This window comes from Manis pentadactyla, chromosome 14 (genome assembly GCF_030020395.1).
Source record: "Manis pentadactyla isolate mManPen7 chromosome 14, mManPen7.hap1, whole genome shotgun sequence".
NCBI classification, from domain to species: Eukaryota; Metazoa; Chordata; class Mammalia; order Pholidota; family Manidae; genus Manis; species Manis pentadactyla.
Window position 1 is genome coordinate 75,484,972 of NC_080032.1, and position 268,521 is coordinate 75,753,492.

The window sequence follows — 268,521 nt, forward strand, 5'->3', positions numbered from 1 at the left end:
GAGGGTGGGAGTAATGCCTTGGAGACCAAAATCTCACTTGAGATTTCTTTGTGTCCTCTGCATCCCTAGCCTAGTATATGACTTACATTAAATTCATGAAAAGTGTCTATTACTTAAATAAGATGAATAAATAAACTGCAGATAAAGGATCTCCAAGCAAATGTAATAAAAGTAGTTACCACAAAGTAATAGTATAGAGAGAAGAATTTCTCCAGCTATCAAAATATTTAGCACCAAATATTTTGCTTGTGAACACAAGAGATTCTTTTATTTTCATCAATATTTAGAACATTATCTGATCTTCTGAGCATGTTAAATGTTGCTGACAAACTTAGAATTAATTGCGTTTTGTCAATGATGAATGTTATGACAATTATAAAAATAATTTTTAATCACTTTTTTAAAATCAAGATTGCCAAAAAAAATTCCTAAAATAATCTTATGAAAACATAATTAGTTAATTCTATCTCCTTTGCACACACGGTAAAGTTGGGTTCCAAATGACATAATTGGAAACAGACTAGCACCCATGCCTAAGCAATGTGTGTCCTAAGTTTATATGCTCACACAATTTTAGCAGGACGGGTCTCAGCGGACAAGAAGACTCTCACCAACATGGCTCCATAACTAGCCTCCCCTTCCCTCTGTTACCCATATGCAATCTTGTAAAAAGAGAGAAATTTAAGCTGACCTGATTTATATTTTTTAGCTCTTTTCATTTTAAACCTATTCATTTCCTATTGTAATTATTTGTAACTTTTTCTTGATTTTCTTAAGTCGAGCATGCATGGTATTCAGATCAGAAATTCAACAGATGACACACTTCTGAATTTACAATTGCATGGCCTTAAGAAAAATGTATCCAAAATAGAAAAGCTCTGTTAAAAGCCTCCAGTTTGTTTCTGTAGCACTGTATGCTGTTGATATGATTCACTCAATTACTAAACATCGGTTGACTACTAACTATATACAAGGCAGTGCCTATGATAATGCAAAAATTTGCATTCACATTGTATTTTCCTTAATTTGAGCTATGTCATATATTACAACTAACTGCAGATTTCTATTTTAAATTACTATTTATATAACTCTACATGTAACTGAAATATAAGCAATGAATTGAAAACAGAGGAAAATTGGTTAAAAATTAAATATGTACATATGTATGAGTATGTACACATAATTTTCTATAAAAAGATACAAATTGTCAGATAGGAAAAAAAAAGTTCCTGCTTTAAGCAAGTAGTGACTCAAACATTAAAGAAAAATTATCTATTCAGAGAGTACTGATGTGCTGTATAAAACACTAATGAGGGAGAAAATGATTCCCCTTCATTTGTTCATGTATTCCTTGGGCTTAGGGCATGAGATCTGATACAGTTTATCACCTATAGCTATACATATAACAGTGATTATAAGTTTGGTTTTTCCCCAGTTCATCAGCCCTAGTATTTGATTTTTGAAGTACGATATACTATTTTTATAAATATTAGTTTTTCTAGGAAGAATTTATATTCAAAAGAAGGCTCCATAGATCCCTTTCACAGTTAAATACAGTGCTGAGTCCTTTCTGTCCTTCAATATCTCACTCAATATAACTACAAATTTTAGAATTCTTTAAGCCAGGTGTGCAGTGCTATAGAAAGCAGCTATTTTCATACACTGCTATGCTTGGGCCCATGCCAACCTTTCCCTTTCTATTTGGGATAGTCTATAAAAAGCTAAAGAGAATGTTAAATCTAAGAAAGGTTAGAAACATGGCTCACTGGCAAGTTGCAATGATACAGACAGAAGCCAAGTATCAAATATGCAGTGCTTTGTAAAATGTAGGGCACTATGTAAATGTAAGTACTATTATTCATTCATGGAACTAACATGAATTGAATGCTAGGGGTTAAAGATAAATAAATAAAATGTTTTCATTTAGGGAGTTTAAGGAGAAGAAATAGATGCAGATTATAATAGCAATTCAGTAGAGAAGATATGGGAGTATGTTGGAAGGAGATGCTGGATTTGGCCCGAAGGAATCAGGGTAGGTTTCTTAGGAGAAGAAACTTATGAGCTAAGAATTTAAACATAAGGGTTTGTTAGGTAAATAGAGAAGAGGCCGTTCTAGGGAGAGAGAGTAACAGCTACAGATACTTGAAAGAGTCTGGCTTGTTCCGAGAACAGTACACTATTCCATACAGTTAACATGTGGGTGAACAGGGCTCAGATGGAAAAGGGTCTTGAATGCCAAGCTTTGGATTTTATCCTCTAAGTTTTTGAGCCATGAGAAGATTTTATGCAAGAAAGGAACATAATCAGATTTGCATTTTTAAAAAGATCATTCTGGTAGCAGTGATGAATGCTCGTACTAGCATATGGGAAATGAGGAAGAGAGATGACTTTGTGATATATTTAATGGACAATTAATATAATTTATTAACCAACTAGTTGTGGGAGGACAATTCCAAAGTTTCTGATGTGGTATTGGTATTCTGGTACTGTTCACTAAGAGGAGGATACACAGTTTGGTGCAAGTATTTGAAGGAAAAGTAACTTGTTTTGGAATGTCTGTAAGGAATATCGCAAAAGGAGCATGTCGAGAAGGAAATCTGATGTATGATCTGGAACTCAGAAGAGAGGTCCAGTCCAGAAATACAGATTTACAAATTACCATATTGCTAGTGGTTCTCAGATGTTGGTGTATAAGAATCACCAAAGGGCTTGTTAAATGCCAATTCCTTGGTCTAATCACCAGAGTGTTTTATTTCTAAGTGAATGGGTCTGGAGAGAGGTTCAGGAGTCAATATTTAAAGAAGTTTCCGCTAGGTCTGTGCTGCAGATGGTCTACAGCAAGGGCAGGAGGAGAGCTACAAGGAGGTGGTATCACGAAACCAGAAAGAGGAAAGTCTCAAGAGATAGAAGTGGTGACATGTGAACACAGCAGAGAGGTCAAGAAAGCTTGGAACTGAAAGCTCCCACTGGACTTGGCAGCCTACAGGGGGACAGTGGTGACACAGAAGAGCAGGTGCAGTGAAGTGGTGAGAGCAGACGCTGACTTGCAGCAGGTAGGACAGTGCCTGGAGGTAAGAAGAAGATATGATGAATGAACCTGGCCTGGGAAGGAAATACCTTGTGGATGGAATTTGAAATCTAATATCTGAAGGAGCTGGTTCAAGCCCTATGTCTGCTACTTAATGGCTATATTATGTATCTTCACTGACTTCTTTGTAATATGTTAATAATGTCTATGGTAGAGAGCCACTTGAACAAATTAACATGATATTGCATGTGAAAGAACTTTGTAATTTGCTCTTCCAAAACTTTCTTTTAACAAACGATCTGAGTGGCAGAAAATCCTACACAGCCTGTATAGCAGGCGTCTTCCTTCTGTCTGTCCATGGTGACAAAACATCCCACCTTCTGCTGTTGGAGTGCTCACCCCATAAAAGCAGAGGGCTTTAGAGGGAAAAAGAGTTATATGTAATGTCTTAAGTAGAATGATGCCCTTACTTTACAGACAAGGATCCAGAGGTCTGAGAGGGGAATGAAAATGAAAGGATTTGTTCAAAGTCATACATCTAATTAAGGGCAAAGTGCCAGGCACAAAATCCAGCCAGACTTTTGACTCACTCTGTCCAGCACCTTGTCTCTGCATTACCATACACTTCTTTTCTTAATTCTCCACCATTTGAATCTTGAGAAGTAGATGACTAGAGTTTTATTGATGAAGGTAAAGGAAGAGGTGTTTAATATGAACAAGTCCAGGGGTTCAGATGTAAGCGTCTCAAGGACATTTTTGAAGTATCTCCTTCCCTCTTATTATCCAAGCCTCCACGCAGACACCAATTTAGTCAAGAACCTCAGCTGCAGTAGAAGATCAGCCAGTAGCAGGGTAACTAGCGCCCCTACATAATCCTTTCAAAAATCCCTCTACATAATTGAAGAACCCTTCAAGCCATCAACATTAAAAGAATGTAATCTGAGATAGGCCTTGAGTGGTTCACGGGACACTCTTGGAAAACAACTTTTACAGAAGGTTTATTTCTATGACAAAAACAGAGATGCTACTTCCAAACTATATTTATATATTTACATATCCATCCCCCTTTCTAAGCTGCTCAAAGCAGGCTGAATCTTTCAATCCCTATGACCCAGCAGAATGGCTGGCATGTCATATGTAGTAGAGATCCTATATATAGTTGTTGAATGAATGAGTGAATAATAATTTTATTCATAATTCTCTTATCAGTTTATTTCTTAACAGAAAAAAATCCCTAATAAATTGACTTCCAATTATTTTTTTTTTCCCTGACTTAGACCCTCAATTACTATCCTTTCTGCCTAGATTTCCTCTAAGCTAATTGGATCCTTTGTCTTGCCCTTATAACTTTTCACGACATACAACACTCTGCAGTTGATTAGTTAAAGTTAAAGGAACTGTTTCCAATATTCTTTATTTTGTGAAGAATATTTTGTGAAAAGACAACATAATCAAAGTCACAAAGCTTTGTTGGTAATTTTAATAAACATTAATATGTTTATTAAGTAAGATTTATTTCTTGATAGTAAAAGGAATTTTTTTCTCTCTGGAGAACCTCTTTCTCCACTTTCTGGAACTCATGCTTTTTTCATTCCCTTTAAAAGGGGGAAAAATTGCTGTTTTCTAGATGTCACCTTGTTCTTTTTCCTTTCACATATTTTAAGAAACTTTGGTTTGACTTTTTCTTGTCACCATGTGTACTTTTCTGTTATGTTTGAACTGGGAACTCTTTAGGACAAAGATTCTCCTCTATTACAGGTAGAGTGATGTTTATTTTTAGTATTCCATACCTTTTAAAATAATTTTTATTTATTGAAGTATCACTGACTTACAATCTTATACTGGCTTCAATTATACAACACAGTGGTTCAACAGTTCTCCATATTATTAAATCCTCATCCCCACTAGGGCAGTTACTATCTGTCAACATAGGAAGATGTTACAGAATCATTGGATATATTCTCCAAGCTGCACTACCATCCTCATAACTAACTTACATTATGATTGAGTACTCTATACTTTTTAAATCTCTTCTTTTTTTCAGGGAAGCTGCAATAGTCATAGAATAATATTCTTCAAAAGGGTAGATCAAGATAAAAGAAATTGAATAGTCTTATAGGATGGAAATATGAAAAAAATGCAGTTAAAAAGCAGAGGTTAGATATGAGTTGAGGTCTGAGTCAGTTATTGAAGAGGTCTGGGGTGATAAAAAGAAGCTATGTTATGGGAAAATAAGTCTGTTGGGAGGTTGAGACATTGGGAAGAAAATGAACTTCAGTAAGTGGTTCAAGGTTGGGAAGGATTCAGTGATGGGACGGACATGATTTCTAGCCTCCTGCAGTGAAGGACACACAGATGCACACACACTGTAAGCAAAGCAGGCCAGGAAAAGGCAATATAGTGAAAGAGAAAGGACATTCTAGTAAAATTTAAGAAAAATACAATTTTATTCATGGAGGGTAAATGTTATCCAGAGTGCCTGACATGCTAATGAATGAAGCTGTCTTACTGGCTCCTAGAAGCCACAAGGGCTAGTATTCCCCAAATCAGAAGCATGCCTCGTTTTGTGCATATGTAGGTGCGTTTTTTATTTACTGCTTTACCTAAATTCATGGACATACTATAGCTTTGTACTTGACATTTTTTGGTTACCATTTATTTAAGCACTGTGAATGTGATTTCTTAAGATACACATTTTTATTAAGTGAATCTCTATCACTTTTTGAAATATGCCTAGCACTAATGAATCTTGGAAAATTAAAGATTCATATACCTAAAAGGAATTCCCATACAGCATATGGCCAGTGTGAAGACTTCCCAGTAATACAAAGAAAAAAGCCAAATACTATAGCTGGACTAACAGGTACTAGATCCCTAAAGTTATTATGATGTTAAAAAGATTCAGTTTAGGCTTTTTAATTTGTAATGATAGCACAACATAAAGTCAATAGCTCTCGAGTCTGTCTCTGTTCAATCCAGTGACCACTGGTGGTAATGTGGCATATTTCCTGCTAGTTATTCATTGATTAGAAAAAAAAGTCCTTTTTTTTTCCAGAGACTGGGCAGGAGATAAAACGTCAAGAAATAATAAGTAGTGAAACGAAAGAGGAGAATGCAAAGGAACCAAAAAGAAAAAACATTAAAGGGTGTTATTTTTTTTCCTGTGTATGCAGATGGACAGGAAAATTATAGCAGTGATTGCAGATTCCTTTTCACCAAAGACAGAGTGGCCTTGGGGAATAGAGTATGAGAGAAAATATCCAACGAAACTGCATTCTCATCCAGGCCCCACCTGGCTTGCAGGGTATACCTTTGGCCAAGGTCGTTTACCCTTTCTGTGCCTTAGTTTCTTTAAATGTTGAAAAAGATTATGGCCTCTTTGATAGTATTTCACAGTCACCTAAAACTGGTCAGGAAAGGTGCTACACGAATACCAAGTAGTACTATTATTATTGAACTGTGTATCCTGTTGGAGTGAGTCATCTGGCTGCAAAGATGCCTAAGCAATTCCAAGTGTGGCAGAGGACCAGAGACACTGAGAAGAGGCAAGTACTCCTAGGTGGTGTTAAGGGAGATCTCGGTTGCAGTGAAATCGGCCCCTCTCTAGTTCAAAGAACAAAAAGAGGGTGGGCGGCTGGGCAGAGGGAACAAGACAAATAAGCAGAGCAGTTTGATTATATAAAGCGACTTCTGAAATACTAAGGCCAATGCAGGCTTTGCCACTTATACTATGACCTTGGGTAGTTACTCTGCTCTTAAATTTCATTTCGCATCTGTAAAATGGGCATTATAACGATAGGGCTGTTTTGGGGATTTAAAACTGCCCTCCGTTGCCAGGCTCCGTAAAGTTAGCCATTATTGTAATTTAGGGAAGAGAGGGGAAATTAGAAATGTAGAAATCCAGAGTGGTAACAAGCGAATCTTCTGAAAGCAGTGTGAGAGAAAAAGTCAAGTTTCTATTGCACAAAACGTAATACGGGCTGAGGGGCCTAGGAGGAAGTGAACTTGTTTTCGTCGGGTCCGAGGCCACTTGTATTTCACGTGTCCACGGTGCGTAGTCAAACCTTTGATACCTGGCACACAAAACACTAACAGGAAAAGCCTTCCGTGTGCTCTAAAACAGCCTTCTATTTGAAAGCGGTATGCATTTTTGGAAAAATCTCTTGACTATCCAATAGCGCTTATGAAACAAAGCTCCGCGGCCGCGTTTCTGCCGTTCCGGAGAGCGATCCGGGGCGCGGGGATCACGCCCGCTGCGAATCGCGCCCCGCGCGGGGACGCCTACGGGCAAAGCCCTGGGGGCAGGAAGCCTTTTTTTTTTTTTTTTTTTTTTTTTAATCGATCCCGGGACCTCCGCTCGGGCGGCCGCGGGGCGTGCGGAGGGGCGGCCCGGGCCCGAACCAGCCCGGCTGCGGGGCGGGCGCCGCCCGAGGAGGCAGGGCGCGCGCGGGGGCGCGCCGGGCCGGGGAGGCGCGCTCCGGCCGCGCTCGCTCCGCGCTCCCCGCGCTGCCCGCGCTCGTGCGCTCGCCCGCTCCCTCCCCCTCGGCAGCCGCGGCGGCAGAGAAGGCGGCGGCGGCGGCGGCTGGGGAGCAGACATGGCGGCGGACCTGAACCTGGAGTGGATCTGCTCCCTGCCCCGGTCCTGGACTTACGGGATCACCAGGGGCGGCCGCGTCTTCTTCATCAAGTAAAGAGCCGGGGACGGCGCGGGGCCCGGGGATGCGGGGGGCTGCGGGACGGGGAGGGCGCCCGGACTGTGCGCGGCAGCCCCGGCCCCTCCCGCGCCCGCTCACGCGCCGCCTCTGCCCCTTCTCTCGCCCCTGCAGCGAGGAGGCGAAGAGCACCACCTGGCTGCACCCCGTCACCGGCGAGGCCGTGGTCACCGGGCACCGGCGGCAGAGCGCAGGTAACGCCGCGCGCGGCCGGGCCGAGCGGAGGGGGGCTCCGCCGGGCGCCCGCCTCCCGGGAACCTGCCCCGAGCCGCCGGCCCCGGGAGGCGGCGGGGGGGGTCGGAGGCCGGCGGCGGCCGCCGCAGGTAGAGGGGCGGCGGGGGCCCGGTCGCGGCAGTTGTCCCAAGTGTCCGGGCGCCTCTCGCCCCTTCGGCACCCCTTTCGTCACCCCTAGGAGACGGCGCCCTCTCGCCCATCCCAGCCCGGACACCCCCGGCGCCCCTCGGGGGGCCGCCTCCCTTCTGCCTGAAGCCAGGAATCCCGACTTTTTCCTCCCGCTGCCGCGCCTGAAGCCGCCCCCCCGCCCCCTACCGTGATTTCACCCCCTTTCAGCCCGCCTCCCCTCCCTGCAGCCCGGGACCCTGCCTCTCGCCCGCCGGTAACTTGGCCGCATCCCCCCTCCTCCCGGGAGAGCTGCCTCCCGTCGCGCCGCGTCCGCCTCCTCCTAGGTGGGACTTGTGGGTAGGTGACTGATGATGAGGAGGAGAGGAGTTTGGGGGCGCCGCGATCCTGGGTGCGGCAGAGAACGGCTCCGGGAACGCTCGGCGCTTCCCCTCCTGCCGCCCCAGCAGCGGCCGGAGCCGGAGGAGGCATTTGCAGCCGCCGTGGCCGGGCCCCCAGATTCAAAGTCCCCGGCGGCGGCTCCGCGGCTGCCCAGACCGCCGGGAGGCGGTGGGCGTGTCCGGGGGTGGGCATTCGTGCCCGGAGTGGAGAGGGCCGGCGGGGAAGCAGCTCTCCCTGGTGCCTCGGGTAGCGTGTTTGAGTGCTGAATCCGAGTTGGGCTGGAGAAGGGCGGACTGCAGCTTCAGTGCTGGTCTGGCTTTCTTTTGTCATTCTTTGTTTACATTCGGGAAACTTGTTTGTCTTTGAAATGTAACATGTGTTCTCATACTGGCCTGTGTCTATTTCTGGTAATTGGAAAGGCTTGAGAACAGTTTGTAGCGAAGGTGAGGCCGGCCTCAGCAGCCCTTTGAGCCGCCCTCTGGGTACTTTTCTCTCCAACTCTGAGATCCTGTGCGTCTCTTAAAGTTGCCATGATACTGAACCTGCCTGTCTGCCTTTTCTGCTAAATTCTGGAGTTCAGTGAAGTGACTAATACCTCCAGATTTGCAAAAAAGGTGGAGGAGGAAAGGGAAAGCATGGTGTAGCAAGAATGATGGGGTTACATTTTTTAAGGCATTTTGACTAATCCTCCGTCATGTGGATTTAGGTGCAGTCTGACTTGAATATACCTTTCAGTGTTTTGCCATACGTATTTCAACTTGCACGGCCTCTTTGCCTTACGGATAATAGCACGTTTATTTCACAAAAGACAACATGGTATTTAAATTTGTAGCCTGATCATCTTGTGGAATTATTTCATGCTTATTTTGGTTGTGTGTGATATGTATTTATACTTGTTTTGTACAGACGTCATTTGGGTTTTTTTTTATTTCAGAAAGGTATTGATTAATATGTAGCACATAAAGTTAACATCATTCATCTGAATTATTCCCAAGTTAATTACTTGAAACTCCGTGTCTCTTAAAAGGCTTCAGTAACACACATGTATAAGTATGTAATGACAGATTTCTTTTCCTCCAATTAAGTACTTAGGAAGTTCTTTCTCATCAGTGACACTTTGTAGGTGGAGGATGGTCTTAAATCGACACAATATGCAGGTGTTGCCTCTTCTGCACAGTTTTTGTTTGTTTTTTTGCCAAGGTAATTTTTTGTTAGTAGTTTTTTTTAGGATTAGAAGGCTTCCCTGTGCTGTTTTGGATGCCAGAGAGTAGTTCTCCAGACTCTGATCATTAAGGTGTATAATCATGTCCCATAATTACTAATACTGTTGGTACTTTTCTGGTGACTTTAAATTTTAATTGCTCTTTTCCCTAAGATGCTGTGAGTTTTGTTAACAGTCTGGCACTTTTTTGGCTAGAAATCTTAAGATTAGAAATAAGTTAGTTAGAAACCTGCTTAATAAATGAAAATAGGTGATCATGAAAATAATAGAATAATTAAAATGGATTGAACCTTATCTTGCTATCCCAGAAGTAATACTGATTGTGAAATACATGTTTTTTAGATTTGCCAACTGGCTGGGAAGAAGCATATACCTTTGAAGGTGCAAGATACTATATAAAGTGAGTTTTTTATAATTATTTTTCCTTGATAATTCAAATGTGGTGATTAATCTTTAGCTGAATCATATGTCTAGTTGTGATCATGATTTTTTTAAAGGTGTATCATATCACATATTGATTTTATCTTTTATATAGTGTTGGAATTTTGAGAGAAAAATGACACTTCGTTTTCTTGTTATTTGCCTGGACATTCATTGATTTAAAATTAGATCCTTTATGACCATAATTACATTTTTGGTGCTTTTGTATATATTTCTGGGTGACAAGAGCATTATAGTATTTTTTCTTCAGCATGCTGTCATCTTTTTTTTTTTAGTGAATTCTGTTTCTGTGTATTTTGACCTGTTAATAAGTAGTAAATGTGATGTAGTTAGGTTACAGTTTGATGAACAATGACAGAGCTCAAAGTAAAAACAAATACTGAATATTTCGCAAGCATCTGTTGAAACATTGTAATTTGCCTGTTTATTTAAATATATCTAGGTTTTAAAAATATATCTAAATGGTTTAGTTGATGTTTGTGTTTGGATAAAAGGCTTTCAGTAGAGCTTAAGAGAGGTGACCAGTCAGTCCTAACCTTTAAGCTGATTTTGTAGAATAGTGAATTAATTTCCATTCAGAGTTAACTTGTACTATGTGGAGACAAATACAATGCTTGAGGTCAGTAGTACGTTGGAAAAATTTTTATCCCCCAAGGGGAAATAAAGGTGGTTTTAGCTTTTAAATTTTAGAAACTGTTTACTTAAGAGCTTGTTTTTATTGTTTTAAAATTTTCTGTTTAATTTTAAGGAACTGAGGTTTGCAAAAGAATGCTTAAACACAAGAATTGGTGGAGATGTCAACAGTTTATTAATAATGGGGGATCCTAGAATGGCATCTTTACTTCATTAGGCCCAGTAAGGTGTTTCCCAAAGTGACGTTCTTAAGATCATGTCATATTTCCATTAAATTGTAATTATTTGTATAGCTGAAAAACATTTTAGAATGATACCTATTTAAAATGTTAAGTGATATTTATGCTTGGCTTTGAATGTAGAAATAGAGAAAGCAGAAATAAGATACAGGAATGAAGTAGTTTCATGATGTGGTCCTTCTCTGGATGTTTTTCAGTTACATCTTTTATTTGGAGGTTGTGCTATACATTGTTAGGTGACCTAAGAAATAGAGGGATGACTGAACTGCAGAGTCACAAAGTATCTTTCTAGTGGTTATTTTCATCCTGAATTAAGTAAGATTGTATTGCTATGAAAAGGGATGCTTCCTTTTTTGTACATAGAATTGATATTTCTTAAGAAAGACAGCTTTTTGGATGGAGTTCATTTATGTTTGCCCAATGTAATTTTAACTTCTGTACATTAAAGCTAGCTGATATTAAAAGAAAGGAGTAATACTACAATTCTTGATAATATTTTCATTTTTGTGAATGTGTACATTCTTAGATGAATGTTTATTTGACAGTACAAAATGTTATTCTGTGTGGGCTGAATATGTATGTTTTAATTTAGAATTAAGCTGTTAAACTGAGTTTTCTTTTGTTTTACTAGCCATTTTGATTAGCTTTTCTTCTATATTGACTTAAACCAAGTAGAATATTATTTCAGTGTCATACCTGAGTTTCTCAGGAAAATGAGAACAATATTAAGAAAGCTGTAATAATTTTACTTTAATTCTGAAGACATTTTTTAAACTAGTGAGTTTTAATCATGTGGTATTAATTAAGCCAATAATGATGGCCAAAAGAGCAATAATTTATATTACGAAAGTAATTCTAAAATTGAGCACGTTATAGAATGTATCACTCATTAAACTCCTTTGTCGTAAAGTAACCATTGACAAATATATGATTTGCTGGATGTTAGGTGCTACTGCTTTTCCTTTCTGATTTATATCAGAAGGCTGGTTTCTTTTAAGCTTAGTTACATCCCTGATGCAGTCTGTAATTTCCTAGAAATTTTTCCCTTGTATTGTTATAAGCAACTAAGGATGCTTTATCATTCTAATATGATAAGGGCACTGCTTTTATCTTAAACTTTATAATTTACAAACTGCTTTCACATATATTTTGTCTGAATCTCGTTTTAATAATGGATGTTGTCAGAATTACTTTTTTCCATGGTCACATAGTAAAACAACAGAAACATGCCTTTGGAACTTAGAGTTTACAAAGACAGCAAGATAAGAAGCCCAGGAACATGAACTATATTTAGCATGATCAGAGAAGAAACGATTGGAGTCTGAAGGGGAAAGTGATGGATGTTGGTGGATATATTGGTCATTGTTGATTCTTAGATGAAGAAAGGAGGTTATTGATCAGATTTTAAGAAAGAAGGTAATATAGTGAACAAGGTGGATTTTGTTCACATGGAAAGAGGGAAAAGAGAAAGGCCAGTAAAAGACATGTCAATCCTCTTGCTCATCCCAACCTTCATGTTCCTAGGAGGCTCCCTTAGCAAGAAGGGAAAAAAAAAACCTGTGTTGTCTCTATATATTTTTCTGTTTTTAAGTGAGGCGCATTTAACCCTCAAATTGTTTCTCTTTTGAACAGATGGTGGTGGTGGTTCCAAAGGGCAGATTGCCAAAAAGAATTTATCTGAGTAATATTTTGGTATTGATTGCATCTCTGTGGTGGTCAGGGGAAAAAAAGAGCATTGGAGTGGGGAAGGGTTGGAAGAGCTGGACTGTGGTCTTGACCTTGTTCAAGACTTTGGAGCTCAGTCTTCAAATCTTAAAATTAGGCTGGCTGGAAAAAGCAACTTCTAAATTATATCCCATTTTAAAATTTCTTTGAGTCTTACACTCTTCTGGGAATTTTAGAATATTGTACAAAGTAATGAGCACACACTGCCAGGAAGAGGTGATGTGAGACATACGGAAAGGTACTTAGCTTTCCTATCCTGCTTAACTATTTTAGCCCCTCTTATTCTTTGTATAACCACAGGTAAGTGTGAGGTATGCCAGAGTTGTGGGTGTTGCTTCCTTTCTGTTGCTGCATTTTGTGCTTTGTATACATGCTTTCCCTGAAGAGCTGCATGGAAACTTAGTTAATAGTGCTGCTAATGTCAGCAAAGGACAGAGTTGTGAGTTTTATAGATTTCAGTTGGATAATCAGTTTACACAAATTTTGAAATTAGTTCTTTAGTAATAGTGAGTCAAGTAACAATGTATAATATAGAGAATGCATTTTACTTTAAATCCATTTGGCCAAAAAAGTTAATATTTGGAAATTATTGTTTATTGTAAAGATAAATATTTAATTTAAATAATTAACATTTTAAATATGTAATTTTTTTTCTGGGAAAAGCATTTTTCTGTGTACTTAAGCTAGGCAACCTCTTAATTATTTTATTACATATGTCTGTTTAAGTACATATACACAAGAGTTTGAATTTGACCTTTGAGTTTCCATATTACCTTTTAATGCTTAATTCATGCTATTTATCTTTGAGAAGAATGCTGAGAATTATCAGTGATTTTTATAATTCATAAAGAATAGCTTTAAATATTCAAAAAAGAGCCCATAAAGTACAGAAGATTATCTTACATATCTGAGGGGTTGTAAAACCTTCTGCTTACTCCTTGAAACCATTGCTTAATGACTGTAATGACAGGTCATGGTAGCTTATAATGGATGTGTCATTGACTATTTTTTTGTGCTTCAAAGTTTTAAGATGGTCAACCTAAAAGTACCAGGTAAATCTTAAGATGGTGCTTTCCAAATAGCGAGAAACTTTGTTCTGATTATTTAAAAGTCATCGTCTTACGTGGCAGAATTGGAGATCAGAAAAGGTCTTTGCAAGGTAATAAAGTTGTATGTAAATTTTGTGAGGTTAAATTTTCATGTTGTTTTTTCCTTAAAATTTTAAGTTCTGAAAGTTGAAGTTTTTCTTAGTTATGCGGAGAGTAGTGTTTGATTTTTGACTAAAGAAGTTTCCTCTCAGTATCTGCTATAGCTGGATGGCATATATGCTTAGAACTTCATGCTAACCTGCAATGAGGGAAGGTCTGGTATGAAATAGTCCTTCAAGATTTGTTGAGGAAAAAGTCTGTTTCTTCATAGATTATCACAATTCTAACTATGACTAAAGATAGGAAAGAGCATAACTGCCTCAAGAATGTTAAAAATCATCATATATATTATATAGTGTATGTTTTATGTACTATTATAGTATACTACATATGTACTATATTATATTATGTACTATATTATATATAGTACATAGTATAGTGTATATATAGTATAGCATACTATATAGTATAGTACATAGTATAGTATATATAGTATAGCATACTATGTAGTATAATATGTAATATATAGCATGTATGTAATACATATATTACATACATGCTATATATTACTATGTATTTGATATTAAAAATGGTATATTAGCACTGTAATATTATGATTAGAAATAGTAATAGTAATATAATGTGCTTCAGAGCAATTTATGGACATTATATCTCTTCTACATTTATAACAGTTTTTGACTATGGTACATAATCCTTAACGTTTGTAAAGCAGTCTATGCTAATTCATTAAGTAAAATAAAACTATGAACTATGGTTTCAACCTTCAAAAAGTTTTTAATATAGAGAAAAACCTGCTCTGTATTAATAGAGGGAGATAATATTGGGAACGTGGACCTCTTTAGTGCTAGGCATTTCATCATAGCCTGAAATGAGTCTTCTCAGTAGCCTTTTATTATTATCTTTTTCATTTTTTTCCCCTCCCAGATGATGGAACTGAAGCTTCAAAGGGTTGAGAGGCTATTAGAGGTCATATAGCTTCACTGGGCTAAAACTCCTCTGTACCTAAAGCTCTACAGGGCAGTGTAAACAGGTCCTTTAATACGTGGCCCTCCACAAGTAGGTTGCTTGGGATCAGAAGTATCATCTTAGAGAAACAAGCATAACGTTTAGGTTACAAGTTCAACCTACCAACAAAAGCTTGTTTAACCCCCTAAAAAACTTCTGACTAGTATTAAGCTATTAACAGGGACTTGGAATTTGGCCATTCCTTTTCATCCACTCAGGGGTACCTAGTAAATGCCAGGCACTGTTCTAGGTGCTTGGGGATACAACAGAGAACCTGCCTTCCCAAAACCTGTAGTCTGGTAGGGGAAGCAAACATTTAATAATAGAACAAACATATAATTTAAAAATGGCAGCTTCATAAAGGAAAACTAGAGTGTTCTTGACAGATTAGGAAAGTTTATCATGAGTAACCATGTTTCAATGATAAAATACATTTAGAGTTGAAGGCTGGGATGCCAGGACTTCTAGCCATAGTGAAATATATGGATATATGGTGGAATCTCATTGTCTTCCTTTTTAGCCCAGGACCACTGCTCAGGAGTAGGACTGCTCAGTCTTCTGTAGTTCCTGTGATTCACTTAAAGTCTAGCCTTGGTACTGTGATCGGCTCAGGGAGGTGGTGGCCGTTGCAGCGGGAGCAGAGGCATATCTGTGATGTGACCTCACCCTTTGAAGGCTGTATTAAGACAAGATTTTGGAGGGATAACAGAGGCCCTGCAGAGTAAATTCTTTCCCCCATCACATTCTCTCCTTCTTAGTACGTAACAGGATTATGATTAAATATTTAAAATATTTAACTGTATAATTAATCATACTTCTTTTAAGCTGCCAGTGATTATCAGTTACCATTGATTTAATAATAGCTTTTCAGGGGTAAAAGTGAGAGACATATCCACAAATAAACCCCTTGATCCTTACTTCAGAACAATGTATTTAAAAAGTGCATGTTAGAAGCGACGTAAGTCTTGCTTAAGACCTGTTTGTCCACACTCCATGTGGCAGATGAGCTTATTGAAAAGCAGTTTCATAGCTTTTCTCATAGTAGTTCCTCAGTAAGTATTTGTTGATTGATTGAATTTTGATGGTGACATTCAACTTAATCCTGTGCTATTCAGAAACCTTGTAATTTGGCTCTTGTGTATTCTCTCCATGTGGCATTTGTTTATCCCAGTATGAATTAAGTTTGGTCTATGTGATTGTTCTGAGAGATAGATGGGATCTGCTCAGGATGTTTGTTGGGCCTGATTCATGACAAAACCAAGATGCAGGAACTTGTGAGGCCTTTTGGGAGACAGCCAGAACCCAGCACTTGACACGGACCGTGGCATAGCCATTTAGAAACACAGCCATTTCCCAGTTCAGGTCGCTGTGGTCTCTGGAGACAAGGGAAATACTGAAATCTCTACTGTCATGAATAATATGGGTCAAGTGAGTGTAACCCAAGTCTGACAGTGCTGAAATCAGCGGGCCCTCTAGAAACCTGAGAGAAACAGAAAGTAGTCCTCGTGAGGTACAGATGATAGAAGTTCCAGAGCCATTTGGGGAATTCCTTGGCCACTTGGGAGTAGTCTTTGAGCTACTTGGGAATTCATTATTCTCTAAAGTGGCCTGTAACTTCAGAAGCACACAACTCTTTGAAGGCAAAAACTGTGTCCTAATCATCTTTACCTTTCCAGCACCTGGCACATAACAGGAATTAGATGTTCGATTGTAAGAAAAGCGAGTCTTTACCCAAATCTGACCATCCCAGGGCATTTTTCTGCTTCTGATTTGTCATCTAGTTAAGATTCGTACTGTGGGATGCATCAGCGACCTGACGCCCTCTAGTAAAAGGGGAGGCAAACCTTTTTTCCATGGTACTTCCAGAAGTGACACAGATGCATTGACACAGATGCATTTTTCAAGGCTTTTTCTCATCCACATTTTTTTTTTTTACTTTAGAAAGCTTCTCTCCACTTAACTAGAAAAATGGTTGCTCTCAGCCCCAAATTGTACACTAGCTTTTCAACCCAAAAGGTAAGATTTCTTCTCTATTCTCAAATAAAGAAATCTTGGACAAGCACTTGGATCACTGGTCTACTAGTCTAAAGTCGTTTTCTGTCCTTGGCTACAGACAACATTATTATTGGCAAACCTTCTGGAAACCACATGGTTTAGAAAGACCCAGTTCACCATAGGAAGTCGGAGTGCTTTCAGAGAGGCCTGCTGCTCTTCCCTTGCAATATAGTGCAAAGTGCTGAAATGCCAGGAAGACTGTGAACCTGAGTATCCACAACTTCTAGAAGTGATAGCATTAATGATCTTTGAGGAAGACTTGTGCCTTAAATTGCAGGGGGAGTAGTTGAGATACACAGCTAATCATATACATTGTATGTGTATATACATATACAGATGGTTCAGGCTTGGTCCTAGGAAAATGAAGATGAAGTGAGGAAGATTGAATTCTGAGGAAGAAATAACAGAAACCGTACTGGACTGGCTGCCATACTGGATGAGAGAGAGAGAGGAAGCCAACTCTGATTTACTACAAGTGGCAGTAGATCAAAACCATACCCTCATTTTGTTGTGATAGACCAGGGATTCCCTCTGGTTCTTCTGAAATTACTGGCCACTTCAGAGAATAATTCCCAAATAGTGTCAGTGCGTGAGTAATGCTCCCAAAGCTTACTTGCTACAAACTCCTATAGGTGTTCTACATGGGTCTTTTTTTCCCCCATCCCTTCCAATTGACTTGGATTTTTCATACATACTATTTCTTTGGATTGTATGGTCTCAAAAAAAGGAGAAATTTGCCCCAGAGAGGAGAAATAGTTTTAGTCTTCATACTGAATTAATTCTAGCAGCTTTTGTTGAACTTGATTGAAGGTGCACATAATACCTATTTTACTAAACACTTATTATAAAGCTGTTCGATCTAAATGTAAAACTCAGTAAAATAGGGCAGTGTGGCAGAGTCTTGAAAGGAAATGAGGAACTCCTTGCCCAGTTACAGTACAAAGCAATGGTAGAAAGAGAGTACATGTTAAACTCAGCATTGTTTTTTTTCCTCTGTTGAGAACTCATCTGTTTTACTACATTTATTGGGAAAAATTTGTTCCAGGACACAGAATATAGAAGCATTCCAGTAATGGTGGCCCTTAAAAAAATATTAAAGAAATATCAGAGAATGATTCTAAGTCAACTAATAAGAGTCTGTTTAGTGTGTGTGCTTTTTTCCAATCTGTTTCATAATGTGGGTTTCTTTTCTGATTATACAAGTAATGCATAGAATATAGTCCTGATGTACAGAGAATTTCTACAAATGTTTCAGTATATATACACAATTGTATGCATATATATATTTTAAGATTTGGGTGTTATTGCTAATACTGTGTTGAATATTATTTTCACTATATTGTGTGTCCTCATGTTAGTATATATTTAATAGAAGAGTTTTCAATAACTACAATGTCTTACGAACATATATCAGTGTAATCATTCCTCTATGTTCAGGTGGCTGTGTTGTTCCCTACCATTCATTTGCTGTGAGAAAAATCCTTACATATATTCTTATATGTATGTCTGTTTCCTAGACTTGGAATTATTGGTAGAGGATATGAGCTTTTTAAAAGGCTCATTACTTAACATTTTGCCAAATTGCTCTCTAGGAGATTTATATCAATTTATGTTCTCTGCTGTAGGTATATGAGAGTGCGTGGAAGTGCCCCCATTTCTCCAAACCTGTAATAAATACTCTTGATTGGACAGGTGAAGTTTAAGGGAAGCTGATGGAAACTACACAAATTGGTTTTAGTGATTCAAATGATTCGAAACAGGGATTTATCTTTCAGTAATCTGTTGCTACATAACTAACTACCCCAAGAGTTAGTGGCTTGAAACAGCAACGATTTATAATTTCTTAGCTTTCTTTGGGTTGACTGGGCTCCACTAGGTCCTTCTGTTCTTTGTGGTCTAACAGAGGTCACCCATGCAGATACATTCAGCTGGAACTTGTCTGTGGCCCTCTCCTCATGGCTTCTCATCACTTAGTGGTTTGTCTCCAGTTTCTTTATAACATGGCAGCTGGCTTTGAAAGGGAACATCCCAAGGGGACAAGCCCCCAAGCGTGCAAGCACTTACTAAACCTCTGCTTGCATAGTGCTTGCTAATATCTTACTGGCCAAAGCAAGTCATATGATCAAGGCCAGACACAAACGGGGGAGAGGACTGCATAATACCAGGAGGTGTGGTTCATCGCAGACCATTCGTGTAAGGAACTATCAGAGATGGTAAATAAGTTTCAGTGAGCATTGCAACTCTAACTGATGAACAGCAGTAGTTTGGAGCACTGTATTCAGAAGAATTTATAGAGACTGGCTTCTGGATTAGTAGGAAAGCATATCATGATGAACTAGTGATGTTTACAAGGGTTTAGGTGTGGAGGTAGGTACTGGTTGTTTTTACCATCCTTTATTTAATATCTATGAATTTGTATCATAAAGCCACAAACCTGAAAAATAAAAGCAATTGATGAGCTTACATAGAAGCCCAGAAAATTTAAAAGCAACTTGAGTATTTGAGTAAATTGAATCTTAGGCTTTTGTTCACTCTGGTTTCACGTTGACAGTTAATGTAATTAGTAGTATAAGGTATCAATTATTGATAGGTATTGTAGCTATGTATAGTTGTGTGTATGTGTGTGTGAGATAGATAGATTTTTAAGTGTTTGAGTTGTCAAGTTGGCCTTTAAATTAACTCCTGTGATTTAAAAGGTAATTATCAGTGGCAGTATTGGTTAGGCACTGTTACCCTCTGCATAAGTGAGACTTACAGAAAAATGTTACTGTTCCTCCTGATACTGTAGTGTGGTCTCCTTTTATGCTTTTCCCTCTCACACAATACTCTATTCCCTTTCTTTGCATATACTATGTATCTTTTCTAAACAACAAAATGAGAATATCCTATGTGTACTTTTTTTATTTAATAAGTTAGTATTAGGTCTTCTCATTTAAATTATTAGATATGTAGTTTCTTCATTTTTTTCTCAATTTCTAAAAGTGTTACAGTGGACATACTTCTATATGAACTTTGTGGTGATGTGTAAATATTTTTACAAATATTTGTTAGATGTGGAGTTGCTGGGTTAGTCTGTATGTATATTTTAGCTTTTGATAAATATAGTAAAATCCTGCTAATAAACACCATAAATGGAGTCTAAAAATACTGAGATTGTTAAAATGCATAATTATGAGATTAATGAAAAACAATATTTTTCAGTAAGTCCATAGAGTCACAAAAAAATAGAAAAGTGATTAAAACTTTTGAATAACTGCTAAATGAATCAGAAAACCCCAAATGGTAACAGGGCCTTTACTTCCTGAATTCCTTTTGGAATTGGGATTTGGGCTAACCATTGGAGCCATTTAACTGCCCCATGCAGATTAATATATGATTTCACAATTTGTGATTTACAGTTAGTCCAACCTTCTTTCAAAAAATCCTTCTTAACCATTTTATTCACATAAAGCAGTTTATCATCCTGTATCCTTGTGTTTTAAATCTGTGTGAGATGAAGACTTAAAATGTTATTTCTGAACCACTATCCTTGTCTGCACTTGGTATTACCAGACTTTAGTTTTTGCCAACCTAATGGACAAAAATGATATCTTGTTTGAATTTGCACTTGCTGGTTTTGGCCATGCTTAGCATCTTTTCCTCTGTTATCAGTTTGAATCTCTTAGGCAGATCTTATATATTTTCCCTATTTTTCTGTTATTTTTCTTAATGATTTAAGTTCTATATTTGTATTTTTAATATCAGGGCCAGTTAGCTTACAGTAGACAGCTCTAAAATATTTTGGTTGTGAATCCTTATGGGTAAAAAGATTTTTAGTATGCAGCCTCCTTATGTGTATATTTATAAATTATGTTTATGTGTTGTTGTCAGTCTATGCCTTCCATACTAGTAAAGTTTAGTTTTTCTTATTTCATTGTGGTTTAAAAGTAAGTATAAACAGGGGTGCTAAATATTGTTTCCCATTACACAATGGCAAGTCTGGTGTGCATCCACCTAGGAAACCATGAGTTCAGAGCACAGTATGATTTAGTGCCTTTACAGGCCAGTTAGATTTGCCAAGAGGACCATGCTCTGTGTTCTCTGTCCACAGTGTGCATGTTTTTAAGCCTGATGGCATTCAGTACTCCAGTGAAATAGAAAGTAACTATGGATCAGACCTTGACCTTTACCTCTATTAACCATATCACTTTGAGAAAATTTCTGAATCCTGATATGTGTCATTTTTTTCACATGCATAAAATGGAGAGGATAACTCTTGTCTTGACTCTTTATGGTTTTATGATGATATGAGTTAATTTATGTAAACATATAAAACTGAAAACTAAAATATGGTATAGATATGAAACACATGGGTATTGGTTTTGCAAGTTTGTAACATTAGATATATAAGAACACAGTTCAGTGTTTACTCTGGGAATAAACTTAAGGTGTGTGGCTTACTAATAGTGTTTCAGAAATAACATTTTAAGTCTTCATCTCACACAGATTTTAAAACACTTTAAGGTAGAAACTATTGTGCAATAGTGTTTATTGTGATGGTATGCAGTATACATTTAATCATGTACATATTTGGTTTCTAAGTTGTTTTCTATTTAAGAACCCTCCATGATTTAGGAATTAGAAATCAGATTGTTTGTGAAACGCCTGGTGGCACTGAGGAAAACTTTCTTTAAAGAATAGAGTGCCTATTGTCCATGGCTGCAGATAAAAGGCAAGCAAAGCCTAGCTTGAATATATTCTCCAGCGTCATGAAGAATTCAAGGCATTGTAACATTAGGGAGTCTTAGATATAAGCAATTGGAAGTGAATTATAAGGATAGAATGCTAAAAGCAGAATATGATACAGTATACCCAGGAGTGACTATGAAAAGGCAATTTTGAATGTAGGTGCTGCTGTTTTTAAAATGCATTTTATAACTTTCTTGAAATGAATAAGTTTAACTGTAGAATATATTACTGTTATCTGTAAAAGGGGGTGGATCAGGGGAGGTGAAGTAAAACTGAACCCCTTATTATTAATAAAAAGGAATAAGAAAATTGGGACAGCAGCTGTGTAAATATATAGGTTTGAAATATTTAAAATGTATTAATACTCGGGGTCTGCAAAGATGTTGGAAAACAGGCTCTCTTGGGCCGCACTGCTGGGTGGCACAGGCCGAGCCCGTGACCGGTGGCTTGAGCAGGCCGGGACTGCAAGCTCTGGGAGGTGGGCTAAGTGAGGTCGCATTCTTTCTGAACGCAGTCTTCTCCTTCCTTCTCATTTGATTCTCACAGTGACCCACAGGGTAGAAAGCAGGACAGGCGTGGTGCTGTCACTAAACCTTCTTTGCCTCTGTTTCTACCCATAGAGGAATGGAAGCGGGAAGGGGAGAAGGTGGATGTACTTATATCTGCTTTCCAAACTTAGTTACCTAAACTCTTGGAGGACATAGAAGGCAGTGTGCAAAAAAGAAATAAAATCCTTTGTGAACTTGGAAAAACAGATGTTTCTCAGAAACAGTTCATACTGAGACAGTTCTGTATTTCAGAAAAGAATGATAAAATGACAAGGAAATCAATTATTTTTTTTTTCTTTTACAGAGGATTCCAGGTCTGTTTTGAACATTTACCCAATAATCCAGATTTTTACAATATCAGGTTACCCCCTGCCTGCTCCTGTTACTCCTATTTGAATGATTTTCGGTCCATTTGCAGAGCTGCAAAAGAAACTCTAAATCGAAAACAAGCATGTTAGTGGTCGAAGTAAAATCCTTTGATGGGGTTCTAAATCCTTTCTGTAGGTAACCGTCCCTGCCTCGCCTGCTTTTAAAGCCTCATTGCAGAAGACCCTAAAATTAAAATACTTAATTTTTGGCTTCCATTCCTCAAAAACATTAGTGGAGAAGTATAGTAGATTATCTGAGTTGAATAAGTATACTTAATTAATCTTACTGTTACCAGTTATTGCTGTGTAACAAACCATCCCAAAACTTAGTGCTTAAAACTATGACTTGTGTTATTGTACACACATCCCTGGGTTGGCTGGGCAATCTCTCTAGTTTCTGTTGGGTTTTCTCTTTTCTGAGCTTAGCTGTGGGTCAGTGTCTTACCTGAGGGTTTCAGCCCCAGGCAAGACCAAAAAACGACAATGGAACATTCTTGGAGTGAAAGGGTTTATACCCAACTCTATTCTCCCAGCACTAGCAGGTCAAGCGCTAAATCCTGTCCACCACCTCAGAGCAAGTCTGCAAACAGCAAGCCGGTCTCTGCCTCTGGGCCTCTCTGCCCCTGCAGCCACGTCGTTGCTGCCACCACCCCAGCCTCTGCTCTCCTGCAGCCGTGCAGCCCAGGGCACTGGGCAGAGCTCTTTATATAGAGTCAGTAATAATATATTGCCCACTTGTGTGCAGTGAGCAAGCCGACCAGGGTCAGGTGAGAAACCCCGCCACAGGAACTTTCATTTTCTCTGCAGTCAGGTAGTAGAGTTTGCTGTTCTTGGCTTGTCTAGGATGGCCTTATCTGGGATGGTAGGAATGACTGGGCTCTTGCACAAGATATCCCACCCTCCAGTAGGCTTGCCCAGGCCTGCTCTTGTGGTAAAGGCAGGTGTCCAAGCAGCTGAGCAGAAGCACCCCAGGTCTCTGTTGTCCTGGGCTCAGAATTGGGACGGGGAGTCACAAGTCAGATCAAATTCAAGGAGTGGAGAAACAGACTCCATCTTTTGAGGGAACAATTGGAAACTCATATTGCAAAGGTTGTGCATACAAGGAGGCTTGGAGAATTGGAACATTCTTGTAATCCATATAGCACACTTCACAAAAAACAAACTACTGAACCCAGCTGAAGTTTTTGGTTCCTCTATCTCAAACCCAAGATTATGCCTGATAAGGATCATACTGCTGAGCATATAATCCTCTGTGACATGTGTGGGATTGTCTTCTTTATTAGTTCCTAATTCCTGTAGAGTGGGGTTAGTTATTTTTCTTTTGATGATGTGTGTGCTTCGCTTGGTGGTCTCAGTGTGGCTCTGTCAGCTAAACGTTAAGGATGGGCTCTTGTGCTTCTGTCGTTGGAGGTGGAGAAGATACAGTAGGTTTTAGTGTGTCTCTGAGAAGGCTTTCATGTAAGTGATCTTCCTTGTCTTGCCTACACCCAAAACCCTTTGACCAGGCATTTGCTGTCATAGTACCATTTTTTTTTTATCTTCCTCATGGCTTTTAGCACTGTCTTACATTCTCATTCATTACTTTTTTGTTGTTTGTCTTCCCCACTGAGATGTAAGCTTCACAAGAGCAGGGACCTTCTCTGACCTGTTGTTGCTGAACTCTTTAAGAGCATAGAATAATGCCTTCATCATCTTAGGAGATGCTGGGTAAATATTTGTTAAATATTTTTAGAAAAAATTTTGTGACAAATCAATGATTTGTTAAAATACAGTGTGTTAAATGGTATGTCTGGTACATTGTAGACACTCATTAAATGTTCATGGAATCTTGAGGGAGGCTCATGGGCAGTGGGACCTCAGAAAAAATGAATAGTTGGAGCCACAAAGGGTTTTTCCAGGTGAATGAAATGGAAGGCAGATGAACAGGAGAGTTTGTAGGGTGTGATAAATGTGTTGAAATGTTAGACCATTGGACTTAAGGCTTGGAAGGAGGGAAGTGTAGCAAGAAGAAATCTGATGGATCAGAATAAAGATTCCCCCAAGACTGGAGCATCCACAGAGGGAGAGTAGTTAAATATGCATGCTGGAAGGTTGGGGGCTGTGTTGATGCAGTGTGATCACTGAAATGTGTGCCATGTTATGGGAACGAGGGTCCTGGGAGTCAGGGAACGGATGCATAAGGCAGTTGAAGTACCTGGAGGGTTAGGGAATAAAGAGCTTCTGTTTGACAGTGCTGTGGGACAGGGGAAGTCCTCAACGGCCAGGATATTGGAGTAGTGCTTTGAGAAGAGGGTGAGCATGCAAGAGAGTTGGCTGATTATGGAGCACCACATCCATAGGTGGTTTAGTTCACAAGATAGAAGTGGAGTGGGGCTCGGACAGGGACAGAGAGGACAGAGCCTTGTAGGCTAATGTAGGGTTAGGATGGACTGGGAAAGGGAATGGGGCTGGAATGACATTGGGCATTAAGAGGCTTGATGGATTTAGTTCCAGTAGAATCTTACAGAAGAGTGATTCTGGGCCTAACAGAGGCTGTGACCTGTTTGGCCAAGGGCACTGGTCAGCCCAGGAATTTCTCTGGGCTCTGCCTGTGTCAAGGGGGTTTAGGTAACATTGTAAGTTCTTAGGAGTTTACATATTAAGTACATACATACTCATTTAACAGCTTTGGTATTTCACTGTAGGTGTTTCAGAATATTTTAAGTATCTTTTTTTTAAATTAGAAATGACATTTTCCAAATGAAAACTATTTAAAAATGTGAAACATCAATGATATAGGTAAATACTAAAGAACAGTGATTTATTTTATGTAGTGCTATTAATCAACTACTAAATAAAGTCTAAAATCCAAGGATCAGGATTTTCAGGTCAATATTTTCTGTTTTTTACACTGGTATTAGTAAACATGGATGCTTTAAATGTAAATATTTAATCTTTTCTTTTTGTTGTTAGTGAACTTGAAAGTTCAAATTGTGTGGTGAACCGGGTCAAAATTTCATAATCTTGAAACCAGAGTTGCCTAATAGACAACGAAGTAGGAATGACAGTAGTGGAAGGAAGATTTTACAAATTTCCAGAAACACCTGGAAATGATTTTAGGAAAGGCATTTGACTACAAGCTCATAAGTTGGGACTCTGTAAAATGAATAATTAATAGAAATTATTTTCTTGCCTTTACCCCCTTGGTCAGACTTGTTCACTGAAAGGAACAAGGCAGGTTTAATAATCTCTATAATTTAAACCTCCTGCTTATGCAATACAAGTGAGTTTATTTAATGCAGTTAGCAGTAGTTTAAACTCTATAGGCCAAATAATACTTATTTTACTATTATATCTGATGCTAAGAATTTTTTTAACCTTTTTTGAATATGTGTTTTGTTTCCCTATGAAAAATTTAATACATTCCAAATGAATATAATATTTGTTAGACATATGGAAAGTAAGATGATTAACCACTGCACATGATGCTCAGCTTTAGCTATACAGCATGTTTCAGATCTTTGAAGCCCCTTCTTGCCCATCCCTGATCCTAAAATTCTATGCCCCCCCCCGCCAACAAAGGCAACCACCATCTTGAATTTTTTTGTTTATAACATTCTTGCTGTTTTTTTTAAGTTTCGCCACAGACATCTATGTCCATATACATGCATGGTTTAATTTCTCTTGCTGTTCTTTTTGACCTTACAGAAATGAAGTCACTCTATATGCAGTTTGCTTTTGTTAAATGTAAATTTTGGGGGGCAATTCATTCAAAATTGATGTGGTTTATTTTTATGACTGTGGTCTTAGTGCACATTTGTTTCCTATTTTATATTATGACTATTATGTGAACATTATTACATGTGTCTCTTCATGCACATTTGCAAGAGTTTTTCTAGACTATATAACTAGGAGTATAATTGAGGTTGTAAGATACATGCATTTCAACTTTACTGAATAAATTATTTTCTAAACTGGTTGTATTGTTGTACTCCCAGCAGCATATGAGTTGTGTTGCTTCCTATCTTCACCAGCACTTGATGTTGTCCAACCTTTTACACTTTTGCCAATCTGGTGATTGTCAAATGTTTTCTTATTGTGGCTTTTACTTTGGATTTCCCAGATGAATTAAATTAAGTGTCTTATATTAAGTCCATCTGTATTCATACTTCTTCTTCTATGAAGTGCCTGTTTTTATCTTCTGTCCACTTCCCTTCATGTCTTTTCTCTCATGAGTTTATTAATTATCAACAGTAATCTGTTGCAAATCTACCCTTCAAGTTTAGAGCTTGCCTTCACTTTGTTTAAGGGATCTTTTGGCTAATGCAGTTCTTAATTTTAATGTAATTTTCAGTCTTCTATAAGTTACGACATTTTTTTTTCTTTCCAGTCCTTTTACCTTTTCCATTCAAGCCTTTATTTTTTTATGTTGCTGGCTCGTACCTCCAGTGCAGTGATTAAATAGAAGCAGCTACAGCCCTGACTTAAAAAATAACTGCTTCTAATTTTTCCATTAATAATGATACTTAGTGAAGATTTTTGGGAGGCATCTTTTCCAGGTTAAGAAAATACTCTGCTATGGTAAGAATTTTTATGATTAAGAGTGAGTATTGAATTTTATTAAGTATTTTTTTCTGTATCCATTGAGCTGCTTTTTTTCTTTTAATTTGCTAATTCAAGGAATTACTGTGAATTTTGTTAATACACTTGTTAATGATAAACTAACCTTGCATTCTTGGGATAAAACTGACTTGGTCATGATGTATTTTATATTTTATACATTGCTGTTTTGGATTTGTTGATATTTTGTTTATGACTTTGACATTTATAATAAGTGGAATTAGTTATTCTCACCCCAGAAAATGAGTTGGGAGGTATTGCACTTTTTTGTGTTCTGGAAGAGTTTGCATGAGATTACAGTCAGTTGCTGAGAAAGGTATATTATAATTTTTGACTGGGTTCATACAGGCAAGGCTGAAGCATAGGGAGGAAAATGGAGTAAGTGGGTGAGAAACAGAAAGAGTCAGAAAAATAGGAAGAAATACTACTGGAGGTGCTGGTGCAATTTCTTCAGTTGCCTATCTTTAAACAGATTATTTAAAAGATGTACATACAAACTCTTAGTCCTTATCTGGAAGCTCATTGTTACATATTGGGAAGACCTCTCACAAGCTCTATATAAAGTGACTGAGGTGTGTTTTTACAATATCAACTGTTTTTACCTGTCAAGAAAGAAATCCAGACAATCCTCAACTTTGATCATGAGATTAAACAAAAGCTCTTCTATTAGATGCCTCTGACTAATGAACCCAACTCTTATCTAGTAAGAGAGCCTCTGCCAGCAATGAAAGAAAGCAAGATTGTTTCCTATTAAGTCCCTAAACCTTGATTTTTCTTCAGGTCCCATTTGTATATTGCTCTGTAAATCTTCATACATTCTAGAGCAGTTTGGGGACCTGTAGACTTTTTAATAAGCTTTGGACTCACCAGTCTCAGGACTTTAAATGTGACCTACTTAGAATCAGTTGAAATATGTTTTCTTTTGCAAAAGACAGTAGCAATTTAAAGGTGTGAATCATACATAGTCTTGGGCCTACAATATCATTGATGTTTATGTAAAACTTGTTACTGCACTGTACCCAAGATTGCAGAGGCTTTCACGTAGGCAATGAGATTCTATCAGAGATAGAATTACTTTTTCATTATCCTCATAATAAATCAAACACATGAGGAAGAATAGCAACAGTTTCTCACTTTTGTGGAAGTGAGCATGACAACACCTTACTGACCCAAATACACTAATACCTCCTGAAACAACTCACAGGGCTTTCTGAAAACAGTTCATCTCTGATTAAAGATCTAATTTATCTTCAGAGCCGTTCCTGGAAAGTGTACATTGAGTGAATCGTTCTTCTGTCTGTAATAGTTTAGTTTATATAGGCAGACCCAGATGTACAGAGAAGGTAGTTTTTATAATTACTACATGTTATATCTGCTTGTTTCTTGAGGAATTATTTGTATTAGAAAGTAGTTCCCATTTTGTAATCTTGCTTCTTAAGGTTTCTGTTATCGGTTGTTATCTTAAAGAGTTCCTATTGCAGGGGCCTCCCTTGGGGCATGTTCTTTAATTGGCAGGGGGCTCAGAAAGGTTAGATTAGGAGCATTTCCTTGCTTTGTGTTCTTTTCCTTTAGGTAATAGAACCAAGCCAGTCATTCCAACTTCTGTGAAACAGAAGAGGAAGTAATTAGAGATTTTTATAGAGCAGTGGAGAAAGTTGGCTTTTTACTTTAGAAAGTTGGCTGTATGTAATTTCTTGGGTAAAAATCTTGTATTATATAGTTGAAAATATGTATGACATTGGACATTTATGTTTCAGTTTTAGTAAGAAAGCGCACAAACTTTCAGTACTCTGTTTAGAGTAATTGTGTTTGGGATGCAAAGCAGTAAGGGCGCTGTTAGTCCTGTGTTGCGGTCCATTTATTCTACCTGTCATTTCCAATACTTCTTTCTTTTTATAGCTTTATTGAGATACAGTTCACATATACCAAGGCTTTTTTGTTAAAACAGAGCTTCCTGGCAGTAATTTTTTCATTATAGCTTTTTCATACATTGGTCTGATATGAACTCTGGGTAAGAGTTATGGCTTTGTTTCCCTTTTTCTATAGAGCATGAAAAAAGTTCATGCATTTATTCAAACATTTGAGCCTCTAATATATTTAAATGTCGACTCTTGGGAGTATAGTTGTGAACCAGATAGGCCTGGCTCTTACCCTTGTGTATGTTATAGTCCTAATACAAAGCCCCTTGCACTGAGTTTAAAATTATCTATCAAAAGTTTCAAAAATTCAAGTGAATTTATTTTTAATTGAATGGAAAAGACGAAATTAACTAAAAACTCTGTTACATAATCTGCTGGGCCCTGGGGTGCAAAAGATGAAATAGTGTGTAAATCAGTAATTCTCACAACTTCATAATTGATTTCGATAGTCATTATTTAGTATGTAAATGATATTTATCTGATACATACTACTTGCTAGGTACAGTGCTAGGTATAACCAATTATTTGCTTGCAGTGGGTTTTGGGGGATCTGGGCTTTTTTTCCTAAGGTTTTGAGAGAATAATTACTTGAATTAGAAACGAATTTCATTTTCACTTTTTAAGTTCTTGTCTACTTATTTTCTACTTGTCTACTTCATTTTAAGTTGCTGTCTACTTTTTATTTTAAGTTCTTGTCTGCTTGCTGTTTGTGGAACACTTAACATTTCAGACACTCTGCCCAGTGTTCTGTATGCATTGTCATTTACTGCAAACATCATATGGATCTTACACACTAAGTTGAGCACTTAGGTACCTGTCATTTTATAAGCATTTCATCCCCTTAAAAATGAGGAACCTAAACCTTAGAGAACTGGCAGAGCTGGGCTTTAGACTTGGGGTAGATTGGCAGTTGTGGGTCTGCACCTGACCCAAAAGATATTTATGGTAAAACTTCATCTGCAGTGTAATACATGATTAGATCGTTAAAAATTCACCAAATCAAAAAAGAGGCAATAGAAGATTTGAGTGATACCCACTTACGGAATTTACTTATCATTTTAAGTAACGAGTATCATATCTATTGTGACCAATTTATAAAAAAGCAACTTCCCCACATTTCAACTTATACGGTATTGCCATAAACCTAGGACCAAGTTTATAATGAAGTTTTAAAAATTAATTCCATACAATGAGGTTGAAAATTGGTGTGTTAAAACCAAGTGTCCTTGGTAAAGGTAGCCAGCTTATAATGAATAAATCAATAGCTTGAAGAATGCCTATTTTCAGTAAATATTTGAATGTCCTGTTCTTGATTTCTTATGGGTTCTAGCCTTCCACTAACTTTACAGTTCTCCATTTAAAAGATGAGAGCACTGTTGTCTAAGGAAGCTGTAGTAAAGACATTCATCTGCTATTCCATGACCTTCCCTCTATCTGAACTTATCCCTGTCTCTCTCATTCCTATGGCTATAGTAAAAATCTTGTATAGTTTTTGAAGAGTAGACAGCAGGGGCTATTTGCAGTTATGGTCCTGTGGCATAAACTGACCTCAGTCCATACCACCTCACTTTATTACTGACCTAATTACCTTACCGTAGCAAATTGGGTATGATTTTTAACTTACCCATCTTCTTACATTTGTATTTTAAGTTACTTGTAAATGATCAAGCATCTCTATTGTCATCTCTAATTTTAAGTAGCATTAAATTAGAATTAACTCTGCAATAATTCAACTCATTCAACTTACAATGTAGACTAGACAATAAATGACTAAATCTAACGTTCCGAGTATTTTCTAGTATGCCTTTAACATTTCACTGGGCACAAGTGGAAATTCTCAGCCTCTGACTGTCATAAAAAGGGTTTGTTACTGTTCAGTAATACAAATTAAAACACAGCTGGAAGTGAAGTAGTTCGCGGAGTCTCGCAGACATTAGCCTCCCTCTGTTTATTTCCTCCTATTTGTATTCCTAGAAACAAACAGCTGTGCACTCGATTTATTCTTTATTCCTTTACTTAAAATCTGAAACTCAAAAAAAGCAAACTGGGCATTTAGGCTATGAAAGATTGCCTTTGCTTTTTCAGTTGAAACAATGGTATAGCAATAATACTAAAATATTTTTTGAAATAGATTTACCCATAATTCCCCCATCACCTATTTTCATATAGTTGTAGCCATAAGGTACATACTCTTTAGCAGTCTGCTTTTTTCTCCAGATGGTTGCTATAACACTTCCTTACACATCTATAGAGTTGTCATAATTCTAACCTCTGCCTAGTGTTCCATTGTTAAACATTTCATGTAAAAGTACAGTTCACATACTTCCAGAATACCATTACTTTAACTAATGAATAACATCCATTTTAAACTTTGCTTTTGAAATGTCTTTTCTGTACATAGTACTGATTAAGCATTAGTATTCTGTGAAAGCCATTGATGCTGTGCAAAGTAGCATAAGTCAGAAGTTTCACTTCAAAGAAAGGTATGAGTAAATGAAAACTTTTAATTTGAGCAGTTGAAATTATTACCCAAAGTATTTGAATAATTTCTTAATCTCAAATCTAGTCAAGACTTTGGGGGGTGTCAGAGACCTTAAGTGAGTTCATGTTTTTGTGTTTATCCATGAGTGTTCATATATAGCAGTTTGTAACTGGCATTAGTAAGCTGTTTATTATAGCAACTTGATGTGGCTGCTTCAGATGACTGTCTATAAATTTACGGCAGGGCATAGTTGGCTTCTGTGATTTGTCTAGTGATAGGTCCCCATCTACCTCAGTTTAATTAACGTATTTAATTAACATGTATCTGTCATCCATGGACTTATTTTTACTCATTAACTGTATTTTTTTAGTATGTATTAAAAGAACAACTTTTTATAATGTGCCTTCTTAATTTATTTACTGCAAGACATAGAGAGAGAATCTAAGCATTCTTTTTTTTTTCAGATAGTCTTTGTTACTGTACAGTGATAATCACCTCTTCCTTGTTCCTACCATCATTTACCTTATGGTATGATTCAGTGGACTTAGATCATAAATTACTTCTTTCTTCTTAAACCAAAGAATTTTTAAGTTTGTTACATGGCAGTCAAATGGGGCAAAGCAATCTATATGTGAAGTAAAATTTTTTGTGAACATAAAAGAAATACATGCTTCTAATGGAAAATACAGAACCATACACACACAAAAAAAAACACCTATATTCTGCCACCCATCTCTACAAACTATTGACATACTATTTTTAGTTGCCTTCTTATACCTTTGTAGGCATAAGAAGATTGGGATCATAGTGTACACATTCATAACTTGATTCACATGTTTGAACATTTTCTGTTAAATATTTAGTCTTCTACATCTTTCTAGTAATTATTAGAAAATCAATACATGCCGATTGAGAATTCAGGCAGTGTAAAACGTTTTAAACTTAGTGTAAGAGGACTGAAAAAAGTCCTCATCTCTCCCCAGTGCTTTCATCTTCCTACTTATCCCATGCACTGGTAACAATTTCTGATTCTATAATGACTACACAGTATTGTATTTTATAAGTATATCATAATATATTCCATTAATTTTCTGTTTTCAATGGTTAGTTTTTCTAATCCTTTTGTTAAAACAGTTCTATGAAAAACATCCTTGAACATAAATTCCTTAAAGCATTTTCTTCGGGTAAGTTTACAGTTGTAGAATTGTTGGTTAACACGTATGAATTTTAAACTTTTGACATTTTTAGGATATTTTTAAATTAAACTTTAACTGGAGGGGGACACAAAAATTTGATAATCTTAATATAATATTGTCCTAAGAAATATATATATATATATATACATATATATATATATATATATTTTGCTACTTAAAAGTTTATGGCTAAATACTAAAATTAAATCAGTAATAATAGTAATAATAATAGCTCACATTTTTGAAAGAAAGTGAAGTTTGTTTTCATTTAAATCAAAGGATTTATTATAGGAACACAACTTTTATTGAGATTTCTGGCATTCATTTTTTTCTTAAATCTAAGCTTTTAGAAGTTAAAGTCCCTTCTTAACAGGGATATATTAATATTTTATATTAGAAATGTTCAAAACATTCCCTGAAATAAGAAAACTTAAGTATTTCTATAGAATTTTTTTCTTCCACTCTTCAAATTTACCCCATTTTTTTTTTAAACACAGTCATACCCCTCTCCCACTTAATTCTAATAGGCACCCAGGGTTGAGAACTACTATTTTAAATTCTCAGATTTAACAGATAGGATCTTGCTCAAAGTAAAAGTCAACGTTTTATAGATTTAAAGTGGGCCCTTGACTTTGTAAAGTGTTGCTTGCTTCTCTAGGATTAGCAGGTGTTGAGATACTGATGGGTTGAGAATATGCCATTAAACCATTTCTAGGAGCAGAAACTTTTTGGCATTGAAAGAAGAGGATTTACTATAGCACATGTGCTTTTGGAAATTAACCAAGAATGAGTATGTAGGTGCCAGCTTCAAATCGGAACTGAGAAGGTTCTTTCCCTCAGGGCAGAGGAAGGAAATATAATCTTGATTATTCAAACTAGACATCCCTTTTAAAAATAGAATAGATTTTTTTCTGGGGTCATAGAGTAGTCTTACTTTGGTTCCACAATGTGGGTTTGCACACACTCATTTAAGTAAATGGCCAAAAAAATATTAGTCACCTAATATAAATCAGGGATCTTTCAACTTCTGAGAAGCAATTATACTATGATGCAATCATTCTTGGGAAAACACAGGAGTTCACAATGAGGTTTATTGCCTTAGCAGTTGCATTGTATTTATGTCAAAATACAAATTTGTTTTAATATAAAATAGAATTATACATTTGTTTTAGTTTAATGTTTTTCTTACTACAGAACTTATGTAATTTGAAGGAGAGGGACAAGTTGCTATTACAACTTTCATTTATTCCCATTGGAAAGTTTTCAATATTAATTCCTTTATTCAGCAAATACTTACTGAGCTCCTACTATGTGACAGGCAAGCTCTGTATTTTTTTCTCCACCAGCATCTTGATAGGTGAATTTAAAATGATAGCCACTAATTTATTGCATTGTTCTTTCATAAGAAATGGGTTTCTGTTTATATTTTAACTCTTCTGTAAGAGTGTTACATGAAAGCTTTTGAGGAATATGCTTTCTGTTGAGGCGAATAGGCAAGGAAAATGGGTTATTTATGGGTAAAATCAATTTTTCTTGAACATGAAATTGCTGAACGTAATTCATCCCTTCAACTCATTTCCATGAAAACAATTTTTTTTTCTTGCAGTGTTTTAAAATTTAAAAGAACTGAGACTATAAGAAAGCCTCTCTCTGAGCTTTCTAGTCTGGCCATTCAATTTTAGGATATTAATATATTCTTCATCAGATTGCTTTGTGAATTGAGCTGAAGAAGGAAGCACTTAAAATTTTCACCTTGTGAGAATGTGTACCTTACAAAGACAGATAGAAATTCCTTTCCAAGTTTATTAGCAATGTAGTGATGAAATAATAGTTGAAATTGTATTTCCTATACTAAATTTAAGCTTGACTTAGACTATGTGTATCCTAATTTTTAAATAACTTAAAGTATGATCAACTAAAACTTCTGTAAAATATCAAAGCAATCCCTGTTTGTTTTTTAAAGATATTTACCATTGTCTTAATGTTTCCATCATTTCTTAAACTTTTACTTTTTAATTTTCTATTCCTTATTACTACATTTGTCATTTGGTGCTTTGGAAGATCATTTACAGAAGTAGTTCAGAGTCATGAGTCATGTACAGACTTTATATAAAGCATTTGTATAGAACTTGCAGCACATTTTCCCATAGGAACAGGATTGTGTGGGTAAATCTGCCCTTCAGCTAGCCAACTCTTGATATATAGTACTGATAGTACTGGAAAATCTAAATTCGTTTATCTGTAGTATTTTTTGCACAGATGCGCCCTTCTTTGTAATCCTATTAGGATGCCCATTAGCCTCCCTGCTTGCCTTGTGTGCAGTTGTGTTCCCGAGGTCTCCAACCCACTCCCCTCACCACACACACACCCCAACCCCCCACCCAGTCTCTTCCTGTCTTGGTTGTTTTCTCTTTTTTTTGGTAGGTCGTGTTCTGTTGATTGCATAAGCACACAGGTTGTGGGTGTTTGGGTATTTAAAAGCTGTAATTTGACTACTACAGAGTGGCACCCTGACTGCCATAGACAAATTATCACTCACTGGCATTAGGGTTACAGTGCAAAAAGCAATAAAGGACATTTCAGAGCTTAGAGAGGAAATAGATTTAGAGGCTGTTGGTATAACATTGTGCCCATATTCGAGGGGAGAGAAGAAAAGAGATGCAGAATTAGCCATAGGTTCTACTCTTCTTTCTCTGAATTTCTCACATTTGAAGCCAGGCCGGAAGAGGTAGGTGAGGAGGGCAGAGACCCAGGAAGGAGAGATGAGGAAATCTCTCAAAGTAGAACACCAAGAAGAAAATTCTGCAGCATCCTGTGTATCCTTTGAAGCACAAATTCTTAACCTTCTTAAATTTATGTTACATATACACATGCATTTGTGATTGCAGGGCAGGCCAGTTATACTGAAATAAAGGTACAACAATTAGAAAACAAATTTGTGATACAATAATGTCTGCTTCTTTACTAATATATTAAATAAAGTCCAGAAGTAAGTAATAACTATGATAATTTGAAGTGATGAGTCTAAATGATATTTCAGGGTATCTGCAATGACTATAATATGATAAAAAAAATACCTGAATTCTACTGGTAATAAAAACCGGAGATGTTGCTAATACACATTTGACTTGTCTGCATTTGTAGTTGAAGGAAATGCTAAATTTCAGTTAGATCAGTGAAGACAAAGGATAATTTCCTTCCTACCTAACATAAATGGATTTTATGAATTTTATCCCAGATCCCAATATTCCCCAGTTCCTTGAGGTATGACTTGTACATGGGGAATAAAAGGAAATTAGAGGCTATCTTCATTAAAAATTGTAGTACCTCCCCAATGAAGTAAATTATACCTGTTAAATTAGAATGCAGGGAAAGACTGTCATGTGTATTAAATTATCAAGGAATTTTTAGACTTCATCAGAAGCTGTTTTGCATATCAGTAAACATCTATTTAGTTGCCTGCTAAGCCAGACACTAATGTAGGTACTTTTGCATACTTACATGATTTTAGATATTTTCTCTTATTTATGGGTACCATTTAGCTTGTGCCTTTTTAGAAAGACTTGTGAAATGATTGCATATTAAAGCATAATGCAAATTAAGATACAAATAAAATCAGAAGTAAGTTAACTTTGTAAAGGGAGCCTATTTTCTATATAAGGATGGTAGTCTTTCAATGAACTTCAGCAACTTTACAGAAGAACCAAATAAACATTAATTGACAATAGGACAAGTCATTTAATCTCCGCACCTGTCAGTTTCTTTCTCATACACAAATAGATGACAGTTAACTCCTCTATCTTACCTCAAAGGGTTTTTATCAGGACTACTGAATGAGAAAATGAAAGTAAATACTTTTTAAACTGCAAAGCACCTTACAAATATAAGATGGTATCATTATTACTAGTGTTGGTGGTGGAAAATAACTCTTAAAATTCAAAGGGCGTGTGAGGTGTGGCCAACTCAACCAAAGCTAAGGAAGATTTTTAGAGCAGTTTGTCCAGCCTAGTCTGATCTCATATTATGCAGGAAGAGAACCCTAGTATTTACTACATGTGAGAAACAAAGGAGGGTCTTTTCATACATTTTTTTCCTGTAATACTCAGAATAATTTGGTCAAAGTACCTTTGTAAGCCCCTCCCCCATTAGGAAAAAACTTAGCCAGAAGTAGCTCCACCAACATCTTGACTGGTTACCAAGCACTAGCATTTGAACCCACGTGCATTTTATTTTTCTGCCATATTGTCTGAGGCAGAGATTGTGTGCCCCCAGATACTCCCTGCCATCCATTGCTGCTGAGTTTCAGTGTCTTCTGGAAAACTGTGGCTGACTTCTTTTCATGGTCTCTGGAGTTTTCTGGTGTGGGTCACCAACTCATCTGCTCTTTTCTGCTCTCTTGGGGAAAATAAAATAACTCTGCCACTTGGGGCCATTACAAATTTCCAATTTCCAAGTCTCACCTGGGTGCTCATAATACTCAGTGATCCTTTAACTGGTCCCTAATCACTGTAGAGGTTATCCAGCCAGCCCCTGACCTCTCTTCAGAGAGAAGTGAGGCTGCCTGATGAGAACTTCTGAGTTTTTTCCTCCACCGCCCAAACTGAGGTACAGTTTTGTCCCATCTTTCCTTCCATTCTCTGTTCTCAAGGAGTGATGATGATTCTTTTCTCCAAGAGAAGCTCTTCTTTATCCCACTTATCCCACCCACCCTCAAAGTCTCAGCATGTTGCTTAAATGATCATTCTTTTTACCTTCTGTTCCATTTCTTCAAGTTAAAAAAAATTCTCTCAAGCCTCCCTCTTTCTGAAGAGGAATCCCTTCACTTGTTCTCAATATTCTTCCCCATTTCTCTCCAGACTATTTTTCAGTAACCAGACTCACTGGTTTCTTTTCACTGTGGCTATTATGTTGTCCTTCTTCTTCAACACCATTTCTCACTCTTTAAAATTCCCTTATTTGCTTGGTTCGGCTCCATTCTCTTGGAATCTCTTTATGCTCCTGAGTACAGCTTCTTGATGTACTAAGGCTCATTGTCAGCCTTAAATACGGTCTCCTCTGTTGCTCATATTCTTTACTTGTCTTCTTGAAAGAGCTACTCTCCCTACAATAGGGGTTATCTTCTCTCACTGTGACATCCATAGCCATTGCTGATACTGCCTAAGTTTTATCTCCAGACATCTCCTCTCCCCAGTTTCAAACCAATTTTTCTGTTTCGATCTGTGAGTGTCACAGACACTAAATTAAGGTATTCCCAAGTAAACACACTCTCCTCTCATCGCCCTCCATTTTTCCTACTTCTCTCCTCAGAAATAATAACCAGCCTCCCTCCACACCTTCACACTCCCCCCAGGAAAAACCCTAAAACCAAAACCACCTTTTTCTGTTCTCCATGAAGACCTGGTCTTTGGGACACACTCACCCACTCAGTTCATGTAAAACACCTTAAAGTTTGCAGTTTGGGAGTTACTGAACATTCTTCTCGATGGGATCAAGATGATATTTGCACAGGTCGATAATTGCCAGTCTTCTAAGAAGTATCATATGAAGTTTGTTTTTCTTACTTCATCTTCTGCAAGTGGCTTTGTAAGGAGTATACACTCTATCACACTACTTAGGCCAAGCATAGATACATGAATCATTGTCCCTGGTCCCTGCCTGGTGCTCAGCAAACATTTGTTCTTTTAATTAGAAACATAGGATATAAGTACCTCACTTCTTTGTTATTTAACCTTAGTTTCTTTTCAACTCATAGAGTAAATCCTAGATCAAAAGAATCTTATTTCTGGATAGGAACCTTTTATGTTAGCATGTTAGACACCACTTTTATAGGTCTCAGGACAGTGTGTGGTTCATCCACATTCTTAATCAGTTTTAAATTGGCAGTGATGGAATCTTTGACAGTCAGAGATGAGGTCTGAAGTACAGAATATAGAAAAGGGTTCACACTAGAAACCTGCCCTACCTGTTAAGCCTGTGCTGTAACCAAGACTGGGCAGATTCTCTGTAGTATCCACTTTGAAGAACTTCCTACACTTAGTGGTTTGTAGTGTCTTTTATTCTCTAAAACTGCTGCATATTTCGGTCATACTGTTCAAATGCACAGACCACTTTAAAGGGTGTGGTTACATCAGAATTATACTACAAACTGTTTTAAAGACGGTTCACAAAAGGGAAAGTAATCAGTATTGTCCCAAGTGCCATTATTTAACTGTGGTTTCCGTTTGTAAAATGTTTAGAAGTGTGGAAGATTTAGTAACTTTTCACTTAAGTAGCAGAGATTTCTACTGAAGGCTAACTCAGGAGGCACTGTGATAGGCTTTAGAGAAAACAACATTGGGTACATGCATGTACTAGATGAGTTTACAGACCAGGAAATTGGATTTAACTAAGAAACTCTGCGTTTCATCCTGAATAAGTGGCTAACCAGGACAATCTAGTGTAAATCCAAGCATGGCTGCCCATTGTGCACTGAAATACCAGCGGTGGTCAGGCTCCCTGGATACCAGAGGCTTCTTGTCCTTTGTATTGCTCCTCCTACCTCTCTCTTACTTCCTTTAAAAGAACAGGATATTGGCAGTTGCATTTAATGATCCCATTAAAATTGTGTTCACATTTTATTTTCATGAATGGTGCATTTGAACATAAAGATATGATTCAGAAATTATGCACTTTAACCCCAACTTTCTGCTTGTTATCAACACCTGCTAAATTAATATTAGCCTGGGCAGAAGGACTCCTCTTACTCAGTTATTGAGAGGAGACCAGTGGTGGCGGGGGGGGGGGGGGGGGGGGGCGGCTTATCCTATCTTGCAAAACAGAGGCTTCTCCCATCATCTTCAAGCTAGGGTATAGCACTAGCTTTTTATGGGAAGAAGTGGGCCCAGGGGATTTTCAGGCATCTGGGAATTAGAAACTTTTTGTGCTTGGGTGCATATGTCTGCATCCCAAGTCTTAGCATCTCCTTCCAGAAAAAAAAAAAAAAGGAATTCCTTTCCATGCTTTTCAGAAATAATGTTTTGAAATTATGCTACCCAGCATTTGCTGCTTACCGTGGTGATGCTTTTTACAACAGTGATTTTTCAGTTGGTGAATTTGATTTTTGGAAGTAGTTGTGATACAGGAAACTACTGTATGTTTGCCAAATGCTCTGTAATGCCTGTTTACTCTTTAAAAATTGCCATTAAAAAATCTAGTTTTTATTAAGATAATCTAACTTTTTTCTGTCCACCAATGTTTAAGCGAAGTATTTGAAGACTACTTTACTCAGTAAATAACAAAACTGTTTTCGAAACAAGGTATTTGTGATTAAGAAGACAGACTTTGGAATGAGAAAGACCTGGATTTCAGTTCTAGCTTTAACCTTATTAACTGTGTCCTTGGGCAAGTCATTTATCCTCTCTGAGTCTCAGTTGCCTCATCCATAAAATGGGGATAATAACACCTAGAGTATGTGTAGTACAAAGTAAGTACTCAATAAATGATAGCCCTTTTTTTTGGCTGTTCCTTTACTTAAGTTGAGTCCAAGTAAAAGACGGACACTTTTAATACAATTTATTGTGAAGGAACCAGTAGTTAGGTCTCAAAATAAACTTCTAATGTGTTTTATGATATTCAGAAATCTCCTTAGCCTAATTAAATTAAATTAAAGGAAGCAAAGACTGTAAGTAGTATTTATTAACAGATAGTTATATAAAGGCCATACCATGTTTCCTTGTACTTTTATAAATATTAGTTCACTTAATTATTGTAAATATGAAGAAGATAGTGTTGTTTTTGACGTTTTGCAGAAGGAAACTGAGGCGAAAAGAGATCCATGGTGGCCCAAGTTCACCCAGGCGGGAAGTGCTAGAAGTTGGCTTCTGGCTCCACACCCCTTATTTTTAACGCTCCACCATGCAACCTCTCCTAATGTTCTTTTTTCTATAGATTGTGTGCAAGCTTTAAAAATATAGTAACAGTTCTTTTCTAATGCTAAAACAAACCAAAAAAAGTCCCCAGTTAGAATAAGGTTGAAGAAAGTGTGACCTAAATTTAGCACTTGACTTAATTTTCTCTAGCTTATTCCTCCGGATACTGACCTCATTGAAACATATTACAGTTACACAAACACATCATGGTGGTAAATGTCTTGTGACATATGTTTTATACCTAAATGGCAGAAGATCACAGTGTTTTCCTCATTACCTCTGCTGTCGCCTCTCTTCATTTGAGTGTCTGGCTGTCTTTTCCTGGGTAGGATCTTTTGTGTTTGTGCTCAGCTTTCACACGTTATTGATCATCGTCCCTAAGTGATCTGCCGCAGTGCAAATACTCTGCGGGCAAGTACTGCAACTCAGGAACTTGCCTCCTAAGGCCGTCAGGTGTCCGGAAGACCAGGTAGGTCATCGTTTCTCTAGCCTGTGCAGTTTACTAGTTACGTATCAAGTCTTCATGTTTGTAGCTATTATGTGTAATGACAAACTGAACTTCAAAAAAAACCCCTGTATAGTTCACCCTTTTTTTTCTTTAGAAAGTAGTAGTGACCGTGACAACAGAAATTTAGCTTTTCCCAGTAATGCGGACAGTTTGACCTTTGATTTGTCTCTCTTCATGACCCTTGTCTTTTAATGTGTGGTCCACCTTACACATTCTGTTTGAATCAAATTAATGTATTTATCAAATAAGCCATTAACTTTAAAATTTCTATGTTATCTTTCCACTACCACAGAAAAAAGTGAAAGAAGTTTTTAGCAGATATTCATCCTCACCTAGATAATACCTACTCTGTTCATTAACAAAGTGATATTATTCACCACCCAAGCCCCACCTTTCCCACCTCATCGCTTAACCCAATTGTTAGGTCTGTTTAGGATTGTTTCCCTTTTTGTAATCCACTCTTTGCATGTAGATCAGAGGTGAAAGCATTATTTAGGGTAACCTTGGAGCAGTAATCTGATCTCAGAATCTTCCGGGAACCTGGAGGGGCTAAAAAGAATCTCTTTCAAAAGAGGTGAATGGAATGCAGCTTACTGAATAAGATGGACAAAAGTGGCAGCAAATGAAGTCGCTTATACATGATTGAGGGGACTATGTTGGAAGAAGGCATGATTTCCTGTTGGCATCCCATCGTGTACGATCCTGAGGCCTCCCTTTTTTGCTGTGGAAACATGGCTGTGCGCAGAATTCATCTTGATGCTGAGGTAATGTTTTTTTGTAGGTCTTAGCTATGCTTACAGCTTTCAGGTTTTGAAATCTGTCTTTTCCCTATCGGTTTGACCTGTGTTACTTACTGTAAACCTTTTCCTTTAGTTTCTCCCATTCATTTTATTCACTCAGTCAACCAAAAGGTGTTTATTCAGTCTCTTCTTGGCCCCGGGTGGTGTGTCCTTCCCCAGAGTTACTGTGGGGAGCAAACTCAGACGTCCTCACAGAGTCTTCCTTTTAGTGGAGGAGGCAGTCATAAAACCAGTTGTCACACACATCATTGTAAAATGACAACTGTGATAAGCTTCGTGAAGGAGAGGCACAGTATCATTAAGACGTAGTCTTCAGGAGTTGACTGAATTGAGATCCACAGGATAAACGGGATTACCCAGGCAGAGAAGGGAAGCGGTCAGTCTAGGCACCGGTGAACAGATTGCTAAAAAGCCCTGTGGAGGGAGAGGAAGCATGGTGGTTTTGCACGGCTCAAGGAAGGCCTGTGTGTGTGGAGTGTGGAGACAGAGCAGTCCAGGACAAGCTGAGAGGTGAGAAGTAGGTATGTGGTCATACCACGCAGGCCCGCAGAGGCCGTGTTAAAAGATTTACATGTTTATCTACAGAGCAGAAGGGTGCCAAGATCACGTTACTGTTTGAAAAAAATCTCATCCTGTGAGAAGAGATTATAGAGTCCTGGATAGATGTAGGAGAATCAGGAGGCTCTTGCAAATGTCATTTTAATGACTTCAGATATAAAATGGTGCCCATAATTCATCTTGATGCTGAGATAATGTTTTTTGTAGGTCTTAGTTATGCTTACAGCTTTTAGGCCTTGAAATGTTCGGGTCTTTGTGTTTTGTATTTGGAATTTGCATGATGGGAGCTTGTGTTTCCATCGGCCTTGCAAAAGACCTGGAGTGTACTTGGAATTACGTGAAGGTGAAGGTTACCTGGGAAGGTGAAAGTCAGCTGTCTGGTCACTTGGTCTCAGAAGATCAACTGGCAAGTCTTAGAGAATAAGTTCAGGTGATTTGAGGTCCAAGTGCTAGCCTGCCTGCTGATGATTTCATTGGCTTCTTGGGGTTTTTTTTCTGTTGGATATGAGGCTGGGTGTTGGCAGAGGTGATAGCAGCAGCAGTGGGGGTGATGGTAGCGAATGCATGCGTATGTGTCCTGAGTACTCTGCATACACATGTACAGCCGTTCATTTCCCATACAGTCTCATTTATTTTCTCTACCTAGAGATGGGGATGCAGCAGAGAGATTTATGAAATGGCAGCACAGCAATTTACTTTCAGAATCCAAGCTCTTAACTATCCCTTTAAGCGGTGAAAGGTGGCAGGGTAGAGAGTTTAGAGCCCAGGACACACTGCACAATATGTGCGGCCCGAGCACTCAGAGACTGCAGAGCCCATGTGATGTTTCCAAGTGAATTATAGGCATCAGGAGGACACTTTTCTTTAAGTCACGGAAGGTCAGATTGCAAATACCTTACAACCAATCCACTTCACAGAGTGGCAACCCATGTTCTTTTAGTATTTTCTAGACATATATAAAATAACTAAAATTTAGTTATTTTATAGCATTGAGAACAAACATACAGTTTTGAAATGACATTATTCCATTGTAGAGGTGTACTGTAATTAACTACCTTTAATTTTATTTAAGTATTAATAATTTTATGTTGAGAAGAATTAAAAGTGCCCAGCAGTGAAAATAAAGAGTCAACAACCATCTGCAGCAATAGGGTTAACTATCATAAAGATAAATTTTGATGCATATCTTTCCAGACCTTTTAAAATACTTATATGCACATAGATTTCTTTAAAAGTCAAACTGCTGGTATTCTTCTGTGTCAGGGGAGGCCAGACTTCTCAATATAGGTCCAAAGTGTAATGGTGCAAACACAGAAGTTAATTTTTCTCTCCCACTACAGCCCAGGGTCAGATGTTCCAGTTAGGGATCAGGGTCCGTTTCCAGTCTTTCGGTACTTGTGGCGAGGGTTTTCTCTGTCATCTTCAGCATGTAACTCCACGGTTACACCTCTGCTCACATTCTGTTGCAGAGAACGTGATGACAGGTATATCAAACTGTGAGAGGTGTGGTGAGGGAGCATGGGGGTGGAAATGCAGACGACTTGTGTGCCCAGGAAGAACATGGTAGAAAGTTACTAGCCTTTGCTGTGCACATTTTTGCTGTTTTGTGATTTTTTCCTCCCCCATACTAGAACATTGTGCTTGTTTTTTCATGTCAGTGAATATAGATCTCATTCTGTTTTTTAATGGTGGTAGATTATTTCATTGAACAGATGGGATGAATTATAACTTCACATGCTCATGTTGGCGATTTTGTTTTTGTTTTTTTGCATTGTTAACATAATGCTAAAGTGTTTGTTCTTGATAAGAAAATTGTTTTTATATGGTAAATTATTAGAAGTAGATTTGGATGGGTCAAAAGGTAACTGCGTTTGTAATGTTTTTGATAACATTCCTATATTGTTCTACATATTAATTATCTTCAGTGCCCATTTTTATTCTGTAAGTCATTTTCTTAACTGATTTTAAATGTTTTTTCATTTGTATTTTATTGTCATTTATTGCCAGAGAAGTTTTTGTTTTGTTGTTAGTGAAATCTGTCAGTCTTCTCCTTTTTTGATTTCTAATTTTGGATATCCCCTTAGATTATAAAAATAGCTGTCTTTCCTTCTATATATTTATGTTTTTATTCTTCATAATTACATTTCTAGTCCATCTGGAAATGATTTTTCAATTAAAATCTAACCTGTTTTTTGCTGAATGTTTCATTACTTGTCCCAGTACCATTCCTTTTGTTTTTGTTTCTGTTTTTAATGTAGAATTGTATGAACATACATGAAACTATTAGGACATTTTTAAATACCCTTGTAAGTAGTGATTGGAATTGAGTGAGGTAGGAAGTATCAGTTCTCTGGACTGACTGAAGCAGAGAGCCGCATTGCCTCAAAGAAAGGCAGCCCTGCCAAGCGTTAAACACTGCATCATGGAGAAGGTGAAGTCCCTTTATTGATTCAGAGGGTGTGTGTGCTTTTAGATTTGGAAAATCCTCTCCATACTCCTAGCTGGTCCCCAGTTATAAGTTTGCCATCTTTACCGAAGGCTCTATTTGGCTGTTCTTTGCTGTCTTACAGAGTCAGGGGTGGGGTTGGGGGGTGACGAGCATATCTGCCAGGCTGAGTGCTGATTGAAGCTCAAATAGATTGTTTTTAGTGGAAACTGAGATCATGATAACCTTAGGTACTGTGTCTGAAATGAAGACTTTATATATCATTTTAATTTGTTTAACATGTGTGACTATTAATGTTACTATTAAAAATAACCAAAGTCCTTGACATTTTATTAGCATAATTTTTCCCTTGGTTTACATAACATGCTTTGTGCAAGTCTGTGTATGTGCCACAATTGTAAAGTCTCTGAAAGGGGAAACGTAGCTTGCTTGCTGGCTGTATTTGGCTTAATCAGCAGTCATGCTTAGGTTTTGTGAACAACAGAAAAAACGAAGCTGGGGTGCTGGACTGATACCTAGAAGGCCCGCTGGAACCACCTGTCTAGCCTCCCAGACTCACAGTTAGTATTTATTCTGCAAAAACAGAATCTGACTTCATCCAAAGAAACTGCTTGTTAAAATTGGTTATCGAAAGGATCCTTGGAGACTTGCCATCTGGAAAGAATTGCTGCACAGCTAAGCTTTGGGCAGGCAGGAATCCTGGGTCTTGGGCAGTGGGAGCTTCTGAAACTTCTCTGGAGTGGTTTCATTAAGGTGACAGAACTCTGACCACCTCCTCACTCAAATCTCCAATTCCCAGGAGAGAGAATCTGATTTACTTGACAGATGGGAGGATAGAGCCATATATAGTAGATCGAATCATATAAACTCATTGGTATTGGACTTTTGTATGTACAGAAAAAGTGGTTTCTCTTGCTTCAGCTTAACAGCACAGGCATGGCTTTCAGAGTGTCAGGAGAATGGGGAGGCAGTGAGCCTCCCCAGCCAACATCTACTGTATGCTTGTTTCTCTGATCTTCTCAACTCCACAGATCTTGGTTTCCTCATATTCATTTCTATTTTGCTGCAAACCCCTAGAGAAACTCCAGCCGTGAGTCAGCTTCCCTATGCAGGGAAGCGAAGTACTGCTGGGGGAAATGACACCACTCTTGTCGGGTCTCCCTGTCCTTGGATGGCTGGAGTTTTCCTAGTCGTCATCCTTCTGTAAGGCATCCCTGGTGGGATAGGTTCCTTCTGGTCACTGATAATTCTGTATTTCACTGCAGGGTGTGTTAGGGTTCTAGTTTTAAAGTGTAGGACTGTTAATTAGTGGAGAGACTGCTGCTTTATACTAGTTCATATTAGTTGAAAGCTTTCTGTTTGTTGTTTCAGGCCCCACCCAGGCCCTGAAGGAGTCCTGATTACTTTTGAACCATAGAGCTCAATCCATTAAAGCTTTGTGTTTTAATAGAGGCAACCTTCAATTTGGTTTTAGGGTATATAGGTTGTTTGAGATAAACCGAAGGAACCATCTCCTGATGGCCATTTTGCTTCATTTCTCTTGAAGTATTCTCCTTGGCTGACTTAATGGTTTTTGAGATTTACTTTTCATTGCAAATCATGTATTTGGATTCCATCAGTGGGAAAAAAAAATTCTGTTTTATGAGTAAAATAGACTATTTTAATACAAAATAAACTTCAGAATTCAAATAGCCAAAATGAGTTATACTTTATTTGTGCCACAGGTGGAACAAATCAATTGTGGCAAGTACATTTGTGGAAACCACGAGGCTCTGAACTGAAGGCAGTTTATTGCATGATTTACAAAGAAAAAGCTATCTAGCAGTTTCTTTTGGGTGGGAGAAATAAAAAGTTTGATTCCAACACCTTTGCCTTTGTTTGAATATTAAATTTACTTAGAATTCTGCATCTTCCCATGCATTTCCCCTCCCCAAAAACACATCTGCAGGTACACTCATATGCACATATTCTTATTTTCATAAAGCCTTAAACAACATCATCAATAAAAAAGAACTCTTCAAATGAGGGAAAGTGGATAATACCACATTTTGATATGTCTTGTAAGAATGTATTATATTCAGAAACACAGTTAGAAGGTAAATGAATGATGGTGAAATGAAGTCAGTATTCTTGAGGTAACTTGATGTAGAAAGATCTGGGCTTTGGAATCAGCCAGATTTTGTTTGGAATACAGACCAGATTCTAGCCATATAACCTCTTTGAGTCTGTTTCTTTTTTTGGAAACTGAGATTAAATTAGCAGCCATCATACAGGATTAAAGTGTATATTTTGAGTTCCTGGCACATAGTAAATAATGCAAATAACAGCATGCTATAGTTATTACTCTGGAGTAATTTATCAAAGATAAAACAAACAGGAGAGGGAGAAAGATGGCAGCATGAGAAGTGAGGCAGAAGCCTCCTTCCAAAATCACATAAAGCATGAAAATACAGAAAATACAACTAATCCTGAAAGAGTGACCTGAAGACTGTAGAACAGACTGCCTACATCTGGGGAAAAAGAGAAGACCTCACAGAAAAGGGTAAAGTAGCAAAGCTGCGATCCAGCAGGACCCAAGCCCTCCCCAAATCCCAGCCCACAGGTGGGTGGAAGAGAAATGGAAAAGGGTGGGAGTAGAAGCCCAGGATTGCTACACACCCAGTCTTGGAGATCTGCTTCAGGAGCACGAACCCACATTACATGGTGCTCTGGAGATTAGTGGGGTTGGAAAGCAAAGATGGGCAGGATACTGGGAAACTGAGATTCAAGTTGGTTGTGGAGAACAGGTACTCCTAACCAGCCCCCCTGGGCCAAAAGAAAGGTGGACACTTTGAAAGAATCCCTAACAGCAAGAAGGGCGCTAAGGGGCAAAGATTACACAGAGCTCACTGCTCAGGAGAAAGGGCAAGTGGAAAAAATCATTCTGGCATGTTCATCCCAGCAGGTTGGGAAGTCGCAGGAGGTTCAGATGCTCCATTGCCCTTGCTGACAACACAGCCCCAAGGTCCCCCACTTCTGTATGAAGCCTGCCACTTCTTCCTCCCAGCAGGCACCAGTCCCACACGCGCGCTGCCCCTGCCATTGCGCCAGGCCAGCCAGAGTGTGGCTGCAGCAGCTACAAGGGCATAGCATAGAGGCTCTTCCCTGTGCTCTTAGCCCAAGGACCTGGCAGTGGAGGCAGGCACTACAACTGGAAAGACAAGAAAGAACTCTTTTCTTCCCTGCAGGCACTGGTTCTGCTTGTCTGACCCCTGCCATTGCAACAGGTGCTCAGCAGCTCCAGAGAGTAGAGCTTCTAGGCACTACAGGGTGCCACCCACACAAAGTTACTATTCCATAGGAATCACTAAAAAAAAAAATGAAACAGTGAAAGAATTTTGTCCAAACAAAACTACAGGAAAAGACACCAGAAAGAGGTCTAAGTGAAACTGAAATTATCAGTCTTCTTGATAAAGGTTTCAGAGTAAAAATCTTTTAAAAAAATAAATACACTCACAGAATTACAGAAAAATATTCAAGATTTCAGGGAGGACTTCAAGAAAGAGAAAGAAACTTTGAAAAATATACAGTATCTGAAATGAAACATGCAATGGAGGGATTTAAAAAAAGATTAGATGAGGTAGAGGAGACAGTAAATGAAATAGAACTTAGAGAACAGGAAAATGAAGTGAAGGCACAGAGAGGAAAAAGGATCTCTAAGAATAAAAGAGGAATGAGAGCTGTGGGACCAAACCAAACAGAGCAATATTTACATTATAGGGATACCAGAAGATTGAGAGAGAGAGAAAAAGGGATAGAAAATCTATTTGAGGAAATAGTTGCTGAAAATGTCCCCAATCTGGGGAAGGAAATAGCCTCAGGTCATGGAAGTACAGAGATCCCCAAACATAAGGGACCGACCCTATGGAGACAACACCAAGACATGTAATAATTAAAATGGCAAAGATCAAGGACAAGGAGAAAGTACTGAAAACAGCCAGAGAGAGAAAAAAGATCACATACAAAGGAAAGCCCATCAGGCTACCAGCAGACTTCTCAGAGAAACCTTAAAAGCCAGAAGGGAGTGGTATGATAATCATTATTTAATGAAATGAAACAGAAGGGCCTCCAACCAAGAATACACTACCTGGCAAGATTATCATTTAAATTTGAAGGAGGAATTAAACAATTTCCAGGTAAGCAAAAGTTGAGGGAATTTACCACCCACAAACCATCTCTACAGTGTAATTTTAAAGGGACTGATATAGATGGAGGTGCCCCAAAAGCTTAATAGCTGTCATTGGATAAAATAAAACCACAATAAAGGAAGTCAACTAATTAATGACTAAGCAAATGCCAAATTAAAATAACTGCTCACAAAGTTAGTCATGGGATACAGAGTACAGAATATGACACCTAATGTATAAAGAGTGGAAAAGGAAGATGATGAAGGGGGAAAAAACCTTTAGATTGTGTTTGAAATAGTATAATAAGCTAATTAAGACAGACTGTTAGTAAGGGAGCTGCCCTTGAGCCACTGGTAACCACAAATCTAAAGCCTACAATAGCAATAAGTACATAACTGTTGATAATCACCAAAATGTAAATGGACTGAATGCACCAATCAAAAGACATAGAGTTACAAAATAGATTAAAAAAACAAGACCTGTCTATATGCTGCTTACAAAAAACTCACTTCAAAGCCAAAGACATACACAGACTAAAAGTGAAGGGATGGAAAAAGATATGTCATGCAAATAATAGGGAGAAAAAAGCAGGAGTAACAGTACTTAGACAAAATAGATTTCAGACAAAGAAAATAATGAGAGACAAAGAAGGACATTACATAATGATAAAGGGTCATTCCAACAAGAGGATATAACCGTTATAAGTATCTATGTACCCAATATAGGAGCACCTAAGGATATGAAACAAATACTAACAGAATTAAGGGGGGAAATAGAATGCGGTACATTCATTTTAGGAGACTTCAACACAACACTCACTCCAAAACATAGGTCAACCAGAGAGAAAATAAGTAAGGATACCGAGGCAATGAACAATACACTAGAAAAGATGGACATAACGGATGTCTACAAAACACTCCACCCAAAAGCAGCAGGATACACATTCTTCTCAAGTGTAAATGGAACATTTTCCAGAGTAGATCACATACTACACCACAAGAAGAGCCTCAGTAAATTCAGAAGGATTGAAATCATACCAACCACCTTCTCTGACCACAAAGATATGAAACTAGAAATAAATTGTGCAAAGAAAACAAAAAGGCCCACAAACAGATGGAGGCTTAACAACATGCTCCTAAATAATGAGTGGATCAATGACCAAATAAAAACAGATCAAGCAATATATGGAGACAAATGAAAGCAACTCAACACCCCAAAACCTGTGGGATGCAGTGAAGGCAGTTCCCAGAGGAAAGTAAATTGCAATACAGGCTTACCTCAAAAAGAAGAATCCCAAATGAACAGTCTAAACTCACAATTAATGAATCTAGAAAAAGAAGAACAAATAAGGGCCAAAATCAGAAGAAAGAATATAATAAAGATCAGAATAGAAATGAATAAAATTGAGAAGAATAAAACAATAAAATCAGTAAAACCAGAAGTTGATTCTTTGAGAAAATAAACCAAATAGATATACTCCTAGCCAGATATATCAAGAAAGAGAGAGTGTACATACATAAACAATCAGAAATGTGAAAGGAAAAGTCAGTACTGATACCATGGAAATACAAAGAATTATTACAGAATACAATGAAAAAATTTGTGTTAACAAATTGGATAGCCTAGAAAAATGGACAACATTCTAGAAAAATACAACCTTCCAAGATTGACCCAGGAAGATACAGAAAATCTGAATAGACCAATCACCAGCAATTAAATTAAGTTGGTAATCAAAAAAACTACTTAAGAACAAAACCCCTGGACCAAATGGCTTCAAGGTGGGATTTTATCAAACATTTAGAGAAAAAAGAATCCCCATCCTTCTTAAAGTTTTCCAAAAATTAAAAGAGGACTGAATATTTTTCTAAACCCATTCTGGGAGGCCAGCATCACTCTTAATACCAAAACCAGACAAAAACACCACAAAAAAAGAAAATTACAAACTAATATCCCTAATGAACATAGATGCAGATCTCCTCAACAAAATATTAGCAAACTCAATTTAAAAATACATCAAAAAGATCATCTATCATGACCAAGTGGAATTTATTCCAGGGATGCAAAGATAGTACACTATTCAAAATCAGTCAACATCATCCACCACATCGACAAAAAGAAGGACAAAAACCACATGATCATCTCCATAGATGCTGAAAAAGCATTTGACAAAATTCAACATCCATTCATGATAAAAACTCTCAACAAAATGGGTATTGACTGCAAGTACCTCAACATAATAAATGCCACACACGACAAACCCACAACCAACATCATACTTAACAGCAGAAAGCTGAAAGCTTTTCCTCTAAGATTGGGAAAAAGACTAGGATGCCCACTCTCGCCACTTTTATTCAGCATAGTACTAGAGGTCTTAGCCACAGCAGTCAGACAACACGAAGAAATAAAAGGCATCCAGTTTGGTAAGGAAGAAGTTAAACTGTCACTATTTGCAGGTGACATGATATTGTACATAAAAAACTTAAAGAATCCACCCATAAGCCATGAGAACTAATACTTGAATTTAGCAAAGTTGCACAGATACAAAATTAATACACAGAAATCTGTTGGATTCCAATATACTAATGATGAACTAGCAGAAAGAGAAAGCAGGAAAACAATTCCATTCTCAAATGCATCAAAGTGAATAAAATACCTAGGAATAAATCTAACCAAGGAGGTGAAAGACCTATACTTCTGAAAATTACAAGACACTCATGAGAGAAATTTAAAAAGACAACAATAAATGGAAATACATCCTGTACTTATGAATAGGAAGAATTAACATTGTCAAAATGGCCATCCTGCCTTAAGCAATCTACAGATTCAGTGCAGTCCCTATCAAAATACCAACAGCATTCTTCAGCAAACTAGAATAGTTCTAAAATTCATATGGAACCACAAAAGTCCCCGAATAGCCAAAGCAATCCTGAGAAGGAAGAATAAAGCTGGGGGGATTATGCTTCTTAACTTCAAGCCCAACTATAAAGCTACAGTACAGTAATCAAAGCTACAGTACAGTAATCAGTATAGTAATCAAAACAATTTGGTACTGGCACAAGAACAGACCCATAGATCAATGGAACAGAATAGAGAGCTCAGATAAAAACCCACACATATATGGCCCATTAATATACGATAAAGGAGCCGTGGATATACAATGGGGAAATGACAGCCTCTTCAACAACCGGTGTTAGCAAAACTGGACAGCTGTATATAAGAGAATGAAACTGGACTATTGTTTAACTCCATACGCCAAAGTAAAATGGATCAAAGATGTTAATGTAAGTCATGAAACCATGAAACTCAAAGAAGCAAACAAAGGTAAAAATCTCCTGAATAAACATGAGCAACTTATCCTTGAACACATCTTGGGCAAGGGAAACAAAGCAAAAATGAACAAATGTGACTACATGAAACTAAAAAGCTTCTGTACAGCATAGGACACCATCAACTGAACAAAAAGGCATCCTACAATTTGAGAGAATATATTCAAAATGACTTACCTGATAATGGGTTAACATCCAAAATATATACAGAACTCACATGCCTGAACCCCAAAAAAGCAACTAAAATGATTAAAAAATGGGCAGAGGATCTGAACAGACACTTCTCCAAAAAACTACAACTGGCCAACAGTCACATGAATAGATGCTCCACATCGTTAATCAGCAGGGAAATGCAAATTAAAATCACAATGAGATATCACCTCACACCAGTTAGGATGGCCAACATCCAAAAGACAAGGAACAACAAATGCTGGGGAGTATGCAGAGAAAGGGGAACTCTCCTACACTGTTGGTGGGAATGTAAATTAGTTCAACCTTTGTGGAAAGCAGTATAGAGGTTCCTTTAAAAACTAAAAATAGAAATACCATTTGACCCAGTAATTCCACTCCTAGGAATTTACCTGAAGAAAACAAGATCCCTTATTGAAAAAGGCATATGCACCCCTATGTTTATTGCAGCACTATTTACAATAGCCAAGATATGGTAGCAACCTAAGTGTCCATCAGTAGATGAATGGATAAAGAAGAGGTGGTACATATACACAATGAAATATTATTCAGCCATAAAAAGAAAACATCCTACAATTTGCAACAACAGTGATGGCTTTAGAGGGAGAGGGTATTAGGCTCAGTGAAATAAGCCAGACATAGAAAAATAAGTACCAAATGATTTCACTCATTTGTGGAGTCTAACAAAGCAAAACTGAAGGAACAAAAACAGCAGCAGAGTCAGCCTCCAAGAAGAGATTAGCGGTTACCAAAGGGAAGTGTTTGGGAGGGAGGGAGAAAGGGATTAAGGGGCACTATATTAGCACTCATAATATAGGTAGGTCACGTGCAAGGCAGTACAGCTCAGGGAAGACAAGTGATGACTCTATAGCATCTTACTATGCTGATAGACAATGACTGCAATGGCGGGAGGGTGAGGACTTGATAATAGGGGTGAATGCTGACACCACAATGTTGCTTATGTTAAACCTTCATAAGATTGGATATCAATGATACATTAATTTTAAAAAATAAAAGAAATTACTTGATTTCTTTTATTCTAATACAGTCCTAGAAAGCATGTGTATGTCCTCTTTCCCTTGTTTTTACCCTTAAAGAAAAATTGAGTTATCGATAATGGATTTAGTTCTGCTAATGTTTTACAGCCAATTTAAACCCAGGTAGTTAACTTGGACCAATTTTCAGTTTTATCTTCAAGTGAAGTTCTATTTAATGATCATCAAGCTCAAAAAAAGAAAAAAGGATATTTGTAAACTAAATCCATTACGGATGAATGAAGATAGTGTCACTTGCTAAATTGGTATCTGTAGGTACCACACTGAGGGGAATCCAAGTCCTCTCTCCCTGTCCGGCACTGGAAGGGCCTCCAGTGTCTTCTGGCCTTTATCCATCTAGGTTACGGTGATTTATGCTAAGTTGGCTGCCTGTGCCCACCAGTGGTACACTTGAGTTTCACATTGCCTTCTAAGATACTTTGATTGAAATACTCACCAGTGATTTAATACAGCTTTTCTAGGGAAAAAAACAAACGAGTCCATTTAATGCACACATTGGATCTAAGATGAGCCCAATTTCGTAAACATAATTCTGAAACAAAATGTATACATCCAGAAAATACATAATTTGAAGAACAAGGGTTTTGTGTGTGACCTTATTTGTTGATGTAATTAAGGTCTTCCCAAACCTTAACTTCTGTATCCTACAGAACTATCAGTGGTTCCCAGGAAAAGGCCTGGGTAAATAGTAAGAGTTGGAAGTATAGGAATGAGAGAGGTAAAAACTTAATTATGTGAGGGAGGCTTACAAAGTAGCAATTCAGTAGATTCTACTGACAGCATTTTAATCGTTCTCATTGGCTTTAGCTTAATGAAATTATTGATCATAAACGGTGAATAATCACACTCCTTAGTTCAGGTTTGTTCTTAACCTCTGAGGTGGAATATGGGAAGCTGGGTAGCCATCTGACCTTTTATAGGTGTTATGGCATATATTTATAGAGGTTAATTTTAAGCCTGACCTTAGATATTATATTAAATGAATAATTTAATGACTTTCTTTTGTGTTTTAAGTCTTGATTTTTCAGTTGTATGTGTTTACAGAGCCCTCCCCACCCCCATACAAACTGTAAAGGAAAAAAAAGGTGTCTGTGGCTATGATTACCTAAGGTTTTATTATTGGGCATTTAAGCTCATTTAATGTAGGTTAGTAACTTTCTACACAAAATATGGTTGAAATCTCCCTGTAATGAATTTGTAAGTAATTTATAATTATTCATTTTTGGAGTCTACATAATTTTTGAAACTTGGCTGTTTTTCCTTATACACTTCAGTTAAAAGGGAGCAGCCTGGCTGGCTGGGCAGGTAGTTGAACTATTTAGTAGGATAATTGTGATACAGCCTATACACTTTACAAAACCATGGTTGTAAAACCCTCATTTACAGTTACAGTCTGTTACTACCACTGACTTCTGATATCTTCTGGTGTTTGACTAATAAGACAATTTCAAGATGTTCACAAAATATTAAGTGAAAATTTTTCTGCATTTTGAGGTGTGAAATGGAAATAGTGGCTAGAATAGAGAGAAACCTCAAACAGCCTGGCTTGCCTTACAGGGGGGCATACTAGGGAAAAACAACTTTGCTTATTATAGCTTGAGGGTTATGAGGTCAACTTATGCCTGGAAAGACTGAGATTATTAAAGAAAAAATCAATTGAGGGAATAGGCATTTAAATTCTGTCACTAGACTTTGATAAAAGGTTTGGGAAACGGAAATCATCAGCTCCTTCATCTGCCTCTGGGAAGATTTAAGTGTTTCTTTTAATAAAGGATGAAAAGAACACTGTATTAACTATGAGTTCAACAACACCCTGTAAAAATAGCTGCTCGTAAGTACAGATTTGCTCTGCTTAAGAAACTTGATTAGATACTCTAAATTTGTGTGAATTAATTTATATGTTCATTTATATTTGTGTGTGTGTGTATATATATATATATAGCCAGAATCGTCTTTAAAAAGAACAAAATAGGCAGACTCATAACTACCTGATTTCAAGACTCACTCTAAGGCTTCAATAACCAGGACAATGTGACATCAGAGAAGAACAGACCAAAAAAAATAGTGTGGCAAAATAGAATCTAGAAATAGACCCATACAAAGTGACAGTTGTGTTAGTTTTTTTGACAAAGGTGCACAGGTATTGCAATGAAGAAAGGTTAGTTTTTTTAAGAAGTGGTGCTGGAACAGTAGGACATATATGTGCAAAAAGGAGAACTTCTCTATACATCATGTAAAAATCCAAATCGATCATAGACATAAATTGAAAACTTCTAGAAGAAAGCAGAGGAAATAATCTTTGTGACCTTGGATTAGGCAAAGATTTCTTGGCACCAAAAGCATAATCCACAAAAAGAAAAAAACGGTAAGTTGAACTTTTTCAAAGTTAAATTTTCTTGCTCTGTAAAAGACTATAAATGGAAAGAAAAGACAAGCAACTGACTGGGAGAGAGTGTTTGCAAATAATTATACCTGACAAATACATCGTGTGCAAATAACATAAAGAGCTCTTAAAACTCAACAGTAAGAAGGCAAACCACCCAGTGGGCAAAAGAATTGCAAGGTCATTTCACCGAGAAAGAAATACAAATTAGAAATATGCACATGTAAAGATGCTCACCATCAGTAGTCTTTTAGGGAAATGCAGATTAAAACCACAGTTAGGTACCACTGTATACCTGTTAGAATGACTCAAAACCAATCAGCGAGATAATTATTCCCTTTTATTAAGTGCTTTCCATGTGCCAGTGAGAGTTTTAGTACTTTACACATTTTAACTCATTTGACCTTTGTAACAAACCTGTGCGGTAGCACCATCACTATCTGTATTTTCACATAATGGATATGAGACATGGATAAACTGGTCACAGTCACAGAACTAGCAAATGGTCAAGCCAGGACAATATTACCACAGAAGTACACGAACACCATATCACTCGACCATATGTGGTGTTCTGGTGGCTTGTTAAGGTGGTTGTGATTGTTCCCTTTGTGCCAGGGGTATGTTTTACATATGGGCATGGGGGGAAAACATTTTTTTTTCAAGAAAATTGCCCCTGACTTCCCTTTCTTCCATACATATGCTCATACACATGAAATTCTGCCATGGGTTTGTGGAAAAATAATGCTTTAATTTCTTTTTGTTGGTAGTTTTCAACCTTTGCCCAACAGAGCAGTAAGGAGAGGGTCCTGAGAAAAAGACGTGCTCCCTTCTGGGAGCCAGGCGCGGCTGGGGGTGGGGATGCCAGATCTAGGTGGGACCGATGCTTCTTTCCCCAGAGCAATGAACGGCGCCTGTTTCCTCTTAGCAAGAAGACCTCAGAGACGCACAGGTCACCGTCCCACTAGGTCGCTATCCCACTAACTGCTTTGGCTCCCTGGAACAGAAGGTGGAGTTTGGAGAACAGCCTGGGAAATGGACTGAAGTGTCCTGTTTGACTTACAGTAATTAACCTTATCATTAAAGAAGCACCGTGTATTCTTACTTTTTAAAGCTTTGCATTTGGCCAGGTCGCATTGGGTTCCAGTTCATGACTGTAGTACTGGAAGGTCGGTATTTACCACCCTGTGTCCTCGGCCATCAAAAATCAAATAGTTAAGTTTCAAGTGTTGGAAATGTGAATTTTTCACCTTTCAGTTCTCATAAACTGAAGCTACTGTTGCTATAGCAATGGTTTTTCGCCTACATAAAATTTGTGTTGGAGACAATTTTTTTTTCCTAAACACAGTTTTTTTAAACTATAAAATGAATAAGCGTAGGCATCATGGCCTTGAAATGATTTTTCAAATAGGAGAAGGGTGATTTGTTTTCATTAATTTCATGAATGTAAACCTGAAAGCTTGATGATAGGTCTCAGTTGATTTCATGGGTGTGAGCATATATATTCAAATAAATGCCTGATTTGTAGATAATGTCTCATTTATTAAAACAAGAGTTGAAAAGTTAAAATAACATAAATGCCAGTAAGCAGCATGGTATTATTCCAGGAACAAGAAGCTTTTAATAGCAGTGGGCTCTTCAGTAAGTTTTCTTTTTATTCCTACCAAACTACTCATAACATGATTATCAGAAAATTCTGCCATGGGTTTATGGAAAAATAATGCTTTAATTTCTTTTTGTTGGTAGTTTTCAACCTTTGCCCAACAGAAAATTCTGTGGTAACTTACCACATTGAAGGTGGTAAGTTAATGGTTTGAATACATTCAGTATATGCGTATGTTTTCCCAAGTTCCTATATATTGAGGACTTAAAAAAAAATCAAACAGCTAAGAAACTAGGTATTACCATGTTGATTATCTTGTTATATTATGGTTTAGTTTTATTTTTTAGTATTTATTTTTTATTCTTTACTTCCTAATGATCAAGTTATTTCATTATGTCCTACTATAGGTGTTTCATGGTCCTAAGAAAAATACTGGAAGCAGTCTTAGGGACAATTCTACCCAACTTTTTCATTTAATCTGTTGAGGAGCTGATAGTTTGAGGCTAAGGTGACACCTATTGTTTTATTCAGCTTGTTGTGGCAGAGCTGAGACCAAAATTTGATGAACAGTTGCCTCTTGACCCCTCACCTTCATAATGCAGCCCTGATTAGCTCCTTCCATGCTCAAATGCCACTTGGCTATATTTCTATTGGTCTTTATAGTAGATTTATGCATGTAAAAACAAATCTCCCTGTGGTCATCTCTGTTGGACTTAGAGGCAAGTAAAAGAATTCTTAACAAGCAATTGAAATAACACAAAAACAGTGAAGCAAGGTTTTAGAATTACTTTTATAATGAGAGAAATTTTATCAAGTGACCTTGAATATGTAGCATTTTAAAATATTTGATTCCCAGTAAGAAAATAATGAGCCAAGCTAGTAGAAAATATGGATAGAAGATGGGAACAGTAAAAGTCAGCTCACGCTAATGAAAATACAAATAGCCACCTAAAAATTTTCTTAAAAGCCAGCTGGAGTGAGATATCTTACTCACTTATCAGATTGGCAAAGATTTAAGTGTGGTAATAAGTTCATATTAGTAAAGGCAGGAGGAAATAGTCAATCTACTGGTAGGACTGTAAACTGATGAAAATGTGAAATATAAAATGCTCATGCCCTTTGACCCATAAATTCTGTAACTGCAATTTTATCCTACAAATGTATTAATAGGAGTTTAAAATTTTATAGTTTATAATGTTATACAAGGAAGATTCTGGAAGTTTTGTTTTTATAAATACACAAAAGAGCAAAAACTGGTAATTGCTCAAGTATCTTTTAATAATCATACTTATTAATGATAATAATGATCATTCATAGTTATATAAATTACAGGACAATAGAAAATAATAGAATATATGTAGTATTAGATCTATATATGCCAAAGTCCAGGATTTATTGAAAGGAGAAAAGGCAAGTTCCAGAGCATTTTATAATAAAGATATTTATACTTAGGCTTTCCTACTAAAAAATTCTGGTAGAATACAAATGAAAACGTTAATGACTTCTGGGCTTTATTTGGTTTTGGTGAGGATTATCAAGGATGGAGCAGAGACTTCTTTTTCACTTTAAATCCTGTACTGTGTAAAAAAAAAAAATACAACATATATGTGTATGTTGTTTTTCTTTAAAAAAGTTGTCAGGTGTGTTCATGTTTAAAATTATTTTGGTTATTAGTAACTGAGGAAATCATCCCTTATTTTGAAATAATTTTGAAAAACTTACTGTTGATTTCCTCAAAACTTAATTTCTTTTTATTTATTTATTTATTTATTTATTTTTTTTATTGAAGGGTAGTTGACACACAGTATTACATTAGTTTCAGGTGTACAACACAGTGATTCAACATTTATATACGTGATAATTCTAGGTACCAGCTATCACCATACCAAGTTGTTACAATATTTTGACTATATTCCTTATGCTATACATTACATCCCGGTTACTTATTTATTTTACAATTGGAAGTGCGTGTGTGTATATATATATATATATATATATTTGTGTGTGTGTGTGTGTGTGTGTGTGTGTGTGTGAGGGCATCTCTCATATTTATTGATCAAATGGTTGTTGACAACAATAAAATTCTGTATAGGGGGGTCAATGCTCAATGCACAATCATTAATCCACCCCAAGCCTAATTTTCGTCAGTCTCCAATCTTTTGAAGCATAACGAACAAGTTCTTACATGGAGTACAAATTCTTACATAGTGAATAAAAACTTAATTTCTTTTAAAGAAAAAGCATATTTAGTCCCAAGAGTCAATTAAAGTAATTGAGATTCAGCCAATAAAGTTTAAAAATCAGTAAATTTCTACCCCACTCCGACCCTCACTCCAATCTTCATTCAGGAAGATCAGTAACTAAGAAAGACACTTATCCAAAGCCATACAAGTAATCATGTTCTTTGACTCAGTAATTCCATTTCTGGGTCTAGATGCACAGGAAATAAAAATAAGTCTTCATAATAGTAGAGGATGAATGTAATACAAATGCCTGGCAATTGACTGCTTTGGACTAAACCTTGGGATAATAAGACAGAATATCATGTGGCCTTTTTAGTGTCAAACACAAGTATGCCAAAGGTACTTGTGAAAAGATGCTGAAGGAATGTTAAGTAAACAATAATGGATACGAAATAGTGCCAGTGTCTATAATAATGCTTATGAGTATCAGTCCTGCATGGTAGAAACCAAGTTTCCTGTATTACCTCTAATCCTCACAAAAAACCTGATAAAGAATTTAACGCCTCTGTTTGACAGAAAGGAGACTGAGGGTGAGGGGAGTCAAACAGTCGTGCAGGTGAGCTCTGTTTTGAAATCCTGGTGTCAAAGCCTCAAGCTCCTCCTGCAGCCCTCCAGGAGGAGGTCTGCGTGCATCTCTTGGTCATGATGCTAAGAATTCATGGTGCTGACTTGAAAGCAAGCCGGGGGTGGGCCTGGAGCCTGCTGGGACTCCAGGAGGCCCGCGTGGTGGTTTCTCCCCAGACCTCATTTCCAAATTTATAGTTGAGAATAATCAGACCTGTGCTGTAACATTTATATACTTGCATGATTGTAATGTATAGATACATTCGTAATTCTGAGGATAATTGATGATGTTTTTTACACAAAAATTGTTGTTTGTCTTTCTGACGAAATATTTGCTGCCGTTGTTAATTGTGATTCAGTCAGCGCTGATGATCAGTTTCTGTGCCGACTAATTACACCCCTTGTGAGCTGACTCCGGAGGTGCAGGTCCTGGCTCTGAAAGTGAGCAGTGATTCATCTGTGATGGAGTCACCCTCATCCCGGCACTGCAGCGCACAGCCTCCACAGCTCCTGGGGCCGTGATCGGGTTCAGGAGGTTCAGAAGCTGAGCACCCCACCCCGCCCTACCCCCAGCCCTCGGGACCTGAACTACCCCACCCACCTCTAGCTGTTCCTGGAGCCTTGTAGGTGTGCAGCCTTATAACATCATTTCCTTTATTCTGTCTGTGACATGAAGAAAGTTGAGGAGACGCTGCTAGCCAACCACATACTTGTAAACGTGTACAGAAGTTGCTTTGAGTTTCACTTGGATGGTACATATCGTTCAGAATTCATTATTCCGCAGGAGAATGGAGCACAGATAGCTGAAAGTGGAACTGATCCCATCTGATCCGAAGCCACTAGTGTATCCAGGGATTATTGAACGTGGCCAGCATACTCACTCACTCACTTTATAGAAAAATAAGGAAATCAAGACAGGAGTTCGCACAATGTAGAACATGCAGTAGAATGCTTGAGCACATTTTCCAAGTAGGTAGTGAATTTTAGTCTTAATTTTCATGACTCAAGTTTCAGAATCCATGTGAGGAAATGACTTGCGATGATGTTGCACAAGGGTGGTGCGGAAACAGTGGCTTTTGGGGCTGGCTCAGCTTTGTTGGGTGGGAGAGTCGCAGGGTTTTGCTGATTGGTGTAGATCTCTCCAGGGTGGAAAGTGGGAGAACTCGGGCTTCCTCCGGTTTGCTGCACCATCCCGCACATCTGCCTCTCGGGGCATTAGCTTCTTCATCTCTACAGAGGAGGAAAGGGCTAACCTGTGGTCTTCACTGCTTTCTATAAAAAGCTCCACTCCCATTCCCCCAAGAAGTAGAGTTATTAATAATGGGTGGTGGTATACGTTAGTCTAGTTAGTTTAAATCTAGAAATCTATGCATATCTTACTTACCTTACTTGATTTATTCTACTTGGCAATAGAAACTAAATACTTGGGAGAAAGAAGAGATCTTCTCTTTGTGTTATTTTAATTGCAGACACACACTGCCTCCTTCAGAAGTTCTTAGGACTGTGCTTATGACTGTAATGATTACAATTTAAAGCAAGACATTTAATTCCTTGCCACTGGGAAATCAGCTTTTTGGGTACAATTTTTTTTAAATGTGAAATTGTTTTATATAACTTCTTGAGTGCTTTCCTTTTTTTTTTTTAATCCCATGCATTATTATGGAAAGCCTCTGCTTAACAGTATTAGTTATATTAAACAGAAGAAACAGTTATGATACACTGTCATCACAATTTTGTATATTTATGGATACTGCTAAAGACATGGAGGGGAACCTGAAAAACAGTTCGGTATTGTAAAAGAATGAAGAATTAGTTAAGTATAGATTTCTAGGAGATAGGTTTTTCCCTGGTATACGGGGGAAGGATGGGCTTTTGCAGTAGAAACAGGCAAGTTAATTTCAGGGTAGCTGAAATTCATCCCCTTATTTGCAACAGAGCAGTAGTATAGTTTTGGTGAAAGAGATACAGGGGAAAAAAGTAGAGTGAGCTAGAATGCAACTGATAAATCATATGAAAATATGGCATTTATTTAAGTCTTTCAGAGCCTCCCTCTGCCCCCATGTAGTTAATGTCACACTTAGTTTTATGCTTTGCATCAGAGTGCAGGATGCCAATGATGTTTTTAGAGCTTGGAAGTGCCAGGGGTACTAAGCACATCTCAGACTGTCAGCTTTGAGATTGATAATGTGCGTCTGCTCTTTGAGTCCAAAAGGACTTCACAGCTGAATGCAGACTTTAAATCACTGTTGCAATTTAAATTTTTGCTCTGAAATACTAGGTCATTTGACAGTAATCAAGGGCATTTTCCTTCTCAGGACTTTGTTGCAGGCCCAGCAGAAAGCTACACCATCAGCGCTCAAGGGGAGTCATTCTCATGGCTGAGGCATATGTACCTGGGACACTTCACACCCAAAAGTAATAAAAAAACACGGGGATTTGTTTTGTAGACTAATCCAGAAAGTGAGTTTTAAAATGGTGACAAGCAGATAGGGAAGAATTTGGCTAACAGTGAGGATTAAAGGTATTTAAAATATGTGTTGTGTTGTTACTTTTGATGTGCAAAAATTTTATACCTCAGAGTTTAATTTAGAAAATTATCAGTATAAGGACTGATGATTTGGGGGAAAAAATTTGACAGTGATTATTGCAATTATATTTTCTTAGACACATTACATGCAATACTACAGTGTCTTAAAATATGTTGTTTACATGAATTTTTTAGATTAAATGGTTAATTATAGATGCGGTGTACATATTTTTAATACATATCTACGTAGATCTTTAAATATGCTGTTTTCTTTTAGAGAAAGAAGGGCAAGACTTCTCGTGAGGGCTGTGCTTGTTATGCACTATGCAGCTCCTCAAAAAAACATCAGCAGTAGCATTCAAACTTGGTCTGTCTCTGGTGAGCCCAGGTCAGACCCCTGGGGATGTATTTTTAAAACCTCAAATTATAGTGAACAGCCAGGGTTTCTAGCCACTATTCTAAAGTTTCATATTTTTCACATGTAAGACAGATGGTTGAAGGAAATATTCTCATTATCTTGTAGTAATTTGTAAAAAAAAAATCTATTTCACTTCTTTTTATATTCTGAGAAATATCAGATTAAAAAGAACACCTCTCTCTCTAATGAAGTTTCACTATTTACTTGAGTTGACCTGAAATAAACAAAATAGAAGGTGGTAGAACATTTGATAGCCACAGACCAAGATTGGCATGAGCAAGACTTGAAGTAGGCTTAGATTATCAAACAGATTTAGCACTAAGCTAAGGTTCTGGAAGCATATGAATAGAGGAAGTAAAACAATAGTACTGTGTTATCTTTTAAAGGTACTTGAAGTCTCTTATTGAATGCATCACAGTAATTGTATAGTATTGAAGTACAGTTGACCCTTGAACAACATGAGGATTAGGGGTGACAACCCCCCACACAGTCCAAAATTCCTACATAACTTTAGACTCCCAAAAAATTTGGCTAATAGCTTACTATTGACTGGAAGCCTTAACCATAACATAACAAATTGTGGATCAACACATATTTTATATGTTGTATGTATTATATACTATTCCTTACACAAGAGTAAAATAGAGAAAATAAAATGTTTTTTAAATTGTTGCAAGTCTCAGAAAAATTTTCTAATATATGTACTGAAAATATGTGTGAGTGTAAGTGGACCTATGCAATTCAAACCCATGTTGTTCAAGGGTCAACTGAAAGGGTCCCATGTTTCAGGGATAGACTGAAAGCTTAAGGTACACTCAGTGTAGCAAAGATGGTACCCAAAAGCATTAAATGTGACTATACTGATGATTATTTTGATACTTTAAAAAACCTTCTGCAGAAAAGATTAGTGCATTAAGATAATTAAGAAATTATAATATGAAGAAATGTCTCTGAAAATCTGAGAGAAGTATAATGGCATTAGTCATTTATAAATTCATCATAATTATAAGCAAGGATAAATTTGGGTGTTTCTATATTTCATCATCAGTGGTTGAGGAAGGGATGGTAAACAAAAAGATGCTGATTGTTACTTGATAATGAGTCAGATTTCGTCCATTAACTTAATCAAAAATAAAACTCAGTGTGTTCAGGACTAGGAGAATTCCAGGGTGATTATTACATTGTCTTTACTCTCAAGAAACCGATAGTCGTATGTAAGACATATACCAGTTACCACAATAACGGCAACGGCATGTCGACCTTTCTCATTGATGCAGTAACAGGGAAAGGGGTTTGCTGGGGAAGCCGGTGGAGAAGTAGTGACTCTTCTCCAGAGCTTGTCCTCACAGTAGGCAGTCAGTTGTTAGACTGGGTGGACATAGTGAATCTGCAATTATGTAACGAAAATATGTTAAGAGTCTGATCTGGGAGTCAGGGGATCTGTTAGGAGGGAAAAGGGGAAGGATGGTGAGAGGAGGCACTGATTCACAGTGGTCTTCGTGTTGTACCAGGGATCAGGAGTTGGGATCCATCTGGTGGAAAGAGGCATAGCTTTGCACTGTGGAATGGGTCACAAGACCCAGCCCTCTCGGAGAACGGGAAGTAGTGATGGATCTATCTAGACCTTACCAAGACATGGCATTCATGTACCAGTCAAGAGGACTGAGGCTTAAGGAGGAAGCCGGGTCTTAAGGGAATCTGCAGTGGAAACCAAGCATCTGTGGACCAGCTACCCAATGGGCTGCCTTTAGGATAAGGAAACTGAGACCAAAGAAGTGAAATAATTACCCTAGATGACAAAACTCGGAAATACTGGAGCTAGAATTTGAACCCAGGATGTCTACCCTAAGAGATGACAATGGTTTATCACCTTGTTTAGCTTTACTGGGTCTTCGGTACCTGAAGCCACGTGGAGCTGGGCAAGACAGGGCTTGATGAGTGAGTAGCGTATTCAGAATTCTATAGGGCTTTGTGTCTGGTGTTTTTCACTAGATGCACATTCTAGGTGAACATCATGGCACAATGAAGGATGGTGTATAAGTGAGGCAGTAGCACAATATGGGCCTGAAGGCTACATCTGAAAGGGTCTTGTAGTTGTGTGAAGCAATGGTGGAAGATGGAAAAGATAAGATGGGTTTCTTTTGAGTTCTCTAAAGGTTTCCTAAATTCAGATTCATAAAGGAACCTAAGTTTTACTTGATAATATACTTGAGAGCTATTGAAAGCTTTAAGCAGGATATTAATTATGTGATGGAAGTGATGGTGTTACATGTAGCGGGTAGATAGCCAGACTTGGGGAGTTGGGGGAAGGCTGGGTACTTTGGCTGGTGTTTACATTCAGTTAGATACTGGTTTATATTCTAAACATTCCCTGTAAACTTTTTTCCCAGGATGTAGGGAGTGAGGGATAGAAAACAGACCTGCCAAAATTTGCTGGTTCCAGTGTGAAGTTACCCTGACGTCACCTTAGAACACATTGTACGCTCATTAGCATACTAAAAATCACACCCACTGGGGCCACAGTTCCAAGGCAGAACCTAAGGACAGAAAGAGGACATCACCCTATATCCCAAAATCCCCTCCCTATTCTGAGAAGACACACCTATCCCTATGAATATTCCACCCCCTGCTTATTAAACTCCAGCTGTAAGACCACCCAAACCGATCCCCACCAGGCTGCTCACACCCCTGGAGCCTGTCGCCCTCCCTCCTTGAGTGTGTACTTTGTTTAATTAAATTACTCTTTGCTTGGACCTGCTCGACCTGCTCATGAATTCTTTCTCCGTCAGACTCAAGAATGCCCTGGGGTTGAGTTCCCACCTAGGACGCAGGGAAATCTCCCCAGACTGCCTACAACAATAGTAGGAAGTGAGTTCAGATAATATTTTTATCCAAGGGATTTGTTCTACTTCAGCATGGCCACAGTGGGTGTGAAAAGTAGAAAATAGAAATAATATAAAATGATTCAAAGGTTGAATGACCAAGGAGAGAGACAAGGTAGATAGTTTCACACAGCAGTAACTGGGAGGAAAATCTCATTGGGAATGAGGGGTGGAAACACCTTCAGCTCTAGAAGGCATCATGTTTTCAGATTGAGGGCAATGACCTAGGAGGTGGGCATCCTCCTTGCCTGATGCTGATACCAGGTAGACAAGTCCAAGCCTGAAGTTATCCAGCTGTGTGACCTCAGACCAGTTAATGTGATCCTTCTTTTATTTAAGACTCAGCTTCCTTCTGCCAAAGTAGGAGAAATAATAGTACCCACAGCACTAGTAGGAGGAGTAACTGAGTTTAGAAGGGTATTAGTTTTCCGTTGGTAATGTAAAAATTACCAGAAACTATGTGGCTTATAACAACACAGATTTATTACCTTTTGTAGGTCAGGTGTCCAACCCAGGCATCACTGGGCTAAAGTCAGGGTGTTCTCAGGGCTGTGTTCCTTTCCACGGGCTCTAGGGTAAAACCCATTTCCTTGCCTTTTCCAGCTTCAAGAAGCTACTCACGCTCCTAGCTTCGTGTTCCCCCTTCTCCATCTTCAAAGCAGGCACCCATCATCCCTTCCTCCACAGTCACACTTCCTGTGACTCTTCTGCCTCCCACCCACCTCTGCTTCGAAGGGCCCTTGTGATGATGCTGGGTCAGCCCGCTCGTCCAGAACAACCTCTCTGTCATCTCATCTCATCTCTCCATTTTAACCACATCTGCAAAGTCCCTTTTGCCCTGCAAACTATTACGATAACAATCAGAGGTTCCGGGCGTGGTGCGTGGACTTCCTGGAAGGGGAGGGTTCTGCCGGCCTCCGGCAGTGCCGCAGTCTGGCAAATAGCTGACGTTTGGGTGATTTCTAATTGTATTATTGTCAGTAACATTACTGGTAATGACAGGATTATTCATCCGTAGCATTTCAGTTGTAACATTAGTGTCACTGTGCTACTGAAAATTGTATTTCCATTCAGGGCTCTCAAGGGCTTCTTTGGCAGAGATGTCAATCTGAAAATATAAATAATTTACCAACATTTAACTTTAAATGGCATATTAGTTTTTAGAACTGTGCAAGAAGAAAAATTACAAACTCCTTAAGTTTTATAAAGGCAATTTTTCCAGATGATAGCATATGACAGCCTTAAATCTGTCTTGACATTAGAATATAAAGTTACTTAAGCCATTTATAATTAATGATTTACAAATAAGAGGACTGGTAACAATTTATGTTCTTTGTACTTTATTTCTAACATATGTCGTTGGGGAGAGACTATGTATTACATGACTTGCTTTATATTTTATGGTTTAAATAGTCTTTTTAACAGCAAATAGTTAAATTTGTAAAAGGCAGCAAAAAATGTATACCGTTGGATTGCTACTTATTTTTTTAAAACCTTCAGATTTATTTGTATACCAATTAAAGCCCCGAAAACTACACTTGAGCAGGAGTTAATATGTGCACCTAGAATGTTAAGTTTTTTTGTTTGGCCAGATGAGGGCACTTTTTCTTTACATTTCTGGATTTTGAGCTGTGAAACAGATTTGTTTTTCCCCATCCAAGCTGTTACTTACTTTCTGTTATTATTGCCAGTGAGAAAAATAGTTTTGACATTTTTAATGTTTTGATCATGTTGTATTCTTAAAGGTTGATCTTTCCCCACAAGGAAAAGCTTCCATTTTTTGCAAGGATTTTATATATTCAGACTAAAATGAATGGCAAATTTCTGTAGAGCAAGGTAGTTTTAAGAAAATAGATGTATATGTGATTTGTAATTTTGCTTATACTTAATAACAGCAGTTGAAATTTGCTTTTTACCTAATTTGAGTACTCTCATTTTGTCCATAGCAAGATGAGGTGGTATTGACAAGACTCTGCTCCTCACCAAATTTGTAATGCCTGCTTTGCATTAAGTCATCTTCACTTTGCATCCCTATCAAAATCATTCAGAATTATGAGAGAAAATAAAAGACCAGAAATATTTTGTCTTCGAACAAACAGAAAAACCAAAAATAAATAAATAAATACAAGGACTATAATCTGATACTTTTGAGTAAAATACCAGAATTAAGGCATGTTTAACTTTTCTATTTGTAGTGATGGCTGTCAAGGGCTAGGGTGAGCAGGATAAGATTTCCAAGGTTATGTGCAACGGTATAATACAGACTGCAGCTACATGGTGGTGTAAATAACCTAATTAGGAGATCAGACACCTCTGAGGTTTATTTCAAGCCCCACATAACAAAGCTCTTGTCCTTTCACTGTAAATAAACAACACTCACAACTTTTTTTAAAGTTTCTGAACAGCAGTGAAACAGGACTGTTTCTTATATGAAAGCTTAAAAAAACATTAATGAAAATAACATCATCAAAATTTGACTGACTTGAAAGATTTAAAGGGGGGAGAATCATCAAAGAGCATGTTTGTTTAAAAATTGTACACAATCTTAGGAGTTGTGAGGAGTGAATTATTTTTTTTTAATATGTATAACAATAAAAATATATATATATGTATTATAAGATGAGTAGGAACGCTGCCATCCTGCGGGTAGGGTTCAAGCTGCCCTTGGCTGGCTGGAGGGCGTCCTCAGGAATGGCAGAGCGTGGCGGTTGCACCATCGCCGTGACCCTCCCGCGAGCGCCGGTGGGCTTCAGGGCTCCTCCTGCCCCTTCGCCTCCTCTTGCCAGCAACCTTGTGAGGCCAGTATTATTATTACTCCCATTGTAAAGATGAGGAAATTTAGGCTCTGAGACATTAACGAACTAGTTCATAGGAATTAGTAAATAACAAAATCTCAGACCAAAATTCAGGTCATAAGGATTAAACACACCTTAAAGTTAGGAGCTCCTCACCGAGAAGCAGGGGCTCTGGGTTCAAAGGATGCAGTTGTTCCCAGTCCTCTGGGTGTGTCTCAAAAGGCCATCTCTTGGCCTGTCGGGGGACAGCAGCTGGGATGCTTAACACTCACGGGGGGAGATGGGGGCCTCAGCAGCAGGCCGTCTCTTCTGGCACCTGGTGATGGACGGTTGTTAGTCCCTCCAAGAGAAAGAACAGTCCCCTGTTTAGTGTCTACCGTCCTTATTTTCTTAACCTGGGGGATTGCTAGGAAAAAGGAAAGAAAGTAGTACATTTTCACTTTAATTCTGCTCCCTGACTTTTATTTTATAAATTTTGGTAGCAGTCTTGCTGCCTAGACCTTGTCAGGACACGGTCTGTTTGAATAGTAAACCAAACAAATCTTTTTTTTTTTTTCCTTCCTGATAGTTCTTTTTAACAAATAGTAAATATTTTAAACCTGAAAGATGATAGATCTTTAATGAGAATCAAGTTTTTCTCTCTCTTTCGGGAGTGCTCTGCCTGCCAGCCACCCTGCTTGGCATATTGGATACAAATGTAAGGCACAGCTGTGCCCTTGGTATTGAGCTTCAAGTCTAGTGTAAGAACTCAGGAAGTAAACCAGTCGTTACCTGGAAATGAGTAAGTGCTGGGACCGTGGGCCGGGTGCAGGGAAGGCTTCAGAGAGACCTAATGTCTGAGCTGAGTCCTGAAAGCCCCAGTGATGAGATTATTTCTCAGGTAGATAACAGTGAGGGAGGATGGACTGGTTTTGTTAAAGAGAAGATGTTTCTTTTGAATATTTGGGGTGTGGCACATAGGCATTAAGGTGTATATTTGGTTTTTAGAAATGTGGCTATACAATTTTTTTAGAAGGATTTTTGACTGGAGATGAGTGCTTGAGAGTCATTTGAAAAGAAGTGACAGATAGAATAGTGATCAAATAAGACAGAAAAAGAGGAGTGGAAACTGGGGAATGGATGCCTGAGAAAGTCCAAGGTAGAACCTGACTAATTATTTCTGGAAGTCAAAGTTGGAAGATGGCAGTGGTTCAGGAGGAGAGATGGTAATACTGACTGTGGACGGGAAGGCAGTGCTCCAAAGATGAGGCCCAGGAAGGCCCTGGATTTGATTAGGATATCAGTTACTTAACTGCTAGCACTGTAGTGCAATGTGAGATTTAAGGTAACATTTTAGAAATGTACCTGTTCTTCTCTAAACCTTTTTTACAGTGGTTCTTAACTTTGGAAAGGGCATTTAGGGACCTCTTTGAAACTGTGGACATACACAGATGACACACATATATTTTGTTCCCTACCCATCCTCCTCCTCTCTTCTGAGAATCTAACCATATTTGCCTGGGAGAATAACTGCCTCCCCCCTCTCAGGCCTGGTCTTAGGGGTGAGTACTTGTCGCAGACCTGACCTCAGAGGTGTGCACACGGTGTAACTGGGCCAGTGAGACTTTATCCTGAGATTTTCTTTAAGCTCTTTAAGCTCAGGAGGAAGAGAATCTCTTTTGTTGGATTTGAAGCTGTAAAGCAACAAGTATTTGTGAAATAGAGGGAAAAGGGAGGCGGTGGGGGCAGGGAGGGAGGTTAAGGAGCTGGGACCAGCAGACAAACACACCTTCAACTGAGTCGGAGTCTCTGGATCTACCCTGGGCTTTTCAATGATTTGGGCCAATAAATGCCTTTTTTTTTTTTGCTTTAACTGTTCTGAATTGGACTTTTCTATCATTGGAGGCTGAAAGTCTTATTCCCCTAAAGAATTAATGTGTACTTAACATATTTTAATATTTTAACGTATTCAGAATGATTTGGGGATTTATCAGTAGAGACCCATAGAAGCAAATTAATGTCTTTGCTTTATTCTTTTCATTATTATCAACAAGTTTTGCCCCATAATAGGTCACCCAGTATTGTTAACATCAACTAATTAGTGGTGGCCCTTGGGACAATCTGATCTGTATTATAAACATAACATACAACAGCTTACTTACTGTAGTGTAGTTCAGGGGATGGGACATTCTTATTAATGCCTTTTGAATTAAGACAACCCATTTAGCTTTTTTTCAGCTTCTTTTAGCAAGGATAGCTAAAGTATTGGGATTCCATTTTATTTGTTGTTACCTGTCTCCATAGCTTCTAAATATTCTTGCCAACTATAAATCTTAGATCTCATTATCAGACCATAAACCATAAAAGCAACATAGATTTGCCAAAGGCCCCATAAAGTACCAATATGAAGATGTCCCTGACTCTATCTAGCTAAATGAGGTAAGTTGAAGAAAAAGAAAAATGGTTTTGCTATTTTTGTCATTACCAGTGAGCTTCTAATTCAGTAGAAAAATAATAGATATTTAAAACTATAATTCAATAGAAACTACTTGCTAGAAGGTAACATGAAAAATAATAGGGCAGTTGGAAAGTACTTGCTATGATAATAAGATTTCAGAGGGCATTGTGCGGTGACTGAACAGGTTTGAATTAGTGAGCTGGCCCCAGAGAAGGTGATTCTTTCTGGGGAGTCAGTGCACCTCCGGTGGATGTAGGTCCTTCCTACCAGCTACACAGTAGGTGTCTCTTGAGGTTACATAGAACAAGAATGGTGGATTATACTCACCTGTGGATAACTGAAAATGTGTCTGAATTTAATATACTGAATTTAGGGTTTTCTATAGAAACAAACATTTCATAAAAGAAGAATACCTATACCCACTAATTTCTCAGTATAGTTGGTAGAAGAAAAAGGAGTGGGCGGAAAATGTTCAGATTGAAATTGAGTCCCAGTCCACACTACTCCGTATGCTCTGGCCGTGTGTTCCTTGAAATTGTCCTGGTGTTCTCAGCCTCTGTGCCTTTTTGTTTTATTCCCTTTCTAAAATACCATTTATGAATTAGTATCAAACTGTGGAATTTTAGTATTGGTATAATACTGTATCTTATCTCACACTCCCCAAGAAGCTCTTTTTAGGCGTTGTCGTCAGACTTAATCACTTCCCATTTATTAACAAGGTACCCTTTCTTCCTCCCTTCCCTTCATTTGTGCATAATTTTGATTTTATTCCTCTACGTGATTTTAGGCATAATATTACTAGAAGGTCAAAGAAGAACAATGTGCCATTCCTGCCCTCTGGTGGTTAAAAGAAGCATTGCAAGCAAGTAATCATAAAGATGTGTGCCACATTAACCAGGCTTTGCATCCTGCCTTTTTTTTATTCTTACTGCATTTATTGGCTCACTTATTTATCCAGCATAGAATGAGCATCTGTTGTATGATGGTCTTCATCAGTACTCTAAAAGTGCCTTGTCTGGCACAGTAGCGTTCTGGCCGTCAAAAGTTAATAGTTTACCCGTGTGAGGTCTTATACAAATGGAATGGCAAATGCACGCCTTCATTAGGTCTAGATCTGACTTGCTGGCCTCCATATTTGGATTACAAAGTGTTTTTTTACCTGCATCTAACAATGTTTCTAGGCCTCCTGAGGTTCATATTGGTGGGACATGTAACAGATGACAAATGAGAAATTATTGTTTTAGTTCTCTCAGTGCCTAACCAATTATCTCAGGACTTAGCATCTGAAAATAAAAAACACTTAGTATCTCAGAGTTTCTTTGAGTCAGAAATTATAGAAGTGACTTAGCTGGGTGGTGCTGGCTCGGAATCTCTAAGGAGATTACAATCAAGATGCTGGCAGGCCAACGCCCAAAAAGAGCTTCTTGGGGAGTGTGAGTTAAGATACAAGTTAGATATGTTAACTTTTAAAAATAGTAACTGCAGTCATCTGAAGGCTTGAGTGGGGCTGGAGGATCTGCCTCCGGGTTGGTTCTGGTTGACAGGAGGCCACAGTTCTTCAGGTCATGGTATTTGCCTGCACCCAGAGTAAGGGATTCAAGAGAGAACAGAGGGAAGCCTCATTGTTTGCAGTGAACTAGCCCGAAAGTCTCTCTTTGTATGACTTACATGCTGGCTACCACATACTGTAACCCTTTGTTTGTAAGCATCTGTTGGTGAATTGGGGTCCATTGGAAGAAGGCACAAGTAAATTTCCCAATGGAAGTACTTTAGAGAAAAATAGGAGGTTAAAAAATTAGACCAGTTCATCTTTAATTTTCATTCTTCATTTTCCTGGATAATGTCTGTAAGTTCTCAGTGTTCCCAAGCTGACACTTTTAAATGGAGCACTTAAGGAAGGAGGAAAAGAATGGTAATAAAAATGAGTTTTACAAGAAGACCACATTTATGAAAGGGAGACTAGAACATTTCCGTTTTTTAAAAAGTGTGGTCTGTTCCAATTTATGTTTCTGTGCCACTCAGTGGTGAGAAATATTTCTGCAGAGACTGCAAAGTGATGGCTGACCAAGTTTCACAGAAACTACGGCTTGTTTTTCAAAGATTCTTTGTCAGATTACTTACCTGTTTTAATTTGAGCAGTGTGCACCATTTTTGGTCTACAGCCTGTCAGAGCACTGTTAGTCTCATCAAACTTATGATGGAAAATGGAAAAATATAGTAGATTGGGTGGTAAGGAGAGCGTGGCCACTTCATGTGTGCACAGGGTTTAAACATTGCTAGGTCATTAAGAACAGCGTGAGTAGAACTGAGAGTAAACTGTCTAGACCAGAATTTTACTTTAATATTAAAAATGTCAAGGCCTTGAAATAAAATTAGAAAGGAAAATTAATGTTGCCACTCCTCACTACTTTCCTCCTCTATTTTACATCCTATCTTAAAATAAGGCTGTTTTCATAAAAATGAGTTTTTGTCATAGATCTGTTGGCAAGTTTGGTATGTTAACTTTTAAAAATAGTAACTGATAATACTTGCAGCATTATGAATGTAGTAGAAAGAAAAATACATAAGGATACAAACAACTTAAAATATTAAAGTTAGATTGATCTGTTTTTCATAAAATGGTTTCGGTACCATTTTAGGAACAAATCATATTAGAAATGATGTTCCTGGCTCTGCAATTTTACTCCCATGGAGTAGTTGTAAAGCCTATAAGACTTGTTTATCTTTAAGGTCTTATTTTGCAGATTTGACATAAGAAATTAATATATTAATAAGTTGGTAATCCTCATAGGCAAAAGGATAGATTTATAACACATAACACACTGAGATTCCTTTAGAATGTATTTGTACTTTTTTGATGTATTCATTTTTTTGTCTTGTGATTGTTTATTTACAGTAGTGTTTAATTTGTGTTTAAAGGCATGATGTAATCTTAGTGTTGAGTGAGGTATATTTAAAAGAAAGTCCTTTCATTGACTTTCCATTTTACACCAGAGCTTCTGGTGTTTTCCGGGCTTACAGTGATGAACAGAACAGGCACTGTCGCTGAATTTTCATAACTGCCAGCAGAGAGGAGAGATGGACATAGGACTGATGACCACACAGGTAAACAGAGAAGCCTTTTAAAGTACTTCAGCTGAGACTAGACAGATGAGTTGTGGGGGTTAGTTCATCAGGGAAGAGCCTCCTGGGCGACAGAGAACCGCAGGGTGGGTCCCAGAGCCGCAGAGTCTCTGGAAGAGTGGGTGAGGTGGGGGCCACCCTGGGCTGCGGAGACGGCCGGGGGCCACCCTGCGGGGCCTTGTCACCCAGGTGACGTCTTGGCATTTTATTTCAGGTGCTGTGGGAAACTGTAGAAGGTTTTAAACAGGGGTGTGACATTTTGTATATTACTCTGACTGCTGGGTGGAAAATTAAATTTGCAAGACTTAGAATAGAAAAAGGAGGGTACTTAAGAAGCTGTTGCATTTGTCCAAATGCGAAAAGGTGGTAGATGAATTACAGAAGTGTCAGCAGAGATACAGAAAGTGGACTAATGGGAGAGAGATTTTAGAGGTAGATTACAGGGGATTCGTTGGATCACAGGGGAGTAATGTTTTCCATCTTTGTGACTTACGCAACTGGGTGAAAGTTCCATATTTTGAAATGAGAAAAGTGGTTTGTTCTTTCTGAGAGTGGGGCAAAGTCAAAGGAGTTGGGGAGGAACTGTGGACTGAAAAATGGAGATGAAGAGATTCATTTTTGGTGTATGGTAAATTTGAGGTGGTTTGAGAAAGCCAAATGAAGATTTTAGGCAGGCAGTTGAGAATACTGGTCTGGAACTCAGGAGTGGGTTAGAAAAATTAATTTGTCAAAGGTCATTATAGTCATGCAATTTAGGCCAATGAACACCAGGCTACATGGTACATATTCTTGAGTCTTGCTTGGACCGGTGATAGAATGAGGATGACACAACTGCTAAAATTTTATTGATATGAAAAATAACTGCTCTTTGAATAATTAATAGAAACTGGGGATGTTGCTTAGAAAAAGAGCTTTTGGGAAGAACCAGAACTTTGCTTTCATTAGAGCTTTTTGTGGCTTATTCTTCCCCTTGCCTTCTTTTCTTCATCTCATTCTAGAAGAATTTGATTACTTGATTTTCTGTGCTTTTTTCCAAAGATATAAATCCATTTTCTTATTAATGTTGAGCTCTGGTTACAGTATATTGATTCCCCGTTTCCCCTGTAGCTTGTTTTTTTTAAATTACTAATCAGCTGAAACTATTTCTCTTAGGATCGTTTTTTCCATAGCTTTTCTTAAGCTTCATTCTGCTGTTTGATAGAAAGAAAACCATCAGTGCACAACAGACCATCATCCTGACCTTTTTCGCTTACTCTGTTTCATTTTGGAATAATCCTTAAATCCTATTAGACAGTTTTAGGAAATGTTTAACCCTATTTATTAGTATTTATATTTTCAGTGGTAGAAATACTGCCTTCAAGATAGGTGAAGTTTCAAATGGATTGTAATGCTTTTCTCTTGAAGCATTACAAATAAGTAAATGAATTATCATTTGAATGGATGGATATTTCCTTTTTTGTTTATTTTATCTCCCAGATACCTTTTTTTTAAATGTCGATTCATTCATTTATCAACTTAATGCAAAGCCTGTGCCATTCTCTCCGGAAGAGAGAACTGGGAGATGATTCTTGCTTTCTAGATCCTTCCTAAGTCTGTAGTCCTAGTCATGAAAGCAGAGAGCTTTATGGACTGCATTTAAGTTGTGACAAAATGAAAATCCAAGTGGAAAGTACAGTTGTTGCTAGGGCATCACAGAGTCAAAAACCAACTGTACAAGCCCAGCATATCCATTTCTAGCTTGTTGGAGAAGTGAGGATGATTCATTTAGTCAGAAGTGGCAATGATCTTGGGGTCTTTTCAAGTTCCCTGTATGATTTCCTCTGATTTGTTGCCTTACTCTTCCCAGCTGACCACTCAGTGGGTTTTTTTTAAAGGGTGTCTCCCAGAAGAAGGGACTTCCCTATTCTCAACACTCAAGATGGACAGGACTGAGATCTAGAGAAAAACAGCTGAGCCAGAGACAGTTTTCATGAGGATTTTTAAAAAAATTAATGTGAAAAACATAATGAGCAGCCAAGCCCAGGTATGTAGCAAGGAGGCAGAAGAGAAGTTGGGGGCAAAGGAGAATGAGACAGGTGAGAACTGGGACCATGTGTGATTTGTAAGTTTCCCCTGATGTTAACATGCTTGGTGTTTTATGTCACTGGTTTGAAACTTTTCGGCCTATGGTCCACAGTAGGAAACACATATATTTCCATGATGCTTCGTCCATATACAAATACATTTCTTTATATAAAAGTGAATGAAAAATACTTTCCCCTTAGTACATGTACCTGTCTTCCCATTGCCTTATTTAAAAGCCTTGGTTGGAAGCATCTCATTCATTGCATTCTACTGTCCTGTAATGGGTCAAACCAGGGTTTAAAAGTACTCCTCTTTAAACCAGGGTTTAACAATAGTGCAACAGTGAGATTTACATGGGCAAGAATCGAGGTGAAATAAGGGTTTTTTGGGGGGTTTTTTTGCATGTAACTGTCGTGGGTCATGTGCCAGTTATGTAGGAATCAAACTACCTTTAGCCTGACACACAGCTTTCTACACAGCAGGCATCAAGTTACTGTTGAGTCCTGGAGAACAAACAGCATAGCCGTCCTCACCACCCTGCAGCCTCATTGTGGGTTACTGATTATCTCGTCCCCTAAAACCATGTTATTGCAAGACAGGAGGTGCTTGGTCGTCAACTGCAGCCACCACGGACCAAAATACTCATTCAGTTATTATAAAGTGAGCTAAGTTGTAATCTGGTCAGATAACAAAGATCTACTGTGGCCTCAAATCACCCCAAAACTTAGTCCAGTAAGCATTTCTTACCAGTCACAGCTCCTCTGGGGCAGGAATGCTGGAGCTGTTTCGGCGGGCGGTTCTGGCCCAGGCTGTCTGATGCGGTTGTGGGTCTGCACTGGCTGGGACTGGCGGGTCTCATGGCTGGCAGGCTGGTCTCTGTCCACACGGTTATGTGACCCTAGTGACATAGCAGCTGGCTTTGTCCAGAGTGAGCAGTCCGTGAGACCATGACAGAAGCTGCAGTGGAGGGGACTGCAGAAGGCTGTAAGTAGCAGGAGGTGACAATCCTTGGGGTGTCTTAGAGGTTGGCTACCACACCTTAGAGGGATATCTTCATTAATAATTGCCTTGAGTTCTTAATGAAGGAAAAAAGTAAACATGAGCATGCTTGTTTTACTTTTGGATTTTGTAAAGCATTCAGTTTGCAGAGAAGTACCGACAGTTCTTTGCACAGGAAATTTGGAGAGAATTCAAATGCATAAAAACGATAAATTTTAGAAAATGGGATGCAGGAGGAAATAATGATTAAGAAGGTTCTGTTAAAGTGCAGAATTTTGAAAATTTAGTTAAATATGGGGAAAAAACCTAAATGAAATTAATAAAAGCAGAAAATAATGTACTCTTAGTAAAATTGGTAATGCTAATCATTAAGTAAAATGACCTATTAAGCTAATTGGTCAGAGATGTGTGTTACTAAGCTTTTAAGGAATAGCTAGGATTAGGGGTTGGCAACAGTGGTCTGCAGACCGAAACCAGCATGCTGCCTGTTTTTGTAAATAAAGTTTTATTGGAACACAGCCACGTTCATTTTATGTCTTGTCTGTGGCTGCTTTTCTCATTACAACAGCAGAGATGATCCTTATGGCAAAGACCAGTTCACAAAGCCTAAAATATTTACTGTCCTTTGAAGAGTTAAGTTTGTTGACTTCTGCTCTACATTTTAGACGTTTAAATACAAGATTAGGTTTTGGAGTGTTGATGAGATGCATAAATCCAAGGACAGTCACATGTAAGTGAATATGTAAACACAAAACAATGCAATGTTAATAGTGTTTTTAATCTGTTAGAAGAAAAGTTTTAATAATAAGAGTGACAGAATATAGTAAGATTCATAAGAATAATGTTTCATTAGGCAAGGCTTTATTAAAATAATTCATGAGCTTTGAATAAGGCCCATGTGGGAATACATGAAGGCAGGATTTGAAAAGCAAATATGCACGTTATGTTGATGGAATTAGGTTATTGTGAAAAGGCGATTTAAATATTTTAATCAGTTCCTTGCTCCAAATTGGAAGTTAGAAATTTTATTACTTACTTTGAAATCCATTCTGGTTTATGGTTAGGGTTTTACTACTACTTTTTTTTTTTTTAATGTGAAAGTATTTTCTTGGATATGCCGCTGAATAATATCCATTTCCTACCCATCTACTGCAGGGTGATTGGGAAAAAGGGCATTTCCAGTCTGACTGTACACTGCAGACAAATTGAAAACTGAAATTTCTGGGTATGAAGCATGAAGTTTAGGGCTCAGAGTCATAAGTATTGAGGACAAAGAGCGAGGCCCTGAAGTGCAGCTGGAAAGGACGTCCCAAATCAGCTAATTCCGATGGCACCACCAGCATGTATTCTCCTACTGGATTGGCCCTGTGGTTATTATTAAAACTTAGTTTCGCAAACTAGTGAAAAGAATTTATACCGGATATAATGTACTTTATGATTATATTACAAAGAGGAAAAGATTTAGCAGTGATGTTATTTTAGCATTTTAATTTCAGGTAATAACAGTCGCTGCCATTTCCTGGGCACTTGCACTGTTGGAGGCACTAAGCGAGGCACAACTCAAAAACCAGCTCATTTAATGCTCACAGTAACTCCATAGGTCAACAAGTGAAGAAACTGAATCTCAGAGACTTTTAGTGGTGGGACTAGGACTTCAATCAGGGAACATCTGACCCCAGATGTCTCCACACCCCGCTGCTAGCCCCCCAAACCTGTCCTCTCATTCCTCTTTTTGTTTCCCTTTCCGCTTTCCTTTTCCTTCTTCCCTTTCTCCTTTCCTTTTTATTTTTAATCGTTAATTACATAACTAATACATGCTGTCAAAATAGTGTAGCACCAAAGTGTACAGAGTGAAAAAGTAGCTGTCGTCCTTCCTGTTAATTCGTATTAACTGTTCTTTGACCTGCCCCTCGCCCAGGGTAATGGACATGCATCAGCGATATCGTCCAGGACAGGACACTGCTCTGCCTTACTATTTTTAACAGCTGCATGACATGTTCTGCTGTGCAGATACTTTAATTTACACAGCCGTTCCTATTGATTATTCCCTTGACGTTTGGCATCTTGTTTCCTCTCTTCATTGCTGTTTATATAACTTTGCCTAATGAGCATCTGGTGTTTGTCTTACTTACTCTAATTGGGATGATTGAAGTGTATCTGTCAATCTAGATAATTTTTTAAAAGCAATGGTTGTTCTTTCCATAACCTTGAATGGTATTTCATTGAATCTAATTTCTTGAGTAGGATTTTGTTCTGTATCGTGAGATCCTGTGACCTTTCCTTAAACTCTTAGAAAAGCCTGTCTTCTCCTTTCCCAGTAATCAACAGATTGTGTTTTCTATGTCCACACCGATTTAAAAATTCTTGGGGATCAGCTATTTCAATACAAATGTTTTGAATTACTACCTGAAGATGATTTAAGGGTTGATTCTTTATAGGTCATTAGAATGTAAAGTTTTCTGTGTTAAATGTATTTGGTGAAGAAATTTGAACCACAAATAATTGCCAGGAAGTTCCTGGTATCATCTTAGTAATTTATGGAAAGTACACAAACTACCATCATTGTTGATATATTGGTTAATTATGCTGTTTATTCAGCAGTGATGCTTATTTTGGAAGTCCTTATTTTTTTAGAAAAATAACTTTTCTAAAATACAACAAAACTTAACCACTGTGTAGTGTCTACTTGTGCATGGTAGACACTAGTAAATACTAAGTGAATGAAGAGATGGATGGATGGGTAGGAGAATAGGGAAGAATAATTGAAGTTGTCTGTGTGTTAGTACAGCAGTGTTAGTGGTTGTAGACTATAAAGAATAAAAACTACCATGTCTAACTAGCAAGAGTGTCTTACAAAGCAGAAGAAAGCAACCCATGTCTACTCTGTTGTCTGAGGTAAGTATGAATAGAAGAGAGGCACTATGTGGGAAAGTAGAAAAAACATGTATTCCTTTTAATCCTCAGTTTTCTAGCAGTGAAATCCTGGACAACTTCTGTTTCACCTTTGCTCATATATAATGTGAATAGTAAAACCTGTCTGATACTGTTGATGTGCAAATAAGAGATCAGTCATATCTACAATGCTGGAATTATCCTCAATCAGTGGTGGTTGAAAACATGTTGCTGGGTTTATTAGTTTTTAGCTTTCCTTCTCTCTGTTTTTCTTCTTCTTGAGAAATAATGATTTGGGGGTGATTTATAATTGATAGAGTAAGAAAATAAGCAGAATGGGCTTTTTGGATCTCATGATTGATTGATGATGTTGATATTATTAAAATGTTGAAATCCTCATTTGTTGGCTGGCATAGATCAAGAATTGTTGTCCTGACAGCCAGCTGTCTTATTGCCCTTAGAAGTGCATGTCCGCCTGCCAGTGAACCTCCTTCCCTGCCCTTCTGCAGAGATGGTCGCTGCCTCTACTGACTGCTCATTCGAGTTCCTCAGAGTTAGCAACCTCTTAGTTTGGATCTCACTCAACTTCTTGGCAGCATTCAGCGTAGCTGGTCCTGGACACCCTTTTCCCCTTAGCTTCTGTGACTTCATAGATTGGTTTTCATACAGCTTTTCTGGCTTCTTTCTCCTTTCCTGGCTCTTTCTCTTCTGCTGCAGCCATTCTGGTGTCTCTGCCTTTCTTCAGAAATGCCAGTGATGATGATTTTGGAAGATCTTATTTATTCCCGCCTCAGAGTCTTAGCACTGACCTTTCCCTCTGCCTGGCTCTTTGCTTACCAAACGAGGCTTTTGAATAGAGGCTTACCCTGCCTACTGTGCATGTCACTCTGTCACCCCAGCCACAAATGAGGCTTTTGAATGAAGCTTACCCTGCCTCCTGCCCATTGAGCGCTCTCACCGCAGGTCACCCCAGTCACACCCAGCTCCCCTCCTTTTTCTTTTTGCTGTGGTACTTACCCCTTCCATCATACTCTGTAGTTACCATGTTTGTATTTGTCTTCCCTGGTAGAGTGTAAGCTCCATGAGGCCAAGGATCTGGTTTTTCTGCAGGTACACCAAGCACCTAACTAGGGCCTGCCGCACAGCAGGCGTGGTTGATTGATGAAGGTACAGCATCTATCCTGTGTTCCCTCTGAGGTCGCCTCATTCCTGTCCAAGGCTTTGTACACAGTATATGCCAGTCACCAGTATCTCCAGCCTAGATAGACCGTTTTCCATTTTCTGCTCACTAACCTCTCCATGTAGGTTCTCATAAACACAGTCAGGAATACAAACAAACTTTGCTACCATGCTTAATTTCTCTATGCTTCACCCACCCTTCATTCCCTTCCAGTTTATCCGATTGACTCCACCTCCTTCCGAAAAGTCTCCCAAATCTACCCACTTCTCTCTACCTCTGCCAAGCCTCCCATCTCTGCCTCTGTCTTCTCTCGCCCCAACAACTACCATAGCCTTTCAACTTTCCCCCTCCTTCTGCTCTTGACCCTTTACAATCCATTCTCCACCCTGTAGCCAGAGGCAGCATCTTAAGATATAAAAATGTAAAGCAGATCATATCACAGGCTCCCCCGGCTTTCCGTAACGCTTAGAACACAACCTAGTGTCCCTTCTTTGGCTTATAAGTCCAACACTAGCTAACTTGCCACCTCTCGTGCCTCCTGTCTTACATGTTTGCCCCTCAACCCACCACACTGATTACCTTTCTTCTCATTAGATACATCAGCCTTAAAACCTTGAGACTAAAATCTGCTGTGTCTGGATTTCTTTCCCCCCTTCTCTGCCATTTTTTAGGCCAGTGCTTAAATGCTGCCTCCTCAGGACTTGGGTTGACCATCCACTCACTCTGTAGCTTAACCTGGCTTAGTTCTGTGCATAACCCATTCCTACTACCTGAGTGTTAATTACTGAATTCCTTCCCCCATGAGAGTATCAGCTCTACTGAAGGTCTGTACCCTCTTAGTGTTGTATCCGTAAAATATAGAACCGTGTCTGGGAGAGTTGATGCTCAGTAAATATTTGTGTAATGGATGAATGGACAAAAGAGAACACAACTGTTTTTAAGAGTTACACATTTCTATAATACTAAAGACAGTATTTTCACTAACTGATTAAAAATATCCTTTGCAGAAGTGGGGGGATTGGCTCTGATTTGGGGGAATTGGCAGTATGAAATACCTACTGTGCTGTCTCTTAGTAGAAAGCAGAAAATAGTCATATCCCACCCTCATTTTTCCTTTCATTTACACAATGCAGTATTTGAAAAACATTTTTCTCTTCTATCTTTATTCAGAAGAAAATTGTTTTGTGGTTGGTTTTGTTTTTCTAGTAAAGCACAAGACATTTTCTTATAGTCTAAGTATCATCCATAGCAAGAGACAACTTAAATGCCAAAATAACCTATAATTAGGCCTATTCATTATCTTACCACATGCTAAGTAGATGCTAAGGGTTTTATCATTGCAGTGAAAGTTATTGGAATATTTAAGTTAATGAAAATATGTTTTGAAATTCACAATCTTTCCCCCTTAGACAAGAAATTATGCAAAAAATTTTTCCTTTGCCCAAGATTCTGCAGGGACTCTTCATGTTTCTGTTTCTTTATTTTCATTGTACACTCTTTGGGGCTCACTTTTTCTTGGAATATGTTTGGAAACAAAATCTTACAAATTTTATTAGTTATTAAGATTGAGTATTTTAAAAAATGAAAGTGTTCCCACTTCTTTTTTTTTTTTTAATGCCCTCACTGCCGAGTGAGAAAGCAGTGAAATATAAAAAGGAGTCTTCCCAAGGCGATGTGTACTGCCAATACTTTGTGATTAATTGTCCGTTTCACTCCGTACACCAGTGAGCACCTACGACAGTGGCTCTTAACCAGCAGAACCTCAGAATCACGTAGGAAGCTTCATAATGTCTGACCCGCACTGAATGGCAGATCGAAAGATTTCTGGACGCTGCACACATGTGCTCAAGTGTTATTTAGCTACCCAGGTGATTCCAGTGCAGCCCTGTGGTCGAAATGTAAACATAAGGCCCGTGTGTTTGGTTCTCTTCTCCTTTCTCCCTTCCCCTCCTGTTGTTAGGTATCCAGTGAATGCTAGATATGTTTAAATTATGGAAAGATCCATGCATCTTGTATGTGTACGTGCAGTAGAATGCACTGGAACAGTTCAATGTCTTCAGAGGTTATTCACTGTTCATAGAAATGGATCATATCTTGAGTTGAGTCTTTACAGAATCCTTCATTGTTACCAGAGTAGCGTTTGGGAAACATTTTCTCATATTTTGTAGGTAGAGACGGGAAGCAAGTAAATTAAAGAGTGGGTGATGAAAGATAAACTTTTTTTAAAGCAGGACCTCTATTAAGATCAAAGGATAAATGTAATTACCAGACAACTTCAATTTAAATCAGAATACTGACGTTGAATGCATAGGAGAGAGGAGATTCAGTTTGAAGGGCTTTTAAGTAACAGCGAAGAATTCAAAATGTGAATACAAAAAGGGATGTGTTGCGCCAACGTGCGGGAATTAATGCCTCTTTTATGCCTCTTTTACCTGTTTTTATATCTTCCTGTCTTGCCCAAGGTGACTCCTTCATTCTGCCATTGAACACATAACCCTAACTCTTATATTATCCGGGATGTAGAATGCTTCTTACCACCTGCTCCCAAGTTCCATCGCAGAGCGAGTAGGTCCGTGTGCTCCTGCTCTCCTGGCAGCCCACCCTTCCCGGTAGTCACACCACCAGGGCCGCAAGTTCTGCAGGCCCCAGCGGTTCCCGCGTCCTGTTCTGTCCTGCTTCCAGCTTCACCTCTTCCTCCTCCTGGCCGCTTCTGTCTAGTCCAGGTCCTCAGTGTTTTATCTAGGCAGAAAATCTCACCCTCACCCAAAAACTTTTCTTAATTCCCCTCCTCCAAAATGCTTCTCTCATCCCTCTAAATTCCCAAAACACTAAAGCAACTCTCTTTGGCTCTGATAATGTATTTGTTCTGTGTATACTTGCCTCATGGTCTGTGTGTTCCTTTTTTGTTAAAATTAAGGTATCATTGATACACAATCTTAAGAGGTTTCATATGAGCAACACTGTGGTTTCAACATTCACCCATATTGGGTCCCCCACGCCCACCCCATTGCAGTCACTGTCCATCAGCATAGTAAGATGCTGTAGAGTCACTACTTGCCTTCTCCGAGCTATACTGCCTTCCCTGTGACCTACCTATATTGTGAGTGGGAATTATACTGCCCCGTAATCCCCTTCTCCCTCCTCCCCACCCACACTCCCTAACCCCTTCTCTTTGGTAACCGCTAGTCCTTCTTGAAGTCTGCGTCTGCTGCTGCTTTGTTCCCTCAGTTTTGCTCTGTTCTTGTGCTCTACAAATGAGTGAAATCATTTGGTACTTGTTTTTCTCCACCTGGCTTATTTCACTGAGTACAATACCCTCTAGCTCCATCCATGTTGTTGCAAATGGTCAGATTTGTTTTCTTTTTATGGCTAAATAATATTCCACTGTGTGTATGTACCACCTCCTCTTTATCCTTTCATCTACTGATGGACACTTAGGTTGCTTCCATATCTTGGCTATTATAAATAGTGCTGTGATAAACATAGAGGTGCATATGTCTTTTTGAATCTGAGAACTTGTTTTCTTCAGGTAAATTCCTAGGAGTGGAATTCCTGGGTCAAATGGTGTTTCTATTTTCAGTTTTTTGAGGAATCTCCGTATTGCTTTCCGCAGTGGTTGAACAATTTACATTCCCAACACCATTGTAGGTGGGTTTCCCTTTATCTGTATCCTCGCCAGCATTTGCTGTTTCCTGTTTTTTGGATGTTGGTCATCCTAACTGGAGGAGGTGATATCTCACTGTGGCTTTAATTTGCATTTCCCTGCTGATTAGCGATGTGGAGAATCTTTTCATGTGCCTGTTGGCCATCTGAATTTCTTCTTTGGAGAATTGGCTGTTTATATTCTCCACCCATTTTTTAATCAGGTTATTTGCTTCTTGGTTGTTGAGGCATGAGAGTTCTTTATGTATTTTGGATGTTAACCCTTTGTCAGATATGTCATTTACAAATATATTCTCCCATACTGTAGGATGCCTTTTTGTTTTGTTGATGGTGTCCTTTGCTGTACAAAAGCTTTTTAGTTTCATGTAATTACATTTGTTCATTTTTGCTTTTGTTTCCCTCACCCAAGGAGATGTGTTCAGAAAAAAGTTGCTCATGTTTATATTCAAGAGACTTTTACCTAAGTTTGCTTCTATGAGTTTTATGGTTTCATGATTTACATACAGGTCTTTGATCCATTTTGAGTTTATTTTTGTGTATGGAGTTAGACAATAATCCAGTTTCATTCTCTTACATGTATGTAGATGTCCAGGTTTGCCAACACCAGTTATTGAAGAGGCTTTCATTTCTCCATTGTATATCCATGGCTCCTTTATCGTATATTAATGGGCCATATATGTGTGGGTTTATATCTGGGCTCTCTATTCTGTTCCATTGGTCTATGGGTCTGTTCTTGTGGTAGTACCAAATTGTCTTAAATACTGTGGCTTTGTAGTAGAACTTGAAGTCACAAAGCGTAATCCCCTGGCTTTGTTCTTCCTTCTCAGGTTTGCTTTGACTATTTGGTGTCTTTTGTGGTTCCATATGAATTTTAGAACTATTTGTTCTAGTTCGTTGAAGAATGCTGTTGGTATTCTGATACGGATTGCATTGACTCTGTAGATTGCTTTAGGCAGTTTTCACTATGTTAATTCTTTCTATCCATGAGAATGGTATGTATTTCCACTTATTGATGTCTTTTAAAATTTCTCTCATGAGTGTCTTGTAGTTTTCAGAAGTATAGGTCTTCCCCCTTCCTTGGTTAGGTTTATTCCTAGGTATTTTATTCATTTTGATGCAACTGAGAATGGAGTCATTTTCGTGATTTCTTTTTCTGCTAGTTCATCATTAGCGTATAGGAATGCAACAGATTTCTGTGTATTAATTTTGTATCCTGCAACTTTGCTGAATTCAATTATTCTCATAGTTTTTGGGTGGATCATTAGGGTTTTTTATGTACAATATCATGTCATCTGCAAACAGTGGCATGTTTAACTTCTTTTGTTACTGACCTGGATGCCTTTTATTTCTTTGTGTTGTCTGATTGCTCTGGTTAGGACCTCCAATACTATGTAGAATAAAAGCAGTGAGAGTGGGCATCCTAGTCTTGTTCCCGATCTTAGAGGAAAAGCTTTCAGCTTTTTGCTATTAAGTATGATGTTGGTTTTGCATTTGTCATGTGTAGCATTTATTATGTTGAGGTATTTGCTCTCTATAACCATTATGTTGAGAGTTTTTATCATGACTGGATGTTGAATTTTGTCATATGCTTTTTCAGCATCTATGGAGATGACTGTGTGATTTTTGTCATCCTTTTTGTTGATGCAGTGTATGATTTTGATGGGTTTTCTAATATTGTACCATCCTTGCATCCCTGGAATAAATCCCACTTGATCATGATGGATGATGTCTTTGATGCATTTTTGAATTTGGTTTGGTGATATTTTGTTGAGTATTTTTGCGTCTATGTTCTTCAGGGATATTGGTCTGTAATTTTTTTTCTCTCTCTCTCTCTCTGCTCTTTTAAAGACAGAGATCATGTTTATTTTTGTTTTTGGTGAGAAACTTTTTCCTTTCTCATTCAGGGATCGTAGAGTTTGTCTTGAATACTTTAGGTAACTTAAACTCTCTACAGAATTTCACTCTGACACACAATACTACACAAAACGTAGTAAACCCAACAGAACACAAAACATGCATTTCGACACTTCTTGATATGACACTTGGTATTTATTTACATTCTGTGCTCCTCCCTTTCCTGGTTGTCACTTTTAGAAACAAGAAGCTTAGGTAGCGTACAGTACCCACAGACCCAGAGTTAGACCTCCCCGATGCTCATGGGCAGTACGAGTGAGTTGCTTTGAGAATGTAGAAGTGATGTGTTGGTAGTTTTCTTTGAACAAAGCACTTTTTTTTTTTCTTTCTTAGAAAGGTATTGGAATTAGATATGGTTCCATAATGATTTTCTGATTGAAAAAAAAACAGTGTAATGAACATTTTATTTTTTACAACCTCTCTTAACTTTTTAATGATTTTGTCCCACTATCTGTCAGGGACCTTTTCTTAGCTGCTGCCATGGAGTTTGTCCCTTTCCTAAGTCTTCTTTCCCAGGTCTTCCAAATTAATTTGGAGGCAGGGAGGAAGCAAGGCCACCATTCACAAAATGAGATATTTGAGTGTGGGGTGGATAGGTAATAGTAGAGAAGTGACAGAAAAAACTAAGGATTGTGAAGAAAGAAAAATCATAAGTTAACGTAAGGGCCCATATAACGATGGGTCAGCCTCACTCTGACTCATTTGCTGTCCCAAGCTGGGTGTGTGTCAGTATGAACACTTTCTAATTTTGCTTGTCTGTCCAGGGTGACAATGGGAAGTGGATATGTAAGAATTGTTTGGTGGGGCCATATCTGCTGTGCTAGATTTCTATTCCTGAAAGATTGAAATGGTTGCAGGGAGCAGAGGTAAGCATCGTGGTCATATAGCCATCATACAAAAGTATATGGTTTACAGCAACTTACTCTATAAACCAGGCAAATTATTTGATGACAAACATATTTCTGTCAACTTTGTGGTTAATATTTTTGTGTGGCATTTTTGTAAAAATTGTTCCTGAAAATACAAAAAATGTTAATTTTAAAAAATCCTCTTTATAGCTTTATCAATATTTTGGTGAGGGCTGTTGTTATATAAGCATGAAATATATATAATATATAATCTATAGATGAGAAAAATCATTGGCTGTAATTTGAAGATGGGAGACATATTTAATAAAGATACCAAACATTTTAGTTTACTAATATTTATTGTTTCCAAAGGAGAAATGTAATACTGCTAAGTAGTTTGCAGATTAATTTGGTGAATAGGTGAGAGGACAGAGTAAGGGGTTAAAAATGAAATATGAATGGCTTATTGTTTGCTTAATTTATCAGGTCAGATTTACTTTTGGAGATCACATTCTGGATGTCCTGACATTTCCAATTCATTTCAGCATTTGGGGGATACTTACGCTAACATAGTAAAATACTAAAACCTCAGGACTTGTTTTAATAAAAGTGTAGAAATAATCATTTCCAGTCACATCAAGTTAAGTGAACCACAAAAGAATCACGAAGTCCAGAACAAATCAGTTATCATTTGGATGTTCTGTATAGTTTATTGCTGTTAATGATCTTCGATTGAATTTGCAGCTGAATTTGTTTGGAAGTAGGCCATCACATGCCGGGATGAAATACCAAGTCATTTAAATTAGATACTGAGCATGCTCATACGGAAGTACTTATTCTTGGAGACTGCAGTGTGGTTCAGTTTTCTTCCAGTGGAAAGAACAGAAAAGAGATTACCATGTGTCCTCTTGTCATCATTCTGTCAGAAAGCATGTGATTTGTCTTTGGAAACCAGGAACCAAAGACAGAGAGAAGAATGCAGTTTTTAGCAAAAGATTATTTGGTGAGTTAATCAGCTGTTTCATTCTATTTTGTGATTCCTAGCAAGGCACTGTCTTTACTTATATCTGCTGCTTGTTTTGTACTAATCTGAAGCTTTATATAAGGCATTTTTATAGAAGCTTTATATATAGTAACCTAGTTGAGATTGGGAGAAACAGTTTCTGCCATCCAGATCTCACTCTTTTGAAATATTTTCAGTGTATTTCTGAGGTGACAAGTTCATAAATTACAATGATACTTCTTCGTGTTCTCCGCAAATTCATTTGCTTACTGGTGCTGAATAATGTTGGCAGAATTGTGTGCTGTGGGAGTTCAGGATTTGTCTGTTTGGACAGTTTATATTTTAATGAAATTATAATTTTTGCTTTCACTCTTCCATACTCTAAAAAAAAATAGTTGGTAAGATCTGTTTAGCATACCAGCAAAATTCTTGAAACAACAGAAGAGAGTGTTTTGTAGTAATATATACATATTGTTAAATAAGTGGTTCAAAATTAAGTGGGCTTTGTACTGTAATTGGTGATTTAAAATACTCTGAAGTAAAATGAGATTGTCAGCAATTTCTAAAAATATGTTACAGTTATTCAGTATTCATCCTTACACTTTGTTCTGTTTTTAGTTATTGAAGTAGCTACAGAAGTGTTTGGAGTATAATAATAGTTTTGCCATTTTGGGCTCCTCTTACTTCCCTTGAGCTTCTATTATGGCTTTTGCTAGGAAGATAAACTTATTTAAATGTTATGTGATTATTTGGGGGATCCAAAAAATTCTTGTTTTACCATGAAGTTAAAGAAGGAGGTTTTTATGCATGTATTCCCATATTATGTTCTTGTATCAAGTAATATTTAAAATCTATAAATTATTATCATACTGAACGTGATTTTGATTACATATCATAGATAAACTTGGCAACAAATCTTCAGGGTGTTCTCATGGAAATTGCATACTCTGCTTGAGATAAATCCTTAATTTTTTGCAGATTTGGAGAAAAAGCATAAAATAACCATGTTTTATTTACTTGGGGAGAGGGGTGGGAATCGTGCTTTTTAGTAAACGTAAATGTCAGGTAGAGAATTTGAGGTAAAGAAGGTACTTTAAAGAGTTTTACAAAAATGAAGTAAGGGGGATAGGAGGTAGAGGAGGAATATACTAAAAGCTTTGTACCTTCAAATGCCAGGCAATTATATGGTGCTTTCCTGAAATAACCTTTATTTTGTGAACTGCCCCCACTATGCCATTTTCCCAGATTGGCACATCTGAAGGAAGTGGGTGTATACTTAAGCCTGTATATTCATGAAAAGGGAGGATTAACAGTTTGAGATGAGGGCTAGATGACAATATTCAGAAATCTATTCCTGCTTCTAAATACTGACTCACTTACGTGACCTTGGGCAGCAGCCACACCCTGTTTATTTCCACTTATTTTTAGTATAATACTTTACCATGGTAATAAGAGGTTCAATTAAGATTTCTCAAGTAATAAGAATCTCATTCACAGGTCGCTACTGTGGAGAAAAAACAAGTAAGTCTTGCTTTTACAAACGCCCATCAACTGTTTTCATTTTCAATTAAAAATATTTCAAATATTTAAAATATATAAGTACTCTGTGGTCTTTGAAACTGATTTGCCAGAAATACCTATTCCATGTATATTTTGTAATGAGAAGATGACATTGTAAGTTTTTTTCCCATATTTATTCTAGACTGTGGATAATCATGGAATTTTCATGGCAAAATTATACTTCACACTTTTTTCTCTTACATATTTGGTACCATTTTCCTCTAATTATAGATCTTCAATAAAGATAAATACATAGTCAGTAGAAGATCTATTAAAGAAAAACACTAAGAAATACTTGGAAAGGAGGAGACTAGGAAAAGAAAAATGATGGCAAGGATTTCCTTGCTGTGTTTCTGAAGGTTAAGCATGTGTCTGTATGTTTTGTTCATTTCCAAATTATTAAGTCTGTCTACTCACTTACCTTAACATCTGACAATTAAGGGGCATTTATTTCCCTAACTTTTATGAAGTGCAGTAGTGCTTAGAGACCCTCCCTTCCCCCCACCCCAAAGCAGTCTTACTTGAAAATGGGTTCTGTGTTCAAGTAAGTTGAGAAATAATTGGCCATAAGTTCTTACTTATAGCAGGACTACATGGCCTTTAGCATCTTATTTGGAACTTTATTCTAGAACTTAATTTTCTCTGGAATATGGTTTCCTTTTGAAGAGAAAAACTAATACATGGTATTAAACATTAAGCAAACATTTTAATAATTCTGAATATGAACCCTCATATTGAAATACCTGGATAAGTGAAAGAAGAATTATGGCTGCTTATATATCTTCCAAAAATTGCCTCAATTCTTTTCTTATTTGGGATTTAGAAGCACAGTCTTAGAATTATAATGTAAAAGGGATATGGGTATGATTAAATTTGGTGATAGTAATAGTAACATAAGCTAAAATTAAATTTTTGGTAGCCCCAGTGTAAGTGTAGGCAGCAGATAGAATACTGTGTGAAGGATTTGGGGGACAGTATGACCAAGTAAAGATTTTGATAATTTTCACAAGTTCTTATTCAGTCTCTTAAAGTTACTCCTAGATTACTCCTGAGCAGAAACAGATTAATTTTAGAAGTACAGTTCATAATGGGAAATAAGTGGTATTTGTAGTCTGGTGGACCTGGATTCTAATCTAGCGTTTACCACTTTTGACTGAAGGCAAGTATCTTCATTTCTCTGTCCTCTGTTTTCAGTAGTAAACAGAAATGTCAGTATTTTTCTTTTAGATTTATGAAAATTAAATTTTGTATAAAGAACCCAACATGATGTTAGCCCCAAAAGTGTGTCCAATAAATGTTTTGTCATGTAAATTTCCTTTCCAAACAATTACATATTTTTTGTATTAAAACCTTTTCAAAATAATAACCTACCCTATTTACCAGACTCATAGAAGTATACTGATTTATAAGTAATAATACTCTTGGGATATCCTTATAATAATATATTTTCTAAACCAGAATGTATACATGATAAGATGTTAAAAGAGTCTCGATTGCTTGACCAACTTTTATAAATAGAGTAATTGCTAAATACCTGTGTGTTGCAGCTATGTGTGACCTGGAAGACCAAGTGATGAATATTTTGGCTAAAGAAATACTTCAAATTTTTTTATATTTCTGTGTAAATAATGTTAAGTAAAATCACACATAGCAAAAAATGAACTCTTAAATTAATGGAAATCCAACAGTGCCTGGCACACAATTACCACTCACTAAATGTTTAATTTTTTTCCTTTTCATGTTATTCAATCCATATCAATGAAGAACACTATATAAAAGTTTATATTTTCTACCTCTTTGTTCTCTGCTTTTGTGAAAATTGCTGCTCTTTAAAAACAAAACCCTTTTGATACTATTGTTATTTTAAAAACACACTAAAATTATTAGACTCCATTACATAACCCATATAAATGTGCTAATAATACGAATCGAAGGAGCTGTTTATTACTATCTTTGTTGACCATGGTAGGATTTATAATTACTTGTTCCCAAGAACCCTGGAACTCCCTGGCTCATCCATTGAAAATTTGGTGAAATGGGGCCCAGTGTAGCCCTTGTATATAGTAAGATTGTTCAGCTGTCAGAGACTGAATGGATACATGATTTGGCATTGAAAAAACACCTCAAATACTGCCATTAGGGCCACGGCCATTGCGTAGCTTCTCTCTAGTACATCTCTTCTAACAATAGCATTTGGACAAATTCAAGGTCAGTTAGCTGGCGATATAAAACTGTTTTAATGAGATCTAAGCAATATGAATTAATTAGGATAGGTTCGTCAAAAGCATATAACGTAATCCTGCTCCTTAACCTAACTTGGCAGAACTTAACTCTTTAATTAGGGCATCAATAGATGGCCAGATTCATCTGAATTCAGTCTTAAGTCTGTAACTCCCTCAGTGTTTAGCTGATGGCACCAGATTACCCACTGTCTCGATTGTAGTTCCTAACTTAGTGGTTCTTTTCTTATCTAGATTCTTTTTAGCAACCTTTTATTAAATACATTACAGCTCACATATTTAGTCTAGGAATCATATTTAGGGATTTTTCCGCATTGGTCCTGGACTGTTCATGCAGATCGTTGCTAGCACCTGTCATGCACCAACCTTTCAGTGAACCACGTGGGTAGCTTCAGTCCTGCCTGACTTACTCTAAACGTTCTCAGTTTTGTGTGACCTATATTTCCTCAGGTGTCATCATCAGCCTGAAGAATAAAAAGTGAGGACTGCAGGTCAGAAAAATAATTAATAACAGCAACATAACAGTAGCTTTATATTATTTCAAAACAAGTATCTTCCTCCCACCCATAATATTAAGCTAAATATTAGAATGTAAACAAGCCACCTCAGGTGTACAGTTTTTAGAATGTCTTAGCTTCATTTGATTGACTAGCTCTTGGCATGGTCTTTTTGCCGCATCTGTCCCAAATTTTCCAGTGGGGTTTGCATCTTAAAATGGTTTGAATTACAATGCACTGTAATAACCTTAGACTGATTCTTCCTCAGCAGGTCCTCCGCTCATAAGCCCTGAACTGAATTTGTAAAGTTTTGCTCTTCATCTCGATATTTCGTTTTTTCCCCTTTCTTCCTGAATCCTGCCCAGGAGGTTAAAAAAATGGCTCTCATTGCCTCAGTCCCTTGACTCCCAAGCGATCTGCGTCTTCAGTGAAACACTTCAGACTCACATGGAAGTGCAATACCTGTTGGCCACTCCATGACCCACCCACTTACTTACTTAAGGGACTTTTTGTCTTGATTTTACTTTGGAAAAATGATAGTTTGATTTACTTACTAGCTTGGGCTCTTGTTCTGTTGAATTTGAAACCTCATTTAAACTGTGGTTTTCCTTGCGTGTATACATGTTCTCAAATCCTCATTTATTCTGAGAAGGGAGGGTACAAATACTAACATTCGTAGGGGTGAGGACTCCACCCTGAGCCAGAGGAGCCTGGGATGGGCTGGCCATCTGACCCCAGGATGCTCTGCAGATTCCCTGTCGGTCTCAGTTGGTCTCCGGGAATGGAGCTAGACCAAGTTTCTTACCAAGCTTAGTGTAGAATCAGTATTTTGGTGGTTTACTAGCCATACGTAAAGGACTAGACATTGAATATGCAATTTAGAGAACATTTAATGAAAAATACATGTCTAAAATGCTACAAATATTCTGGGATATTTATTTCTGACATTTTTCAAGTATGAGTCTAAAACCTACTTTGTAGAGAGAGCAAACAACAAGTCTAGAACACAGGCCCTATGACTAATATAATACAGATGGCATTTCTCCTCTAACCATCATTTAGGATGGACGATTTCCAATGGAAGAGGTTCAGGATTAGGGGTCAGGATCTTCTCCCACTCTTCTTGATATCTGTGGGTAGCTTGTCTGCTGTCCAGCACACATCTTTGGGGTTTTTTTTCCAGTTTGGATGAAGTATCATGAAATGTTTTTTCTTCTTTCAAAAAGTATGTTTTCGATAGAAGCATAAATTTTCCTTGGAGCTATATGTTTTCCTTAAGAATAAATCTCTGAAAGTACAGCTTAAGTCAATGAGAAAGTATGATTTGTCTTCTAAAAGTGATTTTATAAATATTTCAGAAACATCTTTCCTTCAGGGACTTGTGGCAAGAAGGGGTGAATTGGGGCAGTTCACATGTAGCCAGCAAAATCTATCTGGGAAATGGAGAAACTTAATCTTGATAAATAATGCAAAAATCTTCCTGTATAAATAAGTAGAAATTGTAGGGCAAAGGATGTGAAGCTTGGGAAACTTAATCAGCATATCTCATCAGAGGTGTTCTCATTTTCACTACCTCTTCTTCACTTCCCTACAGAGTTAATAAGCAAAACTTTTTTTATAACCGAAGAGTTGAGCTGTTTATAGATGTTAGCAATGACATTTGATAGTTACTGATGTAAATCTAGACATGAACATGAAGCTTAACATACTGGATGCTTCCTAGGACCTATGGAGGATACACTGTATCCTTAGTCTTTTTTAATACTTAAAAATGATAGTATTTTAAAAACTATGCACATTTAGAAGATATTAATAAGTACACCCATTTACTATCTAACATAAATTGTCAGTACATTTTAAATCTTACACTGCATGTAACATTTATTACTGTATTGCACATTTCAATTATTTTTAAAGGGTGTTAAGGAGTGATTGACTATTATATATCCAATTCCTCCTTTAATGTTAGAAATTTAAAGACTAAAAGTATAACAGCATATTCACTTTCTTTTTTTTCCTCCAACAAACCACATTTTTATGACAAAATTGAATCTATATCATTTTCTTCTATAAATCTAAACAGGTTTATAACATTTGAATCTATTCAGTTTATAAAATTGTTCTTAGGAGTGATTGACACATGATCTTGATTGAGTAACCTCACTGGGGGCTTTAGCAATATTTGGGGATAGTGTCAGGGCTGAGATAGAAAGAGCATAGCTATAGGAACAATTTTTACATCTAAATCAACTGGACTGTGAATATAAAAAAAGATGATAGTGGAGAGTTGCCCCTTGGTGCTTTGTTCTTGGGACTTGTAAGGACCACCCCACACATACCCAGTGTGTACTGATAATTTCCTAATCCCTGGAACCTGGGTTACCTTATATGGCAAAGACCTCACAGAATGTTACTAAGGACTTGAGATGGGGGGATTATCTTGGATCATTGGGCCTGGACTTAAATACAGTCACAAATGTCCTTGTCAGGGGTGGGTAGGCAGGGGATGATTTCAAGTATAAGAAGAGGAAGCAGTGTGTGTGACCTCAGAGGCAGAGATGGAGTAAAGCGGCCACTATCCGAGGAATGCCAGTAGCCACCAGAAGCTCAAAGAGGCACGGAAATGGTTTCCTCTAGAATCTCCCAAGGGATCGGGCCCTTGGGAACCTTGATTTCAATCCAGTGAAACTGATTTCAGTGTGATTTCTGGCTTCTATAACTGTGAGAAAATAAAGTACTGATGTTTGAAGCTACCAGTGTTGTGATAATTTGTTAAAATACTTACGGGAAATGAATGGTACCCCACAGAGGGTTCACTCACCTTCCACCTGTCATGTCAATTTTCACAAATCTCTGTCCAGCAAGAAAGTTCCTTCTATCAGACCTATCACACTGTCAGACTGTGTACAGATAAGCTCACAGCAGAGAAAAGCCTGTACCAGGTACTCAGAGAACTGGGTGTTATTAATCCTGCTTAGTTAGCTGTGAGACTTCAAGAGCTCTCTGTGTAAACATACCTGCCGTGTTCTAAAAAGAATTTAAAACAGTTTGCTTACAAATTTGAAAACAACATCAGGAGAGAACGTTAATTTAAAACAAGAAAGATGAAGCATAGAAAAACAGTGATAGAAAAATAATGAAGTGAGGAGAGACTTTGAAAAAATCACTCTACCTTTGCAGGCCGCAATGCTTGACCTCAGAAACAGGTCTATCATTACTAGTCCATATGAGAATTAGGCCAAAAATTACAAAATGCTGCTCACATTTTAGTTGTTTCACAATTGTCATGATCATATTATACCCCATGAACACAGCATTTGCTAATTGCATTTCTGGAAGAGACAGATTGCTCTTTCCTCTTTATAAATGTAATATAAAAAAATTCTGTAAATCGTGTATCTGATAAGAGACTTGTATCTAGAATATGTTTTTTAAATAAAAACTCCTCCAACTCAATAATAAAAAGACAACCCAATTTAAAAATGGGCAAAAGATCTGAATAAACACGCTAAGTGTCTTTTCAAGTACTTATTTTTCTTTGCTAACACCGTTAGCCATCAGAAATGCAAATCAGATCCATAATGAGCTATCACTTCAAACCCACTAGAATCGCTGTAATCAAAAAGGACAATAACACATGTTGGCAATGATGTGGAAAAATTACAGCTCTCCTCCTCTGCTGGTGGGAATGCAAAAAGATGCATCTATTTGGGAAACACTTTGATAGTTCCTTAACTTAAACAGTTACCAAATGATCAGGCAGTTGCACTCCTGGGTATGTATCCAAGAGATTTGCAACCATGTGCACACAAAACATGCATGTGAACTGGCGGCATTATTCATAATTGGTGAGAACAACTCAAATGGATAAATGAAATGTGTTCTGTCCATACAATGGAATATCAGTGAGGGAAGGAAATGAAGTACTGATGCATGCCACAGTGTAAATGAACCTTGAACACATTATGCTACATAAAAGGAGTCATTCACAGAGGACCACATATATGACTCCATGGATCTGACATGTCCAGAATAGACAGATCCACAGAGACATAATAATAGATTGTAGATTGGAGGTTGGCAGGGGCTGGGGAGAGGACATAATGAGGAGTGACTGCTAATGGGCTCAGGTGCTGTTTTTGGGTGATGAAAATGTTCTAAAATTGATTGTGGTGATGGGTGCACAATTCTGTGGATGATTAAACAATTGAATCATACACTTTAAGTGCTTGGGTTTTATGGTACGTGAATCAAAAAAGCAGTTATTTTAAAAAGGAATAACTAGATCATTAGAAAGAAATTGGAGATTTCAGAATATTATAAATAAGGCCATAAAAACTACTGGTAATTTCACCACAAAAACAAAGAACTTTATTGCATATTGCCCTCTGGTTTTTCCCCCATTATCTATGGCCCTTGTATACACATTTTTATTCCATAATTGGGATCATATGGAATCTAGTGTCATAATTCCACCTTTTCACTTGACAGTGTATTTTGGAGCACTGTCAAAAGGATTTTTTTTTTTAATTTTTATTGTAAAAAGTGATATGTGCTTATTGTAGAAAATGTTGACATGAACAGGTAAAAAGGAGGGAAAAAAACATGTTTTAATATTGATATTTTGGTGGCTTTTAATTTTTATGTGTTCAGTTTTTACCAAATGCTATTGAGTAATGGCTGTCTTGACTTAATGGCTTTTTCATTATTGAATTTATATTTTCTAATTTTGTAATGTCTGATTAGCTCAGTCTGTCTTAAGTCACTTCTTTAAAATTGTATTTTGAAACATCAGTTACTGGGTAGTGAGGTAGAAGGAGTAATTGAAACTCCGTTATTTGAGTTTGAGAAAATAGATTAAATTAGTGATTTCACACTTCTTTCCATTATTATAAGGATTATAAATATCTTAAATATAAGGCAGCCATCAATGGAACTCAGAAGAGAAAATTCAATTTTGGTTTTAAGAAAAATAAATGGTTCCTGTTAAAATATTACTGTGAAGTAAATGTGCTGATAAGCAGACTTTGAAAATTTGTAATTGCATGTTTTAATATTAAGTATTTACAACTTTTGAAATGTTGCATGACTGATATATTCATACATTCACCAAATGTTACATATACTATGTTAGCAGTTACTGAGTGCCTGTTTTCTCATATAATCCTCACAAAAATCTATGGGAAAGGCATTAATGTCACCATTTCAGAAATAGGAAAACATGTTGAGAGCAGTTCTTTGTTTCAGGTTCACAGAACTTGTAAGTAAGCAGAGCCAGATTTTAAACCCAAGTCTGTGTCACTTCAAAATTCTTCACCTCTAACATCAAGAACTCTTTTTTGGTGTTTTTCCAATCCTTGTACTGGGTTCTTGTGAGCCTCTGATGGCTCCTCATCCATCCAGTTGAGGGGAATGGGGCTAAAAAGAGGTCATTTCTGTTAAACACTTAAATAAACATGAGAACATTTACACAGTCCAAACCCAAGTGACCAGAATCTCCAAAGATGGGTGACCGATCCCTCCGGGGCATGTGCTGGGGACAGTGAGAGAAGGGTGTGGAGTGTGTGGTGGTACAGAGGAGGAAGTGATTCCTCTTGCCCAGGATCTGAGGGTGGGTCGCTGCTCAGAGGAGATGATGTCTGTTTTGGGCTTTGAAGGATGATGAGGAATTTGCCAAGTAGAAAAGCAGGGGTGGGTAACATTCTAAATAGAGTAAACAGCAAAATCAAATGCCTATGGGTCTCTTCAGGGAACAATTCCGATGCTGCTAGGGAATTGATTATGAGATGGTTAGGGGTGGGGAACTCGGGCAGGTGAAGAACGTAGATCGGCGGTACATCGTGCACCACCTCTTGTAGGCACTAGTGTGCCTCATTAAGGGTTTGTGAATGAGGACAAGCTGGACAAATCTGTGTATTAAGAAGATAAACCTGCAGCATGTGGAGGATAAATTGGAAGAGGGGAGATCAGGCATGGATTCCTGTACAGTTGAAAATGGGGCAAGGATTTTAAACTATGGCATCAGAAAGGGAGAGAAGACAGGCAATGGAAGGTAAGGAGGCAGGGGCTTAGGATTTGATAAGCTGGGTAGGGGACTAGAAAATGGGAGGAGAAGGTCTTCTCTCTAACATTCAGATTATATTTGAGATGAGAAATTTAAGAAATAAATAGGTTTACCTAGGAATACAGAGGTTTGGACATTCTGAGTTTGAAAGGTGGGTAGGATATTCCTGTTGTTGAAAGAGCAGAAATTAGATACAGGGTTCTGCAGAGCAAGAAAACATATCAGGGCAAGAGATATCGATTAGATTGTACAGGCTTAATAATAACGCCAATATTGTTACTGAATTATAATAGCAGGTCGTTAAATAGATTGAAGTAAATCACTTAAGGATGAGGGTATAAATGAAGAATATTTAAAGATAGACTCTTAAAGGAAACCAGATGTCTAGGTGATGGGCAGATGGGACCTTGAAGACATGGTTAGCATGAGAGCACTGGGGGTGAGATTAGGAAAGCAGGAGAGAAAAGCATTAGCTGTGTCAAATGCCACACACCAGTCCTGTGAAATAAGGACCAAGAAGCATCCTTTGATCCTTTGACTTGATCCTTTAGGAAGACATCATTGACCTTCACTGAGGGAGTGGAGATGACAGAAACAAGATGATAGTCAGTGGAGCGGTGAAGGGGGTGGGAGTGCAAACAACCAGCATGAACTAGTCTTGGCTGAGAAAGAAGAGAAGCTTATTGACCAGATGTGCGTCAAAAAATGGGGATGGCTAAACTGTTTTTCAGCTGGTAAGTAGGAGCCAGTAGGGAGGAGATAGAAGATGCAGAAAAGGGAAACCCAGTTTTAGAACAATGTCCTGGGAAGTTTGGGAGAAGAGATCAGAGGGCATGCACCTCATCTTCTGAAGAGTTGATGGAAGAAATAAGAGTGGACATGACTACAGGTAAGATTTGAGCTGTAGGCAGTACAGCACAGAGAAGACAAGTAGTGACTCTGTAGCATCTTACTACACTGATGGACAGTGACTGTAATGGGGTATGTGGTGGAGACCTGATAAAGGGGGGAGTCTAGTAACCACAATGTTGCTCATGTGATTGTATATTGATACCAAAATAAAAAAAGAAAACTTAAATAAATAAATAAAAGAAAGTGCAGGTGGATGGTGAATGTAATCTGACAGTCTTGTTTAAGATGAATCTCCTTTCCATACTATGGTTTCTCATGTATGATGTACATAAAATATACTCAAACTTACTCATTAAAACTGTATCAATAAAAAAGAAGATTTGAGCTGTAGGACAGCAAAAGTTTACCTGCGGACAAGAGGGGGATTGGATAGGTGGCTTAAAGAGATGGTGAGAAATTTGAGAATAGCTGCTGAAGGGAAATGGAAAAGCAAATTAAAAAGTTGCCTGCATCAACAATATTGTAGTAACTTTGTATGGTGGCAGATAGTAACTGTACTTAATCATGGTGAGCATTTCCGTATGTGTGTAATTGTCAAATCACTAGAATGTATACCTGAAGCCAATATAATACTGTATATCAACTATACTCCAAAAAGATATTAAATCAAAAGTTAAATGTAATCATTATAAAGTTGCCTGTCACGTGGTGATAAGAACCCATCCGAAGCTGGAAACCAGGAATTGTTGTTAATCACATTAATCTGTATTTCTATTCAATTAGAAAATCACATTTTTCCAATTTTTTCTTTAGAAAGCCAGCATATTTCTTTCTTCTTTTCCCCTCCAGAACTTATTTTCTTACTAAAAACTGTTCCTTCTTTTGCAATACTTGGAACCCCTTGTCAGTTTAAGCTTGTTTAAGTTAGCCCGTTTTTTTTTTTAATGTGAAATAAAAAAATATGTTATGGATTAAAAATAATACAGAAGCTATATAACAGAATCCAGACATGGAGTAAACTACTCATCGAGTGTTCAGTGGTCTTCAGTTTGCAGAGATGAACTCTGCCGTGTTAACAGCTAAGATTTCAGCTACACGTGTGTGTGTGTGTGTGTGTGTGTGTTAGGTAGAAGTAGAAGCACTTTGGATGACATCATCTTCTCTGCCCCACTTCAAGTTGAGTTTAAAATTTTTTAAAGCATTTTTATATTTCAAACCATACATTCCTATCTTTTTGAAAAATGTCATTATAAGCTATATAAGGGACTCCTAGTCCCTGAGACCCCTGTTTAAAATTTAACACTTTTAAAGAAATCTCAAGTTATTTAGCAAGTTTAAAGAAATCTGTTCTAACCGGTTGGTACTAAAGAACTGAGTTCATCTGGGAGATCTCATTATAGCTCAAAGAAGCGCTGGGTTTTGGTTTGCTGACTAAATTTTTATCTCCGAAGGTAAAATGATAATTTAACAATTCCCAACTTATAAATAAAATGTATTAGAAAAGGTTGTATAATACTGAGTTTGGCATGAATTAGATTTATTTACATTGCTTTTTCTAGAAAATTTTCAACAGATGATAAGATATGATCAGTAAAATAAACCAGGCCAATAAAATAAAATCATAAGATGAAAGTTTGCTAAACATAGACGTTACGAGAGTTGCTATAATTGGACTTCAGTTTTAGCTGTTTCCCAATGTGAAAGGAGGTGCGTACCAGTTCATCCAGAAGATGGTTTCTCCCTTGGATAGAATTTCTCTCGTGAGTTTTTATTCAGGAACACTTATTGGTATAATAGATGATTTGCTCTACAATATTTCTGCAGCTTTTTGTTACAGATGCCTTTGAAAAAAGCTAAGGGAATCAACGTTGAAAGATCTTTTTAAAGCATGTGATACTTAGAGGTCCTAAACTGAAAGCACAGAGCCTAGACTGTCCAGGGGATTCGCTGGCTGGAGGGCTATCGCCCGGGGGGACCACAGCTAGGACAGGGAAGAAATGCAGGTACAACTCGCTGTATTTGCCTGCAGATAGGACTGGCCTCCAGCTCTAAGACGATTGTCTCGTCAGTCAGTCTGCTGTTACCTTTTCAGGTGTTAACCATAACCTTGGGTTTTTGTAAATGCTTCTAATCCCTCTTCCTTTTCTCCTCCCCTTCAGAAAGCATCTTCCAAGAGTTCTTTTCTCAATAGTATTATAACATGTAACTGCTGATGGGATCATTTTGATTGTGTTTTATAATCATAGCAGTGAAACAGTCTTAAAACAATATTGGCTAAACTGAGTAAAAGCAGTTGTAATATATGACTGTGTTTGACCTATAAAATGGCAATGCTATATGATTCCACCCTATTATAATTATGATTTTTAAACTTATAGTCAATCAATAAATATAGAAGGCTTGTGCGAGTTAAAAAGTAAAGAATTTTAAGGCTTGCTTTCTTTCAGAAAGAATCCTTTGAATTTTCAACATGGTGATGATTGCTTCATTATGGCGATAAAAATGATAAGGACCGAGGGTTTACGTGAGGTCTTCCCTGCATATTGCTTCCTCCGAGGTTGAAGTGTGACATACATTAAAGTCGACATGTCTTGAGTGTATATGACTCAATAAAGCATCAGAGAGTGAACAGACTTGTAAACTACTCAAGAAATAGGACATTACTAGGTCCCCAAAAGACCACTTCACATCTCCACCCATCACTATCCATTCCCTGTGCCCTGAAAGTATCTGTATTTTTTAGCTTCTAACAAAGACTGGATATACCTGTATTTTGAACTTTATCTAAAAGTCTAAAATTGCTAAATAAAAAGCATAATGATACATAATACAGTATAGTATCTTGTTTCACTCATTCGCATCTTTGAGAGTCATCCATACTCCCGTAGCAGGATTTTCTCCACTTCCATTCCCGTGCGGGTGGGGCTCCACTGTGTAAATATACCAGTGTTCCTTTTATCTAGTCTCCTACAAAGGGACGTTTGGATTGTTTCCACCCTATAACTACTGTAGATCATGTTGCTGTTGAACATTCTTGTGTGTCTTTCAGTGCTTATATTTACACCTTTCTTTGAAGTTATTCTCAAGAAGCTTGCTGGATCACAGGGTATGTGTATATTCAACTGTACAAAATACTGCCAAACGTCGTTTCAGAGTGGATGTGTCGACTTAGGTTTCCAAAAGCAGTATGAGAAATATCTAACTGCTCCAAGTGCTCAGTAAGACCCTGTTGTCAGCCATCATTTTAGAGATTGTTATTCTATGTTGGTCCTTTGCATTTCTGTATAACTTATTGGATCAGTTTTAATTTCCGTAAGAAATCTTGCTAGAATTTTTTATTGGGGTTGTTCTGAATCTGCAGATAATTTTGGAGAGCTGACATATGCACAATACTGAGTTTCTCCGTTTCCAAAGAACTTCTGAAACTTCACTCTGTGGATTCATATGCAGAGGCCTTGTGCAACTTTTGAAATGCTGGTACTCTATAATATACATTGAATGAGATACATGTTCTAGAAGTGGGACAAGCAGGCTCAATCCCTAATTATAATAGTTGTAGCTCTAAGCCAGTAGTCTATTTTTTTACTGTAACCCTCTGTATCTCAACAAGAGGTGGTAGATGTGTGAGTTTTCCAATCACATTTGCAACAAATATCCTACCAATGGCTCCATAAACACCTGCTGTCTGTCAAGCACTGTTGTAAATGCTGGGAAGATAACGGTAAATGAGAGAAAAAGGCGTTTGGAATGCGGTTTGCTCCTGGAAAGGAAAAGAAAGCTTGACTGAAGCGGGAGACCACCCAGAATTGTAGAGTATATTTAGGCACCAAAGCATTAATGGAGAATCTAAATGTTAATGGGGTGATATAGACAGTACGTAAAGGGATTGGCATAGGACCTAGAAGGGTGGTGTTCAGTGCTTTTTAACTGCACTGTTTACTGTTATTGCTGTTAATACCTGCAGTGGGGAAAGATGGGGACTGAAATCAGAATTTTGCAGAAATGCCAGTGTTTAAGGGGTGTGAATAGAATGATAGCACACACAAAAAAAGTCGGACAATTAGTGTGGAGAGTGTGGGTCAGAACTAAGGAGAATTCAGTGTCATGGAAACCAGCCGTGTAAAGATTTCCAATTGTCAAAAGCAGCATGGACATCAAAGGGATAGAAGGAAACAGAAACCATTGATGTAGCCATTAAGAGAATATTGATTGACCTTTGAGAAAGCAGTTTTAGTAGTGTGATGGGTGTGGACTCCCTAGACAAGCTTATCACAAGAAGAAAGATGGAAGAACAGAGAGAAGAGTGCTTTTTACATTTGAAAAGACTTAAATAGTATTTGGAAACAGGAAAAGTGAAATAATATTTGTAAGCTTTAGAAAAAATCTAAAATGAAATAATTAAATGGATTACCTTAATTTGTCTGTGGCTGCATAACAAATCATCCCAAAATGTAGTGTTTAAAGAACAATAAATGTCTGTGTGGATCAAGAATTTGCTGGCTGGTTCTGGTCCAGGACCCTGGAGGCTGACTGCCACAGATGATAATTGTAATTGAGAAGACACATGTCCTATGATTACAGGTATCTCAAAAAATTAGGAAGTAAGTTCAAATCTCCTTGAGAGACTTGAGACTAGTATAAAAGCAGCCTCTCTGGGAGTTGAAGACATGAATTGCGGAGGAATGGGATTGACTAGTAGCATTGTTTGAAATATATCAGACGCTGTTCCCCAGAGAGTTGTAATAAAGGTTACTAGTAGCTTTTGCTCAAAATGTTTATTCCTACAGGATCATGTGATAGAATTGAGTTATTTTTGCCTAAATCCCAGCTCTTAAACCTTCTTAAAAAGTTGGGGACACTGGTAATTTTTTTATAGTACGAATATTTAATCTAGTTGTCAAGATTAATACTGGATGAGGATTTGAGTGCTACACACCAAGATAAATATGTTTTATTCTCATTTATGAAAGGGACCTTGATTTCTTTTTTCCTTTTTCTTAATCGAATCAATTGAACGTGTAGCATGGTGTAAATTTAAGGTATACAAGTGTTACTTTGCTACATTTATATATTGTGATATGATTTCTGGTGTAGCAATATTTATCATTACATAATATATAATATTATTGTCTGTGTTCATTATAATGTACATTTAGATCTCTATGACTTATTTACTCTTCATTACAAGTTTGCACCCTATTATGTTGAAGGGAACTTAATTTCATGAGACCCAACAAGAACAGGGTATAACAACATATTCCTCTGTCATTAAAAATTCATAATCTTAATAGTAGTATCTAAAAATGTTGATGGACAGGAACATTTCTCCATGAAACATTTTTCTCTATAAAAAGTATGTCTAAGGTTGTATGGTTGATTTTGTTCTATTAAAAGGAGGAAGGGATTTTAATAATTTTTCTGTCTGAAGCAGCTGACAACAAAGGTTACTTGGACTAGACAGGTAGGGTTCCCTTTTTGCTCTCTGTCTGAATGAGCTTTTGAAGCATCAAATGATGTGTATGTATTATATACACTTATTTTTTTATGTCAACAGGTTATCTTGGGTATTGGGATCATTGGCTTATTTTGCTCTATATTTTTGTATATGTATTTTTAAAGAACGAATAAATATTACCCATTTTAAAAGAAACTGGTATGTGTCATGAAATATACTATAAAATACTTAAAAATATAAATATATATCCAAACATGAAATGCAAAGAAACTATTACAGTTCTTCTTTTAATCCAGTAAAGCTGTATTTATTTTTAGTTCTTGTTTTTTTTGCTGGTTGTTTGACTGTTGAAGTGGGAGGGGGGTATGTGTGTTTTGTTTTCAAAAACAACTATAAAAGATTGATGAATTTGGACATGTGCTGCTCCAGATTACTTCTGTTTCTCTCTTTTTGTATTTCCTACCATAAATTGGCAATTGTAATTGAGAAGGAGAGACTAATTACTATATAATGACTGCTTTATAGGTTACCTATACTTATTTTAAAAACATACTAGTGGAACATTTTCCATATCTCTTTATTTTTAAAATACAGTTAAATTGTTTTTTTTAGTCTGTCATTAGATATTTTTCCTGTAGATTTTTTCAGAGGGAAAGATTGTCTTCCATGTAGTGTAGAGCTTGAGTTCCTGATACCATTCAGGGAAAGATGTCAGATACAAGATCTTACATTGTTATCAGCCACATCGGCCAACAAAATACCCAGTACCACTTGAGGCAAGTTATCAGGTAACTTCAGTCTGCATCATTAAGCTTGTCTGAGTACGAAAGTGAAGCATAGATGTTTGCCAAAGTCCTGATAACAGACAGGCTGTGTGATTTACATGGGTCCTATTTTAAACAGTACAACTCTAGATGTTTATTATAAAACCAAAATGTGACCAGAATTTATAATGAACATGTTAAAAACTGTATAGTACATTGTTTCTGAGACTGTACCTTAATCTCTTTAATGGTTTCTCCTTATGAGATTATGACCTTTGAGTCGATTCAGTTTGCTGCTTTAAAAAGAAAGAAAACCCAAGATTCAAGTAGTTTGTTATTGGTTACTTGCTGATGTACATGAAATGATGAGATTAATTTATAATCTATTCTCTAGTAAATCATGTAAATCTTAACCAAAGAAACAATTCCTTCATTAAAATGTCTTTACCCAGTAATAAAACAAGCAACCCAGTTTAAAATAGGAGCAAAAGATCTGAACAGACACGTTACAAAAAATACACATGACAGATAAGCATATGAAAACATGTTAAACACATTTGTCATTGGGGAATTGCAAATTAAATTAATAATGAGGTACCATGACATAACCTATTACAATTTCTAAAACCCAAAAAACTGACTATTATTTGCTAGCAGTGTCGTGGAGCAACAGGAACTGTCATTCACTGCTGGTGGGAATGCAAAACTGGAAGATAGTTCTGCGGTCTCTTATAATGCTAAAACAGCCTCAACATACGAACCTGCAATCATTCTCCTTGGTATTTTCCCAAATGATTTGAAAACTTAATGTCAACCCAAAAACCTGCACAAGAATGCTTATAGCGGCTTTATTCCTAACTGCCAAAATTGGAAGCAGCCAAGATGACATCCTGTCATTTATCCTGAATGGATAAATAAACTGTGGTACATCATATAATCGAATGTTATTCAGCAGTAAAAAGAAATGGTCAAGCCACAAAAAGACGGATGGATCTTAAGTTTATGTTGCTGAAAGAAGTCAGTCTAAAGAGTCTACCTACTGTATGGTTCCCATAGACATTCTGCAAAAGGCAAAACTGTACGAATAGTAAAAAGATCAAGGGGTTGGAAAAGGTGAGGTATGGGGGATTTTAGGGTGTTGAAACTATTGTGTGATATTCTTATTGGATTACATGACTCTATGCATTTGCCAAAACCCACTGAAGTTCATGGCTCAAGAGAGACCACACTATATGCAGATTTTAAAAGTTATTTAGGAGGTCAAGGGATGCCGGGATAGAAAGACTAACGAAAGAATCTGTTATAAATTAATGGCACAACTTTACTGGAGGGGATGGGGCAAAAAGGTGCTGACCTAAATAGCTTTGGAAATGAGTGGAGTCTAAAACTAAAGACAAAAGACACTGCACATAAACACTTTATTCTAGAAAGGTAAGAACTCTGAGAAACTGTCACAGCCCTGAGGAGCCTACCAAATATATGTGGTATCCTGGGTGGGATCCTGAAACAGGAAAAGGACATCGGGTAAAAACTATGGGAATCTGAATAAACTATAGACTTTAGTAAAAAAGTTTTTCTTTTTAACTGTCCAGCTGTCTTGGAGATGATAGCATGTAAAAAAAAAAAAAACAAAGCTGCATTTTTTTTTTTATTCTTTGAAGTTACAGATGAATTGGTTTTAGGCATTTCTAAGAAGTCCCTGCAATTTTTCTGTTCTAGGCATCAAATATTCTTATACTTTATAAAAATCTTGTTAGAAATGTCTTTTGAAAGTGCCTGATGAAATGATTTGTTAATTGTCAGCTTTAGGAATTACAGAGTACATGTAGACAGGCACACACCTTAACACACACCACCCCCTACATAACTCGGTAATTGTTGGCTGAAATAGCGAATGAGTGAACAACTAGTTCAGGTCCTAGAAACTTGCATTCATTCCTAACCAGCCTCTTCCTATGAAGAATTTGAAATGGCTTATAACAAAAAACAACAAATTAAAATAACAAAAAATAAGGGACATAGAAAATCAGTGGGAGAGGAAATATACTGTGTCCTACCCAGAAATACATGTAAATGATTTTTGAAATAGAAGCACACAGGTTTTATTTTAGTTACTCTTTAATTCTGGTATGTCAAGCTCAGATGCCTAAGAGAGCCGGGCAGATACTGTAAATAAACACATGCAGTTGGGGAAGTTGTAGGGGCTGGAGCCTCCGCTTACCCCGCTAATGGCATTCACTTCACTCAGCACCATGATTGGGAGGTATAGCTGCCGGCTTGCTTTGGCCTAAAGTTTTGCTCAGTGAATTAGCTCACATAATCCAAAAGATGTTACTAGATAAACATGTATTGCTTTCCTGGGGCAAGGGAAACAATAGATGTGAATGAAGTTTTTTTCTTTAATATTTCCTTCAATTATTATGTTACATCAAATCTATTGTGCTCTCCAGATAGCTTTGCAGTTAGGAAGTGCTAGCCTGATTTTTGACTCCTGCATCTAAAATGCTGCCGAGTGCCCCCTCCCCAGAACCGCTGGATTGTAGGGGAAAATGTGGCCTGCTGTTTTATTTCTGTCTCCCACATTGAACTGCAGGCAGAATCTTTAAGAACAGTGTTTAAGAACTGAATTTTATATTTCGTATGTAATTAACACTTGGAAATACTTAGCTGATTTAGGAATCAGAGTAAGGGATACATAGATTATTTAGGGTAGGAGAACATAGGTCCTGAGTAATAATTTTTAAGGTGTATTCTATTTGATTAACAATAATCTTACTGCCTGAGCAAGTGGGTTATAACCTTCCAGTTTCCAGCGGGGTACATCTTTTGTTCCCTTTTCTGCTGTACAGGATTTGAAGTTTTAGCAACTTCATTTTCCTTTTGTTGCTTGTTAATGTTTCCCAGTCACTTAATGCACTGAACTGGCTTCTTCATGCTAAATTACCTTTGATTAGTTTAAATATGCTTTATTAATTTGTCAGAGGATCGTGGCCCACTATTGATGCCTAAGGAAAGTCTCTCCAGAAGAAACTTCCTCTAAACTTTCTTTCTATTAAAGAGTCCAGATTTTGTCAAGTGGTTTTCTTCTTCCATGTGCTTTGGGAAAGTGAGCTTCCTAACCCCCAGGGTATAGATAAGAATTATTCTTAGGGAGTTAGTCTTATTCCCTACACCAGTGATTGGTTTAAGCTAAAGAAGTTCCGTGAAAGTTTTCGTCATTTTCTTTAAAAACAAAGCGGGATGGTGGGGAGGACATGAGACAGGAATTCGTTCCCTCTTTACTTTTAAGAACATGATGCTTTGGAGCTGTCCTGTCAGTGTGGGACCAGGAGGAAGAGGTGAGAGAGAGAGAGAGAGAGAGAGAGAGAGAGAGAGAGAGAAAACTCTCCACTTACAGTTCTGACTTAACTGTAGTCCATCCTGTCAGTTGTAAATAAAGACGAGGTCTCCCTAAGGGGAAAAGCAAGTAGAAATACTCGTTTTCTTCACCCATCAGCTACTCAAGCCTATTGTGGCCTGAGAGTAGTTTTGTGAGCTGGAATGCAGTGGCAGAGCCACACCTGCTGAGTGAGAATCTCCAGGGGTTTGGCTGAGTAATGGGTATTTTAAGCCCCTTCTCCCATGATTCTGAGGCAACCATTGTTTGAGTTTAGGAACCACTGACCTAGGGCAAATGTCTCAATTTCTTAGTGCTTTAGAACTCTTTTAAGTAGTGCTGCCCGTTTTTGCCGGTCATAAAAGTATTTGAATTTCACATTTCAGAAGCTAAATTTATACCGAAACGCTGACCATAAGAATATGGATTATATGTGGAAGTACTTCTCTTGAATTTGTTCTCTGTTCTCTCTGCACTGTTTCTTTAGCAGCTTTGTTAGACGTGGCGAGTAATCTTATAATTTGAGAGAAGGAATTTTTTGTTTTATATCTTGCTGTTCTGTTTTGTATACCTAATAAGCCAATACATTACCTTACTTGGAATTCACTTACAGAAATGGAACTCAAACTTTTAGGCTAAAAGAGAAGTAAATGGTTTATAGGTCCAAACTCTATAGAAGTCATGGGTGCAGGAGTGGCGGTGGGGTACGGAAGCAGGGACCCTTAACTCTCTAGGAGAAGCCAGGGAACAGAGTACCCTCATTGGGTGCACTGCTGCCCTGAATGAAGCTGACCAAGAAAGGGAGAATGGGCAGTGTGTCACCACAACTAGCCTACACAGCTGCGGTTTTCAAAGGTTGCCTGTTTTGAGGGTTCACTGGCAAGTTTTCACTCAAAATCTAAACAGGAATAGGAACCGAGCCAAACCTGTTTCCAAGTCAGGATCAGATCTCATTTCTTTCTCATTCCTTTGTCTACTCATTCATCTCATCTCCAGACCATGGAGAGCCCACTAGGATTCCAGCCTCGTGCTTTCTTACTTATTTGTAGGCGTGAGGTTGTTAGTCTAAGCTCTGCTTTGTAGTGAGCAAAACTGCTCTATGGAAAAATCAACTTTCTCAAGGGCGTTTGTGAGAAATCCAGACCCTCCCCAGCCCTCTATGTGGCTTACAGAACTGCAGGTGAATCTCCTTTGGTCATAACCCTTCTCTCTTGAGTATCCCCCTGCCCACCAGGTCACACCCCAGGCTCCTTTGTCTAATGGTCACAGCCTGCAACCCTGCTCTTCCGCTGTCTTTCCTAAACCATTGTTATTATATAACAAAGCCACACTAATCATCTACTTTTTTACTACTCTATTTTTTCATCATGACCTTGCTATTTCCTACTCTTCCAGATCCTATCCATCCTTTATGGGTTCATGCGCAAAGTCCATTTACATTTCTCTCTGATTTTTTTGTCTTTCAGAACAATGACTTTTGATTATTGCCTAATGGGTTCTAATTATGTGTCAGGTACTGTTAAGGGCGTTTAGGTTTGCATTCATTTAATCCCCCCATAACAATTCTGTGAGGAAGATGCTATTATTATACTCATTTTAGAGATAAAGAACTGAGGCACAGAGAGATACAGTAGTTTTCCAAAGGCTTAATCCAATTTCTGACCTAAGCAGTCTGGTTCCAGAATCCATTTATGCTATAGCATCTCTATTCTTACTTGTATTTTAGTTAATGTACTTTGAACTAGTTTGGACGTTTCATTTCTTTTGCTCCTTTTAATTCTCCCACAGGATTTAACAAATGCTGCTTCTACAGAAGGTAAGTATTTGTTGAATGAATTAGAAAATCTGTTAATGGTAGCCAAAGAAGTTAAATTTCAATCCAGGTTTGTTTGATTGTTTGGTTTTTCTTTTTAGCACTAGACAATAATATGTACAACATTTCTACTAAGTTCCAAATAAGGTAAGCATTTTCTTTTAAAAGAAGAGAGAACAGAAAGTCTTGTGGGCCAAGGAATTTGTACAAGTGAGATGTCAAAACAGACAAAGAAATTGTCCTTCCCACGCCAGAACTGTGAATGTCGAAGGGTAGCATGTCAAGATCTGTTTTGCTTTTGGTCTGAAGAGAGACTGCCCATACTTCAGCCACATTTGGTCTTGGCAGCTAAATGGTCTTGCTTGGAGATATTGCCCATAAGACTACCTGATTGTGTCTGTTCTGGATAACATGATGAAAAAGGGCAACCTTACGAAGGCAGTTATTTTCTCAGGACCTTTCATTGAGTCAGTTGTGGATAGAAAAGTATCTCTTAGTCCCAAGGCTGTGCCTCGATCATGAGTCTGACCTTGAGTCTGTGCAGCATATTCTGTGCTTGTAACTTTTAAGAGCATGCATGTTTCTTGCTTCCTTATAAGTAAGCAAGAGTTTCTTACTGAGTAAATTGAGCCAACATGCAAAGCAAAGGTTGACCTTTAAAAAGACAAGAGCCAGCTCTTTTACCAGTAAAATGAGTTTATTCAAGAATAGCAGAAAATTGCAGCTCAGGACAGCAGAAAATTGCAGCCCAGGACAAGCAAACTGTGGTGACCATAGGTAGAGGAGAGAGGCTTGCTTTTATGGGGGAAAGAAGGAAGGAGGGAGGAGCTGCTTCCAGGAGTTCGGGGCAGTGACGGCTTCTTGTTGTCTGACTGAGGCGGTTTCTCATTGGCTGGGCTTCTTGCTGGGCAGGAAGAAATTCTTCCTCCTGATGGGGCGAGAAAAGTAAGCTTCCTCCTCTTTGGGGTCTGAGTGGTATAGTGATGAGAGTTTCCCCTTCAGGGCTTCCTGACTCCATTTTTTTATGAGATTTCCTTTATTTACTTTCATTCAGCCATTATAATAAGAGTTTCTTTGAGGCCTATTTTTTTTATCAATGAAACTAGTAAGACTGTCATACGTTTGATCCCATTCCTACATCAGAAACAAGACCATGTATTTTCTAGGCAGATAGTACAAGTTGTAGAATCAACTTAGTTAGTACTTGAGTAATAGATGTTTTGTTGGTAAATCAGGCTCTGTAGAAAACCAATTAGATTTTATGATTTCTTTCCGAATGAAAATCAATCTATATGCAGATAGAGTGCAAGTCACAGACTATCGTTCAAAAATGTATGTTCATCCGGTTAGGACATAGGCAAGGAAATTAGAGCTAAATTTATATTTGTTTTCTTAATCAGATAACTTGGTTGTTGATTTATTATTTCATGTTCATTATCATGTACTTGAATCTGAATTTCTTTGCGCTAGAATTTAAAATGGTCTTTCATAAAACACAAGGATTTCCAAATGAATTTTATATTAGTTACCATTGTACATAAAGTACAAAATTAGTAAATTTAAAGTTTTCCTGCTACATTTCTTGCACACATACTGTTTGACTTGGAATGTTTCTAGAGCTGAATGGTTAAGATGAAAGTTAAAGATTCCAGAGCCTATTAAAACTCAGAATCCAGTTTTTTTTAAGTGAACTTGTCTTCAAGCACTCAGAGATGGAGCTAAGATATTCAAAGGAGATACAAATATAACTTCACATTTCACCTAGCTCATAAGTTGTCTTAGTGACAAGGAAGGGAGAGAAAGATCATCAGTTTTAATGCCCATGTCATTGTATGTCATTGTTGCCTTTTAGATTGTTTTTCTCAACGTTGGTTTGAATTTGGTTGTATAAATGAATTTATTAGAGTTAGTCCACTCCCCGTGAGTATATACTTTATGTTTATTGTGCAAAATAATATATATATGTATACATATACATATATATATATATCCCTATTGGCAGATTCTTTAAGCTGTAAATATGTATGCCTGCAGATTTTGTTGGACATACTAATTGTTTCTGATATGTAGTATTAGATCAATCTGAGTGACAGAGATTGGGGGAAATCTCTGAGGAGATTTAAGTTGGACCTAAATCATGTAAATTGGTAAGATACATGAGTTACTGTAGAGTTCAGAAAGAGGAAACCTGGCCATCAATCTCACACAAAAAATAGAATTCAGAAAGGATCAGTAGACATAAAGAGAATATAAAGTGGCTAAGTAAGTGTCTTATTAAACTGGTCTTCACAGACTACCTTGTTTGTCGATGGCCTGAGAATTTATTTTCAAATTAGAAGGTTCTGAATCCTGTTAGCGAGCAAGTATGTTTTAGTAGCTGCCATTCCCTGGGGAAGAAGATTCTAGTAGCATAAAGGACTTTTTCCTTCTAATTGGTCCCTTCTTACACAGATGTTTATGGATTAATTTGATTCGTAAATCATTGGACTGTTCCAATTATTTTTTCCAAGAATTTGCTGTGCTGGGGAGTTTCAGTGCTCAGTAGAAAACTGAAATGATAGCATAGAACAACACTTGAATACTTCCTGTGTAACAAGCTGAGAGTGTCTGAATTGTTAGAGCAGTTTCAAGTGATGGTGAACCACATTTGGAAGAAGTTCTTGGTCCAACACTCAAACTGATTGTCCGCCTTGGTGACATAGAGTTTGTTTCCATACTGAACTGGCATTGATGTAGTGGTGACCTGTGTGGTGAGTTCTTGGGACATTTGGAATCTGTCATTAGCTGTGAGTGTTTAGTTTCTGGTTGCAACTTTTTTACAGAAGATAATGAGGATGTGAGAGAAAGACTCCATTTTTCTAATTATCTTTAGGTTACTTTCATAAGTAGTGCTACCTTGGTATTTCTTTTTAAGTCATAGGTACTGTGGTTTATGATGTGCCGAGGTAAATGAATTTGGAGGTGCGAGAGAAAGAAGTTAGTCTATCTGTGTTCTTACTTTACTTTTACCTTTGTGTAACCTTGTGGAGTATTGTATTGTAAGTAAGAAATGCGTTTGGTCTTTGCTCTCGGTTCCCCTCAAACCCTCAGAGTTTCCTGAGTGACTGAGTGGCCTTTGTCAGGAGCTGCTTTTCTGCTTGCACTAATGAGATGACTTAGAGTGGGGACCCTAGATAGCCCCAGATGATAAGAGGGTAGAACTTTCAGCCCCACACACTGACCTCTGAGAAGGGGAAATTGGAGGGCAGGGTGCTGCAGATAAAGCCCTGTAAAAACTCTTAACAGGATTTGGTGGGCTTCCAGGATGGTGAATGCGGCCAATTGGCTCCTTGGGGACACAAATTCCTTACCCTAGGGACCCTTCCAGACCCTGCCGTGTGTACCTCTCCATCTGGTTATTCTTCTGTATCCTTATAATGTCCTTTATAATAAATTGGTAAATAGTAGTAATGTTTCTGCGAGTTATATGAGCTGCTCTAGCAAATTAAGACAGAGGGGGTTGTGGGAACCACAGTTGACAGCCAGTGGGACAGAAGCATGGTTAACAACCTGCATTTGTGATTGGCATTTGAAATAGAGTCAGTCTTTTGGGACTTGAGCCCTTAACCTATGGGTTCTGGCACCATCTCCAGGTAAGATGGTCTTAGAGTTGAGTTAATTGCTTGGTGATGTTGGAAAAAACACACATTGAAAATATGCAGTTGTGGTCTTTTCCTTATACTACTGTTTTGTTGCATCTGAAAAATTTGCATTAAATGACCTAGGAGGTAAAAAATCAGTAATTAAATGATGGAACATTTGAGTGCTTTGTGTAATCTAGTACTGTTAGACACTGGATGGAAAAGAGATTGGTAGGAGATGTGTTTCTCACCCATTAGAAGAACTTCTACTTTGGCTATTAGTGATAAGTAAATTGGCACCGGATTATTGAGACATACGGGTGCTGGATTGAGTCGTTTGGACTGAAGCCTGTTTTGCACAGTGAAGGCTGGAGCACCAGGTCATGTAAGGCAAGGTCCAGAGGGGCATTTCAGGAAGTGAGTAGTCGAGAGTTTCAAATGCCACTGGGAAGTAAAGTTACAGTAAGAACTAAAAAACGATAGTTATCACAGCTGTATCCTCCGAAATTATCACAAACATCCCTATAGAATGCACTGAAACACGTTACTAGGTGCAGAATATCTTGGAGGCCCTCAGTGGACTTTGTCTTCTGTGGCTTTAAATGAAGCCTGGTTCCTGCCCGTTAAGGTGGAGATACATGAGAATCGGGATTTGCTGAGATTTAGGATCCCTACTGATTTACAGAAGCTCCTTAGCTCCGACAAAGAGGTGGCGCACACGGTCACAGTCTACCTGCTTTCCTGAAATGCAGCTTGGGCAGAACGGGGAGCCCTCAACCAGTCATCACCGACACCTCAATGGGGAAAGCAGGGCCGAATCTTACAAGGCCCTTGTGAGAATTGCTGTATTAGTATGCATTTCTTTCCTTAAATGAGTAGTCCTTCTGTTAATTAGGCACCTTTTGTAAATGTAAAATTTATATTGCATCTTAAATTTCTACTGTTAGGACTACTGCTGCCTCTAACTGAAATCTCCTCTTGAAATAGTGGTCAGCTGTCTTTTACATTGTTAAGCCTTCTCCACATTGCCCCAGGCAGTTAGCCACTTCCTCTTCTGTGCTCTGCAAATCAGGTTATGTTATAATGATCTGTTTACAGCTCTCTCTTCCCTATTAAACTGTCAGTTTGAAGCTGTTATGGCCTTGAGAGGAGAGACTTTATCTTATACCCCCTTTTATGTGCTCTGTTCAACCATTGGTTTCCCTGTGGCGGTCTTTCTGTAAACCGTGGGTGGGTGATACAGGAACCTGAACCTCCCAGGGCCTAGAGAAGTAGTGCAGGGTGCTGGGAACTCCATAAACCAAACACGTGGTGGACTTGCTTAGCTCTCATTACTCCCGATAATCTTCCAGTCTTTAACAGATCTCTGCCGCCTCATCACTACTATTTTCCTCCTGACAGCTATATGCAGAACCACCGTGCCACTGTGTGGATCTGCAAACGTATTATACTGCAATTTTATTATAGAAATGTCTGCCTTTAGATGGAATGATTTTATAGCATACACAACAAGTATGCCTAAACCAGATCTGCTAGAATAAGAAAACTTCCCTGTTAATGCATTTTAAAGGTGTACCTTATTATAACCATCCTCATGGTGAGAACAGTTGAAGTCATTATTAAATAATAAGTCAAAATGGTTTGAGGGTAGGGATAATAAGCCTACTACCTTTCAACCTCTGTATATTCTGTTTATAGGTTGTTAGGATTTACGTCATTTAAAGGGAGCTATGGGAACTTTAAGAACTATGGGAAAAAATTACTTTGTTGACTGATATTTTCAAGAATGGGTTTTGTTTTCTTAGTGTGAAAAGCTTAAACTGTAACATAATTGAAACTAGCAAAACCTTCATTTTGAAAAAAATAGGAAAGATCATGAATCACTAGTTTTCTAAAACATATGCAAACCCTTCTGGTTATACCAAACTGCTGGCTTGCTTGTCTGTATTTCAAACGACATGGTGAAACAATTTTGTCTTCTCCACTTGAGATGCTATTTTTAATATTTGTTACAGCAGTTTCATATGGAAGGAGTGTTTTAGCGCCAGTTATGTTACATGCTAGATTTAGTTTAGTTGTAAGACAACTCACGTTGAGGTATCTGAACACTTTTATGTCATTAGCAATCTAGCAAGATATTTACAGTATGTTTTGTAAAATGTTTTGACCCATACTCTGTTAAGAATCACCATTTTGGGTGAAGGACATGAAGTTCAGAAAAATGCAGTCTACCATTAAATGTAAGGTCACATTTAATTAAACACTTAATAAGTAGTAGGCACTGTTCCAGTTGCTTACGTCTTTTTTTCCTTATTTAATTGTCATAAAAATCCCATGAGTATTACATTCTCTTTATTTCCATATAAGGAAATTGAGACTTGGAGAGGCACAGTGATTTGACTGTGGTCAGAAAGCTACTGAGAAGAAGAGCTGGGCTTGAACTCATGTCATCTGACTCCAGAGCTACGTGCTTGTGACTATTAAGCCGGACTACTTCCTGTGTGGACAGGCACATGAAGAAAGGCTTCACCTCACATGCATTTAAAAGACACACACACAATTAGAACTGTGAATGGCATATATTTTCTGTTAGATTTGCAAAGAAGAAAAATAACTGTCAATACCCAGTATATGAGGAAAGGAAAAATCTAATATATTGAGGTACAAGTACAAATTGTTACACATATAAATGTTAAAAGCATACATATGCTTTGACTTACCCATCCCACTTATAAGAATATCCTACATCTAAACATAGAAAAGCACAAAGATGTCTGGACAGTGATATACAGTAAGTCTGGTTAAACATTAAATATTCCAGTAGTAATCAGGTTTAGATAGTTGTGATGGGCAGCCATCAAAAAAAGGAAAAGTGAGGAATAAAATTACTGCTGTGAAAAGCTGTCCAGGATATATTGTTGAATGAAAAAGCAGGTTGCAAAATAACATATGCAGTTTAATATCTTTATATTTAATAAGTGTATATTTATATATACAAACTCTGGTCTGAAAGGACGTTTGCCAAAATGTTAGCAGCTGTTACCTTTACTGCTAGAGTGATACTATCCCTTTTTTACAGGGAGGCTGTGCAAATGTACAGGCAGTTGGAGACTCCTGGGTTTTAATCCTGCTGGTCACTTCTTAGTGTTGTGATCCCAGCCAAGTTCCCTCTCTACTCTGGGTCTCCATTTCTTAAATAAAGTAAAGAAAATTATAGAACCTATAGTGTTGGGTTATGAGACTTAGATGAGTTTGCAAAGTGTTTGACACAGTATGTCATCAGTAAATCGGAGCAGCTCTTTTCATTTCTGGATGGTGGAACCCAGACAGTTTTAGCTTTTTTTATACCTTTTATTGGTTGAATTTTTGAAAAATATGTCAGCTTTGGAAACAAAAAAATGTCTTCAAAGGAGTTATTTAAACTGTTATGCTTACAGTTTAAACAGGAAACCTCTATTCATTTAGGGCTAATTAACATTTGTCCCTGAATGTTCTCTTGAAGAACTGTTTGCAACCATAGATATGCTGCTATGTTACCCTATATGCTGTATGTCAACCTTAAGGGAATTGAAATCATATTTCACTCTTAGAGCTAGTAGGCATGCATAATCACAACAAATTCTTCCTGGAGAAGCTGCCTTAATTTGTGGCTGCAATGACATGTTGGTGCGTGACGTCAGTCTGGTGTCAGACTTGCGGAGTGGCAGGCCAGCCAGACAGCCACAGTGCATATCCTCAGTGCTGAGTCCCCAGAGCTCATGTGGGAGCAGCTCAAAGACAAAGGAGTTGAGTCTTATTTTTATGCCAGGATCCTTTTTTGCCTGTAGAGAATGTCTGTTTACGAATGTGATTTTGATGAAGGCCGGTGAGTAATTCTTGCTACTTTTTGGTATTAATAATAAAATAGCTTAATGGCTAAAGGAGCAGAGTAGTCCTTTTTTCTCAGTTACTAATCCTCTGGTAAATCTCTGTAGCCCTAGTGCCAGGCACAGCACCTAATACAAAGGATTTACATATTATAAATGTTTCTATAACTGAATTGTATTATTGTGGAAATATAAATGCATTATTAGGTTTTCAAATGTCTTGGGCATTTTTAAATATAATCTTCCTCTTACTCTCTCCTTAACTTCAAGCTACATAAATGCCTAGTATTACAAATTGTTTAAAGATTCTCATGTAAAATTTTTAATTTGTCTTGTTTCTTTTTTAACGTATTCAGAAGGGAAGCTTGTTTCCCCCCACCCACCTCCCATCCCTTAAAGAGAACTAAATAGTTCTTAGACGTTCCTTTGGGGAAGCTAACAATATTCATTACATAATACTATAAAAAGTATATTAATTCTAGTCTAAACTAACGATTAGTTCAGTCTGCTGATCTTTATATCTTTATTTGGTCTGTTTCAGTAATGTGGTTCAAAATAGGTATCCTCATTAATCTAAAATTTAAGAGCAATGTAATCGCAAGAGATGATTTTAGACAATAATTTCTTAAAGAAATTAAGGAAGTTACTACTGTCATTGATCGTAAAAACAAGCCTTTAAAGAATTATTTCTCACTAATTCCTGTCTTAATTGAATTGCAGTCTGTAAACTGATTTTATTGTTTAGAAAGCATTCATTTAAGAAGTAGGTTAGATTGGATAAGTTTTTTATGTCACTGTTTTATATAACTTCTGCTTTGAGTAAATGAGTGATGCTGTTGTCATTTTGTACTATCTACACAGTATAAGCTAAAGCCTTTAAAGGGTTCTACATTTTGCCATTTCTGGCATAATTCTTTTCATGCAGGTTCCATAGCAACCTTGTGATTTCAAGGTCTTTTACAGGCATTTTCAAAGTTTTCTCTTAAAGGACAGGCACTTTCTACTTTTTAAGTCTAGTTCAGGAAAAGGAAATATGAAAATTCCTAATAAGTATTAAATATTTTCATGTCAATTTCCTGAAGCCATTAAAGAATAGGAATCAGACTTTTTATGTTAAAAGGATGGGTCTTAAAAGGAAATGATCTAATAAATCAGCTTTTTATGTATAAATGTGCAAAGATATTAAACTTGAGGAATTATTAATAACTGCCTTGTATTATGACTTCTAGTACATTATAATTCTATATTTAGAGGCATAGAAATATCGAAGTAGGGTTTCAAGTTCATTTTATTTGATTTGAGAGCCTTAATTCAAGACCCACAATTTTCCCCTTAAGTTGCAGAATATTCAGCTTCTAGCTGAAAATTTTGCCCTAAGCTAGATAATTTAAGTATATGGAGAACTTATGAATATTTTTATTCCCTTTAAAAATTTATGTTGAATCCACTTAAAATATTTTAACAAGATTTTAAAATCGTTTATATTTTAAACTTCATCAGTAAGTTACCATAGTAACAATGAATTGGAAACCATTCAGTATACATTTTAAACAAAGATGTTTTTGAGGCATTAATGACATTAGAGGTCATTGCCCTAAATGCTACCAAAGTTCAAGTGAAGAGAAGTTTCTTAAACTTTTTTGTATGAACAGGAAATTAAGTCTGGCACCCAAAAAAAAGTAGAAGGGCACGATGAGAAGAGCTGCAGGGAGAAAAACCTGAAATTGGCATAAAACTTTTCCTGAAGTTTAGGCTGTGGAGAATAAGGTACTTGTCTGTTTTCTAATGAATAAGATACACTTTGAGGAACTCTTTCCACCAGTACTGAAGCATTATGGGAAACTATAATTGTGCTATTCTCCAAATATGAAATACAGCTCTAAACTCAGATGGAATAGTATAGTATTCTTTAAGCTCCTTAGTCTTTTTTTTTTTTTAAGTTTCGAGTTTTTTTGAAATACTATTGATATATATTCTTGTAATTGGTTTCAAGTGCACAACACAATATTTCACAGTTACCCATATTATTAAATCCTCACCCTCTGTAGTGCAGTTCCTATCTGTGAACTTAGAAAGGTTTACAGAATCTTTGCCATATTCTCTGTAACCAGCTTATATTATGATTGAGAATTTTTGTGCCCCTTCATCCCCCTCACCCTCCTCACCCACCCATGCCAACCCCTCCCTGAAGGTAACCACCTTATAGTCTTATTTATGTTTCCTAGTATGGATACTACAAAACCTTGTGCGATAATAGATGCTTAATAAATATTTGGGCATGAACAAATGAATTGATTTGAGAAAGTTAAATGAGTGAGAATATCTTGGTCCTTGTATTGGAGAGATCCCATCTTCACTGTGTGATGAAAACCTGCTGGTCTAAGCAGCTCAGAGCACGCCACAGCCTTGCCCTCTGTTAGAAGGACATGTGTCTCCAGTACAGCACCACCACTGCAGTGGCCACTGGGTTTCCTTGCTGGCTCTGCTCACTGTATCTGTGTCTCTGCTATAGGAAGTGGGCCTTACCCTGCTATTCTAGGTCAGATTTCTATCCCACTCTTCCCTCATCTGTAAGTGAGAAATTTCTCAGTACTCAGGGGATAATGATTTGTAACTAAACTGAGCCTTAATTAAGTTTGTGCGTCACATAAGTGCCTCACAATGTGGACAATTACAGAATTATAAAATACATGTTCTTTTGAAATTGAAGCGACAGGAGAACCTAGGAGTGGAGCAAGTACATTGCTTCAAAACTTACGTAATACGTTTTTATATGTGAATATATTGTTACTCAAAGCCCAGGTTTTCAGTCCCATTTCTGCGCCCCCTCCCTTCGATCTATGTCAGCTCGGGCCACATCTGACAGCTCCTGCCCACCCTAAGGAGCTCAGTTCAAGTGGCAGCCACATCTGTGATGTCTTCCTGCCTCTTCCCTTTCTAAGCAATCCCTAATCAGCTTCCCCTTTGTATTTTGTTCAGGGTCATATTACCTTTCTGCTTGTTTTTTTATGTTAGTAAGGCTGTTCATCAGTTCCTGTCTTATATTGAATGAATGAGAAGTATTTAAGTTACCCAAAATATGGCCACTGTGAAAGAAAGTCTATTTTCATTTTTTTTTCCACAAAATCTTTTTGTTGCATAGAGGTATCATTTGGCTTACTAAGTAAAACCACCTTTTTGTTCTTGAAATGATTGTTCAGATAAAGCATATGCAGTATTGAAATGATACTAAGCAGTGGAGAATAGTAAAATTCATGATTACTGATGTTTTTCTTGAAGTGAGCTATTTATTCTGTCAGTTTGGCTATGGGAAAGAATATTTCATCTACAATAAAATAATTGGATCTTTCTTGAAATTGTGTGCTTATTTACATGCAGGATAGAATTGGGTTAGCTTTTTTAAGTAGTATGTGACCACATGTAAAGAGATGGTCCTTAAATTCAACTCTTTCCTATTTGTTGTTTGCATCCTTCCCAGTGGCATAGTAGTCTTCCCTTTAATGTGTGTGTGACTATAAAACATTACTAATTAGTATTCACTAGGGATTAGTAGAGTTGTCTGAATCAATAAAATTCTAGGTTATATATGTATTTAAATGCTACATTATTTCTTTTAAATACCAAGAATATTTCTGACTGCTGACATGTTTCTGAGTTGGGAGTCCTGCTTCATTTTATTTTAAAACTCTTCATATTAGACTTAAGTAATTAACACTTTTTTATGCAAGTGACTAAATAAATATTCTTTTAAATGACTAAAATATACCCTGTGGTCATTTTTATTGTTAGGTGGTTTTACAAGTGCTTTTTTGCATAGATCATTCAACAGTAAACTTTAACTCAAATTATCAGGCTCCTCATTCATTGTATTGTGGTTGTATGCAAACCATTGTACTTGATATTAATGGGGCAGAGAGCCAACAACTTTGTAAAGTAAGGAAGTGACTTGATTTTTCCTCTCAATAAATCTCTGCTAGCACATTCAGGTGTAGCTATATTTAGTGAGGACTTCTTTAGGTGCAGGTAACATAGCTTGGTGCTACCAGGTACTTAATCTTTTCAAAAGCCCTGTGGTGTAGGGGTGGGGTGGTGGTTTTGTTTCCTATTTTACAGAAGGAAGTCAAGGCTCGGTGAGGAGGATGGTGGAAATGGGGGAGAGCTTGCTTACAAAGGGGTGGGTTTGGATGCTGGTAAGAGGGTTGAGAGATATAAAGAGTCGAACCAAGGGGAAGGATGGAGATGTCATGACATGTCTGCTTAGGGTGATTTCTAGGTGCGAGGCAGAAATGCCAGTCTTCAGTGTTTGGCAGAAAATTACTTTGAGTGGATTAGTGTATATTCTAAGAATATTTCTGTTTAACCATAAAGTGCCTAATATAACCTTCCCATTTAAAAGCTACTTAAAAATCACTCAAATGACTTAGAAGTAGAAAGAAATACCTAAATTATTTTAGGCATTTTTGCTTATAATGTAATTTATCAAGTGTGCTAAAATGTAACAGAGCCGTAACACTCAGGGTGGATAGCAGTTATTAATGTTAACAGGTACATTTTGTACGTAACTAGCATGGTGTTAATTGAATTATTCTTGCGTTTCTTCTGAAATGACCTAAGATTTATTAAAAAGTGTTTATTTGATAGATGCTAAATACATATTTTGGTTTTATTTAAGAAGTTTTTTTCCAAAAGATGATTTAGAAATCATCAGTAAATAACTCAAAAGTAAAACAGATGCATTTGTATGTGAGCCTTACATTTTGATTTTTTTTTCTTTATTGTTTCTAGTCTGTAATAATGCCTTCAGCTTTGTACTTACAGAATTACATCATACTTTTTTTTTTTTTTCAGTTTTCAGTTCCTGTTGGGTGCTCTTGTAAAAACCCATGCTTGACAATTATTATTTGTACTTGAAATTCTTTGATACCTATAATCAGGGAGATAGGAGCCAACATTTATAATTAGGTGTGATAATTTTGCCTGAGTAGCTAAGGGTGGGAAATGATTGCAAAGCCTTAGAGAATAGGAAAATGGAAAAGAGATACTGGGTTTAAAATGAAATTGGAATTGGGAAAGGTTTTATTACTGTGCTACTTATACAGTCAGCATGATGCTAGGCAGTGAGACTAAAGGAGGCGAGAGGAGGGGCGGGGAGGGAGGGAGGCTGCGTGGTCAGGTCTGTAGAAGAGACGAGGCCTCTAAGGAAAGCATAGTGTATATTCTGTTTGGTTTTGGTACCAGGGCTCAGAAACCTGGGAGAAAATGCAGGACAGAACTGAAAAATCTCATTGGCTGTGATTCGAGTCAAAGAAGGGGCCCCTGTGGGAAGAGGGAGATCTTTAAAGGACACCACCCTGGCCCTGGGGGCACCTCGTCACCGCCTTGTCTGTCACTGTGTGGCTCTGACAACTTTGTAAATACTGTGAGCCTCAGTTTAATCTTTGGTAAAATGAAGATTGTAATACCTCACAGGGTCTGTATGAGGATTGATTGGCAAGTTTCAAGTGCATATGTGACCACTGAGTGGGATGCTCACATGGCAGTTATTGTCAGGGTTATGATCTTAATTAGGGCTGGGAGTGAGGATCAGTGAGGTGCTCACACCTGGTGAATCCTTTCTTTGCCTCCAAGAAATGTGAGACTGTCCATTTTTTAAATGATGTGAGGAGAAAGAAGAAAAAGGGTTAAGACCTTAAGGAGAATTGGTAGATGGTGGGTAAATGAATCACTGAGGTTTGAGCAGGATGGATGTCTGGAAGCAGTTAGTTCTAAGTTAAAGGCAAATGGTATTTAGTACAGGATGTTGGGAAAGGAAATATATACTTCTCATGTTTTGCAAAAAAAAAAAATTGCAATCTTTTAGATTGCTAACTCAGTGGTTATTTCTGTACATAACTAAGGCTCAGGAATTCACTTTTTCAAGAAAAGGCAGGGAGCTTTTAGTGTTTTTCTTTGACTCTTAAAATATTGCCTTTAATTGCAAGCACTGCTTTCCATGCCAGCATATTTTCAGTTTAAAAATAAATTGGAGAAACAAGTCATTGTGGTAATTTTTAACATAATGTTTCTCTCCTTTTATTAAAAAAAAAAATAAGTGAAAATCGTTGCTTACTAAAACAGTAATGAACTTTGTTTAACAATATTTTTAAATTATTCTGGACTGTCAGAGAACCAAGTGATTTAATAACTAATAAATTAAATGACTAAGTTTCTGCTACAAACATGTTTTAAGCCTAATTTGAAACTGAGTTTCAAAGTAATAAGGCTTTATGACTTCTACAGAGAAAGGCTCTTCAGTTTTAAAAGAAGTTGCTGGAAAGTATTTTTGTCTGATAAATATAATGAAACAGAGGCCAAATTGAGAATATACAATACCCTTTTTGGTTTGAGTAGAAGGATATTGAAAACAAGAGTTATAAGTACACATCTGAGCACTTTGCTTTGTAGTTTTCTACCTAGATTTCAGAAATACGGTTTGTTCCATGATTTCCATACCCCTTGTTCCTTGTTCCAACCTACAACATTGTGGATATGTGGCAGCATTTATGGGTTTGGGCCTTTGTAAAAGTCCAAGTCATGATAACTGGCTTTGTTACCAGAGTTGCCAGAGGAATTGCCAAACCACTAGGATACCCTATTTTTCTTATACTAAATTAAATCCTTTCTTTCCCATTAGGGAAATGCATGATTCAGAGCAAATCATACAAGTGGGTTTGCATCTGAGTTTAATAAGAGACAACCAGAATCTCTTCTGTGGGATAGTTTTCTAAAGTACACTTTTATGTGTGTGTGCATTTTTGTGATAGATTTTCAACCTTACACTGCTGCAGTTACATAAAATACCTAATAATTAAGTTTGCTTTGTCTAATAGGTCACTCAAAGGAATTATCAGTTGTTATTAACAATCTTAATAAGAATTTCAATATTTCTTAAATTAAAAAACAGAGTGTGTTTTGTATTAAAACAGTCATTGGAGTTGCCCTTGAAACAGGTGTTTAAAAAAAGAACTTAAAAAACAAGTACTCCCACAGGAGAGAATTGTAATATTAAGAAATAGCCAGTACATAGTTATTAATTGGCCAAAACATTTTTTAATGTTTTTTGTTACATTAAAATCAAAAGCAACAAAAGCAAAAATAAACAGTGGGACTACATGTAACTAAAAAGCCTCTGCACAACAAAGGAAAACAACACAAAATGAAAAGGCAACCTAGCAAACAGAAGAAAATACTTGCTAAACATGCATCTGATAAGGAGTTAATATCCAAAGTACATAAAGAACACATACAACTCAGTAGAAAAAAGAAACTGGTTTAAAAAAATGACCATTTGAATAGGCATTTTCCCAAAGAAGACATAGATAGCTAACAGACATGAAAAGGTACCCAACATCCCTAATCATCAAGGAAATTTGACTCAAAACCACAATGATACCACCTCACCTCACACCAATCAGAATGGTTAGTATCAAAAAGACAAGAAATAACAAGTGTTGGCAAGGATGTGGAGGAAAGGAAACCCTCCTACACTGTTGGTGGGAATGTAAATTGGTGCAACCACTTTGGAATCAATGTGGAGGTTCCTCAAAAAATTAAAAAGATAGCTGTTGTATGATCCAGCAACTCCACTTATGGAGGTTTATCCAAAGGAAATGAAAACACTAACTCAAAGATATTTGCACCCTCATATTTATTGCTGCATTATTTGTAATAGTCAAGACCCAGAAGCTACCTAAGTGTCCATCAGTGGATGGATAAAGAAAATGTGTGTTTTATGTCAACTGTGCTTCAGTAATTTTTTTAAATGTGTGTATATATGTGGTAGAATATTGTTCAGTCATAAAAAAGAATGGACTTTTGATATTTGTGACAGTATGGATGGACCTTGAGTACATTTTGCAGAGTGAAATAAGGCAGATGGAGAAAAGACAAATAGTATATGATCTCACTTACACGTGAAAACTTTTTTTAAAAAAATGAACTCATAGATACAGAAAACAGATAGATGGTTTCCAAAGGGAGCAAGGAGGGTGAAGTGGGTCAAAATGTACAAACTTACACTTATAAAATAAACAAGTCATGGACGTATAATGTACAGCATGGTGACTTTAGTTAATAATGCTATATTGCATATTTGAAAGTTGCTAAGTACCTTAAAAGTTCTCATCCCCAGAAAAAAAAAATTGTAATGATGTATGGCCACGGATGCTAGCTAGACTTATTGTGGTGACAGTGTATACAAGTGTCAAATCATTATGTTGTATACCTGAAACTAATATAATGTTATATATATATCAATTATACTTCCATTTAAAAAATGAATAAATAAAAACAGTACAAAGAAAATAATTTTTTCTAAGCGTGGAAGTAAAACCTTTGGAGTTCTTTAGGTTCTGGTTGCATCACCCTCTTTACTTTCCTAAAGCTTCCCCAAAAAAGAAATTGGTAAAACAATTTTCCTCTTTTACCAGATACAACATAAAAACCTATGTGAGTTGGAACCTGTTTGTATGAGTTGCTTTCTCTAAGAAAAATAAAATGTTTCCTTAGCTAATACCCTTTCCCTTCCCCCCTTCTTCTTGACATTATATATAATCTCATTTTATTCACCTCTGTGTGGGCCACAGACAACGTTGTGAATCTTGATCTGTGTAAGTTCCCTTAACCATTGGTTGAATTAGGCATAGGCTCATGAGATGACCAGGGAACTTTTGGGGAACGTCTTGAAAAGGGATATGTCAGGAGAAACTCTCCCTTCATCTCTGGATGTTGTGGTCTACATGTGATATTTAGGACCAATTTGGGATGGTGACAGCAGCCAATTTGGGATGGTAAGAGTGCCCAGCTAACTAAATAGGACAAGTCAGTCAGCTGCTGCGTTACGCCGTCATGAATAATCATATTTCCTTGAACTCATTAATGTTCTTATTTATATAAGAAGGAATAGCTTCTTTCCTTGTTGGTTCTAAGAATGTAATATCATGTACTCATTGATTATATGTAGCATTGCTCTAATACTTAATTTTAACTTTTTAATCTAGCACTCCTCTAGTCCTGTGTTCATTTTTTGCAAAAATCAAACAAATCCTGGTGTTTTAAAGTACTTAATGAGGGTATTTTACCTATACCTGTCAGTAAATATCAAATACAAGATAGACATTTTGCACTCCTGAAGTTTTGAAGTTTTGGCTCTACGGTTAGATAGCAGGAGTTTTAAAACCAATTTCATTTCTCAGTCTGTAATCAACTGTGTTGAAAACTTTAATTCTTTCTTGGTGTAGTTTGAAATAACACTCCATTAAGAACGAAGTAGTTCTTTCAGTAATACTGACTTTTATCATTATACTAAAAATTTTAAGCACCATAATAACAAACAAATCTTTTTTTTCCCCTCTCTCTAAACCCATAGTTTTACTGGGGTGTTTATTTGAAATGTGCATTTTAGGCATTTATTCAGTGTCTGGAGGGATTGTTTCCTGTAGGATGTCACTGGCATCCTTCTTTATAAGTCTGCTGGGGGAAGCCTAGCAATGTGGATCAAACAAAAAAGTCTTGTTCCAAACACCCTGGAAAGGGACACAAATACCAGCTTCCCTCACCTCCAGAGCCCTGCCATGCAGATGAAGGTACTCTTCATATAAAAGCATCTGCCACTTAGAGCTGATTCAAAACGAGTACGTCGTTCTGTTGCCATAAATAGGTTATAGGAGCTGTATGGTTCATAAGCTTTCTCTTCTTATGTAGGCTACCAGAAAGCTCGGAACTGCTTAAAATAGCACACCTTCTCCCAGGTTTTCTGGTACAGTTACCTGCATGATGCATTATTTGGTTCACACAAGATTTGCAGGGGAGTAAGGTAGAATAATAAATTTGTGTTCCATCTCCAGTAAACATGTCATTTTTAATTTGTTTTATATAATTTGATGGAAACATACCATTTTATACACACACTTCTTCATCTTCAGATCTTTTAAAACCAATCATTATTGAATAAAATTGTTCCATAGAGGCTTTAAATAAGCAGGTCTTTCATTTGATTTTCTAGTTACAGTAAATGACTGAATGTCTGGTAATAAATAGTGAAGAGGGCATCATGCCAAAGAACAAGCAATTTGTGTTGCTATTTGTCAGTTTCTTGGTCTCTTATAAAAAATGGCATTGATTCCATCCTTTTCTCTGGGCCTCAGATCCTCAGGTTGAGCTAGTGTGTGACCTATTTCCTTCAGTCCTGGAGCTTTTATATTGGAATTACTTTTCTTCCCTGTCTTTTTGACATCTAAGGGGCAGGTATCTATACCTGAAGCATGAATCCAAGAGCGATCCCAGCTTTATACTTTGAAAATAAATACTGAGTACAGTAGGACCCTTTTATCCATGAGGAATATGTTCCAGGAGCCGCAGCAGATGCCTGGAACCACAGATAGTGCTGAACCCTATATAAATTAAGTATTTTCCTATGAATACATACCCATGATAAAGTGTAATGTATAAATTAGGCACAGCAAGAGATTAACCACAATAACTAATGATGGAATATAACAGTATACTGTAAATAAAGTTATGTCAGTGTGGTCTCGCCCTCTCAAAAATATCCTGTTGTGCTGTACTCATCCTTATGATGATGATGTGAGATGATAAAATGCCCACGTGGTGAGCTGAAGTGAGGTGAGTGACGCAGGCATTGTGATGTAGCGTTGGGCTCTGGTTGACCTTTTGGCCCTGTGTTAGGAGGAGGATCACCTGCTTGGGGACCACAGTTGCCTACAGGTAACTGAAACCATGGAAAGCAAAACTAAGAGTAAGTGGGGGGAATACTGTAGTGGAATAGCAGGGATTCTCAGCAAGTATTTGGACGTGTCCTAGTGTCTTGCCAGTGGGTTTCAGCTCTGGACAGGTGCACTCTTGCTTTGGTGAGACCGAAAAATGACAGTGGAATGTTCCTGGGGTGCAGGGGTTTATACCCGGCTTTACTCCCAAGTGGAAGGTCAGGCACTAGAATGCCGTCCGCTCAGAGCGAGTCTGCAGGCAGAAAGCCGGTCTCTGCCTCCGGGCCTCTCCACTCCGCAGGTGCTCTCTGTCCTGGGCACTGCCACCACTCCAGCATCTGCTCTCCTGCAGCCGTGCAGCCCAGAGCTCTGGCGGAGCTCTTTATAGAGTCGATGACAACGTAGTGCCTGCATGTGTATAGTGAGCCAAGCCAACCAGGGTCAGGTGAGAATCTGGACCATAGGAACTTCCCCACACCTAGTTTAAACTGTTTTAATGTAAATAGTTGATTGGACAATAATCTAATGACAGCAACATGCCCGAAGTCCTGTAGTTCATAATAAAAATAAATAACTATGGAGGGCTTACTCTGTTCCATGCTGCGTTACACTGTTCACTCTTGTCATCCTCGTAAATATCTCCACTAAATTTTAACACTTTGTTCACTGCTACTCCAGTGCCTAGAACAGCTCTGAAAGAACAGTAACAGCCTGTGGCATAGCTACTGTTGCTAAATCAAGACATGGAGAGTTAAAGTAACTCATCTGCAATCACCCATCTAGTGAGTGGAGGACCTGGGATTCAAATCCCGCTAATTTTTTTTTCAGAGCCTGTGCTCTCAGCTGCCATTATTTCCCATTGCCTTTGTTGTCACTAGAGATAAGAACACACAGAGTGAAGGTGGATTATTCATAGAGTCCATTGTTGGAGGGTATGATGGTCTCCTACAGAGTTTCTGAGCCTCAGCACTAGTGGCATTTGGGGCTGGATACATCCTTCATGTGGAGCACTTTCCTGCACATGTCAAGATGTTTAACAGCATCCTGGTCTTGCCCCACTACACACCAATCCCAGTTGTAACATTGAAAACCATTACCAGATGTTTCCATATGTCCTCTGGGAGGTAAGATCTCTCCCAGTTGAGATCCACTAGTCTAGACCTACGCATAGAATGTCACAGAAGTTTGGAAGTAAGAGTAGGTGAGTACCTGACGTCATATTTAGAAAAGTTGGGACTGCCTGGTATGCCTCAGTGAGTTCAGAGACAAGACAGGAGTTGGTCTGCTCTGTGACCATCTTTCTAAGGTTCCTTTTCATTTTGAAGAGCATAAAAATCTCTGGCAAGGATTTTTCTTTTTTTAAGACAGCTTGTCTTTTAAAGCTTCAAGGGCATTTTTAGTAGCATAGAGGTGTGTTAGTAATTTAAGTAGCACAGTCAGTTTTGGTATAACACAACACATAAGTTCCTGAAGATCACTGTGCAAAGTCAGGCAATGAAAAATCATGGGGCTTTTCTGGAAAGTGGGTTTAGGAACATACCACTTAAAACCTTCATTAGTAACACACAGAAATGAAGATAGGAACCTAGTAAAAGTGATTGCAATTTCACACATGTTAAATGGTTAGGAAATATAAAAATATTGCAAAGATACTTTGCCTTGAAAAAAGACCTGCAGTTTGCTTGTGGAAACGCACATGGAGAGGGTTTCAGCTTGTGAGTTACTGGGAAGTTTTGGGAGTAAGGATTTTGAAATTAGCAAGTTGTATCACTACATGTGGATGGGTGTGTTTCAAAGCCACAATGAACTGATGTCGCTGTAGAAGTTTGAGGTTGTGCAGGTGTGTGGCTAGATTCCACTGGGCAGTTTTCTGCATTTTCTGGGGCTCTCACAGACAGGGCGATGCATAAACAAATGCAGAATTTATGCAAAGCTCAAATTGTTCCTTAATAAATGAATCACATCGGAATATATTTCTACACAGGTGTTACAGCACAACTGATGGCACTCTTGATCTGAATTTTGAGGCCCATCAAAAAGAGGCAAAAAAACTTGTGAACTACAAAAACAATGACAATTGTAGAATGAAAACATAAGGTTTATGAATAATACTGGGAACAACTGTGGTAAATTGAGTAGAGGCTGGGAATCAACATCCTCCCTGCCCTCACTCGTGGGCCCAAGCAGACGTCCTTTCTCCTTTGTGCCAAGAACAATGGTAACATCTTGATTCTTAACAGTGGACCAGCCACCTCCCAAGTGCCCAGTTACTGCATGTATTATAATTAAGATACTAATATTATAACACCTATTATGTATTAAGAGAACTCTATACATTAACAAAGGTGGCTTTGTGGAAAATTTTTTTTTAAGACTAATTTGGATTTCATTTACATTATTTTTGCTTAATGGCATTCAATATTTAATTCACTTCTAGGTTCTGTGAATGATTTGGAGGTTATGTTTATCCTTTACCATGGTAGTACTTCAAAATGCAACGTTAATATAAAAATGAAGTGTAAATGCCAACATAATAAACATAATAAGGAATGATTTTGAAATTGAAAAATATATAAAATAAAATTGTAAATATGTCTAAAAATACGTTTGCACATTGAGGATTCACAGTCCTATTGTGTAGAGGAAAATTACTGTGTTTAAGCAATTAAGACTGGGATTGATATTTTGGGTTGTCATACTTAATTTGTTTTGGATGAAGTAGTTAGAAAACATTACTTTGGTTTTTCTGTTTGATAAGTATTGTTTTATAGGAAATGGCAGTTTTTTTATGCTACTTGTAAAATCTCAATCTTTTAAATTTGAATTTTATAGAAACTTCTTGAGTGTAATTTAAAGTACATCATTGCACAGATTTTAGAATTTGGTGTTTTAGGAAAAGGACTATAGTTTCTGAAAATTAGTAACCAAGAGCCAGAATCTTAGGAGTGTTATGTCAGTGAAAACAAATGAATAAACATTTGAGAGATTGTTTACTCTAATAAAGTAAACTTCTGTACTTTGTGTTCCAATTAGGCATCTGTAGTGAGAAAGGTTATTTCTTTCATTAAAAAATGGTAAAAGAGGGGATCAACAGAGGTGAGGCTTAGAACCTCACCCCCCCTGTTCTGAGAGAAATCTTCTGCATACGTGGATGTTTTATGGCCCTGGTATAGCTTGGATTAACACATAGTCTACAGGCACACACCTGATCATCTACATTTGCTCTCTTACAACACTAAACTATGCTTTCTACCTTTATCTTGTATCTACCTACCACTTCAGCATTTTATTAAAAATAATAATAATAAAGAGAGAAATGTGCTATCCACATATAAATCAAGTATAAAAACCAAATGAGTATTCATATTTGAACTGACTGTTTATAGTTCATAATGCATGAGCAAAACCGAAAGTTTCTGTGATGACTGCCCTTGTACTGTTCACTATGTAACTTATTCATTATGTAAGAATTTGTTCTCCATGTAAGAACTTGTTTGTTATGCCTCAGAAGATTGGAGACTGACGAAAATTAGGCTTGGGGTGGATTAATGATTGTGCATTGAGCATTGACTCCCCTATACAGAATTTTATTGTCGTTAACAACCATTTGATCAATAAATATGAGAGATGCCCTCACAAAAAAAAAAAGGACAGACTTCCAATGGTAAAATAAATAAGTAACCGGGATGTAATGTATAGCATAAGGAATATAGTCAAGATATTGTAACAGCTTGGTAGGGTGATAGCTGGAACCTAGAATTATGTATATAAATGTTCTACCACTGTGTTGTACACTGGAAACTAATGTAATGTAATACTGTGCGTCAACTACCCTTCAATAAAAAATAATTATTAAAAAAAAAATGATAAAAGACTTTTGTGTTAGAGTGTCCCTGTAAATTGCATATGAATTTTTGTTAGTTTAATACCGTATCATTAAATAAAAGAAAACACATTCGTTACTTTAAAGAAGTATAAGAAGAACATACATATTCATATTTCATACTGGTTTTAGGCACTGGCGTTTTTACTAAGATAGAATACTAAGGTTTTTATTTAGTTAATTTGACTTGAAGACATTGTGCTCTAAACATCCTTGAGTGATAAAAATGTCAATTTAACTGAAATAGCATCCACGCGGGGGGAAAGAATGTTTGTTCTCCTCTCTAATCATTCCTATTTAAAAGTCTCTACTGCCCCGCATCCTTATCTAGCGTTCAGGAGGGCGGAGTGGTCTCTCAGCCCAGTAGCCATGGCCAAGCCATGCTGTTGCACTGTAGAGCTTCCGGAATATCAGACTCGAGTCTGCTGTATTCCGCCAAGGCAAGATGACATAGCACAGGAAAATAAGGCAACATAGAGGGGGATTAGTTTTCTTTTTGCAATCTTGATTTTTACAAAAGGAATTTGTGTATTTCTGTTCCAGCTACTACTCAATCAACTCTACCTTTTTAATGCTCTTTCCCAAGGAGACCCTTTAAAAAAGTTGGTATCTTCCGTTTTTCATTAAGATCCTTATCACAGGTTATTTTCCCCATGGGGTTTTACTCTGTGAAAACATCAGAATGTACATACCTTGACATATTTGTAATAGTCATCACGGGTATGTCATTATTTTCCACTTGCCTCCAGAGGCTCTAATTTATTAGTTACTCTGTTATCAACTTTTTTGCTTATTGCATAAACTGACATTGAGACCTTAGGTTTCCACTATCATACTTCTTAAAATCAGCAGGTAAGAACATCACTTGCGTACTTCCTATGTAGTAAAAATATCACCCCACTTAAATATCTGTAACTGCCAAATCTTCACAACTACTGAATGTATTTGTATAAAAACAAAATCACCACGAAAAGCTGATAATTTAGTAGTCCTGTATGCTTATTAGACCAATCAACTAAAAAAACCAAAAATACTTATTCCATATATCATCCTACCATCATAATAGTCCATATGTAATTTTTTAAAACAGGTCTCTATGCAGTTTTCATTTTTATTAATGGATAATGTTTGAGTTACCAATAGAAATAACATTAATGAAAGTTAGGATTTGGAAAAGGAACTTAAGTATTTAAAGTTTGCCAGAAACTTTGTGGCTTATGGTTATAGACTTCCCACGACACAGAGCACATGTAACAATCGCTTAAGATTAACACAGCAATATTCAATACGACATCTTGAAATTTTTCACTGTAATGCAAGTAAATTTTCTAAGACCAGACACACCAATGAGAGATCTTCCTCACAGGTTGCTTTATGGTATGTGACCCAATGGAAAAAAAGATGCATTTACAAATGATGACGTATATTATTTAATATATCAACGTGTATTGTTTATTTTGGGCATCTACTATTTTTTGATTTAGACAAATAGTTGGGAATTTTTTCCCCCTCTCATTTCAAGAAGACAGTTAGAAGGGCCTAGTCTTATTATTCAACCTTTAAAAAATCGTTATTTCTTAATAAACAAAGGTCTTGTTCTCCAAAAAATAGTTGTCTGTTAGTTGAAAGCAACATTTTTTTTCAGCAAACAGGTTTTTCTTTGTGTTGTTGCTTGTGCATTTCATTTAAGGTTTTTGTTTTCTCCTTCAGAGTTCATTTTTCTATAGTGTATTTTACTCAAGTATTGCAAAAATCACTCCTGTTACATTTTTTATGTAAAGATTACTTAGTGAAACAAAACATCATAAAATCCTGCTCTTCCACTAGTATTTTTCAATGTGTTATTTCCCATATAGTAATGTTGTTTGATTTCCTTTTTCCATATATGAATTTAGCAACTGGGATACAAAATAACGGAGGTGGGTAGATACTCCTACTTATTTTTTTGTGGCTTGCCTATCAAATGTAAAGTGCGGTAATTGTGGAGCCAAGTCGTCTTACCTGTGTTTATAAAGTAGTGGGAAGAAAGAGTTGAGATCAGATGGCGGGTTGCGTAAAAGCTGTATTATAAAACAATAGTAGCATTTACACACGTGTGTACACAGTAGGTAGAAGAGGTGTATTTAGGAATTTCAACACCTGGGGCTTTGAATTCATCTCCACTGCTCACTAACTTTAACTTTACAAGAAAGCAATAGCTGTTTTGCTACCAGAATATTGGAGAAACATTTTAGTGATGATAAAAATACATATGTTTTCTTTTTTTTCTCTTTCAGCCATAATGAGAGGAAAGTGACCTGTAAACATCCAGTCACAGGGCAGCCATCACAGGACAATTGTATTTTTGTAGTAAATGAACAGTAAGTATAAAGAGTTTCGTGGAATGGCTCCATTCAAAGTGAGCTTAGCACTGAGGTTGCTTCTATCCATATTTTTAAAACAGGGCAATTTAACAGTTTTCTTATCTGAATATTTACAGTCAGAATAATAACAGAGTGCCATCTGTTTACTCTCTGTGGTCTAGAAACAGACTTAAATTTTTTTTTCGTGAGAATTGTAATTTCTGAAGCTGTTTTTACAGTAGTTCAAACACAGAGAGTAAGTAAACTAGAGCCCAGGATGTAAATATAAATAAGGTCAGAGAAACTGTAAACTTAGTCCAATTATTAACATAAATTGAGCTCAGTTTTCCCATCCTTGAAACAGAGGTAATCGTGATTACCATTTCTCAGGATTCTTATAAGCATCAAATGAAAGATGTGTGAAAATATGTTGGTAAGTCTGTTCACAGAAATTAGTTATTGATATCATTGTTAACAGTTTTCAATATTAGAATAGCTAATCTTGTAACTGAATTTTTAATCCTCCAATTAGGTAACCAAGGAGAATGTCTGTAAAGATGCTTATGAAGATAAACATGATATTGACTTACATCATGCTTAGGAGTGCTAAATTTTAGAGTGTTTAATGTTAAGCTCTAGTATCCCACTGTGTTGAAAAAAGTAGGATTAACTCTAGGAAAGCTTTATTGTTAAGCAGTTTACCTATGCAGTAGGTTTTAGCATTCTGATATATTTTTCAGGACTGTTGGAACCATGACATCTGAAGAAAAGAAGGAACGACCGATAAGTATGATAAATGAAGCATCTAACTATAACATGACTGCAGATTATGCAGTGCATCCAATGAGCCCTGTAGGCAGAGTAAGTTACTGTGCTTACTGTTAATTATTGATAACTGGTATAATTGGTAGCATCTATTACTGTTTCCCTTAATGGACACAGAATAATCATTTCATTTTTATTATTACCTGAACCTAATTATATTCAAGATAATTGACATCAGAAGCAATGGCTTGAAATATAAAATAATAAGATTGTATTTTAATAATTTAATGATACTTTTAAAAAATATTACAGAGTTCAGATTTTGAATAATCTTACAAATGTAATGAATGTTTGTGTGAGCGAATGGCAGTTTATAGAATCAATTTGTTTTAAATGTTGGAATTAATATCATGGCCTAGAAATCTCATTTTCTTTCTGTTAATTATGCCTACATCGAGCAGACTTACACTATTTAGAAATAAATGTAAAATCCCGTACTGCTAAAGAGAAACCAGCGTCAGCGGGCTTGATGACTCTGAAGTATTTAGCATCCACTATATGAAAAGTGCCATAGCCATACCGAAATAGAAGTGGGTGGTTTTTCTTTATAATCAGGAAAGAAACTGTTTGTTTACTCTATGATCCTAGAACTTTGCATCTATAAAAATTAGTAGTTACTGCTTCTTGTACTTTAAACCAAAACATTAATGTTTCAAACTTAGAATTTTAATATAAAAATTTCTTCAAACTCTTGGAAATTTGCTACTAAATCTGAATAAATAATTGCCTTACAGTCACTGCTCAGTTCCTAAGTTAGTGGATAGTGAACGAATCAAGCAGTGATAAAAGAATAATCTTTTATTTAATAAATATTTTTTATTATAGTAAATTATGGTTATTAAAAAGAAATGGATAATAATAGTTACCTATTTTAAATGCCTTTTGAGGTTTTTAATGTGAAATTTTGTAAAATATTACAAGTAAGTGTTAATAATTTGTAATTCTTATATAATTATAGCATAAAGCACTAGTAGGATAACTGAGCATTAATAATGGTTCATTAATATATTTTAATTAAAATCTAGAAAACTGATAGGTGAACCGAGGGCCACTAACTAAGTCATTGTCTGGAAAGAAATTTGCCCCACACTTTACACCAAAAATATCCAGATGGATCCGGTGTTAAAAAGTTAAAAACAAAACTATAAAGCACTCCTAAAAAGTTGAAAGATTGAAAACAAAAACTCAGAATACAGGCAGGCTTCCTAACATAAAACTCAGAAGTCAACATAGGAAATAATGAGAAATTCAACCACAGACAATATCACACATACATAATATCTGCAATTCACATAACAATTAGAGAATAATTTCTTTATAATTAATTAAGTGCTTATGAATCAATCATAAAATGGCTTAAAACCCAATTTCAAAATGGGAAAATTATGTAAAATCACTTTCCAGAAAAGAAAATGGAATTTTACTCTTAAATATTTGAAAAAGATGCTCAAACTCATTCATGGTGTGAAAAATGCTCATTAAAACCAGAAAAGGACACCATGCTTCACTTATGGGCAGAGGTTAAAAATAAAAAGCTCAGGATGTTGACAAGAGTGTGGGTAAATAGGCATTCTCTTTACGTGGTGAGCTCCAAGAGGCAGTGGAACAAGACTAAGTATTAGGCACACAGTCATTTGAGAAAAAAAATATTCCGTAACTATGAAAACATCGTTTCAGATGGATAGACACTCACATACACACCACACAGTGACGTTGGTTGCCTCACAGATTTATATGAGGTGTGTGTTGGGGTGGGGGCACTGTTTAGATACTAGAGCCCAGGGATGAGAAGTCGACTGGTCCTTGTGTATCTTTTTTTGTAGCATTTGAGTTTTTATACCTTGTTTACTCATTATCTATGCAAAAGTAAATTAAACCTTACCAAAAGCATACTTTAGGAAAACAATGGTTGATAGTTAAAATTCTACTACATACTAATACCAGCTTCCAGAAAATGAAATTCTAATGAAATAATGCTGTTTCTAAAGATTCTAGATAAGTTTTTTAAAAAAAATGAGATAATTTGATACTACTTACCTTCATAGAGAAATTCTGTTTCAACTTCTTTGTTTTTATGTCTGTTAGTTACTGCTACTGTTCCTGCCAAAATAAATCTTCATGCTCAACATAGCAGTATTTTCAAAGATTATATATTCTTATGTATCCTTTTAAGAATAAGGCAAACACCATATGTCTGGAATCTTGAATGATTTAGTTGCCCATAAAGAAGAAAACACTGCATGACACTAAGCAGATCCTTCCAGTCTTGTTCTGACTTGATGTGATACATTTTATAGTTTATATCTGAGTATTTCTCTTGTTACCTGACTGTTAGCTTTAATTGAAGCAACACTATCAAGATGCAGATATAGAAAGCAAAAAGTTCTGTCATTTGGTTTACACTTAAAGATTTGGTCATTTTTACTCAAGTTTCATTCCATTTATGTAGCAGGTAGGACAAAATTCTACCACTCACTGTGCCTTTTAAAAATTGAATATCCAGTATTAAAGGAGAGATTGAAACATTTGTCTTTTTTGTTTTTTTTTTCTTTTTCTTTGGTAATATCTAGGGGTTGGAGGCAGAGGGGCTCTTTGTGCAGAATTCTTGCACTTGAAACAGCTAAGCCAGAAAAAGCAGAATTGCAGTAAATCATCTGCAAAGATTAAGTGCTACAAGTTTCAGGGAACTCTGAAAAGAGATTGAAATTATGAACATGAAAAATAAACACAAATATATAGGCATTAATACCACATTTTCTGTTGTGTTTTCTATTTAGACTTCACGGGCTTCAAAAAAAGTCCATAACTTTGGAAAGAGATCAAATTCAATTAAGAGGAATCCTAATGCGCCTGTGGTCAGGCGAGGTTGGCTTTATAAACAGGTATTTGTTTTCTTCCCATTCAATATGGAAAAATGACAGAATCAAAAGGGACCTTTCAGCTGAATGTACCTAAAACAATTTTATAAAACAGAGAAGAAACTGTAGAATAGTCGTCCAGATTTTTTTAACTTCTACTACCACTGAAGGATGTTAGGGGAACAGTGAAGAAAAGGAAAGGTAGTGATTTTTACTTAGACCTGAGATTGTTGTATGTGTTACATGTATTTAAAGATTTGAAATTAAGTATATGCTATATGAAAATGTAAGGAATAACATGCTACAATTATCCAGAAGAAATATTTTTGAATAGAAAAAACATATTCATTTTTCTGTTCGTGTAGAAATCATTAGAGAAGAACACAATTATATACTTCTCTGCTCTTAATTTATAGAGAAATTTGATCATAATTTGAGATTTTCCTGAAATTTTCAGGTTTTGCTTCTGCGCTTTCCAGACTATGTTCTTTTTAAGTGTGTTATTTTTTTTCCTTTTATTCTTTCTTTTTCTTTATTCTTTTCTTTTTATTTTTCTTGTTTCTTTGCTCAAGCATGGTTCTCTCTCAGAGACAGCCAAAGTTGGGGTTTATATTTTTTCCCTGTTGTCTTAGAAACCTGATAAATAAGCTTTTTTTGAATCTTGTCATTAGTTTTGGAATTAGTAAGGATGCATGTACGTTGGACTTAAGACAACATGTATTTTGCCTATTTTAAAACTATTTTCTTTTTCTGGGTTTCAAATAAATGACTATCAGATAACTGAAATGATATACTCAACATTCAAGACCTTTATCTGTTTTTCATTTGTCTGATACTATACATTATATAGTGATACAGATCAAGTTAAATATTAGTTCATTGATGGTGCTAATTTAGTCCATCAAATATTGCTGAATGCTTTCAGATGACCTAATAGTTATGTTCATTAATACTCATTATGTCCATAATGAACTTGTTATGAAATATTCAGAAGACATTTTTCCACCTGAAAATTGGGTGGCAGCTAAACATTGTATTGGAAGAGTCCCATCTTAAAATCCAGAGAATTCCCAGTTTTTTCCCCTCTATTATTATTATTATCAGTTTGTCAGTATATAACTTGAATACCAACTTTCCATTTTTACATAAAGATCATTTACTGTGTTTTACCCATCTGCCATTTTAAACCTATCTAAACTAAAAGATTATTTTAACTAGCCTTTCTAACAAGTTCAAATTATGTTCCAACAGGTGGATGTAATATTCAGCCAAATAGAAGATACATATTAGACTCCTTGTTTGAAGTGATTTGTGTTTTTTTCTGCTTGATCCCTTTAATCAAGCAGCAAATTTAGTATTGTCTAAATTGCTGTAAAAAAGTGGTTAACTTAGTATGTCAAAAGTGTTACCAACCAGTTTCTCCACCATGAGAGTCTATTTTATAACTGAGATATAAGTTATAGAGAATGTCTGCAAAGCCACCCAGACTAATTAATTATCTGTACTAAAGAAAGAATATATAACTAGAAATTTAAAAATACCATATGCCATTGATTGATGGGTCAAGTGTCGTTTTCTTGGTGTAACTGTTAATTTTAAGAACAAATCTCACTTGGAGAGATTTTTGCCAATATGATTTCTTTAGTGCTAATATCATTATTAGATGATAGTCACAACTAGAACTAAATTAAGAAGTATTAATCAATGGATATCCAAACTGGCCTCTTCCTTGGTGTCTGTTTCATTTACTCATGCAGTTTTGGTTTACTGCATGTGGGAAGGTGATTTTATTAAAATTGTAATTTTGTTTGAGTTTGCTGTTTTTTATTAACTGAATTACTTTTAAAAAGCTGTCAGATAGGCACTCTCTTTTGCACAATTTGCAAAACCCAAACTGTTTATGTAAGAAGAAGAAAAGTTTGTGAGATATATTTGTATGCTAAGCTTCCTTTATTCACAGTCATTTTAAATTACAGCCCCTTTGGAATGACTTCAAATCACATTTTTCTTCTGGTTGAAGATTAGCATATTTATTAAGTCTGGTTTACGAGAATTCACCTACTGCTGCATCGTTCCATTGTGTTCATGCTAGCGGGTGTGTTGTTCAGAAGAGTTAATTTCACATTGCTTACAAATAAAAGACCAAATCCGATCGCTTCCGCAGTATTCCTTTTACGTCAGAGACCAGTGCGCTTGGGAATATCTTACTTAATATGACACCATCTGTAGGAAATAACCCCATAATTTTGATTGGCTTTTTAGTTAGGTTTTGGTGTCACATATAGAAAACACACTTTGTTTAAAGTCTTACTTTAAATAAATGCAGCAGAAATGGGGTTGAATTTTCTGGAAAGAAAAAAACCAAATCCTTTAATATGCTGATTTCACGTAGGACAGTACTGGCATGAAGCTCTGGAAAAAACGCTGGTTCGTGCTTTCTGACCTTTGCCTCTTTTATTACAGAGGTGAGTTTACCATAACCTGTCTTCGTGTATTATTTTATAGCCATTACAGCTGTTTTTGCTCATATCAACAGACAGTATCAAGAAAATCTTGTCTTCGGTGACATGTAATACTACTACGTGTAATATGACCGCAGACAATATTGTACTCCATGCAGATTACGCTCTGTAACCTGATCATGTTAATCTGATTTGTTTTGTGTAGAGAGCACATGGTAATGTTGTCCTTAAATTCAGTGCCTAATGGACAAAAATCATTAGTTTGATGCAAGATTATTTTTACATGTCAACTTTACCAGATCTAGCTGTAGGTCTGTCTGTTGAATACCCAGCAAATGATTTTAGGGCATCAGGCTACTGTGATGTATTGACAAATTTTTATAAAGAAGTACAAAGAAATGCATTTCTAGGATCCCCTCCTGCCCTTTTATTTCTTTTTAAACAATGACAGCAGCCTCACAGAAACATGGAGAGAGTTGTGGAAGGATACACACCAGGCTGTTAATGCCGGTGGAGAGAAAATAAAGGTTTTATCTTGGGTATGGAATAGCAGTCTTCTTTTCTCCTATGTGGTTATCATGAACTACTGTTTTTTTTCCTTATTAGTAAATTATTTGCTTAATACAATTTCCAGTCAAAGTCCAGGCTCTGTCCGTGTGCTGCTTGGATCTGTTAGATACTGCACAGCTTATACCTGACCATGAAACATACACTTCGGCTGTGCTCTCCAAAGAAATCTGCTTCCGCTATAATATAAAACCATGAATCTCAACAGTCGCTCCTTCCCTACTTTAAAGTCTAGTTGGAAATAGTCACTCACTGAATAATTAGCATGTCAATGCATAATTAACATTCTATAACTTTCCTAGGTAAGTATACTCAAGATACAATGATTTTTAAATTGGTGGCCAGTTTTATATTTTACTTTGTAATTACACACACACACACAAAAAAAAAAAAGTGTGGCATAATTCTGTGGTCATCAAACCAACATAATGCATTTAACCTTCAAAATTTGAAATTACTAGACTTGTATTCATCATTTTTTCCCCACTGCAGACTGTGGTTGAGAAGTTATGTTGAGTCAGAATTAACCAAACCTATAAAAATTCATTTTTTCATAGATATTGGTCAGGCTGCAGTTGTGGTACTGTCGTTAGTTAAGTGCCAGCCTTACTCTACAATTTTCCTTAAAGGTTTTCCCACTTTTTCAGAAAGTTGGTAATTGTAACTCAGACATTATTCCTAAGCTTGCAATTTGTACTTCTCTATTTTTCAGTATATTTACAGACTGGTTAGAGTTTTAAATGAGAACAAGAAAATGTTTGTTACTACCTCGCCTATAAAAATTTCTTTATGTTAATTTGCATCAGAAAGAACACTGAATTCCTTGTAATTTGCTACTGTTACTACTCGTAAAAAGGCACTGCTCATCACTTTGAGTAAAGTGGAAAAACGTTTAACCTAATTTGAAAAAAGTAAAGGTGGAGTCAGAAAACCATGTTGAGTATGGTATTCTATATTTTTATTCGCCACATGTTTTACATTCAGCATGTTTATTAATTCTAGTACAGCCAGACAGGAGGAATGTAAAAAATAAGAAAATAGAAAAAGGAACGAAATACCACTTAACTCATTTCTGTTCAGATGGTCAGAAAGGAGTATAATACTGTATACTTTCACTATTTTATCAACAGGAAACGTTACAGTTTAACTCAAACATCATATTTTGGTGAGATAATAATAGCATGCATTCTTTGAGCATTCTCTGTGTGCTGAACACAGAATGTAGGTGATGTATGTCCTCAGAGCCACCTGCTGAGGGAGGAACGCTTACGCCACACACACAAGAGGGAACTAAGGGAAAGCGAAGTGGAATCGCACGCCTGAGGTCTCACAGCGAGCAGACTTCAGAGCCAGGATTTGCACCCAGGCACTTCTCTTAACGCATATTTTGCCCCCACCCAGCTCTCTGCTCTTGCATGTTGAATACAGTGGCCCCGCTCATTTCTTCCGTATCTTTCAAAGCATCTAGTATACTGACATAGAGAACGTGCTATCAGGATTTTTTGACACTTCAGTCCATGTCTTACAGAGATGGAAAATGAAACAGAGAGTAAGTGATCCACTATTTTTTACAATAGGTTAGCAACCAGTACCAAACAGAAGCCCAAGTCCCCACTGTTCTTTGCCATATAGCAGACGTATTGTGAGCCCACTGTGATAAAGCACTTAGGTTATTCTATAGTCAGTCCATTGACAGCACTTACCATGGGACTTAATTCATTGAACAATTATTTATTGAGCAGGACCTGCTTCGTTCCAGGTGCTGTCAAAAAAGCAGTGAAGGAAAGCTCTCATGAAGCTATGTTCTGGAGGTCAGGGAGAAGGCAGATAAACTCGGATAAATAAACCAGACCTTGATGAGTGCATTTAGGAAAATAAAGTCCTAACAGCAAAGACAGGCATGGGGGAAAGGTCTCTTTGGATCGGCACTCTAAACAGATGTTTTAGATAACGACACCCTGAGTGGCGAGGAGGAGCCGGACAGCAGAGTGTTCGGCACTGGGAGAGATAGTTTAAAGTCTACAAGGTAGGGAAGTGTTCGGAATATTGAATGAGCAGAAAAAAACAGTGTACTGAGCTGGGGTTTCCCAGTGAAGAAGAAGGTGGGAGAAATGGAGACTGCACCAGTGTAGGACTCTGTTAGATTCTGGATTCTATCATAAGTACCAAAAGGAAACAATTGGATGTTTTTAATCATTTGAGTAATATGCATTGATTTACATTTTGAAAAGCTGCTATTAGAGAATGAACCATAAAGTGTCGGGGAGGGGGCCACACACTAGTTGGAAGTTATTGTGTAGAAAACATGGTAGCTAGTAGCAGTCAGCTCTTTTGATGTGCCAGACATCTTACTAGGCAGTACGATGCTGAAATGAACAATATAACCCTTCTCCTTACGAAACTCACAGATGTGCTCAACGGAGTCTGAGAAAGACTGTCCTAGTGTTCAGTTTTGTTAAATGAGTGTTGACCAGGCCTGTACAAGAAAGGGATTAGGAGAGAAGGGTGTTCCATGCAAAGTCCTTGAGTGTACAAAGCATGCGTGAGCATGGCATGTTTGTAAAATTACAGATGGGGCTTAGGCTGCTGGAGTGAAGGTTATCTCAGAAGACCTAGCAGGAGCAAAGACTAAAAAAGTAGATCCTGGCACAAAGGCATTTGTGTGCCATCCTGATGAATTCCAACTCTATCCTGAGTGCAAGAATGGTAACAGGGTCAAGTGTCCATTTTAGAAAAGTCAGCCTACCACTGGAACTAGAAGCCAAGAGACAACTTAAAGTATTGAAGTATTCCAGGTGAGGAATGATAATTAGTAATAATACTCCTGCCATAAATTATATACCCAGCTGTAATTGTACGAATTTCTTATCTTGTTCCCAAACATCTTTAAAGCTGAAGGAGCAATGGGGAATCTAAAATGCCACTTGAGTCCAGTACAATGTTGAGATTCTTATGGCTCCTGTCCTGAGTTGTGTTCCCCAGGAAGCGGACTCCATGATAGAGACTAACATGCAGGAGGCTTACTGGGGAGAGTTCTTGGGATCACTACCTGTGGCAGGGTAGGGAAGGTGAGGGGGCCTAGGGAGATGTTGGGCTGCTCCCCCAGGGAGAGCTCATTCACTCTGCAGACAGGACTCGGGACCGTCCCTCTGCTTGGTAGAGGGTGGAGCCTTCTGGGTGGTAGAAAATAATAGTAATTTAGGTGAGGCTCAATAGAGACCTAAACTGATCAGCGCCATGACAAGCAGCATTTGAACAATCTAGTGAAGAATTTAGGAGAGTCCTTTGACAGAAGATGGGGATTTTCTTCATGCAGTGCCTTTAGTCTTACACAATAATGGCAATATTTATTGAATACTCAACTATAGGCTGAGTACATTATCGAGATTTTATGTCTGTTAACTAATTTCATTCTCACAACAGTCCTTTGAGGCAGGTCCTGTTTTCCTTGGTTTTCTAGTTGATGAAACCTCACAGCTCCGCAGTGGCCATGACAGCCCAGTGAAGTCACCCTGTGCTGTACTGCCTCTGCATGTTCTGAAATGACTTCAGCACAGTCACCTTTTCCAATTATGCAACCGGAGAATGTACTATTTGATAAAAATGATTTTTTAATAGAGGTGACTTCAGAGCTGTTTCTGATTATTGCTTTATTTAAACATAAAATTGGATTTAAAATTAGAATGTGACTCATCTTTTAAATTGTCATATTCTCTGCAATTGATGACTGCTTTCTACCTTTTCTTTTTTTTTGCCTTTTAGACTAAATCCACTCTGTTCATTCTTTCTTGAATTAGTCAACTACACCCAAATGAGCACAGAATAAAATAAGCATAATTTAGTTGGACTGTTATGAGAAAAGCTATAGAAGTAACCTCTATTTAATGCAACTTTTTTCTTTTGGAAGTGTCGTATATTCTAGAAATGAGGGGAAAATAGATAAAATCTCTTGTTTAGTTTTTGATAATTAAAAAACAGAGCAAGCATAATAAAAAGAATTATTTCTCATTTTGGTTTTTCTCATTGGTGAGTTCATCAGCCTAATGCACGGCATTATTAACTTTGTCTTGTGGGTCTCTAACAAATAACTACGTATTTCAAGTTTCATAAACATCTCTGCCTCCAAGCAGCAAGTTAATAATGTGAATATGTACTGTGCCAAGATTAATGTTTTGCCGTTTTCCCGGGTATATTTTATGTGCTTGCCTTGCAGGCCTGTAACTTATCCTCATAACTTTATGTGTGTCAGAATGACTGGTAAAAGCAAACCTTCAAAGTTGTGTGTTTTAAAAATCATAATTTTTATAGCACCATTAAAATGTATATTTACATGTGTTTATTCAGATCTTTTGAGCACATACTAAATATCTTCATGGAGTTCACATCCTAGTAGTGAAAGAATGATGAATGGATGGATGGATAGTTAGACAGACAGACAGACAGCAAGCAAGAAAGAATATAGTGAGTCAGGTATGGAGGGTGGTAGGTACTAAAGTGCCAGAAAGAGAATAGAGGGCTTGGGGCGGGTTAGGGTGAGAAGCAGCTTAAAATAGGGTAATCGGGTAAGTCCTCACTGGTGAGACTTCTGAGCCCAAACTGAAGGATGTGACGAGACAGGTGAGCCATGCATTTCTCTGGGCTCAAAATGGTTGGACATTTCAATCCTACCAGGCATGTAGGTGGATTAATTCTGTAAAGTTTCTATGTCGTTACTTAAAACTTTTAAAAGAACCACCTAAACAATACATGAATACAGTTCATTTAGAGATAAGAGGCTCCTGATTGGGTAAAAATATAGAGAAAATGTATTCTGCTTCATGAGAACATTTAAAATTATAATCAGATGTTCCAATTATGTCTTAGATGAGAAAGAAGAGGGTATCCTGGGAAGCATACTGTTACCTAGTTTCCAGATAGCTATGCTTACCTCCGAGGATCACATTAATCGGAAATATGCTTTTAAGGTAAGGAAATACTCGTCAGTCCTGTATTTGAACCTTGCATTTATTTTTAAAAATAGGTATTAACTCAGAGGTTATTACAAAAAGGTATTTCTGTCAACGGTTATTTTTATAATTAAAATACTTTAATTAATGCTCTCGTGGTTGAGTAGAACGCTCCTTCAATTAGGAAGCCCGTGCTTGAATAGTTAGGAGCCAAGGGCCTCTGTGTCTGTACTTTCAAGTGGTTCCAGGTAAAGCAAATAGGTGAGAGCTAGTAATCGCCTAAGTATGACTGTAGGTGTCCCAGTGATCTCTGTACTATTCTTTTAAGGTTACTGTGTGTTTGAACTTCTTCATGATAAATTTTGGGGGAGAGGACTGCAGAAGACAACTGTACTTTTAACATTATGTATATTTATAATCTTATAGAATATTTGCAAGGATGTTCTAGGGTCTGAGTACACCATGAACATCAGGTACTTTGGAGAGAATATTGAAGCTGAGACATTGGGTCTGTTATTAAATCCAAGCAGACATAAGCGCCTGTCCCCTAACTAGCAATATTCACCCATCTCTGGTATGCAGGTTGGTGAAGTACCCTCTATTAAGAAAAGCCACTTCAAAAATAAATTGGCTATTGTTTTCAAAACCATGCTGCCTTCTTTGCTTTATGATTAGGGCTGAAATAAATTCGGAGGTCACTGATTTTTTAAGTCAGTTTTAAATTAAGGCTTTAAAAGGTTTAATATAAAACTTCCATTTTAAGGGAAAGGGTGGGGTTGGGTATTAAGAGTAACATGCTGTTATTTAACAATGAAAGTGTTTAGCACTATAAATTTATTCATTTTTTAAATTCCCATCCACACTCAGGACTGTGGCTGATTTATAACTTTTGCTAATTAATTCATTATACATTATTAGCTATGGGGGAAAAAAGGAGGAAAGGTATAGTATTGGGGGGAGGTGATGGATGGCCATTGGGAAGGTAGCATCTGAGCAAAGACCTGTGGGTTCAATAAATTATATTAACATTGTGAATTAAATATTTTAAGATGTTACAACAAAAGTTCAATACGGATAACTTAAAATAAAAACTTTATAAAGTACACGTGTAGAGCTGTGTGATACTAAACCTGTTATTTGACCATGAGCTAAAATTCTGTGGTTTGCTCATCAATTTGGCAACTATTCATTGCATTTGTTCTATTCATAGGACATTTTTCTGGGTTCTTAGACTTTAAAGATGCTAGAATGTTAAAATAGCAATAAAAGTGACCATGCATGTTAAATTAAGTGTATTTTCTCTGTAATTATTTGGTTTTAATTTTTACTTTATTTCATCTGTAACAAGGATAGTAATTTGTTTCAAATTTTCTCTCCCGCAATATTGTTCCCTCTGAATTTCTGAGCCACTTTTACCACTAAGCCTGTCTACCTAATGGTGCTGCTGTCACAATGGTAAGTAGGAACTTCACAGACGATGTTAAACACAATCAACACAATTGTGGACCTTGAAGCTCCATAAAGAACTTGGTCATCACCTAGTAAATACTTCGATTTGACAGATGGCAAGTGTGGTTGTGGTTTATTAGTGTCTGAGTGTCGGCTGCAACTGGATGGTCTTAGCACCAGTTTGGTGTTCCTTCCGTTGATCCACAGACACAACACGGGCAGTGGTCTTTACTCATTTCCCCAAAACCCCACGTGGACCATCCAGTGACACTTTTGGGGGCTTTTAGTCATTTTAACAACACGTAGTGTTTGAGCTGTTCTTTTTGAGTTGTTTCTAGTAGGTCGCTTTCTCTCTCTTGCATGGTCAAGGGAGATGTGTTAATGTAGTTATTTTGATCACTGTTTGTTGAATTTGTTTATAGCCTACTTCCTTCTGGAAAAGCTTTTGAAAAAGCTAATTTGAAATTGTAGATACAGCAGATAGTCAAGGTCTCAGAGTAAAGTGTGGCTTTGGATTTTGTCTACTCATATTATATTTAGCAGACTAACTGCATGCTTAGTACTCTTCCTTTTACCCCATTCTATGCTGAAATAGCCTTTGTTTGCATTTTTAAGTGGAAATAAAGAATGTTTCCCTCTGCAGAATTCCCCATCTCAGCCCTCTTTCCCTGTTTTGTCACAGCTAGCAGCTGCTGCCTGCCTTTGCTGGGTCAGCCCCAGGTCATGCTGGGTGCTCAGTGCCCGCCCCTTGGGTAGCAGTCTCTCATCAGCACCTTCTTCTTTTGTTTTCCTTCTGTTTCTCTGGAATAGAGGCAAATTAAATCACCCTAGATATAGAAAAAACCCACTTACAAGTTTCATAGGTCTTCTTCCTCAAACCCAAAATACTTACATTTTAACTCTGAAACTTGAGAAGAAAAGCTAAAGGGATCATTTATAAATCTTGTTAAGATCAATTATAAAAGCTTGTAAATCTCTTACGTTTGCATAGGTGTCTGTAAGGATTAAACAAAATGTTTTTAACAGCAGCACCTTTTGAGGAATAAAGGTGTTAACTAACACAAGGGGGAATGCCATGACATGTACATTTCAATGAATTTTGTGGCTGGTTGCTCTTTGTTTTGTTGAAGTATAATTAACGTACAATATTCCATTCATTTCAGGTGTACATCATAGCAATTCTACATTTTATATGTTATGAAATGATCCCATAAGTCTAGTTACCATCTGTCACCATACAGTTAGTACAGTATTACTGGCTATATTCCCTATACTGTACATAACATTCCCATGATTTATTTATTTTATAACTGGAAATTTGTACCTCTTAACCCCCCCCCTTCACCTATTTTGCCTGTCCCAACAGTTTGGCAACCAACAGTTTGTTTACATATGAATCTGTTTCTGTTTTGTTTGCTTGCTTATATTGTTTTTTAGATTCCACATAAAAGTGAAATAAGGCATTTGTCTTTTTCTGTCTGACTTATTTCACTTAGCAGAATACCTTCTGGGTCCGTCCATGTTGTCACAAATGACAAGGTTTCTTTTTATGGCAGAGTAATACTCCATTTCATATGTATACCACATCTTTATCCATCCGCCTATTGATAGACACTTAGTTTGCCTCCATATCTTGGCTATTGTAAATAAAACTGGAGTGAAAATAGGGGTGAATATATCTCTTTGAATTGGTGTTTTTGTTTTCTTTAGATATATACCCAAAAAGTGGAATTACTGGATTATATGGGTAGTTCTGTTTTCATGGAACATTCTTGAAGGGAAATACCTATGGTTATTTATACGTGCAACAGACACAGCTCTTCCTTTCCTTTGCATACACCTTTTTTTTTTTTTTTAATTTTAAGAGGAAAATGGTAAAGTTAAGAAATTTATCTCCTTCATAGGATTGAATTATATTTTTGTTAAGTCATCCATTTCTGTATCTGTATATAAGACAAGTCTGCTCTTTCGAAATTTGGTGGTAAAGATCTCTGCAAGGAACCACTTACCTTTCTTTTTCTTTTACAGATCCTAGATTTCTATTTCAAATGGTCATGTCATTTTCAATCAGGCAGCCCATCCGAACATGCGGACCTATTATTTCTGCACAGATACGGGAAAGGAAATGGAGTTGTGGATGAAAGCCATGTTAGATGCTGCCCTGGTACAGACAGAACCCGTGAGAAGGTAAAGGCTTGTAGGGCAAGTGGCGATTTCCACTTACATGTTATTCCATGCTTGGCAAGTATGTCATCGTCACACTACCTATCATTTTAGTAGTCATGATACGAAATCATTTCTTCCTCAAAAAAGCAAGGACTGATTCATGTTCTGTATTAAATTAATACGCCTTCAGTTAGTTGAGATACCACCTGCATTTTGATTCCACTGTTCCTCTTTATTCATTTCCACCTGTCAGTGTTGAGGTGAATCCAGAATCCTAACATTCAACCTGAATGTTCTTTCTTCTTACAGAATTACCTTTAATTTCCGGTAAGTACATTTTTAATTGTTATCTTGAAACTACATGAGACGCAGTGTTTTGTAAGGTCCTAAATCTTAGAAAAGAATTTATCATTTATATTTATGAAGTTAATTTCCTTGTGTTTTTATATTATATTGCATGCTTTTGAAGTTTAATAAGTTGAAATAAAAAATTTTGGTGAGTTGCATTTCTTCAGCATTTCCTGGTTAATTCTGATTATTTTATGATGAGTGTCTCCAGAAAATAGTTGAGTTATTTCTGAATATTTTGCTTCTTGATGAATTCTACCTCTTTCTTTTGAAACTCCAATATTCAGATTCCTTGATAATATGAATATGTACTGTTAAAATTAATCTAATAGTGATTTTTTTCCCTACGTGAACATATGAATCATTTTAATATTCAGCTATATTAAGAACTAGTGAGAGGAAATTTGTTTCTAAAACTACATAAATAGTTGAATACTGTGCTTTAAAAGAAATGTTTTTTTATATTCCTGTAATTTTAAGAAAAATCCATGATAGTTAAATTTTTTCCCACTCAGTGATGGTTGAGCACACATCTTACATAAGGAAGAAGTTAACTTGCAAGTTTGGATTCTTTCTCTTCTCAGGAAGTTACAGTGTAACTCTTTAGGGGTTTTTGGTTGTTTTGTAGTGCACATATTAATGAAGTTTTGGCTTGTTGGTTAAAAAACTTAAGTTGATACCATGTAAGTGTGTTTATTTTTTTAAATACCAAGTCCAAATCAACTTAACCAATCACTCTAATTAGCGTTAGGGAATGAAAGAAAAAGAGAGGAAGGCCCAGGACTGAACTGTAGGATGCCTGTTTTTTTGGAAGAACCACCTCAACCATATGCACATTCTAGATTGAGAGCTAATAAAAGGAAAATCTGCTTTTGGGGACTTTGTATGTAAAAATGACCTAAATGGACACAAAGATGAGATTTACGCTGATAACTAGAGAGAATGTAGTAAAAGAATTAATTGGAAATAAATAGCCTCAGAGTAACATTTTCAAGGAATTGTTTAGAATACAGGAATCAAAAAAATAATTTAAAAAAATTTTTAATTTCTAGATGACTTTGGTATTGTATGTTACACTTACAGGAATTTAAACTTCCATTTTCTTTTCTTGTATCTTCCATTCTGAAAACTAATAATTACTTATAATTTAGGGTGATAAAAATGACAGTCAGTATTTGATTTAATTTCTGACAATCTTTCATTGATTATGTGCCCATTACACTTTTTAACAGGGCACATTGATAAAATTTACTTGGTTAGCCAGGAGTTATGACTATTACCTATATATGCCCATCCTGATGTCAGTCACCATTATCCTGGAGAAACTGTGTTTTATATTCTAGCTGTTGGCATTTATATCCTCCCTGTTAGTCTTAATCATGCAAAGTGAAGGAACCTAATTATTGCAATATTCATATGTATAGAGAGATTTTGTTTGCTTGATTTTAAGGTAGTGGTCTCTTTTCCTGTATGGCCAGAATACTTACAGATACTTACTAGGGCCTATCACTTAAGGGATACAACACCCAGTTTTTAACTAGATACTTCATTTCTTCTAAATTCATAAAGTGTTTAACCTATGAATTATAGTATTATATCCCCTCATGTGCAGATCATGATGGCATTAAAAATTTTAAGCATTAAACACACTCTCTGAATAATACCTGTCTCTAGCTTCATAATTTGCATTTTCTATGTTTTCATGTATCTTCCACAATAACTTTTCAATTTTTAAAATTAGATCACAAGTTTTACATTATTTATGCTATCTTAGCATACATTGCTGAATCGGTTTTGTTCCATGTAGAGAAAAATCAGCATATGTCTTTTTATTACATTTCTTTAATGATAAATGTTGGAAAAAATGAAGAGAAAATAGGCAATGCAGTTCTAATTGAAAATAACAGCTTTAGTAGAGGTCAGTGAGTTTAAAAAGCCTTTTCATATATTTAATATTGAATGTTAAAATCCCTCCTCCCCTAATTTAGTATGGATAAATGCGCTTTTAGTGTAAATCTCTTCTCATTTTTATCTTTCAAGGGAAAGAAACTCCATAGCATACCTTAGTTAACATCCCTAGCATCCAATATGAGTTAGTAATATTAACCTAAATATATGGGTAGTCCATAACTTCACTCCCAAGAAAAACAGCCACATTTCTTTTCATTATTTCCTCGGTGATCATACTCTAAACAATCTCTATATAACCGTATGTGTATGGATTATGTGTTCTCTACACCTCACTGAAACTGGCAGCAGTGCCACACTTAGAATCCGATAGGAGCATCATATATGGAAATGGGGGTGGTTGGCCAGTTCCTGAGAGGCCTCCTAGCACGGCATGATGTTGACAGTTTCATGCAGGTTCAGACACTCGTCTTGGTCTTGAGTCTGAAAGTGATTGGTCTCAGGGAAGCATCAGAAAAGACCTAAATATAGCCCCTGGAATGGTAAGCAGTAAAACTGTGCAGTGGCCCAGAAACACTCTGATAAGCAAGCAGCGCATACTCTTCTCAGGGGTTGCCAGATTCTAATCCAGAATTGCTTGATGAGATGGGATGATAATGGTACTAAATTATGTGGCAGCCACCGATTAACTCATTTGGTCCTCACAAAAATCCTATAACCTCGGTGCTGCAGTTACCCCAAGTTACCAAGGGGAGGTGGGGACACAGCGAATTCCTGCAGCTTCCCAGAGACCTAGCTAGGAAGAGGTGGAGCTCCAAGCTGAAACGAACGATTTGCTGTCTGGCTTCAGGAGCTCTGCACTGAAACGTGGGTCCCCTTGAATACAGACAAGTTAATTAGTCATATGGTTCAGATCTTTGAGAGCATCAGACCATAATTTCCTGGTCCAGCCGTTTCCACAAACCAGACCCACATTTACCCCATGATGAGTTAACCCTCCTGGCTGGCAGCCATGCTGTTTATTTCAAATCACTAGCCACTGAGGTCCTTTTAAGTGGATTTTGTGGTTTCACTGTCAAAGGACAATCTTATTTGCTTTATTTCCAGATTTCTAATGGCGGGACAGTCTTGGCTTTTTATCCTCCAGTGCTTAATACACTGTATATTTTATGTTTAGTTTTTCCCCTTTCTGTTTATACATTCTGGTGGTGCTTGAATGTTCATACCACAGCACTGGGAATTTGTACAAACTTGTCATCTGTAACTCTTTCAGGTATTTTTGTAAAGTCAAAGGTAATTTTACTTTTTTCCTAGATTGAATCCCAGAAAGTAACGTGTGCCTTGTGTCAGCTGGATCACTGTGATTTTCTTCTCTGATTTCAGAATGGACAAGATTACATCTGAAAATGCACCAACTAAAGAAATAAATAACTTTCCCAACCATAGAGTGCTGATTAAACCAGAGACCCAAAATAACCAGAAAAACAAGGAAATGAGCAAAAATGAAGATAAAAGGGCATTAGAAGCTGAAAAATACGGATTTCAGAAGGATGGTCAAGATAGACCTTTAACAAAAATTAATAGCGTGAAGTTGAATTCTCTGCCATCTGAATATGAGAGCGGGTCAACATGCCCGGCTCAGGCTGGACACTACAGGCCAGTCAGTGTAAATAGCTCAGAAAACAAAACAGTCAATGTCAGCCTGGCAGATCTTAGAAGTGGAAATCACCCAAATGCAGGGCCCTTACACCCAGAGGCTGATCGGGTCATACAGAGAACAAATTCAATGCAACAGCTGGAGCAGTGGATTAAAATCCAGAAGGGGAGGGGTCACGAAGCGGAAACCAGGGGGTAAGTGTCTTGTCATTATGTCTTATGAACTCAGGTTTCTTTCATGCTGTGCTGGAGATTGGTTTCTGAGATAACCAGTTAAAAGTATTCGTTTAAATTGTATTTTAGATGTTACAACTTCATTCGTGTATCTTTCTTTCATGGTAATCAGATGTAAGTGTTTTTTCCCTGCCTCCCATTGCACTGTCACCCAGCCTTACTGATGCAAGGTGTCATCCTCCCTGGCCCAGCACCAGAAGGCATCGGTGGTGGGTAGAGAATCCCATTTGTTTGGGGAAGGGAGCAAGACCTAGTCTGTCTTCCCACCCTCCCCACCAGTGAAACATTGCACTCACTCTCCGACCTGCTCTGTCTTCCTTCAGTAGCTTCTGCAGCCTGATGCAGTGCCAACTTCTCCTGAGCCAAGGATGGGGAGACCGCGAAGTGAAGGCTTATACTCTCTAGTTCAGTCTCATCCTTTGGTTTTCTTAAATTCTTACTAATGACTATGTATTATATTTATTTATCTAACCATCCATTCATGCACACACTGGTTCTTTACTGTTTATTGTATAACTACAGCATGCTAATGATGGGGCCAGAATGTAAAACAGCAAAAAAGATTAAGAGTCTAGATGTCTCACAAAGGCTCTTATCTAGTAGAGGAAAAAGTTAAATAAACATGTGCAGTTTATTGTGACAGATACAGTGAAGGAAGAACAGGATGCCTTAAGAACATGTTTCAGGAACAACTAACACACCCCAAGGGCTCAGAAAAACCTTTCTGGAGGTAGTGAAATACAAGCCGAGATACAGGACCACATGCTTATCTTGGTTTAGACATACAAAACTCCAGAGTTAATGGAGAGCTGGGAGAGGGATCCAGAGAGACTTGTGGTGTGGCTGAGGTATTGCTGCTGTGGTGCTGGGGAGGTAAACCAGCAGAGATGTGTTCAGGCTGGTACTGCTGAAAGATTGCTCCAGCTGCAGAATCTGGAGAATAAAGTGGAGAAAGTCCAAAAGCTGTTGGAGTAAATGCAATGAGGAGAGGAAGGGGATATATTCAAGATAAAATCGACAGTCATTGAGTGCTTGTATGTGCTTCATTGCAGACTAGCCTCAAGTCTAGTTTGAGTGATTGGGGGAAATCAGGAATGACACCCTGCTTTTTTGACCTAGTCTGGTCCCTTTCAGTGCACAGGTGAGATGGGGGGAAAGAACATAATGAATGATTAGACAGGTTACATTTGAGGTGCCTGGTGTGTGTATCTAAAGAGAGATTCGAACTTGAATAAGGTTTGAGGTATCATCATTATAGCAAAAGTTCTTAAAGGTAAAGATATGAGTAGATAAATTCATTCTAAGGGAATATCAGAACATTTACATTTAAGGAGGAAAAGGTTGGAGAAGCCTGCAAAGGAGACCAGAAATAAGGACCAGAGGAAAAGCAGGCACTTAACAGATGAGAAGGTGTTCTGCCATTAGGTGGGAATTTGGTGATGCAAAATTAAAAAGTACTTAAATGTATTCGTTAGACATAACTGAAGAGTTATTGTAAGTCTTAACCTTCCCTGTAGTAGAAAACCAGAAAACAATGACATTAACAATGGTTTGATTAAATGAAGGTTAACTTATTCTGAAGAGAAACTTCGGAGGCACAGATATGTTCTTCCAGTTTGCTCGGCCGTCGTGGCTCACACGATGCCTTGCAGGAGTGCAGCTCAAAGGCCTGATTTCTCTTTTGTTATCTCTCACAAGGCTACAAACACATGCCCCTGTGATGTCTTGCTCACTTCCGTTTTCTTCTTCTCTGCCATCAGTGCTCAAGTTTCTAATTTTACCAAGGGAGAAGACTGAGAAATACTTGTTATTTCAAAAATAAAATTGGGTTAAACAGAAGAGAAGCCAGAGGTGGTTGTGGAGGGAAAAATAATGAAAGGGTGTTTGGATGTACTTATTAAGGTAATCATTTTCAGGGAAACGGTAATAAAAATCCTAGCCAGAGGATTTGCTGAGTCTCCACCCGCCAAATTAAATCTCATAGCTTTATGGGATCACTTTTCTCCAAGTAAAATTACATTTTCTTAAGGTTGAAGGTGTATAGTAAAAAGGGATTCTACAGATACCTGGAAGTTAGGGTTTTTAAATTGGTAAGTGTGAATATGAGTTTCCAAGCACCTTTAGGTCGCTTGATGAGCATAATTAACATGCATACAGGCTTTCTGTCACTGTTTTCTTTGAATGCAGACCTGCAGCTTCTGATGCTTAGGTTATTTTGAGCTACGGTTTTCTCAATTGGCCGTCCAAATTTGGGTTATCTGGCTAGTGTACTGTGTGGAACATTGAGATGTATCATCTACGTTATTATGTAAACTTCATACTAAAAAACAGTTGTGATATTTTAGAATGAAATGATTTTTATTGGTGGAAAGAAGCATAATGGTTATTCATGGCATAATTGACAGTGTGTAACTGTATGAAAGGTTTCCTTTTATTATCAAAGTTCTGATAGGAAGAAAGAGGTTTAATATCTAGTCACATAGTAGATCCCTGCATCTGTGAACGAGCTTTAAAGTTCGTTGTGAGTGGCAGGCATGTTAAGATGCACGGTGCCTTCAGCCATTGTTCTGCATGGCAGGATGGCAGGGACGGGGTTTTCATGGGGTTTGACAGGCAGCCGCTGGTGAATGGGGCCCTCAGCCTGACAAAGACACGTACAGTGTTCATTTCTGAAGCTTTCACTTAAAAGTAAATCACACTTTGCTTTATTTGAATTTCTTTGGGAAAAACTACTGAAGGAAACTGTAGTTTGAAAAACAGGTCTCAAAATGCTAGAAAGTATATGAGATTAAAAAAACTGACTCATCGTCTGATTTTCTCTTAAAATTCTTCAAAAGTGGTTCCAAAGGTGGCCAAAGAGCTTTTAAACTTTGTGGTCATTAATTAGCCAAGCTTAGTAGGAAAATAGCCTGCTGTTAACGATCATATGATATAGGTTGATGGATCAAGTTCAATATGCACCTCTACAACAGGGTCTGGCATACACATTATGAATGCTTCGGAGCCCTGATAGAGGTGTTTGGTGTAATTCGATTTCCTGAACTGGAATTTAAACATTATTTATAGGCAGCTCGTAGTGTGTCTTCGACCATGTGTACGTCCCGGATATAGAGTTAATATCATTTGTATTTTCAGTATATGTTTCTGTGATAAAGTTCAGAGCCTAGTCCAGAGCTTTTTGCATATTAAGATCTGTGTAATATTTTTGAATTTATGAATGACTAACTGTGCATGTTGGGATAAATTGCTTTAGTACTAGGCCAAAATTTCCTGGATGGGATCAACGTCCCCTGGCTGACACACTTCCTTAGCAGGTATCTATGGGGTTGTCAGTTCTGGGCTTTTTACAGTTTCTAGCTTTTGTTGTTAACAGAGAAGGTGGGGATAGAAAGGGAGACCAAGCAGGGAAGTAACTGGAAATAAGTACATTTAGAAAGAAAGGTCTCTTTATGCTGGTTATGTCAGAGAATTGGGGCTCTTCGTCCCTCACTCTAGCCCCAAAGTCGTCAGGTGGTGTCCTCGCTGCAGTGATTCCTGTCGAGGGGGCGCTTTGTTGGACTCCGAACGAGCCAATTTTAAGTAAAGGCATCGCAGAACTGCCGAACAACCAGCTGATGAAGGAAATTAGTTTAGGGAGAATAGTTGAAGGCATTGGAAATATTTCAAATGCAAAATAACATGTGGGATTTTACAGCTAAAAGATAACTTTTGATCAGGTCATCTCCTGGATGAGAAAACTATATCTCAAAAAGGTCCAGCAGGCCACATTTTGGTAGTGTGCGTAGCACTCCAGCACTTAAAGATCAGACCCTTCCTAATTTTGGGGGGTACCTTTTTATTTGTGATTAAGTCATGTCACTAAAAAAGTGGTGAGTTTTAAAAATAATTTCCATACTTTTAGGACAGTATAAAAGATAAAAGGATTATTTTACTTTTTCATAAATCCAGACATCAGGGAATCGTTGGGCGTAATGAGAAGAGCACCACTTCTAGCTCTAGCCAGTAACCCAGCCCACCGACTCTTTTAACTCAAAGTGTTGAAAGGAATGCCATCTCTTTGGTCTTTTCCCTCCTGTCCTCTCAACACACGGCCCCTGAAAAACACACACTGCAACTTTAAGTCCCAAAAGATTTTGGAAATCAGTCATCTAAGGTCTCTCTACTTCGTGGGAAAGCACGAATCAAAATTTGGCTCTCACGATTTTTGATCAACCGCTTTTTCCCACTCTACTATTTTTCCACCATATTGCTGTATTTTCCACAGCCTTTACCCCACAAAGAGGTGTATTTCACTTTAGACTTCCTCTGCTTTATATAAAGGTAACATAGTTGTACAGCCCTGTAGTAGCAAACTGAACAGGGATTTTAGCGTTACAGCCCAGATGCACCCAGTTCATTACACCTCATCACAGTGAAGTCTGTTCTTACTAAAATATGCTAGATTTTAGGCACTGTTACTGACAACAGTAACAATGGATCAAAGAGAGCTCTGACATGTAAATTATCAGCCAAGGATTCCCAGGGTATTAAGTCTTCTACCCACCCTGGTCCATGGAATCACCAACATCTTTGATGTTGTTTGATAATCTTTGTTTTAACACCCAATAGGAGGCAGCAAAATTCTATGCAAGTATGCAGGTGCAATTCCAGAATATATGCCATGGTGAAAATACAATAAGCAAGAAAGGTGTTAACTAAACATTGAGAGAGGAGGTCAGGAAAACTGGGTTTATGGAGTCCCAACTCTCCCACATGTTTAGTCTATTGAATCACATTTAATATTAGAATAGACATTTATGCCAGTAGAGCTGGTAACATAAGATGAATACTTGTATTTAATATTGCTCTTTTTAATCTAAATTGTATTGTGGTTATTATAAAAGGGTTATGTTTGTATTCAGAAGTTGAATTATAAATTTGAATTATTAGAATTGGAATCATACCTGAGCTTTTTACCTACCACTGAAGATAATGGGGAAAACGTTACTTAGAATTTTAATTGTCTTTTTAAAATCCTTTTCCTATAATGTATCTGACCTAGCATGAGTTTAGCACAAGGGTAGTTTTGATAAACTCTGAAGAGTGTTTTTATCAAAGTGTCTTTTTGAAAAACTTATCTATTCTTCTATTTTAGGAAACTGAAATAATCTGTGCTTAGGAACATGCCAAACATGCCATTACGTATCCATATCCAAAAATTTAGCACATTAAAATAAGTTTATTTTAGTTGCTTAATGTATATGTTGATACCATTCATGAGGTGGAATATTAATTTCAATGCCAAAAACATTGTGAAACTCCTAAGATTGGCAGTTTTATATCTGAAATATTGTCATGTTTAAGTATTTAGTACATAGTTAAATGTTGAGCTTTACCTTCAAGACATGTTTATTTTTCAAATTAAAAGAAGTTATCAAGGGAAATTATTCCTTCAAACCATAAATGTACTGATGTACTCCTTTCCATAAATAGTTACTTACGCCTTCTGAAGGAAATGATGTAATGGAGTGGTCGCCTATACCAGCATTAGTTCATTTCCTGTCTTCATGCTCTGTAGGCACAACTCAAAAACTTCAGGATCCCATTCCTACACAGAAATCCTATTGAATTGTTCTGGTGAGATGTTTGAGAATGAGTTTGGAGGGGTTTATTTATATAAAAGCAAAGAAAATAACTTGAGATTAGATTTTGAACATCTTCATTTCTGAAAGTTTAATAACCTTCCATCTTTAAACCAAACTGCATTGTGTGGAATTATGTGACATAGGTGCTGTTTATTTAAGGTGTTAAGTCCATCAAATTGAATTTCATAAAAAGATTAAAGTCTGTTCATTAATAACTTATAATTGCATACTATTTTGATCTTTAAAAAACACAAGTCCTAATATATTTCTTAGTAGAAGATAAAGAGAATATACTGTAACTTAGAATCTGGGAATCACCCCTGTCCTTCATTTTTACATTTCAATTATTCTTTAATTTCAGAGTAATCTCTTACCAAACATTACCAAGAAATATGCCAAGCCACAGAACCCAGATCGTGGCCCGCTATCCTGAAGGTTACAGAACACTACCAAGAAACAGTAAGACCAGGCCCGAAAGCATCTGCAGCGGAGCCCCTTCCTCTCATGGCAAAACAGTAGGGCCCGGAGCAGAAGAGAAGCGGAGGTCCATGAGAGATGACACCATGTGGCAGCTCTACGAGTGGCAGCAGCGTCAGTTTTATAATAAGCAGAGCACCCTCCCTCGTCACGGTACTTTGACCAGCCCTAAAACCATGGTTAATATTTCTGACCAGACAATGCACTCTATTCCCACATCGCCTTCGCATGGGTCAATAGCTGCTTATCAGGGATACTCCCCTCAGCGAACCTACAGATCAGAAGTGTCTTCACCGATTCAGAGAGGAGATGTGACGATAGACCGCAGGCACAGGGCCCATCACCCTAAGGTACGATACCTGCTAATCTTGTGTTAACTACTGCTTTCTGAATGCTGTGTTATTTCTACTACACTGTTCTTTCTGTTAAAAATGAGAGAGAAGAAAATAGAAGGAAAGCCGTGCAGCTCTTTTCTTGCTTTAAAAATCAAGGAAAACATTCTGCAGTGTCAGAATCCAAATATAAAACCTAACCTCGCAATGCTTCCTCACTCAGGAGCACAGAAACAGTTCTTTGGAGCAGATGCATTATGCATTCTTCTCTGCTTGATCACGTATCTCATCAGCTTTGCACGTAGGTTAAGACCACTGCATTTTTATGAGCTCTTCACACGTTTGCAGATTCTACACCTGCCCCCTTCTAGCATACCTGCAGTCTTGTGTCAGCCTCATCCTGTCCTTGGCTAAGATAAAAGTGCTAACCTCATCCTCTACCCAGCTGAATATATAGCGTGTTGAAATATCTCCTAAAATACCCAGTTTAATATTAGAATAATAAGGCTTCCTGGTATATATCTTTTTTAAAAATTAAGATAGAGTAAGAGATCAAGTTTTAATTTGTACCCCAAGTTGATTTGTACACTGTTAGTAGATTATTTGAAATGAACTGAGAGTGCCCGATACCAACCAGCTTTTCATAAAGCTAGAGCAGTCGTTTTGATCAGTTAGTATGCAGCCCATTCTCTAATGTCTGTTGTAAAGTAAAAAGGCTTTTCTTTTTCTCTCATTTTCTTTTTAAACCTAAAGAATTTCTTGCTTTATGCCATTCTAAAATGCACCTCTTCTAACCTTGGCAACAGGATGAATCCTTCACTTATATCATTGTATAGTGCATTTGCTTGATTTCTCCATAAATAAGAGTTAGTAATTAATAAGTCAATTAGGAATTTTCTTTTGCAGGAAGCTTTAGCTTGCCTCACCAAAAAAAGGCTCACTTTTTAAACTCCATTGTAACAAAGCTCAGGGTTTTGTTAACTTTGTACACCCAAATCATATCTCATAAAAATACTAACAATGTTCAAAACGAACCTGATCTAATACAACTTACTAGTGTGTGGCTGAAGAGTGTTCTCACAGTGGTTAGTGTTTTTCATGTTCTTGGCCAAAATTTGCCATCTGTTTCAACAACAAGTATGAGATGAATGTGTGCTCTCTATCCAGCTTCCTGCCAACTAAATGTCTGCTCGTCCTCCCAAAAAAACTTCTCCAACATTGCCGGATGTTTCCTTCAAACAGTCCATCATCTTTGACGTGATCAGTGGTTCTCAAAGTATGGTCCATAGATCCCTGAGGGTTCCCCTCACCCTTCCAGGGAATCTGTCAGTAAGCACAAAATTATTTTGAGAATAATAATAAGACATTAGCCATTGTCTTACTGTTCCCTAATAGTGTGAAAGCACTGGTAGGTAAAAGTACTGGCTCTTAACATACATCAGCGAGTGGCTCCCAGCTATACTCGTGGTCCTCCTGTGACTCGCTGCCACATACTTGGAATAAAAATAAGTAAAGTAACACTTTGACCAAAGAATCCCTTTGATGAAATAGTAAAAGATCATTTTATTCAATTATGACCTTCCATTACATGTTGTCCTAATATTCTGTGTAATAAAATGGGAATTAGGCTTAAAACATATTTATTGCATACCAAAGTACTGATGGTTCTCTCACCATCAGGAAAGACACTTAAGTGATTGATGTGCAAGTGGAACTACCTCCTGTTTTCATGAAAGAACAAATGCCAGGCAAACTATAGTTGTTCAGACTTGCTATTTGACAGATACTTCTCAAAGTGAAATGTTAGCCTGTCCCTTCAAGGAAAACAATTGACCGAATTTGTCACTGATGACAACATTGGAGCTTTCAAGCAAAAATTAGAAATTTGGAAATCTTGTATCTGCAATTGCGAGCTTGACAGCTTTCCAGGTACTTAAAGATCAGTGGTAGTATTAACAAAGAAGAGTTATTGATACTGTATCAATGTGGCAACATTTGCAACGTAACAATGTGGCCACATTTGGAACATCTATATCCCATAACCCACTTAAACCAGTATTTTCCACATCACCAAATGTTTGTTATTACAAAATCATGGATGGGTAAAAGATTCATTTAAAGTGTAAATAGATCATTGATAGAGTTTCAGGTACCACTTTACAACTAACCTTAAAGAAAATACTACTTTTTGAGCATTAGTACAAAGTTGATTGTAATTACCCAAAAAAGCTATTCAAGTGCCCTTCCCTTCTCCAATCATATATATCGAGAGTGGGTTTTCTTCATATACTTCCACTAAAAGAGAGACGATCAGAGCAGGTTGAATATAGAAGCAGACGTGTATCTAGCCAGACATTAAAGAGACTTGCAAAACTGTAAAATAATGACACTCTTGTCACTAAGTTTTCTTTTTTAAGTAGTATCAGGAAATTCTGAGACTAGTAAGTGTGAGAAACACTGACCCAGACTCTGTAGATAAATTACGCTATTCATCAGCATCTGTATTTTAGTCCAGAAATTTTAGTATCTGTTTTCTTTCTTAAGCACGAATTGCAGTTTTTAAATGGCATTTTATAGCACACATTTAAGATTTCTCATCAGTGACCCTGGCCACAAAATTTATATTGTGCCTTTACTTTCCTAGCATGTCTATGTGCCTGACAGGAGGTCAATGCCAGCTGGCCTGACTTTACAGTCTATTAGTCCCCAGAGCCTCCAAAGCAAAACGGTGAGTGTGATGTCTGTATTTCCCATGTCATGTTTTATTTATGTGCCACCCATGATAGCACGTATCTGACAGAGCTTTTAAGTTTGAGTTTTCAGAGAGGTGCATCCCAGAGAAACACCATTGCCACTTGTGTGGAAGAGATGCCCCTCCGAAGAATTGGAATCATAGCCACTTTGGTGGCTCCCTAAATGTCTGACTGCCTGAATATAAAATTATATTTTCAAGGTTTATTGTATAACCTGGGTGGATCTCTTAACTCACTGGATGTTAATTCCCTCATCCTTAAAACAAAAGCCCAGCAAGCAGCCATGTGTAGTCAAGCTCCAGGCCTGTTAAGAAGTTTCTCCTATGGATTTTTATATAGCTCAACTATTTTAGAGCAGAAAAGAAACTGGTTTACATATTTATGCAGAGAAAAACTGTAAAAATACTTTCAAGCAAGTACTTATTGCCACGATCATTTCACTGTCAGTGTTATGTTCAAATTGGGAAGGAGTTACATTACCAGAAAAGATGACTTTTGATCACTTCATTTTACTTTAATGACATTGATTTTATCAGGGGAACTATGCTTTAGTATTGGTAGCTAGTCTCAGTTTCGGTGAAGATGTGAATTGAGGACCTTTATAGCTGTTCCTCATTTAAAATTGTCTCCGTGCAGTAATCAAAACAAATTCATCTTATATGTGTATTGCAACCATTATTTTACCCTGTCTTCATATAAGGAAGATTTCCTACCCTTAACTACTTGCAGTTTATTTTTTAAAGTTTATAAATAATTGCTTGACTAAAACATAAAACTTACATGTTGGAGTTTTGAAATATTGTTGACCTGACAAAGAGATGTTAAATCATAACATAATGCTAAATATTCTATTACAGAATTTTAATTTCTGCTTTGCTCCCTCTAGTGGACATTTGGGATAAAATTTATTTACCACTTCCCACTTTGTGGGGTGTCAAATGTGCCTCTTGGTGTTTCTCCTCAAAATTTAAATATTCTCACAAACTTACTGGACTCTTTCATCCTTTTGAAAATCTCTGTGTCTTTTGAACCCCATCAATAATAAAGCAGAATTTCAAGATTCCTTCTTTTGGTATTTGTCCAAAACCACTCTGCTGTGAGAATCTCAACTCTTTACCTCACTCTACCTTACCCCTGGCAGGGCCTCAGGAGCTGAATACAATATCGTAAGACGTGGACTGTCTCACAGTCTGAAGGCCACAAGGTGTGGTTGGCTTCAGAGCAAAGCAGCTGTTATTTTCCTGTTATTGCAATTTGTCCTTTAAGTTACACACGCACACACGCACACACGCACACACACACACACACACACACACACACACACACACACACACTACATTCTATGATTGTTTAATATAAGACTGTTGTCTCAGTATGCAGATACTCAGGTTTATCCAAAGAATCTAATAGTGACTGTGCTTTCTGCCTCCTCTTTTTCTCAACCTGAAGGCAATAATTTTTAATGTAATTTCAGGTAACAGTTAAAAAACATTTCTGTCCCTTAAAAAAGTTCGTATTTCAAATAAAGAGCAACAGCAAATAAACAGAACCAAAAGCGAGCTTGTGTAATGCTGTGGTGCAGGCAGAACAAATCAATCTCGGGAATGGTTTTCAAGCTGGAATGTTCAAGGGCACACTGTAGGCCTTCAGGGAAGAGAGTCTCCCCTTGGCCTGCCTGCAGTTTTTAATCATAAGAAAGCTCGAGAAACACCAAATAATATTTTATGAGCCGTAAGGCTGCCAATGAATATATTTTACTGCATTTCTAACAAAGAAAAATATAGCAGATTGGCCTGTAAAGGAATTTTATCTACCTTTGAAATTTTATTCCCCTTAGGCATCATAGTAAACAATCAGGAACCAAAAGGTTCTCTGATTTCCCCAGAGTGTGGAACGAGTGGAAACTTCCTGTGTATATGAAATACTTTTTTTTCTTAAAAAAAAAAAACTGATCTTTTGGTCATATAAAATATCCTGTGAAAATACCAACAGTGGCATTTAAAAAGTATAACTGGGAAGCAATTAATAGATCCCAGGTGCTGAATTTAATGATGAGAAGATACCATCCAACATTCATGTGAAATTTAGTTCTTTATATTTATTTTCTGTTCTATAAAATACACTGCTGGGTGTGCAGGAGTTACTCTATTGCTGTGAAAGTCTTAGGTGTCATTTATAAATGTCTTATTAAGATACCATTTAATCTTCTAATAGTTCTATGTACAAACCTTCATCATGATTTTTTGGCATTATGGGTTTTTTTAACTTAACATTTGAATATTCTCTCATGAATTCTGAGAAAATGCCTTAATATACTGTTGTCTTGCCGTATCTTTTCAAGTAACACTGTTCCTTCTATTTCTCTAGATATCTATGCATTTATGTAGGACTCATCATCATAGTGTGTAGGCACTATGTTTGATGTCAGCCATAAGAGGAAACTTGCCAAGAAATCTTGGTTTAATGTCTGTCTCTTAAGACAACAATTAATCTGTTTTCCACTGTTTGGATTCTTAAATTGTACTCCTTCAGCCAGAGGAGCTTACGCTGCTGCTAATAAAGCTGCGACGGCAGCAGGCTGAACTGAGTAGTGTCCGGGAGCACACGTTAGCACAGCTCATGCAGCTAAAGCTCGAGGCCCACAGCCCAAAGGTCGGCTATGAAGACATGTGTCTGTGTCGTCTGCCATTGTCACTTACTTTGAGTCACTCATTAATCAGTTTGCTCAGTGCCATTAGTGTTGAGCATGAACCCATAACCATCATCGCAGCGACATTAGAATCTCCTATTGACCCTTTGAGAAGTTGTTGATTTATACATTATTAAGGGAAAATACGGGTAGGATGCATTTCTTCTTTGCCTTCCACCCACCCACTCACCCGCTAACATCTGGTTGGGAGGAAGGAAATGCATACAGACTTCAAAATAGTGTTGCCATTCGCCGGATATTGGAACACCCACATCTGTAAAAACAGATTTTGGAAAGTCCTATAATTTCCCATAAAGCACTAAGTTGACAGTTGATTATAGTTTTAATAATACTGTCTTTTAAATGTCAAAGATGAGTTTTAAGATATTTCCTTTGTTCTTGAAATAAGGGACATATGTAAACCTTTCTCAAAGGGTTTAATAGCCTCTAGTTACATGCAAAACACCCGAACAAGTAGTACTATATTGCAGAAGAGTTAACATGTAAAGCTTTTAACATTAAGTCTGCTAAAGCCATTTTAAAGGTTTTCCTGCTTACCATTTCAGCTGCTATGCATGTCTACTTAATTTCTTATAAAACTAAGTATAATTTTATAATGATCTAGTATGTCACCTGTGCCCTTGACAGGGGAGCATGCATGTGAAAGTTGTCATGTATTGTGATATATTAGGTTGTGGTAAACTACCTGTATTTCTTATTTCAAAATTGACCTTTTCATGAATTCTGCACCCTCTTTCTCTATCCCTTTATTTCTTGATCGATGTCTCCTAGAATGAAATTCTTTCACATCATCTTCAAAGGAACACCATATATTTGGATCATCAGGTGGGATTTGAAGAATTTTCTTACCTATAATACCTTATCGAACTTCTTCAATGTAGTAGAACTTTCCAGGGTACCCAGATACTTAAGTCATTTTGAGTTAATAGCCTGAATTACAAGTGACAGGATAAGAAATCCCTCCCTAACCAGGTGAATTCAGGAATACCATTATAAGCAGGTAGGAAGAACAGATGTGGCGGTGAGAGAGGATACAAATGCTGGGTCGCCAGAACTGGCGAACCTGAATTCTCTAGACTTCTTTCTTCTGATCCCAAGGAAACTCTTATTCATGGAGGTTTATCCCAGCTTGGAGTTGACCTAATTTTAAAAAATAGACACCAAGCTGTGACTGCTTTGTAGGAAGGCCAAAAAGACCGTGGGTTTAGTGTGCTCGGATTCTCAAAGGGGAGTTTAATGACAGGCAAAACGCATGGACAAGATGGTTTTTAATTGTGTTATTTATCCCTTGTTTGGTCTCTGCTGAGGGACGTAGAGTCGGTTTTACAGTGACCTGCTGTCGCTAGCATTAATGATACCTCAGTGGTGCTAATGAGTGTGGTAGGTTGAGCTGAATGTTTAGAGGGTATAGTGGCCAGTTCTTAGACAAGGACTGACACTCCATAGTTCAGTTTTTATGAAATTCTCCATTACTATTTAATTTTAATTAGAGAATTTTTTATATATCCTTAAACAATAGCAAATGCATTTTTTTCATATAAACTAAGCTAAAACGTGTTTTAGTTTGTTTCATAATGCTCAAACTTAACTATTTTATAAAATGATTAAGAGGTTACTATGGAAAATGTTCTAAAATAATAATGTACTGCTTTAAATTAGTTATATTTAAAGAGGGATTTTGCATTAGGATAACTTTTTAAAAGATGTTCAATCATTTTTCTTTTAATTTTTAAAAGAAACATACTTTTGTTAATACAGAATTTGTTTATTTTCCCACACAATGTTTTCATAATGATTTTGCCTGTTGGAAGGCTTTTTAGAAATCAGCATTTCATGAAACCAAATTCCCATCTTTATTCCAGAGACTGGTGCTATTGAAATTTTACCATGGTGCACATTATATACTCTGAAAACAGTCTAATAAAGACATGTTAGCCAATAAAATAGTAAAATACGTCTTCCCTCAAAATTCCACACTGTCAGAAAGCTTCTAAGATACATGGGAAATAGCTTTCTTAAAAGCTCCTTAGTCTATAAAGCTAGAGACAGTTCTGAAGATAATGGGCTATTACAAAAATTAAGTTTTAAGAACTGTGATGTGAATGTAAATCTGAAGTTCTCTAGAAGCTCTAGAAATAAACTTGGTGTTTACTATAATTTTATTACTCACCTTAATAAATCAAAACTTGAAACTGCAGAGACACAGAACTTTAGAAACTCCAAGGGAAGGTGTATATATATCGAAAATACCATTTGCTAAGGTACTTTTCAACGCCCTACCCCAGGTTGAGCTATGTTCTTCCCTTTATCTAAGTGACCCAGATCTGATTGAGGCTTGATCTTTCCATCATTTCCCCGCAACTTTTTATTGATCCTCTCTATTCTCTCAACATGTCAGCAGAGGTTTCCAGTAATTCACCCTTTTCTTACAGTGGATCCTGAAATAAAGTTATATTATTCCAATTTTTAAATTTTGTTACGAGAAGAACTATAGAATTTGATTGCTATTTGAATGCTGATTTACCCTGAGTTAAGACTATTTCTCATGGAAAAATTGAATCATTTCCTGATAGTAATTAGATAATATGCATGGTGTGGGGCTTTGCTCAGAAACTCAGATATGCCTAAATATATACATTTGTAAGTTTTCCTATAGAAAATCTCTCTTTAAATAAACAACTTCTGTGGTTTCAAATAATTAACATTTAGCATAAATGAATTATATCATTTTGAACTGTCCTACATTTTATATCAGTAATAAGGTTATTAAATTACATGAAAAGAATTTTTGATAATTTTAAGCTTCAAAGAAATTTTTCAGTCAGCTCCAACATTTCCAGCTTTTAATCTTGTTACTGCCAAGAACCTATTTTAGATTACCAGGTCTGTTGTTTGAATAATCATTATTGGTTGCCTGGGTTTATAAATTTATTCAGTTTTATATAACTACAAGTTGGAAGTAGATTTTATAATCTAAAAGTCAAAACGAAAGGCTCTGGTCACATTTTGTACTGTATTTCATAACCAAATGAATGTGTATTAATTAACTAATAAATACTCATTTTCAGCACTTACTCTGTTTACTCAAATCATCAGAATAACCTAAGGCTAGCAACAAAACGCAGTCTTCTGCCTGCCTCTTGTCATACATCACAGTCATCAAGAGAAAATTTTTAATTGATTTAAATTCGCTTAATTCCTGTCACCATTCGTGAAACGTAGAACCACAGAGTAGTCAGACCAGAGAGTTGCTTCAGAGGTAACTTTATTTCTCATACTACTAATTGCTTACAACCAATAAAATATGAAAACCCCTTATCTGAAGTTCTATAGATTTACATACCATACAATCGGTCCAAAAGTCTTGACTTGGTGCCTATAGCTTAAGCAGTATAATTTAGTTTCTAATGAATCACCATTATGAAGATGAGCCATGTACCAAAGTTTTTAAAAATAACAAAAGCAATACATAGTAGAATTTCCTTCTACTTTTTGTTTCATTTTGAAGTACACCATTCAAATTCCTTTATGCTTTTATAGTTCAGGTAGTAGACTATTCAAACTCTACATTTATTAAGACTAGCCTAGACATAATTGTCATTTTTGTGAATTTTAAGGTAACAAAGCCTCAAAATGCAGCCTGTGAACATACAGTAATCCTAACCAGATACTTAATGTACATCATGGAGGTTCTCCTTAAAAAATTATATTTATATCAGTAAATCATTTTCTTCTCATGCAACTTAGATATCACTGAGTATTAGAGAAACTCGTGGTTACAATGTAAGTGAAACTTGAACATTTCATCCTAAAATACATCTGTGGAATGGATTTAACATGTATTCACTTTTTCCTTGTTTATTCCTCTGCCTAACAGAATACAGAGGGGATGGGGGGAACATTAGTGAAATGTTTTAACAGCTGTGTGCTTGCCAGGAAGCTGGAAGAAAATAGGAGCATAACACAGTTACAGTAGTATCTCCATCTCTGAAGATTGGAGTATCCTGCAGCAGTTCTTTGAAAGTGAGGGAAAAGAGAATGTGTTGATGTATTTTCTTCTCTTCTCAAGACAAGGCAAATTGAGCACTAGTTTTAAAACTTCATGGCCCTGATGAACAAGTATTTGGTGATGAGGAATTCCTAATGCTTCCATAGAGCCAAATGGAAATCATTGTTTGAAGCTGGAGTAACAGGTTTCCACAGAAGCTTGTGTTAGTCAGCCGACTGATATTCAGCTGTAAGATACAGAAAGGGCATGCTGGTTGTTCTGGTTCCTTACTGGTTATTAAGTTTTTTTAAAAATTTATTTTGTTGTCATTAATCTGCAATTACATGAAGAATATTATGTTTACTAGGGTCCCCCCTTCACCAAATCCACCCCACATACCCCATTACAGTACTGCCCGTCAGCGTAGTAAGATGCTATAGAATCACTACTTGTCTTCTCTGTGTTGCAGAGCCCTCCCTATGCCCCCCCCACATTATACATGCTAATCGTAAGGCCCCCTTTATTTTTCCCCACCCTTATCCCTCTCTTCCCTCCCTTTCTCCCCAGTCCCTTTCCCTTTGGTAACTGTTAGTCCATTTTAGGTTCTATGATTTATTTTTCTCCCTTCTTATTCCTCCTCCTCCATTCTTTATATGTTGGTTGTTTTATTCTGTACTCTTTTGTGCTTCCTTTAACTGCTTTTGTGGGCAGTTGATTTTATTTTTTGCCTTTAGTTAGTATTTGGTTGGTCTGCTTTCTTTGCTGTGATTTTATTTTCTGTGGTGACATCTATTTAGTCTTAGGAGTGCTCCCATCTAGAGCAGTCCCTCTAAAATACCCTGTAGAGGTGGTTTGTGGGAGGCAAATTCCCTCAACTTTTGCTTGTCTGGGAATTGTTTAATCCCTCCTTCATATTTAAATGATAGTCATGCTGGATACAGTATCCTTGGTTCAAGGCCCTTCTGTTTCATTGCATTAAATATATCATGCCATTCTCTTCTGGCCTGTAAGGTTTCTGTTGAGAAGTCTGATGATAGCCTGATGGGTTTTCCTTTGTAGGTGACCTTTTTCCTCTCCCTAGCTGCCTTTTAAACTCTGTCCTTGTCCTTAACCTTTGCCATTTTAATTATTATGTATCTTGGTGTTATCCTTCTTGGGTCCTTTCTGTTGGGAGTTCCGTACACTTCCATAGTCTGATCGATTATTTTCTCCTCCAGTTTGGGGAAGTTTTCAGCAATTATTTCTTCAAATACACTTTCTATCCCTTTCTCTCTTCTTCTTCTGGTATTCCTATAATGCGGATATTGTTCCTTTTGGATTGGTCACACAGTTCTCTTAAGAGAGATCCTTTTATCTCTCTCTGCATCAGCTTCTATGCATTCCTGTTGTCTGGTTTCTATTCCATCAATGGCCTCTTGCATCTTATCCATTCTGCTTATAAATCCTTCCAGAGTTTGTTTCACTTCTGTAATCTCCCTCCGGACTTCATCCCTTAGCTCATGCATATTTCTCTGCAGCTCCATCAGCATGGTTATGAGCTTTATTTTTTTTTTTTTTGAGGGCATCTCTCATATTTATTGATCAAATGGTTGTTGACAACAATAAAATTCTCTATAGGGGGGTCAATGCTCAATGCACAATCATTAATCCACCCCAAGCCTAATTTTCGTCAGTATCCAATCTTTTGAAGCTTAACGAACAAGTTCTTACACGGAGTACAAATTCTTACATAGTGAATAAGTTACATGGTGAACATTACAGGGGCAGTCATCACAGAAGCTTTCTGTTTTGCTCATGCATTATGAACTATAAACAGTCAGTTCAAATATGAATATTAATTTGGTTTTTATACTTGATTTATATGTGGATACCACATTTCTCTCTTTACTAAAGTGGTAGGTAGATACAAGATAAAGGTAGAAAACATAGTTTAGTGTTGTAAGAGAGCAAATGTAGATGATCAGATGTGTGCCTGTAGACTGTGTGTTAATCCAAGCTAGATAAGGGCAATAAAACATCCACGTATGCAGAAGATTTCTCTCACAACGGCGGGGGGGAGGTTCTAAGCCCCAACTCTGTTGATCCCAATTTTCTCACCTGATGGCCCCTCTGTGACTGTGCCTGTCTTAGGTTGTTCCTCCCTTGAGGAATCTTACCCGTCTCTGGCTAACCAGTCATCTTCCAGGGCCATACAGGGAAATATAAAGTTGATCAGTGAGAGAGAAGCCTTATTGTTTGAAAAGGTTAGCTTTTTACTTCTTTGCCTATTTATGCCCTGTGGCTTCTATGCCCAGCATTTGTCTTGAGGTATCTTTACCCCTTGGAAGAATTATGAAACTCGGTAAATTCGATATATGGCATGAATTCTATTTAAGGGTTGTAATTAGGAAGGAAGAAGAAAAGCTATAGAAGTAGCAGGCAGAAGAAAACCTCGGGAGATTGATTATTTCTTTGACATATCTTCTTGTAGAGTAACTTCAGCATGTATAGTTTTTAAACTACTAAGTAAATTGTGCACACACATTAACATAGTAGGAGTACAGTTACGTAACCAAAGCATACCTGTAATTACCAGCCATCTCCAGTGAAACCAAGAAAACCAGTTAGGCACCTTAGGCATTTGTGAAAACTTATCTACAATATGGTGGATAATGTCCAACTGAACTTGAATAGTCTGAGAATTCCGATAAATTAAAACAACCCATTCCTGGGGACTGTTCACATCCCATATGTTCTTTTAACAGTAAATAGTCTGTAGTTGTAAGATTTTGGAGTGCTACAATTTGCACTTCTCCTAATTCTTGGTTGAGTTCCAACTGTATAGATCCAGTCAAATTTGTTGTTTTACTGTATGCACAGGCCAGCTTAGATATCTCCTTCCTCATTCCCATGGCAAGTCCAGGAGCTGGTGGGATGAGTGCATCTACAGCTGTAGCAGTGCGTGGATCTTTCTTGGGGTTTTTTTGATGATCATCTTCTGGCATGAGTCCTCCCAAGAGTGCTGATGTTGGAAGTTCTTTTTCATATTGTATCTTAGTTCATTTTCGGGGTAGCCAAATTAGGCTTTGATCCTCTGTATAAACACAAACAGACCTTTTGCCTACACTTTTATATGCCCTTTATATCATTGTGTAGAGCTCATTAGAGGTCACCACACAGGAACTGCTTTTTTTTTTTTTTAACATTAATCTACACTTACATGATGAATACTTTGTTTACTAGGCTCACCCCTATACCAGGTCCCCCCTATATACCCCTTTACAGTAACTGTCCATCAGCGTAGCAAAATGTTGCAGAATCACTACTTGTCTTCTCTGTGTTGTACAGCCCTCCCCTTTCTCCCACCCCGCTATGGATGCTAATCTTAATACCCCCCTTTTTCTCCCCCCCCTTATCCCTCCCTACCCACCCATCCTCCCCAGTCCCTTTCCCTTTGGTACCTGTTAGTCCATTCTTGAGTTCTGTGATTCTGCTGCTGTTTTGCTCCTTCAGTTTTTCCTTTGTTCTTATACTCCACAGATGAGTGAAATCATTTGGTATTTCTCTTTCTCCGCTTGGCTTGTTTCACTGAGCATAATACCCTCCAGCTCCATCCATGTTGCTGCAAATAGTAGGATTTGCCCTTTTCTTATGGCTGAGTAGTATTCCATTGTGTATATGTACCACATCTTCTTTATCCATTCATCTATCGATGGACATTTAGGTTGCTTCCAATTCTTGGCTATTGTAAATAGTGCTGCGATAAACATAGGGGTACATTGGTCTTTCTCATACTTGATTGCTGCATTCTTAGGGTAGATTCCTAGGAGTGCAATTCCTGGGTCAAATGGTATGTCTGTTTTGAGCATTTTGATGTACCTATATACTGCTTTCCACAATGGTTGAACTAATTTACATTCCCACCAGCAGTGTAGGAGGGTTCCCCTTTCTCCACAGCCTCGCCAACATTTGTTGTTCTCTGTCTTTTGGATGGCAGCCATCCTTACTGGTGTGAGGTGATACCTCATTGTAGTTTTAATTTGCATTTCTCTGATAATTAGCGATGTGGAGCATCTTTTCATGTGTCTGTTGGCCATCTGTATTTCTTTTTTGGAGAACTGTCTGTTCAGTTCCTCTGCCCATTTTTTAATTGGGTTATTTGTTTTTTGTTTGTTGAGGCATGTGAGCTCTTTATATATTCTGGACGTCAAGCCTTTATCGGATGTGTCATTTTCAAATATATTCTCCCATACTGTAGGGTTCCTTTTCGTTCTATTGATGGTGTCTTTTGCTGTACAGAAGCTTTTCAGCTTAATATAGTCCCACTTGTTCATTTTTGCTGTTGCTTTCCTTGCCCGAGGAGATATGTTCAAGAAGAGGTCACTCATGTTTATGTCTAAGAGGTTTTTGCCTATGTTTTCTTCCAAGTTTAATGGTTTTGTGACTTACATTCAGGTCTTTGATCCATTTTGAGTTTACTTTTGTATATGGGGTTAGACAATGGTCCAGTTTCATTCTCCTACATGTAGCTGTCCAGTTTTGCCAGCACCATCTGTTGAAGAGACTGTCATTTCGCCATTGTATGTCCATGGCTCCTTTGTCAAATATTAATTGACCATATATGTCTGGGTTAATGTCTGGATTGTCTAGTCTGTTCCATTGGTCTGTGGCTCTGTTCTTGTGCCAGTACCAAATTGTCTTGATTACTATGGCCTTATAATAGAGCTTGAAGTTGGGGAGTGAGATCCCCCCTACTTTATTCTTCTTTCTCAGGATTGCTTTGGCTATTCGGGGTCTTTGGTGGTTCCATATGAATCTTTGAATTATTTGTTCCAGTTCATTGAAGAATGTTGCTGGTAATTTGACAGGGATAGCATCAAATCTGTATATTGCTTTGGGCAGAATGGCCATTTTGATGATATTAATTCTTCCTAGCCATGAGCATGGGATGCGTTTCCATCTGTTAGTGTCCCCTTTAATTTCTCTTAAGAGTGACTTGTAGTTTTCAGAGTATAAGTCTTTCACTTCTTTGGTTAGGTTTATTCCTAGGTATATTTTTTTTTTTGATGCAATTGTGAATGGAGTTGTTTTCCTGATTTCTCTTTCTGTTGGTTCATTGCTAGTGTATAGTAAAGCCACAGATTTCTGTGTGTTGATTTTGTATCCTGCAACTTTGCTGTATTCCGATATCAGTTCTAGTAGTTTTGGGGTGAAGTCTTTAGGGTTTTTTATGTACAGTATCATGTCATCTGCAAATAGTGACAGTTTAACTTCTTCTTTACCAATCTGGATTCCTTGTATTTCTTTGTTTTGTCTGATTGCCGTGGCTAGGACCTCCAGTACTATGTTAAATAACAGTGGGGAGAGTGGGCATCCCTGTCTAGTTCCCGATCTCAGAGGAAATGCTTTCAGCTTCTTGCTGTTCAATATAATGTTGGCTGTGGGTTTATCATAGATGGCCTTTATTATGTTGAGGTACTTGCCCTCTATTCCCATTTTGCTGAGAGTTTTTATCATGAATGGTTGTTGAACTTTGTCAAATGCTTTCTCAGCACCTATGGAGATGATCATGTGGTTTTTGTCTTTCTTTTTGTTGATGTGGTGGATGATGTTGATGGACTTTCGAATGTTGTGCCATCCTTGCATCCCTGGGATGAATCCCACTTGGTCATGGTGTACAATCTTTTTGATGTATTTTTGAATTCGGTTTCCTAAAATTTTGTTGAGTATTTTTGCGTCTACGTTCATCAGGGATATTGGTGTGTAGTTTTCTTTTTTGGTGGGGTCTTTGCCTGGTTTTGGTATTAGGGTGATGTTAGCTTCATAGAATGAGTTTGGGAGTATCCCCTCCTCTTCTGTTTTTTGGAAAACTTTAAGAAGAATGGGTATTATGTCTTCCCTGTGTGTCTGATAAAATTCCGAGGTAAATCCATCTGACCCGGGGGTTTTGTTCTTTGGTAGTTTTTTGATTACCGCTTCAATTTCGTTGCCGGTAATTGGTCTGTTTCGATTTTCTGTTTCTTTCTGGGTCAATCGTGGAAGGTTGTGTTTTTCTAGGAAGTTGTCCATTTCTCCTAGGTTTCCCAGCTTGTTAGCATATAGGTTTTCATAGTACTCTCTAATAATTCTTTGTATTTCTGTGGGGTCCGTCGTGATTTTTCCTTTCTCGTTTCTGATACTATTGATTTGTGTTGACTCTCTTTTCCTCTTAATAAGTCTGGCTAGAGGCTTATCTATTTTGTTTATTTTCTCGAAGAACCAGCTTTTGGATTCATTGATTTTTGCTATTGTTTTATTCTTCTCAATTTTATTTATTTCTTCTCTGATCTTTATTATGTCCCTCCTTCTGCTCACCTTAGGTGTCATTTGTTCTTCTTTTTCCAATTTCGATAATTGTGACATTAGACCATTCATTTGGGCTTGTTCTTCCTTTTTTAAATATGCTTGGATTGGTCTATACTTTCCTCTTAAGACTGCTTTTGCTTTTGGTCATTGATCCATTGATTATTTAGGAGTGTGTTGTTTAGCCTCCATGTGTTTGTGAGCCTTTTTGCTTTCTTTGTACAGTTTATTTCCAATTTTATGCCTTTGTGGTCTGAAAAGTTGGTTGGTAGGATTTCAGTCTTTTGGAATTTACTGAGGCTCTTTTTGTGGCCTAGTATGTGGTCTATTCTGTAGAATGTTCCATGTGCACTTGAGAAGAATGTGTATCCTGTTGGTTTTGGATGTAGAGTTCTGTAGATGTCTATTAGGTCCATCTGTTCTGGTGTGTTGTTCAGTGCCTCTGTGTCCTTACTTATTTTCTGTCTGGTGGATCTGTCCTTTGCGGTGAATGGTGTGTTGAAGTCTCCTAGAATGAATGTATTGCATTGTATTTCCTCCTTTAGTTCTGTTAGTATTTGTTTCACATATGCTGGTGCTCCTGTATTGGGTGCATATATATTTATAATGGTTATATCCTCTTGATGGACTGAGCCCTTTATCATTATGTAATGTCCTTTGTCTTTTGTTACTTTCTTTATTTTAAAGTCTGTTTTGTCTGATACCAGAATTGCAACACCTGCTTTCTTCTCTTTGTTGTTTGCATGAAATATCTTTTTCCATCCCTTGACTTTAAGTCTGTGCATGTCTTTGGGTTTAAGGTGAGTCTCTTGTAAGCAGCATATGGATGGATCTTGCTTTTTTATCCATTCTTTTACTCTGTGTCTTTTGATTGGTGATTTCAGTCCATTTACATTTAGGGTGATTATTGAAAGGTATGAATTTATTGCCATTGCAGGCTTTAAGTTTGTGGTTACCAAAGTTTCAGGGTTAGCTTCTTTACTATCTTACTGTCTAACTTAACTCGCTTGTTGAGCTATTATAAACGCGGTCTGATGATTCTTTATTTCTCTCCCTTCTTATTCCTCCTCCTCCCTTCTTCATATGTTGGGTGTTTTGTTCTGTGCTCTTTTTAGGAGTGCTCCCATCTAGAGCAGTCCCTGTAGGATGCCCTGTAGAGGTGGTTTGTGGGAGGCAAATTCCCTCAATTTTTGTGTGTCTGGGAATTGTTTAATCCCTCCTTCATATTTAAATGATATTCATGCTGGATACAGTAGTCTTGGTTCGAGGCCCTTCTGTTTCATTGCATTAAGTATGTCATGCCATTCTCTTCTCGCCTATAGTGTTTCTGTTGAGAAGTCTGATGATAGCCTGATGGGTTTTCCTTTGTAGGTGACCTTTTTTTTCTCTCTGGCTGCCTTTAATATTTTTTCCTTGTCTTTGATCTTTGCCATTTTAATTATTATGTGTCTTGGTGTTGTCCTCCTTGGATCCCTTGTCATGGGAGTTCTGTGTACCTCTGTGGTCTGAGAGGCCATTTCTTCCCCTAGTTTGGGTTAGTTTTCGGCAATTATTTCTTCAAAGACATTTTCTATTCCTTTTTCTGTCTCTTCTCCTTCTGCTATTCCGATGATGCGTATATTATTCCTTTTTGATTGGTCACTCAGCTCTCTTAAAATTCTTTCATTCCTGGAGATCCTTTTATCTCTCTCTGCATCAGCTTCTCTGCGTTCCTGTTCTCTGTTTTCTAGTCCATTAATGGTCTCTTGCATCTCGTCCATTCTGTTTTGAAGTCCTTCCAGAGCTTGTTTTATTTCTGAATTCTCCTTCCTTAGTTCTTGCATATTTCTCTGCAAGTCCATCAGCATGGTTATGACTTTTGTTTTGAATTCTTTTTCAGGAAGACTGGTTAAATCTATCTCCCCAGGTTCCTTCTCAGGGGAAGATGTAGCAGATGCCGAAGCTGTCTGGGTTAGTCTTGTCTGGATCATATTTTTTTGCCTTTTCATGTTGACAGGTGCTATTGACTGTCGGCTGGGAGGGCCAAACTTTCCACTTGCTGCTGGCCTTTCTTTACTGGGACAACTGCAACCTCTAGTGGCTTGTGTTGGGTAATTGCGAGTAGGCTGGGTCTTTGTGTCTTGCCTGGCCGATATGGATGGATCTCCCTTTCTGTGGGCAGGGTTTGCCTCAGGCTGTTTCTCTGCTTTCGCAGCGCCCGGAGGGGTAATGGACCGGGGGGCTGTTTGGCTGTTTACCTCCGTGAGGGGTCTCAGAGCTGTTGCCCAGGGGGTTAGTGCGCCCAGTTTTCCCTGTAATTTCCTGCCACTGGGCTGTGACCTATGCTGTTTCCGTCCAGCTGTTAAATCCCTGTCCCTTTAAGACTTTCAAAAAGCCTCCACTTTTCTTTGTCACAGGGGCATCAGCTTTCGCACCCGCTTAGAGGTCTTGCTGCCCTATTTCATTAGTTACCAGCCCTCTATACGCATGCACTGTGCCTGCACTCTGGCCCGGATGGCTGGGGCTGGGTGTTCGGCAGCCCTGGGCTCCGTCTCCCTCCCGCTCTGCCTACTCTTCTCCCGCCGGGAGCTGGGGGGAGGGGCGCTCGGGTCCCGCCAGGCCGGGGCTTGTATCTTACCCCTTTCACCAGGCGCTGGGTTCTCCCTGGTGTAGTTGTATTCTGGCTGTTGTCCTGTGTCTTCTGGTCTCTCTTTTAGGATTAGTTGTATTTGTTGTATTTTCAAAAGTATATATGTTTTTGGGAGGAGATTCCCACTGTCCTACCCACGCTGCCATGTTGCCTCCGCCCCCTATGAGCTTTATTTTTAATTCTTTTTCAGGAAGACTGGTTAGGTCTATCTCCTTCTCAGGGTTTGCCTCTGTGATCTTGGTCTGTATCAGTTTCTTCTGCCTTTTCATGGCAATAGATATATTTGTGGGGAGCTGGCGCATGTGTTGGGTAAGAGAAAGTCCCTTCTTGCCAGTTTGTGGCCTTCCTCTCCTGGGAGAACAGCGACCTCTAGTGGCTTGTGCTGGGCAACTGTGTGCAGATGGGGCTTCTGATCTTGCCCGGCCGCTGTGGAGTTTATTTAGCTCTGCAGTTGCTGTGGGCGTGGCCTGGCTCGGGCTGCTTCTCCAATAAGGCGGAGCTGCGTTGGAGGGGGAACAGGCGGGAGGCTGTTTATTCCAGTGAGGGGCCTCCGAGCTGCGCTGCGGGGGTTCGGGAGCCCAGAGTTCCCCAGGATTCCCTGCTGCTGGAGTAGGTGTCCCGGGGCACTTCTGTCCAGCTGTGGGGTCCCTGTCCCTTTAAGACTTTCAAAAAGCACTCGCTTTTCTTTGTTCCCAGGATGCCGGCCGCAGGGACCCGCTCACAGGTCTTACTGTCCTGTTTCCCTAGTTTCCAGCACCCCACACACGCACTGTGTGTCTGCACTCCAGTGCGGGTGGCTGGGGCTGGGTGTTCAGCAGTCCTGGGCTCCCTCTCCCTCCCACTCCAACTCCTCTCCTCCCACCGGGAGCTGGGGTGACGGGCGCTCGGGTCCCACCGGGCCGGGGCTTGTATCTTACCCCCTTCGCAAGGCGCTGGGTTCTCTCAGGTGCGGATGTGGTCTGGCTGTTGTCCTGTGTCTTCTGGTCTCTCTTTTAGGGAGAGTTGTATTTGTTGTTTTTTCAAAAATGTATGTGGTTTTGGGAGGAGATTTCTGCTGCTCTACTCACGCCGCCATCTTGGTTCTCTCTCGGTTATTAAGTATTTTTAATAACATCCCTGGTAGATTCCCAAATAAGGCCAATGAATGCTGTATTTAGCTTAGTAATATACCTAAAAACTCGATTAACAGTATCATACACCAAAATTATATTAAGGAAAACTTCTCTCTCAGAAAATGTGTTCAGAGTGCCCTCCCTGGTTCTTAGGAACTTATGTCCTCTTTAGCAGGTCTAATAATGGGAGTAGGGGCTTAAAATTTCTTGATCTTGTCACCTAGTAAGGATTTCCCCAGGGTCTAGACTTGGCTCCTGTTGCCTGGACCAGGACTGAGCAAAGGGGTTGAACCAAAGGACTAAGTTGGGGTTTTAGAAACTAGACCAGGAGCTTAAAGAGAGAAACTAGGTAAAGCCTGTCCATATATGAAGAGATGGAACAAAAGCTGGAGCTTTTGTGGTGAGCCATAACGGGGAAGGTTAGTAGGAATGGGGAAATTAGAACATATTCCCATCACTTTTCCCTCCATTTCTTTCTTCCCTCACTTTTTCTTTCTAACTTTCCCTCTTAGTGATTGAAAAGCAGTTATGAGAGAGTCTAGATGACGTTGCCCTCTCCTTCCTAAAACCTTCCTGCCAGCTTTCCACATAGGCAATGACAGCAGCAGATGAGATGCTAGCAACTGAGATAGAGATAAGTAGGGTGGGATGGACAGAAGGATCAAGTGACTTGGAGCAAAGATTCACAAGTCTTTGCAAGCGTGCTGAACTCTGAGTAAAGTACAATCAGCCCTCTTCGGTCCCCACCCTACCATCCTGCTTGTACCACTCCAGGAGGCAGCCTCCCTTTTAGAGAATACCTGCTGCTGTAAATGGAGCTCAGCTTCTTCAGACGTGAGCTTCACTTCCACTGGTACGGCAGCAGGTATTTTCCTTCCTCTTTTAAATATAAAATTGTAACATTGAATTTGCTTTCACAAATTGTTCTTAAAATTATAACATCCTGCCTTTACTTCTCTCCCTTCAAGAGTCACTATGGTTAATTGCATCCAACAGGAAGGGAAGGAACGTACCTCAGTCAGCCACCCTTATGTTAGGGAGTTCCTGTTCCCTATGGACTCCGAAGCTCTTTGTGGAAAGAATATGCCTTTGCTGCTACAATTAATGAAACTCATTTGCCTCTACCAGCTGGAGCCATCTTCCACCAGCTAGAATACACTTAAGTCATCTCTAAATATTGCATAAAATAACAGCCTTCAAAGCCAGATGGCTAAACGACCTTATCCTCATATTCTCATGGAAAAACTGGAAGTTTCTCATGACCAACCAGTTTGCCATGGTACAATAAAGCAAAAATACAGTTCAGGCATACTTGTGTGGTATATTCTGTGCCATGAAAATGTTTAATGTTTGCAAAAGTCAACAGCTAAATCCTTCTGTTTTGTTATCAGTACATTTTTTGAAAAGCATTGCCAAGTGCTTGTGGGGAGGAGAAGAAAATCATTCTTAATACTTCTAAAACATCTTAAAGAGTAAGCTGTAACTTTCTAATTTGGAAATGTTTTACAATAGCATTCAGATTTTATGATGTAATTCTTTTTATGCACGTGAATACTTTATGCATTGTGTACTAAAACTATTAGTGACTTTTGGAAGAAAAGTCCACTTAACACATGTGGACATTCCTCAGCCATACACTTTCTATACATCCTTTTAAGAAACCACAATGAAAAAAACTATGCAGACAGGAACTCTGACCACTTTTAAACATACTTCTGCCAAGTGAAATGCAAAAAGAAACAATTAATGGTGTGTATGTGATTGGTACTGAAACCATTCAAGGTAAAAATTCAGTAGTAGTTTTTTTTGTATTTTGTTGTTTTGTGTTCATGAACAACAGCTTCCCTACAAGGAAAGAAATCCTAAGATGATTGAAAAGATTCTTGATGGCTTTCATGGCTCATGTCAGTTCGGCAGCTTCACATTCTGTTGAGCTATTTAGCAAGATCCCTTTTTCTCTAATATTTCAAGGGTTCCTGGAGATTCTATTTTTAGGAATGATTGAGAGATTAAGAAATAACGTTTCTAGGGAATATAGAAAAGGCATTTAGAAAAACCAAACTAAAGAAACTGGAAAATAGAAAATATGTTGTTTAACACTCACTAACTCAAACTAGTTACATGGAATAGAATATCATCAGTATTTTCTTATGCCTTGCAATTAAGAGCAGTCCTATCTCTTCTCTCCCTCACACCCCATCCCTTCTTTTCTATTTTTCTGTCTCCCCCTTCCTCTGCATATATGATCATAGAAGTAGTGAGAAGAGCAGGATGACACCAGGAAATACTTAAGCAGGACAGGACATCATATTTGCAGAACTCTAAGAAGACTAAGTAAATTGACAGTGGATAGCTTAGAATTAAAATGTGGAAAGACTGTGTATGAGTCTCAGTACTCTGATCTCCTGGCCTCTCCACTTACACATTATTATCATGTTCTCCTCTATCTCACCAGGAACTCAGCTGTCCTTTTTTGCTATTTTCACCCTTCTCAACCTTACCTGGAGAAGTTCCCTGTTTCTTGATGTTCTCTCAGTTCTATGGGTTGTATCTTTCTCTTTGTCTCTAGCCCCTGCATCTCTCCCAGAAAGCAGAGCTTGTGATGTGGGCTTCCTGGATGTGGACTTGTTTGCAGGAAGTTTACTTTGGAAAGTGATGCAAGGTACAGGAGTAAAGAGAGTGAGCAAGGAAGGAGGGATATTATCAACTGTCATAGGCCACTTGGGCCTCATCTCACTGACATTTGTAAACAAATGAAACACGATAGAATTACCAACTGAACAACAGCAGAGTGAAGCATTTGGATGGCTCCCGCTCCCCCTTGCCCAAGGGTTGCCTCTAGAGACTAACTCCAGCACATCTAAATCATGCACACATGGGCGCCCAGTGGGTTCCCGCACACAGGGGGTTCACTCAGCAAGAGTTGAAACAAAGATAGGCTAATAGGATGTTAAGAGGTACCCAAAAAGGGTCTAAAATGCCTCTGCATTTTGAGTTACGTGTTTCTGGTTGCTTATAGTGTCTCCATTTGGAAGTTCTACCTTCAGTACATCCCTGACATGTCCAAAATTGAGGTGGTCATCTTATCCCTCAATTCCCTGACCCAAAAACTGAGAGTAATAATGGTTCAGATTACTCTCCACCTTTAACCTCTCTGATGTCACAAGCGCTTAATGAGCACATCGTCCTTGGGGAAGAGCTCACTGTTGGAGAGCATCAGGACCTTAGACCAAGGGGAGAGAGGAAAATGAGCCTAGGTCTCTGGTCCAGCTCTGGCCAGGACCACCTGGTACCAGTCCTTCACATTCCAATTGCCTGGTGGATGAAAAGAAAAACAAATGACAGATGACCTGGACGGACCCAAGAGGTGACAATCCTTGGTATACTGCCTGCTTTTCCACCACTCTTAGCCTAGAGATTTCTACAAATGTATTAAAAAAGCAGAATTAAGCAAGACAGGGTCCTTGAGTTGTATCCCCTCCTAATTATTTCCTCTGTATGACACCAACACATATTAAAGCTGAAAATACCTTGGAACTGGAGTAAAAATATATTTAAAAAGCTTTACAGGAAATGAGGAAATTAGGAGATTCTGTAGAACTATCTGAACAGATTGTTTTAGCTGAATACATATTATGTTATCTACATGGTGTTTATTCCAGATAGTAGAGGCCACGATAACACCTTAAGTGCACTAAGCTCATTACCATTTAGTCACCTAGTTTAGGCAGTACTAAAAGTACCTTACACATTATGTCTTTAAGCTAACTCAGGAAATTTCACAGACTCCCTGTTTTTTTTTGGGGGGGGGGGTTTGCTGTGTCATTCAAACCCTCACTCCAGCACTACAGCCGCCTGTAAAACACTTCCTTCCCTATAAGCCCTGTCCTACAGCCCAAGACTCAGTTTGTCAAATACTATCTCAAAAGCACTCCCAGTCTCTCCACTACATACCTATCCAGTACTCGTCCTTCCTAACAGTCCGTCACAATTTACTATTTTCCAAAGCACTGTCATTTGCATTACTTCAATTGGCCACTGCAACATGCAGGCCAGTTATCCCCATTCAGGCCGGTTGAATGACTTGCCCTAAATCACTAAGGTAGGGTGAATACCTTGTATTAATGAATTTTCTTATTTTTTTTTTGTATCTATTTTGACTTCCTTCAAAATGAATGGAACTGTCTTTATGTTCTGTGTCAGGTTGTTTGATCTCTGTTATCTGAGAAGCTCCTATTTACATACTGGTTTTTCTCCTGTCAAGATAGCAAAATGAGAGAAAAAAAACCTCCGCCACCTCTCCTAAATGCATCATCTATATGTAACTTTATTTCCTACTTAACAAAAGCAGATATTTTTATAGTCTAATGTGGCTTTTGCTTCTGTTTTATTTTTATTTTTTTTCTAGAAAACTCATTCAGCAAAGATTTATAGTTTTAATGTAAGGCAGGATGTTAAGTGCTTACAAAGTACAATTCTTAAATTACTTTCAAAGCCCAGGAAGGAAATAGAGTTGAGCATAAATGCCAGAAACATTTCTAGGATTGACCTGAGGGTGTGATTATGTAGTTAAAACATAAGCTGATAAGTCTTTGAATTAATGGTAGAAATTCCACTAGTCAGTGCCAGTAGTAACTCAGTAAGAAGACAGTTGCTATTTATAAAACCCAGATCCTTGTACTTAGACGGTATTTTAATTTTTATTTAAAGCTCAAATATATTGTAGAGTAGATTTACCCATGGCCAGAACAAGTAACTTTTTTACTGACAGATGTAAGATTCTCACTCTTGGAATGCTTTGTCCCTTTAAAATGGTTATCATTAAAATACATACAAAGAGAAAAATATATGACCGTGTCAAACAAAAAAGCATTCTTACAAAAGGGATTTTGAGTTATTTTAATATTTCTGGTTGCCTGCGGAAGCCAGAACTAAAGACGATAGCATCAGATAATATATTACGTGTAAGAAACATGGTTAAGAGTCTTTAAACAAGGAAACTAGATTAAGCCACTGAAGTAAAAACCAGATCTGTAAAATGTATACTGTAGCCAAAAGGATTTTAGTTAAAAAAAAAAAAAAAACTTAAAAGACTTTTAGGTGAAAAGGGGTGAAACTCACTGTAAGTAAATTATTTGGATAGACATTAATCTCTTTCAGAGTGTACCACGGGTATATATGTCAAAACGGTGGCCTTAAAAATTCAACAGTTTAAGTGACATTGTAAGTAGAGAGATTTCATTCTGTTGGGTCCAGGTACTTAATGTTTTTCAATAATGGGCTTTATCCCTATTCCTGAAGCCAGTTTAGAAATGCTTCCTTTTTCTCTTCTAAGATAAATGTTGGACTTCTACATCAGTGTCCCAATTTGTTGTTCCGTTTTTTGATCTTTCTCCCTTGAAGGAAGAGGAAATATTATATATCTATATATATAGTCTAGCTACATCGTTTAACGTACCATTGATTCTTCTGAAATAAGAATAGTAAAATTTTTCCAAAATTTTATTTTTAGAAAACATACACAACATGGACTGTTTATTTAGATTGCTTTAAACTTTTCAAAGTCAAAAACCTCAGTACTTTGCCCCATCAGTTAGAAGAGACTTATTTACATTCTTCTATTTAAAAAGTCACTTCAAATTTCCCTGCTCCCTGTTAAACAATGAGTAGTTTCAATAGGTAGTCATACCCTTCAATCTCAGGTTCTTGGACTTTCAGATGTGCCTGGAGTGAGAGTGGACGGCATTTACATTGTCATTATCTAAATGACCTGTTTGTAAAGACCCCTGCGTTCCACAGAGCTTCACCCTAGGCATGTCCAATTCTTAGCTTTTTAGTTTTGCCACACATCCTAAGAGTTTATTGATCTAGACACAGGAGGACATTCTTGAGAACTGGCTTCTAAAGTGATTTGGCTATCTGGGTTTCTTGCTATTGTTAAGACAGGTTCCCAGCTGAAAAATTCTTTTCCTAAGACGTCATTAAGAACTCGAGAAGAGTCCATTTTCCACTTAAATGGAAAATGACAGCACAGAAATGGGTATTCTCATTGATTATCAGTGAAGGACAAAAGCTCTTTAGGGTGCAGAGAAATCACACCCAGACTGCCTGCTCAAACAATGGACGAAGCTGCCGGTACAGCATTCGGACCCGAGGAAACTGGGTTGCAAGACAGCTCGAGCAAATACGTTCCCCTTCTGGAAATGAGATCCAGATCAGGGGGAAAATTATACTTCACTGAATGTCTAGACCTGCTAGCTAATATTACAGCCACTAGCCATACATGACTATGTAAATTTACATTTAAGTTAGTCACAGTATTAAAAAAGTAAATTTCATTTCCTCAGTCAACACTAGCCATGTTTCAAGGGCTAAGGAGCCACATATGGCTAATGGCTACAATATTGGACTACACCAATATAGAACATTTCCATCATCACAGAAAGTTCTGTGGACTGCTATTCTAAATGGCTTATCATATAAACTTTGAAGAGCAGTTAAGCCACTGCTTAATCACTTTATACTTAAAGGAGGATGGAGAATTAATCTTTTCCAGGGATAAATTACATCAATGACCAACTTGGGTCTGCTCCCTGCTAATCTTTTTCATTCCTGCCCCTTCCCCCCGGAATTATTTAGGAGTGTTCATCTCATGAGTTAGAAAATGCTGTTCCTTCTGCATTGGTACCTGCTGTAATTACTATACAGATAAAAGACTTTGAAACTGATGTTTCCACTTGAAACTTCTAATTAGAACAACTGGAAATTGGAAATTGGACTCCTGATTATCACCCCAGATCCCCATGATCTGCTGAGTCCACTAATATTATTAATAAGGAGATTCAGTTGACCTTTAAGGGGAGTTAAGTCTCTTAATGCTGTATCTTGTACAAAGACAAAGAATAACTGGGGTTTAAATACTAAGTTCGAAATTTTTCATCTTCTGATGGTTTGCCCAACACCTAATACTGAAACACTAGGACTTTAAAAAATTCCTTATTGGTGACAGTTGAATGAGTCCTCAGTTACTTGAATTAGTGCCAGAACAGGCCTGTGGTTCTCAGGCCTGGTTTCCTGTCAGAACAACCAGTGGATCTTGAGAAAGACAGAAAGAGAAGTACAGTACTCATGGCCCTCTGCCCTCTGGTCCCCAGTCAGAGTGGCCAAGCCCAGCCCTGCATATGTTTTAAAATCTCCTTAGGTGATTTTTTTTTTTCAGTCAGGTTTGAGAACTATTGAGATAAATACAAGGAACACCAAAGAAAGAAGAAAAATGTAGTTTTCCTGAACTAGAAGCTCTATCTTAGTGCTTTCAAACCTTTTTCACATACGGCTCATAGGAAGTGATGGGTATATGAACAGGACCCTGAAAGAAACGGGAGGCGGTGCTGTCAGGATGCAGGCCATTGAGGACTGAGGTGGTCCCTATCTCCACACACGCGGTGTCTTCCCAGCCTACAGGTGTCTTCCGCCCCAACTCAGTATCCTAGCAAGTATGACAGTTACATAGAATCGCATTAAGTGTTTTGGTGATGGGTTTTTTAATCAAGATACTTATGAGAGTAACTTCAAAGGATGCTCTGTGTTCATATTAGCCCAACATACCTCAGGACTGAGAAAGAGGCTAGAATTAAGTATCAAACTTTCAGGTAGTTTTTCTAAACAGTTGGACTTAAAAATTTCAAGTGAAGATATGTGTGTGTGTGTTGTAAACAAATACACATTAGCATGACCTATGTGTGTTTCCACTTACATTGTCTTAATTTATTGCTGAAGTTGGTTGTGAAAACGGTGTGATGCCTGAATCATATGTTTTCATTTTTACTATTACAGAATAATGGGCCTCTTATAATGGCTTTATAATTTAGCAATTAACTGGAACCTAAACCTGTATTACCTGTTACTTCAGAGAAGGAATTAAAGCAGGAAGCAGAGCATTTTACTCATTTTCAAGGAAATTATTAGAAACATCCTCTACGTACTAATTAGTCTTTCTCTTGCTCTGATTCCTTAAAATATGTCAGCTGTTCACACCACTGTCATAATGCTGTCTGAGGCTCAGTATTCAAACTAGAAGGGAACTGTTGGAAATTCCCAGGTGCTCATTGAGTGTTATGTTGGTTGTTTTGGGGTTCTGGGTGGAGTTAGGAGGGGAGTCATACCTCACTGCTTCAATCTGAAGCTGTTACAAAGTTTACCTAGCGAAAGCCAGATAGAATGTGTTGTTTCTGTGTAAGTTACAGAAACAAGTCTGTTTCTAAGAATTAAAATATAGACTATTTCAGAGGTGATTTAGTGAAAGGAATCACTGGCATATTTCTAGTATATATCTGGAGATAAAGCACATCTAGTGTTTCCAACTCAGTAAATCTGAAGAGTGAAGTTTGGATCAGATCATTGAAATTGTTTAATAGGGACCAATCTCCCATCATACGGGATCCTGATAATAGTGCTTATGTGGCTTCAGCTGTTGCATGCCATATGCAAGGGGAGAATCACCACATAGGAAGACCACTTACCTGCACAGATCATCCTTCATAGCCCACTACCCAGTCATCCTAAAAGCCCTTTGGTAGGTGTGGTGCCCAAGGGGATTCTGAAATGGTCCCACTGCTTCTGCCTTTACAGATAGTCTTATCCCATCTCTCTCCAACTTGAATAATTATGGGATTAGTAGTAGTGGGATCCCAAGGAGTATGTGAACTGAAGAACACTTACTAAATAATATTTGACTTACTTGAAAACCTTGAGAACATCATAGTCATTTCTACCAAAGGAATCTTCAAACCAGCCTGTCACCTTGATGTTTTAATGGTACTGTCTACATCAAAAATTCTCAAGTTGCATATTAGAATTATCTGGGAGTCAGGGTGTCTATTTCCAAGCTCCTCAAGTGATTCTGATGTGGGTTAAGAACCGCTGGTCTAATAAATAAGCTTGAACTTTGGTTTCTGAAGAAACCAATAATAAAAAAGATATTACAGATAATCCTCTGTATTCACAGATGCATTGGGTTGCTTATGTTTTTTTAATTAGCATTTTCTTCCAGTAAGTTTCTGATGAGGATACAGATTCCTAAGACAGAGTAAGAGTAAAGGCCGTGCGAACAGTTCTGTAGTTCTGAGCTCCCTGCACCAGAGGACTCCAATAGGCTCCCTGCACCTTAACTCCCAGCCTTGAATATGATAGGAGTACTTGGTGCTGAAATTTTTTCCTTAGTCTCTTTGTGTCACCATTTGCTAGAGGATATGGTTGTTCCATTAATTTAGTTTATTTCATGTTTACATGTTTCTATCCTTGACTCTTTAGTAATTTATTATTTTTATTAGGAACACACTGCCTAGTCTGGAGAAAATTTGGAAAATGTAGAGAAGTACAGATAAAGGGGGGAAAAAATCCATAGTCACACAATTCAAAATAATTCCTCTCAAATTTTTTTACTCCATTGTCGTACTAAGTTGTTGAGCTTCCAGAGACACCTTCTAATCCTAATGTTCTAGAATTTGATTATGCATGTTTGAAACTTTTCCCAATGAAAGCTAACAATTCTGGAAGTGATCTCTGAAACACTCTGCAGTTTGTATGCTTTAAATATTATTTTCGCTTTTAGTTTTTCTATTCCTAATTCAGTTTCTTCTTGCAAAGATTAATATTTAATAATTCGGGGCATGTAAATTAAATAGGCATTTTTAAATCACATACATGGCTTCCTATATATATATATTATATATATTTTACATATATATATATATATATATATATATACACACACACATATATATTTACCCTCTCAAAGTAGTCCACTAAATAAGTCAGGCTTCTTTACCCTTCTGCAGAAACCATTTGCCCCTTCTCCCTTTTTAAATACATTTTTAAATAAATTAATCAGGCCTAGAGTATAAACAGTAGTCATTAATCTATACCATATTCAGACTGTGCCTATGGTTTGAGCAATATTGGCAGACCTCACCATTTGGCACAGAGGCCCAGGTCTAGTGCCAGGTTTCCAAGACTCAGTGGGCACTTTCAGTTTCACCTTGAGTACCCCCTTACATTTGGATACTGTCTCATCTGCACTATTTCTTAACCACAGATGCTCCTGACACCACCCCACCATGCCCAGTAATCTTTGAGTCAGGTATTATTCTAATTTCCATGACATGGTTTTGAAAAATAGCAAGTATAGATGAGACCACTTTGAAAATTAAAATTAAATAACACTAAAAATCAGTACACATTTACACTGCTTTTACTATATGAAATGTGTATCAGTGCAGTCAAATGATTAAGCCAAAACAAAAAGCTTTATTCCAGGATCAACATTTGATTAAGATAAGTAACTAGCATTCCAGTAAAACATGGCACTTTAAAATATAAAGAGGTCTTACATATTTGTAATAAAAGGATTTTTTTCTCCTGAAGAAAAATTTTTATCTGTAGTTGAAGTTACTTTAAGTTACTTTCCAACACTGTTAAAAAATTAATTGTGAATTATATAGTCACACATTTGTTTATTGTGTGTATGAGAGGTCACCAGTAAAAACCTTGGTCCCTTACTAGGTAACATTGGGGGAGAAAAACAAGTTTAACTAATGTGTAGATGGGTACATTTAAAAATAAACTATCTCAAATTTTTCTAAGTGATTAAACCAGTTACCAAGAGTTCGAAGTTTGACAACTAAACAGATTTTATTGATATGAAACATTGGTAATTGAGCTGAAAATAAAATTGTCTAGATACACAGTTTTCAAGATTTATTTTTATATTTTATGTGATTATTAATCTTAAGATTAGTAAACTTTTGCTGTAGATTTAGCTAAATCAACAAATAGCATTTAACCATGATAGAAATGCTTGTTTTCTATAGTATGGTGGAGGATGAAAATTGTGTAAACTAAATGTCACACATTGTAATTAAAAACCAATTTGTCTGCTTACAAACAGTACAGACTTTGTTGACCTTTTTTCCTTTGTATATAACGCTGATTGTCTTTTGAATGCTACCACACCTGAGTCCAGAGCCTGCTAAAACAGATGTTTTTATAAAGGCAGTAATTAAGAAAAACATAGCTGGAAATGTGAAACATGATTGGAGCTGGGGAGACACACTGAGTCTTTCCTAATTAAATTTTAGTTTGCACGTCCTTGAAATAATTCTACATATGGTGTTACACGATGAGAAAATCGAAAATAGAGGATACAAATTTCTATCAAGACAACTTTAATAAAATGTGTGATTATCTAAGTGACAAGACACACTATTACAGAATTTTAATACTTATAGAGAACTCAATATTTTTCTGATTACCCTTATGAAGAACTAAATATTCTAAGCTTTTTAGTGAGTAATCAATAATGCCATTTTTTTCCTTTTAAGTTCATAGGTTTTCACACCTTGGTTTATACTTCAAATCATGATACTTTACCATCTAGTCTAGTATTCATAGGAATATTCATTAATTGACTGTATTGATTATATTTATGAAGTAAAACCCAGTTGCCGTAATAATGCAATTAGTAAGCTTTTTTTATAACCTTGAAAGTATTTTAAGGTATTGTAAGGTATGTTAAGGGAAGTATTGCAGCTTGTAGTACTTGGATGAAATGGTTTATACAAGTTAAATCTGTTCAACCTTGGGGTAAAATGTAGACAACTGCACTATGAAGTAGAGGCTATATTTACAGTGTCGTCTTTCAAATCTAGCTATGCTGTAAACTGATGTTTGCTGTATGCTCCTCCTGATTTGAAATAGATGAAAGAAAATGAACCTATTATCAGCATGGTTCACACAATGATTGAGAACTCGGCGCTAAGACCCCAACTGTACCAGCAAGTAAGGTCTTGGACAGTGAATGACGCTGCTTTGCCATCTGCAAAATCCCCCAGTGACCCTTTTTGGTTTATCCTCAGAGTTCCTCATGACATTAGTGTTTCTCCTATTTCATTTTTTGTTTATGTCTCCTTTGGAAAAACGCACTTCATCCACGCTTTTCAAGATGCTGCAGTGTCCTTAGCATGGCTTTGCTGAACATTCTGCCGTTGAATATTAAGTGTGCCATTTTCCTGAAGTTTTTGTGCAGAGTATCTGGTTGATATGTACTTGGAGGTCTGCAGTACATTTGTAAAATTTTTACCAGATTGACATTAATTGTTATTAACTCTGAAAGCATTGTAACTGATTTTGGGGGACAGCTTAATTTTTTTTTTCCTTTCAGGGGCAGCCCCAACCTCTACCGTCAATATTTTAGGTATAGATTATATTTGCATGGGACTTAGTTAAATCTCGTTTCCATGCCGTGCTCTGGTAAAACCTAAGGATAGCCATTTCTTACCACTGGGAGTCTTTCCCTGATTTTCATCATTCTTCTGCAGTCATGAGGATAGTCATATCTTACCCCATTCTTTTCTCTAACTCAAAATGTGTGCCTTGGAGTTGGCTGGCTTTAACATAGGACCTTGGCAATCTGCAGATCTGCAAAAGTCATTTTATACATTCCTATCCAATTTTTTTTGTATTTCATGGTCTAAATGTGTTCTTAGCTGTGTGTTTTGCAACATCAGCGTCTTCCACTTCAACATCTTCAAATTACTGTGTCCTATGTATGATCTGTTATAATATGTTAAAAATCATACAGAAGGCAAAAATTAACATGAAAAATGAATGCATTTTGATGAAAATATGTAAAAGCACCTGGTGAAAAGATGCACCTTGAGCTCACACTGGCTTCCAGGCCTGTGGTTTCCCCTTGTCACCTTTGAGCCTGCGTCCTGAACCTGGGAACTGGGAGGTGGATACAGTGGGTGGGAGTGTGACTCCTATTTCAGAAAACAGTTTTCAAAATATTTAAAGTTTGTTATGTGATTGAGCATAGCTTTTAATTTGCAATAGAGATGAACAGAGTATTAAATATTTAAAGTTGAACAGCTTTACTTTTCAAAAGAAATGGAAATCTTTGAATTCTTAAAGTCACCAGATTACAGAGCCTTGACACTCCGTTCCAAAATGCCCTTCTGAGAAACCTTAGCACCGGTTTTTATTTCAGTGTCTGAAGCTGTTAGTTAGTCATTTTATATATTGTTAAATTGATGAGTTCAGAGGCATTTTGTTCTGATAGGTTATGTTTTCAATTTTCATGTTTTGTATATTTTTAATAAAAGGGATAATAGCCTGGGTTATCCATTTGGTTTGCTTGTTTTTTTTCTTTTTTTATGTTGGTCAGTAATCAGGGTTGATGCAGAAGTCATTGCTGGTTGAAATTACTCAGTTGCATGAAAAGTTCTGGTTGGAGTTTTCAAATGTGGTGCTATCTCAGATTGGTATATAACATCACTGACCTTGCATACTGAAAGCAATAGATATATAAATATATTTCTTCTTACTAATACTTGAAGGAAAAAAACAAATTGTACAGAACAGGAAGATCTGAATGCCCGCTCTCAGCAGCCATGCATGGGCATGAGATGGGCACTGATTACCAGGTAATCGTTGTTGACTGTCAGCGCTCTCAAATCTAGAGTCTTCTGGCATTCCTTTTTTTAATCATCCACTAGAAAAGCACACAATTATTGCAGGACATCATTGGTGAAGAAAAGTGACGTTCAGACACATTTCTTAAACTATTAATTTGCATAAACTGAAATTAAATCTTATTTCTTCTCTGGGTTTCCATTATAACATGATACAATATGGTAACGTAATGATCAGAAAGATCATAGATAATTATCATTAAAAAATCTTTGGAAAGTTTATATTGTACAGTGTTATGGTTTACTTTCCTGATGTTGCATTACAATGCTGTGTTAACCAGGTTCCTGAAATTTAACTGAAAATGGCGTGGTAATAAAATATTTTATGACTTGTTATTTTGCATCAGCCATTCACGTTTTCCCTCAGGAAGGCCTTTAATAAAGTTTGCATTTTCTAAGAAGAAAGAGGACACCTGAGAAATTACCTAGGCAGTTATTTTCTTGAAATAAGTAATAGAAACTAAGGACCAAAAACTGAATCAAAACAAATGCTGAATAACTGATCAAATTGAAAAATGCCTCTGCATTTATAAATCATTCTACCACCTTTTACAATTACATTTTTTGTACCAGGGTTTTTACAACATAGTGTCAGTGAAATTAATCACCTGGTAAATGATTGTTTTAAAAAAATACAAACTAATATTGACAAAGCCTACAGCCCTATGAGCATTTTTGAGCCCTCATAGGATATAATGTCTCATTTTATCAAGTATTTCCTTGAAAATCCTTCTATGGTTTGTATATATATTCATATCCTTTAAAACCATTATAAATACAATTTTCAAATACTTAAAAGCGATACTGTAGAAAGCTGAATTTTAATTGACAAAAGTAATTTAATATAATGCCAAGCCGGTTTTTCGAAGATTATTAAAAATCTCTTTATGAAGAAGTTCTGACTTTCTAAATAAAATATAACACATATATCCTATACAGTCAGTAAAGCCAGCCTAACACTTCTCGAATCGAAGCTTGAGCATGGCTCAAGCCTGTGTAATTACTACATAACCTATTTTCATTTCCTTTGCTAGTTGCTGAGGTCCTGCCAAGAAAAGTATTCAAACCCAGAAATTTTTCTTGCTAAGTTGAATTTGAAAAATAAAAAATACTTCCATTAAACATCATTTTATGCAGAACTTGAGTTAATCAGAATATTCACAAAATTACGTGCTTCTTACTAGTAGGATTTTCATATTAAGGACTAAGTAGAAGATGTCTTCAATTCTAGATTAAAAATTATTCCTTAATAAATTATATCCATCTTTTCTTGAGAAAAGCTTCCGTAATTCATCACGGAAAACAGGCCATCTTTAAAAGATAAATATTTAAAGAACTATCTTGTTTCCTTGTGGTCTTCTGACAGGTAAAAGCTATGTATAATGGAAAGTTTGTTATGTTAGGATTTTTGTTACTTATCTAATTTAAATATCTTTATTAAGTGACTTCATGAAAGGTTTAAATAAAATTTTAAATGGTACCAAAAATATAGGGTACAACAAAAATTAATTTATGTGTGCAGTATATTTATATGGCTCTAAGGATATATCACTCTAATGATAAACTATACAGTACATAGTTTTCCTTCTCATAATACGCCAAGTAGTATGAAAGTGAATATATAATAAGATTCCCTAAATAAAAATAGTAGAGCAATATCCTAAATTTCCCTTACTAAGCTTTTAAAATACTAGTCTTTTACCTGTTGATCTTGGGATATAGAATCCAGTTCATATTTTAATCTAGTTGTAGCACTGACCACTAGTTACTGTCGACTGGTTATTCAGATTATACTTACATGGTTGAGTAAAGCTGTTTCACATTTAACTTTAAATATTAAGCCAAGTATGTTTGGACATTTGTTAGGTAAAATCTTTGCATCTTTTATCTTACAAATGAGAAAATTTGATCTTGGCATTGTCTTACATTTTTTATCATGGATTTAAGCATTTTAAAACTTACTTTTCACAGCCTTTTCTTTCTTTTTCTCCCAGATAGGAGTATAAATTTTTTTCTTGGACCTTGGTGCTTTAATTTGGAATTGACACTTCTCTGGCCATATTCAGTGATTGTTATTTTAAGATAATGCACAAGTATTTCAACCTTTGTCACTAAATTCATTTTTCATGTGATATTCATTTCTATGAAAATTTTGTGATTTAGAAATCACTGTACATACCCTTAAATAGTCACAGATTCATTTGCATGAGGTATGTGAAAATAATGTCTTGGAATGAAATGTGTAAATCCAGGATTTATTATTGTATATTTGGAGTGCTTGTATTTTTAACCTCCTGATCCCCACATTTCTAGATCCATTCAGAATTATCTGCCATTTAAATTATGCCTCCTTCTAAAGATGTAAATGTCAAGTAGTTTTTTTACAGAGAAGACATATATAGTTGTAACTTATAAATTCTTATGCATTTGTATTCTATATATGAAATTTTATTTTCCAATCTAGAATGTAGTTGGGATACATTACTCCCATCCCCACTTTCAGAAAAAGTGTGCCATCTTGTAAAAATGCAATGAGCCACAATTAAATTTTTCCTGCTATGTTTTTGTGACTGCCTAGCAGTCAATATAAAGTCAAAAGACAAGAGAGAGAGAGAGAGTGAAATATTGCCTGCAGAGGCTATGATGGGATCTGTGGTATTACTAACTGGGGTGGCTATTGAAATCTTGGTAAGCACCACCAGAAATGAGAATTTGACCAAAAGATATTTGGAAGGAGCCTAAGAAAGGAAGTTTAAATACACTGAATAATAATTCCTTACAATATAATAAAACAAATGGTGCCAATGAACAAAGACCTTTTATGAAATTTGACAGTCTGTAGTTCATTATAGTTTTTAAGATAGGCTTTCAATTTTATAAGGTTTTGAATGAGTCTCCTCTTTTCAATTAAACCCATCCTTTTCCTCCATTATCTTTTAGTTCTTAAGACAGAAGAACAAGATAAGTCTATATTGTGTATGTGTGTTTATATATTATGTTTATGTATACAATATGTTCTAGATTTTGTTAATAAAACTGTACTAAGACGTGTTGGCATTTGAGTGTACACATACACAGTTGTGTGATTATGTGTATACTGTGAAGGGTGGTTTTGACTGCTGAAATATTCCTGATTCGAATATTTGATTCAATACAGTTGCTATGATTGTGCTTGTCAGTTTTCATTAAATAATGTGTGTCTTACAAATGGAAAGTGTAAGGTGCTGCGTAATTTTGTTTGACCAGCTTACTATTTTGTCCAACAAACTTACCATCATTCTTACGTATCTTGCATATTATATCATTGTTAAATATTTCTCTGCTTTTGTAATGATCTATGTTTGTATTAAACTTGTAAATGTATAAGAATCCTTAAAATCCCATTTTTGTTAATGTTATATAAATCTGAAATATTAACTATAGGCTGAAATAAATATATTTTTTCCATTATTTTTAAAGTTGTTTTATGACATTTTTCCTTATAGCTGTCACAAGATGAATGTAGAGGTACATTATACAAATACAGACCTGAAGAAGTAGATATTGATGTAAGTATTAGGATGCTATATATTGTCCGTGCTCTGTCATATTCTCTGCCAAAACGTTGGAAATAAGCATGATGCAAATCCTCCTCACTCACCCTCTAAAAAAGCATCAAATAAATTAGCATTTTCTTCTTAAGCATTTAGATTAAATTAAATCATCACACCCTGATCTGTGCCACCTCCCCATAGTTAGTCAGTCAAACGCATTAACAGTCACTTAAAGTAGAAGACTATTTCTGATAAAAAAAAAAAATTATGGTGGACTGCAGACAAAGTAAAATTATCCATGTCTTCAAAAGAGACATAACTTCTAAAAATTCTTAACTGCTGCCTCCTTTTTTAATTAAATTTAGTCTTTTTTTTTTAAATTTAATCTGGTATGTTAGATCTCTGACCTACCATGTATTCTTCCTTCCTTATATCTCATTCTTTCCTCATTTCCCCTGGTTTCATTCCATGGAGTTGTACTTCCTTCTTGTTTCAATATATTCTACTTCATATAGCTTGAATTTTGTTGTCTAACAAAGGTCAGGTAGGTACATAAATAGATGAATATCAAAGTAAAGTCTCAAATTTCTTATTACTATGCAGTAAAGTTTGGGAGACATTTACAGTTTGTCCAGGGTTTTTATCTTCAGACCTGTGGAGAAATAGCTTATTGTAGTGCTGAAATTTTATTGGAGTACCCGCTCATATTTTTCACAATTAGAAAATTGGAGAAGTACCAAGAATTAAAGCCTGTAACTATTGAAAGTGTTTTTTCTCCACTAGCAATATTTTATTTGTATTACTGCACATAGAAGCCCTCTTTTAATTATATTCTTTTCTAAGGACACAATTTTTAAAATAGGAAAACCGACTCCAATTGGTGTTTTAATTAAGGGCTACGTATATCTCTTAACCATATTGCGATGATTGGTCAAAATCCTATGAGACAGCTTGATTACTAAGAATGTTATGAATTGCATCAGTTAAATAGTATTGTTGAAATGCTTTTCACTTTATATGCTTTTTTTTTTTTAAGAATTCTATCTTTAAAAGCTATATTTTAATTTTTACCTCACTGGATTAAAATAAAGATTGACCTAATTAGGCATTTGATGGCTGTTTTAAGTGTGTTTTCTTATTATACCTACCTCCAGTTGCAGTAAAAATTAAAAATTGCTAATGAAAGATATCTTCTCTTACAACCTAGGCCAAGTTAAGCCGATTATGTGAACAAGATAAAGTGGTACATGCTCTGGAAGAGAAACTTCAGCAACTCCACAAGGAGAAGGTAGGACAATTACATTTATTACCTACAGTTGATGTTACATTATCAGGACATTGATAACTTAAGTAAAAAAGGATTAAATCAATGATGCAGAACATTAAGTGTAATTATTTTTATTCTGATAGTACACGCTTGAGCAAGCTTTGCTGTCAGCCAGCCAGGAGATAGAAATGAATGCAGATAACCCAGCAGCCATTCAGACCGTGGTGTTGCAGAGGGACGATTTACAGAACGGACTGCTCAGTACATGCAGGGAACTCTCTCGAGCCACTGCTGTAAGTATCACATTTTTTTCCTAGTTAAGAGTCACTGAAATAGTACACAATTCTTCTTCTTTTTTTCCATTAATTTATATCTCTATTTAATTGGACTGTCCTTAGGATTGTTCTTTATTACAACAAGAAACCATAACAAGAAGTTATTTGTTAATTAACAGTAGCAAAACTAAAGGGTGATTTACTTTCCTTGACAACTTAAGTATTATTTCTGTAATTAGCAGGCACTTTGTTCTTTGTGAAATAATTCATTTTATAAGGGAGATAAATACTTCCATTTATGTATTATTCAAATGAAAAATTCTTAAGTATGTTAAAATTTGTTGCATTAAGAAAATAAGTGTTAGGTGGATTTTAGGAGAGTTAAAATAATTTTAGGAAGATGGAAATTGGATTCATTTAGCCAGTTATTCTGTAACTGCAGTGTGACCTAAGTTTAGATAATCAGCTTGAGTAAGAAATGTAATTAGCAGAACTTTTAATCCATAGTCTTGTCATTCGATAAAGAGTCTCTTACGTTACCAAATGTAAAAGTCTTAGAGTTTATCAGCTGACTGTTTTATGAATCTAAATAGTCTGCTTTAGCTCAAACCTAGTAAGAGCTTCTGCCCAAGCAGCCCTTTTAAAGAAAAATCCTAGCAAAAGCCCCCTATTACTGGAAAATGTTAACACACTCTAGCCTGTACCTTCACTGGGCTCTTTAGGGAGCAGCAGCCTTTTTAAAAGGTCCACAGGTATACATATAGCTTAACTAAGAGGTCTTTCCAAGCCGGCAGGATACTAGAATCTCAAAATGACCTCAGTTCTAAACAGTAAATTAGCATTCTAAACATGAGTGGTTTCTAAAGGAATATACTGTGGTTTTAAATAAATCAAAACCTAGTTTTCATGATTCTTAAATAGCTTATATTTAATATACCTATTCCCATTTCTAAAATACTATTGTTTCCATTATCTCATTTGAATCTCTTAATTATACAGTGATAATTACAGCTTTTTTTAAGAATTTAATATCCTTTCAGTTGTGATCTCCTTGAAATCAGAGCCATATCTTCTTCATCTTTGTAGCTCTAGCATCCAGCACTAGAGGTTGTACATTAAGATACTGATGAATGATTGAACTGAATGACTTTACCTAGTGTTAACAGAGCTAGTGAATGCCTAGAACTCAAATCCAGGTCTTCTAAACATAGTCCTGGAGACTTAGATCTACATGGGTTTTTATAACCTAGCCATAAAATAGTACCTGAAATGTTGCCTGTAAGGAGGTGTTACTTAGTTAATCAGTGATGGGTAGTATTTGGATAGGAAGAAAGGGGAAGTGCAGGGTGGTCCATACAGGATACAGTGTCTTGAACCACAGCACAGAGATGAGAATGTGGAAAACATGTTTGGAGAAGCAAGAAAGGGAACTGACTGGGATAGGGGGTTGGGAATATAAGATTAGAAAAGGAAAATGGAGCCAGGCTGTCACTGCCAAGCTAATAAAAAGCTCCATATCCCTGAGTCAAATCAAAATTAGCTGGAAACTATTTCATGATTTGGTGTGTGTTTTAGAAAACTCTAGGGTTGTGCTGTGTTCAATTGAACTTTCATTTCTTCCCTTACTAAATGGGTTTAGTAACCTAAGTCCTATCGGTAGCCTCGGGTTTGCTCCATCCCATGGTTAAGTCTAGCCCTGATGGAAGTTTATTTTTAATGTTTTAATAGAAATTAATCATGTTTGAGTATCCCATTTTCTGGTTGTTGTGCTGTATAATCATTTTCCTGGCTTTCCTCATTATTCAGTGCTCATTACAAACCCTCAATATGTTTGTTCTTCTAAGACACACCCTACTGCATAGAATACTGAGCTACGTTGTTTTTTCCTTTATGTAAACTTAATCCATATTTGTAGTTTACAGCTACAATTGATACATAACGACCTACTGGGCACTTGGTTGGCACTCAGTGGATGGTAATTCTATTTAAATTTGAATTCCATTTATGCCAGCACCAGAGGATGCCACGGATTCTTTCACAGGTGATTCAGGGCATTGGTTGAAATCCAAGTCCTGAGGTAGAAAAGATAGAAAAGAGAGGGGTGTAACATTAAGGCCTCCATATAGCAAAGCTTTGAATCTGAGATCTTCTCCCTGGTTGTCCACTAAGGCACTTGAAAACTAGGACTGACAGAGGACAAACTTGCTGAGGTAAAGCAGTGTCCTCTGGATGTTTTATTTAATTCCTGATACTGTATCTCCTCCATAAACCCACCCACCACACTCACATGCTTTAAGCACCTAGTGCCTTTGTGTTCTCTCCTTGCCTCTGCTTGTTTTAGCTAACGTGAGTAGTGAGGAAGATTGCCAGTTATACCTTGAAAGTTCTGAATGTGTCACTGCCTTAGTTTGTGGCCCCCTCTGAAAGGAGAGCCTGAGATGGGGAGCTGGGTTCACATAGTTTATTTGGGAGATGATCCCAGGAAGCAGAAGTGAGGTGGTGTGGACAGTGAGCCAGGAAGGGAGGAAAGCCAGTAAAGGCTTCCCCTGGGTCCCACTGTAGGCAACCCTGAGGGCTCTGAGGAAACGAGCAGAATGCTTCTGATTTTTCCACCGGAGGCTGGGGTATCCACCTCTCATTGGCTGAAGTTGCCACAGTGTCCTTGGTTCACCCACACTTGGAGACTGCCTGAGCTAGCTCACCATGAGACCCTGGCGTGCAGGGAGCCGTACCCCAGGTGCCTGAAATCAGACAGGCAAAGGGGATGTGGTGGGGAGCTCCATGAGCATGGCCACAGTCACCTCTGCTGGAGAACTTAAATCAGGCTTCACCTCTTAAGTGTCAGAGAAACGCTCTTTCACTCTTCCCAACAACTCAAGGGTCCAGATGAAACAGATACCATTCACATATCATAATGGGTATTTGTAACTCATCCAGTCATGGCAGCAAAGTATGTTGGCATTTCTGTGCTTTTCACATCTATTATCTGGCTTGATCCTTCAGAAGATCTTGTAAAATGAATATAATTTTTTATAAAAAATAAGTACATATAAATTTTAAATAAAATATAATAAAGAAGATCTTGCAAAATAAACCTCGTATCTCCATTGTATTTTCATCTTTATTACCTCTGCTGCACAGATGAAGAAACTGAGGTTTGTAGAGGCACAGTGATTGTCAAGATCACAGAGCTAATAAGGAACAGAGTCAGCACCTAACTCAAAGACTTTGAATCCTAGGGCTTCCTGTACGTTCTACTCCACTATCTGTGTGGTCACATAATTTGTACTTTGTGGAACTCAGAACTCAGACCGTCTTACTCAAAAATCTAAAATTGGAATTTCAGTCATCAGAAAGCAAGTATTTCAAAAAGCCCCTTTCATCCTAAATCATGCTGGTGGATGGTTTATGCATTTATCCAGTGCAAAAATAATACCAATGTATGAGATAATAGTAATAATCATGAATATTTCTGGAGCAGTTGCTGGGTGCCAGGTTCCATTTTAAGTTCTTTACATGCACTTAATCCACATAATAACCCTTTGATGTGGGAACTATTATTATGTTGAAAATGGAAAATTGAGACAGAGCAATTGCCCAGTGTTCCAGTGACTAAGCAGTATGTATAGACTTCCATTAAACTTACTTTTGTTCTTCACTGGATCTTTTTTTTTTTAAGCTTTCCCTGTATTCTAGCTTTTCTACTTTTATAATTATAAAATTTTATTGTATCTGAAATTTGTAAAGAATTACCACCTTCTTTGAGGTGAAATATACTTGTGTTTCAAAGAATTACAGGAGAAACCAAAAGATAGAAGTTGAAGATCATAAAATTGCTCACTTACATGTAGCTTATTGTATAACTATTCCCATGGGTAGATGTTGTAGTAAATTGTCATTGATTATGGACAATCAAAGGAAAGTTCTTATTACATTAAAAACTTAGAAATGGATCATTCATCCTAATCCTTTTTTAGTAAAGACCACAATATATCTGCTATAGCTCTGTAGTTAGATACTAAAACCCTCACTGATCTTTTCGGTAGCCTGGGAATTCATTGCATCTGAGGCCGCAGATGTATTTGAAGTTTTTCCCCCCAAGTCTCATCTCAGTACAGACTATAAAGAGGTGTAACCACTATTTAAGTTTACTGTTTCCACACCCTGAAGTTAGACTAAGCCAAATTTTTAAGAAGTCTTCTGCCAAGCCTGTAATAGCCCATAAGAATCCACACATGCACATGTTTTTGTTTTGTTTTGTTTTGTTACTTTGATAGAGTATATCATAGTCTCAGGAAAGTACACGAAATAAGTACCCAAATATGACTGATTCCCACCTCGACATTGAATTTTACAAGCATGGCAGGAACTCCCCTCCCCTGACTACCTCTCCCTAAAACACCTCTATATAACTTTTAAACTATGTATTAGCCTTGCCTATTTTGAACTTTATAAAAGGGTGACTTACAGTGTATATGCTTTAGCTTCTTTTAACATTGTGAGGTTCATCCGTTGGTTACCGATTGCACGAGTTCATTCATTCCCTTAACTGTGTGGCATGAAACTCTCCATGTTTTTATTGAAGGCAGTTTCCTGACTTATGCTTATGATTTTAAGATAATTGTATATTTGAAAGTCATTACCCCTTTTAATTGCTTTAATGTACCTATTATCTTCTTGACAAAAAATACTAAGGTCATATTTAAAGATTTGAACATTGTACTTATGAAATCCATTAAATTCTCTAATAACATTCTCAGCCAGGTGTTAGGAGGAAACTGATGTTACGCCATCCCCTGTTGACTTGGGTTCTGCTGACCCGTAAGCATATTCGAGGAGCCCAGAGGTAAAGGCAGAAACAGGCAGGCCCAGCAGGATTAGGGGACTCCACGCAAATAATCCACAGCAGTGACAGGTTAGGAAATTTGAAAGTAAATTTTGTTTCTTCACCCCTAAAATAATTGGTAAAGCAATATCTAGCTATCAATCTCTCTCTTTTTTTTTTTAATTTTGGTATCATTAATCCACAATTACATGAAGAACATTATGTTTACTAGGCTCCCCCCTTCACCAAGTCCCCCCTACAAACCCCACTACAGTCACTGTCCATCAACGTAGCAAGATGCTGCAGAATCCCTATTTGTATTCTCTGTGTTGCACACCCCTCCCCATGCCCCCCCACATTATACATGCTAATCATAAGGCCCCCTTTCTTTTTCCCCGCCCTTATCCCTCACCAAGTCCCCCCCGAATACCCCATCACAGTCACTGTCCATCAGTGTAGTAAGATGCTGTAGAGTCACTACTTGTCTTCTCTGTGTTGCACAGCCCTCCCCGTGCCCTCCCTTCCCACCCATCCTCCCCAGTCCCTTTCCCTTTGGTAACTGTTAGTTCATTCTTGGGTTCTGTGATTCTGCTGCTGCTTTGTTCCTTCAGTTTCTTCTTTGTTCTTATACTCCACATATGAGTGAAATCATTTGGTACTTGTCTTTCTCCGTCTGGCTTATTTCACTGAGCACAATACCATCTAGCTCCATCCATGTTGTTGCAAATGGTAGGATTTGTCTTCTTCTTATGGCTGAATAATATTCCATTGTGTATATGTACCACATCTTCTTTATCCATTCATCTACTGATGGACACTTAGGTTGCTTCCATTTTTTGGCTATTGTAAATAGTGCTGCAATAAACATAGGGGTGCATCTGTCTTTTTCAAACTGGGCTGCTGCATTCTTAGGATAAATTCCTAGAAGTGGAATTCCTGGGTCAAATGGAATTTCTATTTTGAGCATTTTGAGGAATCTCCATACTGCTTTCCACAATGGTTGTACTAATTTACAATCTCACCAGCAGTGTAGGAGGGTTCCCCTTTCTCCGCAACCTCGCCAACATTTGTTGTTGTCTGTCTTTTGGATGGTGGAGATCCTTACTGGTGTGAGGTGATATCTCATTGTGGTTTTAATTTGCATTTCTCTGATGTCAATCTCTCTTTGTTAATATGTTTCTATAAGAAAGAAAGGATTCCCACTATCCTAAAATGTTCTTAGATTTATTTAGATGCCTCTGCAGCACGTTTGGGCCCGCCCTGAACTTGGGCTTTTCTACAAGAGAGGTTAGGTGTCAGCCTGGCAGTGGTTTCTTACTTTAATCACTGGGCTTCCTTGGGGTCTGCTATTCTCATTTTACCTTCCCTGAAACCTTTGATGGCACGCTATTTAAATTTCTACTTTTTGTGATGTACACAAATTAGAAATAGCTAGAAGCAGTTTTTATTAAAGGAGGTCAATATACTTATTTATTCAGGTGAAACAGTTCGCTGAAGCCTTATGTAAGGAAACTAATTTTCAGTTAATACAGATGAAATAAAAATCTTTAATCCTTTGTCACTTTGCCTTTTTAAGATTTAATTCACTATGAAATCTACTTAATAGATTCCCCAGATTACCTATATAATACAGAGATAATAAAAACTCTCCAGCAGTTTATCTTTCTTAAAAATACAGTATGTCGTAAAACCTGCTAAGGAGACATCTTAAATTCAAAAAGCACTTGTTCCAAATGGCCAAATTTTAATCGTCATTTTAATTTTAGAAGTATGCAACTTGAATAGTTTTTCATTGCCTAAGTTTTTACAAGTGATTTTAAGCTAGTTGATGAATATACAAAATAAAATAACTTAAAATAGAACCTCTAGGAACTTGAAGTATTGCTGCTTTTTTTTTAATTTAAGATTATTTTAAGTACCTTTCTTCCACACCTAGTACCCTCTTTCCTTATGCCAAGACTGTGGTTGGTGTTAAACTGACGTTTCCCAAGGCAGCTTCATGCAGAGTAATTCAAGGCAAGAAATCCCTGGTCGTGGGAGGTTCTTAATCAAGAGTTAAACTTTACAACAGCATTCAGTAAATACTTGTTGGTTGTGTTACATGTGCCAATACCATGCCAGATACTGGTGATCAAATAATAATCGAATACAGTCCCTTCCCTTAGTTTACCGATTTCTTGACCTCACACCACTCTCTGAAATGTCTGAAGATTAATTACAACCTGTAGAAGAGAACCTAAGCTCCCACAGAATAGCATCCTAAAACAGATGAAATGACAGTATATTTTTCACCACTTGTTGAATCATTCCATATTCAACAGATGACAGATGGTTCAAGACCAAATATGAAAACCTCTGCGATTTTAGGATTTGGGGGTGCTTTTTTCCCAGAGGAGGGAAGTATAGGTGGGTAGTATCCATACTGAGTCTCTCTGAGGAGGATTCACTGACTTCTGTGCTTAGCTGAATTAGCTTTATTAAAATAACGTAAATTTATTCTAAGTCATATCAGGCTTCTGGTGTTACTGAAAGTCTAGCAATGCTGAAATACAACCCATTTGGTATTTTTATTCATGCAGTTTTAATCAAGGCAGATAAAACATTTAAACAGTAGAGGAAAATGAGTTACAAAAGTTTTTATTTTTGCCCAATATAAGCTACACAATTTTCTAAAATCCAGAAAGGTTATGGTTGCAGTGATAACAACATAAAAGCACATTTTCCCCCATTAAAATAATTAAAGCTCTTTGATTTTAGGAACTGGAACGAGCATGGAGAGACTATGACAAGTTAGAATACGATGTAACTGTTACCAGGAACCAGATGCAAGAGCAGCTAGATCGCCTTGGTGAAGTTCAGGTACAAAGTGTAATGTGGGTTTATCAACTAAAGGATATTTTATCTTATAAAATTTATTCTAATCCATTCTATATTAAATGCCTCTCTTATCAAACTGTATGTAGCCAATCATTTTGACTGATACATTATTAGAAGAGGGGAAGATGCAGTGTGATTTGGCATAAAAAATCCTGTTTTGTAAACAGGCAGATCTGGGATTAGGTTCCAGGTATTAGTTTTCTTCTCTGTAAAATGCAAATAATAATACCTGTCTTAGAGTGTTGCCATGAAGAATGAAGATAACATATGTTTAAGAAAATAAGAAAGGTCACCTCATTCTTGTGGCCTTATATAAATTTGAATCATCTGCATTGGAAACCCTGTTGTCTCAATAGACAAATCAGTATAATGAATAAAAGGTTAGTAAGGTTGATTTACAGAAAATCAACCATCCTGTATCTGTGCCTCTCCGTCTAATAACTACTAGTCACAATAGTTGTTGGATACTCGAGGTGTTGCTTGTGTGACTGAGAAACTCAATTTTAATTGTATTTCATTTTAATTATCTAAATTTAAATAAGCACATGTGATTTTGACTTCTGTATTGAACACTGAAGTTACACTGATACTGAAAACATTGGAAAAAACTGTAACTATCTAAGGGGTCAACAAACTGTTTCTGGAAAAGGCCAGATATTAAATATTTTTGATGTTACAGGTATAAACACTATGTCACATAATCTTGGGAGGTTTTGGTTTTTTTGTAATCCCTTAAAAATTTAAAAATCTAGTCCTACCTTGAGTCCAAAGCAGTTTACCAACCCTGATTTAACCTAACAAAAATGTTCATCATGAAAATGTAATTACTATATTATAGGTCGTAGAAGACAACGTGAGTAAATGAAGATGTGTAATTGGTAGATCATGTTCATAGATGGCCTTATTTAACATTATCATGATGAAAATTCTTCCCATATGCTCGATTCTGTTCCAGCCAGATGTCCAGCAGAAAATTCTGAAGAAATTAAAATGGTTCTAATATGTTTAAGACATAATAAAAACCACTGTAGTTAAGACAATTATTGAAAAAATAAAGAACTAGAAGGCACACTGTGAGAAGTGTCATTGCACATTCGACCATAAACTAGTTCCTTACCAACTCTGTATCTCAGTTTTCACAACTGTAAAACGGAAATAGTAATAGCACTTGGCCCTGTCGGGTTATTATAATGACTAAATCCGTCGATATTTTTGAAGCACTTAGAATAGTATTAGGCCCATGAAACATACTTAAGTGTTTGTTAAATAAGTAAACAATGAAGGCAACATAAACAAACCTAAAAAAATGACTTACCAGGAAGAACTCTCATTGACCCCAAAAATTCAGAAGAGGTTACTGTCTAGATTGGTAAGGAACTGTTCTTTTTGATTTGGAGAAACAGTACAGTAGGAAAATGGGCAAAGAACATAACTGGTTTTATTTTTTTTTAATTTTTTATTAAGGTATGATTTATATACACTCTTATGAAGGTTTCACATGAAAAAACAATGTGGTTACTACATTCACCCACATCAACAAGTCCCCACCCATACCCCAGTGCAGTCACTGTCCATCAGTGACTGTCCATCAGCAGCAGAACATAACTGGTTTTAATTCATGGAAAGTAAAACTCAGATTGCTAACCAAGTGTTTGAATATTTTTTAATATTTTTCAAAGTTTGAATATTTTTCACTAGTAATCAGATACACAAAATAAAAAAGATTTTCATTGTACACCTTTCAGATAGGCAAAAATATGTATGTGTATTTTTAGTTGCAGAAGTAACACATCTTCTATATAGAATGTGCAAATGTCTGATGTTTATAGTTGATGTTCACTCCCTAGAAGTCTTTATCAGTGTTCATATCTCTTGACTGTCATCATGTTTGGGTCTTGTGTGAGGGCTTTCTTTTCTCACTTTGATGCTTCCATCCTATGACTTGGGAAACTGGATAACTAAGGTTATGTAGCACCTTTTTGAGGCAATGTTCAAATATAGTCCTTGTGCTCTAGACATTGAAAACATATTTCTACCTCTCAGAGGACTTCAGCTTACTGATGAAGTATTGGTCGTATTCTAATACTGTAGCTGTCAAATACCAACACTCAGTGTTACTCTTAAAAAATTTTTTTAACTAAATGTAATGATTTTGTACTTCATTGTATTTTTTTTAATAAATCGACTTTTTTTTAAATGATATTTATTGTTATCTTAAGTATCTGTATTTTCATAGAGTTTTATTAGCATCTTACTGAAAACCAATATAGTCATAATCTGGTTTGAATTGAAGTATTTAGCATGAGGGCATGAAATGGGTATTAGAAGTAAGAAAATGGGTATAACTTAAAATAGAATAAAATGGCAATGATAAATTTAGATTTGTTTTGAAAATTAGTCGAGCAAATACATTCAACTCCATCAATCAAAACTCTCCTAAATATAATTTAATTGCCTTTTTTCCTTTTCTTTTTTGTCGTATCTCTTTATGTTCTAAAATTTTGTAGCATATTTTTCATTTCTTTCCACACACACACACACACACACAAAATTTTTTATTTTTTATTTTTTGTGTGTGTGAGCCTTTAGTTTATTCTGCCCCCTTTTTGTTTTTGTTTTCCATTTATAGTTCCTTCGGTCAGTATATAAATAATGTAGGGCAGAACATACCAAAGAGATGTGAAATAGTGCACTTAAGTCTGAAAAATTAAATTCTCTTTATTTTTGCCGCTGAAATTGCAAAATTTGGAGAGTCATATAAATCAAATATTCTCAAAATTAAATTCATTGCAATTCTCATTTTTTTAAATGTATAATTGGTAGAATTTACAACTGATTTTTTTTTCCCTACACTGAGATATCTGTGTTTACCAATAGACTGAATCAGCAGGAATTCAGCGTGCGCAGATTCAGAAAGAACTCTGGAGAATTCAGGATGTCATGGAAGGGCTGAGTCAACATAAACAGCAAAGAGGCACTACAGAAACAGGTAAATTAGCTTTATATTTTATGCTATGGTAATTGACCTAATATTTTATCCAAATGGAATGACACACATAATTAGGTTTCTTCTGTTGGTTTTATGGGTTTTTGACATCAGAAAACAGGCATCTCTGTGACATTGAGTCAGCACACAAATTTATGAAGTAAAAAAGCAAAAGTTCTGCCAGCCTCACACACACAAAAGGAAATTACTGTTTTATGCATAAAGTTATAAATACAACCAATGTTTTGGTTTTAGGAATGCTTTTTTCCCTCACAACAAAAAAATGGAATCATGCTATACCTATTTTTCAGTAACTTGAATTTTTTTCTTCTTAACAATAAAATAATAGCTATGTAAGAATCCATTGTATAGTTGAACTATAATTTATCCATTTCTGCATTGATGAGCATGTAAGTTTGCTTCCAAGTTGGCGGTTGTGTTTTGTTTTGTTTCTGACATAAGCCATACTATGATGGACATTATTGTATGTATAACTAAACACACATGCTAGTACTTAAGGATTCCAAAAAGTGGGAAATGAGTGCACTTTTCCATTTTGATAGGCATAGCCAAATTGCCCTCCTGAAAGATTATATCAAATTGGACTTAGACCAATAATGTTTGAGGAAGCCCGTTTCCATTTTCTCTTCTCTAAACTAGATATTTTGATTTGTATTTTAATGTAATTGCTTCCAAATGCTGAAAACATCAACAAATGAAGGATTAGCAACTGACAGCTTCATTTACAATAAGTGAAATTAACTCCCTTTTTCTGTGGATTTAGACAGATATGTTTATTTAAGTTGGTTATGTTTTATAATTTTTTAATAGGTATGGCAGGATCAAAACCTTTCTCAACAGTTAAGTACAAAAATGAGGTAAGTTGGGATTGCTTATCTAACTATAAATTATTTTAAATGTGTGAAGTATGGATTAGAATTGTCTACTCATAGCAAAAATGTTTTCTAAATATATTTTAAGTTACTGTTTTAATTTTGAAATTACACTGATTCAGTAATTTGGTACTCCTAACAAATGTAGTTTTTCTTCCCTTAATGCAAAAAAAATTAAATCACTACTTTTTTATCTGTGTGAGAACTTTAACATTGTCATACTTTTTTTTTTTAATCTAAGTAATTTGAATATTTATCACTGTTTCTTATACTTGGTAAAACTTGTAGGATAACTAATAAATAAATGGGCTGTGTGTCATGCATACCATAAAGAAAGTACAAAGAGATACTGTCAACCTAATTGAAAGCTCCTGTGGTCTTGAATTTTTGATAAAAACCAATCAAAAAGAAATGTTTATTTTTTACTCTTAAAAATGACCCAAAAAAAAACAGACAGTAAGATTTTTAAATTAATTCTTTTCTTCTGTTTTTAAAATGCAATACAGTAGTTTCACGCATCTCTTCTGATGTTGAGCTTAAGCATAAAGCTTGAGCTTTTTTTCCTGTGTGTTACAGGGGAAAAAAATGAGATGTCACCCTACTTAAAAACCCAGTTACTGGCTTTCACAAGTATTTTTGGTTTTACTTTTCAGTATGAAACTTTTGGCTTGGCAGTGTCCCTTTAATTATCTTAAAGTGATTTAAGTTAACTTACCATTGCAAAGAATTTAGATATACTTAATTCAAATGCTTATCTAAATAAGGTGACTATTCTACAATCTTTAGGAAGAGGAAGTAGTCCCACCTCGTCCTCCACTTCCTCGGTCCTATGACTTTACAGAGCAACCTCCCATTATCCCCCCTCTGCCCAGTGATAGCAGCTCCTTGCTCTGTTATAGCAGGGGCCCTGTCCATCTGCCTGAAGAAAAGAAGATTCATCAAGTTCAAGGATATCCAAGAAATGGATCTCACTGTGTAAGTGGCTGCAGTAGCCACATAATAATCAATATGTGCCCACTCTCACGTGAAATTCAGTTTATTTTGCACACCCTCAAATTTTTTTTAATATCACTTTTAGCCAGTGTTTGTTTTTGTTTATATATATATATATATATCATTTGTGTTTTTCCTGTTTTGGTTTTACCATTCTTATTTTTTAATGCTTTCACAAATTTAATAGTATTTCATAACTTCATATTTTTTCATTAATCTTTTCATAAAGCAGTTATTTTGCATTTGAGTCATATTTTAAATATAGTATTTCAGGATATGAGAGGCAAATGCTTTCTTTAGATGAGAGAGAAAAACATAGTTTATAGGAATGATAAAAGGGTCAGCATGTGGGTCTTTCATTCTAGAGAAGTTGCCAGACGATGTAGACATTGCCCAGGAGAGACATTACATGTGGAAATTGAAAATAGAGGTTTAGGGTTCAACAAATAAATGCAAAATGTAACAAGCAAGAAGAGAGTAAGGAAAAGAAAAATAGGACTAATGAAGTTAATGTAATTATTTTCAAACCTCAGTTTTACTATGATAAAAATGTTTTAACAACTTTCTCCCTAAGAGGGATGTTCTTAATTTTAAAACCAAAACCTTTACCCATTAAAAATACTTCAGATTCTTTTATTTTCTGCCTTAGGTGTAACATATGTGTTAGCTTTTAATCGTTAGTGTTTGATTTGAGTGTTTAGAGGTAAACATTTTAAAAGAAACTTAACTTTAGCATTTTCTTTTTCTAACTGCATACCTTCCTTTCAAGGGTCCAGATTATAGACTGTACAAGAGTGAACCAGAGTTAACAACAGTGGCAGAAGTTGATGAATCTAATGGAGAAGAAAAATCAGAACCTGTTTCAGAAATGGAAACTTCAGTTAAAGGTCAGCACTTGGGATATGGGTTATCTACGGTCCTTTTAGACAATAAATTTTAGCAATAAATTCAGTTTATATGTTGACCCAGTACATATGCAAGTACACAATCCCTCATCTGAGACCTCTGGAATCTGATGAGTTTCTGAATTTAGAAGTTTTCAGATATTGGGAAAATAGCATGACCCATAAACCAGACATTACATGTCAGCTGAGCTGGGCATGAAGCAGCACCCCCTTTTCAAACACATTAGTACTTGTGGAATAGTCATCCTAAGTGGAATAAGACTAAAAAGCTTCCTATCTGTTCAGGTTAGGTTTTACTGAAAAATAAGTTTATGCCAAGCTTTTGAAAAGCTTTCCTTTTCCTGGGGGGGGTTATTTGTTTTTTGCTTTTCCTATTACAGAATTGTACATAAAAGATGAAGGGCTGAAACACATTTTCATACAATTTCTATAAAATAAATAAATTCCACGCAATAATACATACTCTTTTTGTGTGTTTACTGATCTTTTTTTTTTTCAACACCAGTTATTCTTCAAATAGGGTATAATGCTTGAACCTTGATTGGATTATGGCTTAAAAGAAAATTCTCTAAAGACATTCTTGCGACAAACATGGGAGTTTAAGTGTTCAAGATTTACCTAATAATATTGTGGTTATGTAGGAGAATGTGTTATGTGAGCTCTGAAACACTTAGAAAAGGATCCACAACTCACTTTCAGATAGTTCACCAAAAAAGTGCATGTGTGTTTGTAGAGGTACGTACTTACACAGAGATAAAGCAAATATAACAAAATGTAAACTTCTCCAGAAAAGAAATTGCTGAACATAACCTACTAGTCTGATTTTTTTTTTTAATAATCTGCTAGAGGGTCAATTATTTAAACAAAATAATGTTTAAAAAACAGTAAGTTGTAATGTTCACATAGTTTTTCCCATAATTAGAGTATTTTTCTAAGTCTTCTAATGTCAGTTTTATTTTGTTTTTTCATTAGAAAAATACTGCCATCTTGACAATTTAATATTTATACACCCTTCTTGTTGTTATCCAAATCATTACTTCTTGAAAGTCTTTATTTACTTTACCTTTTCACACACAGATGTAAGTTAAACAGTCATAGTCTTCGTAAACCTTATCATACCAGTGCATTTTCCTATTATACAGGAATTGTCATGCTAAAAACAAAAGTTTTTGGCAATATAACTAACTAAATGCCCTAATTAATCCTCCCACAGAAAGTGGTTCCAATTGCTCATTAATAATCACTTTACATTTTTTTGAGACGCTTCACCAAGTTTACAAAAAGTAAAGAAAGGAACAGTCAGGCCAACAATTATGTGAAGGATGGCATGTTGGTCAACTTGAGCTGCTATAACAAAATACCATAGACCAGGCGGCTTCAATGACAGAAATCTGGTTCACAGTTCTGAAGGCTAGAGTCCCGGATCGAGTACTGGCGGGGTTTGACTGTGGGTGAGGACTCTCCGTGGCTTGCAGATGGCTGCCTCTTGTCACACACCCCCACCTCTGGGTGCAAAGAGGAAGAAAGCCCATGTGAGCTCTTTGGTATCTCTTTTTGTAAGATCACTAATCCTCTTGAATTAGGGCTTCCACATGAATTTTAGGAGATTACAGTTCAGTCTGTACAGGAGGGGTCCAGTAAGTTCGGTGGAGCACAGAAGTTCAGCGGAAGACAAAGCTCAGAGCCTAACAGATGAGGAGTCTGACAGGATATCCCATCAAGTAAAGCGAGGACCCTCTGGGGACCATAGTCTCAGTGAAGACTGATTAATTGGATTTCATCAAAATTTAAGACTTAACCCTCATCAGAATGGGAGAAAATACTATCAATACATATTCCTGACACAGGCTTTATTCCAGAATATATAAATAGTTCTTGCAAATCTATATAATACAAACAACCCGATAAAAGTAGGAAAAAACTTGGACACCTAACAAATAAGGTATACAAATGGTCAATAAGCACATGGGAAAGTTCATAACTGATTAATCATAAAAGAAATGCAATTTTAATGCAAATTTAAGATAGAAGTCACACTTTTTAGAATGGCTAAACCTTAAAGACTCACTACTAAGTGTTGGTTAGGCCATGGAACAGTTGAAACACACATTTCTGATGGCAGCATAAGGAAGAACAACAATTTGACAGTTTCTTATAAAATTAAACATGCAATTCCATATCCAGTGATTCTGCTATATATTTACCTAAGAAAAATGAAAACACAATTCCTGAAAAAGATTTTTACAAGGATTTTTATAGCAGCTTTAATCCGTAATAGACAAAAACTGGAAACAACCTATAGGTCTGTCAGAGTATGGATAAACAAATTGTGCTAACTTCATACAAAGGAGTCCTCAGCATTTAAGAAAAACTGTTGATAGAGGTACAGCATATATAATTGTGAAAAAACTGGGTTGAGTAAAAAGCCCAACACAAAGGGGACAAACGTATAATTACCTTTAAAGGAAGTTTGAGAACAAGCAAAACTAATGTATTGTGTTAGACAACAGAAAAGTGGTTGCCTGTGGCAGAGAGGGTGGGATCGACTACAAGGGAAAGTTGCAGGGCGGTGGGGACTGTCTTTACCTTGATTGAGATGATTACACAGGTACATGCATGTGCATGCTAGGAATAAGAAACCATTTGTCAAACCTCACCCATTGTACACATAAGATCTCTGCATTTCAGTATACACTTTTCCTTAATAAAACTTGAGAGGCGAGTAGTAAAGACAAAAACTGGGAGGGTTTGCCACTTACTGACCTTCATTTAAGAGAGTTATGCAACAGAAGGAAAGTGGTCAAATACTGAAGTCCTAGGAAGCACAGAATTAAAACATTTGGCAATAATAATATATAGAACAAGAGGAGGACCTTATATTGTTCCAGAGGATGGTCCTGATTTTTATTACCTTTAGACTTTAATAAGTTAAATGTGTATATTAGGGATTAGATAAAAGAAACTATAGTTCCCAACTCTTAGGGAAGCAAACTGAACAATGATACAAAAGAAGAAAAGGGGAGGGGGGTGGAGGAGGAATAGATGATGTGGGGAAAATGCAAAGCAAAAAATAAGTTAGCAGAAATAAATCTAAATAGATCAGCAAGTATAACAAATATGATTATACTAAATGCTTCACTTGAAAGAAAAAGATTGTCAAATTGGATTAAAACTGAAAATACAGCCACATGGTATTTGCAAAAGCATCCAAAACTTAAGGCTATGGAAAAATGAACCTAATGTTGAGTGAAAACATCAAGTTGCACAACTCCATGTATAAAGATACACACACACATGTATACACATAAATATGCAAAACTGAAATTTTTTTTTTTTTAGAAATTCAACTATTATAGGACTATAGAGAAAATTAGGGGGAAAATAAACATGTAGTTCAACAGTTACTTCCTCCGAGGAGAGACAGGGAAGGGGAGAGGATTACAGAAGGTTGAAAAAGGCTATTAAATGTAATGCAGATTTTTCCTAAACTGGGTGATAACTAAATGGATAGATCATTATTCTCTATACTTGCACATATATTATACTTAACTCCCTTTTATCTTCTCTGATAACAACAGTAAAGAAGGAAATGTTTTTATTAATCAATAATTTTATAGTAGGTGCTAAGTAAAAATTTGGGTAGTGTAGAAGATAATGAAATACCAGGCATATAGCCATGAGTTGGAGAAACTTTTAAGGCAGAGGTTCACAACCAGCCACCCACAAACCAGAGCTCTGTTCTCATTCTTGTTGGTGAATCTAGAACACATGGCTGCAATACAAAATTCTGGGAGTATACAACACTTGAGCAAACACTTTACAAAAGAGTATATTCACTTAGCAAAAAAGCATATGGAAAGGAGTGACACAATGAGATTCCACTATATGCTCCTATCAGAGTGGCTAAAGTTAAGACACATTTTTGTTTTTTAATTATCCAACTCTTCTTCATGGTAGTTCAGTTATTTTGCTTGAATTTTACAGTTAATGCGATTATATCATAATTATAATTTTCCTTTTTCCTTCTTAAATTGTATACCTCCTCCTTCTCTGGAGGTGGCAGCTCCACAGTAGTGTTCAGAAACAGAAGTAGTGGACATCCGAATTCTGTTGTCGACTTCAGTGGAAATGCTTTAAATTTAACTCTGACCCATGCTCCTGGCTTTGTTCTGGGACATCTACACTGATCACATTGTGGAGATACCCATCTATTCTCATTTCAGTAAAGTTTTCTTTTTTCGTGAAAGGGTAGTGAATTTTATTCACTGCCTTTCTGAGGGATCGTATTTTTCTCTTTATATATTCATATGTCAAGTTCCAGTTAATAATTTTCTAAATTAAACCATCCATTCTCATTCCTAACATAAACCTCAGTTACAGTATGTTTTTCCTTTAATGTACAGATAGATTTCTGTTTGGTAACAACTTATTTCAGATTTTTACATTTATACTTATAAATAAAATTGATCTGTGATTTTTTTTTTTTAAACCACAAAAATTAAGAAACTTGTTGATGGCCAATATTTAAAAATAGGACTTTGTAGCTTTACTTAACCCGACAGATCTAGAGAGACTTGCCCCTGTGGCCAGCAGCACTCGTTTACTGGACCCGCCTAACTGCCGCCCCGCTTAGCGCGTGGAAAGAAAGAGTTGCCATTTACCACATGTGTAACATTTTTAATCCCTGTGGGCCAAGTGTTTAAAGCATATATAAAATAAGGACCGTGTTTTATTCTTTGATTGTGCATATCCTATTCCATTCTTCTCTCTGCTCCTCCACGGTCATAGTGCTTCCTGATGTATATGAGATAAATACAACTAAGTTTACCAAATTTAGAAATTATTTAGTAAATGACTTTAATTTATCAACAGGAATTTAATTGAGTTGGAAAAAGTGAAGGAGTAGCTAATCATTTGTGCCGCCAATGCAGTACTTACTCATAAAAAAACACATTGTCTGACATACATTCTCTACTGTGTTTGGGGTTCTTCCTTGAAGCTTTGCCTCTCTTAAAACTTTGGGTGTTTTGTTTTTTTCTTTAACTTAAAATCACATCGTGTCATCTAAATAAATTGTCTTAAGTACACAGATCAATTGTGGTATAATTTTTTCTTTGCCTCATGACTTAAATAGGGCTTTTAAAAATGGACCACTACCTGGAGTAATAGCTTTTTCTTTGTTTGAATGGCACTATTACCTGTACTGTGTATCAGTTAAGGTCTTCATATTCTCAGCTATACAGCTCTGTAATAAACATACTCAGAGTTAAAGAATAAAACTTAAGTAAGCTACAAGTTGTTTGGTATACGACTGGAAGCAGCTCTGAGCGAACAACCTACCATTTATATTGGGGGAAAAATTAGACTGTTCTTTTTCTACTTAGTTGAAAAACCTTTGAACCCAAAGAGAGACGATGCTTTTTATTTTTTTTTAAGCAAACCATTAAGATTTAAACAGTTTGTTCTTTTACTTGTGTAGACAATAGTGTATATATTCTGCCTAAACAAGAGGACTGTGATATAAAAGCATACATTTTATGTTAACTTACTATCAGCTTGTATCACTGTTACATTAATGATTTTGTGTTGTATGTTTTATCTAATTGTAGAAGTGCTATATGTGTGTTCATTTTAGAAATTTTTAAAAGTACAAAAGAGAAAGTGACAGTGATTATCTGTGATGAACTACTTTAACATTCTTAGTGGGTTCTTTATTGAGATAGTACAATGTGACTAAAAGAGACCAAATGGCTTAGGTAAATCATTTAACCCTTCTTGGGCCATAATCTTCCTAACCTGTAATAGGTGAAAGGATTAGATTAAGGTCCTTTCAACCCCTGAAAATGCTGTGACTGTTTCACGAAGCTGAGCAGCAGTGGGAAGAGGGTAAAGCAGAGGCTCCAGCCGTGCTTGCTGCTGACCAGCCCTGTGGACTTGAGGAAGTAGATCGATCCAGAGACTGCATTTCATTTACCTTTTCTGTTACAGGGCTGTGAAGACACATAATCCACGAAGTAATACTAAATCTTACACTTAATATTTTGTAATGTCATTTATTAATCTGTAGAACTTAAGTGGAAGGCTACTTCATTTTCCCTGGCTCTTATCAAACAATGAGTTTGCCTTCTCATTTTAAAAGCCTCAGACACTGAGTGTGTATATCAAAAGGAAGAATGTGGTGCAAAAGCGGTTCCGTAGAACTCACTGCTCTTTTAATGCTTAGGTTCCCACTTCCCTGTTGGAGCGGTCCCTCCACGGACCAAATCGCCAACACCTGAGTCTGCGACAATAGCCTCTTATGTAACCTTGAGGAAAACTAAGAAGATGATGGATTCAAGAACGGTATTTAATGAGAAGTTCATTTCTAAAAGGCGTCCCCAAACGTATCGCTTTCTTAGACATTCCCATTTTAAGTGTTCCATCAAAATTTTTGTTACATGCTCTAAGAAAAACTTAGCAATCTTCTTTTTGTTTTAATAAGACACTCATGGAATTAGCACATACCAGAAGGCTGACATACTCAATACCTAATCTAGGCTTCCTGTGACCAGCCTTGAAGTGGGGTCTTAGTCCACAGTCCGTGGAATTAGTTCTCTGTAACTATCCTGTATGGCATCCCTTGACACCTCTAAGCATCTCCTTGATGAGAGTGGTAGACATGCCCTGTGGCCACCCAAGGTAATGGATTTATTTCCAGGCTAGCCTGAGTTTGCCGGGCCTTTGACCTACACTGGATGTGGAGTTTCCCAAGCCTCGGGTTACCCTGAGAAATGTGAATTGGGATTGGGAAACAAATCCTATATTTCACACTTTCATCCAAGATCCATTTAGATTCAAACTGACTCTAAACCAGTCTAATCTTGGTCTCCTTGGGAAGAGGCTCAGGTTTTAGACGTTTGAGCTGCAAAAGAACTTTTACTTTTCATCTTTATAAATTCTCTGTTTATTTGGCATGAGATAGTTTTAAGCTATAAGACTGAAAGGTACTACAAGGGATAAGATTTGCAGTTATTGGAAGATATTAAAATACAACTACAAGGCATATGCCAAAAAATTTGACAAGTTTATGTGTAAGAAATATTTGCAGTTAGCACAAAATTATAAAGACCTCTAAAAATAATTATTGTAGAATAAAAACAATAAATAGCTATGTATCAGTATTAACATTAGTAGTCATGTTTGTATAGTAGAAGTATGCTATTATACTATTGTTTGTATAATACTATTGTTTGTTCAAAGTTATTCATGGAATATTTTCAAAAGATGGGAAGGGTATTTCTTTTGAAACTGTAATGATAAAATACATCAACAGAAAAAGGACTGAAAATGGCATGTTGAGATGAATCAGAAAAATGTTAGTGAATTGTTATTCTATAGCTATTTTCTTATTACCATCTTAAACACTAGAGGAAACTATAGCTATTTTCTTATTACCATCTTAAACACTTGAAGAAAGGCTTCTATATAACAGAGAGAGGGTGCGCATTAAAGGACCATAGTCATATAATGTTGGTACAGGAAATGCCTTTATAAGCAATACCAACACCAGAAGAAAACACTTGAACCATAACAAACAAATTCCATAATGTATAAGAAATGAGTATAAATAGCTGTTTTTAAGGCTTTTTATGGAAAATATATAAAAGAAATTCACAAATACATGAAAATCGCTCAACCCCAATAAAAATTTTTAGAACACCAACTATAAAAGTCCAATGAGACAGTCTTTTCTGGTTATCATATTGGAGGAAAGATCTAAAAATTAGTAGCATCCAGCTTTTAAAAAGAATAAAGTAGATTTGTACAGTGCAATAACTTGGAAGTTAGTGTGACAGTGTTTTTGCATAAACATAAACCAGGAAGAATACATGGTGGTTGTTACTAAAAATACGAGGAAAGGGAGGCTAATGGAGCCAACTTCTCAATCTGGTATCTAGAATTTACTTTTTTTATCTTTTTTTGCAAAAGCAAGTATACTTTTACAAATAGATGAGAATCATCACTTCTGCACATTAAGGCTTTTTCATTTCTCCTTCCCCTTTTAGTTTCTACTTGAGCTCTTTAAGATATTTATTCTGTACAGTAGAAAATAGTTCTGTAGCTATAGCACAAAGTTTTCCGATATAACCATCTGACTTACAGAAAACAGATACTTCAGAGTTTTAGTGGTCATAAACAGGACATTTTCTCTACTAGTCTTATCTCATTAGACATGTGACTTAAACCATTACATTTTCATTCAAATAAATCTCTGCTGTTTAGAAGGTGTGCCCCTTATTTTCTCCTAGTTTGAGTTTTATACAGCTTCCTCTTACCGGGCCGTGGGGTAGGTTCACTCAAGAACTGCCATACCCTTTCGAGTGTTGTTTTTTGAAACCAGAAAATACCCTCATTAGGCTCTCCTCTCCCTCTTCTCTCCCTCTTTCTCCGTCCATTTCCTTTCCTTCCATCATTGACCAGGCATCACCCGTCACCAGTTAAGGAGAAAATGTGACTTTCTGATGTTAAATCAGTGACATTCAAAACCTCCACTTTTGATTTTAAAAACAAAGTAATTGCATGTTAGAACATTTTTTTTTATTCCAACCTACTTTTTAAAAGTTACCCTGTATTTACATATTCATATGTTTATTTTTTAATTTAAAGGAAAGACCAAGAAGTGCAGTGGAACAGCTCTGTCTGGCTGAGAGTACTAGACCAAGGATGACTGTGGAGGAACAAATGGAAAGAATAAGGAGACATCAACAAGCATGCTTACGGGAAAAGAAAAAAGGACTAAATATTATTGGTGCTTTAGACCAGTCACCCTTACAGAGTCCTTCAAATTTGAGGGATAATCCATTCAGGGTCACCCAGGTATACCAGTTGGTTTTAACCATTCTTGTGTATAAGTCTAGGATCACTTGAATATCAACATTATAGACTTAATGTTATCAATGGGTTTTTTTAACATATACTGTGTAGATAGTTATTTTATATTATTTAATTCTTATAATAATAAGCTAAGTCAGCTTGTTAAAATGGAAATAACCCTGACTAAAAAAACCAGAGCTATATTATTTGTTGGATACCCTGCACCAGTTATAGACTTGATTCCCTCTGCTGTAAGTCAGATTTTGATACAACCTGCCCTGTCAACTTCACAGAAATAGTGAGAAGGTAAAATAAAAGTGCTTTCAGCGAGTATAACATGCCATGCAGGTTACCAAGGCAGTCCCCAAATCCCCTCCCAATAAAACGTGTTTTACTGTGTCCTAATTTAACATGACCTAGATTGTAGCAGGAGAGAGCTGCTAAATACAAGTTTCTTAGTCAACTATCCATCACATCTCAACTTTAGCCTTGTAAAGTGACTCCATTCCGCTTCTTATTGTTTGTTTTCCTCCTCCCTCCCCCACCCCACCCCCCCATTCAACAAATACAGAGAGAGCCGGTTAGTGGGCCTTCTGTGTAGCTTCTGTCTGGTCTATCCCTCTTAGCAGACATGCATCAGTGGAAAGTGCTTCACTGTCTTCTTCGAAATCCCCTTTTCTTCTAATCAAGAGCATGCATTGCTTGCAAATTCAACAGATTATCTAAAAACTATACATGGTTTCATGTATGCATCTAAAAATGCTGTTTGTCTCTTGGCCAGCCTCAAAGGAGGGATGATACCATTAAGGAACTGGACACTGTCATTAGAGAAAATGAAGTAAAACCAAACCATGAAACCCCCACAGCAGAAATTGGTCGACTAAAAGAAGCTGAACCTCAGAATATGGATTCCAGCAAAGAGGTAAAGAGATTATTTTAGGACCGATAGGTAGACTCTTGAAGATTAGATCAAGTGGTAAGATTGAAAATCAAATTATACTTCATTCCATCACAAAAGCCATAGATCTAATGAAATGATAGACTATGTTTAATTTGATTAATGTATTCAGCCACATCAAAATATGGGTCAGTTGAAAATTTAAACCATGATCAGTCAAGGCTGGAATAAATTACTGTTAACCCAATTAAAGAATCTTAAAATCCCAGAACCACTAGCAAGCTATTCGCAGGGTGCATCATCCCCTCAGCAAATAGCTTTTTGTGTCCTAGGAGTTAAGAATGTTAACATTTTTAATACACTTGAATCTAAATTTGTATTTCAGTAACATTTGGCAGAGTATAATTTTTTAATGAACTTGCATTTTTGAATCATTTTAGATGAATAATAAATATTAAATATGGTAAGAATGGTTTAAAAAGGAAATTTTCTCTTCTTATTCTGTAGTGTACAAAAGAAAATGAAAACGTTTTTCATAAAACACTTTCCAAACCTGAACCAAATGGAGTAAACTCTAAGGAAGTGATGGATAAAGAAAGAAACACAGAGGAAACGCCTGAGGAGATTTCAAACAGGTAACAAGTAGGGAGAAACAAACAAAGGGACCCAGAACTGGTGAACTTCAGAGCCAAAACGTTATAGATCCCAGTCCCAGCTGACCCACTTAGCAGCTGTGCGACCGAGAGCAATTTACATCACCTTCCTAAGCTGCAGGGCCTTCCTCACACGTACAAGTGGGAGTGATAGCACCTCTCACCAACTGTGTTGTAATGATTAAGTAAGAAAATATATGAAGAGCGCTTAATACTGTACTTTAGCCCCTAGGCAACAATCAGTGACTACCTTAAAAAAGTGTCAGAAGGCACATAAGCTGTAACAACATAAGCACCTCAGCACCGCCTACATAATGATAGACAGATAGACAGATAGATAGATCAGAAGTGGAAGTTACCTAGTAAATGTTCCAAAAATTTTAGTGATGAGCTGTTTTTAGCCCTGTTTCTTCACCAGCGTCCTTACGTGTATTTCCTCAATCACACCCTCCATAAAAAAGTTACCAGTGGTGGAAAAGAGAAACGATGTAATGTTACTAAGAATGTCTTCACCTCTTCAATGAATGACAAGGTTGAATTTGAAAAATAACTTGACAATAGCTGATTAAAAAAAAAAAAAGACCTGTTAATAGGCATCAACAGAACATATCTAGTTTCTTAAAAATCTGAGTTCCTAATAATCCAGGAACTCCCAAAAATAACTTCTTGGCCACTTTGGAAGATGCTAGAGAGTCAACTTATTATTCCAAAACCTAGTAGTACATTAAAAGAATCAAATATTTATCTTACCCTTCCCATTACAAACTACAACCAAAGGGATTATGAGGACTTATTTTCTTTTTAAAAGAATTTCATTCAGTAAGGAATACGAGATGAATTATCGCTGCTTTACCAACCCTAATGAAATAATGGATTTAAACAGTATTTCCTCAGTGGCTGCTACTGGTAGCTGGGAATCTGACAGGGAACTTTATAATGAATGGGTCATGCTGATAACCTTTGAGTTTGCTGATCATTTTTAACATTGTAAAAAGAGACAGCCTGTTAATGCAGTAGTGCATGACCCCCAACCAGTGAAGTGTTAGTTGTCACCCTTCGCCAAGAAACCTAAATCTGATCAAACTCCAAAGTCATTCTCGTTTATTAAAAAAATAATCATCCAATCAAGAATGTGGTAAACTGTAGGACAAATAAACAGGTTCCCTCACAAATAAATAACAAAGAATAAAATTAAAGGGGGGGAGGGGTATTTTAGATGAAAGTGAGCTTTAAGAGACTTTTCAGGCAAATACAGTATATGGACTTTGGATCCTGATTTAAGCAGATAGATAACTCTAAAATGGTGTTATGAAGTAATCAGGAAAACTTGAGCACTGACTGGATATTTGATGATATTAAGGTATTCCAAATACAAACAAGTATTCACAGATTGAATGATATGTCTGTAATCAGCTTTAAAATAATTTAGGGAGTAGGGGGCTGGGAGTTTTTAGATGGAACAAGATTTATTTGCTAAATATGAGTATTGAAGTACACTATGAAATACATGTACATATATTTTCTCTAATTTTTCTTTATGTTTGAAATTTCTATAAGAAAAGGGGGAAAGAAAAAGATGAATTACAAACAAAGTGTTAGCAGTTATTAAATATAGATAATGGCATCTTTTCTGTATGGCTAAAAACTTCATAAAAATAAATTGGAAGAAAAAAGTTGCATTCTATAACAAATTTTAAAATACTGATCTATTTTCATTAGCACCCAAGAAGAGGCACAGATTACAAATCATAAAGCAGAAGACGACCCTGAAGAAAATACAAAGGATGATATTCATGTGCAAGAAGAAACAGTTATTTCTTATGAACTAACTCCTGAGGCTTCTAGAGAAAATCAAACAATGGCAGGTAGATTCTACACATTTCCTAATTGTCTCACTGGTGTTTCCCCTGAACCTCTGACTTTATTTTCCATGTGGCAATTTTAGCAAGAGAGACTCTTAATAAGTACCTTGATTGTGGATTAATCATCCTTTGCCTTTCTATGTGTACCTGGAAGGGGATGCAGCCAGAAAAAGGAGGAAGGGTATAACCCCTGCCTAACCAGCTGGATCCACAGGGTCTGTCCTGCTTTGGAATCAGTTCCATTTTTTTCCATCTTAACCTTAACACATACTACCATACATTTTTTCTAAGATCATCTCATTTTCTGGACTCTTCACAAAACTTTTTTTTTCCTTAGGATTTTTCTTAGGATTTCTTAGGTGGGGGAATCATCTGACTAGTGCACATTATTTGCTTCTCATAGTTCAGAAGCTACAAACCATTCCTAGTAATTTCCCTCTCTACACCATCACCCCCCCAACCGACACATCATTTTGAAGAGGGTGACAAACACAGTGAAATTCAATTATGCAGGATTGTTCTTAGAAAGAGCATGAGATTATAACAGAGCATTTTCTGTGTCTTATATACACTGTGTATCTTATATACTTATATGTACTTCTGTATCTTATATACATTTTCTGTATCGTATATGTCATTGGTTGTATTCGCATATAAATATCGCACTGTCTTCTCCTTTGCCCCTCATTTACAAGGCAGCATACTAAGAATTCTCACCTTTTTTTTTTAATTGTCACAGACTACTTTCAGTTATTATTATGGCTGATCTGTGTAAAGTGGTATGTGGTTATATAAAAACCACAACATTTAAACCATCTGTAGTATTTAGCTTCATGGAACTAGAAAGGCTTTTAAAAGTGAGACCCAACAGGAGTGATTCTCTGGTAGACTCCTAAAAATAAACCTCAAAGCGAAAAAAAAAAGAAAATGAATTTTTTTTCCAACTTTATTGAGATACAATTCACATACAACGTTGTGTAAGTTTAAGGTGGACAAAGAAGTTTTTTTTTTTTGGTATCATTTATCTACAATTACATAAGGAACATTATGTTTACTAGACTCCCCCCATCACCAAGTCCCCCCCACAGCCCCCATTACAGTCACTGCCCATCAGCGTAGTGAGATGCTGTAGAAACACTACTTGTCTTCTCTGTGTTGCACAGCCCTCCCCGTGCCCCCCACAACATTATACATGCTAATTGTAATGCCCCCTTTCTTTTTCCCCACCCTTATCCCTCCCTTCCCACCCATCCTCCCCAGTCCCTTTCCCTTTGGTACCTGTCAGTCCATTCTTGGGTTCTGTGCTTCTGCTGCTGTTTTGTTCCTTCAGTTTTCTTTTGTTCTTATACTCCACATATGTGTGAAATCATTTGGTACTTGTCTTTCTCCGCCTGGCTTATTTCACTGAGCATAATACCCTCTAGCTCCATCCATGTTGTTGCAAATAGTAGGATTTGTTTTCTTCTTACGGCTGAATTATATTCCATTGTGTATATGTACCACATAGAAGAATTTTTAAACAATCCTCAAGAAACATTTCATATGGAGTAATCAGTTGCCAAATTAGCAAAGGACAGAACCCAAGTACAACTGTTGATTTCTTCCCAAAACAGATTCTTATTTTGTGGGATCATAGCATCAAGATTTCCTTCCCCAAATGAGTCCTAAAGTTTTTTACCTCCTTGCATTTTCTTGGTGTGTTTTAGTGAAAAGTCTGTCCCCATCTCCTGAGTCCTCGTCCTCTCCAGTACCGTCCATTCAGCCGCAGCTCACGGAAGGATCCCATTTCATGTGTGTGTAGTCTCAAAAAAAGTACGTCGGTTCCCTTTGCATTTGTGCTTTACTGTTATAATTTTTAACTTGAATTTTATTCATTTGTTGGTTTAGTGAGTCAAAACTGAGATTAATTCTGGACTGGGTACTAGGGGTGGTTGGCAGAGCAAGGAGGCCATGTCTGTGAACCACGGGCAGTCACTCTAATCGCCAGCATTTGCCCTTCCCGTGACTGGCTACGTGACAGCATTTTCTCTGTCTCTTACTTCATCATCCGTAAAAAGTGCAGAACTTGGAGGGTAGGTGCCTGTGCCAAGACCAGCCTCACGGTGTTTCGCAGCTGTGCACCTGCTTGCCGTCCATTCCCGTGGTCAGATCTGAGAATTCTGTTGAAGTCATTACATGTTAATCCAGTAAGGTTTTCTGCAGTTAGCATGACGTAGCCACTGTTGGGAGGGTTTTGTTTTTTTTTTAAAGGACAAAGAAGTGTTTGTGTTCTAGCCAACCAGATGAAACAACTAAACTTCTAAGATCTATCACAAATTATTTCTGAATGATTCCTTTTTTTTAAGTCAAGGAGGTGGCTACTGAAAAAGCCTTGGGTAGGAACGGGGGGAAAGAGGAACGCTTCCTCGAACATGTTCCTTAGACCACAGTTGTAGAACTGAGAATAATTTCTAAAGTCTTATTTTAAGCTTTATAGACAGTGGCTAAATTTTACCTGCACTTTTGTACATATAGACACATGCTCTTTTTCACTTTTCAGGAAAGCTCTGAGGTGTAGTGAGCATTTTGTGCCTTGTTCTGCATTCTCACCCTATCTACTGGCTCAAGTAATGTTTTGTGCCTTAGGATTACTACCAGTTTCTGTCACACAGTTACGAGCAGTGCATACACTGATATTAGAAATATTATTAATAACATACTCCTGGAGCTTTCAGATTTGACTAAGTTTATCCAGTAGTGCTTGTTTTTTAGTCTACTTCCAGTCACACCTTTTTGTAACAGTTATAATATGCATCTTTTTTTTTTAATTCAAAAGGATTTTTGTTTAACTTTTTAGTCATATTTATAGCTTTTATATGAGAGTATGTCTACCTAGAGCCTAGAAGAGGCCTCTCTGTCTGCTGTCAGTTAGTATCTATGCAGGACTGACATCCTTTCTGGAGTTATAAACCACCTATTTTGTAATAGTTTTACCTATGCCTTCCCTCTGTCACTCATGTATTTAAAATTTTTAATATGTTGGGAATTGACAGTTGCCACCGGTGACAGAATAATGCCATAGGAATAAAAAAATTATCCTCGTTTGATTCATCCTGTGCAGAGTTGATGATAGATGGCCTCTGTCTTTCTTAGTGGAGAAATGTATACTGAAAGCCACTCTCATTATTATCTTTTGGTCCAATAAACAGGTTATAATTCATTGTCCACAGACCAATGATAATGAAGAGTATTCTGACAGTAAAGAATGCTCACATTTACAACTTGAGTGAATTTCCAGGCTCCTTAGTTGTTACTGTTGGATTTTGTTCGGTTTGCCTTTCATTCCAGGAGCCGGTGGCATTATGTACTGGAATGAAGTTCAGTTATGGCTGGATATTTTCTAGTTGGCCTGCAGCCACCGCAAACAACTGGTGGCACTCAACCTTGTATAATTTTATATCTTCTCATTGTGCATCTGTCATCTTTCCGAGCTAGTAGTTTTGGCAGCACCTAGGAAGGTTTTACAAATGGCAATGCTGTGTAAGCAGCTCAATTTATTATTACATATTTTAGTGACGTTATGCAAACCTTTGCTTATTTTGCTGATCTTTTGGAGTCAGCCACAAAATTGGGTATTCCAAATTGCTGTTTAATTGCTATTTAATTCTTTGCTTTGTGAATTAAGCTTATGGAAATGAAGGGAAAATGTCCTTCGGTTGTATTATGCTTCTGGATTTTCATGGCCCTGCTTGCCAGTTCTGCTGTTAGAGAACATCACCCTTAGTTACTGTAGGAAACAGTCATTCATTGACCTTGCAGGTGTCAAAGTAATTTTTCCCTCTCTCTTTTTCAGCTCTACTGACTTCTGTAGAAACCATTCAAAGCTAAGGACATGGACCTTTGGCAATGTGAGAAGATATTGTATAGTATATTTTAAATCTATGAAATTCATAGTTCTGATGCTTTTGGCCACAGAGCATCATTTTATCACTTCTGGAAAATGTTTATTCCAAAACAGCTTTAATGGCCCATATGTACACTCCATAATCTCAAGGTTATTATTCTGACACCAGCTTGCTGCTATGATTTCAGAGCACATAAGTAAAGGTGCTTTTTAATGTGCAGTCTACAGCCAGAGCTTACTTAGTTGCTGATTTCCAGATTTTGATATTTCTAAAGTCTAGGTGGATTTACATTTCTTTTTGCTTCCCAGTATATAAATTTAGTTAATCTTTCCAATGAAGCTTGTTTTCTTTCTTTTTTCTTCTGTCCATTTGGCTACTGCGACACTTAGTTTCACACTTGATTTGTAAAAATTTTATATGTATATATATATTTAAAATGTGCCATTTTATTATTGCTAAGTGAAGTCTGTCCTGTTTCCTGCTATAATTATTTCTCAAGATTGCAACATCAGCAGTACTGCCATGCTCTCGTCAGCTTCAACACAAATGTCATCGCTTACTTTTTCTTAAAAAAATAAAACAGTTTAAAATGTAGGTATTTTGAAGTACTGGGCTCATACTTCACTGGAATAGATGTGTACAGCAATAAGCAGGTTTTCAAATCCAGTACTTAGTTTGTGTACAAATGTAATTATGTTCATTGTGTATATATTATACAATGAGCACATGTAATGTAAGTATTAAAGGCCACTTACTATTGTTTAAATGCAAATGTTCATATCCCATTTCTTTTTTATCATGTTAAATAAATGTTGATGTTCTTAAATCACTTGTGTTAGAATTTTTGCTCTTCCCATCAAACTCGGAGAGTCGAAGATTCAAGAGACTTCTACATGCAAAAAGGTGTTGTTAATCCTACCATCGAAGAGGACATCTGGTCCAGCTGTGCTGTGTCACAGTTGAGGAACTTAAGGCCGGAGAGATAAATTTGCTTGTCCATAGTCACATTATATATAATGACAGAACGTAGACCAGAATATAGTTTTCTGACTTTTCCACTAAGGCCATACATTCAACATCATTTAGTTTTGTCAAGTCTTCTACACCTATTTTTATTTGTCACCATGTTGTAGAAGCTAGCTCCGAGCATGTGCAGCCTCACCCCGACAGGCAGATGGGCTTGGAAGGGGAGAGAAGTTATTTCTCTGACATGGGTAACTAAAAACTGTTTCATCATCGTAAGTAAGACCCGCAGAAATCATTTTCTCCTACAATACATTCTTTGCAGATGTTCACGCTCTTCAGAATCAATTACATTTTCTTTCCTCTGTAACCTCTTTGTTCATGCTATATATTGTTCCCAGAGTACAAAGAAATTTGAAGCTTTCAGATTCCTATATAAAATGGCTGAAACTAAATTGACAGAGGTCAGTCTTTCTTTTTTTTTTTCCATGCTGTATTAAAGAGGATTAAATTTAATTCAAAGTGCAGATGTATAAAAATTCATCTGCTCCAAACAGAAACACAAGACAAAATGCAAATAGATACTGTCTCTGTTGTAAGAGGTGAATGGAAAGAGTGTTCTAGCTCTCTGGATCTGTGTAAAACGTATTCATATAGAGTACCTTTACCTAAAGATGTCATACATAAGTCTTCCAAGGGAAATGGTCAACAGATTATTACTTCATTTTACTTCATTTTAGCCTCAAAGTGGCTATTGTTACAGATTTTTTGTCAATGTGTTGGGGGAAAGTTGCTCTTAATCTTTGAGGTTTTTTGTGGGGCTTTTTGTCTTTTACGTTTTATTGGTAATTTAGCACATAGCAGAGACACTATTGAACAACTTTTGAGTAACTGTAAAATGCATGAGGAATATATATTGATTCACTGAATGCAGAAACAAATCATTTTTTTGTTATGCAAAGTAATTTGGAAAGTACTTCCCAGAATTCCTGAGGAAAATGGATCACATCTTTCACCCATAGGTTGAAAATCAATCTTCTAAGTGTATGGCTTGTACTGTAAAAGCAGAAACTTTAAATGTTTAAATTTAACTTTTTAAATTTTATTTTTAAAGTAAGTTGCAGGGAAAAGTCCATTTAAACTACGAGGTGAACGGCTGGGCCAAGAGGATGGGGAGAATACGGCAGAACTATTTTGTGTAGTTCCAGCCTGGGACAACAGATTCAAGTATCGGATAGAACCCCAGAACTATGTCCCTCACAAGCTTACTGGAAATCCCTTACATCCTCTAGTACTAGGCTCCAAGAGGCCTATTGAGTCCATTTGAGTGACTCATTCTGGCTCTTTCCTAGGAGGGTCTCATCCCCAGATCCTCCAGTGCTGAGAAACAGTGTAGGCAGTCATCCTAGCTTAGGGTGCTGGGAGGGGCCCTCTGCCAGCCCTGTTGTTCGGAAGCCCAAGTCCCTCCAGACCCTTGTTACTGCCACGGGGCTCATTGTGCAGTGGTTGGGAGCACAGACTGGCACGAACCAGCTCTGTCACTTACTAGCTGTGTGTCCTTAGGCCACTTACTACGTGTGTTCTTGTGTTTGGTATGCTTAGTTTTTTCCACATATCAAAAATTGGTCCACTAGTAGGCATTATTGCATGCCATGGTTGGAAGGACAATGAATTTGACATGTCAAGTGTTTAGAACAGTGTCAGGCACCAGGTAAAAATTCTTTCACTTTATAAACTAATGGCTAACCTTATCTAACTGTACATTTACCAGGACACTATTAATGACTTGTTTGAGCGGTGTTTTCAAACTGGGTCACAATTTAGTGTGCATTAAAATCATCTGAGAGGCTTGGTAAAACCGAGATTGCTGGGCCCCATCCCTAGAATTTCTGGTTCAGTCAGTCTAGAGTGGGACCCAGAAATCTGAATTCTAACAAGTCGCAGATAATGCTGATGCTCAAGGGACCATAAGTAGAGAACCACTGGCATATAATAAGGCTTTGTTGAATTTTTCATTTATATGTGGTAATATAAAATTAGGGTAAAATCAGCTTTTATTTACAAAAGTGTGCAGAGTGTAGAAGAACTAAGAAAGGATCATGCAGTAACTCGGAGATGTTTCTCACGTAAGCCCAAAGGGATGAGGAGAGAAATAACTGGATCACAGAAGAGAATCACTTGCAAGAAGCCCTTACAGAGACGAAGACGGCCTCGGTGTGGGCAACCTTAACAGGGATCCAGCTAGGAGAACAAATACTCTGATGGCTCTGCCTCTTATCACTCCATTTCATGGTGCGGCTCCTGTTGGCTGTCCCCAGCGGAATTCAGAAGTTACAGAAGCTGTGTTGGATGTGGCCAAGAACTCCTAGGGGTTTCCAAGGTCTTTTCAGGTGATCCGTGAAGTCAAAACTATTTTTGTAATATCACTAATGCTGTGTTGCCCTTCTTCACATTCATTCACTCAGTAGTGAAGAACAGCATTTCCCAAAGGCTCACTGTGTGATACTTCAACAGACTGAATGCAGAAGCAGATGGGAAAGCCCGCCTATCTTCCGTTAATCCAGATGGTAAACAGTATTACAAAAATGGAAAGTAATGATTTTTATTTAAAAGGATGGTGTGTTAACATGCAGTGAGTTTATGACTGTTACCTTACATGAGCAAGAAAATAATTAAAACTTCTCACCTTTCATTTCTACTACAATAAATACCAATAGATAGAGGTCCAAGCTATTTACAGAGTTCTCAGTAATTAATCATGTGAGAATCTTGAGACCCAAAAGTTTGAGAACCATCTATGTAGTCCTTACAGGTCAGCCTTTTGTGATAGGGTGCAGCCGAAAAATGTGAGATCCAGAAGAGTGAATAGAAGGTATCATCCCACCCTCCCAGGGAAGATGCCTCGTTGCTCACCTGCCACTTGCAAATCAAGCCCGTCTGCTCCCAGACTTGAAAGCTCCTGTCTGTAGTTCCATCCAGTTCCCGTAGGTCCATCTTCGGCCGTGTGAGCTGGGCATCATCAATGGAAAATGGTTTGCAAAGTCAATGTCCAGACATGCAAAGGTCTAAAAAGGCTGATGTTGTTTCCTAGACTATCTGCTCATTTTTTGTGTGTCAGCTTCAATGCATACTTTTGCCCTGCCTCGTTCGCCTGGTGTATTTGGATTTCAAATCTAGCCTTCAAGTGTAAACTTCCTTAATCTTATTAGGCCTAGGTGGGTATAAAAACCTAAATTAAAAATGGATGAATGAAGACATGTTACATATTCCAGGTCAAAATGAAGCAGTACCCAAGGAAAAAATCTATGTCATTGTCTATCCAAATAATACTTAAAATGTGTGATTCATATGGAAACAACTTGCATTATTTATAAGAAATTGCTATTCTCTGGTCATTAGGCTGTCCAGTTCTACCCTTCAAAAGAAAATGACTCATCCCTTTCTATTTGAAGAAGCAACTAAAGCTGTTCAGATACTTGTTCAGAGTATGCCTTAAGAAACATGCTCAAAGATTCCCCAACTTCTTTTTTTTTTCTAAGTAACATATCTCCCCTAGATCCTTGCTACATGTGTCAGGGTTGAGGAGGCATCTGGGGACTGCAAACAGCAGGCCTATGAAGAGCTCACGCCTGTGGTAGCCCACTAAAAGGAACAAGGACAATGGAGTTGCTAGCATTGCAAACAAATTGGCCCCTAGCCTATCCCCCAGCACTGCCCACAAGCAAAGACAAGGGAAGCAACTTGTAGAAAGTCCCCTTGAAACTTACAAAAGAAATACAAGCATTGAATGAACATATGAACAGGTACTCATTATCAGTGGTAATCAAAGATACACAAATTCAAACAATGAGGTGTCCTTTTTTTACCCATCATCGATTTAGAAATGGTGCCCCAAAAAAGGGTAATGCAGTATGTATAGTGCACCACAAAATGTTGAGACAAAATTATATGTCAGTTACATCTTGATAAAGCAAAAAAACTGCTGTGAGTAGATCTCATGTTAAGTGTTCTTCCCACACACAAAAAAAAACCCACAAAGGGATACAAGGACACAGTGGGTGGGCCTGGGTGTATCTGCCACCTTGATGGTGGTGATGAGTCACAGGTGTTTGCATATATCCAAACTCATCAAGTTGTGCATAGTAAGTACATCCAGTTCTTCATATATATGTTATTCCTCCATAAAGCTCAGTTCCTCAGTGAAGAGTGCTAATGTCCAGAGTTAGCAGCATGTAGGAAAAGAGGTATATACTTGTCTGGTTGGACGGTTTCAGCCCTGGGCAGGTTCACCATAAATTCGGTGAGACCAAGAAGTGACAACAGAAATGTTCTTGGGGTAAAAGGGTTTAACCCCAGCTTTATTCACATGGTGGTAGGTTGAGCACCAGGATCACATCTGCATCCAGCAGTCTGCAGGTCTGTAATCCACCTCTGTCTCTTCCTCCACCCAGAGCACTGGGCAGAGCTCTTTATATAGTGACTCAGTCAGTAACAACGTACCGTCCATGGGTATGGAAGCCTTAGCCTAGCAGCAGGCCAGTTACATCATCAAGTAGTTTAGGGTCAGGTGAGGATCCTGGCCATAGGAGCTTCCATTTTCCCCACAACAATCCTATGTGGTTGGTGGGAGTTTCAATTGATAAGACATTTCAAAAGCATTGAAAATACACACTGTTTGATCCAGCAATGCTCCTTCTGAGATTTATCTTACATTATCTAGCAAATACTTAAAGACGTTTTGTAAGTGCTTAAATGAGGGGTCTATCTCATGCCATCAGAAGTCCAACAGTGGAAAGCTCAGGGCTGGCTGGAGCTCGGGGGTCCTGGGGGGTTCAGGCTCCCCTCTCCCTGCCCTGCTCTCAGCAGTGACTGCACCCAGGGCAGATGGGCCTCCTGTGAGAGCAGGAAGCCCAGGAGGTATTACCAGGGCTTCCATTTCTGTCTCATCGGCCAGAACCGATGACATGGACACCCAACCTGTTGAAGCAGGTGTGTGAGTCAAGCTGCAAAAAATTCCCCACAACCTACACACCCACCTGTAGAGGAAATTGATTAAAGAAATTACACAATATCCATTGTGTGTAGCTACTTACTGTTGTGGTTAATCATCTTCACTGTACATTTAGTGAAAAGGGTAATTATAAAATAATGTTTCCCAAGACCCCAATTTGCTCCAAATACATGTGTGTATGTACTGTACACTCACTAAAAAACCTCATGTACATGAAAAGGTTAATTCTGGATCTTCTTTAAAGATTTTTACATTCTCTGATTTTTTTTGACAAGCAGTCATGTCTTAGTTTTCAAATAAATCACAGAAAGTAAATTTCCGTTTTTTGAGTTCTCATTGGACCTGAAAGAGAAGATAAACTTAATCAGTTAAAATCAACTTGATGAGGCCTCCTGCCCACAAGGGACCTTCAAATCTTAGCCATAAATCTTTCGAGATTGATTCAAAGCCAAGCGTAAAGAGAAAACCATCAATAGGTCATTTTGGAAAGTACAGTTATTTGCAGCCTGTTACATTTCACTTGTGTTTCTAAGAGAACATCCTCGATTGCCCGAACAAAGCTGGCTCAGGGAAGCCAGGTGATAATTATTTCAGGAACAGACAGACTCCACTCAGAAATCATGAAGAGCCTGATTGTGAAGCAGGGCTGACCAGCATGTCAAAAAGAAGTCATGGGTAGCATGGTAAAAGTTACTCGTGAATTGGCCTGGTAGAATTTGATACTGTAAATGTATCATCTTCAAGAAAATCTCAGGAACAGCAACATAAACGCTCTCCTTGGGTTTCAAGTGATTTGTTGGCTGATAGGTTGGCTTAGAACTAATTTAAGACTTGTAATAGACAACTTGCAGTTACTTTTTAAAATCAAAACTAGCCCTATTTTTTAAAAATAATGGTGCGAATCTATCTTGTGCCCAAATTCTCAGGTCTGAAGAGGCACTAGGCCCATTTTACCTTAACACTGGGGCCAGTACTGCAAAACTCAAAGGAGGTCTGCGATTGCTTTTGGGGTACCAGTAACCGTTTCTCCTAAGATCCTGTGGATAGCCCTTAGGGAAAACCAGCGCCTACACTTTGTGGAACAATGTAGGAGCTGTGGTCCCTGTAGAGAAAATGAAAGTCCCTGTGGCCAGGATTCTCACCTGACCGCGGTCGGTTTGCCCACTGCACACGTGTGGGCAATACGTTATTACTGACTGTATAAAGGGCTCCGCCCAAGGCTCTGGGCTGCAGAGAGTAGAGGCTGGAGTGGTGGCGGCGCCAAGGGCAGAGACTGAGACGGCCGCGGGGCTGGAGAGGCCCCGAGGCGGAGACCACCTTGCTGCATGCAGACTTGCTCTGAGGTGGACAGGATTCTAGTGCCTGACCTGCCACCGTGGGAATAAAGTTGGGTATAAACCTTTTCACCCCAGGAACGTTCCATTGCCATTTTTCGGTCTCACCAAGTCAAGAGTAAACTTGCCCGGGGTTGAAACCCACTGACAAGACAGTTATTTTACCTCCTTTTGCAAAAGTAAAAGAAATCCAAAAGAGGAAGGAAGGTAAAAACCTGGAAACAATAACAAGCATATAAACATAAGAATTAGGGGCCTGAGGGAGCAAGGACCAGCAGGTAGACCAGGTTAAGGCTGGAAATAATGAAGGTCAAGGGCACCCAGGGATAGAGTTCGCTTGTTCGCTTAGAAGCTTCACAAACTATCTGGTGAGAGCCAAAGAATGTCATGTGTTAAATCAGATTTTAAAATGTGCCTGACTATATTTCCTAAACTGCAATTCTTAAGCTTAGCTAATCAAAGGAATCACTTAGGAATTCTGTTTTGTTTTCATGTAAATTCCTGGAGCCCCACCGTATCCTAAATTTCTGCTTTCACTAAGTCTGGAGTCTATCCAAGGGAGCTGAGTTTTTTTTTTAACATTTAATTTTTTAGATAAACTATTAGTAGGCTCTAATTTGCACAAAATACACCCATCATAAATGTATAGTTAGGTGACTTTTTTGCAAATACGTAAACCTGTGTAACATCTACCACAATTAAGATGGATGTGGACTATTTCCATCTGATGAGGCCTGCTGGCCACCAGTGATTTCCAAATCTTAGCCACGGGACTTTCTAGAACGACGCAAAACCAAGTATAAAGAGAAAGCCATGAATGCTAGTATGTTGCCTTGAGCCTGGGCAGTTATGTCCCCAGCCCACACCTGGCAATCTCCACCCAGGCAACCACTGATACGCTTTCTGACCCTATACATCAGCTCTGCTGTATCTACAGTTTCACATCAATAGACTCCTACGGTACCCTTTCGCCTCTGACTCCTTTTGCCCAGCATAATGTTCTGAAACTCATTTATGTTGCATATGTAAGTATTATATTCCTTTTTAATGCTAAGTAACATTCCATTGAATAAACATACCAAAATGCGTATATCTATTTTACCTGTTGATGGACATTTGGGTGGTTTCCAGTTTTTTGCTATTATGAAAAAGCTGCTATGAACGTTTATATTAAAAAAAAATCTTTGGACATATGTTTTCATTTTGCTGAATTAAATATGGGGAAGTGAAATTAAGTCATTATGATTAGGTTTAAATCTACTTTTTTAAGAAACTGCTAAATACTTTTCCATAATGGTCGGACCACTTTGCATTACTAGCAGCAACATATGAGAGGTGCAGTTGTTCCTTATCCCAGCCAACGCCTGTATTATATTGAATTTTAGCCATTCTGTGTAGGGCAGAGGGGTATCTCACTGTGCTTTTAAATTGCCTTTCCTGCTAACTAATGATGTTGAGTGTCTTTTCATTTGTTTATTGGCCATGAATATCTTTTTTATGAAACATCAAGTCTAATATTTTGCCAAGTTATTATAGAGTTATTTTGTCTTCTTTTTGAGGTTTATGTTATATATATTCTGGATACAAATATTTGTGTTATGAATATTTTCTCTGATTTTGTGGCTGTCTCTAAGTTTTCTTAACATTATCAACAAAGAACAAGGTTTTGATTTTGATAAAGTACAATTTACCAAGTTTTCCTTCTTTGATTGGTGCTTTTTGTATCCTAAGAAATTTTTGTCTAGTACCAAGGTTGCAGTGATTTTCTCCAATGTTTTTTTCTAGAACTTATTATTAACTTTTACATTTATGTACAAGATCTGTTTTGAGTTAATATTTGTTTATACTGTGAGATAAAGATCAATGTCCACTTTTTTCCCATGAGGATATATAGTGATTCACCTTTAGTGGAAAAGACTTAACTTTCCCTGTTGAATTGCCTTCATAGATTCACAAGTCAACTAGGAGCAAAAAATTATGCATATATGTTTCTTGGCTCACCATCCTCATTGGACTACATGTCTGGTCTTTCCCATTGTCTGGATTACTGTAGAATGTCATGGAATCAGGTAGTATAAGTCCCGCATCTTTGTTCTTTATTTTCAAGATGATTTTGGCTAGTGTAGGTCCTTTGCATTTCTATTTCAGGATTCAATTTGCTAATGTTTTGTTAAGGATTTCTGTGTCTGTCCTTCATGAGTGATATTAATTTGTAGCTTTCTTAGAATGACTTTGCCTGCTTTTAGTTTTGGTGGATAATGATTGCCTAAAATGAGTGAAAGGGTTCCCTCATCCATTTTCTGAAAGAGTTGAATTACTTTTCCCTTAAATGTTTAATGGAACTCACCAGTGAAGCCATATGAGCCTGGAGTTTTCTTTGTGGAAAAATATTTAAATATAAACCATGGAGGAGGGGTTGGGGAGGGCAGGTGGAGTAGGTGAGGGGGATAAAGCACAAAATCTCAATCATAATGTAAGTTGGTCACGGGGGTGATAGTACAGCATGAAAATATAGCCGATGGTTCTGTAACATCTTTCTGTGTTGACAGAGAGTAACTGTACTAGTTGCGGTGAGGATTTAATAATGTGTATAACTGTTGAATCACTGAGCTATGTATTTGAAACCAATATAATATTGTATATCAACTATACTTAAAAAACAAATTTTAAAATTGAATTAAAAATATGTATATTTAAATGCAAATTCCATTTACTTAATAAATATAGGGTTATTCCAATTTTTATTTCTTCCTGAGATAATGTTAGTAATCTATGTCCTCAATGGATTGGCTCATATCACTGATATAAAGCTACTGCATAAAGCTGTTCATCCAACTCCATTATTACCCTTTCATTTCTTTGGATATGTCCCCTCCTTTCCTTTTTAAAATTTTTTATTAAGGTTTTATTGATATACACTCTTATGAAGGTTTCACATGAAAAAAACAATGTGGTTACTACATTTACCCATATTATCAAGTCCCCACCCATACCCCAATGCAGTCACTGTCCATCAGTGTAGGAAGATGTCCCATATTCACTGTTTGCCTTCTCTCTGCTACACTGTTCTCCCCGTGACCCCCCACACCATGTGTACTAAACATAATACCCCTCAATCCTCTTCTCCCTCCCTCCCCACCTGCCCTCCCCCATCCCTCTCCTTTGGTAACCACTAGTCCCTTCTTGGAGTCTCTGAGTCTGCTGCTATTTTGTTCCTTCAGTTTTGCTTCATTGTTATACTCCACAAATGAGGGAAATCATTTGGTATTTGTCTTTCTCCACCTGCCTTACTTCACTGAGCATAATATCCTCCAGCTCCATCCATGTTGTTGCAAATGGTAGGATTTGTTTCTTTCTTATGGCTGAATAGTATTTCATTGTGTGTATGCACCATCTCTTTTTATCCATTCATCTACTGATGGACACTTAAGTTGCTTCCATATCTTGGCTATTGTAAATAGTGCTGCAATAAACATAAGGGTGCTTATGTCTTTTTGAATCTGAGAAGTTGTATTCTTTGGGTAAATTCCAAGGAGTGGGAATCCTGGGTCAAATGGTATTTCTATTTTTAGTTTTTTGAGGAACCTCCATATTGCTTCCCACAATGGTTGAACTAGCTTACATTCCCACCAGCAGTGTAGGAGGATAGTTCCCCTTTCTCTGCATCCTTGCCAGCATTTGTTGTTCTTAGTCTTTTTGATGCTGGCCACCCTTACTGGGGTGAGGTGGTATCTCATTGTGGCTTTACTTTGCATTTTCCTGATGATTAGTGATGTGGATCATCTTTTCATATGTCTGTTGGCCATCTGAATTTCTTCTTTGGAGAACTGTCTCTTCATATCCTCTCCCCCTTTTTTTGATTGGGTTATTTGCTTTTTGGGTGTTGAGGCATGTGAGTTCTTTACATATTTTGGATGTTAAGCCCTTGTCAGATATGTCATTTACAAATATATTCTCCCATACTGTAGGATACCTTTTTGTTCTGTTGATGGTGTCCTTTGCTGGACAGAAACTTTTTAGTTTGATGTAGTCCCATGAGTGCATTTTTGCTTTTGTTTCCCTTGCTCAAGGAAATGTGTTCAGGAAGAAGTTTCTCATGCTTATATTCAGGAGATTTTTGCTTATGTTTTCTTCTAAGAGTTTTTGGTTTCATGACTTACATTTATGTCTTTGATCCATTTCAAGTTTACTTTCATGTATGGGGTTAAACAATAATCCAGTTTCATTTACTTGCATATAGCTGTCCAGTTTTGCCAACACCAGCTGTTGAAGAGTCTGTCATTTCCCCACATATGTCCATGGCTCCTTTATCATATATTAATTGACCATATATGGTTGGGTTTATATCAGGGATCTCTAGTATGTTCCATTGGTCTGTGGCTCTGTTCTTGTGCCAGTACCAAATTGTCTTGATTACTGTGGCTTTGTAGTAGAGCTTGAAGTTGGGAAGCATAATCCCCCCAGCTTTATTCTTCCTTCTCAGAATTGCTTTGGATATTTGGGGTCTTTTGTGGTTACATATGAATTTTAGAATGATTTTCTCTAGTTTCTTGAAGAATGCTGTTGGTATTTTGATAGGAATTGCATTGAATCTTTAGATTGCTTTAGGCAGGATGGCCATTTTGTGGATATGTCCCCTCTTTTATTCCTGGTATTGGTGATTTATATATTCCCTTTCATTTTTCTTGATCAGTTTTGCTAGAGGTTTATCCATTTTGATTGCATTTCATTTATTGTGTTTCATTTCAAAATATGTGTAATTTCCTTTGCAACTTCTCTGACCCATTAGTGGTAAGGAATCACATTTAATTTTCAGATATTTGGAGGGGTGGAACTTTTCAAATAATTTTTGTTATTCTAATTTAATTCTACTTTAGTGAAAAAGAAGATTCTGTAGTTTTTCAGTCATTCTGTATTTACTGAGACTTAGTATAGCCCAAAGTATTATCTATCTTGGTAAACATTCTATGTGTACTTGAAAAGATGATGTTGTTTCACATCTTCTGTGTCCTTAGAAAGTTTCTATATTCTAGTTTTGTCAATTAGTGAGAGTAATATTGAAAGCTCCAACTAAAATTGTGACTGTGGATTTGTTTATCTCTCCTTTTGGTTCTGTCAGTTTTTGCTGAGTGTATTCTAAAATTTTGGTATGAGGTGTATGCATATTTAGGATTGCTTTATCTTATCAGAGAGCAGACTTAAGAATTTCATCTTGTCAATGAGCTTTCAGAATGAAATGTCACCCTCTAACTGGTAAAATTCCTTGTCATGTCTACTTTGTCTGCTATTAATGTAGCAACTTCAGCTTTTTCATGATTAGTGTTTGTCTGGTACCTTTTTCTACCCTTTTACTTTTACCCTATATATGTCTTTATATTTAAAGTGTATTTCTTAAAGGTGTACAAGAGGAGGGCCTTGCTTTTTTATTCAGTCTGGCAGTCTCTGCCTTGCCTCTTCATTGTAACATTTTGACCGTTAGCATTTAATGTAATTCCCAGTATGGTTGAGTTAAAATCTTCCATCTTGCTGTTTGTTTCCTATTGTCTCATCTGTTCTTTAGTCCTTTTCTCTTTTTTCCATCGGTTGAAGTGAATGCTGCCTTTGCTTGGAAACTCCCTCCCAGCACCATTGTCCAGAAAAATGCCCCAGGGGCAAAATAGGCTTGCTTCATTTCTTTTCCCTCAGGATTCATAGTACTGATGGTTGTCTGGTGTCTGAAAACAGTTGTTTCATATCTTGTGTCCAGTTTTCTGGTTGTTTACAGAGGGAGGGTATATCCAGGCCCAGTCATTCCATTATGATCCAAAATGAAATTATGGAATGTGTCTTGTTAAAATATTTAAAATAGGCCCAAGAGGGAGTTGCTCATGCTAAGCCCCAGGTCATCACACCAACACTTAACTGAGTTTCTATGCTCAGCCCTCCCAAAAAAGAAAGCCCATGTCAACCAGGGAGGCCTTGCCTCTCAGCACACGTTACCTGACCTAGTACAAGAGTTTCCCTTTACCCCATAGAAGGAAAGCAGCCTTGCTCTAACCACTTAGCAAGGGCCTCACGTAACTTGCTTGTTGTTCCTGGCTGTGGCCTATAAAAATCTCTCACCTTATACAGCTCTTCAGAGTTCCTTCCTGTCTGCTAGATCGATGCTGCCCAATTCATGACCTCTTGAGTAAAAGCCTACTAAATCAGCAAATTATCTCTGGAAATTTTTCTTTTAATAGTACTTAGCAAGTTTGAATTAGAATTAATATATCTACTAGGCAGGAAAAGACTTCTAATAACTATTTGCCTTCTCCTTCATTCATTCAGCCAAGTTCTACTGAACACCCGCTAAGTACCAGGCACTCTGCCGGCTCTCAAGAGATGCAATTATGAGCAAAAATAGATACAGCCTTTGCAACCTTCCAGTTTGGGGAGGGAGTGACTAACATTAAATAAATCATATGATTATTTGTCCTGGTTGGCGCTATAAAGGAAAGATCCTCATGTTACAAAAGCATGTAAGGGAAGTGATCTAGCTGGTGGAGAGGACTTTCTCAAAGCAAGTAAATTTGAGCTGAGATCTGACGAATGAGTGGGAGTTCATTATACAAGGGAAAGAAAAAGGGCTTACGATGAGGCTTTGGTGGTAACAAGGAACCTGAAACCAGGCCAGGCCTGATTGTAGTTCTCAGTGTCAGAACAATGGAAACTAAGGTATTTTAAGCAAGAGATTGACATGGTCAGATTTGCCTTTTGAATAGATAACTGTGTCATTTTTGTATATTCAAACAATGAAAAGATTCTACTGCACTGAAAATAAACGGACCAGGACAACAGGTTTCAGCATGAAAACTCTTAATTGCATGAGATTAAGTGGGGTGGAGAATGGGGAACAATATGATTTCATCTCTGTGAAGCATTAACATGCTCAAGATATTACACACATATGGACACATGTAAATGGAAAAGTATAAAAACATGTGAGAAAACGATAAACACCAGCACTGTAGTTTCTACTTAATTACAGGTAGAATGAAGAGAGAACAGAATTGGAGAGGGTTTCAAGAGGGACACAGTCATATGTATTTTTATTTTTTAACATGTGAGTTGAAAACATGGATGCATATTATTCTTTCTTGTATGTCTGAAGTATTTTATTAATATTACTTTGCAATAGGAGAATGGTTTGGAAAAAATCAAGAATAGATATGGAATGAAAATAATGATTGATGTGGAAAGGCTTTTAGGAGATCATTACAGCAGTCGACTTGATAGATGATGGTAACTTGGACTGGTGAAGTAATAACAGAGGTGGAGAAGACTAACAATGTTTGAATAATATTTATATGTAAGAGATAAAATCAATAGAATCAGCATATGCTCACATCTGATCAATATACCCTTCCTGTCCACTTTACCCTCTGAAGCTCTCTTGTTTATATCTACTTAGTTTCATCCTTACAACCCCTGTTACTTCCCAACCAATTCCTACACCAGCCTCTAGACTGAGAACATGCAGTTACCTCTTTCAATCTATTTTCTGTGTGTCGTCATGTCACCACCCTATTTGAAACCCCTTTCTAAGGACCCTATAAGGCCTCGACAAAAGATAAACTATGTTTACCTGGCCCTTACCTAATTAAAACAAATTGTGATGCACTGCTTGCTATTAAGCTGAGTCATAAAAAATTACTTCTTCTGTATATCAACAACAGTTGATCAACTATTTCATATGGTTCCACCAACTCATGCCAAACACTGTCATATACATATTAACTGAATTTAATCTTCACAACCACCCCATACCAGAGGCACCATTTTGCAGTGAAAGTAAATTTTCAAACAATTACATTTTAAATTTTTTCATCGTTTTACAGAAGAGAATACTGAGGTACAGAGAATTCAGGACTTGCCTAGGCTTTCCAACTTGTGATCGGTAGAGCCAGGATTAAAAAATAGGTTAGCAAGATGTGGAGAAATTGGAATCGTCACACATGGGTAGGAATATAAAATGTCATGGCCTCAGTGGAAGACAGTTTGGTGGTTCTTCAACAACTTAAGCATAACCCAATAATTCTACTCCTAAATACAGACTCAAAAGAGTTGAGAATAGGTGTTCACACAATAACTTGTACACAAGTGTTCATTGCAGCACTATTCACAAAGCCAAAGATGTAAACAACCTAAATGTCTATTAATGGATGAGTGGATAAAGAAATGTTGATATATCCACACAGTGGAATATTACTCGGCCATAAAAAAGACTGAGGTACTTACAAATGCTGTGACGTGGCTAAATCTGAAAACACTATGCTAAGTGAAAGAAGACAGAGCACAGAAGGTCACGTTGTATGACTCCACTGATGTGAAATGTCCATAATAGGCAAGCCCATAAAGACAGAAAGCAGATAAGTAGCTGCCAGGAGCTGGGGAGAGGAAGAAATAAGAAGTGACTACTTGATTGGTGTTAGATTTCCGTCTGAATGATGAAAAGTTTTGTGAATAAGATAGTGGTGACATTTTCCCCCAACACAGTTGTGAATGTACTTAATGCCACTGAATTACACACTTCAAAATGGCTAAAATGGTAAATTGTATGTTATGTTTATTTTATGACAATGTGAAGAAAAGAGAACTTCAGAGTCTGGGCACTGAATTGCAACAATCCTGTGACCACACGGTCACCTCGAGTCTTACAGCTCGCTCACGCTTTGTGGAGTGTGGAGATCCAAAATGACCCCAAAGACACGCTGTTCCCTCTCCTTGGGACAATCTCACTGCAGGCGCATGAGCAGCACACACTCACGCCCTCTCTCGGCCTTTGTCCAAGAAATTCCTGCTTTCCCTTGAGTCAGCTTAGACCTCACCACTTCTAGAAGACTTTCCAGACTACATCTACTCTTTTGGGATGAAATCTTCCTCTTTTATGTCCCTGGCAGCTTTAGCTTCTCCCTGGTCACAGCACTTAGTGAGTTGTGAGTTCAGTGACTGTGTCATCGTTGTGTCCCCTCTACTTCGTGCTTGAGGGCTTTACACATTGTAGATCTTTGCTGAGTGAATAGGTCTGTGATAGATGTTTGTTGTTTTTTAATAATCAAATTTTATCATTTCTCTGTCCCTGAAGGCCAGAGGAATGTGGGATCTCACCAATAGTGAAAGAGAATAACAGGAAATGCTTCATTTTCTTAAAGTCTGACCCTGGCTTTAAGAGAACAACACATTCACGAGGGAAGATAAGACCACCAAGGACCTTTATGGCCCAGGCAGAGCACTTTGCCCACTTGCCAGCAAGCTATCAGTCTTGCCTTTCCCATTGCTCACAACAAGAAGGTAGAAAGAGAAGTACCGAACTGATGTCCTTCAAGGTGCCTGACTGGTCTCTTGTCTCCACCATCCATCAAGAGAAAACAGACTTTGAAGCTCTGGGGAGCCAGCATTCTAAGATCCCAGTGAACTTGGCTCTTGCATAACCCCCGCCCCTGTGAGTTTGGGTGGAAGCCGTGGCTATGATAAGCCGTCACTCCAAGATTAGGTGACATTATATGGAGAAGGGAGATTCTCCAGGTGGGCCTGATCTCCCCAGTGAGCCCTTTAAAATCAGGGAGATTTCTCTGCCCTGTAGCAGAAGAAGTCCGATCTAAGAGTTGAAGGCTCGATGCCACACTGTTGCTGGCCTGAGGATGGGGAGGAGCCTCTAAGAGCAGACAGCAGCCCCTGGTTGACAGTCAGCAAGGAATGGGACCCTTAGTCCTACAACTAGGAGGCCCTGAGCTCCTGCCAGCAGCCTGAATAAGGCTGGAAAGAGCTTGCCTTCAGAGCCACCAGATAAGAGCCCAGTGGGCTAGTCCTTTGATTTTGGCCTTTTGAGACCTGAAGCAGAGAACCAGTCATGCCCACCAGGGCTTCTCACCAAAAGAACTATGAGCTAACAGATGTGTGTTGTAAGCTGCTAGATTTGGGATAATTTGTTATAAGTGATTATTACAATAACTCTCAGTGTTTAAGTTTTTGTGGCAAACTCGGTCAATCAGATACCTGTTGAATTCAATATAAAATTGTGTAAAAAGGAACCATTTTCCCAGCACATCTCTTTCAGATGGGGGAGAGAGAAAAAGGGTGTGTGCCCAAGGTTAGAGGATTCTACTAACTTCCGAAAACAAGTAAGACATTTTGCCCCAGAGGCAGGGTGGCTTTCTGGGCGTCTGTGGCTCTCCGGTACCACTGCTCCAGTTTCTCACCCTTGACATATTCTTCATTTCCTTCTGCCTTTGGAGCAGCACCAGGGGAGTTTGATCCTTTCAGCCCTAAGCTCGCAGGGACCTGCAACCACCCAGAGGATTCCGCAGCACGCGGACACCGAGGATTCAGCACCTGATGGCTAACCTGATTTGGGTCAGCTTGTCTTTAATGCCTAATACCTTTCAATTAGGAGATTAACCAAAGTCTAAGCTGTTAATGTGATATTAATAATAGATTTTTTCACTGGAATTACAATGGGAGCGCCCAACCCAGAGCAGGCTCATGACTCTATATTATAGCAACAGCATTTCTTTGTCCAAAAAAGTGGACTCAAATGACCAAACTCTGTTTACAGCAGTAGTGACAACTGACATTAAACATATGTCTTAGGTGACAGTAATGTGAGTTAATTCTCAAACCCTGTTTCAGGGCCCACCATGTGTCTGGCACTGGGCTGTGTGTCGTATGGACTCCATAAGACATGGCTGGAGCATAGGACACTCTGTTAGGACTGCCCAAGCAAAGGGGATGCTCACAACCTCCCCATTTTTCTGTCCTACCTGCTCTAGCTGTCCAACAATGATCCTTCTCTTTCTCCCTTCCCACCAGGACCAGTTGTTCAACAAGGTAGTTGGACAAGAAGAGCGGCCCAGACCAGACTGTCACCCCTGCTTACAGTTACCCAGCCATCTGCCTGAGCTCAGACATCCTAACTTCTCTCAGAGTTTCCTCATCTGATTAAAAAGGAAGTTGGGAAACTACTGGGTCCTGACCCCGGCCCTAAGGAGGCTCTTCAAAAATGTCAGCTCCTTTTCCCCCATCTCCATCCTACCAAGGGCTGTGAATGAAGGGATGTGTGTTCAGGAAATTCAGCCCAAGTTCAACCATGTAGTAGACTAAAATTATCCTTAATAAAAGGGAAACCAGACACTTAAGAAAATGCCTCTTTTATAGAAGCACAACTTCAGGTTTGTTAATGATGTGTAGTTTCAGTGAAACTATAATGATTAGAGAGTCAAAATCTGTCAGGCGAGGAGACAAGGTGATTTCTCTAGACAGAGGTCCATGAAAAGATGCTCCCTCTACCAAATTCTTACTTTCCTTCCAGAGATTTCACCCCACCTCGATATCCTGCCTTTCCTAGCTGTGTCTGCTGCCTGCTGAATCTTGCCTACAAAGATTAACAGGTCATACATCAGTGAAGCCTAGTCTGGGGGCAGGTTGGATGGGAAGGCTTTCGTGAGAGATTGTTCTGGAGCTCTGCTGGAGGATAACATGGGTTATAACATGGCTTTAAATCTGTGAATGCTGTATGTATATGTATACATACATGTTTTATGTATATGCCAATCAATCAATCTGTGAATGTTTGGATGTTCCCAGTGGTGACCTCCTGTTATTACAAGGAAATAGACTAATGTGGATATAGATTCAGAAATGAGGAGAGAAACATAAGTATTTTTTTTCTACGCCTGATACTGCACTTAAAACATTCAAATGGGAAATAATTATATGTAAATGAAGAATCTAGACCAATTCACTCAGCTTCTTGGCCTCTGCTACCAATGAGGCCAAGGGCTTGCCCCCAGGGGTCCGGCAGATTCAAACAGAGGATAATTTTCTTCCATCATCAACACCCCTAATCCTGCTTTGTCATCTAAAAAATGAATGCCGTAAATTCCCAAGGGGTTTTGTAGTGGAGATAGGGCCTTTTCAACATTGCAGTGGAAAGTGTGTTTTTATATTTTTTTAATGGTTCAGGAACATCATCTTCATATTCAAGGGTTTGCCCTGTCCTAAAAAATAAACTTGAGAAACATATTCAGTGGATAATGTTGAAGTTCATTTCAAAGGCAGCGTGCCTCTTGACAAAGTGGAATTGGGCACATACGAGCCTCACATTTGTAAGAGCTTTAGATCCTGATTTCCTTCTCGGTCACAGGTCTCTCTTCCCTTGCCAACCTCATACATAATGCAATGGCATCCGCTTTTGGTGAAAGCTTGATTGATTCCTTCTCTTCCAAAAGCAATCACGAGAATGAAGCAATTAAACTTAATAGCACATAGAAAGAAAACAGCTCTGTTTGCATTTCGGTCTTACCTCAGAAAAATTGTGTGGCTTTTACATAATTTTAAAGAATTTTATGACAATAGTTATAGGGGAGGGGCTGTATACTCTTAACTGAATCAAACTGTCCAAACAGCTCACAATTTATGAAGTCAAAGTGTTCTTAAGTAATTGAATAGAAGGTTTTTTTAGTAGGATATTACAGGGAATTTCAAGCGAGTAAGGACAGCGTTGTAGACATGACTTAACAATTTGAGCTCATCTTACAAAGAGGCGAACATTAAAGACCTAATGTGCTATTTCTTCCCAAGTGATATAGAGCAACAAATCACAGTCATTTATTTTTATCAACAAAGATTATCAAACTTCCCAAAATGTTCCTTTAAATTTTTAATTAATTTCCTTACTAATCAATCTGCATGTATGCTGAGTACCTGGTTCTTTCCTGTCATTCATACTGCCCATGTTGTGCTTGTTATATGAATATAGGAAATACTTTTCACATACTAATTAAAGCAAAGAAATAAAATCTCCATTTTATTTCTATCTAATTTTTCACCAAGTTTTAGAAGTTTGGAGTCAGAGTTCTTGTACAAGGGAACCTCCTAAATATTAGCTCTGAGCTACTTTACGTCACCTTACACTAATAAATGGTTCAATTTAAGTAGAAATCACAAGTTTTTTTAAAGGTGTTTTGGCCATTCTAGGGTGTGTGGTGCTGGTGAGCATGTGGAGAAACAGGAGCTCTCATTCATTGCTGGTGGGAATGCAACACGACACAGCCACTTTGGAAGACAGTTTGGCAGTTCCTCACAGAACTAAGCATATTCTTAACCACATGATCCAACAATCACATGTCTTGGCATTTACCCAAGTGAAAATTGATACCCACAAAAAAAACTGCACATGGCTTTTATAGCAGTTTTGTTCATATGTGTCAAAAATTGTAAATGACCAGGATTTCCTTCAGGAGGGGAATGGATAAATAAACTGTGGTAAACCCAAACAACGGAATATTAGTCAACACTAAAAAGAAATGAACTATCAAACCATGAAACGATATGGAAGAGAATGAAATGCATACTGCCAAGTGAAAGACACAAACTTGAAAGAGTTACAAGCTGTATCATTCCTAGTATAGGACAGTCTGGAAAAGGCAAAACAATGTAGGCAGTGAAAGGATCAGTGGTTCCCAGGTAGAGGGAAGAGGGGTAGATGAACAGGCAGAGTACAGAGGATTTCAGGGTGGGGAAACTACTCTGTATGATACTATAATGGTGGATACACATCATTACACATTATACATTTGTCCAAACCCATAGAATTTACACCAAGAGTGAACCCTAATGTAAACTATGGACTTTAGGTGATAATCACATATCAGTGCAGGTTTATGGATCGTATCAAATGTACCACTCTAGTGTAGGATGTCAATTGTGTGGGAGACTGAGGCAGGGGACAGTGGGTAGGAAGTGTATGGGAACTATGTTCCATTTTTCTGTGAACCAAAAACTGGACCAAAAAATCAAGTTCAGTTAAAACAATGTACATAGTTGATGATTCTGTAACATCTATGTTAACATAGTTACCGCACTAGAGGGGGTGAGGGCTTAATAAGATGGTTTGTATATTTGAAACCAATATGAGACTGTATATCAATGATACTTCAATAAAAATTTAAAAATTCAAAAAAAGGAGAGATGGAACAATTTGAATCAATTGCCTTAGTACTTATTAATTACAAACTAGCATGACTGTACAATTTTTAAAATCAGTTCTTCTAAGATGGTATTTCTCAAATATTTTAGCAGTGACATGTTCTTTTTAAAAATAAATCTAATGCAAAAGAGGTTAAAAAATGTATATTGAGTACTTCCTACCATGCTAAGCAACGTGCTGTAAACACAAAGACGGGTTAAGAGAACGTATCTCCCTTTAAAGAGCTCATAGTTTTATAGGGAGCTAGACCCATAAACAAAGCACTGCTTGAAGCTCTAACAGAGTGATGGGTAGCACTATGATAGAAGCATGTCCTGAGTAAAGGGAGATTCAAAGATGTTCTCTGGGATGGGGAGGACAAGGAAAGTTTTCCTCAGAGAGAAATGGCAGTAAGTTTTGGTGACAGGATGGTGGTTGGCGTTCTGTTGTACTGTGCAACACCCAGACACCAAGGAAGTGATTCCTGGTATTATATCCTTCTGCTCCCTAAGAAAACATGTAATTGAGAGGAAATAAGGGAGGAAGGTATGCCAACAAGTGTTTTACTTGCCCTTATGACCAGTCTGGGATGTAGCATTTTCAGATAGGCTTCTTTCACTTAGTGATATGCATTAAATTTTCTTCCATGTCTTTTCATGGCTTGACAGCTCATTTCTTTTTGGTTCTGAATAATATTACTTTGGATGGATAACAGTTGATTTATTCATCCACCTACTGAAGGATATCTTGCTTGTTTCTAAGTTTGGGCAATTACGAATATAGTTGCTATAAACTTACATACGCACTTGTTGTATGGACATAAGTTTTAAACACATTCGGATTAAGCACAGTTGCTGAACTATATGGTAAGTTTAGTTTTGTAAGAAACTGCCAAACTGTCTTCCAAAGCTGTACCATTTTCCATTCCCACTAGCAATGAATCAGAGTTCCACACCTTTGTCAGCATTTGGTATTGTCGATGTTTTGGATTTTGGTCATTCAAATAGGTGTGTAATGGTTATCCAATTGTTTTAATTTTCAGTTCCCTAATACCATAGGATGTTGAGCATCTTTTATATGCTTACATGTCATTTGTATATTTTCTCTGGTAAAGTGTCTGTTCAAGTCCTTCATGCACTTTTAATTGGATTGTTCATTTTCTTACTGTGAAGCATTTTGCGTCTGACACCAAATATATGGTATCTTTTCCAGCACCAATCAATTCTCCAATTCTCTGACACCAGCTGGGGGGCCTACAAATTTAACTCAATTCTGATGCCATCTACCTGGAGTTAGTGTCAGATCCCACAAGTTAAAAGGCTCAGTCTCCAGTCTGCCCCCACTTCAGATGCCAACTGCACAGGAGGGGCCTATCCTACCCACACTTTTGCCTGAACAACTACAAATCCAGGGATTCCCACGAACCTCCCTTACTTTCAGTAATTTGCTAGAGTGGTTGAGAACTCAAGAAAATACTTTAATTGTGCTTACCTATTTATTATAAAGGATGCAACTTAGGAACAGCCAAATGGAGAGATGCATAGAGCAAGGCCTGGGGGTGGGAGGTGTCTTGGAGCTTCTTGCCCACCCTTCTAGCACTTTAACGTGTGCACTAGCTCAGAAGCTTTCCCAATCTCTTTGTCAGGGGTTTTATAGAGCTCCATCGCCAGCCTCCCTTCCCTCCCCTGGTTGTTAGGTGGAGCTGAAAGTTCCAAGCCCATAATCTCTACGTCTTGGCTTTCTAAGGGCCCCACTGAGTCACCTCATTAGCATAAACACTGGTGGTGGAAAGGGGCCTGTCAGGAATAACAAAAGACATTCTACTCTTAATATTCAGGAAATTCCAAAGGTTTTAGGAGCAGGAACTTGGGGCAAAGACCAAATACATCTTTATTATACCAACTTCTTGTTGAGTTTTAGGTTCTTTCTGTATTTGGGATAATAGTCCTTTAGTAGATGTGTCTTTTGCAACTATCTCCTCCCAGTCAGTGGCTTGTCTTTTCATTCTTTTGGCAGGGTCTTTGAAAGAGCCGAGTTTTAAATTTTAATGAAATCTAGCTCATCAGTTATCTTCCATGGATTGTCTTTGGTGTTGTATCTGAAAAGTCACTGCAGAGCCCGAGGTCATCTAGGTTTTCTCCTATGTCATCTTATAGGAGTTGGACACTTTTCTGTTTTACCTTTAAGTCTATGATCCATTTTCAGTTAATTTTTGTGACAGTGTAAGCTCTAGGTCTAGATTCCGTTTTTTGGATGTGGATATCCAGCTGTTCCAGACTTTGTTTCTTTGTCAAATGCATTTTTTGACTTGAAAAAAAAAAAGTGAGGCAAGATTAATATTTTGCTATGCTACCCTTTGTATAGAAATAAAGACTGGCATTTAGGGAATACATATATATAGTATTTAAATATCCATAAATTGTCTCAGAAAGAATTACACTCCTCACTGCAAAAAAACCCACAAAAAACAAAAAACAAAAACTGTAGTATTAGCAGTTTGTGAAGGAACATTGGGCAGCTTGGGGGTAGGAGTGGGAAGACTTCCTGTATATTTCTTTGCCCATTTGAATTAATCTGAATGAATATATACCGTCCAACAACAAAACTAAAACAATTTAGAAACTAGTTTGATGTCCCTCGGTAGATCTATAGGTGGGACATACAGTCTCAAGCCGTGGAGCACTGTTTTCCAGGTATTTGCGGCAAGAGTGAGTTTTATAAGGGGTTAGAGGGGCAACTCAGCAACAGGGTGTGACTGGCTAGGATGTCAGTGATTTCCTTATAAGGCTAGAAGGTCCTGTTTTCTAGGGGAAGGTAAGATAAAGCTGAGTTAGAGGATTGTAATTGGTGTACATTGAGTTTCTTGACAAGTGTTTCCCGTTGCATGCAGGCTGACTTAGGTTTAGATTTGTGACATACCCTGGGCCACTTCTCTGTGTGAGACCCAATATATGAATTAACCTTATCAATACCAATAAAAAAAAGAAAACATAGAAGTCCAAAATTAAAAGGTTTTTTTTGTGTTTCTCTTCTGGAATATATATTTTATGCACACGTAAATGTGTATATTATCTGTTATTCCTGGACTAGAGTTTGGCATACGATGGGGAAAAATTAGGCAAGGGAACAAAGACAGCCCATAATGAATCCAACTTGACTGCAAAAGTGATCTTCAACTGGTGACTTTTAATTAGCTCATTTAATTTTGCAATACCAAAGCAAAAAATTTTTCCTGTATCATTTAATCTACCTGCACTGGTATTTCCCTGGCAGGAGGCTGCAAAATCACATTAGTTCAATTACAGAACTTTGCATTATATAAGGCACAACTATTTCCCTTGGGTCCTAATTAAATAAGGTGAATCAACTTTTGCCTACAGCATTTGTGCTTTAAAAAAAAAATTCCCCATTGCATTATACTACATAACCCTTGGAAAAATTCTTAAAAAGGCATAACTATCTTCTCTCAAAGGGTTAAATTCAGAATTTTTTTTTCTTAACCCACTGGAAAATGGCTTCTACATTCCAAAGGATGAGGAAGGAAAACTATGAAATCATTTTGAACGGATTTGTTCAGCAGGGGTAGATCTGGCTCATTTTCCACGTGGGCTGCCAAGTTCACCAGCTGTGGGGGGAAATGATTTTCCTCTTACTTTCTTACTCCATATACATTTTTAAACTTCAGTCTTATGGAAATGAAAATCCCATTTGAAGATCAGATTCTTCAGATGGATTTAATTTATATACCATCTGACCAAGTCAATCAGACCAGGCTTAACAGACAGCTTTTTTCATTATAATGTTGTGGGCTTTGCTTAGGAATCCTTTTTTCTTTTTTTTTTTTTGTATGTTACAGAAAGTCAATTTAGCAAGTATGGCATGTAATTTAGGTTTTGTACCTAATTACCTTGGGGGTACATTAAAATTTTCTTCTGAGCACTAATTATATTGCTTTTCCTTAAAAGCAAACTTTCTGAATCATTGCCTGACTTAACCTTCTAAAATCTAGTTTCCCCCGGATTCACTGGTAGCTCAATATGCTCCCGGACACTGATTTCAGCCTGTAGCTTGTTTGTGTCATTGTCAGAAATGCCCAAGAATGGAGCTGACTGGGACAAGAAAACAGTACAAGCCCAGCTTCTCTTTCAGCAGCTCAACTCTGTCTCCTCCTACGATAGGGTCCAGTGTCCTACCTTCACAGCTAAGCCTCTTTTTTCTTATTGTTTGAAAATAGAAACGAATTAATGTCCTCTGTCTTCCAGAGCTGAAGCCTGCTGGATTTAACTGACAGTTGAATACCAGCCTGCACACCCACACACAAGTGTGTGCCCTGGATTGACTGAAGAACCTTTTTCCGCTTTCTCTTCCTTCAAGGCAAGCTGGGAGTAAAGTACCCCTCCTATCACTTCATTATCTAAGGTTTGTGTCTCCCCTTAGGAAATCCACAGAGAGCGGGACTTCCTGCCAGCCAAATGGTGTAGATGGACTCGATTCAAATATTTGAGACAGAACTTGCATTGTGTCTGGGCCTTTCCAGACGTTTTCTGTAGCTCAGAGAGCCAGTGTGCATGCCCGGCTCTCTCCACAGCCTCCTGGTGCCTTCAGGGAATTCCTTCTTTCCTGTTTCTAGGCTTTATTCACTCTCACTCCCTTCTACAACTAAAATACGATTTCTGAATTCTTTGCCAGAAACCCGACTAATCCTGGCACATAGTAGGTGTTCACTCCACATTTGTTGAATAAATGAAAATGCCAAATGACGACAAAAGTGACGTGTTTGCCAGACTGCTGGAAATGATCAGAACTGTTTCTGCCCACGTGGATCTTGATAGCTAAGAATTCTGGGGCTGGAAGCATTTTGAAGATCTCTCCTTGCTGTGAGTTTGAAGAGGCCTGTCAGTGTTATGTTAATAAATGCAGATAGCTGAGTTGGAGACAGTGGAGGGAAGGTTTAACAGGCTTTACAAGTGTGAAAATGCAGATGTTTAGGGTGAACTAACTTTTGTTACTGAAACTAAAGTGAACTTCCATGTGAATGACAGAGAAGTTAATGGTGATTAGGTTCACTGAAAGCTCTCAGGGACATTATATTTGAAATGCCCATTTTACTGATTGATAAACTAAGAGCTGGCAAAGCTACTAGTAAATGATTAAAGTCTGTGGGAGCTTGGAAACAATTTAAGACCACTAAACAAACACACAAACCTCTCATATTTCATAAACCAAAGGACATCACCTTAGGATCTGGTGTTCAGTATTTGCGTGAGCATTATAACTACATGGCTTATTTGAGAGTTCGCAATAACAGAGGTTGGTGGAAGGAGAAGAAGTTCTCCATCTCAGCATGGAAACCCTCTGGGCAGGCACTGTGTGGCCCTGACTCAGACCTCGCTGTAAAGAGACCTAGCCTGGCCAGATGTCCACAGGAACTAGAGGACAAGGATGCAAATGCAATATCTCCTCTTCTGCCCTTAGCTCTTCCTGTATACCTTTTCTCAATTTAGATGAATGTGAATGAATATATATTATCAAATAACCACAACAACTTACTAATGAGTTTGATGTCTTTGACTCAAGGAAAAAACAGTCATGTGCCAGGGCAGGCGAGCCACTGCAGAGCACAGCCGCTGCCGTTTTCCATCCCCAGCATCTCTCCTCCCCCTAGTCCTGGCCCAGTCAGTGAACACCAAATAGCTCAGAGGAGCCATGTGGCTACGTCAGACAGCACTGGACCAGTGGTCTGAGGCCAAATCCGTAGTGAGCCTTCAGAGTCATTCTTGAGAGTTTACGTGCTAGACAGTGGGTTAGTATTTCTCACCACGTGGTCCTGGAATCATCTGTTCTTTTTAACTTCAGAATTCCCAGACTGATTAGAAAGGTCTTTTGTCTAGAGAACACATCTTAGCCTGGCCTGAGTCCTTTGGAAACCTCTTCCTCTTCAGGAGAGAAATAAATGAAATAATATTAGTGAAAATATCTAATAAAGTCATTTGTGAGGTCATTTGCTTTTAAAATATTTTAGCAGATGTCTTGTGATGCTGTGTGTAGCATTTGGATTAGGCCATAACCCAGACGCTGCCAGCATTCTGATCCAGAAGGTACAAGTTAATAAACACCAAATACAAGGCAAAATCCTTGATCGGTTTGGCTTTTAAAAATCAACTGTAAAAGACACACTGGGGACAAAGTGGAAATCTGAGTACAGACTGAGCTTTAGAGGATATTGGGGGATTACTGTTAATTTTATTAAGTGTGATAATGGAATTGTGATTATGGGGAAATGTGTTTAGGTTGTTAGAAGTGCATGCTAAAGTATTTAAGGGTGAAATGTCATGATGTCTATAATTAACTATATAATGCTTGAGCAAATATGATAAAATATGAAGCACTATTAAATCCAGGTGATGAGTGTATCGGTGTTGACTGTAGTATTCTCTCCACTTTTTTGTGTGTATATAAAAATGTTCATAATGAAAAGCTAAAGAACAAGAAAGAATTCATAGTCTGGGCAGGTGGGTGAGTGGTGTGGGGTGGTTTTCTGGCATGCAGGTAGCTTTTGCAAGGTTTGACAATTTGTAATTTGCCTACTAAATGTGAGAAATGGGTTTTGCTGGTAAAAACAGCAGCCTGTTGACCAACGTGTTGAATGTTAGAAATGAGTTTTTTTTTTTTCTTTGCTGGCAAAATGAAAGATATTGAAAATATGTGATTATCTAAAAGTATTCCAGATACTCTCCCTGCTCATGTATAAGTAGTGTATACAAATCCCAACAGGCATATAGCCTGTACTCTTGGCAATGATGCCACAGACTAAATCCTTCAAGGGGTCTCTGGCTAAGAATACTGGAGAATTCTGGGTACCTGATCCAATTCTCCCTCTGGAATCTTGGCTTTTACTTGAAGAGAAAATTCTTTAGCTACATGTATCTACCAAAAAGACCCTAAAAGTTGTGTCAGGTTAGTTTGTGAGAAAAGGACTTGCACATAATAGGTTTTCAATATTTGCTCATTACTATCATTCCCCAGGTTTGGACTTTCTGCTGTTGTAAATAATCAGAGATACATGCTGTCTCCTTAGCTATCTGTTCAAAACAATAATACCCACTACTTTCTTTCACTTAGCATTCACTCCAGCTAAAGTGATGATTCAACTCCTAGCTAGATCTTCTAAATACACCTCATACAACTTCCCTTCCTTTGAAGTCAAATGTTGGACATAACATAAACCCCAATAACACCATGATGTCCTTGAAGACCTGTTCTCTCCATTCCTCAGAAGTTGATGCCAATTTTCCATGTTTCATTTTCCTTGTTACTGCAAATGTGTAGGAAAACCACACTGTGCTTTCCTTTACTGTCACACTCACAATATTTCTGACACCAGATGTGCGAACCAATTTCAGATACTTGCTGGGTATCCTACACTTCAATTCAGTTCTGACACTATCTACCTAGAGTTGTTCTCAGATCCCACAAGCTAAGAACTCAGTCTCAAAAGATTGTCCCCACTTCACACATTGATTGCTAGTCCCTTGTATTTCTGGTCAGCTATAGATTGGGGTTCTCATGACCCTGATTGGCTAGAACAGCTCACAGAAATCATGGAAACACATTTACCAGTTTATCATGTAGTGAAGGATGTGATAAAAGATACTGATGAACCTACAGTTGAAAAGATACATAAGGCAAAGTCCAGAAGTGTCCCAAGTGCAGGAGCTTCTGTCCCTGTGGAGTCGGGGTGTACCACTATCCTCACAAAATGATGTGGTCCCCAACCCAGAAGCTCTTTGAACCCCATAGCTTAGGAATTTTTATGGAGGCTTCATCAAATAGGCATAATAGATTATTAATTCAATCTCTAGTCCCTTTTCTTGCCCCTGAGATTGGGGGTGGGGAATGAAAGTTCCAAGCCTTCTAATCATGGCTTGGTTTTTTGGTGACCAGCTTCCATACTGAATTTATCTAGGAGTCCACCAAGAATCACATCATTAGAACAAAAGATGCTTCGACCACTCAGGAAATTCCAAATGATTTAGGAACTCTGAGTCAGGAAGCAGGAGCAGAGACCAAATATTAGAACAAAAGATGCTCCTAGCATAGTTATTGCCTAGGAAATTCCAAAGGTTGTAATACTTCAGGCCATGAGCCAGGGATGAATACCAAAATATGTATTTCTTATTCTATCACAGTATCACAATAAGGTATGGAAAATGTCATTCCTTTAGTGGTTACTAACATTAGCAGATCATCTATGAAACTGCATATATATATATAAATATATATGCAAATGGACCAGAACCTATACTATTGCAAATACACATTGATAGCTGTTTTGATATAAAAAGACTCTCTACTTAACAAATGGTTTTGAAAATCCGGTTTTTACTTCCCTTTCTACCCAACTTACATTCCATTGTCCACTCTCTTGCTTCTATCTTCATCTCTTTTGTTTCTTTGTCCTTTTGACTTACTCTTCTGGCAAACCCCAAGGCTGGAGCAATTCAGTGTCCCTGTCACGAACTCCTACACAAGGTCTACAAGTGTCTCCATCATCCCATCAAACGAGAACATAAAGGTACTGTGGCCTGGCCGATCCCAGTCAATTTTGGCATGAATCTCAGGCCCACGCTGGGACACTTATAATTCCTTCCCCAAAGGTGCTTGGGGCCGAGAGTCAGAGAGCCTTGTCAGTTTCTTCATGGCTAAAGATTAAGGCAAGGGTGCTATCAAATCTTCAGTGATTGGGGTACTCTGGGCACTGGCTCTTCAGAATGGCTGTAGGATGCTTTTGTTGTCCCTGTAGGTGCTGGATCATGGGGATGACCACAGGGATCCTAAGGGTGGTGGTGTCTTTTAGGATTTAGAAACCGTATGTCGACCTGGGGAACTCTGGGCAGCCATGCTTCCTGCCATGTTGTTATATTACCTCTGTTAGAGTTTACTTTAAAATACTTCTTTATAAACAGTGTAATGTACTTGAGTGTAAATTCACTTTAATCTACACTCTAGGGGAGGCTAGTTATCATTAGAGTTACCCTATTAGGAATTCACACTCCAGGGGTGATTAGTTATAATCTGAAGTGCCCTAATCAGGAGCCATCCTCCCCAGGTGGCTACTTAGGCATTTCAAGGATCTTTATTGAAATTTATACCAGAAGGTTTATTAATTAGCATAAGGGATGTTAGAAATAGATTTCCGTTGGTGAAATGAATGTCCCAGATATATGGCTGACTAGAAAGATTTCACAGCTTTATCACTCTTAGGAGAATGAAATACAAGAACACCTGTCCAGAGTATAAGTTCCTTAAAAGTAGAGATTTTATTGGCTTTATTCATAGCTATGTGCCCAGTGTATGACACATAGTAGAAACTTAATATATTTAATACATGGCAGATAAGTTGCTGGAAAGCCCAGCAACCACTACCTTCTGGGTCTAAGTTCTGTTTGATTCTGTGTCATCTGCATCTCCCTAATGCTTTCTATTCAGTTCAAGGCATCTACTGACAGATGTGAATGGTAGGTTGATGGACTCTGCTATTTGGCTATTGCAGCTGCCTCAGAGTGAGCTTCTCATACAAGATGCTTGTAGGTATGTTTGAGGACAGAATGAGGATTTCCTCAACCTCCCATGAACAGTTTATCTAACTTTGTTTTTGCCTACTTGCTAATAAAAGTTAATAAATTTGGAAGAACTCGGACTAAGTCCTGTGTTCATTGTAACCTATCACCTGATATCAGTGTTGGGGTAGGGCATGCTTACCTTCCACCTAGTCCAATCAATGGATGATATTGCTATTACTAAAAGAAACTGATAGTTGCTGAAGGGCCAAAAAGACTGAAGTCAATTTGCAGTGTTTGGGGTGAACTATGAGACAGAAACACATGAAAGTTTGTACATTGATGCCAGTATAAATCAAGGTCCTCTATCTCAAGAAGGACTCAGTGCTCTCTGGCTGTGAGGAGGATGAATGTAGGAGGCCCTCATCAGAGATCAGAATCAGAATGGTTGTAATTTACCAGGAAGACTTTGGAGAAGAAGAAGAGATTTGGCCAAGGGTGTAGACTTGGGAACCAAAATTTTAAAAATAGGGAGATAAACAAGAAACAAACAATATAGGCAGTCTAGATGAGTGTGGCATTGTAGAAATAAGAGAGGAGAGGAAAGGAGGGCAGAAGAGATGAGAAAATATGTCAAAGTGTGCAAGGCAGAATTTGGCCTGAGATTTCTTTTCATTGTAATGTGGTAGCAAGTTTGTCAAAGCAGAACTCAAGAGCATCCTCTAGATTTGGTAGTTACTGATTTCACTGGGAGTACTTTTTAAAAATGTGGGGATGGATATAATTTTGTAGTAGAGAGACAGTATGGTGAAAGGTGGGAAAGGGGAACATCATATTCCTAAACTGAAAAGAAGGGGCTCTTTTAGACGGTGGGATTGAAGACACAGGAGAAAAAATGGAAGGTAATGATTCAAGATGTAGAGGTTTGTTAATTTGAGTAAAGGCTAACTTGTCACTTAAAAAGGGACCCTAAAATATAGAAGTTCATCTCTCTGCCTTGTAACAGTCTGGCCAGTCTAGACTGGCACGCGGCTCTGCATGCTGAAGTCTCTCACGGGCCCATTTTCCTTCCCTGTTGTTGCTTCACCATCACTACCTGCTGAAGTTGGCTCAGTGGTACAGCCCTGTTCAAGCACATGGGAAAGGAAGTCAAGAGCAAATTAGGTGGGAGGTATACAAATTACCCCTGCTTATATTCTCTTGGCGAGAATTTAGTCATGGAACTTCCACTAATTGTTAAATTTTCTGTAATTCATCTTAAAATGCTGTAGTTCAGCATAGTTAAGTGATGTTATATATGTGCCAAAACAATGTAAACTTTAATCTTATTAAGAGTCAACAGATTAAAAAAAAAAAAACAAAGCCAGGGCAATAGACCTCACCTAACAGTAGATCAGAAAGGGACAGACATACTGCCGAGTTGGCTGTTAACACGATCTTCTGCTATCAAGATTCCATAAAGCCTTGGTAACTGGCATACTGACTGTAAAAATGGGTTTTGTGTTGGGGGAAATTCGTGATATGTTAAACAGCATGATGAATGTTAGAAACAGTGAAACTGAAGTTATTCAAGATACGAGGATTGTGTACAATAGTTAGGAGACTCTCTTTGTGTTGGCATAAACAGCAAGTTTTGCTGTCTGAAACCTTAGGGATTCCTCCTGACGCTTAATTCCCAGCCTGTCCTATGTTGAACCATTCAGATTTCTGATTCCATGATGGTGACTAGAGAAACAATCCTGCCTCTGAAATGTTTTTGTGTCTGTCTTGAGTGTATCTTCCTGAGCACCTAAAACAGCAAAGAGAGCTAGAATTTCACTTTGCTAATACAACCTGATATATTTAGACTCCTTTAGTAGCTACTGATCTCTACCCAAAAGAATCCAACACTTGGAATGACCAAACATATTTAAATAAACTAAGTGGGTATAAGAAGCATAAAGGAGGCTGGGAAATGTGGTCTCCAGCTGGGTAGCTATGCACCCAACAAGAGCAGGAAAAAAAAAAATACATACACATCTGGTTGCTTTTCCTTTTTTTAGAAGCCCAAGACTCTTCATAGTAGTGTTAACCTTAAAAATAAAGCTGTCAGGTTTTTTTTTTACCAGCAAAATGGGTTTATTTTGCAATTGAGAAATGCAATTCGGGACAAGCAAGCTGTGGTAAAACCACAAGAACAAACCAGAGAACAAAGGAGAGGCGGCTCTTTTATAGAGGAAAGGGAGAGAGTTGGGGGATTGCTCTAAGCAAAACGTCCATTGGAGGAAACCAGGAGTTCAGCGTGTTGTGGCTGCTCTTTGGCTGAGTTGTAACAGTGTCTCATTATCTGGGCTCTTGTCAGGCTGTTGCTGGGGGGAGACAGAAACTCTCCCCGTCTCTTGGATGCTACAGTAGCCAAAATAGTGGAGTTGCAAGGTGTTCTTCTCTTCCTTCTTTTGGGGTCTGCAACGGATGAGGAGTGGTGTGCATGTGAGGCCTCCTGATGCCATGTCAGCAAGGCTTCCCTTTATCAGTTTTTGCAGTAGAAAGCTTAGGCTTGCAGAGGGAAGGAAAGCTTCCCTTTATCAGTTTTTGCAGTAGAAAGCTTAGGCTTGCAGAGGGAAGGAAAAATGAGTGTGGATGTAGAAGAGTTATTAGATGTAGGGGTAGGAAATTGAAAGATTTCATTTCTGAGGATCTGATTTCTGGGAAATAGGAAACCATGTTTGTCTCATCATTTATTTATTATTTTTTTATTTTTAAGAGTTTATATGAGCAAAATCAGTTCAAATCTGGCAGTGCCAAACCAGAAGTGGTGAGGAACACTGTTTATTTATTTCACCTGCATTAATTAGAATATTGATTTGGGCAGTTGAAAAGAAACAAACAAGACAGTATATTTCTTTCTCACCAAATTTCTGAGTTGTCCCTCCATGGGAGTGAGTGGCATTGCAAGGTGAGGCCCTGGTTTCTTCATCCTCATCTAGAAACCCAGGTTCCTTCTCTCTGTGGCTCTGTCTCCCTAGGGCGTGGTCCTGGTACGCATGATTGAGGCTGGCTCACCCTCGCCATCAGGTCTTCAGCCCAGCCGTGGACAGGGCACAGAAGAGTAAGAGAAGGGAGAGGGGACAGCTTCCTTAGGAGGACGTGATCCCTTCTGCTCTCAGCTCATCGGTCAGAACGTAGTCACATGGCCAAACCCAGCTATAAGCGATGAAAAGAGGTCACGTGCTCAGCAGGTGCACGTGGCGGGAGTGGGGTTGGGGGAGGAGGATTAGCAGGCTGTGCCAAAACAAAAAACAACCCAACAAAACTAACTTTAAAAAATAATTTGTGGTAATTTACTAAGATGTGTAAAGGGCTACAAAGTAGATAGAAAAGCAAGTAAGGAAATAAGGAAGAAAGGAAAGATGAGGGGGAAAATGGGTATGAGTATAGTTCACAATCAAAATTGATACCATACATACTTCAGCGAAGGAAGCCGGTAGCATGCCTTTTTTTGGCTTGAAGCCAAGGTAATTTAGCCAAACTGCTGATACACTTGTTTAATATTTCATCCATTGAATGTTATGCTTAGATTCCTCCCTACTTTCTTAGAGTTCTGATGGATAAAGTACTAACTGATATTGTAACTTGCATGCTATAACTAACCCATCAAATTCAATTTCAATAACTGAGAGTGCTTTGAACATTAAAAAAAAAAGATATTTGGTTAGCAAGTCATAAATACATAATACATGAAGGGACAAAAAATGTGATTATGCTATTCACCTTTCATATTTTGCCTACCCTTTCATCAATAGTGTATAGGAAGAGCATTTTACTAAATTTGAAATGCGAAAACTATTCAAAGTACCAGAAACGTCTATGATCTTACTGTGGAAAATTGTCAGCTAAAGCAGTTATGTCTCCAAATGTTTACACCGAAAGAAATTTTAGTTCAGAAACTATCATCATTATTTGGTTGTGTTTTGGTTGGAATTACAATCTACAGGTTGGGGAAACTTTCGTCAGATTTCTAGTTCTTTCCAGCTTTAAGCACCTATCTTTCTGTATTCTGTAATAAGAGGTTCTGTTTTCTCATGCATACTTCCTTTAGAGCCCAAGTCAATCAGACAATGAGGTCACCCTGTCGCTATTGATGTCACTCTCTATGACAGTATCAACACACGGAACGAGGAACCTGAAATCAAGGTGGGAAATGTGCTATTGTTGCATATTTTAGAGAATTTGTCAGAAATGTCTCACGGGTGGTGTAGCAGGAATCTCAGCTTGAATCTAAGCTGGGTCTGTTGCCAGGGTTCAAGCATGTCTGGGCATGTCTGGCAAACTGGAGAGGCAGGACTGAAGGAAACCTGCTGACCTGGGGCTGAGCATGCTTCCTAGAAAAGAACTCATTTTAATAGAAGAGAGAAGTGGACAGAGAAGCCCTATAAGAAAGACTTAGTCATTGGATGGGAGTAATAAATACGGCTTGTGGTAGCTGTTACTCAAATCTGTCGCCAATCTAGGCCCATGAAAGCATGTCTGGGTCCCTAAGAGAAGCAGAGCTCTGAGTAAAAACATAAAGAGCTGTTTCACTGGAAGCCATGTGTGAGATTGGTTACAAGCAGCCTGCTTTGGGGTTCCCCTAAAAGAGGCAACACAGTGCTCTCTCCGCTTCTGCAGGCAACGCCATGGCTTTGTCTGTTTTGTTCGTGTCACAAGTCCTGGTGGGAGCCAGTAGTGCTCAGAAGATCAGGGCAGGGGAGGGGGCACTGGGAGAGGAGCGTGTGGGAGTCTGAGAGACACCCCCCTCTGCTCCGGCGCTCCCAGCAAGCGGGCGGTGTCCTCACTCTGTCAGTAGGCTCTTAGGTAGAAGAACCAGTGACATTCAAGTTATTGCTACTCATCTGACCCCACTAGTAATGTGGTCAATGAGTTTGAAAACTGTTTCTAATGAAATAGCTTTAAGCAATGGTGTGCTATTAAGTAACATAATTACGCACAGGATCACCCACTCTCCAAACTGGAAGGAAGAAACTGTAGAACAGAGATTCACAGTCTATAAAGGATTAGTAATCTTAAAAAAATTTCCTGTGGACTGATACATTAAAAGAGAATTATCAGAATAATAAAATAAACTGATGAAAAATTTTAAAAATCGTTTTTTATTATTAGATTCAGCAGATGTAAAATTACTCTGTCAAGTTACTATAAAAGTTTCCAGAAGCTAATTTCAGTGCTATTCTAGCAGCAGACCAGGGACTAACAGTTGGTGGATGGGCACCGGTCTGTAGAACTTCTGTAGAAACTGATGCTTGCACTTTCCTCCAGCCTCTCCCCTGATGCCACCTGAAGGACCTGCATCACCTGGAGGTCCTGCCTCTCGTCACACACTTCAGTCAGTGGGATAATGACAGTGGGGCACTGCGGTTAGGTAGGAGAGTGGCCTTGTTCTAAGGAGATGCCTGCAGAGTAATGATGTTTGCAACTAAACCAAGAGAGGGGGAGAGAGAGGGAGAGGGGGCAAGAGGGTAGAAAGAGGGAGCGGGGAGAGCCAGGAGAGGGAGGAGTAAGAGGAGAAGGAGTGGGGAGAGGAAAAGGGACAGAGGCAGAGTCTGCACAAACGTGGCAAAAGATTAGCAACTGATGAATCTAGGCAGGTGTACAGGTGTTTATTATTCAATTTCTTTCAAATTTTCAGGAAATTTGCAGTTAAAAAAAGAAAAAAAATCTCCAGTGATGGGAAACACACTCTTCTCCAAAAAGTCAGTTCCCAGGTAGCTCACTGAGTTTTCAAGTACAAATACTGCAGCTAGAGCATTCATTTGTGGCTTTGACACCTGCCATTTCCATGCAGTTGAATCTCCGTTCACTTTTTACTCTTTTCACACTTTTCATTCAGTATCCTTACAACATAACTCCAATCACATCATACCTTTAAAAAATATCTCAGTTTATACCCATTATCTTCCAAAGTCAAACTTCTTATTCAAGATTTTCTGCAACCTCATCTTTAACTCTTCTTAGCTTTCTGGATTTCCTTTCTCTGGTTAAATAACACTGTCATGAATAAATTTTTATGCTTTTCCATGTTATTCCTTCTTGGTCCTAGAATTCCCCCTCACACAGAATTCCACTGTATGCGCTCTTCAAGATCCCACTCATATTCATTAAACTTAAATGTAGTTATATATATATATTACTATACACTTCTGTTCAAATCCTACATTCTTCCTGAAGTTGTCCTTAATTATCTCAGCCAACTGTTGAACCCTAATTTCCAGGTCTTAATGCAGTGCCTGGCACACACACACATAATATACCCTTTTCTGTTAACTCTGATAGTTCATTTACAATACAGGATGAGAATACATTCCTTGTCTATCTCAAAAAGTGGCTTTGAGGTTAAATTGTTTGTGGTTAGTATTTTGCATTGTGTGCGTGTGTGAAGGTATCTGTAAACCATAATGCCCTGCTATTATTTTTATTTTTGCTTTTCCCTAAGGCAACATAAGAAACACAACCGTGGTCCAGAGGCCCAAGGAGGCGTACTCACGGTGTATGAAAACTATCCCACATGTGAATGAGCACAGAGAGTCTGTTTTAAAGTAATCAGTTCTCTTACCCTCACTTCCCTTAGATGGCCATCCTTAAAACTGATCTGCCTGAAAATGTGCCCTGGGGTCAGAGTGTAATGTGGGCTCCTTTCCAACCTCCCTTATCCCATTTGCCCCTCCCCTACTTTACAAAAGAAAGGCATAATTCTTCTTCATCCCAAATCTTAACCAAGATGCAATTCCCCGGGAATGCAAAAATCTCCAGGACCCCAGAAAAGGAACAATTGACTGGTGAATGAGAATGGGACTCATCCTTTTACAAGTCAGATGGTTTTCAGTTACTTGCTTTCAATGAAGTTGAAAAGAGAACCTAATCAGAGTCAGCTGATAGATTATTAAAAGTATTTTCTCATTCTTCGAACTTTGAGTGATTTTTTGGCATATAATTTGGAAGGAGTTCAAAGAACTGAGTGGTATGGTACTTCTGTAAGAAAACTCCATTCTTTCTCATCTTATTTACGTGAACAAGTTTTCTCAATGCTTAGTCCATGTAATTGAAAACTTGGAATAGAATTGATGCTGAACTCCTCATTCCACTAATACTTAGCCACTTGTAAAATAAACTTGTGGAAAAAGAATTCATCCAGTCCATCTCTGTAAGACGCATTTCCAACAAAATTTTACTTCTAATATCCATTTATAAATATTTGAAATATATGTTTTGATCAGTTGAAATTTAGTAAGACTTAGATTTTTATGATTACAGGAAACAAAACTCCTAAATTTCAATCTCTGTACACATTTTCATTGCAAGGTAATATAAGATGATCAAAATTGTAAGATACGTGACAAGCTAGAAAAAACGCAGACGTCACTTAAACTGTATAAGGATGTACAAAATTGTTTTAGGGGACTCACGGGCTGCAAAGTTTGCAGATCTTGAACGTCTGCCCTGAGAATGACTTAACCGTTCCTGGGGTGTTCAAACTTGGGGTATTCGATTAAAAACCTGTGGCTCTACGTTGCGCATGTGAATTTGGCACCTTGCATATTTTTCATTTTTATCCACTTTAATCCCCTCTCCTCGTGGATCGTAAGCTCTCCGAAGATCAGGGGCCTGTTCGACTCCTGGCCCATCTTCTGTACACAGGG

General features: G+C 37.5%; 1 protein-coding gene across 10 annotated transcripts; it reads left to right on the forward strand.

Annotated features, from left to right (window-relative positions):
* Nucleotides 1–7,026: 7,026 nt before the first annotated feature.
* On the forward strand, nucleotides 7,027–230,819 carry PLEKHA5 (pleckstrin homology domain containing A5). 10 transcript variants are annotated; one of them, XM_036889350.2, is made up of 31 exons: nucleotides 7,054–7,715; nucleotides 7,855–7,934; nucleotides 10,046–10,103; nucleotides 136,330–136,413; nucleotides 137,136–137,256; nucleotides 139,998–140,102; nucleotides 142,471–142,543; nucleotides 147,971–148,071; nucleotides 151,574–151,689; nucleotides 155,308–155,775; nucleotides 161,800–162,265; nucleotides 164,892–164,975; nucleotides 167,533–167,652; nucleotides 168,482–168,535; nucleotides 193,515–193,595; nucleotides 198,230–198,265; nucleotides 198,775–198,837; nucleotides 200,030–200,110; nucleotides 200,233–200,382; nucleotides 207,947–208,048; nucleotides 210,944–211,055; nucleotides 211,884–211,930; nucleotides 212,732–212,920; nucleotides 213,708–213,825; nucleotides 220,067–220,185; nucleotides 222,490–222,699; nucleotides 223,478–223,618; nucleotides 224,102–224,229; nucleotides 225,967–226,112; nucleotides 227,816–227,921; nucleotides 229,942–230,819. In XM_036889350.2, exons 1-30 carry the CDS (start codon nucleotides 7,624–7,626, stop codon nucleotides 227,908–227,910), a joined length of 3,840 nt encoding a protein of 1,279 aa, XP_036745245.2. In that variant the 5' UTR covers nucleotides 7,054–7,623; the 3' UTR covers nucleotides 227,911–227,921; nucleotides 229,942–230,819. The 10 variants fall into 10 exon arrangements, with proteins under 10 accessions (XP_057347811.1, XP_057347812.1, XP_057347810.1 ...); XM_057491824.1 differs by lacking the exon at nucleotides 212,732–212,920 and having other exon boundaries at nucleotides 7,058–7,715; XM_057491825.1 differs by lacking the exons at nucleotides 167,533–167,652; nucleotides 193,515–193,595; nucleotides 198,230–198,265 and having other exon boundaries at nucleotides 7,058–7,715.
* Nucleotides 230,820–268,521: the final 37,702 nt, after the last annotated feature.

What these genes read in the sequence shown, in the direction of transcription:
- PLEKHA5 (XM_036889350.2), top strand. Translation starts at nt 7,624, where the DNA reads ATGGCGGCGGACCTGAACCTGGAGTGGATCTGCTCCCTGCCCCGGTCC. An exon ending in AACTCTCTCGAGCCACTGCT is followed by an intron (nt 200,383 to 207,946) that starts GTAAGTATCACA and finishes CTTTGATTTTAG; the next exon opens with GAACTGGAACGAGCATGGAG. An exon ending in CCTGAGGAGATTTCAAACAG is followed by an intron (nt 224,230 to 225,966) that starts GTAACAAGTAGG and finishes TATTTTCATTAG; the next exon opens with CACCCAAGAAGAGGCACAGA.